Here is a 286,035-nt window from a genome sequence, read left to right on the forward strand (position 1 = left end):
TTCATCCCTGCGAGAAAACATGTTAGGGGGTCTCGGTTGGCTGAAAAAAGTCAAAAAAACAAAAACCTACCGGCGACGAGATTTTTTGGTATGGCGGCTCCGTTGGTTCACCTTCGCGGCTGAGTGTTTTTTTTCGATCAACCTGTTGAAAATAGAACGGTGAACACAATGGTGAAAAAATCACACGGAATAAAAAATGGGAAAGGGCTCATCGAAGGTGTTTTTGAGTTTTACCTGCGGTTTTTGGCTTATCCGCTGTTCATTTTGCTCCGATTTGGCTATGGGAGTGCTCAGAATAAAATTTCAAGTGTATAAAAAAAATTTTATCTTTTTTTGGTGGTCGGAGGTGCCTCCGGGGCATCGACGGGTGGCGGTCAGCTCCCTTCTCCGACGACTGGTTCTTATTCTCCGGTAGGAGGCTGACGGCTAGGGTTTAGTTTCGGTATGATGCAAGATATTTATACCCGTCTCGTTTAAATCTGGGTTGTTCATCGTGTTTGATCCCGACTGTCCAATCGCGTTTAAAGATGAAATAAATATAGACCGTTCATCGCAATTTGATTTTGATCGTCCGATTGCGTTTAAAGAGGGAACGAATCTGAACCGTTCATCACGTTTAATCGCGACTGTCCAATCGCCCTTGTTGAGGGATCGCTTCTGGGCTGTCTGATTGCAGGCACGCGGATTGCCAATGTAGTCTCCCGCGTGGCACCGAGTCAGCGTGCCTTATCACGCAGCACGTTCCGTTTAATCGGAACTGCTGACTGGGCGATCCTACATGGTGTAATTTTCTTTAATTATGTTTTGACCCCTAATTTTTTATTTTTCTTTTAAATATACCATTTGGACCCAAATTTTCACTTATTTTTCTCAAAATTATTTTCAATTTTATGATCAACTTATTTTTTTTTTAATTTCACATTAAATAAAAATTTATTAATTTTAAAATTATATTTTTAAACATTTTTTAAACTTTAAAATTAATTCTGAACCAAATTTCATGTCCTGATATTATATTTTCGTTATAAATAGTGCTACTTATGTTTGGCTTAAAGGTCTCATGAAGTTGAAAATTTAACCATGAAGCTTGATAAGAAAAGGGACATAAATTTATGTTTATTGCATATGATTAGTGCGTCCTATAATGTAATATATAAATTTGGATTGGTGTGCCGGAGTATGTGGGCCTAATAATTTTAAATATGCCTGGTTGAGAAAATTAATAAAATATATCAACTAAACAAAATAATTAAAAAATACAAGTTGGATTCTATTAATTTATTCAATAAATGAGTTTTGAGTTTTTGGCCCCAAAAACTACTATTAATTCAACAGTATCGTATTCCTAATTCAAATTGGTCCTATGGATTCAGGTCCGAAACCACTCTTCCTCTTCTGGTTCATCTCCTTCCTCTCGATCTGCACCAGCAAACACCACCCACTAGACCCTCTAACCCCAAAAGAGTTCACTCTAATCCAGACCATCCTCAACAAATCACACAATAACCTAACCTTCCACTACGTCGGCTTAGACGAGCCAGAAAAGACAGTTCTTCTCTCATGGCTATCAAAACCCACCACCAAAACCTTACCACCTCGTCGAGCTCTTGTCATTGCTCGACTCCACAAACAAACTCATCGGATCATCGTCGACTTATCCTCATGCTCCATGGTATCCGATAAAGTTTATGAAGGATTTGGCTACCCTTTGCTCACAATTGAGGAGCAAACAACTGCGTCGTTCTTGCCATTATCGTACGAGCCATTTCTGGATTCAATCAAGAAGAGAAATCTTGATTTAGCCAATGTTGTTTGCTCGACTTATACAGTCGGGTGGTTTGGAGAAGAGAAGATTGGTAGAAGAGTATTGAAGATCCTGTGTTTCTATACAAAAGACACAGTTAACTTGTACGTAATGCCCATTGAAGGAATAACTATTGTTGTTGACCTAGACGAGATGAAGATAGTTGATTATAGTGACAGGATAAGAGTTCCAGTGCCTACAGCTGAAGGAACTGAGTACAGATCTTCAATGCAAAAACCACCATTCGGTCCGTCTTTAGCGTATGCAGCCATTTTTGAACCAGATGGTCCAGGGTTTAAGATTGATGGTCATAAAATCAGGTTAGCATTTAAGTATTACTTGTTTCAGAATTTAAGTTCTTCTTTTTAGTATTTAGAGGAATTATTAATTTTTTTATCATTAGTATAAAAAAAAATTTGGCTTAACAATATTATTCATAAAATTAGATCTTTATCTAGTCAATAATAAAAATAAAACGTCTATTTCGTAGAATAGTTTCTTAATTATTTGCATTGTCATACTTCATAAATAATTATTCTTTTAATGGCTAATTACTAGCTATATATTCAAATTATTATTTTTTTTTAAATTTTTTTAATTACAATGTGAATAAACTACTTTTGAAATTTAGATTCCAAAAATTGACCCAACAACCACCAAACAAACAATTTCAACTTTTTAATTAGAAAAAATTGGATGGATATTAGTTTATACAAACTTAATATTATAATTTTCAGTAATATTTTACTTCAATAATGTTATAATCTTCTTTTTATATTCAATTAAATGTTTAAGTTAAAAATTAGTAGGTGATTAAATAGGTAAGATAAATACAAAGTGGCGGTGAAACTATTAAATGCTGTCACTGCCACACTGGCCTGTCATTAAAAGAGTTAGCTTCACAAGGCACATGGAGAAATGTGAGTTTAACGCCGAATCTGACAATCTAACATTTCTCCGGTCAAACGAACCATGAAAGCTTAAAAGACGGTGACATAAAATTCTTTTTTAAGGATAAATTTAAATATTTTATTAATTAATTCATATATATATGAATTATAATAGTATTTTTCAACCAAAATATATATAAATCTCTTACAAAAAGACAGAAAGATAAGTTAGGATCTAAAATTTGATGTTATTTTTCTTATTACCAGTTACTTTTATTTCATCAAGTGAATATAATTGCACATATAATTTTATTTTAAAAATTATATAATTATGATTTTAAACAGTTGGGCGAACTGGGTATTCCATGTGGGATTTGATGTCCGGGCCGGTCCAATCATATCTCTTGCATCCATTTATGATGTTGAGAAGAGTAAATTTAGAAGAGTATTATACAGAGGGTATATTTCTGAGTTATTTGTGCCATATATGGATCCATCCCCAGAATGGTACTACAAGACTTTTTTTGACTCTGGTGAATTTGGGTTAGGGCAATATGCAGTCACACTTGAACCATTTACTGATTGTCCAACAAATGCACAATTCATCTCTGTATATTATGCAACTCAAGATGGCACACCAGTCGAAATACCGAATGCCATTTGTATTTTTCAGAGGCATGCAGGGAATGTCATGTGGAGACATACAGAATATGGTATTCCAGACCAAGTGGTAATTTTTTGTTGAATATTCATTTTAGCTTTTGATTTGTTTAAATTTCTAATTTGATCATAACTATATATGTATATGATGCGGCAGATAACAGAAGTTAGACCAGAAGTGACGTTAGTGGTTAGAATGGTCGTAGTAAGTGGAAATTATGATTATATTCTTGATTGGGAATTTAAGCCATCCGGATCTATTAATATAAAGGTACCTTTTTGTTTTTTACTTTTAATTTTTTAGTAGTTATGGTACTTTTTAGTTAGCTCTCAAACATCAAAATTAAATATTTATATGGTCCAACTTAAAATAGATCATTCATTTTTAAGATATAAATAAGAAATATACTCGTAATTTCATTCAAAAAAAAAAATTGAATTTTACATCTTAAATAAATATTTAATTACTGATGGATTGATTAATTAAGATTAATATAAAAATATTTTAACAATATAGAAAATAATAGTTAAGTAATTGATCATTTATGACTTTTGTTTCTCTACAGGTTAGTTTAACCGGAGTACTAGAAGTAAAAGGAGTAGTATACAATCATACTGATGACATAAAAGATGATGCACACGGCACTCTGTTAGCAAATAACACTATTGGTATATACCATGATCACTTCCTTACCTACCATCTTGATCTTGATATTGATGGAGATCTTAATTCTTTTGTCAAAAATAATTTGGTGACAAAGCAAGTGACATACCATAATTCTCTTAGAAAGAGTTATTGGACGATTGTGAGCGAAACAGCTAAGGTGGAATCTGAAGCTCGGATTCAACTTGGTTTAAAGCCTATTGAAATTGTTGTGGTTAATCCTAATAAGAAAACAAAGCATGGAAACAATGTTGGTTATCGTTTGATTCCAGAGTCCACATCAACTTCTCTACTTTCTGATAATGATTACTCTCAAATTCGTGGTGCCTTCAGCAAGTATAATATTTGGGTCACTCCATATAATAAATCTGAAAAATGGGTAGGAGGAGAATATATTGATCAGAGTCACGGCGATGATACTTTAGCTATTTGGAGTCTCAGGTACCAAATTTTAAAATTTAGAATTTTTGTTGATTTATTAGCAATGTTAAGATACTAATTTTACATGGTCAAATATAAATTTTTTTGTTAATTTGCTGGAAAACTCTTCCTAATACTACATACTTTTTTGGTGTATTATTTGTTATCCCATTTACAGGAATAGAAAAATTGCGAATGAGGATATAGTTTTATGGTACACCTTTGGGTTTCATCATGTTCCTTGTCAAGAAGATTTCCCTATGATGCCAACACTTAGTAGTGGATTTGAGCTTCGACCTACCAATTTCTTTGAAAGTAATCCGGTGCTTAAGACCAAACCGCCTGACTATGCACATTGGCCTAATTGTTCTACACCACATTAGGAAGTCCAAGTTTTGTTTCACAGCAGAAAACTAACGAGGAGTTTCAGCTTATTGATTTTTTCTCGTTGAAGGTATATGACTGAAACTTCTTCTTTTGATTATAGATATTGCTACTTATCTTGGGCTAAAAGGTCTCATGAAATTGAAAATTTAAACAGGACGCTTGATGAGAAAGGACACATTGATTTGTGTTTGTCTGCATTTGATTATAGATTACTAACAAGGATTCTCTTGTCTTTACAATACACCAAATTGGTATTAGAGTAAAGGTGATTAGTGATAATTGTTCTCAATCAAGTTCCAAATTCCAAAGGAATAATTTCAAATTACAATATTTAGTTCAATAGCATTAGAAATTGTGATAAAAAGTTGGAAATAGTTCTAATATCTTTAGAATTAATATTATGTGAAAATATGGTAAAACTCACACATTATTTATTATTTATATTTATGGAAAAATATTTTTAATATTTATATTTATTAAAATGAACAGTAAAAATATAAATGGCAATTATTAAAAAAAAAAGAAATATGATTATTAGAACTAAATGCTACTTTTAATTGTTAGTATCATTTTTAATTAAACAATTTTAATCATAGTAAAATGTTTACTAATATAATTTTTAGAATTTTTAATTGGATTCTTAATCTAAAATTAAAAATAAACGTCTATTTTATAAAATAATTAAGGTTCTGGTATTATTTAACAATTCCAACTCTTTCTTATTTTGGATGCTTCGACAAAAAAATTCAAGTATAAATGACTCTGGAACTCTGCAGTTAAGGATTGATTCAATTACACTATTTTATTTTAATTAAATAGAATAGGATATTTAGATATTTTGTTAGATAACTGTAAAAAATTTCATCCAATAAACACCGCATTTGTCCTGACTAAAATTATTGACACAATTTATGTAATACATGATCTCCGAATTTAGTTCGAGATTAATTTTAACACTTTAAAATGTATAAAAAATTTATTTTTAAAATTAATAAATTTTAATTCAATGTGGAATTATGAAAAAAAAAATAGTTTATGGATGAATTTAAAAATAATTTAAAAAAAAAGAGTAAAATTTTGGGTTCGAATAATATTTTTGAAAAAAGAAATTAAAAACTGGAGGTTATAATGTAAATAAAAAAAAATTGGCCACGTAGGACTGCCTAGTTAGCAGTCTCGACGAATCGAAACGCGTCGCGTGGCAAGGCACGTTGATTCGGTGCCAGCGAGAGGCCATGCTGGCCATCCGCGCACCCTGTGATCGAACGATCTAGAAGCAATCTTGTGCACGTGGATGGTTCGGATCTGTTTTCTCCTTAGGCGCAATTGGACGGTCAAGATCAAATGCGATGAACGGTACAGATTCATTTCTCCTTTAGGCACGACCGAATGGTCGAAATCAAACGCGATGAACAACCCAGATTAACGCGATATAAGTATAAATATTTCGCATTACACTGAATCCGAATCTTAGCCGCCAGTCTCCTGTTGGAGAAAAAGAACCAGTCGTTGGAAAAAGAAGCTGATCGCCAACTGCCGCTGCACTGAAGCCACATCCGACTGCTAAAAAAGGTAAAAATTCTCCTACCCGCTCGAAATTCAATTCCAAGCACCTCTATGACCATATCGGAGCAAAACGAACAGCGGGTGAGCCAAAAACTGCGGGCAAAGCCCAGCAGAACCGCCGCGGGTAAAACCCGTAATCTCCTCCGATGAGCCCCTTTTTATTTCCCGTTTCGTGCAATTTTTTCACCGTTTAATTTTCTATAGGTTGACCGAAAAGAAAATTCCAGTCGCGAAGGTGAGCCAGTGCACCCGGAAAACTCCATCACCGGTAGGTTTTTGTTTTTTTTAATTTTTTTGACCAAACCGAGACTCCATAACGTATTTTTTCGCAGGGATATATATAAAGTTAGTCGAAACTAGCTAAAATCTTCCGAAAATGGCCAGGTCGATGCAAACCGCCGTTGCGAGCGGTGGTGCCATCGTCGAAGTAAAGCAGTAACGCCATGCCGGAACTCCGAAATTGACCGAAAATGATTTTATTGTATTTTTATGTACATGAAGTGTTTTATCTTTGCAAAAAAATTCAAGAAACTAGGGGACCGCCAGTAGGCGCAGTAAAAAGTTCAGTGTTTCAGACACCGATTCGGGTAAGGATCCCTCACTCTTTCTCCATTGCGATAAATTAAGACTTAATAATTAATAATTATATATTTTTATAAAAAAAAAATAGAGAACCGTAAAAATAATTACAGGTCACTAGTGGAGTCGGAACCAGTTAGTTCATGTCGTTTCGATTTCCTATTTATTTTCCTGTATTGTCTATATTTGATTACTGTTATACTATGCGTAACTTAATTGATGATTTTTAGGATCTTTTTGGTTATTTGGTCATTTGTTTTTCCTGCATTGTGTGCCGGTATTTTGGTCATTGGTTATTTAACTGTATTAAACTATATTGTTGTCTAAGTAAATTGTGAGTATAAATTGATATATACTTATTGCGTGGTTGATTGTTATACTGATGGAAATCTGTATGGAGAAGATTTATTGGGTACCCGGGAAAGAGCGGACGGGTTCGGTACATAGAAAATTCTACCGTGAACGTTACCTCAGTCGGACGGACCTAAGAAGTTCCTTACTAGTAAAGTTTGAGAGATATGATTCACCTTCATATCAAACAAGATATCGAGGTGGTGGAATATTTGGCGCCCATTAGCGGACGGGGTATTGAAACGATCGGTTAATTATTTAATTAGATATTGGATTCACGAGTAGGAAGACATCCCTACGGACCTCTAGAGGTACCAGTAAGTGGGTAAAAATATAAAATGATCATTTCTTGTCATCTTATATGTGATAAATAAGAGTGTATGAATATGAGTTTTAATAGCTTTTTTTTTATAGCAAATGAATTTACATTAAATTAAGGGCTCCATTGGTTGTTTTTCTAATTTTTACCAATCTTCAGTTTTTTGTATATGTGATTACTGTGATATTCTTACTAGTCTAGTGTAGCTCACCTTTTCATTAATTATTTTAGATCAAGAAGATCAAGATCCAGATCCCAATCAATAAGAGGGTTGTGAATAGTTCACTACCCGAACTCCCTTCAAAAGCTAATGAAGGTCGTTGTATGATACTTAGTGATTTGTTTTTTTGTTTATTTTTTTTATTTTCATTTATTTTTTTAGAATGAAATATTCTCGTAATCTTATTGGGCATTTTAAATTATTGTGTAAGGAATATAAACTCTTACTTTATTATTTTGTTTCCGCATTTAATTTATGATTTTATTTTATCAAAGATTCCAGGTCTTTACAATTTAATTATGCAATTATTTTTGGAAGACAAAAAAATTAAATCAAATTTTTTAATTCATTGCGATCATTTTAGTTAATAGAATTTAATCATCATAAAATTTTTATTTGGCCGAAAAACATAAAGTTTGTGGAGACATAATTAATAATCAACTAAAAATTAAATTTTATTTTTATATTTAGAAAATTTATATAAATAATTATTATATATTATGATATTAACTATAAATTTATTTAAGAGACAATGCATCAACATATGTTATTTTGGAGTTTAACTTTTACATATATCATATTTTCAGCTTAAATACACATGTGACATAATTTTTAGAAGAATTATATAAAAAAATAACGTAAGTTTTATCTTATATAAACAGAAAAAAAAAAATTTCTAATAAAAATATAAAAAATTTATCACACATTATTTTTTAAAAGAAGATCTACATGATACATGAGGAATGAGAATGAAATAGGTGATTAAGAGTTTATATAATGCATAATTTTAAAATTTGTAATTGATTAAATTTTAAATAAGTATTATTATGCATATATATATCTGTAGTCAGTTAAAAATTAAATTTTATTTTTATATTTAAAATTTTAAATATATAAGTATTGTTAATTAAATAACATAGTTTAATCCTAATGTATAAATCCTAAAGTGCTTGTGAGTTCTCCATGTAGAGTTCCAATGGTCATCATAATCCTTTCTATTTTTAGATTTTAAAATAAATTTTTTTTAATCGACTAATAATTAAAATAATTAAATTATTATTTTAAATAACAAAATAAATTTATTTAAAAAAATCGAGAATTTAACACGTGCTAATTCTCAATATCCCTTTTTTTTTTATTACATGAACAATATAATGATCATAGTAGATGAGATAGATTATAAAATTTTTAATTGCATAAGATTTGATTTTAGTGAAAAAATTTAATTATGGATTTTTAAAACCAGAAAGAAAGAATTTTATCAAATAGATGTTAATTATTTTCCATTTTAGATTAATTAATTAAGGTTTTAAATATTTTGTTTATATATTTAAAATTTTAAGAGTTTATTTGAAAAAAAAAAAAGAGAGATTGGAAAATGTACCATTCACATGAAAAAATATTCCTATTAATTTATATTTCACGTTACATGTGTCATTAACCGAGCTAATTGAATAACAACTACAAATATATATATATATATATATATAGATTTAATATCATTCATATTACATGTTAAGCCAATCTAAAAGTAGTAATTTCTAAAAACAACCAAATAAATAATTCCTAAACTCAAGTTTCTAATTTGTGAAGATAGAAAGCTATTTTTGTTAATTTATAATAATGATACCAATAATATGTTTTCTAATAACCAAATAGCATAATTATCAAAAGCAAACACGCGGTAGAAAATGAGTATAAAAAAAAAAAAAAAAAAACATTAAGAGATAAAGTTTCTTAATAATTTAACAAACAATAAGCCAGCACAAAGAAACAACATGTCCTTATACAAGCGCAGTAACCCAGCTTATGGCATTGCTTCAACATACCCAACCCTCCACCCACAAGGTATAATCACCTCTCACTTCTTCACAGGAACCCACTGTTACTGAGTTTTCTGGCATGTCTCTTTCCATTGATACTCATGCAAGAAAATAAAAAAAAAAAGTATTCAATTATTCTCTAGTTCTTCGATACTGGTGCATCAGATCATATCATATCTGTATACCTGCATCGCATCTGTACATAAATATTATGGCAGATACTTCTTCTGAAGTTGTTTTGTCATATGAGTTTAGTATATATTCATGGGTATATTTCATGAAAACCAAGACTAAGACTAGCCTTAATCTGTAAATTTTTGCATTCTTTTTTAGACACAATTTGATATAGGACTCAAAAATCATTCATAGTGATAATATAAGAAAATTTGATATTAGAGATTTTTACATGAAAAAAAGTAATTATAAATAAAAAAGGTTGTGTTGAGATGTTTGAACGGAATGGTAAAATAGAGAGGAGATACCAACAAATACTCAATATAGCTAGAGCATCGAAATTCCAAAGTGGGCTTAAGCTGAAGCGCTGAAGTTATTTTATCCTGACAACAGTTTATCTCATGAATAAAATGCCTTTCGTTGTCATTGATCACAAGACTCCCTTTGAAGTGTTATCTTAAGCCAAGCTAGAGTATGCTCATCTTAGAGTGTTGCGGTGTTTAACCTTAACATCCACACTAATTAGAAACAAACATAAATTTGATCATAGAGCTAGAAAATGCATTTTTCTTAGGTATCCCTTTGGCGCGAAAGGAAACAAATTTCTAGACATGAAGATAGAAATGATTATCATCTCAAGATATGTGATATTCGATGAATATGTGTTTGCTTGGAAGATGAGAAGTCACAATCTAGAAATGTAGAGTATTCTAAACTCAAAGAATACTGAGACAGAGAAAATACATGTCACTCACTTCGCAAAGAACATGAATGGAGAATTACTATAGAAAACAGGCACTTGAACATGCAAGATGAAGAATTGAATGAAGAGAATATAGTTAGCCTATCACCAATGTAAGGAACTTATGAAGAAGAAACGAAAGAAGTTTACATATAGAATGAAGCCATGTTGATAATTATCTACTACGAAGGAGGCCTACTAGAACTAAAAGAGCATCGGCTTACTTAAAGGACTATTATGTGAATAGAGTGACAATCACATTTGTGACCTACAATTTTTCCGTAAGTTTAAATTAACCAAGAGACGTTTGTTGATTAATTGTTACTAATGAACAACCCAGGAGACGCTTTTAGAGTTTAATTCACCAATAGTATTAAAAACTAGAAAGACCTAATTCTAACCAACAAACTCAACTGTGCGGTTCATTTAGATTAGATTATATATTTTCTTAGTGTGAACACTAATTTACCACTATTTATTAGAATATCTTAAACAATTATAGATTCAGAAATCCTGAATAACGATATGCTATTATGCTAGACACACAATGAGGCATATTGCAACGAATAACAAACAACAATATTGTTATGCACATAAGAATATATAAATATTGAAAATAAGAAAAAATAAAAATAAAGTAATTAAATCTCACAACCCTTGTAATAAAACTTCAATTAAATTCTTGACTGGAAATAAGGAGTATTTAGCCATTCATCATGAGTTTAGTACACTAGAAATTGTTTAGAATTAACAAAGAAAAGTACAAAAAAATAGAAAGAAAATTTGTTCTTCTTCTTCTTCTTCTCTGTTGGCCTCTTCCCTATGACTCTCCTCTCTTTATTCTATTTAAAGAGTGAGGTTTTGTGTAGTTAGGGTTTCTCTTCCCTTGATTTTGGCCTTTTTTCTATTTTTTAAAAGTGTTATTTTCATTTGGTTTCCCACTTTTATTTTTTTCTTTGAGTTTGAAAGAATCCTAAAAGATTAATATATGTTGTTCCCACTAGGACATAAGCCTTACCGAAGACTTACCCATGTGTAAATTAATATCTGCTGCTTGAGCTGCCAAGTGCAAGTCTTGCCCAAAGCTTAAGCATGTATGACGACTTTGTGTGCTAAATCAATTCTGTTGCACTGTTTTTCAGGTATTAAGTCTTATCTTCCCACCTGTATCAAATTTTAATAAAATCTCTTAAGTTAGGTAGTAAGTGATTGAAATATGCATTTAATCTAAACAATAAAAGTGACATTTATGTACACTATCAAAGATCCATTAAGAAGAGGTCCAAGAAAGCAACACAAAGATCGGTCATGCAAGATTTTAGCCTTGGGATCACCTTGTCGAGAAGAAGGAGAAGGAATACATGGGAAAGGAAATGAATCTAAAAGAAAGAAGAAATTTGCCAAAGAGAAAGCTAAAACCAAGAGGGAGAGACAAATCCATCTCCTATTCCGAAGCCAAGACTAAAAGGTCCTCTCCCACTCAAAAACCATATCTAAACTTGAGGAATTGTACACAAAAAAGAAGACTTTTTTTTTCTAGAGAAGAGGAAAAATAATTCAACAAGAAAATGATTCCAAGATGGCGATCGAATGAGAGTCTTGAACACCACCCAAGAGAAAGACTTTATCTATTAATTAAAGTATTTTATTTTAATTAAGTTTTTTATTTCTAAACGCATTAGACTTCTTTTAATTAAATCTTTTATTATTATTTAAGTGTAGTTCTAGTTTAAGTAGAATTAAGAGTTTGATTATAATTATTTAAATTTATTTTCTAGTAGAATAAGTGGATAGAAATCTAAATAAAGATGTCACTACCTCTTTATAATTCACAAGTTCAATATTCAATAAAGTATTCAAGCTTATTTTTAAGTCTTTGCTAATCGTGAGTGCTTATTAAAGAGTGTGTCTTCCACAATTTGTCGAGTGTCGTGTTGATTCAACTTATCAACGTAAGTTATTGTCGTGTTTTGTCAATCCCTCTTAAATTAATTTCACATATCAAGATTCCATCTTGTGGCGTTTAATCAATTCAACTCCTCATCTAAATCACCTTGATTGACATTCACGAGTTGAATATAGGTCAAGTAGGGAGAGTTTGTTGAGAGTTTAATGATTATGAATACTAGAGTATATATGATGTTTTTTATCACATTAGTTGATCTTAGATTCCACATCATGAGAAAGTTTGTTATGGGATTTTGCATTCTATTCAGTAGTTATCTAATATCTTAGAAATCCAATAAACAGCAAATTGTTTCCAAATCATCTATTAAAGTAGGATATAAAGTAATAACAAGTGTATAATGTGAACTAACTTGGATAATATATCTCTTGAGTGATTTTAGGATTGATCACCTTGAAGCTGCAATGCTATATTACAAAAACAAAGTTGTAATACACATAATATTTAATCTAGTATTTTATGAAAGAACTAAATTGTTGAGAAAAATTAATCCCTAAAGTATGCACAATCACACCAAAGAAAAAGAATAAAGAAAAAAATACAAGTATTTTATGTGGTTCGACAGTGTGCCTACATCCATGGATAGGACCCGTAAGAAAGAATTCCACTATATAATATGATAGTACATCACCAATAGGTTAGTAAACCTATTTATAGAGAGACTAACAGAGTTCTTAACAAATAAAAATCTATAGGATATACATCAAATATTCTCCATAATAAATACAAAAAAAAACTAAAAAAAGTATCCCCAAAATATAAATAAATATTCCAAAATTCAAGACACATCAACAAATATTCCCCTTGACTTGAATTTCCTCTATCATTAAAGCAGCTAACCATCTCGTCGCGTCGTCTTGCCAATATGCCCCTACTGGGGCATTATTGAGTATCACATACTCTAGCCAAGTTTATGCTGCACCTAAACTTGGTATTTGATCCTTGAACAAAGTGACATCTACCATCAAATTCTTCACACACAATACCAATCATCTTATCAGCATCTTAACTCTCGGATTCCTGCAAATCAACTGGTCTCGCAACTGACAAGTTATATGCAACCAGATTCTCATACCTCTGTGGTTGTCTAATCTGTCTTCTCTCCCTGCCTGTTGTAATACTATATGGTTGTTGTTATCAGGTGCATTATCACCTTCTTAATTAAGATTATGCACTTCATTCTCTGGACCATTAGACTGAACTTTAAATTCTGTTTGTTCTCTGACACCGTGATTTGATTCTACTATTGTCTTCCTCTTCTGACTATCTAATGAAGTAGACTCATTAAATATCACATCTTTACTGATAATCAACCCTGAAGACTTAGGATCACTACACCACAACCTGTAACTTTTCACTCCAGATGCATACCCCAGAAATATACACGTCTTTGCCTTCGGCTCAAGCTTATCATTCTAACATGAGCATAAGCAGGACAACCAACACTCTCAACTGAGATTAATCAACATGTGACCCAGACCATATCTCAAAAGGAGTTTTATTCTTAATAGTTGTGGATTGATATTTATTAACTAAAAAAATAACAGTATTCAAAGCTTCAACCCAAAATTCTTGACCCATACCTGAATGAGACAACATGCTTCGTGCTCTATCACAAAGTGTTCTATTCATGCATTTTGTAATACCATTCTATTGTGATGTCCCAACACAAATGCGGTGTCTTATTATACCTTTCGTACTGTAGAAATCATTAAATTCATGATTGCAAAATTCCAACTCATTATCAGTCCTAAGATACTTGATCTTCCTCTCTGTTTGCTTCTCAATCATGGTCTTTCATTTGACAAATGTTGAAAATGCATCTTTCTTAGATCTTAAAAAATTCACCCATACTTTCCTAGAGTAATCATCAATCAAATCATAAAGTATCTGACACCACTTTTGGAGGAAACTCTGTATGGACCCATAAGTCAGAATGAACATAATCCAACTTACCTCTGGTTTTGTGCACTGTCTTTTTATTGAACTTCACTCTAGTCTGCTTATCAAACATACAGTGTTCACAAAAATCCAAAGCTCCTTCTTTATACGTATTCAACAAACTTTGCATGCTCAAAACGGATAACCCCTTATCACTCATATGACCCAAACGTAGATGTCACAACTGATTCTGATTATTACTCCATGATGCTACACCAGCTTCCCCTGAAACTACATTTTCCTGAAAAACATACAATGTAGATTCTAAACTGATTTTCATGAGTTCTAGAAGCTTTTACACACTTTAAGAGTACCATTCTCTGCATGATATTTGTAACATTGAGTCGCCAGTGTAGAAAGAGAAATTAGATTCCTCTTCATCTGAGGAACATGCCAACACTTAATATTCTGATAATACCATCAAACATTCTTAATCTAATATTACAAATCTTAGCTACAAATAACGAACTGTCATATTCCATATACACGATACCACTCATCTGCTTGTAAGTAGCAAACCAATGCATATGTGGACTGGAATGTAACATTAGAATCAAAAATCCAGGAGTTCTTTCTATGATCCGAATTCACATATAGAACTATCCCAACACTATTGCTATCACTATCATTAGAATTATCCCTATCGACTATATTAGTAGAACTCTCATGCTCTTTTTTTCTCTTCGGTATGGGACAATCTTTCCTAAAATGACCCTTCTCCCCACACTCAAATTTTCTTTTTTACCTCTAGATTTTGATTTGTTCCTTCTTTGTTCCTTCCCCTGCTTACCAAACCTTCCCCTTCTGTTCTATACTTAATAAAGTTCTTTTGTAACTCTTTCGATTTTAGCGCATTGCTAACATCATCTAGTGAAATACTAGCTTTCGCATACAGTAAAGTATCAATAAAAATCTAATAAGAAAATTGTAATGAACACAAAACGATCAATGCTTGATCCTCATTTTTAATCTTAATATCTATGTTATTCAGGTCTATAATTACAGAATTAAACTCATCAAAGTGTTGTTTAATAGGTATATCTTCACTCATTCTAAATTATAAAGTTTTTTCTTCAAATAAATGCAGTTTGTCAGCGATTTTACAGAGTACAAATCTTCCAGTTTCTTCCACACAGCTGAAGCTGAAATTTTTTCAATAATCTCTTGCATAACATTGTCATTAACGCTCATAAAAATCGCACATAAAGCTCTATCCTGCATACTTGCCTTTTTTGACACTCTCTTATCCTTAGGATATCTTTCTTCAATTGCTCCCCACAAACCTTATAGTATCAGGGACGATCTCATTATAATCTTCCACATACTGAAACTCGTACCACCATCAAACTTCTTTATCTTATACTTTGTTGATGTCGTATCGAATCCCTAGATTGTACACCAAAAATCTAAATAGAGAAAAAAATATACTATTAGAAAGCAAAAAACACTCAAAGAGTCACCACTGTTTAGAAAACCATCAAACACAACCACCGGAACACAACATGTGCCTCCACATGCTACCACGCTCATCCACACGCTGCCATGCGCTCCTCCACTCACTGTCACATGCACGGCCGCCAGCTGCCTCTTATCACTGCAAGAAAACACCAAAAAATGCATAGAAACGTGCGACTTGACGGATCTGGTAAAAACGCGTCGAAAACACGCCGAGAACGCTGCAAATCGAGCCTTGCATAAACTGGGTGCTGCCGCACTAGTTCGTCTTCTCCAGCGCGCGTTCTCCTTCTCCACTTTGGTTTTGCGCACATAGGGAGCCAGACTTCGTAGATACACCTTCGATTGTGAGAGAATTAGTTCTTTTGAAAATAAAATTTCATATTGCATTGTCCATTTCCATGAAAATGAATTTTTTCAAGAAAAAAATTGAGGTGTTATTTAACAATTATTTTCAGGTTATTTTCTCTAATAGATAATTTATGATTCAACAAAAAATATTCATCAATTTAAAATTAAATTGAATCCAACGATATAAGAACAAGTAAGTTCGTCAATTCATTCATTCAGTTTCAATCAAACCCAACTGATTTATAACTTTTTAAAATAAAATATTTTAATCAGATTTCTTCTTTTTTCTAAAACTCTCCGATTTTCAGTCTTCAATTCTATTCAGTGCTCACTTCTAGTTCTTTATATGTATGTGTTCTCAATCATGTTTGGCTCTACATTTTAAAGCCAGAAAACAATGATTCACTCTCTAACTAACTTTGAGATGGGGCTTTACCTCTCAAAATTGAAAACAAAGGCAACTGAAGCAAGGTGCATTGCAGTGCTAGCATTTCGTTGAATGAATGATCCGAATTTTGAAGCAATAAACTAGCTAGTATGGATTCATAAGGCCGAAAAAGGTAACTGGAGAATGAAGATGGTTTAGTAGCTATTAATGCTGAATAAGAGAGTCAGGCAAAGAAGACTAGGGTTTGGTCTTTTGTTACCATGGATCGGGCTAGGCTGGTGTGCCAAAAAATCTAAAAGGTAGCAAGCTCGTTGAAAAGTTAAGATTTAGGCACCAGGCTGGGCAAGGAAGTGGATTTCTTGGTTTGGATTAGTGAACCGGTACACGCATTAAATATATATATATATATTAGAATGGAAGAGTTACCTTCTCTCCATTTTGCCCCTCTAAAAAGTAGGACACTGCAAAATCAGTTTTAGTTACCACCATGAGACCAAGATATTAGGATGGAACCGCACATAAAAAAGAGACGTAGTTATATATTTTTCTGCTCACATATCTTTAATTCACGACTGCTGTTCCCCTACGTTCTGGTGCAGATGCCAAACAAAAGAAGACCAAAATGTTACGGCAACTACTTATCCAGTGAATCATATCAAAACCATTTTGGAATTTACAAGCACCACAAAAACAGCTCCGAACATGTACTGTTTCATTTAGTTACAATAACGACAAATCTTTTTACAGTAAAGAAGCACTTACTCACCTTCACAACTCCTGGCACAAGAGAAAAAAACAGAAAAGAAATGTGAAAAGCATTGCCAATTCTTTTTCTTATCACCTCTCTTATATCTTCCTTTTAACTGTCACCAACTCCATATTTGACCCGTAAATCCTGTGTAAAGCTTCAGCACACCAACCATGGCCCTCTTCGACTGTTGGCATTCTTACTTCAATCGCAGGAACAGGAGGATGTTGAGTCCCAGGCAGCATCACTCCAACTAACACTCTCAGTACGCTTAAAGAATTGATATCCATGCACACATTTATCTCCGGAACTCCTTTTGGTGCTTGTGGGATTCCCAGTATTTTGAAATATCCTAGCAGATGATTGTCTTCCACTTTCTTCCCTTCACCTTCGTAGACAGCAATAACTGCCTCTGTTTGGTTGTCACTAACAGTAGTGAAGACCAACTCTTTTCGAACTGGCATTGTGCTGTTCTTCGGAATAATGGGTACAAAGTTGTTTCCAGCAGCTCGAATTCCAATGCCAAGAGGTGTCGCCTGAATTGTTAAAAGATCCAAGCTTCCCATGGGATCAAAAATGCCTGAAGTAACTGCTCCTTCCAAGGCAGCTCCCCAGACTGCACCTTCCAACGGGTTGATCCCATTGTAAAGCTCATCCTTTTTACATATACCCTTGAGAAGATTTCTTATTTTTGGTATACATGAACATCCACCAACTAGTATTAGATCAGCAACATCCTCTACTTCTACCTTTGCTCCTTGCAAGCACTGAACAACAAGGCTCTCGCACTTTTCAAATATGCTACTATTTATCATCTCAAATTCCTCCCGGTCCACCACCTTACATATTTTGGTTCCATTTCCCAAGTCAACATCAATTTGTACATTGTTCTTGGTGGATAGCCTGTGGATAGCATCCTGGGCTGCAAGACGAAGCAAACTCAGAGCCTTGATCTCATTAATTCCATGGTTAGAGAAAAGACTATCTAAATTTGGCACAAGATGGCGCATCACGTTCTGTAGTATATCTTCTCCTCCAATAGCAGCTCCAGTTAAAGCTTTTATCTGGGAAACCCCTCCAGCTGTGGCAGTTACAGCTACATCACAAAACCCAGCACCCATGTTGAAAATAAGAGCAATCTTCTCACTACCACTTCCCATATTTCCTTGTACAGCCTGTTGCTGCTGTTGTGTGTATAACAATGCAACAGAAGTAGGTTCAGGCATTAATCTGAGGACTTGGAGGCCAGCCATAGCACATGCTCGATCAATGCGTGATAGTTGGAACCGACTGAATGAAGCAGGAATGCTTAAGACAACATTTCTTACGGGCCTTTTCAAATGAACTTCAGCCATGGCTTTTAGTTCTATTAGGAATATTGCAAGAACTTCTTCAGGAGTAGTGGACCTCCACACATTATTCACCAAGACTGCAACCAATGGGCGGACACCAATGCCCAAAGTTTGAACCAGAAAAGGAACATTACTGCTGGCATGAACAACTGGGTCAGTGTCAACTCTGCCTATCAGGCGCTTCATGTTGAAGATTGCAGCTCCAGAAAGCATCTCAAGCTCATGGGAGAATGAGTTGCTTACTCCACTTGATGTATCATCATCTTTGAATATAACATATGATCGCATTATCCTCTGGCTTCTAGCGTTCTTAAGAATCTCCACTTGGGATCCATTCCAGACAGCAACACTAGACGTGTATGTACCAATGTCAATTCCAATAGCAGTTTCTGGATAAGTAGCAAAAGATTTCTCATTCCCACTTGTTTCATTATCAGATGCAACAGTGTATTCTGGTTCAGCCATCTCTGAATTCTGATGAATCCTTCAGCAACATACCAATAAAACTTTATGGTAAATGAAACAAGCATACATTCATTACAAATTAGCTTTTCTTTGTATTCATTGTCAAGAATATTTTCAGGAGAAATTGTAACCTCAGCTCATTCAACTTAGGACCTTCTCTTTCTATTTGTGAAGAGAGCACTTAAAGACAACAACACAGGAAAAGGGGAAAAACAAACAAATGAAATAGACAGAAAAAAGACATACAGAAAATTTCCAGCTGTCACTTTGTTTCTAAACAAGAAATGGATTTCAGTTTATACATATATAATCATCATCCAAGCATTATTGGAAAATGTTCTAATAATTTCCCACCAGGAATGAAACCTAGTAGGAAAACTTCCAGAGAACTGCCATCAAGGGAAGTCTGGGGCACCAAATCACATTCTCTGCCACTAAGAGAATGCAAGATGATTCCTAACCTATTCTTATTGCAGTTTAACCTATACTAATATTTGCATCATACAAGAGAATAACCCTCTATCAAGTCGGAAACAACAATTTCATTAGACCTTAGGATGGGAGCCTGAAGAATATCAAGCTCCTGATTTCTCTACTTTTGCATAGTCATCCAATCACAAATCACACAACAACAAAGATGAAATGATGGCCTGACAACCGAGGAAATACCATAAAGATTATTGTACTCAGACATAACCCAATCTGCAGCCGACCCCTTGATAGTAGTAGTTCTTAGGAGACACAGTAAATCTAAGGTGGCAAATAGAAACAAATAAAATTATCTGTAACAACTAAAACATCATCCTGTCAATGAAACTCTAGAAAGGGTACCTAAACTTAATTTTGGAGTAATTCACCTAGGTTTTTTAACGAACAATTATAAGGTACTATTATATATATATATATATGTATTTATGTATGTATGAAAAAATTATTAGGTACTTTTCTGATAATAGATTTACAGGGGAAACCCAAAAGGCCCATGCAACAATTTCCGTTGGTACCTAATTTTTTCAAACATACATAAATTCATATATGTATATATGTTTCCAGGACAAGCATCCTTTCTTCAGGGTTCCATTCATCATTAAATCATCTAGGAAATACAGACCAGAAAAACAAAAACTAACAGGAGAAAAAAAAATGGAAAATAACAGGAAAACTCTTCTTTCCCATCTTTTTATTTACCATTTCACTTCACTTTTATAGTCGATTGCAACAAGAACAGTTCAATATTCAATTCATGAACGTGTTCCGCAAATTCACGAACACAAATGACCAAACCTACTTTAATTACAAGTCCGTGATAGCTTCAATGAATAGGTCTTGCAGCGGTAAGAAATTTGATGCTAGCTAAAAACATAATAATACATTGATAGAAAGAAACATAAACACAAGCACACAAGCGTAAAACTCATACATATATGTGAATTCAAACCTCGAATTAACAGGCTGTCTCAAGCACATAACAGAAAGTAAGAACGATCTAGCAGTTAAACAGATAATAAATTCCTAAGCAGACAAATACCGACAGAATAAAACCAAAAAAGCAGCAAAAGATGACACTCAAAAGATAATCAATGCATAAAAAGCAAGCAAAACAATAAATGTACTGAGAACCAAGGGATTTGAGAGCTACACAAACCTGCTGTGGCAAAGCAAAGAGAAATGCGAATGAAGAATCGAGAGAAGAAAGTAAAGAAAGACGCAGTCGAATGAACTGCAAGAGACGAATTCCGTGAAGAAAAAGGGTGAAAGAGTCGGGGAGGGAATGAAGGTGGTCGCGTCCTAGAGTTTCCAGAGAGACGGAGAAAAGGCGCTCAATTTAATTATATTCCTGAAATGATTTCGAAAATGGATAATCCTGTATGTGCAGCTACACGTGATCAAAATGGAACTTCAAATTTAAGTTGACTATTTGAGATTTATCCAATAGAATTGAAGAGGCTGGAAAATTACGAGCGTTAGATGTGCGAAGTGGGAGTTTATGGCCGAAACGCTGCCGTATATTATAAAAAGTAATTATTTTAAATATAAAAGAAAATAGTAATTAGAGTTACTAGTGATCGCGAGAAGGGTCTGGATTCCTGACGGAACCACGTGGTAATTTCCTTAAAAGACGGCTGTCATGGCATAGCAGGCTGGTTGAATTATATTTCGTATGAAAAAAATGTAAGTTGAATAATAACTTATTACAATTATTCTAAATAAAAAATCGTGTGATATTTTTTGTATTAGTAGGAGTTTATTAGAATAAAATTAAATTTAGTTATTTTAATAAATTAAATATTATGAATCAAATTATAAGTTTATAATACATCATTATGAAATAACAATAAATATATTATTAACGATAAATGAAGTGTTAAATCAATAGTTTGCTAGGTCTTTATACGTATACATTATTGTTTTTCTTTTTAAAATCAGTTCTAATTTTTTTTTTTAAATTTCAATAATAATTATATATGAATGCGTAAGTATTAAGTATTAACCATAAACTTTAATTTTAAAAATAGAAGTGATACTAAGTATTCAACTTTTTTAAAAAAAATTATTTTCAATTTTATTCTTAAATTCTTTTTTTCATAATTTTATATTAAATTAAAATTTATTAATTTTAAAAATAATTTTTTATATTAAAATTAATCTCGAATTAAATTTTGAGTCCAAATATTACATAAATATGATAATTATTTATTTTAATTTGTTTATAAAAATAATTTTTAAATATATCAAAACAAAATTAACATGATAGTATCTTTTTAAATAGAGAGAAAGTAGGAGTAATTAATACATTTCTCAAAAAGAAAAATTCCATAATATAACAAGAAATTAAAAAGATGAAATTTTATGTGTTAAATGAATAACCTTCACACATAAATATTTTGTAATTCCAGCGATGTATATATATATCAAACTTTTAATTCTTTTAACATCATTTTTAGTATTTTTCATCTTCTCTAAGTAGTGGGTTTTTAATTTCGTAACTCACTTGATGTTTACTTGCTAAAATTTCTATGTATCTTCGGGCTTCAAAAACCCATTAAAATAAAATTATTTTTGGGCCTTCATAGTCCACACGATTCATTTATATTTGGATATTTTGTGTAGATTGATTCACTCATAAATATTTGTAAAAACATTATAAAATTTATTTCTAAACTTTGTTGAAGGAAAACATACCCAAAATCTCTCCTAAAATAATTTAACTTAACACTATATAAAAGTTAATGTGGAATTAGAATACAATACTCAAAATCTATATCTTCTCCTATTATATAGTATGCAAATCTTAGGATAAACATTTTGAGATCTTATATCTGAATGTAAAATTTTCTTTCTCTAATTAGAAATCAAATATGATTGAGAGGCATAAATGTCAAGCACCAAAACCGTATTGTTCTTTAGCAGCCCGACCACCATGAGATTTTACTCTAACTATTATATAGATTGATCAATTTCATGGAGTAGCAATAAGCTTTTATCAAATCTGTCATAAAGCTCTCTCTTGCTATGTCAGCACCATCTCTTCTCTTAACATTTAAATCTATCTCCTCTTTGATGACCCTGATCTTTCTAAATATTATTGAAGATGTATTAAACTCAAGAATGGAGGTGGTGGTAGAAAAGCATCAACCAAATGAGGCGATAAAATAACAACTATACTTGTGTTTGTACTCCCAAACAAGATGTAAATCCCTTATATTTTCTTTTTAAATAAAATAATAATATTTGATTAAAACATATATTTGTAATAAAATTAAAGTATAAATACTAAATTATAACCAACAATATTTTTAGAATTAAATTATAACATACATAAAAATTATATGACTTGATTACGTATTTGTCGTATTTTTTATAATTTTCTTTAGTCTACCATTTTATTTGATGTGTCTCTTTGATTTTAAGCAACTTGAAGTGTGAATTTAAAATGGTTAAGGACTACTTTAAATACTAAATTTAGCATGAAAAATAGAGATAAGATGTTTTAGGAATTTGAATGTTAGTAAAAAAGTCAATAATGTCATTAAACAATAGATAATAAATAGGTGGAATAAGAAATGATAGTGTGATTAATAGTCGATGACGAGGTTAAAGGTGTGAGTTCAAAATTTTTTATGTACCTAGGAGGCAAATATAATGAGAGTATTTGGGCTTATACAAGTGGTATAAAAATTAATAATTATTATTTTGTACAAAAGTCTATATGGGAACTTATGCGTGTAGATAGAAACTAGTATAAGATGTAAAAAAAAAAAAATGGTAGGTAAAAATGAGAGAATTGGAATGAGTGTTTACGAATTTATAAATTTAATTCTAATGTGTTGTTTGTTGAGTTAAAATTCTTGAACTCCTTATTTTTAATTAGTGACTTAGTTTATTTAAGAAGTGTCGGTTAATCATAATTAAAGTTTGGCTTAAAGTTGTGAAGTAATTATTTTAATTTTTGCCTATAAGATTAACCTTTGAAAGCGTTCTCGTTTACATCTCTAAAGAATGTTTTTATTTGATGGAGATTATGTGGAACCATCTTGTTGTCACAAGAGGTGAGGTGATAAATTCTTCCATCATATGTTTAAGAACTCTACTTTGTCTTTATTCAAGTATTGATTGATTCTTCAGTCTAAACAATCGAAGGATTATTTACATGTCTTTTTTTTTTATATCAAATTACTAAAGTTTTAGCTTAGTTCAGCAAATATTATGACAACATGTTAATTAATTTTACGATGCTTGAATACACATTGTTCAACTATGAAACTATTCTTTAAAAATATCTTTAATAGCTCTATTTTATGAATAGAATATTGTTCTTCAAAAGTGTATCATCATATAATAACTTTAACATTCACTCTATTATAAATGTAGTTATAGTGGTATTATTTTATTATTACTTGTGCTGCCAAATTCTTGAGAGCGAATTTGTACCCATGACCTCTCTTTTTGTGTACTCTATTAAGTATTGATCTATTTAGATGTTTAGTTAAATCGCCTTCAAAAATTGTATATAGTATTCACGATTTTAAGTTTTTTTTTTGCCACTATTGTATGAGGCATCTATTGTTATGACTATGTCTCGTATGAGTGTTACCTTCGCCGAAGTTTAAGATTTTTGTGGTGTCTTAAAAATGTATTTATATGGTATAAGTGCCTTAAATTATTGATTACTGTTTAATCAAATTTATTTATTTTATTTTAAAAAATAGAAGTACATTGAGTTTAAAGAGGACATGAATAGTTTTAAATAATTATGAGGAAAAGACAAAAGAAGGAAGAAGATTGATGAAGATAATGGCGAATCAACAAACGAGAAAGAGCATTGAGGAAAGTGGCTCCGGTTGGAAGATGAATTTCGTTATTTCTATGCATTTATGCATAGATCATGAACTGTTTTGATACTTTGGATAAAGATATTAACCGCATTATCTTTGGAAATAATAAGAAGCTAAAGACGGGAAATGCCAAAGTGACATTACTCAATACGCATAATGGTGTTGTCAAAAAGCTTGCTATACTTGGTATGCACCCACTTACAGCAACAATGTTATTTTATTTGGCTTGTTGGCACACTTATATTAGTCACGAGTTATTAGATGGATGGTGTAAAATTACTTAAGATGATAATTAAGTTCGATTGTATAGGGGAGGAGGAATCACTTGTAACATTTATTATATATGTACATATGATCTAAAGTTTCAATACTATAATATGATGATAATTAATATTTTGGATCATCTGTATATCAACTGGCTCTCTTGTTTTTTTTTCTTATTCTTTTCTTTCTTTTTTTCCCAGATAAGTGGTGTGTATATATATATACACACACATACATATGATATAATGAACTGGTGATTCTGTGGATAAAAAAAAAAAAAAAAGAAGTCTTGAAACAAATGAAACTCACTAGCAAACAAAGAATAAACTCCAAATACCAACATCTTCACTGCTTCCTCTTGTCCACATCTATATGAACTCTCCGACTCTCAGGCTAAATTACAAACCTCAAATTATATCACTACCTTCCAAATACAACCACTCCAAAGAACTCTCTAACGTCACCCTACCTCTCACACAACTTTCCTTCCTCCACGACACTTGGCAACACGACAAACACCTCTCCCATCTCAATGACTCACTACGTACTTATTTCAATATAAACAAATATAAACGTACATGAATATTATAATATTATATATGTATCTACTGTGCTCAATTCCCAACATCCAAAAGAAAATGGAAAGAAAAGAAAAAACTCTCACTTCTAATCTTCTCCTAGCATTTGCATGTAAGAATATGTTCAGAAGTAAATTTGACTTCTTACATATATAACACGACACATATTCTAAGCCAAACACTGCCAACGTCGAAACCTACGCATAAAAATATGTCAACCATATGCCATTCTTATATTAAAAATCGAACCTTTTAGATTATTAATATGCATATATACAGTACTACTCCAATACAGATTCTCTCCTCAAAATACTCTAAACCCTAATTCACAACAGTCAACGAATATCAATTAAAAATAAAGCACATAAATATTAAATTGGAAATGAAAGAGATCACTCCTATTTCTCTATTCATATATAGTACTTTTGGTTTTCTTGATGCATAATATATATATGTGTGTGTGTGTGTGTGTATTATATTTTAAGATCAGTTCCAATGCAATGTTCACCGTCAAGACCACGGTGTCTTTTTCCCAAGTTTCAACGACCCAAAACCCGTAGACTACCTTTAATTACTCAAGACCTAAAAAATGAACAAGATGCACACCAATTCACATCCCACCTCGTACGTTGTCTCTTTAATAAAATTGCCACTTCCATACATTAATCTTATTATTGATTAATGATGCATGCCGCACGTACGAGTTAATGAAATATTAATAATAATATATATCACCCAAAGATAAGAAAACAAAACAAATATTTTAATCAATATATAATTTATTAGTGCTAGTGCCATTGACACATGTAGTTAATTGTGGCTAGTAATTTATAGTAGTTGCCCTATGTACTGATCAGTCTCCTTGATCTCAAGCTTGTTTTCCCTTTAAAGCAATCAGAACCGTTGAGATACTGACATGTGGCGGCGTCTCAGCTGAGGAGACACGATGGAAATCAGTCCACCAAGTGGGGGCCGCATCTTTGACCTGTATATCATCTCATCGTACGGCCTCCTGTAAAATTTCAAGAATGGCAAGAACGATTCTCGTGACTTATCCGCCTTCGTGCTGAAGTGGTAATCCCTGCGGAAGAACGTCGCCGGTGATTGCAGGAATGAGGGACGTGGGGTCCTGACCGTCGTCTTCTCCGGCAAAGGAGTTGACGGGAACAAGCTCTTCCTTGCAGCCCTGGTATAGCTACTGCCGCGAGGGGTCCTGGCAGCCGGAGATGCGAAGGACAACGACCTGGCGTTAAGAGGGGAGATGAGAGCAGGGCCTAGAGGAGACGGGGATGTAGGTCCCACCTTGGAAGCTGACGTGTCGGTCAAAGTGAGGTACCAAGGTTTGAGTGAGTCGAAGTGGTGGGAAACTGTGAAGGAGAATCTGGAGGAGGAACAAGAGCCAATCTTGGCCGTTGATTTGGTTGACGAGGAGTCAAAACGGAGAGATGCGGCTCGTGGGTAGTAAGAGAAGTCATTGAACTCAAGTGATTCTTCAAAGTCTAGAGACGATACCACCATCGTGACCGTTGATAGCTCAACAAACGGACGGACGCCCTACAACCATATTATTATTATTATAATAATTATAAATTACTTAACATACACTGTATAATCAATCCCTTTGAAAAATGCTTTTCTAGGCCCTCAATGTCATGAATCTCACTTTGGTTTAAACGTTAAAGTTACTGGTGATTATCAAATGATTTTGAACCTGAAGAGATAATTAATTAAGGTCCCACAGGGAGAAAAGTAGTGTACAAGATTTGACTAAACTCTGATGACCCAATTTTTAAAAAAACAAAACAAAACCCAATATAAGATGGTCAACAGTACCAGAAACTGTACAACTGGTTCAACATCAGGACAAAAAAAAAAAGGTGAAATCACCCGATCATGATTAGCGTAAATCAAGAGATGAAGATTTGAAATTACCTTCCAGAGATAAGAGAAGAGAGAAGGTGCGTCAATGACAAATGCTTTGTAAAGACGGAAAGGATAGTAATCTCCTACGATTTTCAGTGTCGCCAGTAATAAATTCATAAAAGCCGATGCTGATCTGAAAAAGCCTGCATTTGTAAGTAATCAAACCATATTATTCTCCAATAAATCAAATTAAAGAAGATAAAAATTGATAAAGCCTGAGTAATTAGCAGAGCATGTGTAATTAATTATTTATTATTTGGTTGCAAAAGCATAACTACGTCTATTACGGGGCATTGTCAAAAAGAAGTTGGAGAATCAAAAATTTTAAGGATGTCTGGGAGACGACTGTTGAGATCATCGACCAATTCTAGGAAAAAGTGGGAAGTATAATCTTTGTATCTGCAATTCCCGATAATACCCCTGAAATCCGGAGCCAATAATGGGGTAATGAACGAGACACATGAGGGGCACTCCGGACAATTTTCTGAAGATGTTTCAGACCCTGCCGGGACTCCGACATGCTTTTGCAGCGTGCGATATACACCGCTTAGAATTACCATAAAGTATATACTCCGTTTTAATTGCTTCTTGGTTGATTCTTGAGGGATATTATAGTAATTAGGGTGTGAACTCACTTGCGTCAAAAAGTAAAACGAACTGCTCGACGTTTTTTGGCATGGTCCCTACCGCCACCTCCAGCGTAAACACCAGCAACCGAGTAAATCTGATTTCCAGTTTTCAAAATATGAAACCAAAAATATAATAAGTAAAAACTGCACGTTTTCCAGAGTGATTAACCCAGGAAACTAGAAAGAGAAAAGGGGTTGTTTGGCTATACTTACAGTTTCTGTGAATGAAACTTCTGGTAATCTTGCTTGATACGAAAAATCTGCAACGAAAGAATTATATCGGCTTATATATAGTTCTCAAACAAATTTTCAAAAATGAAAAAGGATTATACAAGGTATGTAAAATACCAAAACAGGTCTGGATTCTTCGTCGTGACCAGCGACGTAAGCAACTCCTTCAGCAAGTTCGGTAGAGAACTCATCTGCTATCAAGCTCTCTGAGTTCAAATCATCAAACGAAAACGAAAATCAGGATTTAAGATTAAAAGCAATTCCTTTTGTTGGAAAAAAAAAAAAAAAGTTTTTGAGTTAGTGAGGTCAATGATTACTGGGGTATCAACTTTATCGTTCAATTCAAAAATGGAAAAACTAAAAAAGCAAGATTCCAATGAAACAAAACAAAAAGGAAAGAAGATGCATATAAAAAGAGAAGATAGCAGCTGCAAGAGCTTGGAAGGCTTTTCTGAAGCAACAAGAATGACAAGAAGAAGAAGAAGAAGAAGAAGAAGAAGAAGAAGAATAGAACTAGTACCAATGCCTAAGCTCTCTCTCCAAGAAAGGCAAGCCCTCAACAGCTTAGCAGCCTTCTTCACATTATCACCTTTTGCTCTCAGAAACCTCTCAACACAAGCGTTGTTGCAGAACTTCTCCTGTTTAAACATAATAATTTTCACACTTCAGTGGAAAACCTAGCTTCACAATATATAACGTTGAAGAAAACCATTAGCCAAACCCATGAATAGTGTAAGAACTGTTTAGACCAAAGAAGAACCAATAGTACTAAAAGAAGAGGTGAAGAAGAAAATATGGCAGCAGAGAAAGATCTGAACTAAGGTGCCCATGCAGTATGTTCATATTAAAAAGAAAATGAGAAAGAAAACAGAGAAATATGAACAGTGAAAACCGACCTGCTTGACAGAGAGAGGAGACTGTTTCCTGAGAAGATCAAGAACAGCTTCAAGTCTCTCGTTCCCTTTCTGATCTCTCTGATCTTTCTTGCCCATTTCGAGAAAAGAAACCAGGTTAAGATATTCTGAACAGAAAACAATGACAACAACTACACCACCAACAAATATACCAGGCTTGCTCTTCACGCAACCATTTAAAACTTTCACTTGCAAACAGCCTTTTTACATGCAGAGAGGGGGAGAGAGAGAGAAAGAGGGAGGGAACAGGTATTTGAAAACTGCGAACGTTGAATATTGTGAAGTGAAAGGATTAGAAGAAGGTGGCTATATATAGGAAAGTGACGGCTGATAACGGCGTTATGTAGCAGACAAAAAAAATATTTAAAGTGGAAGAGAGGTTTCAACTTTCAACGTCAAAAACGGGCTTATAGTCAATGCCATCCTTGTTATATAATTATCAACATCATCATCATCATCATCATCATCATCATCATCATCACCACCATGCAAGTACTAATTGAAACGTCGGCGTATTAAAAAAAAAAAAAAAGGAAAACCCACAGCACGCAATTAATCCGTTGTAGTCTAATTATTAGAACTACTTTTTCTTTTGTAATGTGGAAAGGGATGGAGTGGCAGGAGTGTAAATAAAGTGAGAAAGTAGGGGTAATAGTGGGTAAAGGGGAGGGGTCATTGTCATAATTAGAAATGAAATGATGGGGCGAAGAGGACTAGGACCCGTGAACGGACATTTCGGGATAATCAGAGTTAATGTCCAAAAATACTAACACTTGTTTTATATATGCTTTTTTATTTATTTAGAAACGGTGCGTTTTGCCTTTGCCGTGAAACCAAACAAATTGGTTCCTGTCTCTATTTGGTCTCTGCCTTCCTAAAGGGAACCCTAGTTGTTTGGTCTACCGTGTCATATTATATATATTATAAACGACTTTATTTATTTATTTTTTTTAAAAGGTTATAAAATGGTTTGTCTTCAATTATTTTAATAATTTTTTTTTAAAAAAAATAAAATTAAAGCTGCGTATATGTTTTATTGTTTTTTTTTTTAAAGGCAATTTTAATATGTTAGTATTTTAATAATTTCTTACTACACTTTAATTCTTAAATTCCTAATTTTCTCTTTCTCGAAACGTATACTGTATATTTACAAACTTAAGGAAGGACAAAACAAGTATGCGCAGTGGAGTAAATTAGCCCATCAATTAACTACATAAAATTAGATTAATTTTAAATTGAATTATTAATAATATTGGTCCCACAAGTCAAAGCCAACTTGGTTGGGATATTTTAAGACCTTTTCGTTAAATGACTAAAATATCCCCGACATTCTTACAATGATAAAGTCAAAAACAGGTAGGTAGTATTACGGTGCACCAAACCACACCGGATCATCGGATAATTAATTATAATTAATAAATGGGTAAAAGAGATTAGGGAAAGCGTAGTTTAGGGTGATAAAATTGGGTATTCCAAAACCTTTTAAAGTTAAATGGGTGTGTTTCATTTGTCGCCATTCAAATATGTGAGAGATTCTCCTTTTTCTATAAAATAAAAATAATTAAACACAACGACTTTCTTTCTTTTTAAAATAAAAAAAAATCTTTATTTTCTAGATAAAAAGTAAACGCAGTTTCAAATTATTTTTATGTTTTATTAATTTTGGCAACTATATATATATATGTATGTATATATAATATGTGAGGTTGGCGAGTTGGGTATAAGATTATGACTTTGGGATATGATTTTGTTTGCCTCATGCACCAACCCACGTGGCATCATCCCAAAAATAAAAATCCTACTATAAACACATATAATTACATTATTTTTCACCTACCCTTTTTTCAAATTTTGAAACATAACCAAATCTCCCTCCTCCTATCTGCTGCATGCTTCATCATTCACCACCCCACACACACATATTGTAAACGATAACAAGTAATTCAAAATCTCTGCCTTTTTTCTTTCTATCCCTATTGACTTATGAATATTAACCAACAAATTTATATATTAAAATGAAATTATGTCGATGAATAAAGCTTTAATCCGAAGCATAGACTGAAATAGATCTATTTTTTATTTTTAAAATATGTTATTTATAAAATAAATAAATATCAAACGATGTTTGATTTGATATAATCTATATTGAACATGCTCTATTCAATTTAGTTTTTTTGTCCATATTGAAAAATACATACTTCGATTCTTTTTATTAAGAAATTTATTATTTTTGATAAATACGTCTGTCTTTTATTTTTAATTTTTATGTGCTCAGTAACTATTAAAACTAATAATTTTAATTAATAATATTTCAATTTATATTATATGTTTATTTATTTTCATAGAAAAATATGCTCAAGCTTATGCTTACTATATTATATATGTATCTTATATTTTTATTTCTTGTATATTTTAACTATAATTATTTATTTATTTATTATATATTTCATACGAATAAAAACTATATAAAATAAAAACATTTTGAATAAAAAGATAATTGACTTATATAATTCACATTCAACAAACAAAATATTTTATAATTTTTACTGAAGATTTTATTTTATTTGATAATCAAATTCTAAAACTTTTACTGAAAAAAAAAAATATAACAAATATAAAATATAAATACATCAAGTAGGTGTAAAACGTCTCTATTCCATTTTAGGGAACACAGACGTTTGCTCACTATTTTTAACTATTAGAACTAATAAAAATATAATCACATTGAGCAGTTCAACACATTATTACACATCTTTTGTAACAACATCATTATTAAAATTTGAAATACATGAGACATCGTAAAATTTTTGATAAATAATTTTCTAACTTTAATTCCTACTTACAGTATAAATTTTAACCAAAAGCTGCAAGACTCTCTTCTATATCTCCTATTGATTATGAACTCAGAATTAGGATGAATTTCACGTGCTCAGTAGAAGTATAATAGTATTCTATGACGGAAACATGCACACATGCATTCACACAAGTAGATAAAAATATGTATAACTTTCATTTAAGAAAAACACCAAGCAGAAACAAATATAACAAAATAAGATTCGATTATTTGACATAGCACTCTATTATGAATCTATACATGCACATTATTTTTGTACCTTATTCTTATTTCATATTTTTCTTTTCTTTTATTTGTATATATTACAAATCTCTTTACCTTCTCCTTTCTCTATCCATGTTTATTATAAATTTTCATTTATTTTTTATGACAAGTTCCTACATAAGTCTTATCTACTAAATTTTTTTCTACATAAGTCTTAACTTATAAGCTGATGAAGCTCACTAAATTTTATCATGATATTTTATAGATAAGGTGAATCCATAATAAGTGTTGGACGAGTAAAAGATACGTGAAGGTGACCTGATTAGTTGTATATTTCTATTTTGAGGGTATTGTATTATTTTATTATCGTTTTGTTAAACTCTATATTTAAATATCATATTTTGTATATGTAAAAAAATTGTATATATTATAAGAGATTATTAGTTTTATTTAAAAAATTTTAAATTGTACATATTATTATTTCATGGGTCCCACTAGTTAAGAATAATATGAGTGCACCCATGTCTCCATATTGGGGTTTGGGAAATTACAAAATATATAACATGTATCTAATTTTTTTAAACCAATTTCAAATATGGAACATTGAGATGGTTTTATTAAATTAAAAGTAATAGGTTTTTTTTTTGTATATTTTTATTAGATAATTTTTATTTTATATTATTTTGCATATAAAGTAATGCTTACATAGTTTTGTATAATTATGAAATATTTATTAAAATTACATTTTTTGATATTTAATTAATTACTATATAAATTGTAATGTTTGAATATTATTTTCTTTCTATTTTATCATATGTTTTACTATATTATGTGTAATTATTATTTAAAACCTTTTAATTTTAAGTTTTAATTTTTTTTTTTTTTATATTTCATGATTTTGTTTTTTTAACTTTGGAATTAATTTTCGTTCATAGCATGGATTTAAACGTAACTAGCACTTTGTCAATAGTTTTGAGAATTAATTAGTATCTAGTAGTTTCCTCTGTTTGCAAGGCTTTCTAAATGAATCCAATTAATTCAACTTATATATTGGTAATTAATCATAATTATTGATATTATTAATTGTTCTCGTAATTCAACAATTATTTTCTGTATGTCTAGTGGTAAAATAAATTTAAGATAGAGATTTGTAATTACAATGCGTTAATCCACCCTCCTTAATTAGAGGCTTAACAAATTTCAATCCGGACCATAAATAAAAATTAAATGTTACAAAATGTTAAAATTAAGAGATTAAAAAGTTGGTTACATCTTGATTCGGTCTTAATTTCAATCATTAACTTCAATTGTTATTAATCTTTTAGTTTAAACCTCTGCTCTTAATCGATGATCAGTCAACTTTAGTCTGATTTCAGACCATAAACACTTGTAATCAATGTCTCGAGAATGATTCTCCTTAGTGGTGGACCATAATTAATGTTTGGTTAGTTCGATTTGATTAATGCATGTCAAAATCACTCTCCAAGTGCTTTAATTATTTTTGATTAGTGTTGGGTAGTAGGAGAGATTTGATTTCATTTAGTGCCGTGGGAATGATTTTGCTCTCCTTTTTTTCTGTACCTTTTACCTTGATAAAATCTTATACAAAACCAACTTATTATACAGCTAATTAATTAATCATGATTAATTAATGCCCTTAATTACGTAGCTTTGTTAATAATAAAACATTTAACATAATTTGCATTACATGCATGCATGCATTCAAGAAGGAGTCGCGAGCTAAGTGGTTTATGATTCATTCGTCTCATGCATGAAGTGACAGCATATAATATTTGTTGATTGTTGAACGTATTATAATTAGGTACAGTATATGTCTATATATATATATATGTGTGTGTGTGTGTGTAAACACCAGCAAAATCTTTTTTCTTCTGTGAAACCCGTGAGTGAGGCACTTAATCAGATAATGTTTTTATGAATTGACTATTTGTCGTGTTAATTTAAAAGAAAAAAAATTAGAGAGAATTTATTCTCACCCCAAGTAAAATACATATCTCGATAAACTATTGAAATTTTAAAATTAAATCATGCAAAACTCTCTGTAGCATGCTAAGATTTGAATGCCATACAAATTATTTCGTTCGTCATAAAATATAATAACATTATTATTATTATTATTATATTGTTCATAAGAAAATTTAAAATAAATTAAAAAAAAATGTCTTACGTGATTTCAAAACAACATGTTAAAAGTATGGACTCTAGCAATATCAAATCAATCTGTTCAACGACTATTTGCTTTTTAAATTTTTGACAGCTAATAAAGTGTTAGATATATTTGGTCTTTTATTTTATATTTGTTTTCAATTTTGTATTATATGTATTGGTTTTTCAAGTCTGTAGTATGTATATATATACAATTAAAATTTTGCCAACTTATTATTTAACTTTTATTTATCAAGCTTTTAGTTACCTTACCTTATCTTTTTTAAAAATTACGGTTTCCCCCCAATTATATTATCAACGATAAATTCTTACAATTTAATATTTCTTTTATTACAACTTTTCAATCATATTTAATAATGTAATAATCATTTGCAAACCTTACAGAATTGATACGCTCACATCTTCATTGCCGACAATACATATATATGTGCTCTAATAATGATTGTCTTATTATTATACTCTTATGCATTAGAAAATTTTGTAAATAACCTAACCATGCATTTTTACACACACAACATTAAAAAATATATATATATATATATACACATTTGTTGATGATGTATCAGACTAATTTTTAACATTAAAAATTAATAGAAAGATCGTGCTAAGTAATTAATACCTGAATCTAAAAAATAAATAACGATAATGTACTATAGATTGAGAATGAGCATAAAGAAATTAGGCAATAAATGTCAGGCCAAACAATGAATGAACCTAAAAGAAAATCTTTTATCTGTGCAACAAGTATAGCTATACATGGGATAGTGGACATGTACTTACAACATGCTAGGTTTGTGCCTATTACTATGAATATTTGTCTATCGAAATTGAACCAAATTAGACTAGACCATATCATAAAATTTGGAAAATATATAAAATTTATACTAGATTGAGATTAGTTCAGTCTGGACTTAATTTTTTAAGTCTAATCGATTCTATTATTTTTATTTTAATTCTTTTAAATAAGTTATTCTAAACGAAATTAATAATTATACAAACATAAAAATTGGTATTAATGAGTTCAAATATATCGACAGTGAGTGTTTTAAGAGGAATTACGTATCTTTTTTTAAAGTTTTATTTGAATCTTAGGCCAAAGTGATTTTTTTAGGGAATTTTCCATCGTGTTCCAAAAATCAAACCAAATATTATTTAGTCCAACTTGATATAATCTATTTAGTTATATCTAACCTTGTTTTTTTATCTAAGTTGAATCATAAATACTATACCCATATCGAATTATGAACATATAAATATTGTGAGTAAAATAGTGCCTATACAATATTGTATCGGTTATGATAAAAGAAATATAACAACAAAAAGAAAAAAGAATCAAGTCAACTTGAGCAAGATGTAGAGACTCAAAACCTTAAGAGAAAGAATTTATATTGCAATGGCGAACACAAATAATAATATTAGAGTTTACATTCTTTACACAACAAACTAGAGTGCCCAATATAGTTACGAGAATGTTCATTTTATAATAGTTTATAAAAGAAATGAAATAAATGGTTGAAAACAAAGAAATAAATGTCATATGGGGTTAACCTCCACTAGCAACTTTGATAGGGTCCGGAAGGTAATCTTACTCACAATCCTCCTGTTGTTTAGGATTTGAATTTTGGTTTTCTTGATTTAAAATGATTAATAAGTGGGTAAATTACACTATCTTAGTAAAAATATCACACTAATCACTCATACGAAAACTAAAAATTGATTAAAAAAATCATAAAATAACTAATAAATTCATTGATTTAGGTAAATTCATTTAACATAAAACTATTTATTTCATACTTATCGTTACAAGTTTTCAAAATCAATCTATAAGGATAATAACTCAAATAACATTATGATTTTATATACAAGTGAGCAAGAACATCAATTTTTCATTTACCTGCTTACTACTATCTTTAGGGGTCCATAGAGATGTCCCTCTACGGGTGAATCCAACATCCAAATTTGTCAATTAACTGACCGTCTTCATACTCCGTCCGGTAATGGGCACCAAATATACTATCGTTTTAATACCCTATCTAGTATAAAAGTGAACCATATTTCTCAAACTCCTCCGGTATGAGACTTCTCAGCCTCATTCAATTGAGACAATGTTCACAATAGAATTTTCTATGTACCGGATCCGTCCCCCATTTTCTAATATACCCAGTAAAACTTTCATACATAAATTCATGTTATTAACTAATTACCAGTTACATATCAATATATTATATTTACAAATTAACGATAAGTCATGCAAATAGACGATAGATACATAAAAAAAAACATGATTGAGAGATTTATTTTAAAATGAATTAACAAATGAGAGCTATCAAATTAGGTAAACTAAATAATGGGGAAAACAATTAAAGCTAGTAATTTAATGCATACAATATAGTAATAAGCATTTTAAGCAGTACAAGAGTAAACAGTAAACTAGAGCAAATATACACTGACTGGTTCTAACTCCACTAGTAATTTGTAATTATTTTTAGGATTTTTTAATTTTTACAAAATACAGTGTTATCGATTATTAAGTTTCAATTTACCATAACAGAGAAAATGGTGAGGAATTCTTACCCCGAATCAGTGCCCAAAATGTCATACTTTCAATTGTGCTTCCTAGCAGTCACTAGATTTCCTAAATTTTTCATGCAAAAATTAAAACACTTGTCATGTATATAAAAATACCACAAAAGACCCAAAATAGGCGTTTTAAAACCTTTTTAGCAAATTTTAGGGTTCCGGCACAGCAGTGCCGCCATGCTCCAGCGCAGGCTCCGCCACACGCAGCGGCGATTCGCCTCGGGTTGGTCAATTTCGGCCAATTTTGGTCGGTTTAAGTCAATTTTGATCAGTTTTACGCATAAACCCGCGAAAAACCCACTTAGCTGGCTTCGGTTGGCTGAAAAAGACAAAAAATAAAACCCTATCAGCGAAAGGTCTCTCAGTACAATTGCTCCATCGGCTCTCCTTCGCGACTGAAGTTGCTATTCGGCTAACCTGCACCAGAAAAGAACGGAGAACACGATGATTAAAAAATCATACGAAACAAAAAACGGGAAGGAGATCATCAGAGAGAGTTTTGGGTGTTGGCCATAGCGGCTCGGCTGAGATTTACCCGCGATTTTCGGCTCACTCGTCGACTCTTTGGCTCTAATATGAGCAGAGGGAAACTTGGGATTGAATTCCGAGTAGAAAGAGAAATTTTTTATCACTCTCGGTGGTCGATGGTGGCTCTGGTGCGGCGACGACGACGTCCCTCCGACAGCTGGTCTTCCCTCCGACCGCCTCATTCTTCTTCTCCAGTTGGGTGTTGGCTATTCCAGGCCTACTGAATAGAGGTTTAAATACTTCTCTTCTCTCTGATCTTGGTCATCCATCTGTGTCGACGTGAAGCGAGGAGAGTTGTCCGATCGTTGCCTGTTTAGGCCGATTGCGTGGATGAATCTGGATCGTCCATCGCGATCAATCTCATCCATCCAATCACGTCTAAAAAAATGCATCTAGACTGTTCGTGTACGGGGGATGCGATCTAGGTTGTCAGATCACCCAAGCACGTGGATCGCTCGCATGGCCTCCCGTGTGGAGCTGATGTTAGCGTGTCCACCACGCGACACGTTCTGACTCGTCGTGGCTGTTGATCGAGTCATCCCACTTGGCCAAACTTTTTTTTTTTTGTGATTTTACCCTATGTTTTTAAATTTTTTTTCAAAAATACCTGTTTTATTCATACTTTCACCCATTTTTTTAGAATTATTTTTAAATTCGTCCCTAATTCATTTTTTTCTTAAAAATTTTCGGTCCAAATTTTCGGGTTTGGGTATTACACAATAACCTTAAGGAAACAATATAAGAATTGGAAAAGCCTAAACAAGCTGGGAAAGAAAAGGAAAAAACCCCCATATTCAACAAAAAAAGATAAGCGGAGGAAATAGGACTTTATTTTACTTTTTACTATATATTTTGATGTGCGATCTTTGCTATAATTATATGGTGAATATATGACTACCATAGGATCTCTATATAAATACTAGAAAAATAATTTTACTAAATATTCTTGAATGATATATATTCTCTAAATCTTAATACTACATAAAGATCTAATCAAGGAACAAAAGAATCATGACCTTTTTTTCTTTGGTTTTAGGATACAAATTGTCTTTTGTTGTATGTTCAAGTTGGCCAGAAACCTCTCCTTTTAAAATGATTTTTTTTTTTACTCCCATTTATGATTCCTAAACCTACATAAATACAAAAGCACCAAATTCCAAAAACAAAATCACTCATATATCTATATTTACACACACCTAAACCTCATTCACCCTTTGGCCACCTCTATGTAAAAGAATTTTCCATCCAGTTGGAGAGCTTTATAGTAGAAAGGAGGGAGAGTAAAAATGACCACACAAGTCTTTCCAAATAAGAGTAAGAGGAAAGCTAACCTATTGTTTTCTTCCCATACGAGAAATTTTGATCAAGTCTAGACGACCAATTCCGAGGATTGCAATCAAAGACTTGATATAATGAAATCTCAAATTTCTCTTTTCTTTTCTTTTAACCTATCACCCCTAACCACCTGAAATTCCTCTTATATGAGATCAAATAATTTCATCTTCGAATCAAGAGTATAACATTGAGAAATAGAATTAAAGAAATACATCTTTCTATAAAAAGAATAAAAAGAACCAAATGCTTTCAAAATCAAATGTATTATATAATGTGCATAAAGTTGAAGTGGAAACCGAGAAACAGTCAGACCCCATGCTTATAATTACAGGGACGACAAGATGAAGTTTCCCTACCATGGGAAAATGGACACAGGCATGATTAACAACACATAGGTCCCATCTCCCATGAAACAAATTATGATTATACGGTTGCCACCAAACACCTTATATCGAACATATACATATATATATATATATTATATGCATATATCTGTCTGCGTGTGCCCCTATTTCTTTCTCTAAATAATGATGAGATTCTGGGAAGATACTTTTAACGTGGGGATTCACTTGTCTTAAATTGTTCGTGTCATATATGAAGTTGTATTTGTTTGACATGATTCTTTTCAGTGACTTTCACCCTTGAGTAATAAAATTTAGTTGCGTGCCACCGATGATCCACTCCCAGCTTGAAAATCAACCTACTGATAATCACATTTCCATTTTTAAGTAATAAAAAGGAGGGAAATAGATTAATTAAATAGTAAAATAATGATGGGTTTTTATTCTTTTAATTGTTTGGTCAGGAGAAGATTACAACAGTGAGTTATTATTAATTATATTTTGGTGTAAAGATATCACATAATGAAGAAAATATACGAAAGAAACAATGATAATTACTTATTGTTCTTTTAATTACCTTATTACGGAAAAACTCCCATTTTCTGACTGCCAATTGTAAACTTGAAATGTCAAGTAATATGTATGCATATGTTAAGACATATATATACATATATATATGTATATACATGACCCTTTAACTTGCTTTATCCTTTCAGATTTTTGAATTAAATCTTAATAATTCAAATTACTTCACTCCAACTCTCTCACCATATTTTTGGTAACTAAACTATGTATACATATATATATACATACAGACCAGAGCTTATGTAAATATTAGAGATTGAACCTCATATTTACGCGCCTGTTAGAAGTGAATAATATTTTTAATAATTATACTTATTAATAGGATGTTTTATTAATTTATTAATTCATTAATTTGATATTTTCAAATAAAAAAAAATAATAGCAATTTTTATTAAAGGTTTATTTTATTATAAAAATTAAAATCTAAATAATTTTTATAGATATAAATAAAAGTTCAAAATTGATATTTTGAATTGAAGAAAATAAATAACCAAGTACCTAATAAATAATTTATAATAATTTAAACTGTTAGAGAAATTTTTAAGATGAATAATTAATATTATTCAGGTAATTTAACTTTTACTGTTATACAAATTTTCAAAAATAATTTCTACATTTATTATTAATTTTAACATAATTAATTTTCACAGTATAGGTGCTTATCAAACTAAACAGGACCCTTGGAAACTCAACATGTATCTTTATACAGTTTAGTTTGATTTATGCTTACATAGCCAAGTACCATATCTTGGTTATGTATATATGTATATTTGCATGCTATTTATATATATATCCATTTAATGTACATATGTTATATTTATTTATGTGTCATATACATTTATTTAACAAAATTAAAAATACTTTTTACAATCGTATCAGAATTATATTGGACTGAATTGATACCGATCTAATTTTTGGTTTAGAAATTTCTCCAAGTCCAATTTTTGTATGATTTAATCAAGTTTTGGATCGTTGTTGACCTTTATCCTATAACATCCCATGCTCCTTCTCTAAGCACAAAAGTTAGCATACATAGATTTCGAATAATAATTACCATATTTGTACCCATGGCAGTGGTATTCATGATATTAGCTTGAACATGTCATACATCCCTGTTATAAGGTACTATTGATCTCATACATGAGCTGTTAGACTACTAAAAATTGCCTACAACTTGAATTTTATGAGTCTTCTTCTTGCCATCCCCCTGCTCATTCTTACAATGATTTGAAGTATGTGAATGGAGGTGAGTTTCACATATTCAATAAAAATAAAATAACAAATCTAACCAAGATCAAGAAACACGAACCTTCAAGGTGAAATACAATCATATAATGATACTATTATGAGGAAAGAAATAAAAAAAAAAATTAGACTTGAGATAGACATAATTAAAGGCATTTGCATCAAAACAGTCTATCTATATATTGGTTATGTAAAAGTATTTTCAAGTTTCACAAAATTTCCACACTAATTCCTATAACATAAACCTATTTTGCTTTCACGTCCTTGTTACAGTCTCTGTTACTCATCTTCTCCTTTTATTTTATTTTATTTAAAACATTCTACTTACTTATTCACACTATTAGCTTTTCTTTTGTATTTAGAACTTTAAATTGTATATTTGATATTAATGCTTACTACTATTAGATAACTAAATTTTATGAACTAATTTATCTATATATTTCAAAAGAGATAAGGCAATTATATACTAAGAAAAAAAAGGTCGAGTATACATGAAAAAATTTCTAGCTACTAATAAATTTCAACATATACAAAAAATTTGAAACTAACGTAATTTGTAATTTAATTTTAGGACTGTATCACTTGTTACGTAATAGAGTGGAGAGACATGAAAATGTAAAAGACAAAAATTGGACTAGTTTTATATTTTCAAATGAGGTTAATGAAAGTTATGTATTTTGTTTTAATATTTTATTAATTTGATATTCAAATATTTTATTTTTATGTATCTACTTAAGAAAAGAAAGTCATAGTTGACAATGATGAATAATAATCAAGGAAAAAAAGTTTTCTGACATTTTTACTTAAAAGGGAGTCGGAGATAACATTAGTTTGGAAAAAGGCATTTAAGGCAAGTTGGTCACCTTCACGACAAGTAGGTCTACAAGTTGTTGAAGGGCTTTAGTGAGACTAAAAAGAAATATCGAAATGAAAATAAGGCTAAGCTCATTGGCCTCTGTTTGTCATGTAGTCGATTGAGGCTATAACTAATAGAACGATTGTGTAATTGGATGCCAAAAGGACCATTTTCAGCATATGTAATTGCAATTTCCTGCTTTCTATAGTAAAATTTTCAAAAGTTAATGGGATCACAGATGACATTAAGACCATTATATAATGTTGGTGTCCCAAGGGTTATCATAATTCACCATATAAGTGGATTGAATTTGAGAAAATTTAATGATCCAACAAAAAATAAGCATCCCGGAGTAAATTAATGAAGTAAGCACAAATTAATTTACAAAGTATAACTAAATGCAATATTTTTATTAAATGGAGTAGTGAAGAGAACTTGTAAACTCAATTTATAGTGTATTATATTGCATACTCTACTCTCTCAAGAGCTCTATTCGATGGTTTTACTATTTTCTATTCCTCTTAGAATGATAACTTGTTATGCTTTCTAGGTGACAATGCAATTATTTTTCTCTTTCAGAATTATAATCAAGAAGTCTATTTCATATTTTCATTAAATGACAAAGGAAATTGAAAGGAACTTTACACTTTCTCTCTCTCTAAGATTGATATTCAAGAATCTAACTATCGTAGGAGAGAAGCATATCTATAAAGTTAATGCTCACCAAAGTTTAAACACCAGAAAAAAGTGTTCATAATGTTTTTTGTATGGTGTTGCATGCTTGGTTTTGACACAATAAGCAACACATAGGTTTAAAAATCACAATGTGTCTTTATACCACATATTAAGCTGAGACATGAAATGCACATTTTTAGCCCGTCCATATATTCAATAATGTTTTGTCACCCTCTTTATTTTTATTTCGATAGTTTTTTTTTTTTTTATTTCTTAATCTTTATAAACTTTTAAAACATAAATTAAATTCAATTTTAAAATACTTTCAAAATCATTATTTAGGAAGAATGTTTTTAAGCCAATTTTTAGAAATTTTCTAAATACATTATTGTGGTTAGGAGTGCACGTACAAAGAGAATTACCACCAAAGATTTTGAGTCCAGAAGATGGAGTAGGCAACAAATACATCACATAAGTTAGCATATATCACCTTTGCAAAAGAAAAAAAAAAAGAAATTATAAAATTCATTCTCTTTTTTTATTTGTTCTAATTATATGATATTGCATCTTTTATTACGATAATATGAGAGAGAGAGAGAGAGAGAGAGAGAGAGAGAGAGAGAATCCGACAAAATCCATGAATAAGATTACAGGTTTTTAGCCATCTGCAGAAGCTTGCATCATTCTGTAGAAGCCCTGAGCGGCGTAGAGTTACCCAGTTACATGTGGCAGCTTGTTATCTCTTTTACTTTTCTTTAAAAATATATAAAAAAAAAAAAAAAAAAGAAGAAGAATAAGAAGGAGAAGAAGAAGAAGGCGAAAAGTTGGTGGGTTTGTATTCTAAGCCAGCCAGCTATTTGAATTACTCATCTTTCTTCACATCATCACTGAGATGAGTACAGACTGCATATTTACATATTCAACCATCTAATTGATTACTGAAACTGAACATAGATTTTCTTTTCTTCTCTGTATTTGGTCGGATCATATACATATATAATCTTTTGTATTTTAGTATCTGTTTTACTCGTTCCTTCTCCCAAGGTAAGTACGTTCTTCTCAATTATATATAAGCACCATCATTTTCTCTTCTGCTTCTATATATATAGATATATATATATGTATATATATTTTCATTTTTTCCCTCCCGGAGCTGGAGAGAGTGATTTTGGGTTTCTGCGTTTGTCAGATCTTCTCAACTTATAATTCTTTAAAAGCTGTATTTGATTCTTTACCCCCTCCAAAGAAGAAAAAAAGAAAAACAAAAAGAAAATCATTTCAGTGCAGTCGTTCTGGTGGCTACCAAACAAGAAGCTAAACCCTAAATTATATTCTTGACCTATTTTGCTACTTATAATAAATCATTTGATTAATTCTTAAAAAAATGGAACTTCATGAATTTCATTTCTCCCTTGCCATGCTGTTTTAGCAAAGTGCTAATGATGATACCAAAACCCTACTTTATAATTTTAATATAAACAAATATATGAAGCTTCAAAAAGAAAAAAAAAATAAAAATAAAAACACAAACAAATATATTTTATATTTCACATGACTAAACAAGATCAAATATTACAGGGTGAACTTTTTCGTAAACGAAAATTTAGGTATAAAAAATATTTTCTAATTATCACTTCTTCTTCTTTTTTTGTATTTTTGATGGCCTTATACAAGATTATATATTTTAGTTATAAATAAAATAGTTTTAGTTAATAGTTTAGATTAAAAAATAGATATTATTAGGATAAAATAAAATATATAATTTTTTTAAAAAATAAGAAATTATTTTAACTAAATTTAAATTTAATAAATTGATAAATCAATTATTAGTGATAAATTAAAATTAATTATGGTACTTTCTTAAATTATATAATCTATTATATAGTTAAGAAGTGATAAGATATCAACAAACAATTATTAAACTAAAACTATTGAATTAGAAAAAATATTATGAAAAATTAAAAGATGCAAAAATTTTAATTAATATAAAAGATGTAACATCCCGAACCCCGATGTCGGTGGGTACAGACGTTAGCATAACATTTAACTAATAGAACAAATAAATATTAAATATAAAGTGAAACTACACTTTAATACACATATCTTATAACAGAATGATTATTCGTTTACAAATAATTGAAACATCTAAATTAATTTATAAATCTAAAATAGAAATTAACAAAGTTTTTCTTCACAATCTTCTATTTGATCTTGAACTTATTCTTCATCTCTTTTGACCTGAATGGGGGTGAATTGGTGAGTTTCACGAGCTCAGTAAAAAAAAATGATTTTATAACGGAGACTTACGTATATACATTCCTGTAATATATAAAATAAAATAATATTTATAATTAAAAAAATATCAAACAAAACAGCTCAATCAAAATATACAACAAAATAAAATTCATCACAAGAAAGATATTTTAATCTTCATTCTTATAACCTAATTCTTATTCTTATTTAAAATCAAACTTACACTCAAAATATTATAATATACTCGCAATATCACATCTAAAAGTTCATTACACGATACCGTTTATATCATCATCGAAGAGATGTGAAATGGATCCCCCAATCGTATGGATAACACACACACATAAATTTCATAATTGGTACAGTGGGTACATTTGCTAGGTGACCCACACTCATAAATACCTATCTATATCTGAATTAAGTTTCAAACTCTATCCATGTGCAAGTTCACTATACCTGCTGAACTTCAGTCACACACGGTGCATTCCCTCCTATATCAGACTAAACAAGTGGGTATCAAGGATCTACACTCTTTCCAAATGTCTTTCATTCCTAATTCACTCATTTCATACCTAAAATCTCAATTCTACGCATAATAAAACACAAATACACAAAAAATATACGATATCATCACGCACATCAGAACCATACATTTCAAAACACTTTTTGAACCATCATGTACCAAATCACACAGCAAGCACATGATACTTAAATTTCTCACACAACTGTACTAGATCACACAACAAGTACAGTGTGTCATATATCTGCATATCAATTTCTCGCAGCTTTTTTTTTTATCTTGTTCTTCCTTCTTTCCCGCAACTCCTCTTCTTTTTTTTTTTTCTTTTTTTTTTCTTTTTTCCTTTTCTTCCTTCTTCTTTCTTCTCTCTTTCTCTCTTTACCCAATGCGTCTCTTCTCTCTTTCTCTCTCCTCTTTCCTGCGACGTCTCCCATTCCATTGTGTCTCTCCTCCTCGACTGCTGCTCACTCTTCCTCCTCACGCGGCCAAGTCTCCTCCCCTCACTTCACTCTCTCAGCCTCGATCCTCACTTAGCTCGGCCTCCTCTCTCACCCACTCGAGCTCAACTCTCTTCCTTTTTTTTCTTTTGTTCTTTCATTACATATATATGCATACATATTTGCCACTTGGTTTATTCTCCTCTCTACATTCTTCTTTCTTTTTCTTAATTTATAATTAATTGTATATCTTTTTTTTATTATATATATTATTTTTCTTTTATACCCAGCTGGGTATTACAAAAAACATTAAATGGCTAATGTAAGTAACAAATTATTTAGTTTCATCATTTCAAAGAGTTAATTTTGTTTCTTAATTTGATACTTTTTATATTGTTTAAATTTGGTTTATTCATGAAAATATTATTCTTTTAAAATAATAATTCAAATAAGTAACTTAATCAGTTCTCACTTCAATTACTTAGAAATATAATTTTATTCAAATTTTATTTTAATATAATGATCAATGTTTAAAGCCACCTGATGAACTCCAATTATGTTTAACATAAAATTATTTCATTTTTTTTTATATACTAGACTTTTAAAGTAAATTATATGTGACAAACCACTTTCCTGTCCTATGAAATTAGGATAATATATTTTGTTATCCTATATCAACGTATCATATCGAGGAAAATTCAACTAACATTGTTAAAATTCTTGCCATAAGGCAAACACAATTCTTTATAAGATATACAACCTTTGGCCAAAATCAATCAAACGAATACGAGGGAACACATGAGAGTCAACTATCATTTTAGCACAGTTAATTGTAACACTTCATATCAATTTCAATACTAATATTCTATCTCATTTAAGTATGGAGTCCTGTGGCTAAGCATTCCGGTTCTTATTTAGATTCCTTTCCCAACATTTTATTCTATACTTCGTTTCTCTTCCTTCCTATTTACTACACCTCTTTTCCACCCATGTTTCTCTCACACTCACACTCATTCCCATTTGCTACCTACTGTCTATAACCTCGTCCCCTGCGACTGGTGGGCACAACCTGACACCCCTCTTACTCTAACCTAATACTCCACTATGAGCCATATCGACTCCTAGATACAGAACACAAACCCACTAAACACATTCGGCAATACCGCCACACCAAATACCATAACAACCCAACCAACTAACAACCCTTACGAGTACCACATCTCAACATGACCAGACTCAAGCGTATCTTTCCTTTTTCTCACATTCAAACCACTCACTTTACACTGCATCTCTTTGTGCAAACAACAACCCTTGAAGACCACCCACGCACACTGGTGTCACATCCACTGTCTCACCACAATAATAGATGTCCTCACCCAAACATATATCGACCCCTTAAAGGCCACACTCACATAGCCGTCGACCCCTTAAGGGCCACACTTATATAGCCGTCGACCCATTAAGGGCCACACTCACACAGTTGTTGACCCCTTAAGGGCCACACTCATATACCCGCCCTCTTCACTCTATTGGCACCTCCACACACCAGCACCGGCTTCACCCCAACCACATCCTGACCACTGAGTGGCCACACGCACATGACATGTCGCTTCACCCTATCGGCACCTTGCGCTCCAGCAAACGCCCAAGCACCCATCGACCATTGAGTGGCCACGAACAAACACATACAGACGTGTCTTTTCACCACATCGACATCCCAAAATCCTTAAGTACCGACAAAAGGCCTCTCAAACACACACACCTGAACTAGTAAGTGTTGGCCAACAGATGACCTCATCTCTGTCTGTCTCCCTCATCTCTCAGTTTACTCAGTTCCACTCATTCCTAACAGTTTTCTCTCCCCACAAAGCCTAATCGACTCCACCTCTAACCTTCTCTAATCCTCCTCCTTATGTACTCACTGAAATCCCTAAGTATCGACTTGCTAGAACTACCCTCTCTCACTACAGCTCACGAATGTATCACCTTTTTTTCTCATCTATTACTCCCAAACATAATTCTACCTCAAAGCACTACCTTAATCCATATTCTCTATATCTATAACTACAGGTTAATCTACAATACAGAAATTCAAGATACATTACCATAAATCAGTTTTGAAACTCCAAATTCTTTTTATCTTTTGCTTCCATACTCTTCTCTCTCACTAAATCTACTGTGACCTCACCTCTTTCAAAACTTCCACTCAATCGCCTCCCGTACTCGCCTCTCACAATCGTCTCTCTCTCTCTCTCTCCCATTTTCTATTTTTCGTCTTTTCCTTTCTTTCCCTCTTTTCTTTCCTCTTTCTACCCAACACCTTTTTATACCCCACCCAACTTCACATCCTAACCGTTGATTATACCCATCCCATTGCAACTGTCCATCCTACTCCCTTACATACCCGATTATTACATTATATACATAATCTAAACATTTTATTCCAATAATTTATTTTTTTTCGTAACAAAACTAATCTATATGAGGTAATATATATACATATTAAGCTACTAAATGTTATAGTGGTAGTATATATTGCTATAACGAAATATTTAGTACTGTTGATGGATTTATCACTATTTTGCATTAATATAATTAATATATATACACACATAATAATAAAAATAATAATAATAATAATGATAAATATATAGTACTTATATTAAACATAGGTAACATACTATTTTTAAAATAAATACTATACATACATGACGTATTTAATTCATAAATATACTAAAATTAAATTTATAATTTAAAACATAAAATACGATAATATTACACTAAAATATCATAGATATATTTAAATTGAATATTTGTATTAATTTTCTTACATATTATTCTTTACTACTTTACATATACGTTAGTTTTGGTCTCATATAAAATTATGTACATTAGGTACACGTTATGTATGTATATATATAATTTGATATAATACAGTATTTACATCGGTATATATACATGTATATTATATATTTATATATTTTACCCGTATAAAAAATGAGGTAATGATAACCGAAAGTTTTATAATATATATATATGTATATAATAGTTTGTAAATATATAAATGATATATATTTTAAACATTTAATTTATTATCTTTCGGATCATGATATATTTTTTCAATTTGGGCCTCCAACTTCGAGAGTGACCAGGCCGGCTTAAGAAATATAAAAAGTATTAAAGAAATATTTTATTAATTTTCAATTAATTTCAAACTAATAATTTTTTAAGTAGAATAAATTTTCATTCTTTTAACTAAGCCTTTATATTAACTATTTTATTATGTAGTTATTATGTGGTTAATTATAATAAATTACTATTTTAGTTTCTAAACTATAAATTGTAAATAAAAAATATGGTCTTTAAATATTTTGTCATTAACGATATAAACTTTTAGAATTGTTTTACCATATGATTAATTTAATGAAAATTTTCATAAAACAGCAAAAGCTTTTTGTCTCTCTGTAATGGTAACATAAAAAATGAGATGAAACTATAATATATATATATATTTATTTATTTATTTCTCTATACAATAGTGGGTAGGTTAATCAAAAGAGAAAAAGACTCTTTGAGTTTTTCAGATGGGCCATAGACAAAAGCCCAAGCTTAACCAAAAATCTAAGAAATTAACACGGCCTTGAATCCTTATTAACATTCGAATCAGTTAAATTTGGTCTAAATCGAAACTCATATAGTAAGATCTCATGTTAAAAAAAAAAAAAGGTTAGACATTTCCGAGTTAGTCAAATATAACTATTTCTATTTTCAAAAGGGTGGTACTTAAATTAAAGTTATTAACTTTTTATAAACTAGACATTTTTAGGATGGTGATCATTTTTATTAAAGGTGTTCATATTTACTTGCTAGTTTTTTCAAAGTAAAGAATACAAGATTGGTGATAAGAAAGTGAGGGGGGGAGGGAGTAAAAGAGTTTTGTTTTTATGATGAGGCCCATTACTGAGCGAGCAAGCTAATGTCAGTTCATGACACTTTGAAGGCACCCAAGATTACAGGTGGCTTTTGTTGACTTAAAGAACACAGGAGCAGAGCTGAGCTGACCAAAAAGAGAAAAGAAACCCTAGAGCTTGAGAGATAAGGGAAAAGTGTAAAATGGAGAGAAAGATGATTGGTGAGGTGGGTTCTTCTTCTACAAGTGAAAAAAGTAAGTGACGAAGACACTGCACCAAAGCCAAAAAAAAAAAAAAAAAACATACTTGATTCAATCCTTTTTCTCATGAGTTCAATCAAACCCATTTCTTCTCCCAAATGGGTTGGCTACAATCCCTCCTCTCTCCCCTCAAGAAGCTCTGGTTTCGTCTCCATTCTCCCCCAAACAAAAGTACGTATATATATATATATTTATAAAGTTATAGATGTATATTATATTTTCTTCAACTGGTTTTTCTCATCATCTTCATTTAATCCTTACCCTGTTTTCTTCTCACATTTCTCTTCTCTTTTTCTGTTCTTGTCTTCTTCCTTGTCCAATCATAAACCGAATCCATGGCATTAATTCAACTATTTTTAATTTCTTTTATAAAAATTACAATAAGAAAAAAGAAGAAAAATCTCTAGGTGTTTCCATTTTCCTGCTCTGCCATTTGTTTTTTTTTTTTCATTTTTTCCCTGAAAACTGTGGCTGCAAGATAACTAGAATTGGAAGTTGTCAATTTCCCACATTCATTTTCATTGAATTTGTTTTGGGTGTACTTGCATTTTATAATATTCACTTCTATGCCCAACTTTTTTAGCACATCCACACAACACGCAAACCTAATTTCTTGCCGCATTCCTTCTCATTTTATTGGTGTATATATATGTGTGTGTATGTATATGTATTTAATGAAGAAGATTTTTGTTTGTTTAATTTCTCAGGAAGAGGGATATACATTCTGTATGAGGACGTAAAGTCATGTCCCTATGAAGATGTCCATGTGTTATGGTCAATACTGGTGGAGTCACATAGACATTCTTTACCATCAAAATACTGAATGTTCTTCGGCGGTACAGAATTTCACAGAGAGTCTTAGATAAAGGGGGGAGAAAAGGAAAAAAACAAAAAGGAGAATGAGAGATAAAATACATTCTTGTATATATAATATATTTATGTGATTGATGGCTTATACTCCAATCAACCAGTTTTTGCTTTTCTACTTTTGTTCATAATATGAGTTACATAAATCTTGCGTTGAATGAATCTGTGACTAACCCTTGAAAGGTATATTGATTTAGAAAATTTTAAAAAGCATGCTTAAAACTTGGAGAATGATTGTTGAATTTTGGTTGTTAGTGTTGCTTTGTCAGTTTTCAGCAGTTGGGAATGGCACTTTATTTTATATTTTTTGCATATCCTTCAGAAGTTGACTAATGAAACTTATAGAATGGATTGGACAACCTACATTGTTTTCTTCTCTTCAAAAATTAATCACCAATTAATTAATTTAATCTTTTTTTAAAGACGGTTAAAAGATGATTAGTGAAAAAGGAAGTAAGAAGAGACAAGAGAAAATCTTTTTAAATAACAAGACAAAAATCCCATTTCAGAAAAAGGTCAAAAGACAAAATTAATTTAATCCAATTTCTTTTCAAATGTTTATGTATGTATGTATGTATGTATCAAAAGAAAATAATATCTTTGTGTAAAAGTATATTGATAATGTATCTGACTTTTACGGTTTTAGTAAATTTTTACCAATTGTTACTTATATTATTTTAAAATTGATTATCAAATTTTTATGTGCATATTAATACTTTCCATTGGGTATCTTGGTCGTGTCAATATTTAATCGAACAAAAATATGCATGGATGCACTAATTATCGTATCGTTGGTCGAGAATCCTATTAATCTATACTAGAATGTTAATAAGAGTCATGAATTATGTGTCAAAATTAATACGTACAAAATGACATACATCTTAAGAAGTGATCAAGTTAATCTTCCATTAATAGCTAAAATGACATTAAAGTTTCATCTAACTTCTAGGTTTATAGAATATGAAAAAATAAAATATAAATAAAAAATTTAAATAAAATTAGTATTTCAATTTCAGTTATTGTTCTTATAATTTCTTTATAACAGGTAAAAACACAAAATCTATTGTTATCATATTTAAAATGTAAATAAAATCAATCTATATATATATATATATATATATATATATCAAATATATACATTACAATTAATCTCTACATATCAAATGAGTAGAATTTAGGAATTGAATGAAAATGCAATACATTTCGTCCAAACATAATGCAAGATATTCTAAGTTGGAACTCTTAGAAATCTAAAATTGACAAATAAATTAATAACAATTAAATAAATATGTACAAATTTTTTGAAAATATATAACATATATATATATATATAAACTATGACATATAACTTTCCGAAAATACTTCAAAAATCATGGCAAAATTACCTCAAGTGTGTATTAACCCAAGAATAATGCAATTATAGTTAAAACAAGACATCAACCATGCAAATCATGTTTTTAGGTTGCTACGTAGAAGGTTATCCAATTAATTTGCTTTCAATTTCAGTCTTCTGTAAAAATTATCCCAAATAAATTGACCTTCCAATGGAATTCAATGTGAAATTTAAACAATACATACAAATTCCATCAAATTTAGAACTTAACAAGTAAATTCCACAATTTGCATCCTCTCTCAATTAAAATAAATGTAGATTTGTAAATTAATTAAACCAATTTTTTAATTTATTCCAAGCGAAATCTAAATATTAATTTTCGAATGAATTAGAAAATACGATTTATTTCAAACATAACTTTAAACCCTAAAAAACAAGTAATTAGGTATGCTCACTCTTACTAGGATAGAAGCCTAAACTAGACCTATGTACGTACGTACAATTCAAGCATCTTAGACAGAACTTCAGGATTTCATGCAGTCCTATAACCCAAGATGTCTTTAGCTCAGATCAGGGAATAGTGATGTATATATATATATATATTTGTTACGAATTTTACGATATGTATATAATAGATTTCCTCAAGACTTCCTTCACAAGTCAAAAGCTTCATTCAAGTTCCCAGGTGCCCTGGTGACTTGGCCCAATAATTGTCTCACCCATTTTCATTTTTCTACAAAGACAAAATCATGGCAATCTCCCACTAGTTAATGCTTCCCTATCTATTTCTAGCAAAATGCCAGAAGGACTTTGATTCTGGTGAAAAATCTAAAAACAATGAGGAAAGAAACACTGTCAACAAGGACACTTCTGTTATCCATTTAGTGACCTGAAGGTTGAAAAAGCAATGATTATAGGAGGATAATTTTTTTCTTGCATAAGCATAAAGTGCCAAAAAATTACTAAAATAGTGAGATTACTTCCCCTTTCATCCATAAGTTTGTAAATATACCATGTTCTTATAAATTGGTGTGCCTTCAAATCTAGAGGAAAAAGAGTTCAAACAATTGCAGGAAAAATAATGAGGAGATTACTTCACATTTCGTCCATTATCATACAGATAACATATTCTTGTAAGTGGGTCCTCCTTTAAATCTAGATAAAAACGCTGTGTCAAATTTTACCTTTTCAGGAGCAAAACAGAAAGACACTTGAATCAAAAGGCAAAATTGTGGTTTCGTGGAGGAGAGGAGTCCACAAAATTATTTCTATGATTTTGGTTTGAAGTCTCTATTGATCATCTCGAAGCCACCAATCCTGCAAATCATGAATTTTTAACCAGAATATAAAGGTATGATTAGTAATAAAAAAAAATATTGCTTCTCTCAGAAAAACAAGCAAACAACAAAATATACATTGCAACTTAGGCATTTTACTCCTGCAAGCACTATCAAGGATTTTCAAGCATGCATATCTACTGAGGCCCATCTCTCAAACCTAATTCGTGATAGAGGGTACAAGACCCTAATACGCTGTGAACTGGCTCATATGGGGATGATAATAATTTGGATGAACGACTTCTAAAGAGTTTATTGAATAAATATTTTAGCCATCTAGCACTCTTTCTGAATAAAGCTTGCCAAGAGTTGACACTAAAAAATATGCATTTAAAACCTTGGTTTTGCTAATCAAAACTTCCAGAGCTTTCAGTTACCAGCTCATATGCATAACAATTAATTTGGAAATTGAAAGCAGGACTAGTGAAAGCTCTTCTTTTTTTAAGCCTTTACTTGATCACTCAAGAACCAAGCCTTGTAGAAATCTCATAGTAGACTGAGTAGCAGTGCTCCTGTGAAGATGTAAGGCATAGTAGGACGAAGCCACTTTAATTATCTTATTCTGTTTTCAAGCATGTTGGAGTCTCATTCTTCTATTTATCATTACTTCTCCCAACTAGCCATTTGCAGTGCTTCCACTTTTAATCATAAATCATTTTGTTATAGATCCAACCAAGTTTTATGATCAAAACTATCCCCTCATTTTCCTTGAGATAGATTACCCTTCCAGACGAACTAATATGTTCGAAAACTAGCTTGTTTTTTATGTGAAGCCCCTTATAAAGAAACCTTGGTAATCTTGGTACTACATAATTTAGGGGAAGAAGGTTCTTTGATTAGAGGACATATGTATATGTGTGAGTGTGTGTTTCTGTGTAGGGTTGAAGACAAGAATAGGATACAAAACGAAGTTTAGAAGAAGTACAAGATAAGTTTGCTTTATCATCTTAAATTTTGGAGTGATGCAAGACTAATAGTAGTTAAACTAATAATGTGGATAGTTTAAAAATAGAGAAAATTCAGGTAATAAACAGAATAATCAAAATACATTACATAGGAAATTAGAGATCAAAGAGATAGACTAGAGAGAATAACCAGAAGAGCAAACGAAAAGACAAATAATAGAGAATAAAACTCTAGCAAAGGAATTTTTTATTCTATCATTGTCTTCATCTTTGTTACGAGCTACTTCTTGTTATATAGGCATTAGTTACAACAACCAAAGAAAGATACAAAGGAGAAATTTAAAAGATGTTAATTCATATAATATTTAAAATTTACTCAAAGCCTCAACTAACAAAAAATTATAAAAGAGAAAACTTAAGATTATATTTCCTACAATATTTAAAATCTAACTAGAAGGAAATTGATATTGTAATGCTTAAACAAGCTTAAAAAATCTAAATAACTTAAAAACATAAAATCACTGGAGAGTTTATCTTTGGTGTGGGAATCTGATGCTCTATATCCCCCTCACGATGAGGGGATTAAAGGACACACACATCTTGCTGTAAAGTAGCTGGTGCAAGCTTTAGACAGAGGTTGGCAAGATCATATGCAAGCTGGTCCTTGTTTGAGATGTGCAAAACATCTTCACATAGAAAATGATAATTACCGACAATATTTTCACGCGTATGGGGAACTGGATTAGCAAAAAAGTAAGTTCTAGAAACATTGTCATAGAAGAGCAATGATGCATGTGAGATTGTTACTCATGGTTCAAAAAGTAGAGATTAAATCTGTAGAAGTTCAGAAGGAGCAGAGGTGACTGCTTCCTGTTCGGCCTCTAAGGAAGAATGAGGAATGGTCGGGAGTTGTTGCCAAAAAGTCTATGAAGGCAGAGGTAGAGTGAAAAGTATCTCAACTGCCATTCCAATCAGCATCACTGAAGGCAAAAAAGAAAAAGCTGCAGGTTGGAGGACAAGGCCATCAGTAATAGTGCCATTTAGGAAATAATACTGGTGCTTCAGGGTAGCCCATGCAATTGGATGGTGCATATATTGTTCACGGGGAATGCAATAGGGTATGTGAAGGATAAGTACCAAAAAGACACAAGAATGCTGTGGTGGTCAGTGGCATTGCCGATAGAAAATGATCAATCCACATGGAAATAACCAGTGGCAGCAATTGGTGTTTTGTTGATGAGGCGAAATATTTCAGTGTGCTTACCTCCTACGTGTTGATGGAAGCTGTTAAAAACCACATTGGCTTTGAGGTGGAGCAGGAGCCATATGGGTTTTGATTTATCTGCAAGACCCATTTAAAACCAGTGACACTGCAATTTGGAGGAAATTCTACCAATTCTCGTCTACCATTGTGGATGAGAACATTGAATTGTTCTGTGAGTCTGTCTCCACTGGAGATTATGGAGAGCTTGCAAAATCTTGGTAGACTCAAGGGACTAGGGTGGTGGAGGTTGGTTGAGACTTTTAATGAACTTAGGTTTGGAGATGTAATTTGTAAATGTGTGACAATAGGGTGCGAGCAAGAGGTACGGATGTGGATAGGAGGTGCAAGTTGAGCAGTTGTGGCAGTAGTACCAAGAGTCAGAAGAGCCCAACTCATCTTTAAAAGTAGTAGCGGTAGAAGACTAGAGGCATATGGTGGCAGATATGGCAATGCCACCAAAAAAATGGAGTTGTTTGACCCTAGACAGGAACTATTTGTATTCAATGAGCTTTTCATGAAGCTCTTCAAACGTGACGAAGGATTCAAGAGTTTTGATTGCTGCAACAATATCTTTATTCTCACAACCAACATCATTCAAAATGTAAGTAGTTTGATCATCATTGGACATTGGAGCATCAACCAATGCCAGTTCATTGGCTGTTGCTCATATGGATTGAAGCTAATCATCAAGATTTTTGGAGCCTTTGAGTAGGGTAAGTTTCTTCTTCAAATGCATTACCTGAGAACTGGAATTGCTTGCAAACAGCCGCTCAAGCTTCAACCAAGCCTCACAAGAGGATGGACTATTGCAATGAAAGAAATAAAACCTTCTGAAACAAATGCCAAAATGGCATGAAGAAGAAGATCTTGCCATTGCTAGACGACATAGCCAGGATTAGAGACAAGCTACGAATTCTGAGTGACAATCGGTGGGTATTCAGTGGTTCCATCTGTTTAGCCAAGAGGATCTATGCCAAATAATAGTGTAATTAATTGAGCACGCCAGGCACGACAATTGTAAGGATTAAAAAAGCAACTAAGAAGAGGCATTGATAGAGAGCAAAGCAGAGTCGTCTGCAGTAGGGACAATTTAAGCTGCAATAAGGGTTGGAGTCGCGAAGGAGGTTGTTTCTTGGGTATTTATCATGGCTAATACGGGGAGGTTGTTTCTGGGTATTTATCATGGCTAATACGGGGAGGTTGTTTCTGGGTATTTATCATGGCTAATGTGCTTGAAAGACTTGGAATTGTTAAGGTAATTCAAGCTTTGATACCAAAGAGGGAAAGAAAGTGTGGAAGAATGGAATTGTGGGTTTACTATTGAATAATGAGCCTATATATATACATAATCTTGAACATAAGAAAAAGAAACCTACAATTAGTTATATACGGCTATTTAATAGTATTACCTCTATCCTAATTATATATAATATATACTTTCTAATACTCTTTCTCGAGATGATGAATAGACATTATCTATTTTCAGTTTGACAATAATTGTTTAGAACACTAGATTATTTAAGCTCTTAATCACCGTATCTGTACGTCGAGAGTTGGCAGGCATGCAAGATATATATATATATATATATCTAGCCATTGCCTAATTTTCTTTGATGAAGTATATATCAATTTCAATACACTTTATCATGTTATATTACACTGAATTGTGAGAAATACTGATTACTGATTTGTCGTCATAGTAGTCTTATAGGATCATCCCATTTGATACTTTGGTCTTCTAAAATCATCTCTACACCATTTTAACTCACATATTTTTTGAATCATTATTCGAAATTCTAATTTCTACACTAAATCTGACCATTCTAATTTTTGCTTCTCCATGTAACCAAATGTTTTCCAAGGAAAATACAATAAACCTATAGTAGATCTTCTACCACTATTAATCCAGCGTAGACAGCAACAACATAGGCTTAAATGAGTGATCTGTTAGTCTTTTTGAAAGTATACCCTTTCTTGATGTTCCTTTCAGATATTGTATCACTCAATATGTTGCTTGTAAATACACTTCTTTAAGATTGTGCATAAATTGACTTATCACTCTTAACGTATAAGCAATGTTTCACATCATGTGTGACAGATAGATAAGTCTTTCAATTAACCTCTAATACATTTCCTTGTTAACTGCTACGTCTTCTTCTGCTAATCCCAGTTTATAGTTGAGATCAATTAGTCTACTAGTAGGTTTGCATGCCAACTTGTCTTTATCTATCAGAAAGTCACTAACTTGCTTTTACTGCAAGGTGAAAATTTTAGATTTTGAATTGGGTCACTTCAATTCCCAGCAAATATTTGAGCTCCCTTAGTTCTATAATTTTAAGTTCTTTGGTCAAGCGTTGTTTAAGTACCGATCTTTCTTTTTCATTATTACCAGTCATAATAATGTAATCTATATACACAAATAAGGTTGTAACTCCCCATGAATATGAATACTTGATGAATAGGGGGAGATCTCTCCCTGACTTTACTTGTATTCTGTTGCCAACATCACTTCAGCAAACCTTTCAAATCATAGCACTGTTTGAGTCTGTAAAGAGCCTTATTTAATCTACAAACTTTATTTGCTCTTGCATTTTTTGTAAATCCGGGTGAAATTTTCATGTAAATTTCCCCCTAAAGGCCCCCATGCTCATATTCTTCACATCAAACTGTTGCAGTTATCAGTCAAAGTTGGCTACTAAAAACAATAGAACTCGGACTGAGTTCATTTTGGCAACAAGTGCAAAAGTCTCTTGATAGCGTACTCATAAGTTTGGGTATATTCCTTAATCATTAGCTTTCTTTATATCTCTCTATTGTACTATCAGTTTTATACTTTATGATGGATGCTTATTTACATTCTACACACCTTTTCCCATATGTAGGTCCACCATCTTTCACATTTGATTTTTCTCCGGTGCCTGCATTTTCATACTCATAACATTTTCTTTTTTTCATAGGATAATGACTCAGATAATCAGTTACGAATGAATTCTATATTTAGACTCATAATCTTGTGGGATGGTGAACCCTTGTGAAATGATAGCAAGCTTAAAATTAGATAAAGTGAGTGTTTAGTACATTCTTTGGTTTCTTTTCGAATTGCAATAGGTATTTCCATGTCAAAATGCAAAGGATTCTTACAAGTTACCTCATTTTTAGAACTTGACTTTGATTGAACCTGCTTCATATCAGGATCCACATCCTTTCTTCTTGAATACAACTAAGAGAATCTTAGATCTTATACAGTCACTTGTGCTGGTTTATTTTCTAGGTTTTGAAGTAATAGAGGTAGGTCATTTTCTGGGTTGTGAGGTAACAGAGGAGGATTATTTGCTGGTGATAGAGGTGCTGACGATCTTGACGGTAAATTAAGGTCATTTTATGGTTGTGAAGTAACCCTGGAGGGTTATTTGGTAGTAGAGGTGTTGATGATATAGAGGGTACAATAAAGCCAAAAAGGAACAAATCCTAATCTTCTACCAAGTCTCCCTTAGAAGAAAAGGTTTGCTTTAGTATGACCAATCAGAATAAATGTAACATCTGCAGATAGCATGAAATTTTTTAGTAGGTGGATAATAACATTTATAATCCTTTTAGATTGAGGAGTATTCCATAAAAACACACTTGAATGTCCTTTGGTCGAGCTTCCCTATCTGTAGTTAATGTATGTGAATACAGGCAACACACAAAGTATTCTAAGGAAAAAGATGGTTTGTGACACTAACCTCTAGATAGAATATGGAAAACACTTCCACGGGAATTGTTAAGATCCAGTATCCCAGATGATAATCGGTTAATTAAGTGGCAATAAGAATGGGTTTCCCTCAGTACTGTTTAGGCACATGGTTCGGAACAAAAAAACTTGGATAGTAGCAAATAAATGACTATTTTTTCTTTTTATCACTCCATTCGTTTTGCTAATGCTTGCAAGACTGAAATACCCTTCTCAAAAACTTGTCCACAGGGCAACAAAACTACACAAGCCTTGCCATCAATAGTTGCAAATGGGAATCCAATGTGTAGAATTGTACACGAATATTGGGAATAGATAACATAAGACCTGGAAAATTTCAGCTCTTTTTCTGTGAAGTCAATCTATTCATATGAATCTCCCATAAAAGTATGTGCTAATGGAAAAGAAATTTATGTTCCTCATAGTCTTCTCTGTATGCTTTCTCTAAACAAGAATGAACTAATATATTGGCTTCTTGAGTCGGATATTAATCCATGTGATACAGAATAGGAATATTTTAAAATACATCTAGAGATATTAATGCAGTTATAGTCCTTATATTATTTCATTGATATTTAATTTATTTAAAACTATAGAAATAGGTTTTGTGTTGGTTCGGAAATATTATTTCTAGAAATCCTATTTGGTTACTATTTTTTATTTAAATATTCTTTTTATATTAGTTTATGTTGACACCCTATAAAGTAACTGGTGCTTCATCATGATTTAAAATACTGCTTATGAATAAAACCGTTGCTACTCTTTCATTGAATTAAGTGCTTAGCAACCTTGAATTATGGTGGTTGCTAACGTTTACGTGGATTGAAGTTACCATTTTCTTTTTCAATTATTCTCTACCTCATTCAGTTGTGCTGCATCACCATGTAAACAAGAAAGGTAATATGTCTTCACCCATTGTATAAATGCAATTATGTAAAATCATCATAAATAGAAAATGACTAAATAATAACTGGTGTACCATAGGAATAAAGAAGCTAAATTTACAAGTAGTTTTGGAATTAAATGCTCAATTCCCGATCACCAGGATTCTCAAAGACACAACCACAGTTACAAACTTGTCACTGCCACAATTACAGAATCATCATAACCACAATTATAGGATTGTTAAAGGCACTCAACCGATGAGAGAACATCGTTATAGTTTATTCATAAGCAGTCTAAAACAATAAAGTGGCACCCAATTATTTATAGAGTTTCTAGGTATCCCAGTTATAGCAAGAATGCAAAAAAGGAAATACAACCAGATACACGAGTCCTAACTAAATACGGAATGATAAACCAGTTAAGAAACTATAAAGGTGAAGAAGAATCCTATACTAGTGATGAGAGGGAAACATATTCCGAGATGGTCCCTAATCAAAAAGACAACACGATTCTCTAGAAATAATTGATTGCTAAACTATCTAAAAAGCAGCTGTACTTTGGACCAGATAAATTGTGCAAGACAAATAAATTTTGTAAGATCATTGCCATATTTGAGAAACCAAAAAGGAAGATGTGACAGAGATAGATATGACTTCAAGCAAGGGCTTTAGATCAAACAGTTAGAGGGAACAGCTTTAGGCAGCACAACCAGGTCCATGCTTGAGTTTATTGAAAATGATGTTTTCCATGATTGTTTTTTAACCATGACAAACAACTTAGAAAATCAGTTTCTGAAACCATGCATCATAGACTATGTAGGCTTAAAGGTAGAGATACTTTGGCAAAGGGAAGTCTTAATTCAAACTTGAGAGATATTCAATGTGCAAAAGTATTCACTTTTCTTATCATCAAGATTACGACAGCAACGTCAAATCAAAAATATATAATAATTTAGAGAACATCTTAACGAGAAGATAACAATGAGGCATGCACTGTATTATTTAATTTTACCTAATAGCTCTTCGTAGTATTATAAAGATGACGAAGAGGCATGTCCTACAACATTTGGAAGCCATTCTTTGAAGTAATTCTGGCAGTCTATCTCTGCACGGGAGAGGGCTCCAAGTGGAGTGACAGTAATCTGAAATGAAACGGTGATAACCATTTAGATCCTGGAGTCCGTTAGACCTATGGACCAATCAAATGAATCAAAGATACACACATATCCTTCCTGAAGGGATTGTTTGTCTGTCTCATCATTGTCAACTTGGGTTCCCCTCACCTACAAGAATTCACAAAAAACGACTTGACAACACAAAGAAATAATGAACAAAAAGACATCTAGAAGATTTGAAAAGCAGACTATCAGTCAGGTTTCATTTTCCATTTGCTTCGTACCATATTTTACTGATTTTCCAAAAAGACTATTTCAGACAATGCATACGTATATATACTGACAATGAAGAACAGGAACTCACTAGATGACATACTATTATGTTCCCGACTCGTATATCTCTAGTTATGAGTCAGTTTAAATAGAAATCTGCAGAGACTTCTTTGTTTGTTGATTTCCTGCCTTTACCAATTTTCCGTGTAAATTAAGTTCATTAAGAGACAACCGTGAAACTTCTCGAGTAAATAGACACTGAATACTTTAACAATCTTGTCTATATCATTCATGGGAAGAAACAGGAATAGGTGCTTCTGTTCTTGGCAAAATATAGTAATTGTTACAATTGCTGAAGTAACTGCTACAACTGCTTAATATACGAAGTTTCTGCTCTTGGAAGAATATGGTAACTGATACAACTGCCTATAGTAACTGCTATAACTGCCTAATCTTATTTCTCTAGACTTGTCTAGACTTAGTCAACTTCTAAAACTACATTACACTTGACAGAATTTAGTCCTAACAGCCAAACAACTAAAACTAGAAGTAATTTAATTTTGAACAACAGATTCTTTCTTCCTTAAAACACCTGGCACACAGGATGGCTTTTATGTGTTAAGATCCCCAACACATCCTTTTAGTGGACAGTTCCAGAGGATGCCATCCAGCAGTCTATATCAATATGTATAATACATGCACATCAGAAGGACAGCAATGTAGCTCCACCAAGTGACATGTGCTGCTCAGTTTATTTCATTGAAAGGCGGTAGGTGAGGGATGGTGCACCTGTAAACAGCCTCTCCACGTCGACTATTCAGATTCTCACAATTTCACTGAAGAAGAAGTTTAACCGAATTTACAGAAGCTCTTGTAGATGTAAGAGGAAATTAACACAATAAAAGAAGAGACAAAAGAGTAATTATGTGACTTGCCAATGGATAAGTGCTTGTTAAGGTGACACCTGAAATTGCACCAGAGTCACTCTATGGTAATAGGAGGACATTAGTTTAATCAATAAGACAAATGAAAAGTAGCTAACATGAGAGGCAGTGGATAAAACCGAGGGGCAGAAAATGAAATGAAAGGACAGCCATCAAAAAGTAAAACTTGACTTGTTAGTATTTGAGCTAAAAGATGATGAACTGGAACAAATAATTAGAATGTGAACAAAGAGACAGAAAGATATTGAAAACCCACCTCTCTCTTGAACAAGAGGTTCTCTTGCAATGTGGTTGATGTATCAGTTTCTGTCACTGCTGCTGATTCTGTTTCCATTGCCATTGTTGATAACATCTTGGCCCCTTGCTGTTCATCAGTAACTTGCCTCCATCCCATTTTGAAAAAGCTTTTACCCTGCTTGGTCAACTTATACCCCTTTTTTCAAGGAAGAAGCAAAATCCAAAAACAACATCATCAAGAGATTGCACAATAATAGAAATTGAACACTCTTAGGCACTTAGGCTCAAGGCATTCACCAAGGCACTTCAGTCCACCATTGATAAAGGTTGGGCCAAATCATGGTGAAGGTGCTAACATTAGTGCAAGCTGAAGCCTTGAGCTTAGGCAACCTACTAACAAATGAAAAATATACATAAGCAATCAGATTATGTGGAATAAGAAGCTCAAAATAGCTGAATCATCATGAAGTGTTACCTAATATAAAGAAGAAGAATCCTTCAAGATACCAAATAGATTGACAGTGATGAAAGTAACAAACAAGAAGAATTCAAGCCTATGCACAATTTTTGTTTGGAATCGAGAGAACCAAAAGTTTACTTTTACTTTTTTTTTGTTCCGAAATAACTCTTATCAAATGGCACTATATTGATGTGAACAATTAGGAGTAATTCACAGAATTAGTTAGATAACATAATAACATCTTTTTCATATATCCCCTATAGATATTTATAGACATATAGATACATTGACTTTAATTTTATACATCTGTCCTATTGCAACCATTTTTTGCTAATTCATTCGCCTTCGATAATTAAATGAAATGTGAATATCCACCTTCCTCTCTTTGAAACAAAGGGCATTTCTGGTTCTTTGGTACTTAAAAACAATTTTGTTTTCTTGATATTACTAATTTCTAAAAGTCAATAATTTTATATAAGAAACTATTGAACTCAATCACTTGTTGTCGTTATTATTCAATTTTCTGTTGAGTCTATCTTGGGGGAGTACTCAAATTGGATTACTGATCAATTTCTAAGTTTCGTTGTAAACTTAGTTGGTTATTTTCAATTACGTAAATTTATATAAGAAACTATTGAACTCAATCACTTGTTGTCGTTATTATTCAATTTTCTATTGAGTCTATCTTGGGGGAGTACTCAAATTGGATTACTGATCAATTTCTAAGTTTCGCTGTAAACTTAATTGGTTATTTTCAATTACGTAAATTAATAGTTCTGAAGATTTTTGGAGAAATAATATTTATTTTATTTTTGATACATTTTATGTTGTTACTCGAAGATATATATGCACAATTTCTACTTACAAATAAGAAAATTAACATTATAATAGATATTTCTAATTGATTACATAATTATGGAAAAGATTATACAGGAAAAAATATCTTGACTAATTAGGCAACATAATATTCTAGTTAATACTCCCCATCAAGTTGGTGTAAAAATATCACATATACTCGACTTGCAAACCAAATTATGAAAATATTTATTGTAACGTCATTTAGTAAAGACATCTGCCACCTATTCACTTAAAGCACATGATATAAACATAAAGAGTCATCAACCATTTTCTCTTTTATAAAACGTCAATCAATCTCAATGTGTTTTGTCCAATCATGTTGAATTGGATTATGAGCAATGCTAATGGCTGCCTTATTGTCACGTAATAAGGATATTTTTATTTATTTTAACAGTTTTAATTCTTTCATTAGTTTTTTCAATCACAATAATTTACATATCCCCTCTGGATCATTACTCTATATTCTGCTTCAGTACTGGAGCGGGCAACAACAATCTACTTCTTATTTTTTCATGTAACCAAATTACCTCTTACAATAGCAGATATTAGATATCAAAATACGCGAAAAACAGTATGTAAATAAGACTCACAAGGATCGTGCATATACTGATTCACCAGGCTCACAGCATATACTATATCAGATCTAGTATGTGAAAGGTAAATGAGCCTTCCAACCAATCTCTGATATCTCCTCAAGTCAACTGATGTACCATTATCTAATTGTAGTTTGTAATTATTTTCAATCGGAGATTCTGTCGGATTGCAACCCATCATACTAGTCTTTTCTAATAAGTGTATCATGTACTTCATTTGAATAATGAAGATTCTTTTGTTAGATTTACCAACTTTAATTATCAAAAAATACTGTAATTTTTCTAAATTTTTTATTTCAAATACTTAAACAACAAACTCTTTCAATCGAGCCACCTCCTTTGTATCATCTCTAAGCACCACGATATTATCTACATAAACAATAAGAAGAGTGTTTTGTTCTCATAATATTTGATAAATAGAGTAGGATCAACAATACTTTGTTGATACCCAAAAAAGATCATAATTCTTCTAAACTTTTCAACTATGCTCTTGGAGACTACTTCAATTCATATAAGGTCTTGTTTAATTTGCAAATATTCTCTTGTGTTCTATCATCTTCAAATTCGGGAGGAATTTTCATGTATACTTCTTACTCTAGGTCTCCATGGAGGAAGACATTTTTTCATCAAATTGTTGCAAGTCTCAATCAATGTTAGCTGTACAAAATAGTAATATTCTGATCGTGTCCATCATCGTGACAAGTGCAAATATCTCCTAATAGTCAACTCTATAGATATGAGTAAACTCTTTAGCCACCAATTTTGTTTTGTACATTTCAATCGACCCGTCTACTCTGTGTTTTACAGTGAATACCAATGTTAGCTGTACAAAACAATAATATTCTGATCGTGTCCATCATCGTGACAAGTGCAAACTCTTTAGTCAACTCTATAGATATGAGTAAACTCTTTAGCCACCAATTTTGTTTTGTACATTTTAATCGACCCGTCTGCTCCGTGTTTTACAGTGAATACCATTTACAACCAACCATCTTTTTTCTTTGTGGAGGTGAAATAAGTTCCCATTTTTTATTTTTTGTCAAATCTTTCATTTCTTCAATCATGTTTATTCTGTTTTCTCTGAGGAATAAACACAGAGAAAACAGAAAAAATAAAGGCTCTATATGAGAGAGATAAGGCGTCATATGAAACAAAATTAGATATACGATGCTAAGTGCATGTTCTAATTCTTTTTCTAAGAGCAATGGGTTTATCAGATGAATCACAAGATAAAAATAACTCACCAATATCTTTAGGAACTGAAGAAAATTCTTGGTTTAAATCTAACTGTAACATGGTTTTTTCTGTCTCATCTCTTATTGCATACCTCTTCAAGTCTAGTCTATTCAAGCGTTCGATATTTTCTCTTTGAATAGTATCTTTCAAAGTAGAATTCTTCCCCTAAATATAACTGTCAAGAGTTACCAAGGTAGGCATAACTTCTTCCTCCTCACTCTCCCTCTGAAGAAATGTTGGGTTTAAATTATAGTAAGACTCAGATTCTTTAAAAGTAACATTCATAGTCACAAAGTACTTTTTAAATGGTGGATGACAACATTTGTAACTCTTTGAGTATAGGAGTATTTAACAAATATACACTTTTTCTTAGATAAAAAAGTATAGTATCTATTAACAGAGTACCAAAAAGGGTTATCACCCATTTATAAAATATTTGTAATCGTGTTAACGTATCAATGACATTTTTAAAATCCACATCACTAATAATATCATGATCTAATAAAATAAACCCAAAGAACTGAAACCACCTATCTTTTAAACGAAAGATACCACTCTATACGTTATCAAAAATCCTATTATTTCTCTCTTTCCAAATAAGCCAGAAAACGGTCAAAGGGATCAAGCTAACAATCTTAGTTTTTTCATATAACCCATCCCAAACCCAAATTTCTCCCTCCACAGACCCAACCATAACTCAAACAATTCCCAAAAGACTATAAATCATGCACCATAACATATATGCCATCGGATACCATAATAAAAGATGATTACAAGTTTCCTTAGTTTTTAGACAGTAATAGCAACCATTAACCAGCATCCTTCCTCAAATTCTCAACTTGTCAATAGTTAAAATCCTCTTCCAGCATGCCTCCCATGCAAAAAAAAAAACAGTGAGAGGCGGAGCCTTTAGATTTCAACTTATCCACATTTCTAGCATCGACAAAACAAACACATTCAAATACTTTTAAAGGAAGAGTATAAGACTTTTCTCCTTGCAAGACTTCCAAATGACTTTTAAAATAAAAAATTTGCAAAAATATTATGTTGATAAGATAAACCGCTGAGAGAATTGTATCTCCCCAGTAACTTTTGGTAGATTTATGGTAAACATTAGTGATCGAATTACCTCTAGTATGTGTTTATTGTTCCTTTCAACGACCCTATTTTACTCTTTAGTATATATCTAACTTGTCTAATAAATTATCCTATTAGACTCCAAGTAAGCATGGAACTTACCATCCATATATTATGTACTGTTCTCAGTTTTCATAACTTTAACTTGCGCATTGAACTGTGTATATATCATTTTATGAAATGATTGGAAGTATAAAACCACATCATTTTTTGTTTTCAACACATAAACTCATATTAATCTAGTACAACAGTTAATAAAAATAAAAAACTATCTATAAACAGATAAAGAGATATTATAAGTAGGTCTCACACATTAGAGTGGATAGTCATAAAAAAAGTATAACTTACATTATTACTCAAATGATATAAACTCTGTTTATATTTAATAAGTTCACATGCATCAAAAAATAAAGAATTAATTAAAGTTTTTTTAAATAACTTGGGATATAATTTCTCTAACACAAAAAAGAATGATATCCCAATCGTCGGTACTATTATACTATTTTTATATTGACTTTTATGTTCCCAATGGTGGCTTAACTTACTATATTCTAACTTCTGTTCAAAACATATAAGTCATCTTAGAGTCTACTAGTATCAATTCTCTTCCCTATTCGAAAATCCTAAAAAATGCACTAATCAGAAAAAAAATTTAATTTTATAGTTAAGGTCTCTAATGAGTGCACTAATAGATAAAAGACTGTTAGGAAAACTAGGCATATGTAAAACTAAAGACAGCATAATAGTCGAAATATAATTAATGGAACTTGTTTCAAATATAGGAGTGCATGAACCATCAGCTATACGGATATTTTTCCATTTAGTACAAGAAACATAGGTTAGGAAATCTTTAAAATAATCTGACATATGTCTATTAGATTTATAGTTTATAATCCAAATATTAAAATTGGAAATAGTAGGGATAGGAGAAATATTTGATTTTACTATATTTAATGCACTAATGTATGAAGAATTGAGTGAGATAGAAAACACTCAGGTTTTGAATCTCTTCATTTGAAAAAGTTTCAACTGTTGGTGAGTCAAGTGTCACATTTGTGAACTTTGCTTGAGCTTTTCTAGGTCCACCTTTCATTCCCCTACGACCTTTAGTGAGTCGACCATACAGTTTAAGTTTTCTTAGTGTGTCTCAGTTTGCCATAATATTCACAAATTTATTGGTTTTTGAATTTGTCAGACTGAGCAACTAATCCAGTTTTCTCAATGAGTGTTGCATGAAGCATGATATTTTTCTATTTTCTTCTTACTGAACATAAGCATAAGTTTGTTGTAATGAGGGAAGAAGATTATTACCAAGCACCTACACCCGTATTTAATCATATTAGGTGTTCAGATCCATTAAAAAAATCATAAATCCGCTCATTCTCTATTAGTTTCTGAAATTTGACTGCATCTCAAGTACAGTTTGTCTAAAAATCTTGATAATAGTTTAATTCCTATCTTAAGCCACTTAACTCAAAAAAATATTGAAAAATAATCATCTCTCATTGTTTTATGCTATGAATCTTATTTTGGAGTTCAAATATCTGAGCATCATTACCCACTTGTAAATATGTAAAAGATACTACATTTTATATTTTTAATGCAGTATTGAGTAATAAATATGATCAAGCAATGTGAGATTGTATGAAATTGATGAGTCAAGACATTATCAAAGAGTTTTCAGATTCTCATCTGTTATAGTCCAAACTAACAACATTAGGTTCCTTTATATCACCAATTATGTAACCCTGCAATCTTCTGACTTTGATAAACAACAAACAGGATCTTCACCAAATAAGATAATTAGTTCAATTAAATTTTACAATACTGATTTGTAACGAAAGGTTATCTGAATTAGGAATAATTATTTTTTTTGCTTCTATCATTTTTTGTAGTACCAGAAACATAAAAAAATAATACCAAATAACTAATCTCATAGAGATAGAATACACCTTCTAACCAGCACCAATGGAGGCAAAACTAGGCTGAAAAATTGGTGTCCTTACAGTCAGCAACCAGAAAAGGCTGGCTAGGTTGGAAGAAGGCGGTAGGGGTGGCAGCAGTGACAGATTCGTGCGACCAGAGCAGTCAGCCGGCAAAGGAGGCCGGTAGTGGCGGAACCGGCGGCACAAAAACATATCCGCGCGACCAGAGAAGGCCGGATGGTTCTTCTGTGCGCAACAGAGTCCACAAACCTGTGTGACTCACAGTGGCGACTTAGGACGGTCTTGTGCAGTGGTGAATGCATCCGCGACCGGCAGCCACTCGAAGACAGAGACAAAAAACGGCGGAATGCGAACCGGGGACACACGCATCATGCCAAAATAGGCCAGATCAGGGCATGTAGCAGCAATACAATGCGTCGGATGAGGTTTGACTCAGTAAAATGAGTGGTGTGTGTGGCTCACGTGCTGGAAGAAGGCCGCTGCTGGCAATGCATGTGGCTCACGCGTTTGGAAAAATGGTTATCAGAACAAGGCAGCAGGCCGACGGTTAGGCAGCAACTCCGTTTGGGATTGTAAATCTTGATAGGCGAGTACTGACTCAACCTTTTGTACTATTTAGGGTTTGAAAAAAACATTGAAATTAAAATCTTAAATTAACCCTATTTAGCTCTGATATAATAAAGATTTTTGGAGAAATAATATTTACTTTATTTCTGATACACTTTATGTTGTTACAATTGGATTACATATTTTGGAGAAATAATATTTACTTTATTTCTGATATACTTTATGTTGTTACAATTGAATTATATATATAGAAATGCTACCTACAGATTAGAAAATTAACATTATAATAGAGATTTTTAATTGATTACATAATTATAGAAAAGAATATACAGGAAAAGATATCTTAACTAATTTGACGATGTAATATTCTAGTTAACAAGTGCAAACTGTACTTCAAGTAGAATTTTAGAAATAAAAAATAAACGAATTATGAATAGATCCAAGCGACTATTTCCTAAATCCAAGCAATCTTTCCATAGATATATCTTATTTATACAAGTTGATTAGTCAATTTATTGGTGAATAAGGAAAAATATTATCTAGGTGGGTGAATAAATTAACCTTAAAACAACAAAAATTAATTACTATTACTATAAAATAAGCCCATATCTTATCTTCGTTACCTTTTCTTAATAATGAGAAACAATTTGAAAGAAACAAGTCGACCACTAAAACTGATGGTTTTAGAACCATAAATATATAGGCTTATTCTTGAATTGAATCAAAATTCCAATCCAAACTAAGAGCCAAATTAATGATTACATTCTATTCAAAAAATCTGAGAACCAAATTCGATTGTCATGTCTGTCGTAAGAATAAAATAAAATAAAAAAATTATCGAAGAAGAATAATTTTTTTATTGAGCATATTCACTCATTTTGCTTTGATGATTTTCTATTTTGTCATGCTAATTTCTACTCTATCTTCCGCAACTCCATTCTCCCTAGAACTCCATTTGAAACATTCTAATTGATTCCTTCCAATCTCCTTATTTTTGAATTTCATTAGAAATGGTATAACGATAACTCCTATTTAATATAATTATTTGTGGAAGCTCATGTGCATCACTGTACATTGAGATCTAAGCAGCTATAAAGTACATTTATATTTGACGAGTTTTGATAGAGATTAATCAGTTTTAAAGGATTAACTAACCTTTAGAACCATGATGTAGTCCTATACTATATTGGTAAAGGAATGAACTCGTGCCATTTTCACATGGAAGTTAAATGCAACAATGGTTATGTGTACTGAATCTTATGAGCATGAAGGTGCACATGCTTAGGTTATATATACCAACTTCTCTCACTTTAAAGCAGCCAAACAAAACCCAAGTTGCAGTTTCTTTATTTCTGCTAGGGGGTTTCTCTTAAAGCTTCAGATGATAAGGAACAAAGGAACAATGATGACTATTCTCCTAATCTAGCATGCAGTGAATACATGTTAGCAATGTAATTCTTAATTTACCTTATGGTTAGCAACATTGGTTGGCACATCTATATTTAAAAAGCATCTTAGATTATAAGTTCTACTCCTGATTGAGCCCAATATTGCACTAATGATAGGTACACAAGCTTCAGCAGCAAGTGTGAAATCATCAATATTGCTCCGACCTCCAACCCTGAAATTCCAAACCAAAATTGCACAGGAATATATGTTAGAACCCCCAGCAAGATGGGCAGGGGAAGTTTCTGCTTATAATTGAAAAAGCTAAATGAAAAAATATAAAACAGCCAAAAGAACATTGGATGAAAACAAGGCGCCATTTTAGAAATGGAACTGAGTTTTTTCATCAACTACAATTCATATTGAGTAACAACAGTCTCACATTACTTTCTATTTTTTCAAGGTCCTCTCTTGAAAACAGCATGCTCGCTAAGAACTGTAATTACCTACCAGTCATATGATATAGAGACAGAAGGTATGCCATTAAAGAAGGCCTCTCGGGCACCTGCAACCGTCCCAGAGTAAACACTGCGATTCCAATGAGAAACGAAATCACCAAACCAATAAAGAATATCTTAGGAAATATACAGTTCATTGCCTACCCATGCAGCTGCTTTTCTGATAACATCAAAATCCAAGAGTAGGCCTTCTCCAAATAATTATTTAAAGAATCTCTTTATCTTTTGAAAACAAGATAACTCATTCTTTTTCAATGGCTTTGGAAGCCAAAAAAAAAAACATCATGATTGCATGACTCTAAATCTACTGCCAGTAGATTGCCTCTTACATAGTATACCACTTTTTCCTTATATGAAGATAAAGATCACCCTCTAGCTTTTTTTCTTTTGAAATAAATCAAGATCACTCTTTGGTACCTTTAAGCAATCACAAATCGACTCATATTATATAATATAATATAGAATGTTCTAAATTCTCGAGTATCCAAATCCAGTCATTCAGAAAATATTTGAATAACATAAATTTCTAATGTAATATAGAAAATGCAGTTGGTAGTTTTGCTTCTTTTATCTATCCCATGCAAAAATCTCCACTTCTGTGATTAAATAAGGACACAAGACTTCATAGCTCCAGGATCCAGAACAGCTGTAAAATAACTAATATACAGAAGGAAAAGAGAAAGGGCTACTAACATGTGATAACCACAGTTGTTACCCATGTTTATCCCACTGATAACCTGTCCAGAATAGGATGTAAATTAACATCTCAGAATACAGATTTTTTTAACAGTTAATTTACCAGACATGTCAGCATAAATTGAAAGGAAGAAAATAAGTTTACAGAATCATTTTCCCCAGGAAGAAGTTTCTCAGAACCCACAAACAACATAAAATGGAAAAATTCCCTGTACTGAGAAGACATTAATGGTACTGTCATTAAAAATGTTATTGATATATCTCATTTGAGGTGTTTGAACCAATCTAGAAATATAACAGTTGGGGATGAAATATCCTTGTTATGGGATCACAGGAGAGATGTTACCTAGACTATCTTAGACGTCGAGAAGAGATCAGGCAATTTGAAATCTTCATTTTTATATTTAGAGTTATTCCACAAAATGTAAAATTTTAAAAACGAAACCATATGGAATTGAAAAGGTCCACCAATTCCACAAAATACGCTACTTCTGAAAAGAAGCTCAAGTGCATTTCCCATTCCTTTTTATGTTTTCTCAAATATAATGATTCAATTAAATTCCAGAAAACATCTTAAAGTATCATACTTTATTTCAAACACCAAAATTAATTTTGCAAATGAATTTCTTGTTCAATTCAGGTACAGATGAAATGAAGTCAGTTTGCTCATTCATTCCAACCCAGCCTCAAGTTTTTTGGTAAAGCATTCTACAGAAAATTGGAAAAAGTAACATTTCATAAGCACATGTAACAGTGACAGCTACCAGATCAGGAACAGATGGAAACAGTGCTTCTGAAATACCCAAAGATGTACAATCTGCTGGAGTTCCTGCATGATATACACAACCAAAAATTACTTTTAGGGGAAAACATCTTAAGATCAAGTAGCATTAATTATTGAAGATGATGACAGGAAGTTGAGAATAAATATTTTAAGAAGTTGTTTTCTCTAGAAAAAGAAAAGGAAAAAATTTGTTCCTCGGAGGAAAAAAAAAAGAAAAATATTGAATATGGTGGTCAATAATCAAAACACTCCTGAGAAAAGCATAATCTGGATTCTGGAACAATTCATACCTTAGCTTTTTTCTATTATTTTTCTGTGTTGAGATGATTCACAGTCAATGAGAATTAAACAGTTGGTTCCATATACAATCTAAATAGAATCAAAATGTTCATTTCCCACATCAAACAATATGAGAAAGCATTTCAAATATAATTTTTGTATTTTTCGGAACAAGGGAAACAATTAGGGTGAAGAAAGAGTAACAGTCTAACTTACTAAAGGATATGTATCTAGTGAGTCCAAATATGATTAAAACTAGTATTGAAGTTTGAAGAAGTATTAAGTTGCTCTACCAAAAACTAGGGAAAGCTATTCTTTTCCAAGCAGATTGTGTGATTGCTCTACCTAAAAAAAAGAGTTTGACATAGGATTTAGCAAAGTTACTGCATAAAAATGATTTGATGAGGAATAAAAAACAACAAACCAGAAACAGCATATGCCGTTGCTCCCTCAATATCCACTCGTTTGGCAGAGAGGGGGTGACGCCAAGTGATGCTATGACTAACAGCTGACTTCTCGCTGCATTAAAATCCATTAGAATCACAACACAATTTTTTGGCCATAAATACACTGCCTATGATAAGACTATTCTACAAATTACACATTTGAATTGTAGAACTCAATTGCAAAATAGAAAAATTCCCTAGAAATTTTTCGTAGTAGACAAAACATGATCTGGGCCGCAAATTTTCGAATGAGCTAAAAACTATGCAAAAAAACCAACGAGCAGCCACTCGTACACTGCACATAGAATTCATTTTCAAACTCATGGAAGCAGATTAAATTGGAAAGAAAGCATCAGAAATAATGCCTCTAAAGATATGAGTCTCCGAATTAAACTGATTAGCTGTATATGTGGTAATATGACGTACGAATCAGGGGCGCATACATGGACGACGTAGAGCTTGGTGGCCAGGAGGACACGAACAAGAGATCGCAGACCAGGCGCGTCGATGCCATCGTCATTTGTGACCATGATCGTGGGTTTTTCGCCGGAGGTAACAAACCCACTGTTGAGTTCCATTTCTTCCAACTTGATGATATCTAAAGAAACAAGATCGAAGAAAAGATATTGAAATTCAGGAGTGAAGCCGATGGTTTTGGAGCTTTGGAGAGGAAGAAAATTGGTTGCAGACACCTGCGGGACTGCCGCCACGCTACTCCTAATTATTGGCTTGGATGGAGCCAATAGCTTTACTTTTTAGATGTTAAAAAAATAGATATTCGTTACCTTTCATTAATTAATATAAAGTCCATGTCACTAATGAGACAATTCTCTAATAAAAATTAACAGGACACACTGCCATACAGTCAGCACTTAAATTAATATCTTTATATTAAAGAATGAAATTACTTACCACCATTTAGAATAATTCATCCTTAAGAATAATAAATTTTTTGTTCCTTTTTTTTTTCACCTAAAAAAAAAAAAATATATTACGAGTTTTAAATATTAAGTCTAACTTACGCGGTATCACAAAAATCTAAATGAAAATACTAGTGAAGTGCTCTTAAGGCTTCATTAAGTCTTACAAGATTCTCATCCATGTTATGTACCCAGTAGCTAGTTGATTAACATAAATATTCACTTTCCACAAAATATGTAATATTAAATATGTTTCAATCATGATATAAAAGTTCTCTAAGTTAGTGGTCAACATATTTGGTCAATGAGCTAAGACTATTCAAATACTACAAATAGTTGAGAATGAAAGGAAAGCTCATCTCAAAGGATCAGCTTCTTCAATAACCTCAATGGCCTCAACAATAAAAGTATCATTCTGTTCAAGATGATGCACGAACCATTCCACCTAATTGTCATAACTATCCTAAATTAACTCACTAATAGATGCATCATCAGGGTCACTAATAAAGCCATCCATGTTTAGTTGGAACCAATTGTCTGACAAGGCAACCCACCCCATCTCATGGCCATGATGGCAACCCCCGACTTCAGGACTAATGTTAATATGTTGATGAGCCAAATAGAAATCCATTGCAAGGTTAGAAATCTCAGCAATAGAAGGTATCCTAAATGAATTTACATTATCGAGCACGAACTTTTTCCTCTTACGCCAAATATTCAAGCAATAATTAAGAAGATTGCTTTTAGTACACAATTTTTTAAGTACTAGTTTTTTCATTAGGTTTCAAGTGATCCACCTATTAAGAGAAATAGAAAAAACTCATATGTGAATCTATTATCAATAGGTTCATCCTATACCTATTTAGGGATTGGATAGTCTCTATATGCATGGGTGATTCTCGCTGCCATCGTGGCATCTCGACTGAGGATACTTCTGAATGCTAAAAGGCATATAAAATGTTACAGTCTCTCAAGGACTATGAGGGTCCAAATAATCTTTCAGTGCCTACTAGGTCAGGGGTCATCCTCTTATTTAATATACTTAAAACAGTATGCGCATTAACCTTATCGTCACTGAAATTAGTTCAAGTTAACTTGTCAAGCGTCTTATCATCTCTCGATATGCAAGTTTAGGGAACCACATGATAAATATTCTCTTTTATGCAATAAATATATGTGAAATTCTCTTTACTTATTTTTACATATTTTGTTAAGAATGTATAAGTACGAATTAAAATTATTTATCCTCTTCTAAAAGAAAATATTTTTTGATAAAAAAAATTATATTAGATTTTAATTTATTGTGTCTACTCTAAATAAGAGAATTTAATTGTTGTAGAATGTTAACACATAGAAGTATACCTCCATCTACGTTGAGCCTTATAAAAAAACAATTATTCTTTATTTTAAAAAAGAAATTATTGAGAGATTATTTTATATTTCAATGAAAAATTTAGAATTTAGAGATGTCACTACTGAGTACATAATAACAACTATGTATTCTATTAGTTTTTACCTGAAAAGAAAATATCTTAAATAAAACTTTTATAGAATTTGTTACTTAATAGAATTATTTTTTGTGTTTCTATTATTCTTCTATTTGAAAAATAAAAAGTTTGGTCTAGATAATAAATTTAAAAATGTCCATATCAAAAAAAGTTATTAATACCTCAACCCTCAATACATTAATCTAGTGGTTAATATTTTTATGCTCTACTCAATAGCAACCATGACATTTTTCAAGATTCTTTTTAGAAGATGTTGGTCATTTCTTTAACTTAACTCAATGTACAATTATTTGTCATTTCATGTAAAAAAAGTCAGACCGCAAAGTAATAAAAAAATCTACTATAAATATTTATAATCATGGCTGTGAACATCAAGTATTAATTTCCCACTCAATTAAGGTGTGAGAGATAACCAACCTTTGTTATATCTAGGATAAATAAAGAATTAGAAAAGCTCATTTTATGGGAATTATATCAATTCTATGGTAGAAAACCATGAACCTCGTCAAATACTTCCAAACATGAGGGATAACTTGAGAAGGTATATTATGTTGAGGTACTTGAGTACATAAATGACTCTCTGATGAGGGGAAAGCCCAAAACCATATTATAAAGTAGATCCATAAATCACCATATTTTAAAAGTGAATTGAAATGCTCTTAACTTTCTATTACGACACAAAACTCATAAGAAAAACATTATAAATACTCTTAATCATTCTTTTTCTTTGGCGCTTGAAACAAAATTCTCAAAGTTTTTTAGTTCTTAACATAAACGGATGAGAATTTTATCTATAAGATAAAATTAATTTTAGCTTAAAAATAGCAAATGTCCAATTAACTCCTCCAATAATCGGACTCTACCTCGCCACCAAAGTAGTCAAACATGATTGTCTTTAAATGATTTGGTCTATATTTTATTTATTTTTTTAAATTAGTTATTGTTTCAAGTTTTTATCAAATTACTCTTTGTATTTTTTTTTTAAATTATTTAGTTATTTTCTGTTAATAGACATTAATATCGTTAAATTAGACGTCATGTATCATTTTTATTGACATGCAATATCTTCTGATTGATTTAAGTATTAGTTGAATATCACATCAGTTACCACATGACATCTAACTTGATATTAATATATATATATATATATCTCGATTCAGACTGGTCCTCAAATACAATTATGGATCAATTTCGATCAGATTAAAATAAAAAAAGAACAATCAAATCCTTAATTTTCTATATCTCCAAACCTAAAACCTTTTTTTTCTGCTTTTTCCTCCCATTCTCCCCCCATATTTGTCGTGCAAGGTCTTCTTCAAAGACAAGGATGCATCTTTCACTTCTAGCGAATGATAGTCGCCTCCACAATTGTAAAAACTTCTTTTTTTCTCTCTATAAACATAAAGCTTCAAGTCACATGCAACATTATTAATATCTATATTAATAATAATAATAATCAATTTATATATACACACACGTGTGTATAACTTTCAGTTACCATGTACTTTCTCTTGGGAGTTTTAGTCACTTTTATCTTTAACCTTCTTGCCTTGAATCTTTAGTTCCTCTACTTTTAACGTCCCTTGTACATAAATATATGTTTATGTCTAGATATGCACATATATCTTTTAATAATATGAAAGACGAGTAAGCTAGTGAGTTTAAGAACCTTGATGGCCTCCAGTCTTCTCAATTTTGCCCTTAATTTACTCTTTCTTGGAAATAAAATACCCTATCGCCTTTTTAGCTGCATTAGTATTGAATTTCTTCAGCACGCTCAACTTCCCATCACTCATGTTTTTAGCATCTTTAGCTTCCTCACGATTTTTGTTTCTTTTGCCTTCACAATTTAACTTCTTTAAATGGTGGTTACCTCTACTATTGTAAAAGCTTCCTCTTTTTTCTTTATGAACCTGTAGCTCCAATTCAACGAAGTGTTAGCCTCCAATATTTATTAGAAGCAAAGGGTCCATCCCCACCTTCAAATGAAACCTTATGCGATAGAGATTTGAGGGGGGAAGAGGAAGCATGGAAAAAAAAATAAGAAGACTTCGAGTTTAGGGATCTAGAGAATTAAGGATCTGTTTTTTTTTTTAATCTTAAACCGATTCAAACTAATCTAAAATTTTATTTGTGTATCAATCATTTAAAATTTTTGATATCACATCAGATGTCATGTGGCATCTAACTTATCATTCAAGTAACATTTTGACCAATCAAAAAGTATAACATGTTAATATATTTGACATATAATATCTAAGTTGATTATGTAAATTTCTATCAATGGAGAATGATTAAATGACAACTTTTAAAAGTATAGTGATTAATCTGATCAAAATTTAAGATTAAAACTAATTTTAATTAAAGTAAATAATACATGAACCAAATCATTATTTTAGTCATCTATACTTATTAAGGGTTAACAAATTCGACTATTCTCGTATCAAGAATGGATATAAGAATTATTTTCTAAAAAGATGATAAATTAATATAATTGATCTTAACGAAAGAAATTTTAACGTAGGTTAATTAGCTTATGTCTAAAATACAAGCATAGACAATAAAGAGACATTTGAATCTACTAAATTAATAACATTTCTCTACCATCAGCTTTTACTACTAGTTATTACTTAATTTAATATATAATTATAATGTTATAAACATTGTCCAGTTAAGCATTCATTCTCTATATATTTATATATAGGCAATATATCACGATCTCCATAAACATTTATTATTTCTCTTAACTTATTTGAATGTTAGCATAACCCTTATAAGCATGAACTTGGAAACACGTGAGACTATCTTTAAGTTTTTTTCTCAACATAGGAGCAGCTGGCCGATTTAACTTTATTATTTTTATCTGATGAAAACAAAGGAAGTTATGAGAGTTTCCGAAAAAGGAATGAAAATGAAATACAATACCAAGTCAACTTCTCTAAAAGCTTTTCTTTTTCACATGGCCTTCATGATGCAACAAAAGTAAATCTCCATTCAGAACCCTCCTGGTAAAAATGAAGAGAGAACAAAAGAAAGAAAAATAAAAAGAAAAATATGCACCCACTTGTCCAATAAAGCAACTTAAACATTGAAATTTAATAAGAAAAGCCTAATTCTTTGATTGGTCCATGTCTTCCCAAACTGTTGCAGGCCCATAGATGAATGGAGAGAGAGAGAGAGAGAGAGAGAGCTATATAAATGCTGTGGGTACGAGTGTGTGGGTTTATTTACAGCCCGTGAAGAGGTTGAAAGAAACGGGGGAGAGAGAGAGGAGTTGAAAACGAGAGGGACTTCTGTCTTGTAATGGAATATGGGTGTGAAGAAGAAACCTTGTGAAATCTTTGGCTTCTTGTCTCTGGGTTGTTGGAAATTTAACTTTGTTCTTTTGAACCACTCCCTCACAATTTTTTTTTCTTTTTCCCCTTCACGAACTTACAAATTTCTGCATTGATTACTACCTCTTATTTCTTCTCTTATTTAATGTTTTTTTCAGCCTTCTGATTATCTCTTCCTCTCTCTTCCTTTTTCTCTCTCGTGTAGAAACTGGAAACATTGTAGACTAGTAATAGAAAATTTCAAATAACAGTATTTTGGACGAGGAAAACAATGAATGGTGATACAAGCTTTGAAGATGATTATTCTGAGTTCGTGGAAGTTGATCCTACAGGCAGATATGGAAGGGTATATAGTTTGTAGTTTCTATTTCTTGGTCTTTTCTTTCTTCTCAGTATAACTTTTGAGTTTACTGTTTCCCTTCTTGTTGCAGTACGATGAAATTCTTGGCAAAGGTTCTTCAAAGACAGTGTATTCAGCCTTATCTCTCTGAGCTTTCTTGTTTATAAAATGACGGTTGTGATGGAATGGTTATTTATTTGTCTTGTTTTTTAGCTCACATCTCGTAAGTTTCCAGTGAAATGAACAAGCTTTTTTATTGGGTTGTATTGATTGTTGCAGCTATAAAGCCTTTGACGAGTATGAAGGACTTGAGGTGGCTTGGAATCAGGTGAAGCTTTATGATTTCCTGCAAAATCCAGAGGATCTTGAGAGACTTTACCGTGAAATACATCTGCTCAAGACCTTGAAACATGAAAATATTATGAAGTTCTGTACTTCTTGGGTTGATACTACCAACAGGAATATTAACTTTGTCACTGAAATGTTCACCTCGGGAACTCTCAGACAGTAAGCAGCTGTATATACATTCCTTCAATTAGATTTTTGTGGGCTCTGTATTTTCCTATGTGTTCATTACTCCTTCCATTTTTCTTTTTAATATCTGCAGGTATAGGTTAAAACATAAAAGAGTAAATATTAGAGCTGTGAAGCATTGGTGTACGCAGATTTTGAATGGGCTTCTGTATCTCCACACCCATGATCCTCTTGTGATCCACAGAGACCTCAAGTGTGATAATATTTTCATCAATGGCAACCAAGGCCAAGTCAAAATTGGTGATCTTGGTCTTGCTGCAATTCTCAGAAAATCTCATGCTGCTCGTTGTGTGGGTAAGTTCCCATATTGAAAAACTTTAGCCTAATTCAAGTCCTGATTGGTTTTTAGAGTACGAAAATTCTATAAATTGATTTGTACTTCATAGCTGGTTTGGCTAGTTTTTTTTTTTTTTTTTTCTCTGAATCAAAGTAAGGCTTAAAAATCCCGAAGTGTCATATTATTAAGTTTTGGGTTTCTCATTCTCAGGCACACCAGAATTCATGGCTCCTGAGGTGTACGAAGAGGAATACAATGAATTAGTTGACATATATTCATTTGGAATGTGCATATTGGAGATGGTCACTTTTGAATATCCCTACAGTGAATGCACCCATCCTGCTCAAATATACAAGAAAGTCATCTCTGTAGGAGCCCATAAAAGCTTTTTTAACTTTTTATCTTCTCCATCAGTTTCTTCACTGTCATTTTTTTTTTTTCACTTGATTGACATATTTCCTTTCTGTATAGGGGAAAAAACCAGAAGCTCTGTACAAAGTAAAGGACCCCGAGGTTCGACAATTTGTTGAGAAATGCTTAGCGACCGTGTCTTGTAGGTTTTCTGCTAGAGAGCTTTTGAAGGACCATTTTCTCCAAATCGATGATTATGGATTTGATTTGAGGCCAATTGATTATTATAAAGACTATGAAGAACCTGGGCCATTCCTAAGACAACCTCTTAATGGAACACATCATTGCAACACCTCTTTGTTCGATGTGTACTCAAATTACCTTCCTTATGATGCTGGAAATAATTTATATTACGATCCAGTTGAGCCTCAAATGAGTGAAATCGATCTCTTCACTAGCCAAGAGGACGAGCAGATGACAAATGTTGATGTCACAATCGAAGGAAAAAGAAGAGAAGATGATGGAATCTTCTTAAGGCTCAGAATTGCAGATAAAGAAGGTTTGGTTCCTCATTCTTGTGCTTCAATAGTTCCATTCCCACTAGAATTGTTTGGTATAAAGTAAATGCTGAACAAAAAGCTAAAGATTCAATTTTTATTTTGCAGGTCGCATTAGGAACATTTACTTCCCATTTGACATTGAGAATGACACAGCATTAAGCGTTGCTACTGAAATGGTATCCGAGCTTGACATCAGTGACCAAGATGTGATGAAAATAGCAGATATGATTGATGGTGAAATTGCTTCATTGGTGCCAGAATGGAAAAGGAAACAAGAAATGGAAGAAGAAGGTTTAGACTGCACAAGTCCAAGTTTCTGTCAAAAATGTGGTTCAAATGGTTATCTCATGGATTATGCATCGCCCAAAAATCAAGGTGTAAACAACCTCCAGGTTCTTCACTGTTCTAAACATGGATGTACAGTTGTTCATGGGCGTTTCGAGGAGATCACGTACCAAGTAGAAGGGCTAGAACAATGTGTTCCAGAAGTTGCAGTGCCTGCATTAACCCAAGCAGACAGCATTCATTATGCCGACATCTGGGCTCAGAGAGATGGACCAGAATCAAATTCACCAGGTTCAAGAGACGTTCATTGTGATAACGGCAGTGAGATTCTCAATCAATCCATTGAAAAAGAGGAGAAGATTATTGATATGGACACTCAAAGCCAATCCAATGCTACAAGCTCCTGTGCCAACCCTTCTGTGGATTCTGCTTTGTTTGATGATTATGAGAATGAAATTAGGCAAGAACTAAGATGGCTCAAAGCAAAGTATCAAATGCAGTTGAGGGAGCTTAGGGACCAGCAATTAGGAACCATATCCAAAATGGGTTTAAATTTAACCCCAAGTTTTGATAATTCAGATCCCAAGAAAGACGACAAAGCTTCTTTGTCTTCTTTTCTACCCAAGCTAAAGAGAGGAACCAATGGAGCTGTAACAAGATCACTGTCCTCCAGAGAGAATTTCACTTCACACTTTCCTACCGAAGCTGACAATGCTAAAAACCAAATTGTCAAGAATTTTGAGGCAAGTGATGAATCATTCAGCCCTGAAGGAATGGTTACTGCTAAGAGCTTCTATACAGGAAGTTTCCTTCCACAGTCTCTTCACAGGGCAACCTCGCTCCCAGTCGACTCGGTAGAGATGTTAACAGCCATAAAATAAGTCCTTATTGACAAGGGAAAGTGAAGGTGATGAACGTTGTTTTTTTTCCTTTTAAAAGTTTCTAGGCACTCCTGCCTCTAATAAACGAAGTCTAACTTGGCTGATCACATAAAACTAAAACAGCACATACCCTTAACTCCAAAGTGAAGGAAGCTTTCAAAAATTAATCTCAAGCGGCAAAAAGAGAGGAGATTCTTATGAAACTCCCATCCTCACTGGATTAATAGAAAGAGAGAGAGAGAGAAACAGAAAAGAAGTACAAATGTATGTTCGTAAATGAATAGTGTAAACAACCTCCGTAGATGTTAACAGCCATAAAAAAAAGTCTACTTGCTCCCTGCCAATGGCTGTTTATGGCTCCATTCTAGTTACTGATTACTCTTGTTTCTTCCTCAGAGACTTTTTTACTGTGTGGCAGACTGGATATAAAGTGGACCAAGAAGGCAAGGGAATTTCAACTTTCAATGCACCATCAGGGATGGGAATTTTCCTGCGTCTACAACCCAAGTTGCCAACTTGATAGGGATAAAATTTCGTAGCACGATGTGGAGCTATACCGGTTGACTTATATCATTATCTGTGGACATATTCGTTAATGGATCGAGAAATCAACAAGTGCGGCTAAAAGTTTTGAAGAAACCCCATGGAATCAGTTCAGCCATTACTTCCATGCACGACCAGATGAGAAAACGGAAGATGCATGGCACTAAATATTATACGACAAAATGGTTGGTTATCTTTATATTGTTAATAATGTACATTTGTTATCTTGAAATGTATAAATTTTTACCCAAAATAACATATATTATAATCATAACTAATATAAAATTAACAAAAATATAGTGAGAAATTTCGAAGGTGACCTTAGTTTAATGAGTTTTTTCTTTTTTTCTTACAGTTAATAATTATAGGTATGTGCAATATGGATGAATGAGGTGCATGTGAGATGGAAAAGTTGGGGCAATACATACAATCACACGTAGGCAGATTCCTTTTGTTGTTTCATACTGGTGTGCTTTAAGACCACAAAATAGGAAGAAACCAAATTTAATCATATTTCGCTTTCTCACACCACCACTAATTAAATAACTTGGAGCTTAATTTGTTCTGATCCCATCTCGACATAGACACTTATTGCACTTGATTTGATAACACAAGCGTGTCTTGAGTGCTATATGAATTTGCATACAATAACCAAATTTGTTTCGACTTTTTTTTTTTTTTTAATTCAAATTACAAAGGAGAAGAAACAAGCATAACCACACAGAAAATATACGTTTAAGTATTACACATTTTAAATTAAGAAACTTCAATGAGGTCATCTTTTATGATGTTCGTAATCTGCATAGAAGGACGTTGAATGTGAGAGTTTCGGAAGTTAGAAAAATATCTAATTCGCCAATTAGTTTGTTTGTATAACAATTTCTTTTACGATAAACATGTTGTATCTTGACATTTCAATTTTTTATAAACCACACTTTAATAATCAGAATCATATCAGAATTAGCATTGATAGAAATTATTTCTTTGTTGAGAATTTTATTTATGATTTAGACGGCGAGAACACTATTCATCTCTAAAATAAATTATGTACTGAATGTTTTTAAGATAAATTAAAAATAAAAAAATTTTGAGAATTAAATTTGTAAAAGTCTTTCAATGTTATGAATTGATGAACTTAGTAAATCATTTCATTAATTACTTGAAAAATGACGTAATTATTTCATAATTATTATAATTATAATTCAACAAATCAAATAATGTAACAGTTTTCTCACATAATATTTATTTTATAAAAAATAAACCATAAATCTTTTCTAATTGACGAAAAACCTGACCAGCGACATAAATTTCTTTTCAAAACGTTAGGCCTGAAGTTTGAGGGTAGAGAGGAAGCCCATATCTGAGAATGAATTCATCTTCTTTTGGGCCTGCTTGGCTACTTAATTATCATAATCGAGAGCTAGATACTCCTGCTCCGTACTAAGAGCATGCTCTAACCAGCGTCCAAACAGGAGCTAAGCTATTTGACGATTCATAAACCCTACAAAACAAGAAGCTAAGTCGATTACTACAATAACGTCGCAGTTTTCGCTCCTTGCCTAATCGCAGCCGGCAGCCGGCAGCCTCTCTCCAATCGGCACCGGTGTTAATCAAAGAAGTGTTTCTGCAGAAAAACCCTATCTGCATAAGTTGCCCATCTTCGTAGTAAACTTCTACATTACTATTAAGGTGATTATCTATATTAGCGTTTAATAAGGAGCTTCTTTTATCTGGCAGAATGGCGGAAAAGGCTGTGACAATTAGGACGAGGAAGTTCATGACCAACAGGCTTCTATCGAGAAAGCAATTTGTGCGTTCTCTGTTCTCTTGCCTTTTTATCTGTAGTTTGATTGCGTTCTATATATATTCCTATTCGCCTGGGACCTGGGCCTGAACCTGGTAAAAATATAAGCCACCATGAATTGAGCTTGGACGCCGTTATGAGAAATCTGAATAGTATTTCATTTAAAAGTTCAAGTCTGATTGTGATCCACTTTCTGTCTTCTTGACATTTTTGTGAACTAACAATGTAGCACATAAGAAATTTTTTGTAGCTTATGTGATAAGCGTCTGTTTGATTCCGCATAGGTCATTGATGTCCTGCATCCTGGGAGACCTAATGTGTCGAAGGTAACATAAGTTTCTCCTTAGTGCCTTTTTTGTTGCTCAGGTATGTAATTTACTGTGTCTCATATTTGGTGCCTGTGACGATGAAGGCTGAACTGAAGGAGAAACTGGCGAGGATGTATGAAGTCAAAGATCCTAATTCCATATTTGTATTCAAATTCCGTACTCATTTTGGAGGTGGGAAGTCTACTGGGTTCGGTCTTATTTATGATTCAGTTGAGAGCGCCAAGAAATACGAGCCCAAGTACAGGCTAATCAGGGTATTTACACATCTCATGCAGCTTTTTAATTTGTTCAATTCATGAATAAGGTGTCAATATTTTGTTTTTTTTTTTAAAAAAAAAACAAAATTGTTTCAATACTAATGTACTTAATAATCCATCATGAAACATTTAGAACTCATTGGTTTATTGTCATAGTTATCTACTTAAAAAAAAAAAAAAAATTGTTTCAATACTAATGTACTTAATAATCCATCATGAAACATTTAGAACTCATTGGTTTATTGTCATAGTTATCTACTACATATACACTGCTTTTGATTCAATTCGTTTCATTCTTCCTTAATTTCTACCTCTGATTTTTATATTAGTCCTTACATGTAGAATTAGAGCATGATGCACATGTATGATCTTGCCTCCACCTCCAACCAACCCCTATTCCCACCTTGAATTTTTGGGACTTGAAAATGCAGTTTCAATAAATTAAAGTAGGAACTAGATTTCATGTCTAGAAATTTAAGTTGAGGGTCAGGAAATTAATGGTGCGAACTGAGGAGGAATGAAATGAGAATTGAACCAAATATAACAGTAATGCTGTTCAATCGTTTTGGCAGCATCAGTATTTTTCCTGTGTAAATGCTTCAATTTAAAGTCTCTAGTGATATGGGGTATGTTAGAATTAGTCAAATAACTGTTATGTAAGTGGAGTAAGATAATGCACCAGTTGGTCCTTAGAAATAGGATCGTGGTGATAATGGAACCATGTTTTTCTATGTAATCAGTTGAATCAATCTCAATATAAATAGAACTGCTCTCTATCGAGAGTTGTGTGGTTGGTATAATCATTTCATGGTATCAGAGCAGGTTGATTCACAAACTTCCAGCTTCCACTGCTAACCATGTCTACCTCCTCTCATTCAACACTCTCTCATTCGTCTCCTCTCCAATTTAGCACTGTGCCTTCTCCATCTATTAACCAGGTAATTAGTGTAAAACTCACCCAAGAAAATTATCTGCTGTGGTCTGCTCAAATCCTTCCTTACTTACGCAGCCAAGGGCTAGTTGGTTTTGTTGATGGATCCACACCTGCACCTAGCCAAACAATCACCATTGAGCCGAGTGAAGCAACAAATGGCCGCAGCATTGTTATCAACCCCGAGTACACAGTTTGGTACCACCAGGACCAGCTGGTGCTCAGTCTCATCAACTCGTCTGTCACAGAAGAAGTTCTCGGAACTATGATCGGCATTATCACGGCACGAGAAGCCTGGACAACGTTGGAGAAACAATTCGCTTCTACGTCTCGAGCTCGAGCAATGCAAATTCGCATGGAACTCACCACGATCCAAAAGAAGGACATGAAAATTGCAGATTATTTTCGCAAAATCAAACGCCTCGGAGACACACTTGCAGCCATTGGCAAACGAGTAGAAGATGAAGAGCTTATTGCATACATGCTACAGGGACTTGGTCCAGATTATGATTCTCTGGTCACTAGCATTACAACAAGAACAGATGTCTACACCATCAGCGATGTATATGCTCACATGCTGACTTACGAGATGCGACACCTGCGTAATGGTACAATTGATCAGCTTTCATCTGCTAACAATGTTAACAGGATGACTACTCGAGGAGGCATCAATGGAGCTCGCAACGGTCGTGGTCGTGGCCGTCAATCATACGGTGGCCGTAGACAAACAGGGCGTATCGGAATCAATCCTGGACGTCAACAACCACGAACACAAAGCAGCTCAGACAAAAACAATCTCTGTCAAATTTGTGGTAAACCCAATCATAATGCCTTACAATGCTGGTACAGGTTTGATCAAGCATATCAAGCCGAAGACAACATCAAACAAGCAGCTCTAGCAACAAGTGGATATACTAGTGATGCAAACTGGTATATTGATACTGGAGCCACAGATCATATCACCAGTGAACTAGACAGACTTACCACCAGAGAACGTTACACTGGCACCGATCAGATTCAAGTTGCAAATGGCTCAGGTTTGTCTATATCTCATATTGGGAATTCATTAATTCCTGGTTCATCTAGATCTCTTGTTTTGAAACACATTCTTTATGCTCCCAAAATCAATAAACATTTAATTTCTGTAAAAAGATTGGCCTCTGATAATGATGCTTTTGTGGAATTTCACCCAAATTGTTTTCTTGTTAAGGATCGAGTCACGAAGGAGCTCCTACTCACCGGTAAATGTAAGAATGGTCTCTACATTCTACCAAATTCTTCCAATCAAGCCTTGCTCACAGCCAAACTTTCGAAAGAACAGTGGCACAGAAGACTTGGCCATCCTGCCTCTCCCGTTACTGTTAGGATTTTACAAGATAATAATTTAGCTGTAGATACTAGTGTTTCATCTTCCCTAATTTGTCATGCTTGTCAACTAGGAAAAGCTCATCAATTACCTTTTGCTTCTTCTCAGCATGTATCCACGGCACCACTTCAGTTAATCCATACTGATGTTTGGGGTCCAGCTATTTCCTCAGTAAACAATTCTAAATACTATGTCTCTTTTGTTGATGATTTTAGCCGATATGTTTGGATTTATTTTTTGAAATACAAGTCTGATGTTGAGTCTGTTTTCCTTCAATTTCAAAAACATGTTGAAACCATGCTAAATTCAAAAATACGCTCTGTCCAGTCAGATTGGGGGGGTGAATATCATCGTTTGCACAATTATTTCAAATCTACTGGTATTGAGCATCGTATCTCTTGTCCTCACACACACCAACAAAATGGGATCGCAGAAAGAAAACACAGACACATTGTAGATACTGGCCTTACTTTACTTGCTCAATCAAACATGCCTCTGTCATATTGGGATGAAGCCTTCAATACAGCATGTTTCCTTATAAATCGCATGCCCACTCGAACAATACAGCAGGACACCCCTCTTCATAAATTGTTCAACAAAAATCCAGATTACTTAACTCTTAGAGTGTTTGGTTGTGCCTGCTGGCCCAATCTCAGGCCTTACAACAACAAGAAACTAAGTTTCAGAACCACTAAATGCGTGTTCTTGGGCTATAGCTCTTCACATAAAGGTTACAAATGCTTAGACAGAAGTACAGGCCGAATCCACATTTCTAGAGATGTAATCTTTGATGAAAACTTGTTTCCTTTTAACGAATCTAAGTCACCAGCTAAAATCAAACACTCACATCAACCTGCTCTTCTTCCAGTATTAATCAACCCCACAGTCTACACTGAACATGCTCTCACAAATGTTGAACCAGTTATTAGTGATTCTCATATGAGTTATGGTCAATCTGATGATATTGCTAATGATGCATCTGTTTTAAGTTTGCTTCCTGCAGATAATACAACACATCATGAGGTAATTGCCGAACACGAAGCTGAAAATAGCTCAACCAACAATCAAAACCGAGCTCAAGAACAACTGCCAGAACATGACATTTCTCGTGATACAATCCCTGAAGCAAGTAATCAACACTCAATGAAAACACGATCGAAAAACAACATTGTGAGAGCAAAACAATTCACTGATGGAACTGTAAGATACTCTGACACCTCGAGAAGTTTTGCAGGAACTGCTGCTGTCAACAATTTGAAGCATACCATAATGACAGATGCAGTTGCTGAACCGAACAACTTGGAGGAAGCCATGCGCAACCCAGGATGGAGAGAAGCAATGAATAATGAATTCTCAGCGTTGCAGAAGAATGAAACTTGGGTTCTCGTTCCTCCCAAACCTGGAATCAATCTCATTGACAGTAGATGGGTGTACAAAGTAAAAAGAAAGGCAGATGGGTCAGTTGAAAGATTGAAAGCAAGATTAGTTGCCAAAGGGTTCAAACAAAGGTTTGGTATTGATTACAGTGATACTTTCAGTCCTGTAATTAAGCCTTCAACAATCAGAGTTATTCTCTCATTAGCAGTAACAAAAGGCTGGAATATGAGGCAAGTCGACATTCAAAATGCATTTTTACATGGTATTTTGGAAGAGGAAGTTTACATGAGACAACCACCAGGATTTCAAGACCCAGACAAACCACAGAATTACATATGCAAGCTCAAGAAAGCCCTGTATGGTTTAAAACAGGCACCCAAAGCCTGGCACTCAAGGTTGACTGGAAAACTTATGGAGTTAGGTTTCAAGGCTTCGGTAGCTGATTCATCTTTGTTTATCCTCAAAAACAGGGATATAACCATCTATATGCTCATCTATGTTGATGACATAATTATTGTGAGCTCATCTGATCAAGCCACCGAAAGTCTGATTCAAAATTTAAAAACAGATTTTGCAGTTAAAGATTTGGGTGATCTTAAGTATTTTCTGGGTATTGAAGTTAAGAAAACAAGAGATGGTCTCATACTATCACAAAGAAGATACGCTTTGAACCTGTTGAAGAAAGCAAACATGGAAAAATGCAAGCCAATGTCTACTCCAATGAGTTCTGCTGAACGGTTATTGAGAGAACAGGGAATACCCTTATCAACTGATGAACAATTCAAGTATAGAAGCACTGTTGGAGCACTACAATATTTGACAATGACTAGACCCGATCTAGCTTTTGCAGTGAATAAGGTTTGCCAATACCTTCATGCACCTACTGATACTCATTGGGGCGCGGTAAAAAGAATCCTCCGCTATGTCAAAGGTACGCTAGATTTCGGTGTTAAAATTCAAAAGTCTCAAACAATGATGCTGTCTGGATTTTCGGATGCTGATTGGGCAGGATGTCCTGATGATCGACGATCAACTAGTGGATTTGCTGTGTTCCTTGGAGTAAATTTGATTTCATGGAGTTCAAGAAAGCAAGCTACAGTGTCCAGGTCAAGTACAGAGGCAGAGTACAAAGCCATTGCAAATCTAACTGCAGAAATGATCTGGATCAAATCATTACTAAAGGAGCTTGGAGTGTATCAATCAAAGGCTCCTCGTCTCTGGTGTGATAATTTAGGAGCTACATACTTGACTTCAAATCCGATGTTTCATGCCAGAACGAAACATATTGAAGTTGACTTCCATTTTGTTCGAGAGCAAGTGGCACGCAAGGCAATGGAAGTTCGATTCATTTCATCAAGTGATCAAGTAGCTGATATTCTGACCAAACCACTGTCTAGATATCCTTTTATTACTCATTGTAACAATCTCAACATATCCAGAACTTGTTGTGATTGAGGGGAGCTGTTAGAATTAGTCAAATAACTGTTATGTAAGTGGAGTAAGATAATGCACCAGTTGGTCCTTAGAAATAGGATCGTGGTGATAATGGAACCATGTTTTTCTATGTAATCAGTTGAATCAATCTCAATATAAATAGAACTGCTCTCTATCGAGAGTTGTGTGGTTGGTATAATCATTTCAGGGTACATTGAAGATTATGCTATTAATCTTCTTTATGCTGGTTATATGAGGTCCTTTGCCCATTCTGACAGTCATTACTTCCAGTTCTTTTCTCTTGGGATCTTTGTCTGATAATTCAAAGGCATATGGTTGGAAAAATTCATAAAACTAGGTTAGTGTTGGTTGCAAATTTAGAATTTTCCGTGATGTTTGGTGCAAATTAGAATAGGACATGACAGGATTGGATAAAAACAGAACTAAACAAGGTAAAATGATATATTTGGCATAAATGGATTTGGACAGAACAAGATATGTCAAATTACATAAATATTCATTTGGTGTTGGATGTTTATACTTTTTTCTTTTTTCAGTTGATATTTTAAGAATATACCAATATATAGTTGCTTATAAACTATATGTTAATCACTATTTTCACAAAAACATATAAATGCAATAAATTCAATTAATATATTTTAAATTATTAATAATTGAAAATTCAATTGAAATAACTTAAATTTAATAATTGGTCAAGGTAAAGCAAAATATAATTAGAAGATGAAAGGATGATATATTCTGCATAATGACAAGAAAGAGTAAAAAGTATAGAAGCAATGAGGGGTGTTTTTGATATTTCAGACAGCTGACTTTGTGCTTTTCTCATGGAATTGATAATCCCATAATTCTGGAGGAACATGTTTGTTGTGTGATTCAATCTTTTTGTACTGCTCTAACCTCTCTTTTTTTAATCACCAAGCATAGTACTGGATTTTTTGTTGCATCCAGTCCTTTAATTTTAGTGAGATCAAACATCAACCCAGATGTCTCTTCTGTACAATTAAACAAGTCTTTTCCAAATGTGAAAGTATTCGAGTAAAGTAAGGCAGATCTCATCTGTGTAAGAGGTTGCCGGATATGATTAGTAAATGTTTAGATGCATTCCATGATACACTGTTACAGAAGCAAGTAAACTGCCTGCAGATCGTGGGTTAAGTGCTCGTCCGTGAAGAAATGCAAAATTGTTGATGGTTTTTGTGCGATAATTTGTATGATTTAACTACTTCCTAATAATTGCTTGAACAAGATATTTTAATTCCTTTGCTGCATGGCTGCCCCAAAAAAAATGGAGAAGACTGAACTTGCTTAGTCTGCTGGCTGAAGGTGGTTTAGTTGGGTTTGGTTGGGTTAATATATAAGAATTTTTATAACCACTAACATTGGTATTATTGATTTTCTCTCTCCATGGACTATTCCGTTGATGAATTACAAGGATAGTTTCTAAATATAAACTTATGAATATTTATCGTCTTATCTGTCTCTTTGTCTCTCTCTTTGTGGATCATGTTGCTGTTCATGCATTTTTTTGTTTATAGTGAATTATTATTTGGTTGTTGGCAGAATGGATTGGATACCAAGGTGGAAAAGTCAAGAAAGCAGTTAAAGGAAAGGAAGAACAGGGCCAAGAAAATCCGAGGTGTAAAGAAGGTAAAGAAGCTTCATTTTGCAACCTTTTTCTCATTATTAGATATTTTTTTGGTGGTTGTTTGGTTATCTTCCACCTTCCAACTGTGTGTATTGCTTTTATTTGCAGACCAAGGCTAGTGATGCTGCCAAGGGCGGGAAAAAGAAATGAGATTATGAGCTAGCCTATTGTTATAATACTACTCAGGTCCTTAGCTGTTCTTTTATTTCTTCTGTTAGTTATCAAACTTTACATGAACTATTGATCATCTTCAAAGTTTTATATTCTACTTTAGTTATCTGCGGAACCTTTGGTTAAATTGAATAATGAGTTTTAATCTTCATTGAATTTTTTTTCTTTTAGGTAATCAGGATATGCTTTTACTTTGTCACAATGTTGTCTGTAATGTGATGATGTTCCTAAATTTATTAGAGTTTTCATTTGCCTGAATGAGAACTGTAAGAATTATTGCCAATTCTTGTAACCTCATATCCAGAAAAAGGGAAAGGGTGGTGTTCCAAAATAAAAAATTTCTCTCTAAAGCTTAAGAAGTGGAGAAAAGAGTGCTGGAACACATTCCCGCAGCCATAGAAAAAAGAAGGCTGTGATTTCATAAAAATGGAGAAAATGGTGCGGCCTGGAGGGATAAGCTAAAGATGGCAATGGGGCAAGAGTTGGTGCCTCTCCATGCTTGATCGCTATTATTCATTCCCCTTCATGCTCGCTTTCCATTTGGAGAAGTCTAGATACTACTGATTATATAATCAGTGTCTTGTCTGGCATAGTTTTATTCTGTTTAGCAACTCTGATTTGTTCCATATGTGAAATATTTTGTTATTATTGAATTTGTTGATGTCGAATAGATGCTGAAATATTGTGCTTAATTGAAAGCGTCAACATAAAAGAGGTTGTTGAACTTACTATGTGAAGAACATGGCAAGAGATGGGGAAGGTGCGGTTTTTCTAGGTTTCTTGTGTTGAATCAGGTTGCTGTTGACTTCATGTGTAAATCCATGTGGTAAGTGTATGCCAGCTGCTTGGAATATGAACTCCGATGTATTCAAATCTATAAAGTGCTTGTTTGGTCCAGATTTTATACCAAAAAAAAAAACAAAAGTACTTTTAGTTTGAATGTGAGCCGCTTCTAGGTTTTTAATATTTGTTGAAATTAAGAGTTAAAAAATTGATACTTTGAAGAAATAGTTTGCACGTTTTCAGAGAACTAGAATTAATTTTATGTTTTATAAATTATTTTTTAAATAAAAATATCATGTTAACTCGTTGTTAATAATATTATATTTATTATAAATTATTAAAATAGTATTTATTTTGGAAGGAAATAATAATTTAAAATTAATATTTATGTTGAACAGAATAAATATATATTTAAAATAATTCATTATTTTAATATTTATTGATTTTATAAATAATTAAACTACTCCTATAAAAACTGTCAATAAAATTCGATGGTGCAATACTTACGACATCATAATCCATAAACAATTCAAAGTTCCAACAATAGAAACCCAGAAATGTAAAATGGATTTATAAACCCATAAGAGGAAATTATCTTTCGGACAACCTAGTTTTTGTCGAAGAGATGGGGGATTCTAACGTTCCAAATTAACATATTCACGCGCTCGCTTTGGCGATTGCCCATCACATTCCTCGTTCATTCCTAACTAGGATCGTAAAGTTAGAAACTGTAAAAACATCCACGTCAGTACAACCGACGGTTAAAAATATTTAGCCATGAATGAAGCCCGGCCCATTCTCCCCTGCAACGAGATTTGGAGGGAAAACTCGGGGGAAAGTAAAATGCTTCACCCAAATTATTTATGTAAAAACAAATTTATTAAAACGAAACCAGAATTTAAAATTAAAAAAAAAAAAAAATTTGGGCTGTTTATATGGGTTTCATTTATAATCCAAACCCAGAATCTCTCTCGTACCCTTCTTTCTTTCTCTCGCTTTGTTCGCCGGGAAGGTACTTCACCGATCGCTTTTCCATTGAGGTTAATGGAATTGCCAAGCTCTCTGGGGAGATTTTTCTGTCCGGGACATTCACTGTAATCGCATGTTTCGTTTTCCTTTAATTATCAAAGCAATTTCCTTCTTTTTGCTCCAGATCTGGTGCTTTTTTGCTTCTTGATTTTAATTCAGGTATATTTATTGTTTCTTTATCGATTATGCTGGTGAATTCCGGATGAATACTGAGAAATATTTAGAAATTTAGGGCCTTCTTTTTTTTTTTGGCTGGCTTGATTGGGTGTATATGGAAGAGGATAGGAGATCCCGGGAGCATTCGGGGATAGTCGTCAAGAATAGAAGCTCTTCGGGTTGTTTGATTGTGAAGAAGAAAGGTGATGAGGCTGCTCGTGCTGCTTCTTCTTCAGGTACTCGAAAGGTTTTTGATTCCAAGAAGGAAAAGAAGAGGTCTAGGCTGGTTTTGAGTGAGTCGGGATCGAGTGATGAGCTTTTGGTGCCTGCTCGTTCAAGGGTTGGGCCTGATACTATCCGGGTCTGTAACGGTTTAGCTGGTTATGACAATGATGTTGTGGAGGAAAGTGAAATTGGTAGGAAGAGGAACAGGCTGGATCGCACTAGGCATAATGAAGATTTTGTCCTTGGTAGAAATGGCGACGACCCAAGTGACGGGAAGAGGAATAAGTTAGATGTGTTTGAGTTCAATGAATATGACGGGATGGACGGGGATACGATGATGAGGAAACATTTTGATGATGGCGGGGCTGATGTTAGTGGGAGAAGGCTTCTTGGTTCAATGACTGTCGGTAGAAGTGGTATCGAGAGGGAGTATGAGGTTGCATCCAGCAGAGGTGTTGTAATTGAGAAGAGGAAGAATTCATATTTTGACAGGAAAGGTAGCTTGAAACGAAGGGATCGCAGTTATAAAAATCGCTTTGAGATGAGTACAGATGAAAGTCGGCTACCTATATCATTGTTACGGGATAAGTATATGGTCGATTCTGATGAACCTATTAGGCTCCAAGGGAAAAATGGCGTTTTGAAGGTGATGGTAAACAAGAAGAAAAAGGCAAGTGGGTCTCTGAGAAACTTTGATCTCATGGAAGCCCAAGAAACCCATAGTGGTTTGAAGATTCAAGACTCTGTACGGAATGCTCCACTCAGTTCCTCAATTTACTCAGAAAATGAAGATCTTGATCAATCAGCTCCTTTTGTTGGGACGAGAAAGAATGAGATTAATTCACAGAAATCACCATCAACTAAGAATGGTGATGACCAAGATTCTGAAGCTAGTGATACATCATTGAAGCCAGAACAAAAGAATGTTGAAACTCTTAAGTCTAAAAAGGCTGCAAGCAGTAAGGGAAATAAAACTCAAGCTGAACATCACTCACCAGCCAAAATCAAAGAAGGAAAAGTTAGGCGTGGTAGTGGTACGGAGAAGCAAAGATTGCGGGAACGGATTAGAGGAATGCTTCTAGAGGCAGGCTGGACAATAGACTACAGACCAAGGAGGAACAGAGATTACCTAGATGCAGTCTATATAAACCCCGTAGGAACTGCATACTGGTCAATCATTAAGGCTTATGATGCACTTCTGAAGCAGTTGAATCATGAGGAAGATGAGGCCAAACCTAGCAGAGATGGTGCTTCATTCACTCCAATAGCAGATGAGGTACTCAGTCAGTTAACAAGGAAGACAAGAAAGAAGATTGAAGAAGAAATGCAAAGAAAACAAAGGGATGGCAGTGATAGTGAGATTGAAAAAGAAACTGGTGCAAGGAAGTCCTCAAGCACCAGGCATGAAGATGGAAGTATGGATAGTGTTAGCGATGAGGAGAAACTATCTTCGTTTAAAAAGCAAGGTGGTAAATCATTGAAGAGCAAAATGAATGAAAATGGTACAGTCAGCGTAAACTTACGAAGTCAGAGTTTTGAAAGACTGTCTTCTGCGTCCAATTCACATAAGCTGCACGGAAGAAAAAGTAAAAAACTGGGCAGATGTACTTTGTTGGTACGAAGTTCCAAAGAGGGGCAAAATTCAGAGACTGATGGCTTTGTTCCTTACTCTGGAAAGCGGACACTGCTTTCATGGCTGATTGACTCTGGAACTGTGCAATCAAGTGAAAGGCTGCGCTATATGAACCGTCGACAGACTAAGACACTGCAGAAAGGCTGGATTACAAGAGAGGGCATCCACTGTGGTTGCTGTAGTAAAATCCTCACAGTTTCAAAGTTTGAGATTCATGCTGGAAGCAAGTTGCGTCAGCCATTTCAGAACATATATTTGGAGTCTGGCATATCTCTTCTGCAGTGCCAAATAGATGCATGGAATAGGCAAGAAGGCTCTGAGCACTTTGGTTTCCACTCTGTTGATATTGATGGTGATGATCCTAATGATGATACTTGTGGCATCTGTGGAGATGGTGGTGATTTGATCTGTTGTGATGGTTGTCCATCCACATTTCACCAGAGCTGCCTTGATATACAGGTCTATCTTTGTAATTTTTTTTGTATACATGTGGCTTACTTGGCCTTTTTTTTTCATTTTCCTTTCTTTTAATTCCTTTTCTTTTCCTCTTGAGGGCATTGGATTTTTTGTAATTTAGTTTTTTTTAGCCAACACATTAGATATTTTGAGACACTTAACTTACATTGTACTAAAGTCCAATAATCTGGTGTTTCATATTTGCAGTGAGTTCTTTCACAATGAAGTAATTAATTTTTTGTGATGAATTAATTATTTCCTTGCAGGTGCCCTTGGAAAACAATTGATATCATTTGAATGTGATTTTCTAAATGAGTTGGGAAAACCTGGGTGATTCAGCTTCCCCTTGGAAGTGACTTAGATTAGATTGCTTCGGACCTTTTTTTTCTTTTTTTTCTGTTACCTTAGGTTCTTACTTTCTTTGGATTTCTTGTGACCATGGTCTGGATCCAGTTGTCCTGAGTTATTCTTATCTTCCTTTTTATTGCAGATCCTTCCCCAGGGTGATTGGCACTGCCCAAATTGTACATGCAAATTTTGTGGGATAGCCCACGGGGATGCTACTGAACCAGCCGATGATATAACTGTCTATGAATTATTCACTTGCAGGATGTGTGACAAAAAATGTATGTTGCTCCTTTCCTTGGTTTGACTTTGACTTGCATTAATGCTATCTTTTTATTGTTTTTCTTTGCATGAACATCTGATTGTCATTTAATTTACCAATTCATAGGTCACAGATCATGCATACCAGAGATGGATTCCCTTCCTGCTGATTCAATCCCTTCTTTTTGTGGGCAAAAGTGCAGAGGGGTACTTACTCTTTACAACCTTCTGAAATTTTATTAGCCTAGATTTCATCCATTACCATTCAATCCATGAAAAGAATTTTTATGTGAGTGTTTCTCAATACATATATATATATATATATCAGTTTGTTCTGGATTTTTCACTCTTGTTGGTTGCCTTATCCCTATACAATACATGTCTTTGGATTTTTTTTATGCTTTATTCTATGCTATTGAAACAAGTGGCTTGTGATATTTTTGGATGAGAAATAAATAGGTAAAGTTTTTTTTTATATAAAAAAAAGAGTATCATTAACGGGCACTTGGGTTAGAGGCGTAAGTTATTTCGTTCAAACTGAAAAAACCAAATCAGACTACCAAAATGATTCGAGTTGATTTGGTTTTTGATCTCCAAATTTTGGTTTTGATTGGAAAAAAACCAGAATGTTTTATTTGGTTTGGAAAATTTTTAAACCAAATTAAATTGAAATTCATATTAATATACTTAAAAAATAATATATAGCATAAACTATTAACTAAAAATAGCTGGCTTTTTTGTCCTAAATACCTGAAATAGATGTATATGTAACTTTTTTTTTTTTTTTCCCTAATTTGTAAATAAAACTTGCTTATTTTGCATGAATATTGTTTTAAGATACATTATCATGAATGCAAGTTAATGCTGTACTGTGGAACTGACAGAAATTAAAAAAAAAAAAAAATGTAAGAAAGTCAGTTTAGATCAAACCATACTAAACCAAATTATTTACGTTAAAATCATATGATGTAGCTTGAATATTTTAGAAACTTGTAGAGGTTTGGTTTGCATAGATGGTACAAATGAGATCAAACTAATTGATTTATTCTCCTTCCTAGGATGCAAACCATGCACAAGGGATTTACCAAAAAAAAATTAAAAAAAAAACAGAAAAACCAAAGAGTCTACAAGTCTGCTCAAACCCATGGGACTCCCACGGACATGATCCTGCCAACAAAATACTCATGAAAAGAAATCAAGAATCTCTATTTCTAGGAAAAGGAGAACAAGTGTCCTCAAAACCTCTCTTGTTTTCTTTTTCTCCAAATGAAGGAAAAAAGAGAGAAAAAAAAAAAGACATGGATAAGATTATATAGCCTTTTTCTAGATTTGCAAACCTCGACTAAGCCTGAAGCTTCTCTTCAACCAACCCCTAAAGTAAGCAGAAGCCAAGTTGTAAAGGCCAAGCGTAAAATCTCAGAATCTTCTAGTCTCTGAATACTGAAGAAGGAAATAGTTGGGGAATCCATACTTCTATAGGCACAAAGGGCATCTTTTGACAATGATTTTCCATCTTTTCTTCAAGTTTTCTGTGGTTAAAATTGTTCCCCAAGTCATTCTCCAAGCAAAAGAAGCAGTTCTGGAACACCTTACATATTCTTACATATAATGATTATTTTCGCCAATATTCTTACATTTTTTTGTTTGGTTATGCACTGCCATTATTGATGCATGTATATTCTTAGCAGTGTCTTCTAGACAACCTTAATGTCAAAATTTTGGTTTCTGGACATCTCTTGTTTTTAAAATTAAGCTGTGGCACTAGATTGTTGTCTTGCAAAGTCTCAACTTTGAATTTTTTGGAAGAATATTCAAATGCCACCTCCTATTTATGGAGGAGTGGCTGCAATGTAGGTTGACTTTACGTGGTAAGTTGTATGATGTGGTTCACATGCATTTTTCTCTGTTCTGGCAGCTTTTTGAACATTTGCAGAAGTATCTTGGCATTAAACATGAACTAGAAGCAGGATTTTCATGGTCTCTTATTCATAGAGTAGACACAGATCCAGAGTTATCTTCTCGAAGCCTGCCTCAGAGAGTGGAGAACAATTCCAAACTTGCAGTAGCATTGACTATCATGGATGAATGCTTTCTCCCAATTGTTGATAGGAGAAGTGGGATCAATTTAATTCATAATGTTCTTTATAACTGTGGGTAAGTGTCTTCTCTATTTGGTTGAAAAATTAGACCTCCCCTCTGCCTCCACTAATGAATTTTGTTCTTCCCATGTTGGCATTGGTAAGATATGGGTATAATGGTTCACTAGTTTTTTTCTTTAATTTACAAGCCCTTGTACAGCACTAGATAGATGAGAATTCTCCTTAATTGCTGAAACTGAGTTGGAGAATTAATGTTAGCCTATTTTAGCTTTTACTTTAGGTGGTTTATCTTTCAGATTCATGAAGAGTGGATGTTTTGTAAGTCATTACATGTTTTACAGGTGCTATAAAATTTTTAGCTTCCTCAGTTATGCTGATATCTCTCTATACTACTCTCTGCGTGTATGTTTTCACATGCATGAGAGAGTACATGCATAGCATTATTGAGCTCTTAATTATAATAAGCCTTTTGTGAGATTATGTCGATGTCATTTCCTTTTATTCACATATTTTTCTCTTTTATTTTTCCTTTTCAAGATCAAACTTCAATCGGCTAAAGTACAGTGGCTTCTATACTGCTATTCTGGAGAAGGAGGATGAAATAATTTCTGCAGCATCTATCAGGTAATATGCTTAATAACTTCATGTTCATTCTATTTTGTAATTTGTGTGAAGGAAAGAAATAGAAGTGGATTTTGCTGTTGTTGCACTTCTTTTGCTAGGAGATAGGCCTTCTGCTTTTTGTTTCAGGATCATTCTCCTTCTTCTACGGGGATTTTAAAGGACCTTGTTGATATTCTAGCAAATGTGTGCTCCTTTCTTTCTTTGTACAGGGGTGTGGTACCTTGTTGTGATGTTCAATATCACACAGATTTTTCTTCTAAGAAACTTCATGTTCATTCAAATGCCATTTTCTATCAATTTAATTGTTTTAAACAGGGAGTATATGTTGAAGAAATAACTCAGGAACAAAAGGAAAACAAAGAAAAAGAAAAACAGGAGCATATGTTATTAATGAACACCTGAATTATGTGGAAAGGAGGGCCCCTTATAGGAAATGAACTTGCTGGCAAAAACAGAAGCATAAGTCAATGTCATGGGAATAAATCATATAAAATCTATGTTATGCCAAAAGTAGATTAACTTAGGGGGAGATTTGGGTTTGCAGAGGTATGCACGGGGATAAATCTTTGAAAAAGAGAGCTAGTTATATTCCTCTGACTACTTAATAGGTTATTTTGAAGGAAAGAAATAGAATTGGTTTTGAGGACATAGAATTTTCTTTTGATAGAGTAAAGGATACTTGGTTTCAGACCATAAGTTTCTTTATTAAGGGTGATCCTCTTTACTCTTGTGACGATTTAGGGGATTTGATTAACATGTTGATAAACTTGTAAAGTTTTTATATACGGATTGCACCTCCTTGGTGCCTTTAATATTGTACTAATTCTTTTAAAATAAATGCCCAAAGTAGGTTAATTGGTCCCAGGTCAAGTTCCCGCCCTTTTTTGTTTTTCCTTCAAGCCAGTCATTATCATACTGATGCCTGTTTGAATTGACTTATTTTTTAGTGCTTCAAATTTATTTAGCCTAAAACTCCAAGGAGCTTTAAGCTGAAATAATTTGAGTTACTAAAATTTTTCTGGCGTATAGGCTCGAGATAAGCTGATCAATTATTTGTTAAAATTAGTGCTTAAAGCTAAAAATTTACAAAGTAACAACAGGGAACAATATGACTAAATTTATTGTCATAATTTGTCACTAATATATAATATAAATTTTTTTTGCCAATATCATTTCCCTTAAACTTATAGGATAAAAAGATTTATCTCTTCTATTCTCAAATATGTGAAAACAAATAGGAAGATAAGATAGGCAGAGAGGTAAATGTGCAACAATGTTGAGGATAGTTTTGTTCCAAAGACGATAAAACTAATAAGTTTCCCCATGAGATTATTGTGGCTGATAGTGTACAGACATCTGACTGTATATCTACCTGGTATGGCAACCACGTTTTCCATTGGAGTTCTGAGTTCTTTGATAAGTAGGTTTTTAATACATTATACCAACAAGCATATTGGTTTCTGTTTGTACATTAGCATACATATAAATTCTTGACATTACATCAATTGCTTCTTGATAGGTTCCATGGGACTAAGTTAGCAGAGATGCCATACATAGGAACTCGTCATATATACAGGCGCCAAGGAATGTGCCGTCGGCTTTTTGGTGCTATTGAGTCGGTAAGCTATTAGAATGTTCTATTCGCTTCATTTGTAAGGGAAAATGCACAATAAAGCCTTCTGCAACTTTTCTCTTTAGACTGGGATACCTGCTTTCTTGCATACATGGTGATGGATTTTTCTTTTGAAGGCTCTCTGCACTCTCAAAGTTGAGAATCTGGTTATCCCTGCTATTGCTGAGTTTATGCATGCATGGACAGAAGTTTTTGGTTTCACTCCTCTTGAGGATTCACTTAAGAAGGAAATGAGGTCCATGAATATGTTGGTGTTCCCTGGTATAGATATGTTACAGAAACAGCTGTTGAACCAAGAAAATGCTAAGGGAGACAGTGCTGCTGATACAGGTTTAAGTTAGCGCAATATATTTTCCTTCTTGCAAACCATGTGTTAAATTTCCTGTTTTCTAATTTTGTATCTCTGTTTCAGCAGGTGCAAGACAAAAGGTATTGAAATTAGAGCATTCTATTACACCCGAGGTTGAAACTAAGCCCTATGTGGATTGTTCAGCCAAGCAAGAACATCATGAGCAGGATGATAGCAATCCTAGCAACAAGAAAAAGGTTAATGTTGCTTTGGTTTCTGATTCCCAAACGCCCCATGTTTCCTTGGATGATGTTTCCGCGGAGAGTTCTCTAATTGCTTCCCAAGAACTACAAATTCCAGCCTTAGCTGAGGGGATCACATGTGTGGATTCTCTGTCGATAAACAAGACAGAAGAGTCTGCTGACCTGAGATCTCCATTTGTCTCTAACACAAGTGATGATACAATGAAAATGGAAAAGAAGCCAAGAGTGGGTTCTCCTGTAAAGGATAATACTTGGTCTCATAAAGAGGGTGATAGAGATGACACACATCAAATGGATGCTAATGTTGTTGCCTGTCGTGAAGTTAAAACTCCAGTCTCAATTGAGGAGACTATAAACTCTGATTCTCCATCACTGGATGAGTTAGCTGTATCTCCCTCTGGCAGTAAATGTTTTGTTAGTCACTCTTCCAGTCAAGCTACTCTAGAGGCAGAAACTAAACAGGTATATGGTTCTCATGTTGATAATAATAGTCATTCTTTCAAAAAGGCTAGCATGGGTGTGGAGGTGGCAGGTGATGCTTCTGACAAGAAATGTCTCCTGCTTTCTGATAGAAGTCGAAATTTGGACAATCCATTATCTGTGTCTCCTGTTGTAGGAAAGTCTCCGTGTCGCAATGGGTGTTGCATTCATGATCCCCTTGCTGCAGGTGTTGATGTAGCTGCATCTCACAAAACCCAAGTCTTAACTGGGGCAGGTGCATCTGCTAATTCTGAAGCTGGAGTTAAGTTGCAGAGATCTTCTTCTGGGAGTCTATATCATTTAGGCTCAGATACTAGTTGTGTCGCTCTGGAAGGAGAATCTAAGGCTGTACTTCATTCATCTGTTGAAGACAATCTAGAGATGTCCAGGAAAGATCATACAGAAGATGGCCATGTCCCTGATGCTAGTTTGGTTACCTCATCTCAAATTAAATTGGTAGCCCCTGTGAAGGTGACCGTAGGTGCTGATCCTTTACTGGGAAAGAAGTTAGCTGAATCTGCTTCTGCCAGAACATATGAAGGAGATGTTGAGTCTTGTAATGAGGATGACATAAATAATAACACTGAGCCGGTTACTTTTCCAATGGAGATTTTTACTGAGAAGATTGGTGACAAGATAAATGGAATTCCTGGTTTCTCTTGTTCTAACCCAAATGCAGCTGATGTGAGTTCATTATTGCAAATCAATTCAAATAGTCAGATTAAACTTGAGGAGGAAAGCAAATCCGACATGGCTAATTGAAGTTGTTTCAGAAGGAATGTTTTGTGAAGAAGGTTATCTACAGTTTTCTGTTGGCAGTTATGGAACTCATGCTCATAAGAGGACACCTGAAGCTATTTCTGTTTGCTGTTTCACTGCATTAATGTTGTCCAGGACGTGTTATTTCCATTTCTCCTTGTGCAGAAAGTGGAAACAATCTTTAATTTTTGGGCTCTGTTACTTGAGAGTAAGTTAATGTGAACAGCAGGCAGGGAAAGATGTTCTGGCCCAAGCATCAATTTGTGAGGCAGCTCCAGCTGAGAGCCCTTGATGATGTGATATGGAATTACGCTAAAGGAGGAGTAGCTGGTTTGTTGCAGTCTGAATGTGGGTATGTTTATATCCCATCGCATTCAGTGTATATATAGATATATATATATATATATATATCTGAATCAGCTGGGGGAAGAAATGCAAAGTTTGACCAGGTCCTGTATTATTTCAATCTTTGTTTAGCAATTCATAGTGTTGATGTTAGCGCATTACATGATAGGTGGGTGGTTGAGTTTTGAGCGACTCCTGTAATTATTATATGCTTTATTCCTTGTCGTAGCACTTGGTTCATAACACGCATCAGCCGAAGTTTCTGATTAACTAAAGATGTCAGTGGCCTTTTGATCGTACCCAGTTTAATTTCTAGTGTAGTATAGACACACACACACACACACACACGTGTGCATTTGATCTCCAACTTGGCTATCTCCTATTATATATACTACTCTTCTTTGAATAGAACGAGGAAAGTTCTATACTACACCATTAGTTTACCTTACTAAAAATATAGGAATCATGAATTTGGCTCGAATAACCAAAGTACAAATATGAATTATGTGTTAAGTTTACGTGTTCAGAATTTTCCTCAAGTTCATCGCATTAAGATGCAATTTAACAGAGTTATATGGCAATCATATTTATTCATAAAAAAAAATAATAGTATATTGAGACTTCTGTATTTCTCATGAGTCCCTCATTTCCATCATCAGATTCACTTTAACTATTACATCTTAATATGATAAACATACCTTATGACACTTGGAAATAAACCATAATTTTTTTTCTACTTCAATTATAAACTAAAAATATGAAACATTTGTGATTCAATTCACATTACTACATATTATTCTTCCTAGTCTTATGCAATTTGTCTCATTTGTATAGTTTATATAGAATTAAACGTGTAGATGTTCATTACAACAAAAATACTTTATGAATTGTCTCGCATAAGTCAATTACGTGTAAAGTTGCTTCAATATCAAGCATAGAAGATTCATCATGAACTAGGCGCATATTAATTTTTAGATTGAGGTTACTGCAATCGTCTTGTATGTGTTCTATCATGTGTTGATATTATCAACTTATCAATATTCTTGTATCATATAAAAGTAATCTTTACGCATGGTGTAAAGTTTGTAAAAGAAGTTAATATTAATTAATAATTTGTTATTATTTAAAAAAATATGTCCTATTTGATTGCTGATATTTAATCGAAAAATCTTTTTTTAACGAAGAGAATAATTGTTTATAAAAAAATTTTTAATTAAATGTATGAGATCAAGTTATCCAATCATATTATGTAATGATAAATAGATATGAGATTTAATATATTGTTGTTGATGATTATGTGTATTTAAAATATAATATGATAAAGAAAAACCTTATGTGGGAAAACTATTCATAGAAATATTTATTTATGGAATTGATTCATTTAAGGGAAACTTGTTTTCAAATGGAATTGCTAGTAATATTTGGTTAAACCAATTCTATAGAAATATAATATTACATGGTTACCAAATATTCTTATTTCTTAATTGGTATCAATATGCATTTAAAATTAGTAAAATAATTTAACCTAGAATAATATTTAATTTTCTAGAAATTTTGATATATATATATATATATAAGCAAACAAACAATCATTTGATTTGTTAAAAAATTAAATTAAACAAAAAGATTAAAAACTTGTTTCTTATATGAAGTTGAGGAAACACCTTCAACAAATATTTATTAACAATTTTATTTACCATTATATTTTTAAAAATAAATTAAATAAAAATAATGTAGTTCAATATACTAATGCTTGAATATCATATAATGGGTTAAGAAAATAAAAAAATAAAAAATAGTAGTTTTTTTTTATTTAATTTTTTAAGTTTAATTCAAACCTAATTTAATTAAAATGACCAAAGCAATATACACATGGTATCTAACATAACATTTAGAAGAAAAATAAATCATAAATTTAAATCAGTCCATCAAATACTAAATCAATAATTTAAAAAAAATATAAAGATTAATTTGAAATAAAATTAAATAAAAAATTAATTAGAGCAAAAGTTAAGAATATAAGAACATAACGATATTTTGACCGAAGAGAATTTGGATTTTGAAGTAGAAAAGCCAACGGCCTCTTGTGTCCATTCTCCGACACTTCAAAAATGGAGCTTTCTGCTGCTTCTGCCCGCCTAAGCTGCTACTCTTCTTGGCAAACCAGACCTCGGGTTTGCGTTTTTCATCCAACTGGCGCTCTAAACTTTTCTCTTCGACAATCTCTCTTCTCATTTAAAAACCATTACCGCACGCAAATGGACTCTCGCTCTCATGAAACTCTCTCTTGTGCTTCACTTCCCCAGAGCAACGCCTCTCCTGTAACTTCTCCACAATCCCACTCAGGTAAACCGAAGAGATAAAAACCCTAAATTTATTTTCTTCCAAACTGATTAGTATTCAGCTTTTCTTTTTCTCTTTTATCCTTCCTTCCCTCTCCGCCATCTTTTTAAGGGTTTCGTGGGATTTTCTTCTGTCGATAGATCGAATTGGAGAAGTTAAGAGAGTGACGAAAGAGACGAATGTGTCGGTGAAGATTAACCTGGATGGTACTGGGATTACTGACAGTTGTACTGGCATTCCCTTTCTTGATCATATGTTAGATGTATGTTACCATTTGGGTTATTCATTTTAGAACAATTCGTTTATATGACCGCTTTGACTTTCAATGTGGAATGTTTAATTGCTGTTTGGTTAATGTTAGAAAATTATCTAATAGGGTTGGAAACGAAAGCCCTCTGCTTTTATTAGTTGAATATGAATATGTTCTTGATATTTAGTACCGTATATGTTTACCAATTATTGTTTATATGTACTGAGTATATTGATTTTTTCCATATTTTTTTCCCTTCTTTTGGAATCTGGTATGTTGCGTTTAATTGTTCTTTTGGTTGTTTATTTTAGCAACTTGCTTCACATGGGTTATTTGATGTCCACGTAAAGGCCACTGGTGACATTCACATTGATGATCATCACACAAATGAAGATGTTGCTCTCGCCATTGGAACAGTGAGGACTCTATCTCAGCTTTTTCATAACAAGCTTGAGTTTCAGCGAATCAATTTGCTTTCTATAATTGACCTCATTAGAAAGAATTTTAGTTTTCCCGTCAGTACTAGCATTTGAAGTTCTAATTCCTTAATTGTATGTTGGTCTTACCCATGGAACCACCTTAGTGGTGGTGAAGGCGTATATGGTTAAGTAGGAGGTCTAGGTTTGTTTCCAAAAACCTAACATCAGAGGATATGGCATTTTTTTGGTTAATCCTTTTCATTCAAATGGGATTTTGTTGTATACCCGTGTGGCTTGTTGGGGATATGATAATGAATTCACTCTTGGGAGCAGCAACTATGATTCAAATTGAATATTCCATAATAGGTTATTCCTTTGGCCACGCTTGGGGGAACAACTATGATGTTCGTCCCTGTGGCTTACCTTTTTTTTCCTTTTCTTTTTTGTTAAAAAAGGTCTTATAATGGCACCATGGGCAAATCATATGGCTTTTATTTTGTCTGCAGGCCTTGCTGCAAGCGCTTGATGACAGGAAAGGGATTAACCGATTTGGTGACTTCACAGCTCCACTTGATGAAGCATTGATACATGTTTCACTGGTATGATTGGTATAATTAACTTGTATGGATGATCATGTCATTGTAATTTCGGGTAAATATTGTAACTGAAGTCCAGATTTTTATTTCCATAAATACCCAAAAACAAAAGGTATGATGTCTGATTAATCTAGTGGCCAGGGCTTTCAAATTAAATGCGACCAAGTATGAATGGAGTTATGTATATCACCTGCAATTTCAACCCGAAAGAAGCACTATATGATTCAAAATTTGTTTATCCTCTTGATCTGTAAGTTTACATGCATCTAGTGTTCCAAGTGAAGATTTGGTCCAAACAAATAGGAACTGGTAAGGAGTGACAATTTGCAAATTGTGCTAACTAATCAAACTCTCAGGGATAGGCTTTGCAAGTGTAGATTCCAAATACTGTATTTTGACTCACAGTTATTCATGTATGCTATATTATTAGCAGTGCCTATGTCATGTTCTGCACATTGCTTTCTGTAACCATCTTGCTTATTGATGAGAGATTCTTTTGTTTCAGGATTTATCTGGAAGACCACATTTAAGTTATGATTTGCAGATTCCAACTGAAAGAGTTGGAAAGTATGACACACAGGTTGCTTACTTCTTTTTCTTCTCTCTCATCTACTCCAGTTGAAGAGTGCTGGTGGAAGTTTACTCTCTGGAAATGTCAACTTATTATGATACTGCATGTGTTAGAGTGTCTTAATCCTGCAATTTATGCTGTTCAATTTCCCTTCTTTCGGTTTGTTTTTGTAATCCTCTGAAACTAGCTTAATTTTTAAATCCTCCTATTTGTAGCTGGTGGAGCACTTTTTCCAGTCTCTGGTGAATACTTCTGGTATGACACTTCACATCCGGCAGGTAATAATAGTGTAGAGCTTCTAAAAGTCGTTTTCCCCCCAAAAAAATTAAAACAAATAAAAAAAGAAACCATAGTCAAATAAATACTTGTCATATTAAGCAGTCTGCAGCCCTTCCGTGCTTTAAAAGAACTTTTGTGCAATTTAAATCACTATTGACTTATTGTTTGCTAATAAAATTTTCATGGGGCTCTTGCATTACCTTTCTTTTTGTTTCTAGTATTGTGTTCTTGAGTCTGATGTTCAATTTTGGTTTGCAGCTTGCTGGAAAGAATTCTCACCACATCATTGAGGCAACCTTCAAAGCTTTTGCTAGGGCTCTTCGACAAGCAACAGAGTATGATCCTCGTCGCCGTGGAACCATACCGAGGTTTGATATTGTATTTTTTGAATCTGTACCGCATATTGAAGTATACTACAAAGTATAAATATGCTGTGCATCCTTGTTTCTTGCTATTATTTTCATGTTCAGGTGTGAGTAACAAATGTGATTGTGCACTGTAGTTCTTCTTGAACATCTTGTCCTTACTGTATGGCACTGAAAGGTTATAGTTGTTGTCTTGAAGAGATATATTCAGCATTTTTTCTCCAAACTCGATTGAAATAGAGGCATAAGTATGGACATGTGCATTCCATGATATTTGTTGTCACATAGATGTATGTATCATTTGAGGGTATGATTAATGTTTTTGCAACAAAATTAAGTTTGTAATCCTTGTTTTCAGATTTCGTTCTTGTAGAAATTTTTAAGTGGTACTTGTATAAATAATGTTATCTGTTCTCTTAATCCAAGTGAGTAATTTGAATCTGAAATTTTAATTTTTATGTGCAGCTCTAAGGGGGTTCTATTACGATCTTAGCACTTTTTGAGCAATAAGCAGATGTCCACTTAAGCGAAATTATATGCACATGGATGCATTTGTGGTCATTATTTGGTGACTTACTTTAGTAAAAGATCAAGATATGATATTTGATTGTGCGGTTCAGTTGTCAACATTGAGAAAGCAGAGTTGGTTGTGCTTATTTATCCTTAAGCAGTGCGGTGCTGGGAACTGTGTATTTGTTAGCAATAGAGTTTTCCCCAAGACTCTTCTCTTTGTTGTTGGAAAATGTTATCTGCTTTAGTTTCCCGGGTCTGTTGAAGTTAAATGGATAAACTGGGATTTTTTGGACGTGTGATGGCCCCCAGATATTGATACCAAAAAACTTTTCCAAGGGGAAAATGAAAATCATTCAAATTTTCTACTGTTATTGGGTTCTTATGGTTGTACAAAGTTCTATTACAAGATAAGGTAGATACTTGTTTTCACATAAATACTATTGCAAAGAATACAATGTACTCCACTTTATTTTGCTACAGCTGGATATACAGACTCAATTACGATGCACTTCAACTAGGTAACAAACCACACTTAAGTAAATTAGCCTGGATTTGACATCCTGTTATTTGGTGGTCCAAACTGATGAAGATTATCAACTGGTGCCCCCTGATCAGATTCACAAATAGTCTTCAGCTGTATCCAGATCCTTCAATATTTCCGACTTAACCTCCTCAGGAAGAATGGCAGAAGGCCCTGCCTTGGAGTAAAAGCTGGCCAAAGATCTGATTGCTTTTTCAAGTTCAACGTATGATTCCTGCAAAGGAACACCAAGATAAAGCAACCAAACCCACAAAGGATCTCAAGTTAAAGCAGACTGACAAAAAGACACATACTTCACTGATCACTGCCTGTTGTCCCTTCCAATTGCTTAAATAATCTCGAATGGATTCCTTTGCAGCATCTGCTGTTCTCCTAAACTTAGTTAGGTCCTTGGGATCTTCCTTTAATGATTCACGCAATGTCTTTACAACTTCTCTCGCTGACTTCAAGTATGCCTTGGGCAACAATTTTCCAGATTTTGTTTTCTCGTTAGGATCAAACAGTGATTTAACGGTGCCAAGGACTCCTTCATCCTCTTTCTCCTTGCTGTTCGACTTTTCCTCAGCCCAAACTGGTAATGGCATCAAGCTACTGCTGTTAATGGCCAGAATAATGACCAATGATGGAGTTGCAGAAATCATGACATTCCGACGGCTTGATATAACTTGTTCACATTGTGAGATGGATTGACACCTGGGTAGCAGTTTATCTGTTATTTGCAGAGGAACTGTCAATACAGGAATGAAGATGAAGATGGAGAAGCACATTGGGGATGGCAGCATGTGGAGTTTTTGCGACAAGAGTAACGTTCAGCTGATAACCATAAAATGGTTATAGAAAGAAAATGTGTACTGGTCATAAGTTAGTCGGTTTATTGACATCCCAGTTTTAGAGTTAGGATCTGGGGTGATGAGCAAGATGTGAGAAATACTAAGGGGGCAACACTCTTCTCAGCAAAAATATGGGCTTACCTATTGTCTCCAAGACTCCTTCTAATCACCAATACATAGGGTTAAATTGAATGTTAAAAATTCAAATCTCATTAAAAATGTAAAATGTATGACTTTATGAATGTAATATATATTAACGTTAATCAATTTATAATGTTTGATTCAATAAAATTAAAAATTTAACTTCTAATATATTAGCGAAATTGTAGCAAGATAAATATTTTGGAATGTTTAGGTTCTATTGGTTGAAACAAATATAACGGGTGAAAAATAAATAAGTTGATATTAATCGACTTATAATATTTAATTCAAGAATATAAAATATTTAGATCACTAGTGTAGTTGTGGAAGTATAGTTAAAAAAATATTTTGGGACAGTTAGTTCTCTTAGTTGGAACAAAGTGAACATATCGAAAAACCCGACCTCACATTTCAATTCCAAAACGAAAAAGCAATAGAGGCTGGAGATCACTTGTACTAACAGTTTAAACTAGTTGACCTCAGAAGTTTGGAATTTGGTCTCCCAATGCTAATAGCAAGTTCAATAATTGACTTGAACGAGATAACAAATTAACTCAAATATTCTTTTTAACCAAATTGGCTTATGAACGTTTGAGAAAACAGTGATTAATTGCTCGAATTCAACCATCATCCCTCCTTTGGCAGTGAAAACAGATTTGAATTTACTTACATTGATCATCAAGTTTCTGCAGTGTTTTGGAAATATTTGGGAAGCATATCTTGGCAGCCATCTTCTTCTCCTTCAACCAACACTTACATAATCTTCATTCTACTGAACTGCAGCAATCTCTTTCTTGAATTCACACAGCATGAAATAGAAATCAGTCTCCTATTCAACCTCCTACCCTACAACACTACTCTGAAACAACTAAAGGAGAAACGGCTTATGAATTGCACAATGCAATATGCTATAACTCTTCGTTTCTTACTTCGATGAACAATAGCTACTTAATCAATAGAGATAAGATATAAGGAACAAGTTTATCCAGTCGTCTTCTTACCTTCTTTTGCAGGAGGGAGACCCGCTTTCTCTTCTTCAATTTCTCTTCAACATCTTTTCAGGATTTCGCTCCTTTATCTGGTTCCGAATGGCCGAACGGCTATGCTTTTTGGTTGAAGAATAGGGACAAATTAGTCATTTCAAGCTCAGTACTTTGGCTTTTAATTTTATAAAAAAAATTTCCAATCCAACGGCCACTAGACTTTAATCTCCGACCTCATCATTAAACTATACAGATTATATTTGTCTCTGCGTAACACCCTAAATATTCTCTGGAGGCAGGGTTTAAGTTAGAACGAACACCCCCAGCTAGACCTAGACGAGCTTCTCCCTTCTGTTGGCTGAAAACTTGTACGTAAGAATCCTAAAACGGAAACAGAAGAGTAGACATGGTTAGTACTGCATGTTCACTTCGCTAATCTTCAGATTACTAGTTTCATATTATCTGCTATAGAATCTCTGATGTCGGTTCTGTTTGTTTGCATAAATTTCATTAGTCGCTTGTGGCGAACGAGGACTTTCAACATATACTTCGTGTACTGAATACGAACGTCGATGGTAAACAGAAGATCATGTTTGCTCTCACCTCTATCAAAGGTATTGGTCGCCGTTTCGCCAATGTCGTGTGCAAGAAAGCCGATGTCGACATGAACAAAAGGTTCGCCTCTTCTCAGTCTCCCTCGTCACTTTGTATCGATGTCCAAAGTGAAATTTAAGATTGAATTTGGCTTTTGATTTGATTGGTGAACTGTTCGGTTTTTATTTGCTTTTGGTATTTGGGTTATTATTTCTTTGGTTACCTACTTACTGTACCTTTTCTGGCGTTACTTGCAATGACGTTTTTGTAGCTTCGTTCTTCTGCTATAATGGATGAAGTTCAAATTTGTTATCGAATTGTTTGGATCCGAACATGATTTTTCTTCCTAGATTTGAATCTCACTGAAAGAAATAAAACCCGCCACATAGGTTGATCAGTCTACTGGTTTCACTTTTAGTTATGTGCTTCTGTTCTTTACAATTCAAATCTGAGTTGAGAACATTGTTTTCCTTGGTCCAGCTAATGTCCTTTGTGTTTGGCCTATATTTTGGTTTCTTTTCTTCTATATTTCGTATGAAGCTTGTGTTGTTTTGCTTGTTCTTATCCATATGCCTTTTTCCCAAACAATTGGAACGTATTACAATCATTTTATCTGCAAATGACTCAATAGTTAATTTATTTATAAGTAAGGTTTTATGTCTGAATTAATCATAAAATCTTTAAATATTTTGAATTGGTACATTTGAAATACGAACAGTTCAACTATTTCTTTGCTCTTAACTTATGAGTTTATTTTCAGATTTGATAGATCTTAAAATTAGCTTCTTCAATTTTATGTGAAATTAGGCTCAAAATTAACTTAATGGTAAAAAAAAAAAACTTTCAAACATTAAAATTATAGATTTGAAAATGTAAGGCACATTATATATATTTATAGATACTTGTAGATTTGTTTTTTTTCCTAGTGATATTGTTTTGGCTTGAGCTTTACTAGAATTTTTCTTAATTGGTTTATTCAGAGCCGGTGAACTATCTGCCGCTGAACTGGAGAACCTGATGTCCATTGTGGCAAATCCTCGCCAGTACAAGATCCCTGATTGGTTTCTGAACAGGCAAAAGGATTACAAGGATGGCAAGTATTCACAGCTTGTCTCCAATGCATTGGACATGAAGCTTAGGGATGATCTCGAGCGCTTAAAAAAGATCAGGTTTGTTGTTATTGACGTTGTACTTAAATACATACTTAGTTGGCATAAATAGTGATCATCTAAAGGGGGTGAATAAGTGATTCAAGAATAATCTGTATAAGTTTGAAATTGTCACAAGGAAAAATGGTATAGAATAAATTAAAGATAAGGTAAGTAGAGTAGTTATTTATAATGGTTTGAAATCTTTAAATGATATACATTTGCTACCTTGACTACCTAGATGTAATGTAGAGGTAATTCAAGAATAATATGTATAATTTTAAAAAGTATCACAAGGAAAAAATGATAATGGAATAAGTTAGAAACAATAAAGTAAAGAACATAATTATTTATGGAGGTCAGGTCTTCAAAGTATTTACACGCACTACCTTGACCACCTCAAGGGGTAAATGGGTGATTCAAGAATCACGTGCATAATTTTAAAGATTACCACAAGGAAAAATATTATTTGACTAAATTGAAAAGAGTAAATTAAATAATATGATTATTTAGGAATATTCAGTCTTCAAATGATATACATCCATTACCTTGACCTCCATTAACTAAGGATTTCTACACTTTACTTAAAAATGAATTACACAGTAGTTTCCAATGGCTAAGGCATAACTAAAAACCCCATGCTTTCAGTAGCTTAACTGCAATCATTCTCTATTTTTCAATTGTTTGGGTAGAACGAATTTCCTAGCTTTTCAATGATTTAGGTAGAATAATGACTTCTAAATTTGTTTTGGCACAACCCAACTCTATTAACTTAGACTTTCCTGGAAGTCTGGAATTACAATCAGTCAATAACAAACCTCTTGAAGGTTGATTTCATGAATTGGAAGTTATAAGCACCAACTTAAACTTTCACTTATTTTCTCCAATGCTTCTCCAACCTATTCTCTAGTTCGTTCTGTAATTTTCTTTCTCTTCTAGTTGACTGTTCCTTTATATAGAGAATGGGACCTCCAATTATGGAAGGAGGATCTAAGAAATAAATTTTTCAAGTACTGAAATTGTCCAGTTCTTCTATTTATCTATATCTCCATTGGTTAGTAGTAAAAGGCAATTAATGGATCTACTTCATATTAGCTATTGCTGCATTTTTAGTATTAAGCACAGACTTGGTTTTTTAATGACAGGAACCACCGAGGCCTGCGACACTACTGGGGTCTCCGGGTTCGTGGACAGCACACAAAAACAACTGGCCGCAGGGGGAAGACTGTCGGTGTCTCGAAGAAACGATAAGTTGGTGTCCACTTTTGTGGGAAAGTGCTCCAAATGCCGACTTCTGTTATTGGGTTTCTCTCAGTTTCATAGTGTGTTTTTTTGTTGAGTAGAAGTTTTTACTCTGGTATATACTGTTGCCTTTGAACCATAGTTTTGTTTTCAAAGACATTCTATGAGATGAATATAATTATAAAGAATGTTAAGCGATGAAAATGGGTTTTTGTTTGTTGAGCTTGTTAATGTTGGGGGGCTAATTGGCATGGAGGCTTGGTTTTACTCGGTTCAGTTCTTGGGTATGTGCAAGCCTCGCGTACGTATCATGTTTATATTTAATCATGATATAGTCCCGGCGGTTGCTGACATGCTGCCTCCTTTTTACTCCATTTTGATTTGGCATGATATGAATTGAAATTGAGACGATTTGATTTGATTGTTGACTTGGATTTTATTCTTGCTCGGTTCTCGGTTTGATATAGTTTTAGACTAGCGAACACCTTAATTTACATGTTAAATTAACTCATGATGGAATGTGATATTGTTGTTTCTTTGGATGATCGTATCATATGTCATTTTACTATAATGTTGTATCCAAAGTAGAAATATGATATATTTTTCTTTCTCCTAACCTTTTTTATTTTGTAAGATCTTGATAGACCCGGAATTTCTTGTGAGAAAGTAATCTTATAGGGGCATATATATTCTACCTCTTAAAATTAAGTCCTCCATATCAGTGGGATTTTCTAACCTATTTTTTTTATAATTTTCTGAAGATTAATTTCCAGACTAAGATAGAAAACTGAGACATTTTCCAACAAGTTTATCTTCTCTGCTTCTCTCTTTATTTTTTGTTTTTTTTAACCGACCAACCAAGCATAACCTACCTTATGCATACTTGGCATGATGTAGATGTAGACTTTTCAACACTGTCATTGTGGAGCTATAGAGGTGACATTGGAGTCGATGGAGGATTTTTCCCTTCAAATCACAGAAGAATCAGTCGTCGTGTATATCCACAACTTGAATGATTTTTAATATAGAGTAAGAAACATTTTTCTTAGTGAATGATTTTTAATATAGAAAAAATTACGGGATAATACTTTTTTAAATCTAAACCTACTGAATTTAATCCACCCAAATACAATAAAATGCTATTTTCTTTTGTTAAATAATAAATTATGAATCTGAAGCGCTTTTGGATTGGTAAAAAAAAAAAAAAAACAGAGGGTAGAATGAACTATAATTTGACTTATCAAAATCTGTTCGAACGCAATCTAATATGTACATGTATTATAATATATAAATATAAAAAGAGTTCAAATTTATATTTTATACAGACAGGTGGGGCTCATAAATAGTGAAACTCGGTCATTGCCATCCTTAGAAAATCACAGTATAAACATTTAAAAAATGTTCATTGATATTAGGAATTAATTTCCATAAAAAAAAAGTTTAATTAAATAATTATATTTTTTAGATTTTATATATTTAAATAAATAAAATATATTTTAAAGCTAATAATGCGCTATAATATTATATATATATATTTCAATTTTAAATTTTATTTCACAAGATAGTCACTGAACGTACATATATATTTTAATTTCAAACCCATTATAGACGGCCCACTCGTCATGAGAAAGAAGCAAACCCACGTCTCCCTGTGAGTTTTCCCTCACTATTTCCCATAACAAAGTGAGGCTGAGCTCAGCTGGATAAGTTGAATTTAATCTGACCTTAAACGACATCGCTTTTACCAAAGAAAAAACAGGATAGTGTATTCATTAAACGGCGTCGGTTAAGGATTGCCCTCAAACGGAATCTATTCCAGCTTCGAAGTGAAACCATAAACCATCTGCATCTCTCCTGAATGCGAAACAGACGCAAAATTCTCTCCTGAAATCCCTAAAATAAACTGACCGAACTCACCGCCGATTCCCGAGGATGGCCGGTGGCAACCACCCAAAATCCTCTTCTCACAAGCCTTCTTCCTCCTCCGCCCCGACCGCCGTCGCTGCTGTTGCCGCTCCCTCCTCTTCCCATCGTAAATCACGCTGGGGTTCTGCCGCTACAACCACTACCAGCACCCCCAACAGCAACCCCAATAATAACCAGACACCGGCCGATCAGAAACCGGGCGACTCAAAACTTTCAAAGGCGAACCCTTCACCAAAAACCGGCCCAACGCCCAGCCCGGCCCACCCCAAGACCTCAACTGAACCGGCTCCTCGTTCCTCCGCCCCTGCGCAAATCCCGCCGTTTGCATTCCCGGACCCCGCCGCGTTGGGCCCGCCGCCACCACCAGCATATGGCTTCCACATGCTCGAGCGCCGAACAATTGTTCTCGCCGACGGAAGCGTCCGATCCTACTTTGCTCTGCCGCCTGATTACCAGGACTTCGGTCTACCGCTGTCCCGGCCTGTTGATCCAGCCGCAAATCGGTTCCTGGGACCCGATTTTGGTGGCGGCCCGCCGCGATTGCCTCCTCCTGTGAGTCCGGATGCGTTCCGCGATAACCGGGAGTACTGGAATGGACCTGATGGGTCTGCGAAGAGGAAACTCCACGGCAGTGTGGATGAAAAGGCTGGCAGAGACGAGAAGGAAGAACTAATTAGGCAGAGGCAGCATTTTATGCAGTACGCAAACCCGAATGGCTACCCGATGGGTTCTGATCGTCGTGGTGAGTTTTTGGCACGGACGAGCAGTCCATCTAGGAGGGACTTGGTTGATGAAATGAGAGCAACCAAGTACATGAGGATCGGCGGAGGGCATGACAGTGGAGGCACTGGGCTTAAGCATCTTGAGGTGGACCAAATTAAGTTGAAGAAGGCGTGTTTCCATTTTGTTAAGGTGGTTTACGAGAATCCATCGCTGAGAAAGAATTACTTGGAGGATGGCAAGCAAGGTCGGCTTCAGTGTCTTGTTTGTGGCAGGTTTGACGAATTTGGGATGGATTTGACTCCCTGGTTTTACTTGTTTGCGCTCTTTTCAGTGGAATTGGTAATCGGGCTGTTATTCTTGCTTGATTTGCTGTTATACTTCTCAAAAATATAACGAGAAAAAAATAAAGAAAAACTTACGACCTTTGAGGTAAACCATTTCTAGATGACATTGTTGAGTTTGCGGTTTCATGATTTGGCATTTCAGTTTGGCGGTTAAACTAACTAAATAGTGGATCTCTTTGGGAAATTCCAATTCAGAGAGCTTGCTGCTCTTTTTCATTAGTCAGGTCTCCAGGATAGGGGTAGGATTGTGTTTGCATTGCGTTGGGATAGTTATGTGGGTTAGAAAGCTCCCTTTTCAGTTTGAAGCTTGGAGATTTCGTGTATACTAGAGAATGGGTTGTCTTGACTTGGCACTTCAGTAGTCTAGTTTTCATGTTGATTTTGAATGTTTCTTGAACTGAGTTGGTCAGGAATTTTGGTTGTCTAGTTTTCATGACCTCATATAGGCCTGAGTTGCATGATATTTACATGCATTCTTGCATGGATATATGGTGTGGTGAACTGTGGTATCTGCAGGATCACTTAAAGTCAGTATCAGGTTTGATGAGTTCGAAAAATCATAATCTCTTAGCAAAATTTTAGATTGTTTGGTTGGGAGTATTTTAGAGAAATGGCAGTATTTAACATCTTCTAGTTACTCTATAGATATCTTTGTTGTTGATTCTGCTGCTCTCGTTCGTTTCTGTGTACATCCACTTTTTCAAGTTTTCTTGTTCTTTATGAAAGCATGTATAGTTTAACGTTAACAAAATATGCACACTGTTTATTTGAGTAGTTATAAAAAGAGGGTCTTGTGATTAGGTATCAGTGCTTTTTTAACTGCATCAATAATCATAATTGTCTGCTAGTTGGATTCATTTTATTTTTGTAAATCCATCTATACTGTATGACGAATGACAGGAGCTAACCATGAACATTGGAAATCTATTGTGGAAACTTACTAACTTGAAGCTTTTGACACTTTAACCCTCTAGCTGTTTGCCTGCTCCTTTCTCCATTGTGCTGGGACCTGGTTTTCCTTATAAATTATGTTGGAATGGTGGAATAGTTGGTACCATAGTTAAGAAGTGAAAAAAATTATTTCCCTTGCGAAATACCTTGCATATGGATATGTTTGAGAAGGTTGCGCAATTTCTTTGGGAGATTTCTCTAATGTTTGATTTCAGAGTGCCTTGGTTTCCTACTTTTTTTCTTTTTAGAATAAAAAGTGCTCATTTTCCTACTTTAGAAGTTAGCTCTATGTTATGTTTGGTTAGCTACATTGACTTGGTTATGAACAAACATCGGGGAATAGTTACTTCTCACTAATGTTGTGTAATTCAGATTAATTAATCAATTGTTCATTTCTTGATGATGCTAGCTTACCACTTAGTAACTAGTGCTACCTGAGTGCATAACTTTAAGAGCATGCTAAATAGTTGTGGGTTTCTGTTCTGGTTTTTGTAGTAGTAACAACTCATGCTCAAAACACTTACTTTTGAGCTTGTTAGTACATGAAATAGGGACAGAACCATGGACTATGGTTTTGTTTATGGGTGGAAAACCAATAATGAAATCTATTGGTTTTTTAAAAAATTTTATTGCCATAATACGCTAACATTGGCTTCGTTTGTGGATGTACTACTCTAGCTAACTTAATGTGGGGAAGTTAGAGATTTCGTATTCTTCATTCGTATATAGTTTTCTGAGGTTGATTGAATTGTACTTGACTGTCAACTTCTTATTTTAGTTACCAAGCTTTGGTGTTTATGTTAATGCTGGTTTTATGACATAAAACCATCATCTATTGGGAGGTTTACAGGTTCTCTGACAAGCTTTAGTTTTACGGTGTAGTGTTCATAATTCAGGGATAGCTGTGTACTTTGTGATAGAACAGCTGATACCTGTTTGATGCTCTAACTGCTTGAAGTATCATATGGAACTATGATTATGCTCTTCGAATATGCAGTTTGTTATCTAAGAGTAGTGTTAGTCTGACAAGGTAGAATTACTTCACATAAAACTATTGTTTAAGGGTTTGTTTGACTTGTCATTTAAAAAAAAAAGTTTGTTTTGACTTGGCTGATTAGGCATTAACTGATTATAATTCTTCTGCTAGTTGTTTTAACTTTCTATTTTATTATGCCATACACGGTCCTTATTTGGGCAAGTTGGCAGCAGGTGGAATGTAACCTCCCAAATGAGATTGTCAGTGGTCTTTGGTCCTTGTAGTTAACTTTTAGTGGCACAACATTTTATTTTAAAATATCATCAGGAAAATGCAGGAATGCTATCTGATGTGAGCAATTGGCTAAGCAATTGTCAAATTAGCCTCCTTTGAACTTATTATGCAGTGAATTGATTACTTTGTTTTAACAATTGTTTTTGTAAAGAAATATGTGGAAGTTTTTTTTTTTTTTTTGAAAAAAAAGGAATTATGTGGCAGTGCTCTGAAACGGCCTTGTTTAACATCCTATGACGATTATGTAGTTTCCAACAGTTTATCCAGTTGGGTGTGTAAAATCTGTTTAAGCACCAATTAGTAAGATATAATCTTTTTTTTGGTGTTCTCACAATCTGTGTTTCTAAATCATTTGCTTGTTCCTACTGATCTCAGAAGTTAAATATGGTTTTTCTTTTTTCAGCCATTAATTCTCAGTATCTTCATTTCTTGTCATTTTTATTGATTTTTGTGTAGTTTAGTAGGACATATTCTGTAACTTCTACTATTCTAGATATAGTTTGATTCCTAAATCATCGTTCATTTTGTACATCAGGGATTGGTTTGTTGGCATACCTCCGCTATGTAGTAGCATGTAGCTTAAAATAATGATTTTTTGGGTACATCTCTGTTGATAATCCCTAAAGGTTTTGTCTCCTTGGGGTTTCCTGTTAACATAAAGTTGTATTGTTGTCTTGGCCTTCTTTTTCCACCCTTTGATGTTAGAAGTTTCTTTAACCAAATCATTCAATGACCGTGTAAGCATCGAATTTTGCATTTGGTAGAAATATCTTGCAAGGACTAGTTGTTTCATCAACAGGCTTCATAGTTACGAACCATCTTGTGGATGCGCAGTTGAAAGGGTTACTATTACTAAGTAATAGTTGGAAAACACTGTCTCCCTTGTCCATTAAAAAAGCATTGTCTCCCTTATGTGAACTTACTTCTAACAAAGTTAAGATCCCTAGCTTCAGAAACGTTAGGATTACTTAAATATCTTAGAAGAACTAGTGGTTTTACCGAGATAACTGTGTATTTTGCCTGGATTACATGAGAGGCATATTATTGAGTTCTTCTGGTTTCTTGCTTCAATGTTCTGATGATCCTGACTGTGTTTTTTGCATGGCCTCATATTTCGATTTGCCAGTGGGTATTTACTATTTATAGTAGCCAGTTTTAGTTGCTGGCTCCATATTCAAATTTAAGTATGGAATGAAAGCCCTTGTAGAATTTCAATTTTGGGACTGATAATCTACTTGTAGAGTTTTGCTTGTGTGAGACTAAGGTGAGTAGCTTGCTTAGCTAGCACATGTGTCTCCTTTTTGCTTGTAATGATTTAATAGTTGTGATCTAAGAATTTGGTTAATTTTGCATCAGGAATCTGATGATGGTGCAACCTGTATATCCATTTAGTATCCAGTATCAGTGAAATGGAACCTATGCTTCTCTAGATATAAGAACTTCTGTTAAATTATTGTTGATTCTAATTTTCTGCTGTTTAATTCTCCATCGGCCTTGCGATTTTGCTGTGGCCGGAGACTGACTGCTATATAAATGATTGTCTTATTTTTCTTTGTAAAACTTCGTTCTAACTTTTTATTTAGACCAGGATTAATGAAGTTAATTATATTCCCTTTGTCTCACTGATTTTTTGCACAATTCATATGGAAACACAAGCAGAAGTCTGACGAGGGAACTTTCAATCAATTAGGCTCTAACTGCCAAATGCTTCCCTAAAAATTTTCGTAAACCATTTTTCTGATATCTTTGGATGCTTCCACATTGAAGTAACCATGATATGCATTATTTGTGCCTATTTCTGAGTGCTTCTGCACTATTGTACTCATTTCCTCCTTCTAGATAGCCATATGTCATATTTTTGTAGCATAAACATTATAGCATCAACATCATGATACTTTTGTGGTGTCTAAGTCTGATGTTCTGTCATAATCTGATGTCTTTAGCTTCTGTAAGGTACATTTTATTCAGTTTCATGGATATATTCGTTCAATTTGCTCTCAAGTCAGTGTTTGTCTTGCTGCTTTTCTCTTTTAGTTCAAACTTGTAGCTTCATAGTGATGTTTTACAGGTTGTCTAAAGACTTCCCAGACATGCATGGTCTCATAATGCATACTTACAACTCAGATATTGCTGACTTGCGTGTGGATCACTTTGGCCTACATAGAGCCCTCTGTGTACTAATGGGCTGGAACTACTCTAAGCCACCAGATAATTCAAAGGCGTATAAATTTTTACCTGCCGATGAAGCGGCAGCAAATCAAGATGATCTAATTATGTGGCCTCCTCTGGTGATAGTTCATAATACAAATACAGGGAAAGGTAAAGATGGACGTATGGAAGGTTATGGAAACAAAACAATGGATAACAAAATAAGAGGTATTTGCTCCATCATTCAGTACTTTTGTTAATACATTCAACTATGTATTGGAATTTTGTTACCATCTGTTCTTTTGTCTCCATTCTGTTGATTTGCTTTATGTTCTCATTTTCATAACTTTGTATTAGAACCTGATATATAATTAGCTTATCAGGTCAGTTTTTGTCTGGTTTAGCTTCTTAAGTTTTTGAAAATGATATTTATCATCTATTCTGGCTTAAAAAATACCATGGCTAAAATTTAATTTCAAAAGAAGTTACTATTGCTGTGCTGAGAGATTCACTAACATTTCAAGAGGATAAGTTAGGAATAATACAAAGTTATCTGGTGAAGGAGCCTCTGTCGGTATGCCTAGCTTTAGTATTACCACATTATGACTTCTTGTTTGGAGCAGAAAACATATGTTGTTGCTGTTGATCTTCTTTTTTATCTCCCCAGACCTTGGAATGATTTGTTTTTTTTTAAATAAGCAGTATTATTAACAATTGCACCAAGGAGATGCCAACCCGTATACACGATATTGACATATCTATCAGTAAATCAATAAGGTTCCCTAAATTCTCCATAGAGTACAAAACAAACCTAATAACAAAAACTGAGAGGTGGGAGCCACCGATTTTTAATAATAAAATCAAAACTGTTCTCCTCATCTACCTCTTCAAAAGCTGCAACATTTCTCTCATTCCAAACTGCCCAAAGGATTGTGATCGGAATGATATCTGCATATTTTCTTCTCTCACTGATTCCCTTCCAAGCCCATAACTCATCTCTAAATGTTCCTGCCATCACCACTTCACTCCTAATAACTCATAAACCGTGCTCCAAAGCTTGTAGACCTCCGGGCATCAGAGGAATAGGTGATTACAAGTCTTTGCAGCCTTTTCATAGAATAACAACTATTCACTACAACCTTACCCCGTCTCATCAACTTATCGATTGTAAGGATATACTCTCTGCTGATCTCCCAAGCAAAAAAGGACATTCTGGGTTGGACTTTCACCTTCTAAATTTGTCTAATCAGGAATCTGAATCTGATATCATCATGTTTAGTTAAAAACTTTTAGTATGACTTCACCGAGAAAAACCCATTATTGGTCAAAGATCACACTAGACTATCATTGCTACCATCTAGGGACACACGAGATAAGGTGCCAAGAAGCTTCTTATACTTATTAATCTCCCAATTGTTGAGATTTCTCACCACAATAATTTGCCACGCCTTCTCACCTCCCCTAACGTCACTGAAAGCTTCACTAATCAAGATGTCTTTCTGTTATGCAATGATAAAGATATGAGGATATTGATCTCTTAGAGGTCCACCTTCCAACAACAAGTCCTGCCGCAATCTAACTCTGTTCCCCTTGCCAACTAACCATTTGATGCATTCCTAGAATTTATCACGACCCATGCCAATATTTTTTCCACAAACCTTTACCATCTGGTCTTGTCACAGCACCCGCATACCAACCTTTCTCACTTGTATCAGATTTCGCTTCAATTACTCTTCTCCATAGTGCTCCTTCTTCCTTCAAAAATCTCCAAAGCCACTTGTTCTGTAGTGCACCATTAATCTCAACTCATGATCTTACTCCCAACCCTCCACTGGAGAATGGCTTCTTGATCTTATCCCAGACAACTAAATGAAATCATCTTCTGTCATCTAAATCGCCCCAAAGGAATCCCACACTTTGGAGTAAATTTGTTAGTGACGTGAACTTTGTTTGAGTTGAAAGAAAAACATATAATATATACAAATATATTGCTTAGTATCTTGTGCAACATATATAAATATACAGTTAGTACCTTGTGGTATGGCTGTGTTAAATTTCAGTACCTATGTTTTCTTCTGCGAATTTAGAGAATATTTACACATGTTTGTGCATATAAAAGCCTATATATGGAAGTTCAAGCCTAAAAAATCACCATTAGGAAAAAAATATCAAATACGAAAGGAGAATAACCTAAAACACTTTTACTTTTATATTAAATGACAAAAAAGGTAATACTATTGATTTTTACAGGATATTTAAATATGTTTTTGCCTATAAAAGCCTATATATGGAAGTTCAAGGCTGAATAAATTACCATCAGGAAAAAAAATCAAATATTAAAGGAGAATAGCCTAAAACACTACTAGTTTAATATTAGATGACAAAAAGATAAATCATTCGTATTGAAATTGCACCAAAAAAAAGCATAGGCGCTGAAGATGGAAATAGCTGAACCATAAGGTATTACATTGTAATTATTGTAAAATTTATGCTTCTCTAGGATGGATGTTTATATATCTTTTTTGAAATAAAAAAAATATGAACGATATTAACAGACACTAAGAGGGTGCTAACTCGTATACAAATTATATACATATCTACCAACATGTCAGTAAGGTTTCTTAAATTTTCCATAGAATAAAGAGGATGACCCAAAATTAAAAAGCCACGGGTTTGGAACCATTTGGTCCTAATCCTATCAAAATCCCCACATTCTTGACCTCATCAAAAGCTCTTCTATTCATCTCCTTTCATATCACGCAGAAAATGGTGAGTGGAGTAAGGTTCATGAATTTCCTCTGCAGATTGAACTCTTCTACGCCCAGATTTCATCTTTGACCGAACCTGCTATCGCCCAACTAAATACCCAATAAACCATAAGCTATCGACTATAGCTTGCATGATACTAGGCACCGTAAAGGACATGACTACAAGTCTCCACAGCACCTTTACACAAATAGTTTAAAATAGTCATTTCCCTTCTCATTCTCTGGGATGGATATTTATGATAAGAGTCGTAGCCTGTCATTAATTTTCTTCCCTTGAATCTTACATCTGCACCTACATAGGAACTTGTTATATCTTCAATTCATTGTCTATTTTTACTGCAACTATTTTCTTAAGGTTAGTTATTATGGAGATGAAATCCTAGGGGCATCTAGTAAATTGATTTTGGAATAATTTTTTTAAAAAGTTTTTACTGAGGTTGTTGCAAGCTCTTATAGAAAATGTTTCCTGTAAGAACCAGTTAAATGAGTTTTTCTTGCTCTGCTACTGACTATGAAAGTCGTGCAATCTGATACTTGAAAAACTTTTCCTTTTTTGACATTTGAAAAGCAAGGTAATGCACGTTGAGTGTGTATTAGACCTCATGCATTAGGAGGAGATGGAGAAGTCAATTACCATTATTAATTTAGTTTCATTATTTTTATTTGAGAGTATGCCAAGTTGCTGGCATTGTTTTCTCTTAACAACTATTACTTTCAAGTACTTCTGGTGTTCATTGGTGCAATGGGTTAGTCTTTTTTTTCCCCTATCATCATTTAGATTTCTCAATTGCTTGCAAGCAGTGAACTTTCTTTTTGTGTTATGGTTTTGCTTTAAGCCATTGCATCATATTTTTGCTGTACTTCTTGATTATTATAGCTGTTGGCCGGTATATTACAATGCAAAGTAGATTATTTGGTCAATATGGGTTTCTACTCCTGATATTAGGTGGTCCTATCACCTATATTTCTGGTAGGGTTGGACAAGTCCTGTACATGTCTATCTAGTTGATGCAGCAGACAAAAAGAGATCTTTGAAAGAATATAGGGTAGTAGGTGATAAAATAATGCAATCTTAACTCTCTCCTTTTATAGAGTCTGCAACTCCATATAAACCCCAAAAAAATAGAATTGTGAAACAAGTAAAAACTGGAGGGTGTTTGACGTAGTTTAAAATAGAGGAGGTTATAAGTTTTTAACTACCTTGAAGCTCTCCTTTTTTAGTTAACAGATAGCTTGTTTAATTATTTTGTTAAAAATATACTTTTATTTTGTCATTCAATTAAAAAGTCATTGAAAATGGTTCTGAATCTATTTTTGAGAAGTAAACAATTCAGATTAAGGGGTTCATTTTGTGGTTTACTTGGTCAACATAAACTTAGTTTAAAGAATTTATAAATTCTATAAGAAAAAACCTGGCTAGCTTTCTAAAAATGCTATTGCAGCTCCTTATCAATTAGCAATTGGTCATCAGCTACTTTAACTTATTGAAAAAGTTAGAAGCCTTTTTAAAAAAAAAAAGTAAAAATAAGCCAAGACAAGCAACATGTTTAATATGGGTAGTTTTCGTAAAAGAAATACAATAAATTGTTGAACTTAATTAGGAAAATCTTAAACAAGAAAAAGCTAATAGATTAGTTGTTAAATCACCCATGCAATGCACAGAGATTAAGCTAAAGTAATTGAGGGGAAAAAAAGAAAATTCAGAATTTTAATGTCCCTCGGCAATCTGCTTACTTTATGGAGCTACCTATGAAATTGTTCTCTATATGCAGAACTGTCTTCTACGGCTAGGGTTTTTCCTATTTATAGAGAAAAGGAGAAAACTCAATTTTACAATATATGCCCTTATGATAAGAAGCTGCCCCTTGGCCCAAAAATATTGTGATTGGTGTGAATTTCTTCTCCTTTACCAAGACCTAAATGTGAGCTGTAAATTCTCTGACTATGAGCCACAATCAACAATAGTAAAGGACCCTAAGAATTTTAGGGAATTCCTAATTTGCCCTGCATCACTAATCATACTACAAGGAGCAGAAGGGATAACTAAGGATAAATTAGCAAAGCTTCCCCCAGTCAAAAAATCTTTTTGGTATGGCTTTTGTTATTAGCAGCGGGAGAGAACTTTAAGCATGGGAGAAACTTTGAAAATGTAGTCAGTCAGGATAGTCCTGGTGGTTTCAACTAGATCTTAGGTTTCTAAATGTGCACATTTGTCTATATATTTTTGGAGATGTGAAGGGAATTTTGGTTGGACTGGCTTTACAGGAGACCTAGATGTCATACAAGATTGATAAGGATTACAGGAGATCTAAAATCTTTTTTTTTTTAGATAAAAAATATGAAGTACGTATTAACAAGGTACCAATAGGATACCATTCATGTACAAAAGATTTACAATTGTGTTAGAGTTTCAATGACATTCCCAAAATTCTCATTCATAATAATGTCATATCCTAACAAAATATATCCAAAAGAATAAAACGATCTATCTCCAATCTATAGGTCTCTATCTCTTTGCCCTCAAAAGATCTATAATTCATTTCCTTCCAAAAGACTCAAAAAATGGTCAATGAAATCAACTTTACAAACTCTCTTTTCTTATATAACCCATCTCACACCAAAATCTCCTCTTTAATAGCACCCGCCATCATCTAATTAATTCCCAAAAGACCATATATCATGCTCCAAAATTCATAAGCCGTTGGATACTACAAAAGGATATGATTGCAAAATTCACTGCATTCATGCATAACTAACACCTGTTAACCATAATCTGGCCTCTGATCATCAGCTTATCGATAGTCAAGATGTATTCCTGATTAGCCTCCCAAGCAAAAATATGATTCTAGGGGGTGCTTTTGATTTCCAAGTTTGATGAACCAGGAAATTGTGACTTCTTCCCTGCCCATTCCTGACAATATGCATATAGTAAGATTTAACCGAGAAGTCGCCATTCTGTTTCAGCTTCCAAAGCACCTGGTCTGTACTGGAATTAACCTGTTGTAAGGCAAGTAATTGCAGTAGGGATTCATACTCGCAGACTTTCTCCTCCGGTGACTGGTTCTTCTTCTTCGGCGAGGGTACTGGCGGCTAAGGTTTGGGGTCGGGTGTGGGTGAGGTTATTTATAACCTTTCCCTTTTAATCTCAGTCGTCCATCATAATTTAATCTGTAAATAACCTTCCCCTTTTAATCTCAGTCGTCCATCATAATTTAATCTGGGCCGTCCGATCGCGATTAAAATGTGAATAAATCTGGGCCGTCCATCGCGATGTGATCTGCGCCGTCCATGCGTGATTCAATCTGGGCGGTCCGCACGCGTGAGATCTGAACCGTTCGATCGCGTGCACGCGGATCGCTCACGTGGCTCCGTCCCGCGTGGTCTCCCGCGTCAGCTTCCTTGCCATGCGGTGTGTTCTGGTTGGATGGGGCTACTGATTTGGCTGCTGACGTGGCACAACTTTTCTAAATTGCGTTTTGATTTCCGGTTTCCGATTTTTTTTTCAAAAACACTTCAGAATCCAAATTTTCACTTCTTTTTTCCAAATTCAATTTCAATTTAATCCCAAAAATAATTTTACCCTATTTTATCATTATTATTATTTTTATTTTTATTAAATTAAATTAAAAGTTTATAAATTAAATATTGAAAAATTAAACTAAAATTTTAATATAAATTAAAAAATAAAAATAATAAAAATTTGGGTGTTACAGGCTAGCCCGGGAAAGTTGACCTTAACCAATGTGGGGGACATTAAAGGCCAAAACGTCCCAATCCCTATCCATTTTGGAAATAGAAGACAAAGGTATAATTTGGATCTGGATCGTAACCTTGTTAAATTCTCAGGGTTGGGCCTTAAGAAAAATAGGTTCACTTGGGCTGAGAAGGAAAAATGGGTAGCAGAATTGGGATCTAGCGGGACTAAGGGTTTAAATGGTAAGGAAATTGTGAGGAAAAGCAGCCCAGCTCGAGGAGAACATTCTAGATTAACTAAGGTAGGGCTGTCTGATGAAATTTTTGAATCTTGTGAGGAGAAAAATGAAACTAAAAAGGAATTTTGTGACTATCCGGGACTTTAGCAATTTTCTCCAAATGCCATGCTTATCAAATGCCATTCAGGAGATCTAAAATCTTTTATTAATATGTTGGAATTAATATTATCCGGGACTTAAGCAATTTTCTCCAAATTCCATGCGTATCATAGCTTTACATGTCTATATTGATTCTAATACTAAAGTTGCCACCTCTCTTCTCTTTCCATTGCAAATATTCACTTTTTTCCCTTCTTTCTGAGGTTTTGAGTGCTCCATTTTTTATGGTTCAGTGTAGGAATGTTTGTGGGAGATAAGTTGAGAAGCCTTATTAAGGTGGCAACTTTAGCTAGTGTGACAAAGTTAAAAATCTTTTATATGTAGTTCAGGGAGGCATAGTTTCTTATGCAGTTGCAAATTATGTTCTGTTCACTTTTTATAGTTGTTTCATTTACTTAACTAGACGGTGCTCTCTGTAGTTGCTACCTGACCTTATTGAAATATGTACACAGGTAATTTGGCATAAAGAAATCTAAGGTCGTACTATTCGCACCACAAACAATTTTGTATAAATTGAAGTGCCTTGTGTTCTAAAAGAAACATCATTCTTGTTGAATATCACCGGTTTTCTTTTCTTTTAGTAATGATATTCTGCAGATCCTAAATCTCTCTGGACATTAACAGCTCAAATTTGCAGTTTTCTATTTTTGAATCATTAAAATGCTGTTGCCAACCATCTGCATTTTATACCTGCACAGCAAGTTACTCTGCCTTTCAATAGAGAAAAATGCCCAACCCAAATGGAATTTAGTGGATTTTCCATTCTTTTCATTTTCTAATTAAAACAGTGGTTTAGCATATAGCTCGTTAGAGAAGTGGTTCAGGAGGCTGTTTACTTCTGGTAGGTATGTGAGGGAAAATTAGGTATACAAGATCTTTCGTTGGAAACACATTTTGTGTCTGTTTGGTGGGTTTCTGATTTGTACTTCACTGCAAAAAAGCAGGAGTTTCAAATGCCTAAAACAAAAGCATCTTTAGTTAAAAGCAGAATTTATATTTGGTGTTTGATAAAGGTTGTTTATTGACATGAACTTGTATTGTTGCAGTTGAATAACATCTTTAGTGAGTATATTCATTAATTTTATCTTTTTATTAATTTATTAATTTAGAATAAAAATATAATTATAATAATCTAAACTCTATTAAAAATTGTTTGAATAAATTTTATTTTAAAGATAAATTGTTTTATTTTAAAGGTTAAATAAAAATGGTTTAAAATTAAAAGTTGTATTAAATAAAATAGATAAAAAATATTTATAAAATAACTATACTAATATAAATATGTACATATAATTCAAATTATTAGATAAATTTTAAGAAAAACATTTTGTATTATTTAAATTATTCTAATCATTAAAATTTTTTATTGTTATGCACTTTTTATCATTCAATAGTTATTATAAACTTCTATAGGTCCATATTTTTGGGTTGAAATTTATTTTCTTTCGATGACATTAGAACTGTTATCGATATTTTCTTAGATATGTAATACTTTTGTACATGAGTGGTACTCCCTTGGTGCCCTTTTGTAATACATCTACTAACTTCTATCTAAAAAAATGGTTATTACAAATTTTATAATATGATGAATCAAGCTTATTTCAAAAAAATGATATGATTAATCAAACATTACTTTTTAGAAGAAATATGATTGATCTAACATAATATCATATTTTATATTGACAATGCCTTCCGTATCAAGTTTTATCGACTATTATATTGCTTTCTTAATAAAGTTAGGTTTATTGAAACTCATTTTCATGGTACTTTTATTTCAAAAAAATTTCGTGGCACTTTAACAACTCATACCACAAATACTAGTCGAGTAAACCACACCCTGTAATAGGTAGTTAATGTAACTTAGAGGGGGAAGACACATGTCCTAGCTGTATATGTAGCAATTAATACAGTTTGTTTTGAGATATTAGGATGAAAGTGTATTAATGCATTGGTGTCAAGGGGGTACCGCCCATATACAAGCAAAGAATTTACCGGTCAGTAAGTATATTTACAATGGAACCAAAATCATCAAAGCTATCAAGATTGTGATTTAAAACAGTAGATCCAAAATAATGTAACCACATATCCTTGATAGTATCAAAATCAGTCTCTTTATCCTTACCTATTGTTTCTTTCTTTCCAAATAACCGAAAAAATGGTTAGGGGGTATGAGTTTGTGATGTTTGTTTCTCCATCAGAATCCTTCCCAATTAGTCAGTTCCTCCTTAACCAAACCAGAAATTACCCAGTGTATGCCCATGAGATTGAAAATCATAGACCAGAGCTTGAGAGTTACTGGACACCAAAGTAGCAAGTGGTTACAAGTTTCCAAATTGGTTTTGCATAAATAACATCTGTTAGCTAAAACCACTCCTCATTTCATGAGATAATCCATTGTCAAAATGCCCTCTTTTGCCATGCAAAAAAAAAGACTCTTGGCGGGGCGTGAGATCCCCAAATCAGTTTGGAGGGGAAATTGACCACAGCAGAACCCCCAAAATATCTATAGAGCAATTTAATTTTCTCATATTAAAATTGACAGAAAGCACATTGCTTTTACCCAGTTTCCAATTTAATTTATCTTCCATGCTGCTGAGATGGACATTGGCCAGAACCTGGAACATTTTCTCATACTCCCCAATTTCCCAATCCTGAAGATTTCTATTAACCGCCACTTCCCAAACAGGAGAGCTTTCATCGCAGAACGCCTTCTTGGTACTCATATCTTTATCCCTTGCAATGGCATAAATAAGGGGAAATCGGGATTGGAAGGTTTTATTTTCATGCCACACATCTTGGCAAAAAACGCAGCTTGTTACCTTTACCAACTATTCAATTAGAGCATTAGGAAATATCATTATTTGGTGCACCGAGGATGGGACAAATAATGGGTACTATTCTCTGTTATTTTTTTCTAGAAAGTTATACACCAACTATTGACAGCATCATGATCTAGAGGTTGCTCTGGACTCCCAAGACAGTGCTTGACTCCCCGTTCTGCTCCTCGGTCCTGGAGCTGCACCAGGGTCTTTGATAGCTCCCAACTCCTAACTTCTCTTAGATTTTCTTTATATGTATTGTCCCAAGGCAAACTAGTCAGTTTTTTCTTCATCGTATTCACAACAAAGTCCTGTAAACCCATCTCCTTACCCTTGGTTGCAAGAGTCAAACCAAGGTTCTAGATGGTTAAGGCAGACACTTAGTACTTTAGCACTTGAGCCACCTCCTCAACACGAACCTGATCCCCCTGCAGGCACAATTTGATTTACTCTAGTTCACCTTTAACCATGATTCTACTTGAAAACACAAGAGAATATGTTTAATGTTAAAAAAACTTACTTATACAGCTTGAGAAAAAGGAGAGCATCATCTACGATCATGTGATCAGTGACTTCGCTCCCCCACAATCAGCTCTTTGAAGACGGCTGAATGCTTGGATAATAAGGAGGGAGATATGAGGGTTTTGTTTACTAATGTAATTTACCTGCGTAGTCTCATGTTGGCATGTTATTTCATTTTATCCTTGATTGCTCGTTTTTTGTCTGATTTCTTTCATGTTACTCTTAGTATCGCGGAGATGTCCTCTGGTTTCAGCGTGCAATGTGGTTGCACTAGTTTTGTTGGATCCATTTATTTTATTTTCGTCTTATGTTAGAATGTATAATTCTTTTTGGTGGTGGAGTTGAATTTCTTAACCATCTCAGCTGGTGGCTTCTCTGTTTATTCGATTTTTCTTAGTGTAGTTTGCTTGGTCGTAAACTACTGGTGTTGTCAATGACGTTATTTCTACGTTGTACCAAAAGATAACTTGTTTCTGTTATCTTTGTGTGGAATGCTAGCCATTTTTTTTTAATTTAAAAGAGCGAGATTTATACTGTGAGGGATGGTCTGTAATTCTAGAAATCTTAGAAGATTTTGGGGCTTCTTTATTCAGGAAAGTGAAGTGACTTTTTCTGATCTAGAGAGATTGTCTCTAATTCTAGAAATCGTTTGAACAAAGACATTTGCTACAGGCTTGATGCTGTGCCTAAAATTTCAAATTGGTGTTTGTTGACATATTTTGTTGCCTCTATGGGATATTTATCTTTTCAGATCTTGGATTTATGGGTGGGAAGTCAAAGTCCTTGTATGCAAGAGATGGTCATCTGGGCATTACTCTAATTAAGTATCCCAGTGATCAATCAGGCCTAAGGGATGCTGTGAAATTAGCAGAATACTTTGAGAAGAACAATCACGGTCGCAAGAGTTGGGCTCGCGTGCAGCCCTTGACACTGGGCAAGGATGACGAGAAAAATCCAAGTCTTGTGAAAGTAGATGAGAGAACAGGAGAGAAAAAGAGGATTTTTTATGGTTATCTTGCAACTGTTGCTGATCTGGACAAGGTTGATTTTGAGACAAGGAAGAAGGTTACAATTGAGAGCCTGAAAGAATACAAAGCATTCAAATAATATATTCTCGGTAAGATTACAAGGTACCATGATGTGTAATTTGTAGCGATTTAGCCTATGAATCTTTGATGGCTAATCTCTCTGTCATTCAAGATGATTGAAGCTTCATATGATTTGCTTGCTAATAGTATTTATACTTCCCAATTTCTCTAATGATCCATTTTTATTCCTATTCAACTTTTATCGAATTCCTTAATTATTAGAATGCTACAGGACACACTTAGATAGTAATTTTTATGTTTTCCACTCTTGTAGATTCCAATTCTTCCAGGGTAGGTAAATATTAGAGTTGTACCTAGCTTGAATGGAAAACAGAATTAGAATTCTATTCTCATCCCAATCCTATTTCATTTGTGTTTTTTCTTATTTTATGGAACTAGCATCTTGAACCAAAATATAACCTGTATATAATAGTTTTTTTTGGGGCCAACTAGATGTCTTATTTGTGGTCGATTCAGTAGATACACTAACTGTTGTTGATACCCACTGATACATAGTTTATAAAAGAGTAATTTGGGCTTGAAGCGATGAGTCTGCAAATTTTATATGTGCGGTTGGACAAGAGGCATGGATTAGATCTTGGAGTATTGTGTGGACAGGTGGCATGGGATCAAAATGAGGGTGGATTAGGTTTTTATTCAACAAACAATAGTCCCAGCACATCTTACAGAGTATGATTGGCCATGGTACTAACTTTCAGTGGAATTTTACAACCAGATGAGTTGCATAGAATCAGTGTGAGATTAGATTTAGTTGGAAGAAATAAAAAGGGTTGATTTACTTCAAGTTTTTTTTTATTTTGGAAGGTCACACTATCACCACCAATTTGGCTTCTGTGTTTTTGTTATATCTCATTTGTCGCACTGCTTGTCCCGCGTGAACTTCTTTTGACAAACGGACAGCAACTTATATTACACCTTGTAGGGTCTATCTCGATTACAGAGTCTTGTTGTGCTGCATCCCTACCAATAAGATTTTATTATTTTTATCATTAAACTTAACAGAGAATGGGCTCAATCTTCATTGATACTTATTCCTTATGAAGTACGTGAATCCACATGTAAGAAATTTTTTATTAAATGTTGATAGTAAAGAATACAGTATTAAGCAGAAAGTCGTTCTGGCTTAAGTCTCTTCCTATTTTTCTTGCGCTAACATTAATTTGCGAAGTTGTTATACTTCTGTTGTTCCCTTTCTGTCTTTTTTTTTTCTCTGAGATGGGGTGGGGAAATATTGGAACATGAGTCAGTGAACTCTTTAGTTAACAATGTTATAAGTTACATGCTTGTAGTTAGATACAAGTAGAATTTTACGAAAATGTTGAAAACCTATGTTTGGCGAAATGTGGAAAAAGAGAGATGGCGATGACAGTAGTGGCATGGATTGTGCAGTGGAGACCTACCTCCATGTGGATTGTGGAGAGTATGGGTTGCATGATTGCTAATTTGACTGTTCCCTGCATCAACTTATGCAGTAGTATATTCCATCTTCAAGACGTCAAATTAACTTTTTTGACGAAAAACATACATGATTATCCTTTTGTTTCCTTGCTTTTGTATTCTTTGTTTGTTTTTTGGTGATGAAATCCCATTACCAGGTTGACGATGGAGTTCCTAATTAGAGAGAAATACAGCATAGAAATTTTTGAACAACAAACCATTATGCTTGTCAAATTCCTTTTATGTGTATCTACGCCACTATGCAAGTAGCAACTCGATTTATTAATACAACCTTGTAGTGTTACACAATTGTTACTCCGCACCCGTATGATCATATGCATATATATAAGGGTATTTATTATAATGTTAAACTGCATCTTCTTCAATTTCTTTTCAATACCATAGCTAGACCTTACTGTGTTCCTGGCATACGACAAGGCTAAGAAGGATGATTATGTTAGTTGTTTGTTCAGAGTTGTGAAAACAATTCACAAAGTTTCTTTATATATGTATATTGTCAAGTAAGTAAGTTGTTGAAGTGTTTGGCTAACTTAAATTTGTAAGGCGTAATTAGTTTAGTTGTGTTTGGTAGAGATATAGTTTATATTTGTTAAAATGATTTATAAAAAAAAAAAAAAGGTGAAAGATGCTGAATTATATAATTCTATGATATTTATTTTAAAGTTAGAAATGACTTGGATTTCTGAAGTGTAGCTTCAACTAAAAATCTAAAAAAATATATATTTGAAATATGATTTATGCTGACTAATAAGATTAATGAAGATGTTTGTTAATTTTTATACATGTAATATTTTTAAAAGAAAATTATAAATATTGGGATTAATTATATTAAAAATATTTCTCCTAGTAAGTAAAAATGTGAGGAGTTTTGGAAGAATGTACGCCAGCCCGCTTGCTGGCACTGGGTATTACAACTTACTCAAATGCTGGCATATATCCCTTCCAACCTAAAAGTGTAATTAATAATTACTTACTATTATTATTATTCACTCACAAAATTAAGTACAGCTTGTTTAGTGTATTGTACCAGTTGGTATCATAATTAAGTATAATAACATAATTACTTTTATAATAGGTTTTCTTTTTTTTTAATATATATATATATATAAACGATAAATAGATATTTTACTGTACTTTTATCAAACATTTTTTCAATAAAAGTAAATGATTTATTTCAAAACTTACTATTTCTTAGACTGAAAACTTTGATTTGATTTAATGAAGGAACAATCAGCAATAATTATGTTATACAAAGTACTGTCTATAAAATAATAAGCTATTCTCTTTCAAATATTTAATTTACATAATTTTTTAGTACCTTTAATAAATTTTTATTAAATAAAAATTTATATATTTTAATGATCATACGTTTCAAATAATAATTATAACTTTTTTAATAAAAACATATTAAAAAAAATACAATTTAATTTAAATTTACAGTAACAACATGACTAATACTATCACATAATATTCTAAATTTATACTCTAATGTGTAAAAATACTGATTAAAATAGTTGAATAATATATTAATTAAAATATTAGAATTTTTAATTAAATTTTGTAAAAAAAAAAAAATTATATATTTGAGGACAATATAAATAATTATTATTATTATAAATTATTAAGCCAACGTGGATACAATTATTAGAGGGATTAAAAATTTATATTGAAAGTTAGATTAAATTAAATTTTTGGTTTTGAATATTTTTGGCTCTCCAACATTCCAACATCATCACTGGGCCCCACTGCTCACGTGTCCAACATTCTTACGGACAGTTGTAATTCTTTTTTAAGCGGTTGGCTTTAATACAGTTGGACCCGCGTGCCTGTTTGGTTTCACTTGTGTATTTCCTACTACTCTACACTACTTTTTTTTTTTTTTTTTATGTATTTCAGGAGTTATATGTATATGTATATGTATATGTATATGTATATGTGTATATATACATATACCCCGGCAATGTCTTTACTTTACCTGACTCTTCCCATGTGGTGGTCAGTGGGCCTGGCCCACCACCCACCCCCCACAATCACCTTTTCTTATCTCATCTGCTTTGCTTTCAATTTTTTTTTTTTTTTTTTTTTTTACGATCTCACTTCGGTTTCTGGGAAAGTAAGCTTCTCTCGTTTAAGTTTCATCCAAACACGCCCTTCTACCAATTAACTCTTTTTTCACTAACTCATCTTATCCTGCGCAACCCCCGTGCATTCTAGAAATATCCAATACTATTTGCTCTCAGTCGCCATTACACGTGTCACCACAAAGAACCATCCACCTCAGCATTCTGCTTTTTTTTGTTTTTTCCCCCCTCCCTCGCATCCTAGCTTTATCTTCATCTCTCTGCATCCATTTCTAGGGTTTGAAATTTCTCTCTCCTTTTTCTAGGATATACAGTTAGACGTACGGTGCAACCAACCAAGAGGCTGTTACCAACCCACCAACCAATCCAGCCATGGGGTCGATCCCCGATCCCGGCGAGTTAACCGAGTTGACTCAGCCGAGCTTCGACGAGTTCCAGAGGCAAACCTCGTTGATGACAAGCTGCACCCTGCTGTGGAGGGAGCTGTCTGATCACTTCACTTCGCTCGAGCAGAACCTCATGAAGAAATCCGAGGCCTTGAAGCACAAAATACAAACGCTAGATCACCAGACCAAGGCATCACTCGACTCCCTCAAGAAGCGCGAGGTCACCATCGACGGAAGTGTTGAGATCGCCCTCGAGAAGGTAGACGAGCATACCGTTGCGGCACTGAAGTCCCTCCGGCAGCAGGACTTCGTTTCCAATCCCGACGGCGAGGTTGACGACAGCGACGGACTACTGTGTGCTCTCAAGTCCTTCTGCCTGAAAATGGAAGCAAAAGACTTCTGGAGGTTCGTGACGGTGAGGAAGAAGGAGCTGGACCTACTTCGAGCAAAAATCCCGGTAGCCCTGTCGGAGTGCGTGGATCCGGCCAAGTTCGTTTTGGAGGCAATATCTGAGGTGTTTCCGGTTGATAAAAGGGTGGGGACAACTGAGAGAGGGAATGATTTGGGATGGGCCTGCGTAGTGCTGTTGGAGAGCTTGATTCCGGTGGTGGTGGATCCGTTGATCGGGAAGTCGAGGCTGCTGGTGACCCGCAGCGTCAAGGAGAAGGCAAAGGAGTTTGCAGAGACGTGGAAGGCCAGCTTGGAGGAGAGGGGAGGGATAGAAAACGTTAAGACTCCAGATGTGCACACTTTCCTTCAGCATTTGGTCACCTTTGGGATTGTGAAGGAGGAGGATCTTGATTTGTATAGGAAACTTGTGGTCGGCTCCGCTTGGCGCAAGCAGATGCCTAAGCTTGCCGTTTCCCTTGGTTTGGGTGATAAAATGCCTGGTATTTTTCTTAACCATTTTATTCTTATTTTCAATTCTTTCTTGGGGGCTGTTTTTTTTTTCTATTTTTTATTTTTTTAAATTCTTGTATTTATGGCTGCGCTTGGAGTTTGGCAGCTTCTCCATTTATGCATTTTTCACTTTTCAGTCGAAGTTCTCTCTGTCTCTCTCTCTCTCTCTCTCCTCTCTCTCTCTCTCTCTGTCTCTCTCTCTCTCTCTCCTTAAAAAAATTACTGAGAATTCCTTTCTGAGATCAGTTTTTATTCAGTCCTGACTTGTTCCCGCAGTGTTGAGTAGCTTGAGATGAAACTTGGCAGCGAAAGTGTGTGTCAACCTTCCTCTGTACAAGTAGCAAATTGGAGATTTGTAGCTTTTAGTTTGCAAGGACGAGGTTTCTCAGTGAAATGGATGTCTGACTTCGGAACCTGAGGGTTTGGAAAGTGAAATAGCCTGCGTGGTTAATTTGCTAAAGCATACTTATGCTTTACTTTAGGTTTATGAATCTATATCTGGTATTGCATGAACTCAGTCCTCAGTGTAGTAGTTAAGAGTATGTTTTTGGCGCATGCGAGAGAGCAGACGATCATGGCCAAATCACTTGAAACTTATGAGAGAGAAAAAAATAGATGTTAGACAAATATTTGGTTATTGTTGGGCGGCATTCATCTTATGTAAGCTTAGACATTTTGGCAGTTGGCGGTCCTTCATATGTCCTAAAGTTTGCTTCTTGTTGAGGATTCAGTCGGAGCAATCTACTATTTCCTTCAACTTGCTTGATTTTGTTGCTAGTATGAAATAGTTAATCCCCGTTTGTTTTAGTTTTCTTTTTTTGGTAAAGGTTACTGCTGATCCCTCAATTACTTAGATAGCTACATGGAGAAAACAAGAAAAAAAGGATAAAAAAAGGCTGGCACATAGAGATTGTACCTGATGGAAATTGTTGGCATTTTGGTTGCTGCAGTTAATCCCGAGAGATATATTGGCAAAAAGTGACGACCAAGTTCTTGGTACCCTTGTCTTGCGACCAACAGGCTGATAGCATTCAAATGCCACCATGATGATCAATCTCCTGGTTAAAACTAGATTATTGTCTTAGTTATATGTAAAATTGAAGTGAATGCATTTGGGTAGTGAATCCTATGTGATGATCCATCACTTCCTAAAGTCTAATTCATGAGTCACAACTTCACTCAAAGTTATTTTATTAAATTCGAGTTGCTACTGTGACTTTCTAATGCTTTTAAGTTCTTACCTTGTGCAGATATGATTGGGGAATTAATAAGTAGGGGACAGCAGCTTGATGCAGTGCATTTTACTTATGAAGTAGGCCTTGTCGACAAATTCCCCCCTGTTCCTCTTCTGAAAGCCTTTTTGAGGGATGCAAAGAAGGCTGCAGCTTCTATTTTGGAGGATCCCAATAATACTGGCCGTGCTGCGGTATATCTTCTCTCATCCACCATGAACAAATATTTTTGCTGTTTTCTATGGAAGTGATGGCCAGGACCTGGACTATTTTGTTCCTGATTAGATACTAGGTGTCATATCTTGGTAGTACCTTTTCTCTGGGCAACAAATATCCTATTCTTGTTGCTGCAGTTGCATATCTGTTTAGGTCCAGTGCATTCTTGGACAATGACTAATAACTGATTATGTTCTTATTTAAAAAAAAATGACAAATAACTGATTATTGATCTGCGTTACAAGTGGTTGAAAATATGCTTCAAAACTATCTGAACTTTCTGTTTCTTATTATCTCCTAGTCAGCGGTGAATAACAATATGAGGCGCAGCACTAAAGCATTCACGAAAGCAAAGGGTTGCAAGTATTTCTATAATTTGTGTGGCATACTTTGACTAATTCGACAAAGAAGGCTCTTGGACCCAGAATTTTCTTGTTTTACATGTGTGTGAGATTTAAATGTTGAAAATCTTCTACTAACTGGCAATGTTTTTGTTTTCACTTTTTCAGCATCTTGCAGTACGCAAAGAACAATCAGCACTCAAGGCTGTTATAAAGTGCATTGAAGAGTACAAGCTTGAGGCTGAATTTCCCCCAGAGAACCTCAAGAAGCGCCTGGAGCAGTTAGAGAAGGCAAAGGTGGAGAAGAAAAGGCCAGCTGCAGTTCCTGCCAACAAGCGTACACGTGCAAGCACTTGTGGTCCAATGCCCCCGGCCAAAGCTGGTCGTTTGACAAATGCATACGTGTCATCTTTCCCTGCGCCTCCTACCTTTGTTAGGTCGCCCTCTCACACTCAATACACTTCTGCCATCCCACCATACCCATCCCCACCCCATGTATATGGCAGCAGGAGTCCACCAGCCAATCCCTATGCTTACTCGCCGGAGGCTGCTGCAGCTCCTCCCCTTGCTGGATCATATCCTGTCTCACCCATGAATTATCCCGCATACGGAGGCTATGGCAATGGTCTGGCACCAGCTTATCAGCAGGCTTACTACCGATAGACATGACTACTCTGATGATGGTAACCACTGATATGATGACACCAATCTCATTTGCTTTCTAAATGGTTTGTAATCACTAACGTTTTTAATGGTAGCAATATATGTGTGTTAATTATAACTGTTGGCCGGCTTCTCGCTGTGCCATGGTGAGAAGCTGTATTTCTAATGTTGATCAAACTTTAGTACTAGGTGATGTGAAAAAAAGTAATCATGATGAATACTCAATGTACTAGGATCATCTGTTGTAGAAAGACTTTCTTACCTGGTTTCTGTTTGGACCTCCTGACCTCTTATTTATTGTTGGTGGGTTCAGATTGGAAAAAATGCCATCTGTGTTTCAAGCAAGGTCTTCATTTCCTTTAAAAAATTCTGTTTTCGTGACCATGTTTTCTTTAGCTGGTAGAAACCAAAGCCAGATGGTATTTGGTTCCTTTTGAATGCCCTTCTCTTATTCTGATTGCCGATCACACTGATTAGTTGTTGTCTTGAGGACTTTGGTTTCCAAAAGCAGCATTTGAGATTAGATTTAGGGTCAGTTCATGCGGGTCGAAGTTATTATTTTTTTTATTTTTATCTAAATAAAACTAGAGAGAATAAATTAGTTGTAGGATAAATTGTTCCTTGGAAGAAAATATATGTTTTTAGCTTTTAGTTCTAATGTGGGTACAAACTGAAGTGTAGATTCTAGAATGCCAAGGATGAAAATTTAGTAAGCTACATATTGTTTTGATTTTAATTGCTGTGGTTATCTTCATCCATGGGAGATTCTTGGAGGTATTGTGTTGAAAGGCATGATAGCACCACTGTGGTAGAAATAGAATGGTGACTCTACGTCTCTAACAATAAGAATGATGGAGGTCTTTCTTTGGAAATGGTTTGCCTTTTTGAGAGTTATCGAGTTATAAATTTTTTTTTTTTTTTTTCTTAAGTAAGTTTTTGGTTGAATAGTTGTTGTCTTTGTGTTCTTATGTATTCTCAATAGAAAGTTGTTTTATAGTAGATATTGCATATCATTTAATTGATAAAAATGTATATTTTTATTAGAAAATTATATTAACTTCAAAGGTTAAATCAATTGCATAGATTAATTGCTTAGGATTCATCCCTCGTCTAATTTTTTTCCCTTTAATATTTTTAGAATACAACATGTCTCAAAGCTATATATATATATATACTCATTTTCTTGATTGTATACTAAAGATAAACCATGAATATTCAAAAAAAAAAACCTTCCATTGATTCTGTAGACAGAATGCATTTTTCACTACATTGACATATTATCATCTGTATAATCTGTACTCCAACAGAATGCTTACTCTGTTATGTTTTTTTTTTTTTCTTTTATTTTCTCTTGTACTGCTATATGTAATACTTCAGATTTTCAGAAGAATGGAAAAACTCATCTTTTCCTCTCTAAAATTATTCTTTTTTTTATCCTCTCAGCTCTACCCTTTCTCCTATCTATTATGGAAATTGTGAAATCATTTAAATAATTAATAAATAAAATCATACTTGTTGAAAAACATGCAGTGACTTTAAAGATGTAATGAGATACTTCAATTTATCTAAAGTATATTTTTAAATTAAATGTACAGCCAATAAAGCTCGAAGATATTTGGAGAATGAAGAAAAAATGAGTTACTAAAAGTTTTATATTTAATTTCCTACCTTAATATTAAAATTAAAAATAAAAAAAAAAAACTATTTAATTAATCAATTTTTATTTTAACAAATAATAATTTTTGTTGTTACATTTAAAGTTATTTACACTGAATATACATCACATTTTTAAAATGACAATATTTCAATAAAATATTTTTACTATTAACAGAATATGTATTAGTCTCCTCAAACAGGTATAAATTCTTAATGACTAAGATATTATAAGTTGAAAATTCTTACACCCTTCAATTATACGCAATTATTTCTAAACACCCTTTTTCAGAAATCAGTATAAATAATCATAAAAAATCTGTCATTATCTAAAAATATTTCCAAAAGATCATATCGACGAATAGACAAGAAGAGCTTGTCTCTATCGCAGTGGAAAATTATCTACTTGGATCGCTTTAATGGAAAGGCTAATATATATCTGTTACAAAGCTCCGTTGTCAATTCAATGGATGACAAGGAAGACGCACGTAAGGGGAAAGACTAGATGAGAGTTAAAGCTGTGGGTTTTTTTTTTTGTACAAGACAATAATTGTACATGCGTGTGAAAATGTGTGCAATGTTCAATTCTTACAATTAAAATATTAGCAACACAATTAGTTTAGTGATTCTATAATACCATTAAAGATGATCAGATTTCAAACATAATTGAGTTTCTTCAAGGACGGAGAGAGTTTCTCTCGTTGAATCCATAATCACAGATGAGTTGCTAAAATATGGATTAAATTTATGCAAACACATCCATGGAGATGGTAATGGTTTAGCACAAAAATACCCAATGTTACAGTACAAAGTGACAACTTCAAACTTGAAACACAAACGAAAAACTATTTACCATGAGATACTTCAAAATTATACCTGATCTACTGCGTACAGAAAAATAACAGAGACAAGATTTCCTAACTTTTCTGCTGACGCATCCATCTTCATCATTTCAGAGCAATTTTTGGCACGCTTTCAGTAACTTCCCTGCGGAACCACAAACACGTGCTAATCAATATTGTCTAAGGCACCATTAAATTGCACCACAAGCTATTTAGTCAGTAATGTTCATACCCTTCCCCTATGTCAGTTTAATGACTTGGTTTCAAGCATAATGTACAATGAAGACTTTAAGACTTTAAGACTCACCTAATATTGCAGATAGCTAGCTAAAAACTTCTGGTCATTTCCCACAATTTCAATAATAGTTCTCTATCAATTTATCATGTTTCACTGAGATTTGTTTATCAGAGTACCAAACATAGTTTTGAGTCATAGACACCTAGGTTGGCTGCTTGCTCTCCAGTTCCCACCATCTAATTTCAGCAAGGAAACTAGATAAATTAAAATGATACGAAAATTCAAAGAAACATTCATATTTTCTTCACCACTCCTATTTATTCTTTACATAGAAAAAAAATATTATTTGATCATATTAATACTAAAAAGAGAATGTCTTACTTGGTCTCTTTGTCCCAGAGGCACATGGTTCCTTGGCTCTCCTTGCACATTTCTCTCATCCACTGGCGGGAACCCTTGACCCTCTCCATGCCCAGTGTAACTCTGACCATAACTAGGATTTGTTGCTCCCTCATAAGATCCACCATGTGTTGGAGCATAATTCCTATTGCCAACCCTAAAATCTCCCTGACTTGGTGGTGAATAGTTCACTTGATCCCTTGGTGGAAAGTTCATTTGTTCTTGCGAGTAATTTCCTTGCCCCCCTGGGTTGTAACTTCCTTGCCCCCCTGGGTTGTAATGTCCCTGATTTGAAGGCATTGGACCTCTTCTATCTGTCTGATAAGTGTCCCTTCCTCCTGGGGCATAATCCCTATTGCTCATTGGCATGTGATCCCTTCTTTCTCCTTGTCCTGGTATACCATAATTCTGCTGTGGTGAATAATTTTGCGGAGGCCCATAATTTTTCCCATCTCCTTGCATAGGTCCCTGTTGACTGTAAGGAGGATTTCCTTGGCGATTAGACATTGGAATTCCTTGTCCTGGCATACCATAATTGTGCTGTGGTGAATAATTTTGCGGAGGGCCATAGTTTCTCCCATCTCCTTGCATAGGTACCTGTTGATTGTAAGGAGAATTTCCTTGGCGATTAGACATTGAAGTTCCTTGGCGATTAGACATTGAAGTTCCTTGGCGGTCATATCTTGATTGATCAGGATTTCTGTTTCGGTCGCGGATTCGACCTCTACTGCTATATTGAATAGGAGGTGGTCTTGGTGTAATTACTCCATTTTCATATTTGTCCCCTGATGTGGACAACACAAAAGTTGGAGGTATGAAATTAATCAGTCAATTGGTTAGTCAAAAGTCCCAGTACAAGCAATAACCAAGTAATCGCAACCAAAAAAAAAAATGAAAGAAAGAAATTGACAAGGAAAAAAAATTCTTACCCCCATATTCCTTGTTCACAGGATCAATATAGGAATCCGGTAGAATAAAAACAACCCCAGGTACATCTGCTCAAAAGCAAACTGGAAGTCAGCATCTGTTTTAAATTTGTTCTCATAAAGACTGACAAACTGCTACAAATTGTTACCTCTGAACTTCTCCGATTCTTCTTCCGTCATTATAGCTTGAAAGCCCTGATAAGTTGTTGTGCTACAAGCATACATTCTTTTTTTCGCTTCTTCTAAACTGAAGTAACCATGATTAACCAAACATCAGGATGGCTAAAATTAGTTTGTAATTACCACTAGTTATTTTGCTAAAATGTTGGTCAGAATTCTAAAACATTGCTTTTATTAAATGCTGTAAATCATAGTTTAACTGTCATGGAAGCTAAAACCAAACCTCCTACTTGCGAGTAATATCTATCACATCAAAGTCAGATAAACATACAATAGCTAGGCATAAAGAGAACCACTCTGACAAAAATAAAAAAAAACCATGTTCATCAATTCAGTTGCCTTGAAGTGAACAAAATTCTTTTTGAAAATGCATCAGGAAAACCAAAAACCAGTCCATAATATAACTATATCATATAGACACAGAAAACCTAATGAGAATAATAATAATAAATAAATGTAATAAGATTAAAGATAGGAGCAACTCTTACCAGAGAGACCCAATTATAGGCAAAAATTTAAAGTGATTGTGTCTGCTTAATCCGCTTAAATTCTAATACAGATAGTCATATTCTTTAAATTCAATCCACACATGATTAGAGATAGGAGCAACTCTTACCAGAAAAGCCCAGTTACAGACACAATATTTTAAGTGCTTGTGTCCACTTCAATTCTAATACACAGCCATATTCTTTAAATTCAATCTATACATAAATAAAATTAATAGCAAACAACTTGTTAGATGATTAGGTAAGAAAAGAACCAAATAAACGGGGGTAGTCAATTGATTTGAAATCACAGTTAGTAAACTGATGCTCTCATTTGTAGCCACAAATAAGCAGAAGATATTTGCAGGAAAAAGGAAAAAATATACTACATTAACTTTTTATAAGGATGAATAAAAGTGAGAGGGAAGTAAAATTTTCAAAGGTGACCAGCAATAGTTTCTCCTCTTCCATCCCTTCATCCGTCACAAGAAACCCAAAAGAAGCCTACAACCCATTTTACATTTTAGCTTTAACCCAATAAAACGAACCTTCAACAGCCCTGATCAAGTTCAATCCATGTAGCAAACACCCATTGAAAATTTTGCTTTTACCAGTTCCATCAAATTAAATTTCTTCCTCCTCTTGCAGTACCAGATCCTTTTTTTCTGACATTTTGTACCCTATAAAATACAGTACCTTATCTCAGGGCCTAAATATTTTTTCTTGATTGTAGAGCTCTACAGCTTATATGTTTACTAACTTATAACCTCATGAGCTTATTTAAGAAATACCTCATGAGCTTATTTAAGAAATAAAAGTCTAATTGTTTGAACAAAAATGACCACCATTATTTTTCTCTAATTCAATGTACAGTGAATTAGGAAATAAAAGAATTTTAAAACTACTTAAGGTAATTTTTTCTTTTACTTTTTCCACACTGCTTATTTTATGTAGCTTAAAAACTCCTAAAAGAACAAGCCACCTATACCACTAATACAAAACATTATAAGAGCTCTTAGCTATTTATCTCATACCAAAGAGGTACAAAATCTTAAGCTATTTAGGAGGCTAGTAATACCACTCAAATGTCCCCACATAGAAATACTTTTCATAAAACAAAGAAGATACATTTTAGGAAAAGCAACCTTTTCGTTTTTACTTAAAGAAATGAGAAATTACTAAAAAGATTTTGCTTTAGGTTTTGTAGTCATCTCAACATCAAAATATATGTACATATAAACCAAAAGAATTAGATGATGCAGAAATTAGGATCCCTTGGGTAGTTTTCATTTTCTAAATCTATATGTATTTTATTAACCAGAACATACAAGTTACTTAGCAATGAAGAAATGATAGTGAAAGTTACAATGGAATTTGAAATTTTTAAAATTTTACTTTTTCATGTTTTTCACAAAACTAGTTCTGTTTGTCCTTGATTTTTCCACAACCAGACTATACTTCTATGGATAAAAGCATAATTGAACACATGAATTCAGAACATGAAAAGTAGAAAGTATATTAATGAACCAAACAGATTACTAATTTTTTTCTTTTGTCTTGACTTCCAGTTTTGAGTGCCCAAATAAAATAGAGGGCAAAAAACAATGTGAAAATTCCAAGTAAAATACTTTGCCTTTTTTTCTTGCTTCAATATTTCCAACAACATTGCAAAGAAAGCAACAGAAAGCATGGAAAACCAACATTCAATTTGCTGTTAACAATCTTCATACAACTCAAGTAGCAAGAGGGGAAATCAATAATGTCTCATAGATACCAATCTGTGCATTCATTTGCATTTAGGCCACATAAGAACCCAAATAAATACAAAGAAAACCATAACCTATGTTAAAAATTGAAAAAATAAACCATCATAAAGATAACAAAATGCACCTAACATGAAGAAAATATCAAAATATTCACTACTTCAGCCATGACATGAACTAAGTTACCAAAGGGAAATTTTGTAAACAAGGCAAAGAAAACTACATAAAATTAAATGCATGTACCTCTGCATATAATTCTAAAAAAGATCTCACACAGTTAAAAAAAGATCAGCTATTCAATTTGAAAGTTTATTCTCAACCTTTTTTGCCTCCACATAAAGCAGAGGAATAAAATGAACCAACTCATAAGTGAAAGAAACAACAATATCACAGTTCTGGTTACAAGAAAAACAATAAACTTTGATATGATATGCAAGCCATGCATTTCTGGTCATTTCAGCCATTTTTCTCTCATATATCCATATGAGCATATAAATACCATATACTATATTATGTGTTCACGTATATGTTGAAAAGTTTGGAAGAAGAAGAAGAAAACGAAGACCTGATATTGAGACCCTTGGCACAGGTCTGTTCATAGGTGGCAATCATTTCCTCATGGGAAGGCGGGTTGTCCTTCGGAAAGTCCATAGTAATGAGCCAATGATTATAATCACATCCTTCAAAGAGGACTGTATCAGGTGTGATCTCATCTCCCTCTTTGTACAACTTGTACTGTTTCGACGAGTATAGTGCGGCTTGGACCCATCTTGACCAAGAAGAGGAGATCAAGGACTGTGGAATCACAGTGGAGGATTGCAGGAGTGAGGAAACGGGTTTGGTGGCTGCAGAGATTTTGATATTCGGCAAAATGACAGGAGCAGAAGAGAGGAAGCGGTGCGAAGAAGAGAGGGTACTCAAAGTTCGCTGGAGGCGGAGCGCACGCAGAGCCATGTTTAGCAGTGGGCCTACCTGCAACAACCGCACATCATTCAACAACTTGCATAAAATAAATTACTTACCTGCTAAACAAGTTGGGTTAGAACACAAATTTTGCAACTGATCATATGAAGAAGTTGGGCGCAAGAAACAAAAACAGAAAATGAAAATGCTGTATACACATCCTTCAGCATTATCCTAAACTGGGGCATGCTAAAATGTTTCTATAAGCACATCTGTACAGTGTCGAAAACTCAAAAACCACCCTCAAGAACCCAATAAAAAGCCAATGGAACTGAATGGAAATACGACTAGCACTGGAGGAAAAGATATATTCAAAGATAAATTTCTAAAAAAAGGAGAATCAAGTTGCAAACAAAAGCTTGTGCAGTCATAACTTCATATCTGCAGCCTCCTCTACAAAAGGTTTTCACTTCCCAATATCTATGAACAGCCAAATGGTCATGTGACTAAATAATTAATAACAGAACAATGAAGAACATATTTGATTACCAAAGTAATGCATAACAATCTCTCATTGCAAACCTGGATTTAGATTATAGAAATTAAAGTGAGAGAGAAAAATAACATGAACGGGCAAATAAAGCAAAATGAAATGAAGGAATATGATGCAAGGAAATCACTGTCAACCAATTTACTTAAAATAAGATGCCAAACAGAAATAAATTTCCATTGCATGCCGGGTAATCCATAAACGTCATTCATTATCGCACGTTCAAATTTCCAATAGAAAGTCAAATAACTTACTATCAATTACACAAGATTTCAAAGATAAGAAAGAATCACATTTACTAGAGCTCAAGAAATAAAACACAGAGAGCCAAACTTCCTATTCTAAAAGTTGGAAGTTGGCGCTTTATATGACTTATTTGGATGAACAGACACAAGAGGCTACCAGGCTTCAGTTTAGTTCTTTTTACTCGAATAGTGGTGGTTACATTTCTTATTTATGTAGGAAATGTAACAACCCGAACTCTCATTCAGAATTCTGACTATACACACACCATATAATGATAAAATAATTTATAAAAATATTTTGCACAGCAAATTTTAAAATAATAAAAATACATCCCTTCCATACTTAATTAAAAATATCCAAAATCCATGAGCAATGTGGGTTTAAATAAATACTTATTATAAAAGAAATAATTAATCTTAAATACTGTTCGAATTAAAATAAAATGAAACGATCTCCTAGCAAATCTTTTACTGCTCAGGAGCAGGATTTTGATTGTCTTGGTTTGGAAAAAAATGAATAATGAATGGGATGAGTTTAATATACTCAGTAAGCGTGTAAGTACCAACAAATAATAGGATAATCCATCTAAGTTAATAGAAAACATAAAACTATCGACGGAGAGAATTTAAAAACACTTTTCTTTTTAATTCCGAAAACATGTAATATGTACACCCTAATTCATTCACTAAACCTTCTAAATCAGTTCATTCAATAAGGATCATGATTCAGTATAAACAATTTGGTAAACATCAGAATTCAGTATCATAGTATCATAATCAAACACATAAACAGTTCAGTGAACATCATAATTCCGTATTTCATAAGACGTAACATTTCAGCGAACATCAGAATTCAGTATTTCAATATTACAAACTTTACACACGACTCACATCCATTTCTATCAGTCTATTTATTTAAAAATAGTTTTATCGCGCGATGTAATTTCCGTCAGTATCAACAAGGGAAGAAAGAATCTTCTCTACTAAGTGGATACATCATAGTTCAGTTCACAGTCATACAGTACTTATTGTTTAGCCATATCTAGCTAAAGCCGTATATACGGATAGAGTTCACCACAATCACCCGCCACATTGGCCACACACATGCACCCACCCCTTATTGATAATGATTAAACAAGTTTTTCAAGTCTTTTAATATTCTTTTTTTATTTTGATTCAGTAATAAATTTTCTAAATTTGTTATTTAATTATTCTTGTACCTAAGCACACGTACTATACCTACTCATCAAACTAGCGTCTTTTAAATATCTTTGATATCCTAACAGTTCATACCATGACAACCAGTACCTATAAGAATTCAGTTACCAAACAAAGTATAACATCAATAATTTCAATAATAAACATAAACACAAAAATCAATAATAAAATTCCGTCGGAATCCTGCACCAATTTATAATTTAAAAATAAATTTATTAATTATTAGACGCCATCATTCTAATTTCTTAAATAAATTAAACTACATTTGTAAGCATTTATACATTTACTTGCTTTTCGTTCGCAGATCTACTTTGCAGAAGGATCTTCAAACGCCAAATTCAATCATGTGTTACTATCAGAAAACGGCACCACCCCACGTGAACACGTTGTCACCGGAGCTTACACGTGCAGACATCAGAAACCGCCACGCGCCACCGCCAGAGTCACCATTTGCCGTCGCAAACCAACTAAAACACGTCATAGAACGCACCACACACTCAGATCCGATGCAGATCGAGTAAAATCAAGTTGGAAAGATTTGGGAAACTGTATGTTAGGCTGCCACCGCGGGTCTTCTTCTCCGATCCCGCCACCGCACGCAGCACCGGCTTCCTCCCTTCCTATTCTTTTTTCACCGAAGATCGGGAACGGATCTGGGCATTCCACCACCACTGCCATCTTCCCCTCCTCTTCCTTCTTATCCTTCTTCTTCTCCTCTCTCTTTCTCTCTCCTCCCAATTCCTTCTTCTTCTCTTTTATAGGTGGGATAAAGGAGAGTTCTGCACGCCTCTTCTTCTTCTCCGGCATGCAGATCTCCTCTTCATCTTGTTTGGATTCCAGAGGCATATCCGCCTCTTCTTCTTCCTCTTGCAGAGGCATGTTCACCTATGTAACTTCTTTTTTTTTTCTTTCTATTGTTATTATTTATTTGTTTTGTTTTTTTGACACCCAGCCCATCTTGGGCTGGGGTGTTACAGAAAATCTATCTATAATGTGTGGCAAATATAAGATGTCGAAGACATTTTCTAGAATGATATCACAATTAGTAAAATCATCTATGAGAAACTCAAAAGTGATATTCACAAATGAAATTCGGGAAGTGGAACAAGATAAATGGTAATTTCACAATCATGTATCAAGCAGACAATTCCCCCAATGCAATCCTCTATGTTTGAGGATATTTTGGGTCTGCCAATCTAATTTGAATATTTTAGTCTTGTCTTATTTGCATATAGGGTGGATTAAGTTGCATAAGATATTGTTGGAAGGGGGCTAACTTTGCTGGTTTGCAGGTCATTTGTCTAGAATAGATTACCAGGATTTCTAAAGATCAATTTCAACCACCTAATATGTTTTGGTGTAGTTTGTTTTTCTTTGCTTCCCTTTGCAAAACCCTGGGGTGTCCTTGTCTTCTTTGCAAATGTATTGACCACCTATTCTGTCCGGATTTCTTTTCTCTGTGTTATTCTGATTTCTGTTTTTTCCATAAGGATATCTAATTTTTTTGCTATCACTTGTAACAGCTTTTTCCCTTTTAAATAACGTTTCTTCTTTTGTCCAAAAAAAAGGGAAACAAGCTTTTTAAAACTATACAATCAAAATCAGCCAGTGAGAATGTATGAGCCAAAGCATTCGACTTAAATAAAACACAATCGCAGGATATTCCATGATCAATAATAGAACCAAGATGAAAAGGGTTAACAGAAAGAGACCCATATATGTGCAATTTGAGATCATCGAAATATGCTTTGTAAAAAAAGAAAAAAACATTTACTGTCTTCCTATAACCAAGACCATATCAAACTGCTTTGTCCAGTAAGTAAACAGTAGAAAACAGACATGGGAACACATACGAGCTCACACTCTTTTTAGTACGGGAGATACCAAGAAAAAACAGCGAGTTAAACACGCAAAGGAAAAGAGTATCACAGCAGCGATAGTAAAAGAACCACTCAAAGAACACCCTAAAAGCAATACGAGAGCAGTTTTCGCATGGATATAAAATAACCGACAATGGAAAATTGACACTAATCCACTGGGAGATCAAACAAAGACATGAAATATGCAAGTTCGAATTTTGTAGGGGAAAACAGATAGCGAACCTCAAAAGCTTCTGGTAATTTATCAAATAATCAATTTAAAGTATGAGAAATTACCTGAAGTGAAGAGCAACGCAGAGAAATATTGCAGCACCGCCGAGAACTCGTTTCCAGCGAGAGTAGAGCTTTTCGGTGATTTGGGTGGGAGGAGATGGGGCGTTCTCCAATGATGATTGTGGAAAATAGAATCCTGTAGATTGATAAAAGGCTGTGGGTGGGAAGGAAATGGCGTGAGTGAGATGGAGGCGGAGGGTGGTTTTGCTACTGGAAACAGGGTTTTAAATAACGCCAGGGGTTTTTAGGGTCTTTTTTAATTGAATAAATTTTACTTTTTAGTTGTTTAATAAAAATTAAAGTCAAAATTTACTTTCAACAATTTTAAGTAAAATTATAATATGTAGTTTCCAAAAATTAGTTTTATTTTTGATAAAAACCTATTTAAAATTTCAAAAATTATTTTTCCCAAATATATAATTTACATTTTGTAAAATAATTATTAAATATTAAATTATTTTTTTACTAAAATACTTTTATTAATAACTATATCAACATTCATAATTTCATTATAACTACTACAAATATCTACTCTAAAAAAAAAATACTATAATATATAATTTATATTTTTAAAAATTTGTCACCATCTATGTATATATAAAAATCATGTTCATTCATTTTGGCTTTCGTTTTTTAAAAAGATAATTACCAAGTCATTAGAAAGAAGCAAAAGCCTGGAATATTTATCAAATTTTCAATATGTTATACATAACAATGAAAGACAATTTTGAGTTTTAATTTTGTAGAAATGATTTAGAAATCATCTGCTCTTTGGGTTAACTTTGACTTTTAAACTAGGAAATTTGATTCTTTATTCTGATTATTAAGTTTTCTGTTTTTCGTCATCGGATTGTTCAAAACGGTTTATTAAAAGTAAACTCTAGCATTTAACTTTTTGTAAGATTGCTCGAACTTTGTTGATTTGTTTCTATTTTCTTCTGTACTAAACAATTAGATACTTGTTTAGATGTTGAAAGAACATTATTTAATGACTTTTTTGTGAGATTGCTCTAATTTTATTATTATTATTATTATTATTAATTTTTCAAGATACATACTAATACATTTATTTTTCAATTATCAAGAAAGAGACCATAAATATGCATAATTTGAATTGAAGGTAAAATTAACTTGAAATTAAAAATTTAAATTTATTCTAATCATCCTGTAATCTCATTCTTATCCTTAATTTGGAGAGAGTTAAACATTTAAACCGACCAGCAAGTATCGTCATTCGGCCACCTTATTCCTAGCACAAAAGAGAAACAGAGCTAAGTCAGAAAGAGTAAACATATTGAACAACTACCAAATCAACAGATGAAACCTAACTGTATTTCCCAAAGAGAAATTGATGTTAGTTGATGGAAGCAGCTCAGGGTTCGAACGACATGTTCTCTGCTCCACGTCTCACTGACTCGAACAATACAGAAGATAGATATCTTTCCCCAAAGCTTGGAAATATCACCTGCATTTGTTTATTTTACAGCAGAGAATTTAGTGGCAGGATATTTATTTTTTATGTGAACATATCCTTGCATATGTAAGCCTAAAAATGACAATATTTTTTTTTTGTTTCCCCCTATCATAGAGGAACTTGGTAATGTAACTAATTAAGTGACTGAATCACCTTCCATGCACACCGAGATTGAACCCAGAACTAGAGATGAAGAAATCAGTGAGCTAAGGTTCACTGGTCAAAGCTATCCACGATATTAAAGCTACCTTGATTCAATCATGGGAGTCCACAACTCTATAAGCGTGTGCTCATGTGTGTATACATAGAGAGAGAGAGAGATCAAGGCTATGCCTAATAATGAAGCTACCATGTGTGCATCACGTAAGTAAATCAGTGATTCTGTCCATCTGTATGTGACTGGCCATGCAAGTGTGTTGTGTGTCAGCACGAGCGTGCATAGGGGTGTGTTTGTGTGAGAGAGAAATTATGAGTAGCTAGGATCAAAAGTGAGCAACAGGAATAAAACAAAGTTTAGAGTTCACTACAGCTAAGTTAATTTCTCAGATGTAACAACCAGGGAAATTAAAAAATGCATTGCTGTTTTGGAATTAAACCCCTTCACCAAACACCAATCACCGAATCACAGAATGACACTGCTTCAGCAAATGGGAATATCTGTATTTTCTTCTAGTAGAATAATCAAGGAGAAGAAATCCAATTTGTTTAGGTTCAAGATAGTTCACTCCTTCAAAATGTGTTATATATTTTAATTCAGACTATGGTAAAACTTGAGCTAATCAAACTTACAGCAATCAACTTCCCAGCATTCTCTGGTCTCTTCGCAATTTTAATTGCAGCTGCTGTTGCTGCACCAGATGATATTCCCACCTGTAATAGATGCTTCCACAATCAGAGAAATGAAAAAGCAAAATGATAATGAAAATGGTCAAGTCATTAATGTTCCCTGGGAGATTTTTAGGAACTTACAAGCAAACCTTCTTTCAATGCAAGAAGCTTTGCCGTCTCAATTGCTTCCTCACTTGTTACCTGCAGTGCATCAAACAACAGAAATGACAATTAAATGAAACAACAATGACCAGCACAAGCCACTCAAACTCTCAATCAATACAAAAGCAAAAAGTATTTAAATTTCGATCACTTTCTACCTCATTCTCTACTTAATTACTGGACTCATCTTCAGCTTGTTATAATTTTCATGTTTAAACTGTTTTCACTCCCACTTCGAATCGGGTGAATTTTTAATGCCCACTTCTCTTAGTAAGGAACTGAAAATCTACTACTAGACAACTCAAGAAGAGAGTCAAAATGTTACAAAAATAAAGATTATGATGTAATTATACCTAATTGAGACTTAGTTTAGTAATTGAATGAAGAAATAAGGTGAAAATATAATGGAAACTGAACCAAACTAGCCATAATAGTAAAATGAATGAAATGAAATGAAATGAAATTCATACATAATTCGGACAAGAGATCTATCTGGAAGTCAAGAATAACAATGTGCATTAGCAGGAAAAAAAATCTTTCTTCAGTAATTATTCTGTGATATTTTGCGTCTTCCATCATTGCTTTATTGATATGTCAATAGCTCTCCCTGTATGGTAAAGCTTTTTGGTTGCTTTTTTTTGAAAGCACTACCTTTGTTTTTTGAAAATTTTTATTTACGATGTACTTTCTTTTATCGTATTTTCTTTATCATTTTTGACAAAAATTTTCAATTGGAAAAAGTAAATTTGGCTGCAGTTCTAAAGTAATTACACAGTTGCTTTCTCAAAGTGAGGAGGAGGCAAACAAAAACCATTAATTAGTTTGTAATTACTTACAGAATACACACACAATCTTTTCAGGAAAGTGGTGTGGAATACGTAAGTATATTTTATCTTCCCAAAACTGAAAAACATTCCTTAAAATACAATATAATTATATTAATTTTATTTGCAAAATACTTTTACATATATTGTTACCAAAAGATAAATATGTTATACGGTATATCAATAATATTTAATCAAAAATAATTTATCAGATGTTGTACTAAACTTTTTAAGACAGCAAACATTTTGTCACAACAATCAAAAGCAAGCTTTTCAAAAAGAAAATTTTCACAGCATTATCAAAAAAGGCTCATATACCTCATCTACTTCAAACAGATTGATGTATCTTAGAAACAGAATTCAAGTTTGGAAGCATTTAAATTATTCTGTAAGTGGAGCTTTAGCTATGGTGGTGATCATCAGGTGGGGGAATTCAGAAAGAATGCAGGCTAGTAAAGGAGACAGGCAACTTAATGGGCATTGTAGAGAGCTAGTAAAAAAATCTTGTTTTTTTTTTTTGGATGCCTGACACACAAAAACCAAGTCCATATCATCTCAGATAAGATTATTTAAGATAAATATTAAGAACATGGAATGGGATTAAAGGCTAAGCGACTTATTTACATCTGAAGAAACCTTATATTTCCAACAACATTTTGAAGTATATGATTTATAATTTTACAAGGTACCCGAGACAAGCCAATGATTTTTTCCACAATCATTTTTATGCAGTGCTAAAAGAGGTGATTACTAAAAGAAAAAAAGAATGGGCCTTACTTGAACAACTTCATCAATTAGACCAACTTCCAGGACACCTGGAATAAAGCCAGCACCTATTCCTTGGATCTTGTGTGGACCTTGACATCAAGACATGCAACCGACATTATGTTAGCAAGGGTAAACAGCTCCTAAATTCCTCTAATCAACAGTTCTCCTTTTACGCAGAAAGAAGGCAGCTTTACATTCAGATTAGAGAAAGTTATGGAAGAAAAAATAAGTAACTAGCTAAATGTTTAAGCAAATAAACTGAAAAATTGAGGGGAGACTAGGATAAAAATCATAAGTTAAAAATTGACAGGAATAGGCTTTATCAAAGATGTGTAATGCATTAAATAGAACTCACCAGGCTTTCCTCCAGACAGAACAGGGCTTTCAACTGGTTCCACACCATAAAGCTATAATAATGAAAAGCAATGAGAAATTAACCCACTGAAAGAAAAGCACAAATGTTCACAAGAAATGCAACTAAAGAACTTTATCTGGATTTAAACATGCTCATAAAAAATTTACCAATAAAATATCGTAGTTAGGCATCAAGCTCACCTTTATATTGGGGTTCTGTTCTCTTAGGTATTTCCCAGCACCTGTAATGGTACCACCGGTACCAATTCCGGAAACAAAGGCATCAATTTTTCCACCTGTGGCCTTCCATATCTCTGGTCCAGTAGTCTCATAATGGATCTACAGTAGTAGAGAATATATAGTTATGTTTTTTTTCAACCACCAAGTAGTTCTGCTAAACTGCTGACAAAGCAAAGTTACCTTTGGGTTGGCAGCATTTTCAAATTGCTGGAGCATGTAAGCATTGGGTGTCTTAGCCAAAATCTCCTCAGCTTTCTGAACAGCCCCTTTCATGCCCTTAGCAGGATCTGTTAGAACCAACTCAGCTCCAAAAGCTCGGAGAATGATACGTCTTTCAAGACTCATAGAAGCAGGCATTGTAATGATAAGTCTGTAACCTTTGGCCGCTGCCATAAATGCCAACCCAATACCAGTATTTCCACTAGTAGGTTCAATGAGAGTACTCTTCAGCAACCATTCACAGCAAAGAAAGTCCAAATCAATAAAGATTAGCATCTAACCGGTTCCTCTAAGAATTATAAAACCTGACAACCTTTTGTCAAGCTGAGATTTAGAAAATCTCAGGATTCAAAACATTTGTTGTTCTTTTACAAATTGAGTATCTTAAGATTATGTACAAGAGGTTGTAATGATCAACCAGAAACCAACAATAGGATTATAAAAAATATTAACTCAATAGAACATTAAGTTTGTAGCCCTCATGTGCTTTTTAAATTTGAGTATTTTGAGTCAATTAATTTATGAAACAAAAATTAAAAAAAAACTGAAAGAAGATAGCACTTATTTGCCAGGCTTGTAATACCGCATTATTTGAGTAAGATACTCTAGTTGCAGATCAGAAAAGACAACAAACCTGTCCTGGCTTGATAAGACCCTTTGCTTCTGCATCTGCAATCATACTATATCCAATCCTGAATGAACATGAATTGATCAGTGAGGGTGCAGAAGGAATATTGTCTAAACCCAAAGGAATCTCCAGAAAATAGATAAATCAACGCAGAATCTCAAAGCAATCTTACAAGCTGGCAATTACATGCTTACAAGTTTAGCAGGGAGTAATCTAACATAGATGATTTACAGTACCTGTCTTTGACGCTAGAGCATGGTTCCATCATCTCCAGTTTAGCAGCAATACGACCAACACAACCATCAACCACATTATTAAGATATACCATTGGTGTATTACCAATTAACTGTACAGAAAGAAACAACAATGCATTTAGGAAATACACTCTATAAATAAGAATGAAGAAACTTGAGCATCAGCAAGAGCGATTTACTTCAGTAACATCTTTAGCAATTCCACAACTCTCTGATGCCATGTTTAGATCACTGCATAAAATTACAAGCACAAAGAAAATGTAAGAAATTTCAAAATTCTAAAACCTAAATAATTAATATGAAAAGGAAGTTCATATATCTTTTTCTTTTGAGCGGTGAATAGTGGACGACCTAATGCTCTGTTTAGCTAATCCGAAAAAATGTGATGGGTTCTATGCCTAAATATCTACCAGGGGAGAAATTAGTTCACAGGTCACCCTCGCGGGATGCCCATACGCAATGAACAACTTTTTTTGTCCTTTATCTCGTTTTCTTTTTCCTCACTCTATTTTCTTGGAAGCCAAACAGAGGAAAAGAAAATTTAAGCAATAAGAGATCAAGAATCAATTGCAACCGAGTATTATAACGAATCCATCAACGAGCATTAACGATTTTAAAATATTGAACACGGTTCGGAGACACCCAGAAGTGACATAGTAAATTAAAAAGCATTAAAAGTATCAAAAATGGAGATTCATCTTCATGCAAGAGCACATTACCTTTAACGATTAGAAAAAAAAAAAATTAAGGAAATGGGTATTTGCTGCAAGCCAATCCTGGGGGTGACAATAAAATTGCATGTCTATAAATACTAATGCCAACCAGTAAACGTCATTTTTTGAAATAATTGTTAGAAAAAGAATAATTTTTGGGATTAAATTTAAAATCAGAATCGTTGAAACAATCAAGGTACAGATGGAAATGAGAGATTGAACCTACCCTGTATTTTGTTCTTGATCGATTTATTTATGAACTGAATCTTCGGTAAGATCAACGATGATACTGTGTTCTTGCCAACTGAATAATGTTGGAAAATGCTGACCCAGTTAGCTTAATACCCAATTTTTACACCAAATATATATTGTTATAACTTATTACATTGTACACAACATTTCTACCAAAAGTAATATACTAAATATGTAAAGAATGTTTATATTAGAAAATATAATAAATTATGATTTTTTAAATTCTTTTAATAAAAAAATTACTCTTAAATTAAATTTTCGGTCTCTACTATATATATATACACACACAATATGATATATATTTAATATATGTTAAAAATTAGTCAAAGATTAATCAAATTTTTAATTGAAAATTGAACCAAACTAGTTTGGTAGATAATAAACTGATTTTTCTACGTTGGATTCAGTTTAATCAATTAAACATGTTATCTTCGTAATGAAAAATAAAAATGATTAAATAAATTAATAATTAATGTTAATAAAAATTACTTAAATTCTTTCTCCATCTTCAAAAGCGGAGAAAAAAAATAAATGAAAATCATTTAAATTATTAAATAATTATTATTAATATGTTTAAACAAAATTAAATATGAGATTTAACTTCTCAAAATTAAAAAATTCAAATTATATTATGATAAAATTTCTTCTTCTCAACATATTTCGAGACTAACCCCAGTGATTTTAAGAATTTTCGCATCCATACCAAAAGCAAAGACGTTATTCACTTTCATCCCTCTTAATAGCAAGGACCTTATCTTATCAAGCAACCATGGGGGGGACTAAACTTTTAACACCCACACAAGTTTCCTTCACCCATGGCAACGCTGCTTCATTTCACTCCATCTCCTACCTTTCTTCTCACCAAACAAAAAAGCGCTACTAATTTTCCCCCCATAAATCTCAACCCAAAAGTACGGACCCACCAAGCCAGTAGGTCTTTAAGAAGAATTCTTGTGAGGTCGTACAAAGTGGTGATCGAGCACGAGGGTGAGTCGACGGAGCTGGAAGTAGAACCAGATGAGACCATTCTCGCCAAGGCATTGGAATCTGGGTTGTCTGTGCCACATGACTGCAAGCTTGGGGTGTGCATGACTTGCCCTGCTAAGCTGCTGAGTGGCACTGTTGATCAGAGTGAAGGTATGCTCAGTGATGATGTTGTGGAAAGTGGGTATGCACTTTTATGCGCTTCCTACCCACGATCAGATTGTCGTATCAAGACTATCCCTGAGGATGAGTTGTTGTCTCTGCAACTGGCAACTGCTAATGACTGAAACTGTATTTTGCTTAACAGTTAATTTTAGCTTATGCCATGGTAGCAGCTTTGTGAGCTACGTTTAGGGATTTTCGAATTGTCAATGAGAGTTATCACTTTGTCATCAGTTTGTTGATGCATTCAAGTCTAGGTGTTCATGACATGACCCAGAAATAGATTGTATTTCACTGCTTAATAATCATTTATGGGTCGGGTCTTATCTGTAGCATTTAGCTAAACATGGAACTATAGGCAATTTGTTGAAGTCCTATTGTAGCTGAGAAAGTGATGCGAATTGCTAGCTGATTAAGAGATATGCAGAAAGCGGCTTTAATCTATATATTTACATGCCACGCAAGTCATGATCTCAGATTGCCAATTTCATATTAGCAGAAAGTGAGAAACAGCTTTTGTGATTGGATTGGTCTTTATACTTAGATTGATCTTCCTGGCTCATGTTCTTGCTGAAATTAGCTTCTTAATTTTCTCTCTTCTTCTAATCCCTCCCTGATAACCTCTAGCTTCCTTTAGTCCGATTCCTATTGTTTGGCTGTCATCTGTTTAGTGTTTGAAGAGTGATCCTGTCTTATTTTACCTTGATTGGAAGAACTCCAAATGCATTCTTGATGATCTTTCTCCAGGGTGTCAGCTCTCAAGTTGTTTCATGTTCAGTTATGCAGAATTGATCAACTTGTCTCATCTGCAGTTTAGTCATCCATAATGAAGTCCTCAAGTATTTTTGTTGGTTCTTCAGTACTTCTTCTGTAACTTGGTTTTGTGAGAATTGATAATATTCTTCATATCCACTTATCACAGAAGAAAAAAGGAGGTATAGTTGCCTCCATTGTCGAAGCTGTATCTCATGATCCATGAGAATATACTTGGACAAGATATTCCTGGTTTACAAGAAGGAACACTGTTATGATTACATTCTGAAGTTAGGAGAACTGATTTAACAATAATGGGTAAAGAATGTAGTGGCCTGACCAGCTTTCGAGGTTTTCCTTCGTTCAAATTTCCTTCATATTAATACCATTACGAATTATAGCTTTAGCTGGAAGCACAACCTGAGGGTTTCCCTCCAATTTTCAGCTTTTCTGGGTGTGTATATCACAAAAATATCATCTGCGGATGTTCTTCGAGCTATAATTTCCAGTCACAGCAACACAAGCTGTAGAATTGTTAGTCGAGCCTGGGTTAAATTTCATGTTTCTAATAATGGAATGAGCCACAGCGACAAACCTGCTGGTCACTCCATGAATAATGCAGGCAACAAAGTCCGCTTTAGATATATAGATGTCCAGGCAAAATGGTTCACATAAAGGACCCGATTAGCTGATAAAATGTTGGGATCCTAACCAAAAGTATCTTAAACAAATACCGATATAATTAATTTATCGATTATGTTTCAGAATGTCTTAGAAGCATCATGCCTCTGAGACATGATAGAATTTTCGTCTTTTCTCATCAACAAAGTTGGTGCCATTTATCACAAAAGTATGAAGAGTTAAACAAGAAATTGAAGGATCAAATGATTGGAGAAGTGAATTAAACATGAAATGTCGAATTGCCTAATGTTTTGGAGCCTTCAACTTGTCAACTCTCATTGTATGCTTATCAAATTGGAGGGGTGTGCAAAAACTGAATACCAAAACTGATCCCGTACCATATATATTTTATAAAATACAATTTATGTAATGCATAAATTATTAATTTTTTTAAAAAATGACTATAATTATTTTCAATTTTTTAGTTTTTAACCAAACCCACCTGTTATTATGGTCAGCTTAGTTTCTCATAGTTGATTCAATCTTTTTGATTTCCAAATTTTTTTGGCATAAATGGTCAAATGGACACCCTTACGAATTAGGATGTCAATATCTAATATATGTAACTAGTTAAGAAGCACTGGTATAATAGGCTTAAGGTTCTCTTGTTTGGCCGTTTGCCTTCGTTCCCCTTCTGTCCACCACCATTGTCCAATATCTGATACTGCTACTGACTTGAAGAATATGTCTTCGCAGGTTCGCTCTTCCTACCACCAAGCAACATGCCGTTGCCTAAGTTTTCCATTAGACTGCAAGGCCAAAGTGGAAGGGATTGATTTGGGTGTAATAGATGATTTTCAACGCCTCTATGGATAACTTTGGATACGCCAAGGTATCCTTTTCTCTTCTTTCTTACTTCAGTATTTTATGTAAGCAAGCGTGCTTCATTAATTTTTTTGTAGTTGAGTTAAACTAAAATAAAAATTATCCCTCTTTGCTTTTCTAATCAGTGTTATCATTAAGTTTTAATCTTAATTATATCTAAATTTACATATTTGATAAATAATTAAATAAATTTTATCCGTATCACAAAACTGATTTAATTTACTTATCTATTAAAAATATTAAAATACTTATTTTAAATTAAACATAAAATTAATTTAAATATCATATTATTTTTAATTGAATTTCCTAACCCGTACGTGTTATATTCATATTTCTAGTCCATGAAATAGACAAACTCAGATCTGTTTAAACTGAAGATGCACACTAGAGAGATCACAGTAACTCTATTACTAAATGGTAAAGAGTGCAAAGCAAAATTGCAAAGTAGAGTAAAAAGAAAAAAGATAGAAAGCATTTGTTGCATGTAATTTTCAATAATTAGACCACCCAAGTAAACAAGTGTGAGCCTCGTCCAAAGAGAAACATAAAAGAGAAAATAAGTGAGCTTCATTGTGAAGCAAAAAGAATGCTATATATATATCCCTTCCCTGCCATCCCCAGTCAGTCTCTTCTATCCACGAGAAGCAATTTCCGTTTCAATATCGAAAGCCACAACAAGAGATTCAGCCCTCTGTGAATCGATGTCCGCAATTTGGGCAAGTATAGTAGGTTGTCTGCCCTTCATCCGCTGATCTTGTCTTTAGATAGAAAGAGATGCAAAATTAATATCAAGAAATGAAAAATGGAAACTAAAGGAAATTGAGAACATTCTTTTTTACAAAAATACCTGTCTGGTTGAGTATAGGAGTTCTGGGTGCTGGCATTTTTCACATGCTCTTTGTATCTGCCAAGAGAATATATTTCTTACGAAAAATTGAATGGCAAAGCCCACAAAAATATTCATGAAATGTCATAGCCGTGCAATACAATACCTTTGGAAATTCACTTTCAGTTTGTGCCTTCCCTAAATCAAGCAGTGAGATGCCCAGCTCTCTTCTGATTTCCTGATAAGAAACAATATGGCAAATGGCCAAAAAAAAAAAAAGGAAAAAGAGATGAAAATCAACTTCTAAAGATGCTGCTGCAAGGCTGAGACCAGAAACAATCAAACATTGCCATGGACCAGCACTAGCTTACATGAGATCACCACTGTTCAAACTTTAATGCATAAAGTTATTCTTTAATATCCTGAATGTGTACAAGCAAAGAACTGGAAATGCAAGCATAGAAAATGTTTGAAAATTTCTATTGATTCACTGGTTATTTCATGCATATAAAGACAAGGAGATCAGGAATTAATCCAAACGGCTCAGCCTCTATAGATGAAATCTTTGGCAAATCTAATTAAAACTACTTTAGACCCAAAGACAGAAAAACACTCTCCATCTGCGACACCCACCCCTCCCTGGCAGAAAAAGAACGTTGCATGTAAACACCAATTACTCATATAATCAATATGAAAAATATTCATCCAAATAAACATGTGTATGTTGAGTTTACATGTGGTTCGTTAACCCATTACGCTTACATCCTATGAAGAATTCATTAGTCATAATCACATGTATCATAGGCAAAGATAACAGATTAGTTCAAGGCATACCTCAGCACTGACTGTGTGAGACATTTCTCTACCAATGATATCTGGAGACGGTGCCAATTAATTCAGCAATGTACAAAATCAAAGTCAGGTAATTCACAATCTAAACTTATAAAAGAAACCATGATAAATAGACCAGAATTCTAAAAGGTACCTAGAAATTCTGAGTTACCTTTCGCATTTCGTCGGAACTTGCACAAAGGACATTCAGCATAACCGATTGAAACTAAAGATAGCGTTGTCCCGCACAAGTTGCAGAACATAAAATCAGACCCGCAAGATTGTGCCATAAGATGGCCCTTCAAATAGTCATACACTGCAAAAAAGGATGAAAAGAGGCATATTAAATTTGAAAAACAAAAACCAATTTCAGCTGACAATCAGCAGAAAATAGATGCTATCTATCATAACATGTGTCATGAGGCAACTGAAAAATAAATTTCGTGAATATAATTTTAAGTTTTAAAAATTTTTGTAGTCACAATGGTGACACAGGATAAAAACTCCGTAGAAAAAAAGATTTTAATCAATTGAAAAAGGTGTTGCCACCAATCTGTTTAAGATAAGATAATATACCAAAACATGCGCTGATCTAATAAAGAAAAACTAAATCCGCAATATCTAAACAGATGGGAAAGGGTAAGGCACCCATTTGGTGGAATAGATTTTTTAGAAAATGGCTAATAAAATATTTAAGGAAAAAAAACCAAACGAAACATACAAAAACCCAAAGGCATAAACAAAAAAGAACACTGAAGAAATGGAAAAACAAAGGATACCTTGAAAGAAATTTTATCCATTTAGAACCCCTTAATTGGCACAATTTGTTCTCCTTAGTCTCAAAAGGTTCATCAATTAATCATGTTTAAAAACTCAAAACAACCCCTTCTTTTCCTAGTTTATTCTATTTCCCAAACGAGTAACACACCAGCTTTCTAGTTCAAACAGCATCACACAATCACACAAATAAGCAGATTAAAATTGTGAATAACAAACACAAAAAACAGCCCCTGTTTAGGCCTACAAAACGCCTGCCTAAATACTCAACAGACCCAAAACAGCCCACCAAACAGTAAAAGAACAAAGCAAGAACAGCATATCACCATTCGATGTCGAATTTGCTAGGGAAAAAAAGGAAAAAAGCAAAAAAAGAAAAAATTTCTAAGAATCCCAATGGTTCCTATGACACTCAACAACTTCTTCCATAAATGGAGTTAAAAAAATGCGTCCAAACCACATAAGATTGGTCTAAACATCCATAGCTTAGTCAATCACTCAGGAAAATTCAAAGCATAAGAAATAAAAGGAAAAAAATGGTTCCTAATATTAACATACACGTTGGATCAAAACTGAATTGTGTTCCTACATAATGCCAAGCAACCCTAATAATGTAAAAAAAGTAAAATAAAAGAGCGAAGGAAACAACAAAGGCGCGGTAGAGGTACTGCAAGGATCTGTCCAGTTCTTTAAACACCAAATTGGTTTCCATTTTATGTCCATCACTAACATCAATAGTTTGATAAGTAGCACCAGACTTTGGAAAGTCTGAAAAGGAATACGGCCTGCAGTTAGAGAAACCCAGAAAAGGTCTTAAAAAGAACTTGACAAAAAATTTGGAAGCGTAAATGGAACACCATAGAACTAAAAAGGCAAAAACGAAGAGCTGTGACAAATTTAACACCTAGAACTGATAGTCATAGGCCAGAACCATATTTTAAAGAAAGAGAAATATTGCTAATAATCTGAAATTTCAAAAGACTTCCTAGGAGAGCATGAACCATTTTGCTCTTTAATTAACAGGACAAAAACCAACAAAAGAAGTCAAAATTAAGTATCCTATAAGATTTCACCACTCAATTTGAGGCTCAAGACTGATTTTTTTTTTTAAATAAGAGGTCAAGACCGACTTAGAAATCCTAAAAGGAGACCAGATTCAAAGTAAAACAGGTTTGAGACTCTTCAGCAAGTTAAAGCCAAGAAAAGAAAGATAAAAAAAAGGAACGAAACAGAGCTATCTTGAAAAGTGAAATAAAATAGGAGGAAAGAATCTCCTTCTGGTTATCGTTGGGCTTCATGCTAAAACCTAACATGAGAGATAAATAGTGGAACCTGAAATATCTTCAAATAATATGATTAAGCAAAATAAAGGAAAAAGAGGCTTATCATGGTTATCCTTAGGCTGGAACCGCTCTTTCACAATTCAAGCTTGATTGTGTAATAGAACTGGCACTATCACACACATAAGTTTCATCAGGGAGAATAACCTGAGAGAAAGGAGATCTTACTAAAGCTATCCTTAGATCCTTTGTTGGATTTCTAACAAAGATGTGGATCCTAAGCTTGGTTCCTAACTTAGGATCTCTTGAACTCACTGCTAACTCCAAAAAGACACACATTGAGCAAGAACAGATCATTCATGGGCATTCACATTTTAATCATCACTCAACCACAATAATCTTAACCAATTATGAACCTCAGATTAATTAAACGCACCCCATATATTCAGCATACCAAAAACATGACCAACTTGGATTTCACATACATCTTGTTTCATGTAAACTTCTTACAGAAAAATAGGTTTCAAGCAAACACCAAAGAGTATGCCCAAATTTTTCACATATGTCTCACATATTGATTTAAATTTCATACAGCAAAATAATCCAAGCCTTCATTAGAAACATATTTCAGGTTTTCGATATTTTACCTAAAGGAATGCTCAATTTGGTGACCTTCCGGACTTGCCTCGTTGGTTTTCTTCTGCCCTCTTAACCGAGTTCTCCTCTCTTTCTCACTCTGTGCGTGTGTGTGTGTGTGTGTGTCTTCTCCCTTCTGCTTCAAACCAGAAATTCCTCGCCCCAAGAGTTCGGTCTGTCTCTCTTCTCCTCTCTCTTTTCTGTGTCGCGCCTCCTCCACCAATACTCTCCGCTGCTTCTCAGTCAAGATTTTTTTTATAACTCTCTCGATCTCTCCCCCTTTTTTTAAACACAGACCAAGGCTTTCGTCTGCTGTCTTTCTTCCTAGAGTCAACACCCTTCCCTGCTCTGATTTTCTTCCCCCACTTGTGTCCGGGTGCTCTCTTATTCAGTCCTATATTTCCTCTTGAATGCTTCTTCTAAATCAACAGGAACGGTCTCAGCTTTCCTTTCTAATTTCGACTTTTCCTTCAACTATATTGTATCACGTTGAGCGTTCTCTTCTTCTGCTTTGTCACGTCTTCCCCTCTCGAGCCAAACGCCACCACTAGTTGCCCTCCACCTGAGAATATAAAAAAACAAAAACCCTCGGGCATCTCAGATCAGAAGGGGGAGTGATTTCTTTCTTGAAACGGCACCGTTTCCGGTGGTTAATTTAAGCCTGGGCCGGGTCTGGTCCGTTGGGCCGAGGAGATTAATGAATGAAAGGGATAATTTTGGGTTGGGTTACTCGTCTCTCTTTTTCTCCCATCTTTACTTTTTCTTTTTCGTCTTTCACGAGAGACATGAAAATTAAAAATTATTATAATATATTTTATTTTAAAGATTTTTAAAATGATTGGTCCTACTACAAGTATGCCTAAATATTAAAATTAATTTCATCATATAATAAAGTTTAACTTATTTATAAAAATATGGTAATTTTGAAATATATTAAAAACATATACAAATAAGAATGCCTCGAAATCCCTTGTATGACCATTTCCATCCTTACAATGTGATTCATTCATGGTCATCGAGCAAAGTTGACCCTTTATTATTATTATTATTATTATTATTATTATTAATTTATATGTGTGTGTATATATATATATGTTATCATTGATTATTACATAGTTAAAAAACAGCAAAATTCCAAAATTTACATTTAATAATTCCTACATTTAACACACACACACACACACACACATATATATATATATCTGTTAAAATTATGCTCACAATTGCATCAAGAACTAAATTCATTATCCAAGATTTGTAAACCAAAAAACTTTAAGACGTGGCAAAATAAAACCCTAAAACTAAGCACCATTTCCTTTTTCTCTCTTCCATTTTCTATTCTACACGCTACGGACGCAACACTGAACTCTCCTTCTCATCGCCGACGCCGACGCCGTCCGACCAATCTCACTCACTCTTTCTTACTTTCACGTCTCCTCTGCTCTCAAATCTCGTCTTCTCCAAGGGACCAGTGCTCGACTCCTCTCTCAGGTCTCATCTCGTCCCCGCTGACTGCGTTGCCGCTTGCGGCGCAAACGCATCTAATTTTTTGTGATTTGTGAACTCAACGCGCGAAAAAAGCTCTTGATCTTTAAGCTTGTAATTTTCCTTTCCTTCTTTCGTTCCTTGCATTTAAATATTCGAGTTTTGCTAAATGGTTTTTAGTTTCCTCAATGAATAGGAAGCTGCTGCTAGAATATTTTGTTAGGCTTGTAGTTTTCTTCAGTACACTTGCGATTTCTTTGCTATTTGATTACTGCTCTTGGTCGATTTTGGATCTACATGTGGTATCCTCATTTAAATTAATCATCAAGGTGTTTTCAGTTCGGTTGAATTTGCCTAGTTTGTTTGTATAGCGGTGAAAACTGGTATTTGGGCTGAGTCTTCCACTGTGGTTCGGTATCAACCAATTCATTTGGGTCATTTAAGTGTTTAGGTTTTTGCATGGAAAAGAAACACAAAAATTGGTAAATCAAATGCCCAATAGAACAATTAGTACCATATGGAAACCACATGTAGTTTGTCTCCAAGAAACAAAAATAAAAATGAGAGTCCTTCTCAATGTATTGAAGTTTGAATCACTTTGACGTATTGAACTATCCATGTTTTTGTTGTACTTGGATTAAAAAATTTTGATCAATGTAGGGAAAATTTTGGTGGATGAGTTTGACCTTTTATTGCCAATTTAGATTAATGTATAGAACAAATTGATTTCTATTTTTGTTGGGTTTGTATTAAACAATTTGGATTTATGGTGATTTGAATGTTTATGTTGGATTAGAATTGATAATATTGTTAATTTTATATTGACATTTGATAAATGTTGAACAAAAAAAAAGGGAAAAAACCTGTTTACAGATGGGTAATTCTCATCTCCCTGCTGGAGGTGGAGACAGAGAGGGGAAAAAAATCTTTGCTGGGAATTTGTGGTTTAGGGACACAAAGGGTGCTATTGTTTCCGAATTTGACTTGTTGCTATCCCTAGGTCTTAAACCTCTAGTTCTCCAAGGAGTTTTCACTACAGGACTCCCACTGAATCTGAGACTGCCTCTACACACTCATCTATTACTCTCTCTTTTCTTCATTTTTCTTTTCTTCCAATTCACCTGTTGAAAAAAAAAAAACCTTAATTTCATCTACTTAGATGTAGAGGTTTTTGAACTAGAAGGATAAGTTTAAAAAATCCAAATTCAATGATTAAAGGTGTTTGCTTTTTGATCTAATTGAAAGTCATGCAAGTCAAACCTATCACCCATCCAGTAGAGAAAGTGTGGGGGTGCTTTGATGTCAAGATCTAGCTGCAGCTTTTCTATTATAGACAAGCTTTTTGTTTTAGATTTGGTCTACGTTTTAGGATCGTGCATCATTTTTGTATGTGGAACCTCAACGTTTCCTGAAAGTAATCATTGGGTTCCATTTGTTTAGTTAATTTCATATTTTTGTAGGCTGATTGTTTTCGATAAATTACTTTTGCTTTAATGCTCCCTTATCCATTGCCACTCATTAGAGGTATATGTATAACAGGCATATTGTTTTCAGTTCTGTATCATGGTTTTAATTTTAAAGCTTTATGTTTTTTTTTTTTACCTTTAAGTTTTGGTATATGATTGTTTGCTCTTTTTTTTTTTTGAATGAAAAGTGTGAACTGTATATTGATTTAGGCACCAAGAGGGTGCCGCCCATGTAGAAGATTTACAAGTCTATTAAAGTATCAAAAAGGTTCTTTAAATCCTCCATAGAAGACAGAGGATGACCCCTTAACAAAAAATCGAGGGTCTAGAACCATCTATTCTGAAGAATATCAAAACCATCAACATCTTCAATCCATCAAAAACCCTTCTATTCCTTTCTTTCCACACTACCCAAAACATGGTAACAGGAATAATCTCCACATGTTTTCTGCAAACACTGATGCCCTTCCACGACCATAACTTTTCCCTCACCATACCTACCATCACCTAATTAATACCAAGCAACCCATAAACTATAATCCATAGCTTATAGACCACTGGACACCAAAAAAAAAGTTGATTAGAAGTCTCTTCCTCCCACTTACACAGATAACAAGCCTTTACCAGTTCCTTTCCCCTTTTCCTCAAATTATCAATTGTCAAACAACATTCCCTGGTGGCCTCCCAAGCAAAAAACAATACTCGGGGAGGGACTGAGATCTTCCACGTTTGTATGAATGGATAGAGAGAACCATTTTCCTCATGCTTAAACAGTTTCTTGTATAAAGATTTCACACGAAGGACCCATTCGGTACCAAACTCCACGGAGGAGTCTCAAGACTACCATCCAGCATAACAAGGGAGAGGGTGTGCAATAATTCCTCACACTCACTGATCTCTTAAACATTCAAGTTTCTTGACGCTACCACTTGCCATACTTTTCCCCCACCACCATTCTCAACAGAAGAGTCACAAATCTTGATGTCTTTCTGTTGAGCAATAGCATATGTATGAGGAAATTGCACTCTGAGGGTGTCTCCAACCAACCATCTATCTTCCCATAACCTGACTGTTTCCCCTACCTACTTTCCATATGATATTCTCCGGAAACCCCTCCCATCATCTTCCACAAACTTTTCCCATGAGGTCTCGAGCTTACTCCGGTGAAGTACCCACTATCATCCCTACCATATTTAACTAATATAACTCTTCTCTATAGTGTATCTTCCTCTATAGTAAATCTCTAAAACCACTTGCGCTGCAAAGGCACATTCATCTCCATCAAGGAGCGCAAACCCAAACCACCTTAGTAAAGTGTCTTTTTAAGCTCGCTCCAAGCCACCAGATGATACCTTCTTCTATCACCCATGTCACCCCAAAGGAACCTGCTCTAGATGGCTTCCAGCTTCTTGGCCACACCTCTCGGAATGGTTATCATGGACAAGAATGATATAGGTAGATTGTTTGCTCATTGATTAATTTGAATCCATTGTTGATCCCTGTCTCTGCTCCACTTCTGAAATTGGCCCAAATCTTTTTATTGCTATGGAGCATCTGACCAGTTGCAGCACAGATTATTGAAATTTGTTACAAGAAATTAATTGCAGCTGCACAATTTGGATTCAAACTATTTGCATAACCTTGGTCGAAATATTCCTTTCTTGACTTACTGATTCGTCAGCTCCAGGGGTGGAAAATTGTTTCATTTGTACCATGTAACTGAACCAGAGCCAATTCCATCATCAAATTACTTCTGGTTTCAAATCTTATCTGTTTCAGTTCTGAGCTTTATGAATTAAAAAAAGAGAAGTCGTAAACCATCCCTGGTTTCGTTATTTGTTACTAGCTCAGCGCTGACCTATCATACTCACCTCTAATCTTGTTTGCTTGTTTTGTTGAAAGGAGTAAAGTATTTTTTTTTATTGTTTAAATTGTTTGTATGATATCAAGCTCTGGAATTGTAGCAATCTACAATTTATCTTTTTATGGTCAGTAGTTCATGTCTCCTTCTGATGAGAAGGAATCATTTTGAACGAAATGTGCACTATTGTTTTCAAGAAAAAAATTATGGCTTTATTTAGTTGAAGAAAACTATTCTGATTTTGTTTCTATATATTGCATATCTGTGTGTATATATATGGAAAAATGTGTACTTGACTATGAAAAAAGATTTAGAAAATGATAATATGTGATGGGTTTGAAAAGATAAAAATCAAACCCATGTCATATTTTTATTATCCTTTTCTACACATTGTTATCGTTTTCAACGTCTACATATGTTTATATATATATACATTAATTTAGAGATTGAATGCTATACATTTTTTTTTATATCTAGCCAGGGTCTAAATGTGCAAGACTTTCTTTTTTCTGCTTAATCAATAACTAGCCCAACAGCAGATATTGTGTCTGATAATGTGAATGGAAATATTTTCTTTCCTGCTACTAATTTGTTTTTTCTTTTATATAGAGGAACAATGGCCAGCGGTTCTGAGCATGATCGTACTAATGAACCAGTGAATGAGCAAGCAGTTGCAAATGTTTACGCAGCTATGAGATCTGAATTAAATCAGATTTACTCAAAGATAACTGAATTGGAGATGGAAGTGAGCGAGCATTCACTGGTCATAAATGCCATTCAGCCTCTTGATCCCTCCAGACGGTGCTACAGGATGATTGGTGGTGTGCTGGTGGAAAGAACAATTAAAGAGGTCCTTCCTGCTGTCCAACGCAATAAGGAGGGTCTTGAGGAAGTGATTGCTCGACTTAATGAGGCCTTGGAAAAGAAGAAAAAAGAAATTGCTGACTTTGAGACAAAATATAAAATCAGGATAAGAAAGTCGGATGGTGAGACGAGAGACGAAAACAACCGGAAAGAAGGTTCTTCTCAAGGAGTCCTTGTGGGGTCTGCTAGTTCAAGCAAATGAGAGATGGGCATTGTATTTCTCTCCCTCTGCTTTTTGGCGATTTCGAATCTGACATTTCCTTCATTTTTTTCTGTTAAGGTGTAATGGGTGCTTAGAATATTGAGGTGCTTGGTTGGTCAGAACAATAGAAATGTAACAAGATATATCTGTATATGAGTTGTGCTTGACTTTTCCTGCTACCAGCATCAATCTGAGATATCATCTTGAAGAAGATGCTATGAACTAGCTGGAGCAAGATCACGATCACACATTTTGATTCTCAATGCAAGACTGTCTAAGCTTAGCGGGTAAATTGGACCACTGTCAATTCTATTATCTTGTTTGTCTGAGCATTATCTTAGAAGCTAGTGCTTTCACTTTCCTTCCCCCCCCCCCCCCCATTTTCTTTTGAGTTATCAGAGAGCTTGAATTCCTGGGCCTTTGCTTAACTTGTACTCCTAGAACTGTCTGATTGTTCACGTGAATGAAAAATCCTGCAAACAATGTAAAAAACACGATGCTGATTGCCAAAGTTATTGGTTTTGTTTTTGGTTTTGTATTTGATAAAAAGTTATCTTGGTATATCCCAAATGTTGAATAGGTTTTATGAACCTCAATTATTGATATTTAAGTATATTTTATTTTGTGAAATAAATGGGAAAAAAAAAATGATTACATACAGTGTGATATACATATTGTATTGAAGTGAGAGATTCATGTTTTGTCCCTCCCCCACCAAAAAGCCAATCTATCTATCTGTATACCTTATCCTCTACCCTTAAGCGATCAGCTTTTGGTTTCCATTTCTATCTTATTTGGTGAATAATAGAGGGTTTTTTAAGAATAAAAAAGTATTATTTTGATTATGAGCAGACTTTTTAAAAGTGTTTATTGCAACTAATGGTCAAACAGCAGCAGTAGTCTTGAACATCTAATCAAAGAGATCCAAACCCAAATCCCTTGATTTATGGTTTTTGTTTTCTTTCAAACTAATATTAATTAAAGGGTAAGTTAAACTCCTCCAAAACAATAATGGTTATGTGCTGATTGAAACCCAAATTATTTATAAAAAGATGAGAATTGAAGAGAACAAATTGGTGTGAGTTGATGGTTTAAGTGCAAATTTTTGGGTAATTCCTAAACAGGGGAAACTACAAAATGTTTTAACAGAAAGCCTCAAGTGGTTAGTTCAAATTTTTGTCTGTGTTTGAGGATGATTATGAATTTGATGGGGCCAAGGTAGCAATTTCCCAGAAAATGATGCATAAACTGACAACCATGTTATTGTTTAGGACATGTTTTTGTGCCTTTTCAATTATTTTGCAATTATTTGGGGGGGGGGGGGGGGGGAGAGCTCAACATGTCATCTCATCTTTTACCTTTTTCCACCTCTTAAATATAAATGGGTATTAGGGCAAGTCACCCCTTAATTTCTCGTATGCAATATTTTTTATAAACTTAAAATGGGTAATGATTATATTTCCTCTCACATTAAAATTCAGATAGAAAATAGAAGATAATTAATAGTTATGGACAGTATTTTCTTACCTTTTTAGTCTTAAAAAAAAATGTTGCATTCTGTGTTCAATGAATGATGGTTGGGTTTTCATTATATACTAGTAGTTTAAATGTATTATTTCAAAGGGGTTTGGTGAGATGGAAGTCATTTTGACAGTCCATATACGATATATATATATATATATATATGTGCATTTATTTCAAGCCTGCTTTTGTGTATAAATGACACAAGATCTTTACATGTCATTATCCATAGGATATCGCAATCTTACATTTTTAATTTTTTTAAATGTTATTTGATACACATTTATATACATATGAACACGTATACATGTGTTATAAATACATCATCGAATCTGGATTCACCCTCAAAACCCCTGCTGCAGGATATATATATACACACACACACACACTCAGGACTCAGGAGTCAGGAGTCAGCAGCAGTAATTAACTTGAGAAAAACCAAAAAAGAAGATGAAAAAGTGAAGAAGAAAATCCCCACTCCCCCACCCACTATCAGAAATTAACTCCCTTCTAAAACGAATTGGAAACTATAATTATGTCATTATATATATTCTAATATGTATATACATATACATATATATATTTGATAGTGATTATAATGACGGCGTTACATATATTCAACAAACTATTATATGGAGAATTGCAGCAATAGGTAGATTTAGGAGACTGAGACCGACCAGCTCTCACCAAATGTGTGTTAATTTATACATGCATGCATACATCTATATACATTGTATGCATGGACAACTTGGTTGAGTTTACCTAAACCAACTAATTTCCGGAATATTATTATATTATTAATTAAGTATATATATATATATATAATGTATATGTACAATTAATTATAAAACTAAAGCAATTCATCGTTATTAAGTGCTTTGGCGCACGCGGTACCTTGTTTCTATAATTAATTAGATTCTCTCTTAGGATACCATTTCTGATAAATATACAATTACTTTTTTTTTTTTTGGATTAGATGGTTAATATTTTTATCTTAATTAATTAATTAGTCATACAAATTTTTAATTAAAAAAAAATTAAGGCTTATTTTAAATAAATTATTAATTTTAGTGAATTAAGAAAGCTGGAGTATTGATTTCTTTTATGCAAATTTAGAGTTTTTCAATATCTTCTTCAGAGGAACTCCAATTAATTATACTTGTTGGTTTCTAAAGAACCAACAGCTCTTGGGAACCCATTTCCAGATTCATTATGTCTAAATTAATTACGAATTAAGATAATCAATTTGATTTTAGATTTTCCTAATTAATTATTAATTATATAATAATGTATTAATTAATTCGATCCTCGAATGTTATAGCTCAATTTTCGTTTCCAGATTCCTTTTTTCTTTTTTTTCTTTTTTTTAATGCAATGTATATATAGACTGTAATCAAATTTATAAACTAATTTGTTCTTCATTTTTCTGCCATCAATCCAATTCTCCTCTTCAGAATTTGGTTGAGACAAATGTTACCAGGGCATGCTTGCTTTAAAAAATTTAGGGAAACTAAAGGCATTATATGTGTGTGTGTGTGTGTGTGTATATATATATTCTATTCTTCTGGGATGATATAATATTTAATAATTCTTGATTTTATTCATGAAAAATAGTAGGAACCATAAATAACCATGCCAAGACAAGATGCCAAGGAGATGGATCAGTACTGACAACTTAAACTAGCTAGTTAATGTAAGAAGAAGATGACAAATGTGTAAATACTGCAGGTATATACGTACTATACACATATCTATATAATTAATTAATACTGTCCAACCTACTTACTTTCTCATCCTCCAATAATTAATATATCTATATATCTATATGTGTGCGTGGCCGGCAACAACCAAAAAGCTATCCAATACCTACATGTCTATAATAACCATTGGTTTGTTTGATTAGATGGTATAATTTGTACATATAAATTATACATTACTGAACACTATATATATATATATATATATATATAGACACGTTAAATAGCCATACCATATATGCTTCCAAATGTTAAAGCAACTTCTTCTCTAACGTGGCAAAATTATCATCGTTTACCACTTCAAGAAGTGTGTTTTCCCAGATTAAGGACAAAAAGAAGGTAATTAATTATATAAATTAAAAATATAGATGGAGACAAAATAAGTACTACACGGCTCCCTTGGTTTTGTGACTGGTTATGGTTATCCTCATGCATAAAACATATACAAATACATAGATATGGTTTTCCATTTTAAGGTAAATTCCATGCAACACCAAAAAAAAAAAAAAAAAAACTAAATCAAAATTTTAAATGTTTTATTTTGACAAAAGAGAAATGAGGATATCAGCAAAGGCAGTAATGATGAACTTGTGAGTTTGTTTGGAGTTCATACTCATCAAACGAAGAACCAACTCGTGCAAGAATTCCAAATCCGTCTTCACATCCCTCAACCTCTGAGCCTCGATCATCTCCTGCATTGAGCATCTGAAATCAGTGTAGGGATCCGGGGAGTACTTCTTGACGGCAACTCCGCCGTCGAGGGGCGGCTCCGGTGGGGTGGTGTCGGGTGATTCGATGATGGAGTTTGATCGGCCGGGAGAGGAGAAGAAGAAGCGTTGGGAGGCGAACGCTGCGGCAAAGTCGGGGGCTTGGTTGTTAGAGGAGGAGGAGGAGGAGGAGGAGGAGGAGGAGGAGGTGGAAGAAGAGAGGATGTCGGTGTCGGTGAGAGGCTTGGAGCAGTCGTCGTCGTCGTCGTCGGGGAGGTGATCGTAGATGAGAGAAGGGTTTGTGGATGAGGGGAAGCAGAGATTAAATTTTTTGCGGAAGATTTTGGACATTTTGTTGGATGAGAAAGAGGGGGAGAAGAGAGTGATTGGAATGATGAGAGAGTATAAGGGCGAGTTTGTTGTTCTTGTCTGTAATGGAGTTCTATAATTACGTGGGTGATTTTGAAGGAAGAAAAAATAGGAGAAGGCTCACGCCTTGTTTGTTGGGGACCAAAACTATATATATATAAAGAGTGGTAGTAAGTAAGTTTGTATTTGTCAATGAAGATCACAAAGACAAGAAGAAAAAGAAAGATGATATCCTGTGACACATGGTGTAGGACATTTAACTCAATTGATTAACAATCAATTATAACAAAGAAGATATTATATTGTGGGGTGGTTAAAATGTGCGTTATTTTTTACTATAAAAATATATACATATTTATTTATCTTTAAAAGTTATATACACATATCTATCTTAATATAATGAATTAATTTGTTCTTTTTTTTTTTTTTTTTTTTTTGCTAATAATATAATGAAATTATATGCTTTAATCAGAGCAGACTCTTTAACCTAAAAAGTTGGGCCTGTAGCTTTCCTATTAAAAGTTGGGCTTGCAGCAGTAACACTACCAAGATTTTAATGTGCTGCTTTATACAAAAGCCTGTACAAATGACATACATACATACATATACACACACTTTTAACGTATGCCGGAAATACTAAAAGAAGTATATTTATGATAAGATATTTATAATCTTTTTTTGGAAAAATTATTAACTAATAATGGAACATGCAGTAGAAGGTTGACTTTAGGTTAAGTGTAGAATTTGAAATTACCAACAAACTTTGCTTTTGGAGATTTTCATCATAAAGTTGGCTGAGGAGTTTAACAAAACAACTAACGAGTTACAGACAACTTAGAACCCGCAGTCATCCTACGAAGTCGAAGTTACATGCTGAATGCATATTTTACGTAGAGATACCAACACACGTGCAGTTCGCATATTGTCCTGTGTGCGTGTGTTGCATTTCCATGCATGCCTCCAATGACTTGAAGCTTAGAAGCTCAAGCAAATAAGCCAGCGCGAAAATACTTTACATGAGCCCGTGAGTAGTGTCCTGCTCCAGTCTGAATAGCTTTATCTCTTAAACTAATCCTTTATCTAATACAAATTCTTTATATATTAATAATTAGAACTTCAATAAAAGCTAATTCCTAGGCTAATTAAAATCATTCAAATTAACTATATTCTAATTTTTGTATTTTATTTGATTTAGGATTATAAAATATGTAAATTATAATTGTTTTAACTAGAAATAGCTGCTTGTACATATAATTACAAGTCACTCTCATCCCTCAAGGTTCCTTTCACAGCATGTCTCTAATATTGTATTTTTTATTAATTACTTAATGTCGAATCACGCATACACTTACAGATGACCATTAGACAGTAAAAGTGACTTCTTCAATATATCGGAGGTACTTTGGATTTTAACATTCGTATATTCCTTCTAACCTGTTCCTAAATTACTATTTTGATGCAGTTATGGTGGATATCTAGATGATAGACACTTTGCTATTAGTTATATAATTTTTGTGAGAAAATATTTATCGGTAAGTAAAGAAATAATAAAATATTGTTCGTTCCTTAATAGAAAGTGATTATATAACAGTAGCAAATATTTCTGTAGAAATTATTTAGATAAAATATGTGCTAACTCCACCAACTATTTTGTGTGGCAATGTGAGAGCTTTATATCTCTAGATGAATTCTGTATTTCATGCTCAGCACAAGAAAATCGGATAGCAACAATCTTCTAATAAATGGTCCAATATGTGTTTTCAATACAAAAATTTCAGAAAAATAATTAGGCCTTCTTCGTTATATGTATATGCTTGTTACCTGCCAGTCTGCAGCCCAGCGCTTCAGTCAAAAAGCTAATACTATATATATATGGACAACCAAAAGAGTCACTCTTCTGGTCTCAACCGAATCTTAACAATGGAGGTGTAAGTACAAGAGTGGATCCTTGTGATGTTAAATTGCTTGTGACATGAACCCAGGACTTATAACCCACTGCTTCCTCTACTTTTTCACATTAAAAGTTACAGCAAAAGTAGTGGGTTTGGATGTTAAAACAGAGTAAAGTTATGGTGCAAAGGTGGTCATGTACGTACATATCTTTATATCTTTGCCCTTAAAGGTAGAGAAGGACAAGTGCGTCTGCGTACACACATACACACGCATATATGCTTTCTATGATGCCCACCATACCCATTATATGTGCAAAATCACCCATAATAATAATAATAATAATAAGCTATATCTCCACACAAAAATATCCTTATATAAGTAATTCATATATGTATACATCACCAAAATTAGTTTTGGTACAAACAACATAATTGATTATTAGAAGAGTATTTGAGCATTTCATATGTATAATATACACATAATTAAATGTTATTAATTTTTCCTATGTTAAGAAATCAAAGCAATAAAAGAAAGAAAATGTATTGGATATTGGCTAACCCGGCCGCCCACTGATTCAGTAGTGATGTTGATGCAGGCACCGGAACAATGTGTTCGTGTGATGGAGATAGCTCGTAGTCTGTTTAGATAATATTTTATTAAAAATATAGAAGAGAAGAACAAAATTTTAATAAAAAATTTTATTTTAATTTTTGTGCTTGTCACAATAAAATCTTCATATATATCTATATAAATACTAATGTAACTCTTAACATTCCAAATACATGAATCGTAGTTAATTCTATTTCATTAATTATAATTAAATTTAAGACATAAATTATTTTTAAAAAACCTAAAAAATACTTATTTAATTTTAATATATTAACTTGTTTAAAAAGCTCAAAAGAAATGCACTTAAGTATAATTCATAACTTACATTTAATATATTTAAGTATAATTCATAACCTACATTTATGAATTATTATTGTCAATAATCTCTTAATTTTCAAATTTCTTCACATTTATAATTTTACATTTATTTTAATTAGAAAATGATAAAAATTTTACACAAGATTTAATGGTACTTAAAATATAATGTTCCACTTTCACATAAATTTCTATGAGTTCTATTTAAATCTTTGTTTAAAATTTTAAAATTTTCTCTAATAGGAGCTAACATAATAAATATAAATCGTCCTCTTTAAGTACTCACTATTTTATTCTAATAATTTGTTTTATAGTATTGTATTTCTCTTTTATTTTATAAATTTAATAATTACAAAAGTGTCCTACCAATGCAGATTGTTACCACCATTGAAGTATTTTCGACAACAAGATATCTTATCTTTAATAGCACCAACTATAATTATTGAAATATTAGAATGAATATCTATATTATGACATAGCATATAGATGTTCAAGGAAAATTTTATATAGATAAAATATCTCAATGAGGTAAAAAAATAGTAATAAATAATTCTACACAACCATAAAAGATAGGTGATTTGAGAAAAATGAATGCTCAAGTTTATGCTAAAGAAATCAACCGGTTTTATTTTACTTTTAATCCAACTATAATCATATTTTAATTTAAGTGCTTAGTAACAAAAAAAAAAAGATAAACTTGAAGTGACACATGAAGAAAATACGTAGGTAAAATAATCTAAAATTAAATTACTAATACATAATATAAATTATGTAAGATAAAATATGAATAAAGTGCTAAAGAGAGATATTTGCTAACCTCACGCAGGGTTGATATATTTTACCGTAGCACTCATTAAGAAAATACTATAGTGATAAAGCAAAGTGTAATAGGTGAAAGTAACCACACTATCAAAAAACAAAAGGTATATACATAGACTATGTTAGACAAACTCAAATAGACTATGTTAGACAAACTCAATTGATCCTTATTTTCTCATCAATTAAACATAAGTCAAGATGACTAAGCTCATAAAAAAAAAAAAAAACCATTTTGCTATATGGGCTCAATGAGAACCAAGTGACACAAAAAATGAAAAACTTGCCATGATAAGGAAATCAAAAAGGGAATTTCAACAAAAAAAACCATAAAAAGTTCAAAAGAAAAGACTCCAAAATAAAGCACCTAAAAGCAAGGGGCATTGTAGTAACTTGATTAGGTAAAGGTGACTTTAAAATGAAACAAACAAATTTTTGTTTAATAGTGTTGGTTAATGGATATAAAGGATATACATCTTCCATTACTTTCATGTGTTGATGACAATAGAGGAGGAAACCAGAGTAAGTCTACTCGGGGCAGAAGACGGGTTTAAACACCTATTCTGTCCCTGAGTTTAGCTAAGCCTAAACACACCATATCATCTTTTAGTGAAACGGTGCATTTTGGTATAAGTTGGGTCGGCCTGCTTCATACAGGCCTGATAACATCCCTCCTTAAGACGGAGAGTAGACATTTTCTGCTCTCATCTTAATCATATGCTTCTTGAGAAGCCAACTAGATAGAGATTTAATGAAAATATCTGCTAGTTATTGTTTGTTGTTCACGTACCTTGTGACTATACTCACTTCCTGTATTTTGTCTCTAACTAAGTGACAATTTATCTCAATGTGTTTAGTTCTCTAATGAAATATAAGATCATCAGTTATATGTATGACAGTCTTGTTATCACAATATAAGTCTGTTACTTTTAAATTACACACTTTAAGGTCATTAAGTAAGTACTTTATCTAAGTTAACTCACAACATATACTCATCATAGCTTTATATTCTGTCTCTGCTGAAGATCTAAAAATTTTTTTATTATTTCTTAGATTTATAAGATATCAATAAATTTTTTTAAAAAACACAATATCCTGCAATAGACTTTCTTGTATCTAGGCATTCTGCCCAGTCATTGTCAGTATAAGCTTTTAGTTTTAATTCAGATGTATTTGAATAAAACAAACGTTAACTTGGTGTACCTTTAACATAACTTAGGACTTTGTTTATACCCCTCAAGTGACATTCTCTCAGACTCTCCATTAACTAGTGTAGAACTTGAATAGAGTAAGTTAGGTTAGGCCTAGTCAATGTGAAGTACACCAACCTTTCAATCAACCTCTAGTACATCATTAGATCTAGTATTGACTCTCATTTATCCTTCGAAATCTTAATATTCTAATTTAGAGGAAATAATGAGGTTTTGCTTCCTAAAACCCCTGCATCTTTCAAAAGGTCTAAGACATATTTCCTATTGCATACATAAACTCATTTATTTGATCTAGCAACTTTAATGCCAAGAAAATACTTTAAATTTCTTAAATCCTTAATTTTAATTTATTATCAAGTGTTATCTTTAGTTTTTTAATTACAGATTTATTATTACCTACCACAATGATATCATCAACATATACAAGTAGTATTGTAAAACTCTTACCATTGGTCTTTGCGAGCAAACTATTATAAGCCTTGGACTGCTTAAATTCTTGTTGAGTAATAAACTCAAAACATTTGGCATACAACTATCTGGATGCTTATTTAATCCCATATAAGCTTTGTGCAATCTACATACTTTCCCTTCTCTCCTTTTAGGATGCCCAAGAGGAAATTCTATAAACACTTCCTCATTTAAATCTCCATGTAAAAAAGTATTTTTGACATCTAATTGTTGAAAATGTCATCCTTTGATCACAACTAGAGCCAATAATATTTTTACAAAAACAATTTTGGTCATAGGTGAGAATATCTTATGATAGCCTACACTTTTTCTTTAGGTGAAATCCATAGCAACAAGTCTAGCTTTATGTCTTTCAATGGTTCCATCTGCTTTAAATTTTACTTTATAGACCTATTTGCATTTGATTGCTCTCTTCCTTGCCAGTAAATCAACTATTTTTCAGGTATTGTTTATTTTAAGAGCTTGAAGTTTGTTTTTCATTACATTTCTCCAATTTGAGTCTTTGCTAGCCTCCTCATATCAACTTGATTTATTATGTGATGGTGCAACAAGTATGTACATTTTGTGTCCCCCTATAAGTCTATTATATGCAACTATACTTGATAGGAGAACGACACCACCATTGCGAACTTCTGGATTAGGCTGCTCTATGCAGTCATTGTCTCATTGAATCTGATCACATATATAGTCCTTAAGTACTCTAGTGCCCTCTTTGTCCTTATTGGTTTTCTCTTTGGAATTTCATCATTATTTTTATGGTATTCTCTTCTTTCTTTTTCCCTATCAATTCTTTCTTAATTGTTGGATCTCTTTTATCTATGGGATTCCTAACTTCCATATCTAAAATATCTTGACCCATCACTTAGTCTCTGGTGTTGTCTTGCACAAAGATGTTTGATTTCAGTTCGTCTATTAATATATTCTTATACTCATGTACAATTTAAAAATCCTTTATACACTTCTTTTCCTTGTGAGAAAATATTTTTTTTATGAAATATTACATTATAGAAATAATGACCTCATTGATTTCTTTACCTACCAAGTTGTATCCCTTTGTACTAAAAGGATATCCTATAAACACACATTTTCTCGCTCTTGCATTGAATTTTCATCTCCCACTTAATAAAGTAGAGGTGAAAGTCAAACACCTAAATACTTTTAGATGACTATAATTTAGTTTCTTTCCATATAGAACCTCAAAAGGTGTCCTACTACCTAACACTAAAATTGATGTTTTGTTAATTAAATATGCAACAATAAAAACAAAATCACTTCAATACCTAATGTCCATTCCACTTTGGAATTTTAATGCCCTTGTAGTATTAAGTATTTGCTGATGCTTTCTTTCGACTCTTCTATTCTGTTATGGAGTTTTTACATAATTTTTTTTATGCATGATTCCCTTCTCATCATATTATATTTTTATTTTAAATTCTCTTCTATTATCAATTCTAATCATTCTTACTTTTTCTGTCAAAATGAGTCTCAATAAAAGTGTAAAAATGTTGTAAGTGCAAACCTATTTTAGCTCTTACTTTCATCATATATACCCAAATACATTTAGTAAAATAATCAACAATTGTTAAAAAATATATAGATTGATCATAAGAAATTTCATAATAAAGTTCTAAAATATCAAAATACATTAAATCAAAATATTGTTATACTTTATTACTGCTATCACAAAATGAAAGTCTATGCATTGTTTCAAACGAGCATACATAACATAACTTAAAGTCTTTACTTATTAACATATCAAAATCAAAAGTAGAGTTGTCTTTCCTCTTTGTTAGAACCTTAGAGTATCATTCTTGCAAAGATTTATTGATGTGTTTTCTAAATCCTTGGGTTGTCTAAGTTGGGATAATCCATCCTTAATCTCATATATTCCAAAGTGTCTTTTACGTCAAAAGGTCTTGGACGATACAATGTCATCGTAAAAAAATTAGGCAACATCTAATATATTGTGTTAGCATTTTTGCATATATTAAATTAAATTTAAATGAAAACACACACAACACATTGTTTAATACAAGCTTATCACTTAATTTTATTACTCCTACATGAGGTACATTTACACTTTTTCTATTTGGTAATACAACTTTAGATCCAACATTTGATGTTATCTCAGTATATAATTGTGGTATGTGTACAATGTGATCTAAGGCTGCAGTATCAATTATCCAAGGTGTATTTTTGTTTTTATTTCTACTCATTGTGCAATAACTAAAAGAAGAAAACATATCAGAGAATATAGTGAGTTTTTGATACTGAGGTTGCTCTAAAGTTGCTTTTACCATATTAACAGTACCTTAACTTTGTTGAATGAAAGTGTTGTTTAATTTGAATAAAAAACCAGAAAACAATATTTGCTTGAAGAAATAAAAGCAGTAAAGTGAAGAATAGAGAAAAAGAAAAAAGTACTGATGCAAACGTCAGTTGTTTTATTCATGCAATTTGAATTATAATTTACAGATCAAAACATAACTAACCACTAATATCATGGTCCTGAAATTTAGCCACGATTCTGCACTTGATCTACTGAAAAATAACAAACTCCTAGAAACTAAAAAGCAAATCATTAAAGAATTCAAACTATATGAAAACATTCTTGAGAACTAAGCTGCAATCCTAAACAACTTCCTAAGGACTAGGAACACAATATTTGAATAACTGATGCAATTTAAAAAACATAGAGGACACGTAGCAATCCAGATGAGAACATATAGCAGTCCAAAAGAACACGTGGCAATCCAAATGTAATTGTTTAACAGAAAGCCATAAGTTGATGAAGTCGATCCTTTGTTAACAAATTGTGTTCTTTCTCCCTTGAGTTCAGTTTGTGCATTAATAGAACATACTTGATTGATGGTGGGTTGTCTGATCTTATGTTGGAACCTTTGTTCCTTTGATTTGTTTTTATCTTTATAGCATATTTCAGTCGTATATCCTAGTAGGTTGCAATTTGTGCAAACAAGTATATTTGGGTTGGCCCTAAAGCATCTTTCCAAAGAGTGTTTAGTATTTTTGCAATAAGTATAATAACATTTCTCCTTGTTCGAGCTGATTTTTTTCGTGGTTTGTTGACCTCTTTTATACTAAAAGCTATGAGCCAATTAGTCACATAATTCAAAGAAATTTCTCTTATTTTCTCATCTTATTGGATGATAAAAAATGCTTTATTCAAACTATGAAGAAGCCTCATTGCTAAGATTTGGGATGTCAAGTTGCTATATAACTCGTTAAGTCCCTTCAAACCTCATTGTGTAATCCCTCTCCTTGTACCTAATAATGGGTTTAAGAACCCACATGTACTTTTGGGAATGAGTTCATAATTTATAAGTTCATCAACTATAAATTTGAGTTTTGAAAAATCAACCCTTACTGGCTTTTGGTTTTGTGTGAGTACAAATATAGACGGCTTAATTTGATGCACTCTGGTTGTATTTTGTTTAACATGTCTTTATTCTAGTTCACGCTATAATTGATGTGTTATATGAGCATAAAATATGTTTGTCTTAATGTCAAGTGAAAATGCATTCTATATCGAAACAATCACTATGATCACATTGTTTCCAATGCGTTCTCAATGGATCCGCTGGATCCATAGGTTGTGTTAGGGTTCCATCTATAAATTTTATTTTATCGTGTACACTCAATGTCCATTTCATAAAAATTGTCTATGTGTAATAGTCGTTGTCGGTAAGTAGTTTCGGAATAAGAACTATAATAGAATTCAATGATTTATGAAGATAGTACAAATTGTTGACATTTGAAGATCCAAATTTGTTGTGGCCAAATTCCTAAGGTTTAGGTTCGGGTTTGCGATGGTTTGGTAAAAATTTTGATCTAAATATGGTCTGAAAAGAAAATGACATTCACCAGGTTATCCAAAACTAATGGTTCATGTAAAAAATAATCACTGCAAGCAAAGGATAACAGTTGAATTGCGCAGGTGGTGTTTGGCGACGTGGAGGGCGCAGAAGTGAGAGAACCGTGAGAGAGCTCTTCGCTACAGTGTCTGGATGAAGCAGACACCTGTTTGCCTGCAAGAAATACAAGCAAGAACGCAAGAAATAGTAGCGACAATGTGTTACAAAATCAAAATACCACCACTCTAAATATGATAATTAGAAGGCTGAGCCAAGAATAGGCAGGCAGACCATGCCCTCTTCCCTTCATTCTTCCACCATTCATTATATTTTTTTTTCAATTAACTTGACTTTCAATCTTTCCCCTTTGTTCTTCCTCTGTTCTTTATTTTTTCTTTCTATCTACAATAATAATAACAATAACATCAACAACACAATTCAAATAACATTACTTATAAAAAGTTAAATTCTTCTCACTTTAACTTCCTCACCGTTTTTTTTTTTTTAATTTTCCCCCTCAATTCTTTTTCTTATCCTTATAATAATAATAATAACAATAATAATACTACAAAAACCATAATAACAATAATAAAAATAACAGTACATCTTTATTTTCTAATATCCCACATCGCTTCTCTTCATCTTTTATTAAATTACTTCTTTCAATAGCTTATTACTCTTATTATCACTAATACAGCTTAAACAATACCTATAATTAATCAAATCCATTATTACACTTTGTATTTATCATAATTACTACTTAAATCGAATAAAAATTGGATATTGTCAAAATATGACTATCGGATAAAAGAAAAAGTACAGCGACATTCTTTATGCATGATGCCACAATGTAACAACGAGTATTTGGTTAAATCAGACGAAAGTTCAAGTACGACAAGACTCCTTATGCATGGCATCAGAAAAAAAAAAAAAAAAAGAAAAAAAAGAAAAAGAAAACCTAAACTGCCAACTTACAATATCTGAACCGACTTACACAGCACTTATATTTCAGTAAGCATGTTACCGAATCACACAGCACCTTCTTCAGCAAGCATATTACATAAACTTATTCCCACTCAAATCCAGATACTCAACCACCAGCAATCTTCTCACTTGCATATAAAATTGTCCAACTGCTTACAGGAGATAAAATTAAAAGCAAACCAAAATTTGTGATGATCATCAGCAGCTAAAAGTTTTACATGATTCAACACTATACCACCGAGCTCCATAGAAAAAACAAACACGCAGTCTCTAGTACGCTACAAGAACATTCACATCATATCATGCTACCGTTATTCCATTCCATCCCCCTTTGAAACTGACTGATATACACTAAGTAGCTCTATACGATATATCACATGGTGGCCTCGTTGAGTCTAGCAGCAGCAGCCATAGACGCTGCAACTCCACCTGGTTGCGTTTCCATATTCGGATTATTCCTTAATTCTGCACTGGCCACCCCTTCCGCATCCTGCCTCGTCACCACTTTATCAGCCGGTAGTTTCCCCGTAGCACCCTGAAACACGGAATGAATATATCAAACCTTAGTTCGTAAAATTAGCCAGAAGAATGAAATAGATAACTGTGATAGTTACCGTTAGAAGATCGCCGAGCTTAATCTTGTCTACATCGCGGTCCACTGTGGCATTATAAGCTGCAGCAGAATGAGCAGAAGAGGCAAGACCGCCTGGGATAATGACATTGCTGCCCGTTGCTCTAACTTCTGCTGCTTGAATTGCAGAGGCATCGCCTTGATCGACAGGTTTATTACCGGCTGTTTGTGCCGTTGCTTCCAGTGCTTCTCCTATGGTTATTGCAGCCTGCTCCGCAGCATCCACCGCCACTGTCCCGCCGACCACTGTTCCAACTGGCGTTGGCTCCACGTACTGACCAACAACCTACACAAAATTTTATATTTTTTATTCAATCCTATAAGTTAATATGACGTAAAGAAGAGAAGGAGAGAAGGAAGGACATAGACAAACCTGTCCGCCAACTGACTCGGTGGTGATGCGGGCACCGGGAACTTCAGTCCGTCTGACGGTGACACCTCGGTCTCCGGCAATATCACTGGTATCCCTGTGACCGACAAAACCAGCTCGCTCATTCTGGGTGGCTGCAGCCTGCATGACAGAAGCTGGTCCGCCCCTCTGGGTCTGTCCAAGCACCCTGGTTTCAGCAGACTGCATCATGGCAGCATCTTCAGGGGCCACTGGCCTGGATGCAAGATCCCCAGAGACGGGGAAAACATCGCCGTATCGGACAGGTTCTTCGTCCCTGAGAGGCCTACTAGGTTGTTCTTGGCTCATCTTTGATGATATATGAAACGACAATGAACAGAGTCAGACTCGACTATTTGAAAAGGATTTAGCGGTGAATTTCTAGTTTATTGGAGAAATGAACTGATAGACGCGTGGGCTTACTTAGAACACGTGGTACAGAACTAGATTACAGACGGCAATAGGTGAATTAAGTGGGCTGTCATGAGAGGTGACTGCTGGCAGGGAAGTTTAGGCGACACGTGCCAGCAACGTTTCAACACGTGTGGACAATCCTGTCTTTTACCTCGTATGCATCAGATGTATTAATTATAAGGAGAGGTATATATATTTTTGCCGAAAATATTTCTACATTAGATGTTTTTAGTAAATTATGAGAATTTTTTTTCTTACATTGTCGTTAGTTTCTTTTTCGACTTTTACTCTTTATAATTTTGTTTAATCTTTTTATTTCTCTTCTCTTGTTTCTTTGTTTTTTCCGATTTTTACTTCTGTTATGTAAACTTTAAAAAAAAAAAAAAAATTGGTTCTATTATTTTTCTTAATTTCCCTCACTCTTATGTTAAAGAAGGCCCCCGGTCATTAGTCATGTCCCTCAATCTGGCAAAGTAATACTTTTTTCTTCCTTCCTAGGGCTCTAAAATAAATATGCAACTCTCAACAATCAACCACACAAACAGTTCAAGTTTTCATGAAATCATGTTTTCCTCCTAGGCACAACAGTAAGATCCAGCACCTCATTCTGGTCATGCTACAATATCAAACCATGTTTCTGAGGAGGAAGTTAATAAAGAAAAGAAAAAAACACACACCCAATATCACTGTGTATATAGCTAACAACCACATAATATAAGAAAATGTAGTTATGCATTTTCCAGAGATTTCTATTTACATATTCTAACACTCTATTTCTACTCCACGCTCATTGACGCTCTCATGAGCAGCAGCCCTTTAGGAAGCTTCATTACTAGCAACCTCCAAACCGTTACCTGCACATTTCCATGTATATGATTATGAAGGCATGACTGAGTGCCAAAAACTTGAACTAGTATTCAGTATCTTCTGTAGGAATTAATCAACAAAATTAGCTAAGTACCGAACCTTACCATCTGGGTCAAAGAAGAACACTTGTTTGACCTTCCCATCAGGAAGAGACTTCTGGAAAGTTTCTATTCCCTTCTCCTGCAAAACATACTTGGTTGAAGTCTCCTTAGAGAAAAGAATGTTGACGTTTAACTTAGGTGGTGTGTTGATTTTCCACCTACCCCACTTCATGGATCCATGCATTCTCCATCCCTACTAACTTTTTCTCCCTTTCCTTTCTCCTATAAAAGGAGTGTGTGTGCGTAGAAGGCAGAGTGTAGGGAAGGGCTAGAAAAGGAGAGGTGAAGAGTGTGGGAAGCATTGAGATTTTCTATAAAAATGGTCTTTTATTATCCTTTGCAATCTAGGTTTTCAGAAAGTATATCAAGTTCGAGAGATGGTGAGAGTTTTGTGAGGAATTTATCATTCTCATTGTATTTGTGATGATTGGAATATAGTGGATATTTTTGTGGAGGTTGGTCATGCGGACTGAGCCATGTTTCTTTTGTGTGTTTTTGCTCTGTTCTTTATTTTATTATTTGTGGAGTGAAAACATTCCCAACAACTTCCATCAGATTTGTTATGACTGCAATTTGAATGGAAAACTACGCACAAAAAAGGAAGATGAACATTAATGGTCATTGCCGCCGCCACCAACCACCTTTCCTGTCATCGTTTGTGGTGATGTGATGGCGAATTGGAGAAAGTATAACAGACAAATTAATTTATCATGCGGCAGCGCACAATAAGATACTGCTTGTCTAAAAAATCTTGAAAAGGAATTGGAATACAAAAATCCTGAAATGATTAGGGTTGATGCCTGGCTATCTATGCAGTGGGAGGCAGTTACAATTTGGCTCTAACTTTTTCTGGAAAATAAATACAGTGGAGGAGACAACATCGAAGGCATTATTGAACAAGTTTATGATTCAAAATCCCTACCTAACTCGTTAGGCATGAAGATGAAAACTCCTACACACTGAAGATGGAGGAAGGAGGTACCCTCTTAAAGCACATTAATTTTTTTGCAGTCAGTTATTTTGTTAATGGTTAAAAACTGGTAAAATATTGGGAGAATAAAATTAAAGCTTGATGATGTTGTTACTCAACTAAGAGAGACAGAAAATATGAGAAAGGAAAGATATTGATAAGGAGCACGTGTTACTTGTGGAGAACTTACAACAAGGGGCAGAGTTGCTCACAATCAAGAGGTGGTCCTCGTGAAAAATTTCAATTAAGGGAGGCGATCAATGTGGAGTTTCACTACTGCAGGGAGAAGGGTCATATGCCCTGATCAAAGAACTTAAGAAGCTTCAAGCAACATCACGAGAAAGGCAAGAAAAAGATGAAGAGAAATGATGAGAACTCAATAAATTTCGTGTATGATGGTACTGATGTAATGTGTAGACCAAATCAATGACGCATCTGGAACATGATACGTTCATATTAATTTTCTAACATTTCATAATAATTCAGTAACTTGATGTATTTATGATGCTACTAAGACATTTTTATAGCAATTTTCTAATATTTCATAATAATTTAGTAACTTTATATAGTAATTGCTCAGTATGTAAAAAATAAGTTCCTGCACAATCTTAAGTTACTGAATTATTTGGGAATTTGATGGAGATAATGGTGCCCCCAAGACACTATACTACAACCCCAGTAAACAGATATCACAACTCTGAAAGTTTATCCTAACTTCAAAAACCATCTCTTCTAGATATCATCAACTCCCCAGATTATTTCATGTCAGTTGGTGTAAAAAGGAAATCTGCAAGACTTATATATCAGTGCCTGTTCGACACAATATAGGCACAGTTTGAAGTTTTGACAAGGGAGATCTGTTGATACAGTTTCTACGGATACATGACGATTCCCTTCAATTGGCGTCAAGCTTAATCCAATACGGCACACTAGCAATATATTATGCTTTCTCATAGATTAACAACAAAAGACGAAGTGTTTTCAGTGAATGCCACATTTCGACATTAACGACCCTCACAAACTGTGACACAATCCTAAATTAGCGATACCCCCTGAATTTGGTCAGGCCTAATCAAGAATGAACGTAATCAGGAAAATCACAGGAGCGTGAAACAATCACCACGATGACATAAAAAACAAAAGAGAATTTATGCCGAAAAAATAAACCCCGAAACGAGGGTGGCAAAAACATGGGTACCTTGAGAGATTGAACGAAGGAATCGAAATTGGAGACAGAGAAACAGATATGATGGCCTCTTGGGAGATGGCTTGGGTCAAGAACAGGAGAAGTGGCGCTATAGGGACTTTCTGGAAGCTTCGTAAGGAGACTTCGCTCAATGAGGTGCATCGTGAATGCTCCAGGGAGGTTCAGCCAAATCACCTTAAACTCCTTGAAACTCGGGCTCTCTATCTCCTCGAAACCAAATACCTAGTTATAGATTTCAGTCAACCGGACCTACATCACCAAACCACGAAAAAGAAAAGGAGAAAGAAGAGAAAACATCTATAGTCGGAAAAATTGAGAGCTCTGGTTTTAGGATTACGGACCTCTTTGTAAAAATTAGAAAGACGCCTTATATCAGAGGATTCTCTGGACATATGGTTGAGGGTCGCTCCTCTCGCCAACGCCATCTTTATCACTTTCCTCTCTCGTCTCTGGTTCCTTTTCCTACACCATTACTCAACCTTTCGGATTCCTTGGCCGTTTTATCACACTGGCCGCGAGCATCTTCCACCTGCCGATTTGCGGTTATTTTGGTGAAAACGACCCCGTTTAGTTAGAAGTTGAATCGTGTTCGCGAAAAGGCGGCGTTTTGGAATGATAATTATTAGAGTTACATTTGATTAGCAAATATTTTTCAGAAAAATTATATATTTGACTTTAATTAATTAATGTATAAATTTTTATTAAAAAATAATATAACAGTTAAGGAAAGATATTGGGACAAGGATTTTAAAATTTAGTCTTCTAATTGACGACTAGGAATTAAGTTAAATTATAACATTTTTTTTTTAAAAAATATGGTTAGTAATCAAAAGTTGCTCATGTGTATACAGTTAAAACCAAAATATTTAAAAAAATTATATAATATTATTATAAATAAGTAAAAAAATATATACACAATAATTTTTATAATTTTTACGTGCATCTAATTTAACTTTGAATATAAAGATAACTATTTAGATAATTTTATCATCATAACTTATGAATTTCTGAGTTACTTTTTTGGTGGAATGAATACCTCTTGTTTGAAATACATAATCTAATTGCATCCTCCACACTTTATCTTAACGTTTATGAGGTTGATTTCTTTCTGCATACATCAATTGTTACTATGGTAAATACATACATATAAACACATATGTATATACACTTACATTTTTCTATATACTGGATATGATTTTTTTCTTTGCCACATTCAATGGATGCGGTCTTTTTATTTCACTTGACATATAAATTTATTTCCACCACCACTTGTATTAATAATGACTAGTGCTTTCTATATTTTGGATTCTTTCAATCCTTAAAAGAGGGTAAAACAATTCACGTGAATTATGACTTTTGATTGTCTTCTTATAAATTTAGAGAGAAAAATGAGATATATGGCCAACGATGACAATTGTCAGCATTGCCAAGTCGACACGAAAGATGGATTATATGATATTCATGATTGTCCACTAAGGAAATAAGTATAACATGAACTTATTGATAATCGTTTTGTTAATATATTTTTTCTTCTTCTTTTGACAAGTGATTGGATTGGAATATTAAGATCAATATGAACTCTCATAGTATTATTTGTTGGAAGCCGATGTTTTTTTGCAAGAATTTTGCTCCTCTAGAAGATGCAAATAAAACCATATTTGAAGGTGATAAACTTTACCCTAGTGGACCTAACATCATCTAGATTGACTCTAGAATTCCAAAAAGCTTGTATGGTCCTTAGGACGTATATTTTCCAAGATAAAATTTCTTGATTCCCATAGGTTGGTTAGAAGGTTCTTCTTGATATGGTACAAACTGAATGTTGATGGATCGATATGTGCTAATTTGCAACAAGCTATGGAGGTAGAGTTTTATCAAGAATAACTATGGATAGTAAGTAACTAAGTTTCAATACAAGTTTAATACTGTTGATCCCCACACGACTAAATTAATAAATGTTCTTCTTGATGGGTGGTACAAACTGAATGTTGAGGGATCGATATGTGGTAATCTGTAATAAGCTATGGAGGGAGTTTTTTTTTTTTTTTTTTATCAACAATAGCCATGGACAGTAAATAATTAAGTTTTACTACAAACTTAAAATTTTTGATCCCCACACAATTAAATTAATAAATATTTTTGAGAGACTTAAGCTGACTTAAAATAATGATATCAGAAAACTTGTTATCGACGTAGGTTCTTTTTATATTTGATAGTTATTGAATTGGCTTAGAAACCTAACTTACTTTATATTTAAAATTAATGCTAGTTTGAAAGAGTATTTTTGTAGGGACGAGAAGATTCAAATCTCTCGTAATCAAATGGAAGATAATATTTGTATTGATAATTTAACATGTATGACCTTATCAAGTTAATTAAAAAAATATTATGTTTACTTGATCCGCCAAAGCACCTCTAACTATTGGTTTATTTAGATCATTACAATACAACGTTATATCAGTTAATGAAGAATAAGTAGTTGTTTCTTGATTTTTTTTCATTATCTGTATAGCAAAAAAAAAAAAAAAAAGGTTTAACAATTAACCAATGTTACTTGTTGGTATTTTAGTACATACATATTATTTTATAACTAAAATGTTTTAATACAATGGTCATTTCTACTGAAAAATTAAATTTCATTCATAGTATTTTGTAAATTCTTTATATTTTATTTTGTAATTTTTTTATAAACACATGTATTTATATGTCTGTGTGAGTAAATTGTCCTTATATTTGACTTGACCGACCTGTTAGAATACCAAAATTTAAGTGGGAAACAAAAATGACAGAAAAATCAAAGTAATTGCAATCTTTAGTGATGCACGCGCCAAGAAAGGAGCGTGGTTGGGGGAAACCGCAGACTGGGAAGAAAGAAGTCGACCCATGTAAGCGGTGGAGACAGCAGGAGCAAGGGCAAGTTTGTCAATTTGTCGCCCCCTAAATCTCTACACTAAGTACTCAGTAGATGCTGTTTAAAGTACTTCGAAGATTTCTGAGCTTACTCCACAGCAGTTCTGCTTTAGATCTGCTGCATTTCCTCTCACAATCAATCTGCTTTTCGCTTGCTGACTCAAAAGTAAGTTCACTCCCGGTGTACAAGCTTCTTTTGGTTGTGATTTTTCTTAATTTCTTCCATTTCCCCTTTCTCAGGTGCTAGGGTTTTGTTATCGCCATGTCATTCCCTTTCTTCCCAACCTTTGAATCGCCTCGAGAGCCGAGTCCTCCTGGGTACAATTTCTGGCTCTACTCACTCTGAATTTTGGTTTCACGTCTTTATGTTCTTCAATTTTTCTCATTTTCTTCAACTAGGTTACGCTAATATGAGACTGCATATAGATGATGTGAGGTAGTTTGATCAAGAAGGGAAAACTTTCTGGGTGGATCATACCTGTATTCAAATTTCAACTCCTATAACTGAAATTTTCTTGTAGAGAAAATGGAGGTCCTGATTTTGTTTTTATGAGACGGGGTGGTTATTTCTTGAGGAAGGAGTGCGTGCTAAGTTAGTTTAAAATTTTTGTTCCAGAGAATAGAAATAAGAATACTGTAGATATAAGGTTGGATGGATTGCGATTATTATGCTAATTTTATTTTATTCTTTAGGAAATTTTAATTTTGTTTTATTGTTCTAATTCTTACTTAATCCATTTGATTCCGCCCCCTCTTTTGAGATCAGTGAAAAAAAAAACACTCTTTTTCATGTCCCCAACTTTCTGGGGATTCCCAACTAAAATAAATCCCTAACTTTGTGCATTCATTGTGGAGATAACTCTTCTCTTCATGTACCATAACATGATTGGAATTCTATTTTTCCGCCTCTATATGTTTTTTTTTGAAATATTCCTCCTCTATATGTTCAATCCAGTCAACCAGTGTTGGCTTCTTGGTGGGTGCGATAAATAGCTTTAAGCACCTTGTGCAAATCCATCTGTCTAGTAACATACTTAGGAGCTTAAGCAAAGAAAAAAAATTTCATCACTGACTTTTAATTAATGTATTAGACCTTTAGGGCGACTATAACTTATGCTGTACGTTTGTAAAATAGTTGTTCACTAAAATTGTTTTTACTCAAAAGCTGTTTGACATTTGGTAGAGATAACTACAAAAAAGTGTTATCTAAAGAAGCAAAAGTTGTGTGTTTGATGAAAATGGTTTTGGGATTTCAAGTGTAAATTTTTAGTAAAAGTCAAGACCATTTTTTAAAAGGTATACATTGTATTTTTTGTGTTTGTTAAAAGCAGATTTCAATTTTCGTTTTTACCAAAAGCACTTTGAATTTTACTTGTTTGATTGCAAAAGTGCATTGAAATGCAAAAGCCAAGCCAAAGAGGGCCTTAGACTGATTATTTTCGTAATTTTTTCTGTTACTTATTTATCCCCATTTATTAATTATTGTTTTTTTCCTCTCAAAACTACAATAGTTTTCTTCTTCTTCTTCTTTCTCTTTTTATAGAAAGCGTTTTATTAAACAAGCTATTGCATATATATATATATATATATATATATATTAGCATCTAGGTGCTTCAAAGTTACTTAAGCATCTAACGCTTGAAGCACATTTTTTAGCAGTCCAAAATAGATTGGGGTTGTTTAGGTGGATTAGGGTTGCAATTTTTTTTTTCCAATTTTAGTGAATGACTGACCTTCATTTTTCTTTATGGTCTCTAGAGGCTTAGGCAGGGTGACCTTTTACTAACCTCTTTTTCATTCTGGGTAGTGAAGTTCTTAACATAATGATCATCATGCTATAGGGATATCGAAGATGGTTTCTTTTTTTTTTTTTTTGAGATAAAAAGTGTTATGTCTATATTAACAAGTACCAAAACAAAGGGGTAACCACCCATGTTCAACATCGAAGATGGTTTCTTTAATAGCCAATTAGATTATTCAGTGCTTTAAAGCAAAATTTCCAGCAACATTAGGAGGCACTGCCATTAATGAATTGAGTTTAAAAGCATATGTTGCGTTCTCAGCCTAAGGTTAATGGGCAAGTATTCATTCTTATTGTGGTTGAGGCTATGGGCACTAGAAGAAAAAGGAAAGTTCTAGTTAGTGGTGTGAGATTGAAGAGATTTAGGAGGTTGATAGCTGTGATAACAATTCCTTTAGATTTAAGCATGCAAGAAGTCGCTAAACTTCTCAAGTTTGAAGAACTTCTTTTGATTGGTTTGATTGTTGAAGGTAGTGAAGATGAGATTTTCATGGAGCCTATTCTTATGCTTAGATACTTCGAAGGATCTAGGATGTTAGAGTTGTTGAGGAGTTGGACTGTTGGCCATGAACCTCATGTAGCTGAAGAGAATGTTTAGTGTTTAGACGCTTTCTATGGTTCCAGTTAGGTTTGTCTGATGATATAGAGAGGTGACAACCAGGGTTTTAGCAGCATTTTCTAGAATCATCGAGTTATTGGGAGTAGAATCAGCCAGTACCCTTCTTGTAGAGAAATTGCTTCAAATAGAGGTCAAGAGCAATTTGAATTCAAGAATTATAATTCTAAGCTTTGCACAATCTAGCTAACTACCATTACAGAAACAATTTCTTGACCATGTTGACTATGACTAATTTTTTCGTTGTGATCAAACATGAGCCAAACAAACATTCTTTAGTTTTTTTCCCTTGTTTAATTTAATAGCATCCTTTTTGGGATGATTTCTCTTTCCCCTTGAGGGATCAGTTTGAGAGGGACTGAGTTGAAAGACCCCTTTGCTGAGGAATAGACTCACTCGAGCTTGATGAGTTACAGATGGAAATAAGGGCTTGTCCTACAAGAGAGTTTGAAACAATATTTCGAGAAATTTTATTAAGAGGCAAAATTGGAGATCTCAGATCTCAGTAATTATATCAGTATCTCAATATTGGTACAAATCACATGAATGGTCTACCAAATAACTAAGTTAGAGTACCTTATTTAGGCACCAACATATAATCAATCTCTCATATAATCAACTGATTGGTCTAAAGTCCCTGATATTGTTGGCGCCACTGCTCTTAGGGATAAGCACCAAGAAAGAAGTATTGAGTGTTCTTACAAATTTTCCTATATCATAGAAATCATGGAACACATCAATAATATCTGTCTTCATGATAGGCCAAAATTCCTATAAAAATCCATCTTAAATCTGTCTGGTCCAAGAACCTTGTCCCTTTTACACATCATCAAACTCGCATATATCTCCTTCTCTGTAAATAGCTTCTCCAGCTCTTCCCTGCTAGGATTGTCCAAGGGCGTAAAAGACAAGCCATCCAATTTTGCTCTCTTGCTCATTTCCTCGTTGTATAATTTACCAAAATATATCTTTGCCGCTTCTCTAAGCTGCTCTTTACCTTTAATTAATTCTCCGGTGGTGATTAGCCATACAGTGAAAAAAACTTCATATTCCTATCCCCTTTCTTAACCCATCTAGTCCTTGATTTCTGCTTCCAGGCAATCTCCTCCATCTGAAGTCTGGTGGCCACTTCAAATTTTAGTGATTCCCTTCTAACCATATCCTCCCCTGCATATAGCCCAACCCCCTTCTTCTTATCTAGCTCCTCAATCTTGTCATAAAGTGGCTTCAACTACATCTCATATCTGGCCTCTTCCTCCTTGCTCCGTCTTTTGATTTCTGATTTAGCATGCTTCAATCTCTGCACCGATCTGAAACTTTTGTTGCGTTCCGGATTGGTGGCACACCACCATTTATTGACCCTATCCTGAAAACCATCAGCCTGCAACCACTTATCTTCGAATCTGAATGGGGTACGGACCCATCTAGTGCCATCTGAAAACAAACAAATAGCAAAATGATCAGTGTTTAAATGGTCTAACATACACCATGAATCAGTAAAATAGGTATAATTTTGTCTTTTCAAATAGTTGGCTTGTCATGTCCTTGTCGATTATTATGCTTATTTGTGAAAGTTATTATTATTATTGTTATTGTCGTCGTTGATATTGTTGATTTTCTTGTTTTGAGATAATATAGGCCTTTATTTTTCCTTATCTGCTAACTTAATCTTCATGATTGTAGCTATAGTGAGCAAGCCCCAGCTGCTAATCAGCAGAGAGAGGACTCTCAGCAGAAAGAGGAATTCTGGGTGGCTGATTATCACAATGAAAATAATGTTTTTTCTTCTGGCAAAAAGAACGAAATTGATAATCTTTCGCCTACGACAAATGATAATAATGATCTTCCACCGGTCCCACCGGGTTCTGGTGGAGATGGCTTGCCATATGCTCCTGTGGATTGGCCAAACCCGGGGGATATATGGAGTTGGAGGGTAGGAAAGAGGATCAGCTCTAGTGGCTTCTTTCAGGATAGATTTCTTATTCTTCCAAAAGGTCTTCAAAAGGCCAATTATCCAAGACAATTTGCTAGCAAACCATCACTTCTTCGATATATTCAAACAGAATTCCCAATTGCAGATATTGATGCCTTCTTTGAATCTTTCAGTTGGAAGGTCCCAGCATTGTTGCAGCCTGTCACCAAAGGTTAGCTAAATCATCAGTATTTTCTCCTTTTCAATTTATTTTGATAACATAGTGATGAAATTGAATTTCTTTATTGAGATGTGAAATCTTCTATAAGCAGAAAAGATGTTGAGGTGTAGCCATTCCTAAGTGGAATTCAGAGCTTCATTCCATGACAAACCTTCTTTGAATTGGATGGTTCTATATCTCTGCTTTCTTTACAAGGGCTGGGGTTCGAGTCGTGGCTCCAGTTTAGGTTTCTTTAGTAATGTGCCTGAGCTGTGTGCTCCTTGTGATGGTGTTGAAGGGAAAAAATCTTTTATGTGGGATGGCAACTCTTAGTGGAATGTGAATACATACATCATTACAAACTTTAACCTGTATGGGCACAAACACAACGTATTGGATCTTCACAAAATTTTCTACAGATATTCAAACATTCTCCTACTTTAGAATTTGTATGGAGTTTCCCTTCTTGTTGCTAATGCATTTCTCTGGAGTTCTCCAGATATTTATGGTCAATTTCTTTGTGCTCTGCCATATTTCGCTTCACTGGTCTGTTATTGATGTGAAAATAGCTATAAGGATGCATGTATAGTTTGCAAAAGATCCAGATGTTGTATGGTGGATCAATGATGGTTTTTGGGTTTCTTTTGAACTTACTATGCCCCAAAAATAGTCAATTTCAAGTTTCTGTTCTAGATTATTTTTTCTTCTTACCAAGTAACTGTCAGTAAATGTTCTTTTGTTCCTTCCAAGGTTGCATTTGGGTTGCTTTCCAGTCAATTCATAATCAATTCCTAATTCTAGTTCTCATGTGGAGGATGAGAATATAATTTTCAGTGTTTGAATTATTGCCAGCTTGTCTTTATTTTTTATTTATTTTTTAAAGTTTTTAACGGTGAGAATATAATTCCTACTTTCCAATATGGGATTGAATTCCCACCATTAAGGTATTTAAGATGGACGGTGTTACTTCAAACAGAACAAATTATGTTTCTAACTATAACTAGTAAGACTCAAAGAGAATTAGAACATAGACTTGACTAAGAAATGAATAGGAAATAAACCAAACACAATGTAATAGTAGTTGAAGAAAAAGGAGGTATTATAGGCAGTTCCATAACAGTCGATAATTGCAAAAGTGACTTTGTCAAAGTGTTGAGGCCTCCGAGATCTTTTCTATGATAGATGGGATGGTCTTTGAGCCAAATATGTAAGGTTTGGAACCAAAGATCTCTAAGCTTACCAGAAGGATAGCAAATACCCAAAAAGTTCTGTTTTCTTTCCTACTAGAGGAATAATATCTTAGCTTTCTCCAGTTGGATGCTGTACCACAGCTCAGCCGCTACTGGCACCAACCACCCAGTTGAGCCTGACTAAACCGATGGCTGAATCCAGTAACCTTCTTTTAGGGACCAGCGAGGGAGATAGATAAGGAATTCACTGTCACTCAAACAAAGGGGGCACCTGTTGACAAGAATAGAGGCCAAATTTTCATAGATCGTAAACGGCTGCAAGCAACTTCCCAAGCAAAAAACAGTTCACATGAGAGGCTTTTCTTTTCCAATTGAGCAGGAGTAGTCCAACAACTGGTTCTGGGCAAAGGAGTGGTGATAAGACTTAACAAAGAATCTGCTATACTTGATAAGCGTCTCCACCAGCTGATCCTCGCTATCTGGGTTCACCTTGCAGGTTGCTAGGGTGGCCTGAAGGGGAGTCATCTGTTCCACTTCCCAATAATTGATATTCCTCTTCTGAATCCTTAGCAGTGTTAAGTCATGATTTAAAGGCAAAGAGTCATCTCTGGAGAAAAAGTAATGTCAGAGTTTAATTGTTGATTCTTCATTTATGTGCTTTTTTCAAATATAGGATTCTTGAATCCATTAAGAAAGGGTTTCTATCATCGGTAAGATGGATGGTTTTATTTCGTATTTTCTATAGGATGTCGTTAACATCTGTCCTCACTATTAACTTTTATCATATGTTGTATTGCAGTGACATGCCTTGGTGCTTTTTTGTGCTGTTTAAGAATATCATATTTGGTATCTTGGTCATTGGTCAATCAAAGCTGTAACAAAGTCACCACAGAACAAAAATTAACTGGTTACTGAAATATCTATTCTGAAGTATCATGGTGATTGAATATTTGTTCTACAGCTTTCTTTCCATGATGGAACTGAGAATTTTTTCTGATTTCTTATTAAATATTTTAATGTTAGTTTTCGTTTTCTTATTAATATGGTCTCCATGATTATAAGAGTTTTGTCATATCTGGTGGTTAATTATCCAGAATGAAGGGGTCCATTGAGAGTGACAGACTTTTTCCAGTGATTGCATTATTAGCATTTGCCTATATCATATATTCACCTGAATGTCTTTTGAGTGAAATTTTTGATCTTGTAACTCCCCCCCCCCCCCCCCCCCAACCCAAAAAAAATAAAAAAGGAAAAAAGACTCTGCTTTTTGTTTCTTCAGTTTTTGTTAAGTGGATTCAACTGGAAGTATCTTTCTGATCACGTGGAACCTTCTTTCCTGCCAATTGTTTATTGGTGATAATCAGGCTTTTTAGTAACTTAAGATAGACAAAATGAAGTAATATTTCCTTACCATCTTCTCTGCTTGCTTTATTGCTGCGTATTTCCCTAGTACTCTTTTCTTGATAATTTATTACTGTTTCACTGAAGTGGTTCTTTCTTTTTAGCAGAAGTTGCTTCTCTTCCTCCAGAAGGAGAAACACAAGAAGTTAAAGTGAAAGGTGAAGTCCAGAACGATGGGAAAGAACAGACTCATCGCAGTTCCTTGAGGCCTAGAAGGGAAAAGCCAAAGGAAGCCCCTCCTGTTGAGAAGAAAACAGGTGAAAAACGTGGTAGCACGCAGAAGAAAAGGAAAGAAAAACCAACAACCACGGCAACTCCATCTAAACAAAAGCCACGCAGATCTTCTAGATCTGCTGTCGGACGTACAGGTGGTGCAGTTGACTTGAATTCCTTCAATGATGAAGCAACAGGTGAATCACCAACCAAGGATATGAAAAGTACATCTGGTTTTGACGATGATCAAGTCTCTATTCCCCATATTTACATTTCTCCTCTCAATGGTGTGATTGCAGCCTGCCATTCGCCTGTTGAAATAATCCCAGAGGAATTCGATAACTATCTAAGTTCTCTGGATGATCTTCTAACTCAGCCTTCAGAAGTGCCGTTATGTCTTCCTTCAGCCAATAGCTCTCCTATCAAAGAACATGAAATTGCTGGAGCACGAGTCAAACTTTCATCCCTCCTTCATATGGAATTTAGTCAATTGGTGTTCTCCAATGATGTTAGCATCCTCACAAATCTTGTGACTAAACTTCGGAGGGATCCCACCCTTAGTGCTGAACAACTTGTGATGTTAAAGCTGGTTGAAGAAATTCCAACATTCAGAGAAGTTTATCTAGAGAACAAAGAAGTGATAGACCAGGCGGACAGCTTTTTTTCAGCCCTTGAAGTGAACAAGTCCAAGGTTGCTTCCCTCAAGAGTGAGTACAATGAATTGAAAGATAAAATTACCCAAATCCAGATAGATGTGGACAAAAATTCCTCAACTATACAAGAAATTGATGAGCAGATTGCCCAGCTTCAATCACGCCGTGCGGAACTGACCCGTTTGATTAATAGCAAGAACAAGGAAAAACTTGACCTGAACTATGCTCAGAAAATGGTTGCTGGGTCAATTCCAAGGGTGGTGCAGGAAATTCAGGGTGCCAACTTCAAGAAGTCAGAATGGGAAAGGAAAAAGGAGAATGCATTGAAGAGGGAAGCAGAAATTCATGCCAAATTCTCCCCATTGAAAGGGTTTCATTTTTAAGTAGAGTAGGTTCTGAAACATCTAAATAACCTCTTTTGCAGTCTTTCTCCTGAATTAGTGGATGTTTTACTTTGAGTACTTGTAATGCCTGTGCTCTCACCACCCCTGCCAGGTTTGAGATAATACTTTCATTTTGTTTTAACTTTTAACGGGGTCTGGGATACGTTTTACTACTAGTTCTTTAACTTCAGACGATGGATTCATGATGGGACCTTCAGTTAAGTTCTTAAAGCAGGATCTTCCAAAACTGCAGGTTGCTGCGTGTATGCTTTATCTTATGTGCCATATGTTTGGAAGACTTATTCTTCACAGACGAGCATCATGATGGATGTTGTTTGTATTTATATATTAAGACTCTAAATAGTTGTTTTTAAGGGGGAAAAAAAAAACCATCAGTAAAGTTAAAAACAGGAAATGGGATTCTGGGCCAAAAGAAAGTTTTGGAAAATCAGAAGCCCTTTCTAATTTGATCACCATGGTGCAAAAAGGTCTTTCTTAAAAAAAGCATACATTCAGAAAAGCACCTAATAGTAACTGTATCGATACATTTTGGTAACTAGCACCAACATCCTCAAGAACAGTTTTATATGGATAGACTCATTGTGATTGGAATCACTTGGCCAAAACAAGAAGGTCTGTGCCTGAACAACATCCACAGATTACAAGGGGCTTTCAGCGTCATTGTAAACATGTTCTTCTTTATCTGTAGACAGTCCCAAAGTCTTAACGCATTTATGCTTTGGATATAGATGCACTTGTGGTTAACTAAAAGAAATGATGTGGTGGTGGAGTCCATGTCATGTCATTTGGCGGGGGGACCCTTACCAGTTCTATTCTTTTTAAAGAGCCTTATAATTGTAATTAACTTCCTAAAAGAACCTTGCAAGGCATCTATACCATTTTGACTCCATCATAGTATGACCATTAATGTCTATCACGTACTTGTATTGTTCCCTTCCTATAAAAAACATCTTTCAAGCACACTAATAAAAGGTAGTGTTCTCAGAGAGACTTTTTAACATAAAAAAAATTGTATTTCTATATATTTATTGTATAAAAATATATTACATAACACAGTATTTTTTAGTATTTTTTTAAAAAAATATTATAAAATACTATATTCCGTATTTTAATAATTGATTCTCATTTACAAAAGAAAGAAATGATATTATAATTATTATGAAATAGCAATTGCTGTTTTAATAAATATTTTTTTTTTTTTTTTAATTTTTTCAAATCATATCAACGTTGAAGTAGTAAGAAGAAAAAGAAGAGGAGTGTGAAAAGGAGATGGGTGTCCAAAAATGAAGATAAGTCTCTAAAACTAAACTAATTATCATAACATTTAAATATGTTGGCCAAAGTAAAATAAAGAAGAAAGGATTTTTTTATTTTTTATTTATAATTCTTTTAGCCGACTTCTAGTTACCAACCTATATAACCATAACCTACATAATTATAAAATTTTTATAAAAACCAAAATTGAATTATTTTATTTATATGGTCAACTTCCACCAAACATATATATATATATATATATAAATATAATTGTAATAATCTATACAGTACAAACATTAAGATTGTATGATTCAATAGAATTATAAATTTTGAATGCTTATATAATGTTGGATTCTATAAAATTATTAATTTTAGACTCTCATATCTCTATATCTCTCAAATGACTTTTTCACTAATTCTTTTTCTAAGTTATACTTCTATATATTTGGTTTATAAGTATATGAGAATATTTGCTCAATGTGATTTGTATAGGAAGAATTGAATTTTTAAAATTTATTATGTATTATATAATTTTAAAATACTTTAGAATAAACTGAAAGTCGATAGTGAAGTAAATTTTATTTATCCGATAAAATTCTTAAGATAAACTAATAAAAAGACTTACGTATTGTACAAAAATATCGAAAATTTTCACTCTATTATTTTTTTAACTTCTCTCTGTTTTTTTTTTTTAAAAGACAAAATTCTTTCGTTTCGTTAATATTCGCTATTGGGTATATTAACGTATAAAGCCATATCTTCGCAACCATTTCAGCATTTCTTTTACCTTATTTGTAGTAAAAGGATTCCCAACTTCTACACTGTGTACTAAAACCAAAAAGTTCCCCAAATTATTACCCAGAAAAAGGAAAGGAAAACCTACTACTCTTAAACTCTTTCTCCTGCAGATACATTCATAATGGTTATGTCTCGTTCATAGAGATACAGTGTGGTCACAACTATTGAAACCCTCGATATTTATGTGTGAACTTCTTAAAGATTAATATAAAGGTTTGATAATCCATTATTGTTATATATATACACATGTCAGCAAAAATATAAGGGCATCACCTACGCATATGTATTTATTTCAACAATTTAGAGGAAGAGATAAGCATGTAGAGATACATAAGTTTTATTCGTGCATTTCCTAAATTTTTCTTTCGTTTTAATTAATTTATCACATCATACGATGTCGTTTTTACCACAATAAAAGACGGAACAAAATTCACATACATTGTTAAGAATGACTATTTAAATTCGTGTCTCTTATCACGGTACAACATTTATTTTGCCGAATTTCAATCACACATATACAACCCTTTCATGATGAACGGTGAAAATGGAAAACTGATTCCAACATGAAATTATTTCAATATACATATCAAATTAAATTTGTAATAACCTTTTCACAAAGACACCAATCCAATTTTTAATTAACTTCATTATATGATAATTTTTTCATTGTTACTAAGAAAAAAACACATACTCTGCCAATGGTTTTACTTCACCAGGAGCGACTACATAAATTCATGACTCGCATCATGACATAACACTTCTTCTACTAAATTTTGGCCATCTACGTACACCCTCTTCCATGATGAGTGGTGAAAATGGAAAGCTAATTCCAACATGAAATTATTTTAATACACATATTATATTGAATTCGCAATAACTTTTTAACAAAGACACCATCAATCCAATTTTAATTAACTTCATTATATGATGCTTTTTTAAAAGAAAAAAAATACATGCTTCACCAATGGCTTTACTTTGCCAAGAATAATTGCATAAATTCGTGTCTCGCATCACGGCATAACACTTCTTCCTCTAAATTTCAATCACAAACATATACCTCCTTCAATGATGAGTTGTGAAAATGGAAAACTAATTCCAACTTGGAATTATTTTAATACACATAATAAATTAAATTCGCAATAACCCTTTAACTAAGACACTATCAATTCAATTTTAATTAACTTCATTGTACGATGCCTTTTTCAATTTTATCAAGGAAAAACCACATACTTCACCATTGGCTTTACTTCGCTACGAATGACCACATAAATTTGTGTCTTACATCACGATACAACACTTATTCCGCCAAATTTCAGCCATATATGTACATCCCCTGCCATCATGAGAAGTGAAAATGAAAAATTAATTCCAATGTGAAATTATTTCAAAACACATATTACATTGAATTTGCAATGACCCTTCAACAAAAACACTATCAATCCAATTTTAGTTAACTTCATTGTGTGATACTTTGTTCACTGTTACTAAGACAAAAACACATACTTCGTCAATTGCTTTACTTTGCTAAGAATGACTACATAAATTCGTGTTTCGCATCACGACATAACACTTATTGCTCTTATTTTATTAATAAGATAGTTTTAGTTAGAACAATTTCTCTTTAGAACTTGAGTTATAAACATGAGAGACCAGATAACTTTCAAGATATATCTATTCTTATTTTCGACTATCCCATTTTGTTGAGAGGTATCAGTACATGAACTTTAATGAACAATTTCCTCATTTTTAAAATACATACCCATTTATTTTTTAAAGTATTTATTTGCGTTGTTTGTCTTCAACACTTATATTTTTATTTCAAATTGAGTTTGAACCATATTATTGATTTTCTGAATATATGACTAACTTTCGTTTTTTTTTTTCATGAAGAATAGTCAGCTATTCTTGTATGAGCATCTACAAGTGATAGAAATCATATATTACCAATGATATTATTGATTCTATATGAACTCCAAACATTACTATGTATCATAACAAATGGTTTAGATCCTCTATAAGACAATGTGAGATATATAATATATTTTAAAAATTTATATATTTTATAATGAAAGTTTTTTGAATTTTTATTTCTAAATAAAAAAGAAAATAATTTTAAAGGTACACAAAATTTAGATATCCAAATCAATAATGTCATAACATAATTGCATAAATTAGATTGTCTTAAAACTCAAAATATAGTGTATCTATCCAAGACTCAAGATATCTACAACTATCCAATCTATTGAGTCTATTATGTCAGTGATATTGGAAGAAGAGAGAGAATTATTGTTTTATAATAGACATACGATTTTTTTTAAGAAGTAACTATAATAATTAAGTATAATATTTTTATTATTAATACATATTAAAATAAGATATTACTAATCCACTCTAAAATAAGAAAAATATTAAAGAAAAAGATTATACATAATATTCTTTGTGCTTATTATACATAGAGTTTATGTGATAATATATACTTAATCAAATTATCAAGTATAACAATCCTACAATAATATTAATATATTATATTGTATGCTTTTAATAGAATTTTTAGAACATACCTTTTTAAATATTTTTTTTTAAAAAAATTATTATTATTTTTTAAATAATCACATTAAAATTTTTGTGTGTGATATATTCATATGTTGTAAGTAAGATATTCAAAAAATATTAAAAAAATAAAATTTAATGTCTAAAATACAATTCGAGACATCACAAGTATATGATATTTTTCATAATTTTCCTTTCTAAAATATATTTATATATATAATGTGCAAATTAAAATTGTTATTATTGAATGATGATATGAAACCCTACGAGGATGTAGTAGAGAGTTTCCTCCATGGGGCAGTTTCTCGTTCTTGCGGCAGAGAGGAGGGCAAAACCGTCATCTTACAAATTCAGAGTTCGGCAACTTTCTCACGAATTACTTGTTCATCGCTCTTTCACCAAAACAAAAAAAAAAAAAAAACAAGAAACAAAACGAACAACAAAATTTTTTCAGTTTGTCAATACCGTTGTCTTATCCCCCATCTCGACGTTCTTAATTTCATCTCTGCCTCTTCTCTCAATCCTTAGAGTTGGCTCTCTCTTTGTTTCTATGCAATGATTTTTTATTTTTCCCTCGATGAAGTGTTGTTTCCTTGCGACGTTCAAACACTTTTCTTTATGCGTCTTTTTTGTGATTTTCGAATATCAAAGACGTCATTAACTGTGACTTGAAATCCTTGCTGCTCTTGTTTGAGGTAAGTTGAGGTTTTATGAGTTCATTTAGTTTCGCCAGATGTTTTACCGTTCACTCTATTTTTATTGTTATTACTGCAATTTGCTTGGAACTAATGACGTCTTAGATTTTTTAGGAGGGGATATTTTAAACCTAATGTGCGTTTAATCTAGGTGGATACTTTTGGTAAAGATAATTGTCTTTATATTAGGATTTTTATCCCCTAGCTTACTTAACGTATCTCTAATTGTTTGTTAAATAGCAATTATGATTCTGAAACTATAACGACGAGTCTTTTTCTTTTTGTTGGGTAGGACACAAATGTTTGTCAGAGAGAATGTGAACTTTTGCCATTTTTAGTCTTAATTACAGTTAGTTACTGATGAGCAAGCTAGTAACGACGTGCATGGTTAAATTGAGTTGACTTTTGGATTTTGTAACTTGAAAACTACAAAAAGACCTCCAATGTGGTGCCTTATCAATTGAAGTAGTATAGTGGAAATTACCTTCCTCCTTGGCTAAAATTTATCTAATTAATTAAATTCTGTTGTAGATACAATGGATTTACAAAACCTCAAGCTTTTACTGTTAAACCATTCATATGATATGTTTTAAACCCTTGATTTGAAAGTGGCATGGGACTATGTAGGTCTGCATTTAAGTAGAAGTACTTTGCTTTTCTTTTATGGATGCTCTCTTCTTACTTTGCAAAAACAAGAGCTTTTTAGATTGGTAACGTGATATGTAATTAGAGTATGGTTAAGGTTCGGTTCTAGAGTACAACACCATAGTTTTAGTTTTTTGAAAGTTTAATCATACCTACTAATAATATTGAAACAGAACTAATTGCAGCTTGTCAGTCCCAGCAACTTATTTGCAGAAAATGGAAAATATGGATATTGATAATTGTGATGAAAGCAACGGAGGCACATCTATTTAAAGGCATAATGGTCTTTCTCTTAGGCCAATATTGCCTGAGGAGCCCAGTGAAGGTTTACCATATGCTCCAGTAAATTTTCCTCAACCAGGAGATATCTGACGCTGGAAGGTGGGGAAAAATGTTGCAAATAATGGTTATTTCTTGGATAGGTATCTGTACCTTCCAAAGCCCCTTTCCCTTTTGGACAATCAATTGGGTACGAAACATATTTTTGCAAGCAAACTTTCCGTTGGAAGATATATTTCCGCAACATTCCCTGATGTGGATGTTGAGGCATTTTTTGCTTCATTTAGCTGGAAGATCCCTTCGAAACAGCTGAAATTAACAAATGGTCAGGTCTAATAAACTCTATTTAATACTAATTTTAATTTAAAAAATTCGAATGTGCATTAGTTTGAATTTGTTCCTTTATGAGTAGATATATCTTTTATTTACTTACTTTCCTGTGAAAAATTATTCTGTCTTTGATAAGTTTTGTCAAAAGATGATGTTGTGGTGACAAATGCTTCTATTTCGTGGTTTTTTCAATCAATTTGTTACTACTTATCATCTATGAGCAAAGTAGATTAAATAAGCTTTAACCTAATTTAGACGACATATCCGCTAAAATTAACCTGATGAACGTGCTTTTCATTCTTGGAAAGACTTGAACTTCCTTGTTTGTATGCTATATTCAAGAGGTTTCTGTAAAATGCTCATAGATTACTATCTAGACCTCCACTATTTAGTAGCCCCTACTATGTGATGTTTCCCTTAAAAGTGTGAATTCATGTATTGAATATTTTGACGTTATTCGCGCTTGTTTCATTTAATTACTTGAATATTTTGTTTTTTCGATGTTGCTTCCTAATAGGCAATGTAGTGGAGCAGACACTTTTTACAATACTTCCTGAGAAGATAGAAGAACTTTCAGTGTCTGATTCCCAGTCTAGTGGTGTGGCCTGCAAGGCTGGAAATAGGGCATGCAATAGTCTGGTGGCTGAAAAAGAAAATCCACTTTGAACTCTCATGCCTTGTGACATTTGCTGTAGTGAACCTCATTTCTGCCATGAGTGCTATTGCATTCTCTGTTGCAAGACCATAAACTTGAAACATGAAGGATATAGATACCTGAAATGTGAGGCAATGGTTGGCTAAGATTACATATGTGGGCATGTTACTCGTGTGAACTATGCTCTTAGATCTTACATGGCTGCAACAATGGGAGGAAGTATTGGATTGGATGCTGAGTGCTATTGCCGGCGTTGTGATTCACGGACAGATCTGGTCAAGCGGGTTGTAGAGCTTCTAGAAATCTGTGAATCAATTAATTCGAGAGATGATGTTGAGAAGGTCTTGAATGTTTGTTTTTGTGTCTTACGTAATTCACAGAAAGGCCGTGTAAAGGAGTTGCTGAACCACATTGAGTTGGCCGCCATAAAGGTAAAGTCACTGTGCTTGTTTTCATACTTAAACGAACTTTCTCTATATTTTTCCAGTGATCCCTGTACCTAGTATTAATTATCATTGATATTTAAATCAGTTTAAATTCGAAACATCTCTAGAAGATATCTGGAAAATAGATGAGAGTGACTAAACTGCTTGCACAGGTAATTTTCTTTCATATTTACAGGATCAATACAATTTTAATTTATTAAACACTTTCTTTTTGGTGCAAATGCTGTATGATGACATAATAATTTGAAAGTACCTTGTGTTTGTGAGCTGCACACATACACTTATGTGATGATGTGTACACGTATCTTTTGGGTGTTCCAGTAAGGAAAATAATCTTCTATGCAAATGCATGTGCTCTTCTGTCCAATAAAGTTGAGCACTAGAATCATGATGTTGAACCTAGATCCAGTTGGTGAATTCTTTTGCTGTGCTTGTAGTGTTGTGTGGAGGGAAATCATCTTTGTGCAAATGCATATGCTCTGTTTGGAGTGGATATCAAATCCCTAAACTAGCTACACTAATGAGATAATCAGTGATGTCTCATTGAGATCATAAAAGTGAAAACCATGCCTGAGATTAGCCTATGAGTTTGGTGTTTTGGTGGAGCTGTAGGGGAGATGTATGTTTTTCTTGCATGTGGTAATTAGGCTAGCAAGGACATCAGATATCACCAACATAACAATAGTGCATAGCAATTGTTTATACTCTGACAGTGAGGTAATCCATATAGATATCAAAAAGTTTTCTGATATTGACGAGGCTTTTTCAAAGGTGGACACAACTTGTCATGGACTTTGTTTTTGGAAGCTTAAGATATTTACCTTCAAGTATCTGTGGTGAGAAGAGACTAGTAGAAACAATGTGGTTTGCTCTCTTTTTCTTTACTTGGTAGCAACTTAACTTGGCCACTCGTGTGACAATTCAGTGGTTGACATCTAATCATGCATTAATTCCATGTGTTAGAATTCAGGTTGGCTTGAGTTAGAGATGCGTGTTTTCTTCAATTGATTTGTTATTTGTGTCTCCATGGATGGTGAAACAAATTTAATGACAGGTGATAGCCTAGATGCTGACAAAAGACAGTATCTAGTGTTTTGCTTGTGCTGTTTTTTGCGTCAAATTTGGCTCAACTCTCACTCAATTTTTATTCGATTTCTAATTCTATATTCACAATCTTAATATTATTTGCAATTGAGTTACCTTTCAACATGGAAATTGAATTCTCTCCTTAAGAATTCAAGATGGGAATAGAGCAGGTAACTCGAATGCGAAAATTGATGTTGAAGTTAAGTATAACCAAAATTAACATGATAATTAGGATTGGCAAGTAATTAGGAATTGAATGGAAAATGAACCAAATGAGACCTCAAGGATTTTTTCTCTTTTTACTCTTTTTCCCTAAAACATTTTCTAGCTCGCATACGGTGCAGGCTTTGCATCATGCGTGTAATCCCTCATCTCTCTTCTTCTAGATTGATTTATCATCATTTTATTCCTTCCTTTTCGTCTATTAACAGGAGCTCATGATGGAGAGACCACACTGGACGCGAAGCACCAAGGCTCTCTGGACTTACCATCAATTTTCCATATACCTATCAATTATCAGAATGAATCACAGAAACTTGGGAATGAAGTTTATCATGTTCTTCAAGCACTAAAACATTCGTAGGAGACTGAATATAAAATTTCAGACGAAAGGTTTTTTTCTCAGCAGAATTACCTTAATAATCTGTATCAGCAACCTGAGCAAGAGAAGGCTGAATTGTCACACTGCAGATCAACTGCTGGAGCAGATGACTTACCAAGTACTTTGTTGAAGAGATCTGAACAGATAATATGCAAGGTCAAGAAACTCAAGGAAATGGAAGAAGTGGCCAAGGGATTTGGAAGAACCTCTAAAGGTGTTCTGAAGGAACACTTTGGTCTGGAAAGTGGGGATTGATTAACCTTTTTCTGTTATGATGAACCAAATTTGTCAGCTTTTACACCCAATTTTGCAGCTGAACTTATCAACCAATCAACCATACATTTTCTCAAGTCTAATCCTCTGGTGGTTGTCTGAGAAAGCATTCGCACATGCCAACTTTGACATCATACAGTAGATGATGGAGGTTAGATTAGTTCACCCAAATGCATCAGTGATTGTGCTTATTGAAGCTAGTAAGCTCAGATGTGAGATTAAAAATAATGGAAGAGGTTGATATAAGCTGTGCAAAGGAATACTTCTTGAGAATTATTGGCTTAGAAATTGGCACCTGAAAAATTCCACCTTACACTAATTGATCATGATTTGAAATGGTGTTACCAACATACTTTTGTACAGCCCGCAAACTATTTCCCCTGGTGAATGTTGAAGGAAGTAGAATGCATGAATGTGTTTAAATTTTCTTGTTTGACAGTTTGGAAGTTTGGGTACCAAGCAACCTAACTGTTGGTTGTTTAGTGTATAGTTGCTACCATGCTATTGATAAGTTGCTTGGTGTTTTTGCATGATCTGACGAGCTATTGGTCAGAACTGCCAGAAACTCTGGTCTGTTATGAGCAATTCATTCAATGAGTTACTGTTCAGAACTGCTAGAAATTGTGATTTACTATGAGAAATTCATTCAAGGAATATATGCCCCTTGTATGACGATTTGGTCATAATTTGGTTTTGATTGATTGCAAAAGTTAAATAGGCTGTGATTCTGAGGATTATTCTATGCGAACATTGTCTATTCTTAAAGGCCAAGACATATGATGACGGACTCTTCTATTTGTTGTTAATCAGATCTATAATGAACAAAAATACCAACAATAATAGGAAAATCATTCCAAATCTTTGCTCCATTGTATTTGGCAGTTGGCACCTAAAAGTTTTATATTAAGACAAATATGAAATTTAACCATCAATGCTTGTCCACCGCTAACTGGAAAACCACGACATTATTGATATGTCATGCAGTGGCCGATAGGTTAACCAACATCACCAACAAATAGATAATGCTATTATTTGAAATGCTGCAGAGAGTAGTACAGGTGAATCCCAAATAACTTGAGTGTCAGGAAAAGAATTTTTGTCCTGATTTCTTTGTGGAAAAACATGAACTACATAACCAATTATTAAAGAACAAATAAGGGTCTGATCTTCTGAGGTAACAACTCTGTACCTGCATATAAACGTAGGGAAATATGTACTTTTTCTCTTTGTGGGAAATAGTTCTGATGATCATAACCTGTTCCACAACCAGAAACTACTTTTCTGGGAAAGTTTGACCATGATAAGCAGCAGTTCAGATATATATATATATATATATATATATATTATTGTTTTCTCTTTACTCACAAATACCACGCAAAATCTTGAAAGATGATGATCTTCGGCAAGCAAAATGAATACAGGAACAGAACTCATCATTAGCAATCTTATGGAGATTGGTCTCTTTTATATGTAAATCTATTCTTTTTTTCAAGAAGAATCTCTCTTAAACAAAATATAGACAATTCACTGCCAAAGTTCTGATAGTTAAACGCAATTAGATCAATCACAGAATTATTGCAACTTCTCATTCCATAGTGGTTAAAACCGGCAATCATCAAAAAATGTCAACAGAAAATTACTGATGCTACTTCACTGGATTTCAGACCTTCAGAAAATACCCAAAGTTCCTTGCCATTTTAATGGGTTCCAAGTTTTTAGGAAAATTTAACCTAAACATACAGTGTTTATTTTTCCTAACATCTCAATACAGCTTTCCTATCAAAATTCTTAATGGATTTTCAACTGAACAAAAAAAAGAAACTAGCTTTTCATTAGACTCTTTGTTAAAAAAGAAAAAGAAATGGGTAGCTTGGGTTATCTAGACATAAATAATAATATGATTTGATAGAAGAAAAAGAAGTGCAGAGCACATAACGGACTATAACTGCGAATAAGAGAACATAAACTCAAGGGGAACAAGTTGCAGACAGGACCCACTACTTATTCTGCATATACATCTATACATATATTTCATTTTCCTTTTAGATTGAGATGGTCGGAACTGAGAGACATGGTTGTGTAGCAGTGAATAAACTCACCAAGTAATAAATCACTGATATGATGGCTAGTAGGCAAGCTTAGGATTACATCCACAATATCTTCAGGATAGAGTAAAGGAGTAAAATTTGAAGATATGTATATCCAGATATGACAATCACTATACTGATATTCAATACCTTTATTGCGAGATTTAACATATTAACTGAATAGAAACCTAAACCAGAATTAGGAGATATCCAACAGGATAAATCTGATATGGTCAACCAGGAATAAAGTAAATCATCAAAAAAGATAAGTTATGACAAGAATTCATCAGCGGATAGCAGGAATAAAGGACTAAAAAGAGTACTAACATAAAGTAGTTTAATGATAGCCTTCAAAAACTACTGAATAAGTAATAGGAAAAAGCAAATGAAATATGTGGGTCCAAGGTTAAATGGACCTAGTGGAGAGAGCAGAAGCATATATTCTTAACCATGAAGTTATATGAGAACCAGTTCCTGGAATCAAAACAGGAATAATGCTGCCGATTTACCAAATTATTGATTTCAACTTCCTCAAGTGGTTGGAAAAGGTTCAATTATCTAGGAGCACAGTGAAATAGCCACAAAAATTTAAATCTAAGACTTGTAAACACTTGCAAAAGGCATATAGAATCTCCACTATCATATCAAATTCAACCTTTGAAAAAACCAAAACAACAGACTTAATATTCGTTAATATGAGAGCTCTTGCTAATAGTCTGCAACAAAACATCAAAGCATAAACAAGGTAGAGAGTCCTACACAACCATCTGCTCCAAAAACCATATGCGAACGTGAGTATTATGAGTTTAGAATCCTTATCTATTCTATATCAATACTAGCTTAAAATTCAGAAGATTATCTATGACCTAACCGAAGACAAAATATAACAAAAAAGCATGCTCACTAAGAAACAAAAACAACATTTTCAACATTTGTTGATTCAAGAACAAAAGTTTAAGCATTACAATTGATAACATAGTTCCAACAACACCAACCCTGCAATCAAAAAGACAAGTGACATACTGCTAGACCATCTTATATATCACTGTACAAGCACAAGCCTATTATTTCCCATACCTCCTCTAAATTCCCTGTTACCACCACCACCACCAGCGGACGCACCTTCCTCCTCCGAATCCTCTATCCCCACTCCCTTTGGCACCGTTACTACCAGCTCTCCGTCCTCGTAAACTGCACTGGCGAGCTCCGGACGTGTAGATTCCGGCAAGCGGAACCGCCACATGTCCAGTTCCAGTTCATCCAGAGAAGAAAACTCGACAGACCCGTTAGCTCGAACCACGATTTTAGTAACCCCAGGATGAATTTCAATCGTGTAAGCCCTTACGTCACCAATACCATCGGTCTCGACGACGAACTTGAAGTATTCGGGACTCTCTTCGACGGACACGTCGGCGTCGGACCTGAAGGGAAGCTCGAGGACCCGACTGAAGATGTGGGGCAACCGCCGAAGTTTCTTGTGGGACCCACCGGTGATGGGTTGTCGGGTCTGGTGTCTGGGTGCGAATTGGATTGTGATGTTCCTCTTCTTGGGCAATGGGTGGATTTTCATTTCTTTGGTTCCCAGTTTTTCGTCAGCACTGGAAGCAGCAGCGAAGGAAGGAGAAAAGAAGCAAGAAAGAAAGAGAAGTGGGGTTAAGATAATAGTGAAAAAGAAGATGCTCTGGAAGGAAAGACGAGCAATTTCGATGAGGAATCGAAATCTTGACAGAATTTTGGAGGGGAAAAGGCGAAATCATAAAAAGGAATGGCAGTGAAATCGTTTCCTTTTAAAACATATTTGCAATGCAACAAATCTTTTAATGGGTTCTTTTTTGTGCGTGCCTGAGATTGGACATCCGCAAAAAGAAGAAAAGAACAAAACTTTTATAGCCAACTTTTGAAGAAATGAATCTGAGTCGAGTCTGAGGTTAGAGTTAGAGAAGAAAAAGGCTGTTCATGAAATCTAGAAATCTAATTTTTTTTTTTTTTTTTTTCCGCTTTCCTATCTGGGCGCAGTGATGAAGAGGGGAATCACTGATCAGATAGGGGGGGAAAAGGGAGAATGCAATAGCGCAATTAGCCCTGTTTTTCGATGAAATTACGAGGCGACCTTCCTATCTTTCTTTCTTTGTTTTTTTTTAATTATTTAATATTAAAAAAAGGGAGTTTCAGAAATTCTTATTTAAAATATATTATCTAATAAATATTATTTTTTGAGATCTAATTAATATTTAAAAATATAATTAATAAAAAATTAAGAATACAAGTAAATAATATGAGCTTTTTTTTGTGTGTGTGTGTGTGTTTTTAAATAAAAATTTCGTTATTTTCATCAAAATAAGTAATCATTTTAAAAGAGTAATGGAAATGGTTCTTCCTAAAGTCTCTTTAGTCTTGACATAAACACATCCATCTTTAATTAAATAGAAGAAAAAGTTTAGAAATTATAAACTGAAAAAGATTTTCATGAGTGGGAGAGATCCGTAGAAGAGTGAAGAAACACATGATTTGGTCACGTGTTCTTTATAATAATAATAATTATTATTATTTTGGCTTTAAATAAAAGCGAGCATGTGTTTTTGGTTCGTGGGTTACGATGGAGATAAAAAGGTTCTGTTTGGCATAACAAGTACCTTTTTTATTAGTTAAGTAAAAGGGTCTATTCCAATTGAATTCACTGCTCTGTGAAAAATATAGATCAGAGGTTAAAGTTTGAAAGGAACTGAAACCCTGATGAGAATAATTCCCATATAATAATAGTAGTAATGTATTTGAATCTTTCATTAAAATAAAAAAAAAAAAAAAAGAGGAAATACAAACACTTTTATAAAAAAATAAAATAAAAATGTAATTTTCCAACTTGACACGATTGGCTTTAACATGAAAACAAAGTTTAAAGAGAAAAGAGAATCAGACGTTGTCAACCAAAACAAATTCGTCCAAGAAAAAGAAAAAATAGACCCAGTAAACTGTATTCACCCTACATTGCAAAAGAAGAAAAAAAAAACCAATAATATTCCATCCTATCTTTTTATTTATCCTATGATGTTCTCGTTTAATTTTAAAAATTTATTGACTCTGGAACTAACCCATAAAAGAGAATAAGAGAGTAGCCATGAAGAAGCAGCAGGCCAGGGATCAGTTTATTATATATTTTGATTCATAGACCTTTTCAATTAGTCTTCTTGGCATATCAACGATAAGCTGGGTTGCTATGATGACTCACAGATAACCTGTCTCTGATTTTCTCATCTCCATCCCATGCAAACTATAATCATTGATATAATTAAGTCCTACAACAAGATGAGAAAATCTTCAAGAAATATGAAGAGACACACCCCGGATAAAGACAGAAAATGCAGGTGCCGGGATGTTTCCTGGAAAAGATGAAAAACTCTCTCCACGGGAAAAACTCTTGCATTTCCATACGCCTCGAAACTTGTCTTCACTTCATTTTGGCAAGACACGTACAGAATTGTCCCTTTCCACAAAGGTGTAACTCTTTTCTTTTTATTTCTTTAAAAAAATTCCCACAAGGCTTGGACCAAATATGCAAATGAACAAATGAAAAAAGATGACAGACTAGAATACTACAACCAGCAAATAAACACGGCATGCTCTTAATCTGACGGTTTTCACTTGAAAAAGAAAGGATTTAATTTTCTCTGGTTCAGAGGGCAACTGAATGTTGGCAAACTATTAACAAATGATACTAACACCCATCTATTGTTCTCGTCAATGATCAACTCTGCATTCACTGTCTCCACTAAAATCAATCCCGCGCTGGGGAATCATCTCAAATAAAAGGAAAAGCCTGTGCACATGAGGACGGTATCACTGTCCACCAATAGAATTTCAACGCCATTATTTTTGAAGGCTCAACCAGCAGCATATGCAATATCCCTCACTTTCTGGTGAATGGTTACTCATCAGATTCTTCTTCTTGCTCGGTTGAACCTGCAGCCACACTAACCAAATATTGCCCAAAGCCTAACATGCATGTTAGGTTTTAACTTATGATTCAACAGACAATTTTCACTTCAACAGCATGTGATATAGATAGTAAAGTGGCTGATTATGTATGCTGAGTATCCAAAGAAGCTTTCTGATGTCTCATTCGGCGCCGGCGATGGGCTCTTTTATGGTTACGGGAGAGTACTTTGCCAGCTGTGCCTGAGGCACCAGGGTGATGAATCTCCTCTGTTGTTGTGTATCCAAAAACACAATCAAAGGGGTCTACCATCAAACCAGCAGTTGAGTTCACCTGGAATGAGAACATATGTTGGATAATAAGATATTACTTTGAGAGAACATGATTAGCAGCCAAACTTCTTTCTACTGCTGCAACTATAACAAGAAAATAATTTCTATTTCAGATAAAGTATAAGAGCTTTCCTAGTGGACAAGACTACCTTCAAGTCCTAGTGCTACTTACATAGCATTCTTACTGGATATACATTAACAGACAATCGATTTTATTTCTAATAAGTTGATTACTAGATGTCACCATTGGTTGGTTTCCACCTGAATCCTAAACTAAATTAGGCATCAATTATTGGCAATGAATGGGGAAACTTCTATCATCTCCGCAGCTGATCACCAAAGTTTAGTATTTTCTAATCCACAGGCCAACAAGTACCCCAGTTTATATAGCTGGAGATCGTTCCTCACCACTCTGGATGACTGCTATGCCTTGGAAAGTCATTCACAAAGGCATAGACACTTTCTCTAATCTTCATATTTGTCACAGATCCTATCAAGCTAAAATCAGTTCCGAGCACCAGATGAATGGTGTATCACTGTCCAGAGAACAAGATAAGTGTTAGTTGTCTACCATGGCCATTATAAACGGTACATCTTTGTCATCTCCACAGTACACAGGGACAATCAAACAGTTTAGTGCTTATGACTTTAATGGCCAGTTGGAAAGATTATGTCTGCATCCATAAATACAGAGCATTAAGCTGGCTACAGTTGCAGCCACAACCTCCCGTACAAGACAAACCTAAGGAAAATGAACCCTTGCTCTCATCGAGGCTGGGGTCCTTGTCAAATTTGTTAACATGTATTGTAACTAATGCTATCCCGTATCACCCATGTCAGCTCGACCTACACTTGAACAGATAACAGAAACTAAACAGGATTTACATGACCTACACCAAGACAACTTTCTGAATTTAACTGCAGAAAATTAATGGAAACGCATATCAACTACTGCATGAGGATACACCTACAAGTTACCAGAAACTTTTTAAGACTGAATACAGAAAATTAATGAAAAACACGAATTAACTGTTGCAGAAGATATATATTTTGATACTAGAGAAAAATCCTTATGTTAGCTTAAGTTTTGCCAAAAAGTTGGATAAAAAGACGATCCATGGCCAGGTTGTTTACAAACTTTTTGTTTGTGCATATTCTCTATTTAGGTTCTGAAAGAGATGAGACAATATCAACCATGAAGAAAATACAGGACCAATTTTAGCTCCTTTGAATGATCAATTGCTATGCTGATAAGTAAGGAGATTTGTATAGTAGAGGAAAACTGTGTTTCAAGTCAAAAAAGAATCACATGGATATTTTAATTTGAATATGCTTTTTGTACCAAGAAGATGGACAAACTTAAATAGGAAAGAAAAGGCAATAAGGCATGGGTGTTGTGCAACAAAGGTAACCCAACCCAGATTGTGTTTTAGAAATGGCAATAGATGGATACTATAGAGCTAATCCTAAATGAGGTTTTGATGGAGTAATATGAAATGAAATGAGCTTAGTTTGTGTTTAGCTTCATTCGCTCATGTAACTGAATAAGGTGCTTCCATCATATACTAACTCCTTTTGAGAAATATGTAAATGGCTGCCCAAATAAATGAAATTGCTCAGTTAAACCAACTACCCAATTAGGTTATTTCAAATAGTTCCACTTCAACAAAACATACAACAAATGACCAGTAAACATCTCAATTTTGTTTAAAGGAAATAACCAATGTCAAAGATTGAGGAAACAAATTCGACAAGTAGCAATCATTGACAAAGATGTCTACAACATAATGCAATATATGATGTAATAAAAGAAAGTTTGTAATTATTTAAATAATTGAAATGATGTAATTAGAGTTCTATTATAATAGTGATCTCATATAATTAGAATTTTAATAAAATAGTAATTTTTTTATTAATAAGTTAAAAACTCTATAAATATCCCATGTATAACAACTTAAAGGGTGAAAATTAAAATTTATATTTTTTCTCTAAAATCAATATAGTATTAGAGCCAAATAAAACTATTTTATAATTCTAATTTCAGGATTTTTTTTTCAAACTCTAAAATAGCACAACTTAAAGGTGAATTATATTTTATAGTGCTTCCTAATAATCTTTTCCAAATAGGATTAAACTAAGAAATATTAAACAACTGTGATTAGGAAAAATTGTCAGTAAGGAAAACATAAACTAAATCCTATATGATTAAACTCCAGCTGAAAATAAAAGCCATATAATAATTAAATCCTAACTTTAGCCATACTATTGCAGTAATTTGTAGATTAGCTAGAAACAAAATTCCGAATCTATTTAGAATTCTAGGTTCATATCAATTTTCCATCAAAAAGGATTAAAAAGTAGAAAAAACCAGAATTTAGAGAAAGAAATGCTTCAACTCTATTCTAATAAATCCTCATTACATCAAATATCTTCATTTAGGCAAAAAGGGATGTCAAAAGATTTGGTAGCGATATTATCAATTAGACAAGTTAGCTCCTGGAGATTGACATTATCTTCTGTTCAACGAGAGGTGACACAAGTTCCCAACTTATGATTAGCACCTCTTTGTTCACCATCTTTGGACCTATGAGACGTGAAGGAAGTTCACCACTTGGATGGCAAATTGACAACTTGCCACCATCTTTGTACCAATCAAGAGTGCAGCCCCGAGTGCCAACTCACCAAAAGAAAAATGAAAAGAAAAGATACAACCAAACGACCTAAATCTAACTAATATGTCCTAAATAATCTATATAACATGGGACATGGAAATACAAAAATTAAATAAATATTATACAATCATTTTCTGACAACAAAGATCATTCCATCTTAGCTGTGTTGTCATTCAGCATTAGGTTACGGTTGGTTTATTAGGTTTCCATCTTGTTGATTAGGAAGCAGCATCAATATTTGAGCATCCAATTTATTTCTTTTTTAAAGAACTTATTTTTCTTTTTATAAATTCTCTACTTGCCCAACCACATTCATATACATTTAAAAGAGTGCTTTCTAATACTTACAGGAACTTGTTTTGGCTCCATACTGTACTTTTTCCCATTAGGGTCATTTTGCATGGTGTTCTGGGAACTGCCATGTGAATCATCAGCATTATCTGTCCTTTTCTCATGAAAACCACTATCAGTAAAAAAGCTCCGGGCACGCCATCTTATCACTGGGTCGTCTGGGTTTGAATCCTCATAAACTATCTCTGAAAAGAAATGCTTGGAGAGAAGTTTCCATCTCCAAGATTCACCCTTATTTGTTCTGATCATACTGTCATTTGAAAAATCATTCATGAAAACAGCACTTAGTGAATGGCGGAAGGTAAAAATCTTGAAACACACCCAAGTCCAGAAAAGAGTGAGGAATTGGAATACTAGAAACATGAAAAGAAGAGAAACACCAATAACAACTAAAAGCATATGTTTTCTTCCTCACATTAAAATCCAGAAAATGTTAAACTAATTTGTATACCTACATTTTGAACAATCATTAAGAATTCTTTCTGCTTATTATTTTTCTGCATATTGAGGAATTAATTATCTCCTGCTTGAATTTATGAATAATAGTGTTATTGTCTAAGATTTGGGTTAGTTTATAAGCGAAGGCAGATGAAAGAAAAAACAGTTGGAAGCGGCAATGATGCTTAGTTTTGTTGGTTAATAGTTTTGTAACATCTGTTTGTATTACCGAAACGTTGTTTTCTGAGTGTACAGGAGCAGTTTTATATGTTAGAAGATGCTATTGTTGGGGAAGGTAGGTGGTTATCTTATTAGAGGGTCATCACTAGCAGTTACAAAACTATAAGAAGCAGTTGTAATAAGTTGTAATATCTGGTACAAAAAAGACCAGACTGGAGGAAATTGAACATTAGATTCCAGACAAAAAACATTGTTTCATTTTTCTTTATGCAATTCAAGAGTTATCTCTAATCAGCCCTAAGGAAAAGCTTATCTAAATAGGTAGAAAAAGCAAAATCCAGAGCAAGAACACCAGTCTGCTTCAGACTTTGTCCTAAAAGGTCTAGTCACAAGATTAAAATCACTAGGACCAATCATTTGGTGCCCAAAGATAATGTCGGACTCATGTACCATCCAACAACAACTAGACATTTATAAAGATGTATCAAGGATTGCACTTGTGATAGTGTTTAAAGCAACCAAGACAAACTCGACTAAGAATCTCGGCAATAATCAATCCTATAGATTGGTTGAACCAGTGTGACCAATTTTTCCTTCATCAACATACACCATGACATGAACAAGCCTGGTTAGCATCCTAATCATCTCAAAGTTATCACTTGATTATGGTTCTTAAAGATGGAACAAGATCAACCGGATTTATCATAGGAGAAATTTAAGAGTTACTGAATCCGCATTTTGGACCTCCAATCTGTAGCAGCAAGTTTGACGAACTGGCCAAATCACGTCAAGATGGGTCCATTTAGGATTACCAACATCAATCTGAACAGTTGTCGGCACAGGCTGAATCATTAACATCAGAACAAGAGGTGCAACTCTTTATCAGAGGACTCCAAGAATATATAGTAATTGAAGTTTACTGCAAGCACCAGGAAATCTCACTTCTGCCATGGGTCTTGCGCACTTCTGTAAGGGGAGAGGAAGATCAAGTTAATATGTTAAGACAAAACTAGCAGTGACATAGAAACAATTAGTTTCTTCTTCCAACCAAAAGTATCAGCTCCAGTTCCTTTTGTGAAGTGTCTTTCCTGAGCAGAGATGCAAGACAGGAAAGCCCATGGACAATATTTCACTTGGGGTGAACGATACATTGTGAGCTATTGGTGCAAAATACTCTTTTGGTTAGGAAGCATAAATGAATTAGTCCTTCAAGATTCAGACGATCAAAGTGATTTCGCCCCTAAACTTTCACAGTTTGAGTGGATTGATGGCCTGTAATAACAAGGATAGGAATCTTTGGTTCCTACATCAAACCCTCTGTTCTGGGTCAGAAAATTCCAATTATAATCAATTTTGTAATTACTCATAGTTTTATTGATTCTTTCCTTGTGTAAGAAATGGGAAATTCCATTGGATGAGGTCGTTGCTGCTAATGGGGAAAGATTGTGAAGCTTGGGTGTGTGTAAGACAGCTTGGTGCATACAGGAAGTCATTTATTCTCTGCTAATCTCCTTTTGTTGCCTTTAGGTGGGTTTGGAATTATTCTGGGAGTCAACTAGTTATGCACGCTGCATTCCATAAATTGGGATTTCAATTTAATGCAAATGGCATTTCTCCACACGGATCAGGAAGTAGAAATATTTGGGGCAAGAGATTCCAGTTTTTATTCGTCTGTTTTGAGATCAACAATTTTGATAGCAGTGGACTGACAAGTAGAAAAGGCGTGCATATTGTCAATTTCTTCTCCATTATTTGTCAATCATTTTGATTTGCCACCATAACAATTTGTCATTCCTTTTGGTTTGTCACCATAACAATTGCACGACCACCAATTACCACTAATAGCAAGGTAGGAACCAGCCTACTGGTGGCTCGCCATACTGTTACCCCCATTTGCATAAAGATTAGATTGAGCATCAATGTGCATAGAAGCAAGCACAACGGGCAATATGACCAAGTCAGTCTCCTTTTTCCTCTCCAATTCTATTGGTCGAAAAATAATATGATATGATTATTGAGCTTTGAACGATAAAAAAGCCAAAGATTAGTTTTTAATCCTAGTTATTGTAGAAAATCTTAGAATAAGAATAGTTTAGTATTTACTATTTTTACACAGGTGGAATGTCCACCATCACCACCAAAAATTGGTTACATTTGTTGCTTATTTTTTTTTTCTCTGTTTTTCTCTCATACCCTCACCTTTGGCGTGACATCAGGGCAATGAGTGCCAATAAATATCACCTTACTTTCTCTGTTTTAAGCAAGCAAAGAAAGAAGAGAAGAACCTCTCATTTTATCTCTCTCAAACTCTGCTTCCATTAAAATCTTCATGGTATCAAAGCGCCTCTGATCCAGAAATCTCCTTCCGCTTGCGCCAAATTCTTCAATGGCCACAAATGACCGAAACTCTTTATCACCCGAAGTTATTTCGGGTACGTATCTCCCCAACTCCATCAACACTGGAATGGTGGAGTAACATTTATCGTTCATCGCCAGCCATCGACTCAATAGCGATAATTACATCCAATGGTCGATGTTTGTGCAGCTATTCATCTGAAAAAAAGGACAGATAAATATCTCACGGGAGAAGCTCCAGAACCTCCATCAAATGACCCCCATGCTCGGACTTGAAAAATTGACAACAGCACGGTCATTACCTGGTTGCTAAGCTTCATGACTCCCGAAATCAATGAAAATTTCCTCTTGTACGAGACAACTCACGAAGTCTGAGAAGCTGCTTGTGAGTTTTACTCTAGCCGCGAAAACACTTCAGTAATTTTCGAAATCGAATCCATTATCCACGAGCAGCGGCAAGGTGAGCTTAACGTTATTCAATATTATAACTCTCTCATCCGCAACTGGCAGCAACTCGACGTCTTCGAAGATCATCAATGGAGCTGCCCAGAAGATACTAAGAAATACAGAGAAATTGTGGAGCAAAAAAGAATCTTCTGATTTCTCACGGGGCTCAACAAAAGCCTAAATGAAGTGCGGGGCCGAGTTCTAAACACGAAACCACTTATGGGTATTCGTGAGATCTTCTCTAAAGTTCGGCAAGAAGAAACCAGGAAGAAATTGATGTTGGGAGAGCCTCAGTCGACTCAGCTGAGTGAGAATGCTTCTGCTCTTACTTCTCGCGTATCTGATTCCCATAAAAAGAAAGGGCGTCCGTTCTGTGAGTTCTGTAAAAAGTTAGGGCACGTTAATGAGAAGTGCTGAAAGCTTCATGGGAAACCAGGAGAGAAGAAGATCACCGAGACACCTCACGGAAACTTGGCAACTTCGGAAGAGCCCTCTGTTAAGCCCGAGATTGCTCCCTTCAATCTAGAATAAATGGAGGCATTAGTGAAACTTTTTTCGTCGAAAATGGGAAGTCTGAGTAATTCCTCTGCCTCTATTGCCCAAAAAAATAAATACCATTTGGTTTATCAGCATGGTTCCAAAAAAAAATCATATTTGGATTGTAGATTCTGGGCATCTAACCATATGACAGAAAATCAATCCTTGCTCTATGATTATCTTGAATATAAAGAAAATTTATTAATTAAGACTGCTGATGGTTCAAGTTCTAGAGTGGCAGGAATTGATTCCACAAAAACATCATCCTACTTGACACTCAACTCGGTTTTTTATGTGCCTAATTTGGATTGCAATTTATTGTCCATAAATAAATTGTGTAAAGACATAAATTGTATAATGAAATTTGACAATCATTCTTGTGTATTTCAGAACCTGGTTTCGAGGAAAACGATTGGCAATGCTATGATGGATTCAGATCTCTACTATCTTGCAGTTGACCCCCCTACCTCAAGTAGACAAGCTTCTAATGCTGTATGTGTTAATTCAGTTTCTATCGATTGTTCAATCGATGATCACACAATTATATTATGGCATTATCAATTAGACCACTCAAACTTTTTGTACTTAAAGCAATTATTTCCTATTTTATTCAAGAATAAAAATCCACTTTCATTTCAATGTGAAGTGTGCCAATTTTCAAAACACACTCGCAATTCTTTTCCTAATATACTATATAAACCTGCACAACCATTTGCTCTAATCCATAGTGATGTTTGGGGAACTTGATGAGTTAAAACTATTACTGAAAAAAAATAGTTTGTATCTTTTATGGATGACCATACTAGAATTACCTGAATCTTTCTTATGAGAAAAAAAGTCTAAAGTGAACCAAATATTTCAAAAATTTAATACTATGATTCAAAACCAGTTTTACACCACAATACAAGTACTAAAAACCGATAATGCATGTGAATACTTTAAATCCACCCTAGGAGAATATCTTAATAATTAAGGTATCCTCCATCAAATATCTTGTGTATACACCCCACAACAAAATGATATAATCGAAAGAAAAAATAGACACATTCTTAAAGTTGTCAGATCATTGATGTTTACAACCCATGTTCCTAAATTTTTGTGGGGTGAAACCATTCTTACCGCTACCTACTTGATCAATCGAATGCCCACTCGGATACTAAATTTCAAAATTCCTTATAAAGCTCTCCTTCAAGCATTTCCAAAATCTCATGTTTTAAACATTATCTCATTGAAAATATTTGGCTATACCATTTATGTTCACATTCACACTCACCTCAAGGGGAAACTTGATCCAAGGGCTCTTAAATGTGTGTTTGTTGGTTATTCCTTAAATAAAAAAGGATACAAATATTTTTTCCCAGGTATTCATCGTTTTTACAATACTATAGATGTAATCTTTTTTGAAAATCAACCATTTTATCCAACAACTAATATTCAGGAGGAGAATTTCACTCAAAAATATCAGTTGTGAGATATAAACCCTCTTCCACCTCAAATCCCGTTGACATCTTCCTAAAATATTCATATCCAGAAAACTACAGAAAAACCGGAACCCACCACAAATACTAATGACATCGATACTGATTGCACATTACCTTCAAAAAGTTAGCTACAAGTCTACACAATGAGAAATAAGACTCAAGATAATAGAATTCTTGAATCAACCACGCAAAGTCATGAGTGAACTCTTGGACCGAGCATTCTTAATACTACAGGTAATGAAATTTCTGACTGAATGGTTAATATTGACACTAATGCTGAACTTCCTATTGCTTTGAGAAAAGATGTCTGGTCTTGCACCATGCATCCCATACAAGATTATGTGTCATATGACAAGTTGTCTCCAACATACAATGCACTTGTTAGTAAGCTCGATAACAACATTATCCCAAGAATTGTTCATAAGGCACTTGAGTTACCAAAATGGAAAGCTGCAATCCAAGAAGAGATTACAACGCTTGAGAAGAATGAGACATGGGAACTATCTAATCTACCTTCAGAAAAAAAGCCTGTAGGGTGCAAATGGATCTTCACCACAATGTATAATTCTGATAGAACTGTGACCCGTCATAAAGCTCGCCTTGTTGCCAAAGACTTCACTCAGTCATATGGGATTAACTATCAGGAAACGTTTGCCCAGTTGTTAAACATGACAAAATACGGGTTCTATTCTCCTTGACGCTCAAACCTTAGTTGGCCTCTTCATCAACTGGATGTAAAGAATGTTTTCCTCAATGGAGATCTAGAAGAAGAAGTTTACATGGAAGTCCCTCTTGGACTTATCATTGGGTCTAAGAAGGTATGCAGATTAAAAAAGGCTCTCTACGATCTTAAGCAGTCTCTGAGAGCATGATTTGAGAAATTCTCAAGGGCAGTAAAACAGATTGGATGTGTTCAGGGTCAGTCTGATCACACACTTTTTGCCAAAAGCAGTGTTACGGGGAAGAAATCTATCCTAATTGTATATGTTGATTGTATTATCTTAACAAGTGATAATGATGAAGAAATTCTGGAACTCAAAAAGTTTCTACCCAAAGAATTTGAGATCAAAGATCTTGGGTTACTTCGATACTTTCTTGGGATGGAAATAGTTCGATATAAGAAAGGTATCTTTGTTTCACAACGCAAATATGTTTTAAATCTTTTAAACAAAACAGGTATACTTGGTTGTAAACCTGTAAGAACATCGATGGAGTCCAACGTCAAAATCAGTCTAAAAAATGATAGCAAACCTATTGATAAAGAGAGATACCAGAGACTTGTTGGCAAACTTATCTATCTTGCTCATACTAGATGTGATATCAGTTTTGCTATGACACTGTAAGTCAGTTTATGACTGAACCAACTGAAGAACATATGAGTGTCATTTACCAGATTCTAAGGTACTTAAAGATAACCCTTGGTCAGGGGTTGTTCTTTCAGAAAACTATAAATAAAGACATTGAGATCTTCACTGATGCTGACTGGGCAGAATCAGTGACTGATAGAAGATCAACAACTGGCTACTGTAGATATGTGTAGGGCAACTTAGTCACTTAGTGAAGTAAAAAATAGTCAGTTGTATATAGAAGTAGTGCTGAATCTGAATTAAGATCTCTTGCTCATGAAATATGTGAAGGTGTATGGCTGAAGAAGATTCTATCTGAACTAAATTTTTGTATTCCTAATCATATGAAACTCTGGTGTAACAATCAATCAATTATCAGTATGGCCAAAAATCCAGTGCGTCATGATAGAACTAAACATGTAGAGATTAATCGTCATTTCATTAAAGAGAAAATAGAAGACAAGACCATTACCCTACACTATGTTTCTACTGATCTTCAGACTGCTGATATCCTTACAAAGGCACTACCAACAGGAAAATTTAATATCATTGTATCCAATCTAAGATTACTCAAAATATATGTAAACTAAATTGAGGGAGAGTGTAGAAAATGTTAGAATAAGGGTAGTTTAGTATTTATTCTTTCTGAACAAGTAGAATGTCCACCATCACCCCCAGAAATTGATTACATTTGTTGCTTATTTTTTCTTTTTTTGTTTTCTCTCACACCCTCACCTTTGGTGTGACATCAGGGCAATGAGTGCCTATAAATGGCACCTCACCCTCTCTGTTTTAAGCAAGCAAGAAAGAAGAGAAGAACATTTCATTTTATCTCTCTCAAACTCTGCTTCCATTAAAATCTTCAGTTATCAATGAGTTACTAGAGGAATTTGTTTTGGTGCTTTTCGATGATATTATTATTTGTATTCCTTGGACTACCCACATTATTAATATGTAACTAATCTTTCCCATTCCACAACAACATTTTGTTTTTCTTAAAAAGTCAAAGTGTTAGTTTGGAGAATTGCAAGTTGCATATGTGGGCCATATTATCTCATTTTGATGGTGTAGCCACTGATCCAAGTAAAATTTCAGCAATCTTACAATTGTCACTATCTTCTACAGATGGTGGAAAATGGGGATTTGTTGGGTTTACAGATTATTACAAAAGATATGTCTGCAATTATGGTGTTATTGAGGCTCTACTAACCAATATGTTGAAAAAAAATTCTTTTATCTGGAATTAGGAGGCGATTCAAGCTTTTGAGACTTTAAAGAAGAACCTCATTCCTTGCGCTTCCTAATCTTTCCATTCTTTTTGTGGTGGAATGTGATGCTTCAAATATCATAACAAGGCTGTCCAACAAGAAGCTGGTAGGCCTGTAGTATGCTTTAGTCGACCTTTTGCAGCCCATCATCACCATTTACCTACCTATGAAAAAGACTTAGTTGGCCGTTCTAAAGCAGTAAGATGTTGGTGTCTTTGTTTATCATGGATATTTTTTATTGTCCACATGGATCGCTATAACTCAAATTCCTTTTGGCGCAACAAATCAGTACCTCTTTTTTTTAAATAAACAACAGATCAGTACCTTGCCTCGAAAACACTGTTTGAGTAAGCTTATGAGATTGGATTTTAAAGTGGAATGTCAAGCTCGTAAAGATAATGTGGTTGTCAATGCCTTCTCTAGGCAAAATGAAGATCAAAGTATCCTTTAAGTTATTTCTATGTCTCAGTTGTCTCTTTTTGATAATCATACCCAAGGTCTCTTTCATTCTAGAACTACAAATGTTAGTTTTGTTGGATTCAAAATGGTCAAGCTTCTTCTCCTTGGCCTTTCAATGACAATTTATCTTCTATAAACATAGGGTCTACCATTTAGCTTCATCACCCTTAATTTCAGCACTAATTCCGGTAACCTGTTCTCAATTCCACAAAGGGTATCAAAAGACCTTGAACCGCATCTCAACAGCTTTTTATTGGTCAGGCATGAAGAAGGTCCAAGATTTTTTGTTCTTGTTTGGTTTGTCAAAGACAAAATTAAACCCTTACAACTAGTCATTCTCCTTCAAAACCTCATATTACCTACTTCTATTTGGTCTAATATTTCACGCATTTCATTGGAGGGCTTCCATACTCTCTTGATAAAAGTGTTCTATTGGATGTTGTTGATCCATTCTCCAAGAATGTCACTTTATTCCATTTTTTCATCCATTTACTGCCATGAGTATACCATGTTTGTTTTTTTATTATATCTTTTATTTGCATGGGTTACTAGAATCTATACTACTAGACTGAGAAATCATCTTTGCTAGTAAATTTTAGACATGACTTTTCCTTCTACGTGGTACTTAACTTTGTTTTCCTTTGGCATATGATCCCTATAGTGATGGTCAAACCAAAGTGAACCATACACTAGAGATGTACCTCTGTTGTCTCACAAGTGATCATCCTCACAAATACCTTGATTGGTTATCTTCGGCAAGATATAGCTACAATATGGAGTCGCACTCAACCTTACAATCCACACCTTTTGACCTTGACTACAGTTGTTGCCCACCTTGTCTGTTGGATTATTGTCTAGGGTTGTCCAAAATTAAGGCAATAGATGCAAGCTCAAGAACTGACATGACATGTTAAAGTCATTACATAACAAGCTACTACATGCTCAATCTTTATAAAGAATCCTTATGATACACATCATAGGGAGGTTTCTTTTCAAGTGGGTGACAAGGTCTTACTCTGTTTACAGCATTATCATCAATGACCTGTTGCCGGGTGGCATAAGAACAATATTTTGCCAAAGTTACATGGCCCTTTTACAGTACTTAAGTGGGTGGGTCCAGTTGTATATCATTTAAATCTTCCTACAGACAGTTTCCACATCCTGTTTTCCATATCTCTCATCTCAAGAAATTCCATGATGACATTTTTGCTGACTCTACATTTCATGCTCTTCCTCAGAACTCACTTCTGTCAACTCCAAAAGCTATTCTTGATCTTAGTGTGCTTAATTGTCAACCAGAAGTTCTTGTTCATTGGCTGGGTTTATCTCTACTGAAGCTTCTTGGTGATCCACTTATTCCTTGGTATCCTGCTACCCATCTTTAGTAAAACACTTTTCCAAGGGAGTGATTGATGTTATGGATCAAAAACTTTGGTTAGTTTATAAGCATAGCCAGAAGAAAGAAAAAGCAGCAGATAGTGACAATGGTGCCTAGCTTCATTGATCAATTGTTTTTAAGATCTGTTTGTATTATCTAAACTATGTGTTTACATTAGATAGGGCATATTAGAATGCATAGCAAGTAGTTTGATATGTTAGAAGATTCTATTGTAGGGGAAGTTAGGTGGTTATTTTATTTGAGGGTGGTTATTGGCAGGAAGCAGTTGTAATGTCTAGTACAAAAAAAAACCAGATCGAAGGAAATTGAACATCAGATTTCAGAAAATTTTGTTTCTTTTTTCTTTATGATATTAGATTGGACTTAAATAGTAAAATGACTCATGTACTACTCATATTTTTCTATTTAAACTCTTAAATTTTTGTTTGTTCCATACAAACCACTATACTTTTAAAATGTTTTTAAATAAGCACTAACAGGAATTAACTTACAGTTAGCCGATGTCGTGTGTTCAGGCACATGTCGTTGACTGGCAACCTGTTGGTGACGTGGAATTTTTTTCCACGTCATCCTCCAACACCATCACAGTAGATTGTTTTTTAGAGACAAGATACCTCTTGATGGCACACAGCTATAATAGGAATTTATTTATTGTTAGATTATTTTCAATTTATTATTAAGAATTTTATAAGAGTTAAGAGTTTATTCTTATTTGTATAATTTTCTATTTGTATTAAGAATAGCATTCTTAATTCCACTACATTTCTATTTCCTAATCTAATCCTACTTAGCAAAAGTTACTTAGTGATTACTATAAATATCTTTATAATTTCCTCTTACTGATTATTCAAGAATTTAATAATAATTTTGAGAATTTACCATCAGGTGTGATGCCTAAGAACCCAAGGTGTGATATTAGGTTATTCTCCAAGTCCTTACTAGACAAATAACCCTAATTTGTCCTACATCACTTCTTCACTCGACACACACAAGCTCTAACCTAATATCCAAAACATTAATTCGGTGCTTGAGAAAAGAAGCTTGACGAGAGAGAGAGAGAGAGTATGAGGAGTAGAGAGAGAATCACGAGCAGAGAGAAGCTTTACAAAAGAAAGAGGGCTTGACAATGCATCCACTGTAGAAGCAAGCTCGAGGATGCACTATATTGGACCAACATTGCTTGAGGAGAAAAGAAGCTTGAAAAGAGAGACAGGCTGCACGAGAAGCTTCAGGAGAATCTACAGGAGATGAAAATTATAAATCCTTTCATATTATATATAAATCCTTATATATTTTAGTCTATAGGAGATAAAAATTATTTAGTGAATGTGTATAATGTGTATATATATGTATGTAGTGTGAGTATTCAAATGGAAGTGAGATATATCATGACGTATAACCTCATGATGACTTCTCATAAATGTCATTTTGTTGCTACATATGCTGTCAACTTCCCCTATACAGATAACATATCTATATAAATATATATGTTTTTTATGGTGTCTTGTTAATCCAATTACAGTCGTATACCCAAATCATGTAATTGGGTAGGATATATTCCTTACCCTCCAAATAAACATACAGCTGAATAAATAATTAATTAGTACATATATGATAATTGGCTCTAATTTTATTAAATAAGAGAGAGCAGGCACAGGCGACCCATCTGAAGTAACCTTTCAGTACACTCCATAATTATGACTTGATTAATGTGTATATGAACATAAGCAATCCATAGTTATGACTTGATATATATGTATATATGTACATACATAAATATATAGGAAATTAGAATCAGGGGAGAACTCGTAGTGCCCTATGCTGCTCTCTTTGTATTGTATGAATATGGTAACTAGAGTGAATTTGCAGAGAGACAAAAAAAATGGCGGAGGCAGATTCCCTCATGCGGCTTCTCTCTCCTGTCAAGCTTCACGCTCCTTAAGCAACGGTAGCCCAACACAGCACGTCCTCCAGCTTGCTTCTGTAGTGGGCGCATCCTCAAGCTATGTCTCTCTCTTGTAAAGCTTCTCTGTGCTTGTGATTCTCTCTCTGCTCCTCACACTCTCTTCAAGCTTCTCTCTTCAAGGACCAAATTAGCATTTTGAATATGGGGTTAAGGCTTGTGTGTGTCAGGTGAAGAGGGATCTTATCTCTAAAAACAATTTAATGTGATGAAGTGGAAAAAAAATTTCCACGTCATCAACATGTGCCCAGTCAATGACATATGGTTTTGACTAAAAGCAATAGAAACATTTAAAAATAACAAAAGAAAAATAAGGGATTTAAATAAAAAAGTACCAATAGTACAGGGCCCATTTTACTATTCAAGCCTACTAGATTGGTAGGAAGTACTTTGATACGTTAGAAGATTTGATTGTAGAGGAAGGTAGGTGCTTATCTTATTTGAGGGTAGTTACCACAAGGAAGCAGTTGCAATATGTGATACAAAAAGACCAAATTCAAGGAAATTGAACATCAGATTTCAGACAACAAAAATTTGTTTCTTTTTTCTTTATGAGATTCAAGGATTCTCTCTAATGAGCTCGTAAGGCTTCATGCAAAATAGGTAGAAAAAGCAAAATCCAGAACAAGACCTAATTCCTGCTTCAGACTTTGTCTTAAAAGGTCCATGTACAAGATCAAAATCTCAAGGTATTTATCCAAGAGATCCGGGCAATGTTTTGCAAAGCTTTCTTAATTAACTTGATATTGGCTTTTCTTAAATCTTTGCTTATGAATATTTTCTAATATTTTCAAATAAATAAATAAATATCATTTCTTATGTGGTTTAGAGAATTGAAATTTTGGAATAAATTAGTAAATGATAGCGGGGTAACCTACATATTTGCTAACTCTCTCTGCATACGAGTTCCATCTAGCCCCAGAATATGATCAGTGCATGAAATTAGGGACTTAGCAGATCTCCACAGTGCAATGTATGCAGCAGCTCCTACAAAAAGGAAAGAATTTGATCATAGAATTTCTTTTTCTTCAAATATGAGCGAGAGAGAGAGAGAGATGAAAGATGGCTCCTAAATAAAGGTAAGAATCTGATCACAGAATAGTTTTCTACTTCCAACTTGAAAGAGAGAGAAAGGGATGCAAGTGGAATCAACAGCTTGTTCACAAAGGTAAGGCCTGCTTACTGAAAATTTTTACTAGAAGATATTTATTTAAAGAGAGAGAAATATGATTTTCCAAGCAATCGAATTTTAAATGAAGGAGAATTTCTAATCAATCAACACAAGCTGCAATTTTTTGGACAAAATAAATAATTGTGTATTTCCAAGGCCTTCCACAAGCAGGCAAATCAATAATCTCTTCCATATCACCAATAATTTTTAAACGGAGGGAAGATTATATCTATCTGTGTACAGAGAGAGAGAGAGAGAGAGTAGTAGCAGAAATCTTACCAGCTACAAGGTTAACTCGAAACAAAGTACTTAGCCTCCTTGTTGCTGTAAAAAAGATTAAATAATATTAGAAGAGAACAATAGGTAGAATAATTAGCAGTTACAGCAGTTTGACATGAAGAATGTCTTCATACTGGGGAACTGGAAGAGAAAATTTATATGAAGATTCCTGCAGGGTTTGCAACAGGAGGAGAAAAGAATAAGGTATACAAATTAAAAAAGACATTGTATGGATTTAAACAACCTCCCCAGGCATGGGTTGGGAGATTTATCAGAGTGATATTATCCATGGACTGATGGAGTCAGGAAGACCACACCCCATTCACCAAACACTCAAGAGTCCGGGTGGGGCACATCCCTACTGGTGTATGTAAATGATATAATTGTTACAGAAAATAATGAAGATGAGAAGATGATTCTCAAGCAGTGTCTGGCTAAACAATTTAAGATTAAAAAATTAGAAAGATTAAAATACTTTCTCAGGATAGAGGTGGCCTACCATAGGTTTGGATTATTTTTTTTTTGAGACAAGGTATCAAGTGGGTAACACCAATTTACAAAAAAAAAACCAAAATTCACAATTCTGTTAGTATATTAATGATATTTCCAAAATCCTCCATCATATAAATGTTATGAAGCAACATCAAAGAGCCAAAATAATAAAACTACCTATCCCTAATCTTAGGCGTCTCACCCTCAATGTCCTCAAAAACCCTACTATTCTTTCCACAAAACCCAAAAAATAGTTAGCAAAATAAGCTTTACAAATTTTCTCTTTTTACATAACCCTTCCCAAGCCCAAATCTCATCTCTCACAGTTCCCACTATAACCCAGTTAATCCCTAATAATCCATAGACCATTGTCCGTAATTCATAAGCTACTGGGCACCAAAGAAGAACATGATTACACGACTCCGCAACTTTTTTGCACAAATAACAGTCATTCACCATAATTTTGCCTCTTGTCATTAGCTTGTCAATCATCAATATGCATTCTTGCCCTGCCTCCCAGGCAAAGAAAGCTATCCATGGAGGCACCTTCCCTTTCCAAATCTGATAAGTAGGGAACCTAGTGACCCCACCGACACTCTTCCCACCAGAAATTATAATAGGACTTAACAATGAACTTTGCATTTTGCTTTAACTTCCAAGCAATCTGGTCCTTGTTTTGGTTAACATGCACCATAGATAATAGAAATAGGAATGCTTCATACGCTTCAATTTCCCAATCATTAAGATTCCTATTCACATTCACAATCCATTCCCTGTTACTATTACCTTCTCTTTATGCGTCCTTGATAACCAATTCTTCAATTGTGCAATGGCAAAGATCCTCGGGAAATACTTCTTAAGACTTCCCCCATCCACCCACTCATCCAACCAAAACTTGATTCTGTTCCTCCTAGCTAACTTCTAGCTAATGCAATTCTGATGTTTTGGCCAATCCATCAATATTTTCCTCCATATTCTTTCAAAAAAAAAAAATCAATATTTTCCTCCATAATCCTATACCATGCAGTCTCACCACCTCTCTCCTGGCCCCTCCATCATCAATCCTCCCCCAACGGGCCTCAACAATACTCTTCCATAATTTGTCCTCCTCCTTCATGTACCTCCACATCCATTGACCTTGTAGAGCTACGTTCGCCATAACAAGAGGTTTCAAGCCCAAAACCCCTTGTTCAACTGGTAACTTAATATCATCCCACCTTAAACTTCACTGCAAATTTCTTTGCTAACATGGATGGATGAATGTTTAAAACTGTTTTGCTTATTTGCGTAATCAGTAATGGGCCATTTGAAATAAACTAAAAGTTACTAGATCATGGACAAGAAGTAGGAGGCCGGCTGCATTGGTTGGAGGGCTTAGGTAACTAACACCTTTACGGAATGGAAATGTAAAGGATCATGATTTGTATAATCTCATTGTCTTCTGGCTTTTGTCTTGGTAGTAACCTTTTTTATGTTCTTCCGAACTCATTTGCAAACATCTCACACAGTCTAGAGTTTAAAGCCAAGCCTATCGTGGTCGCATAAAGCCAGGACGTGCAGTAGATCCCCGTGCTCGCACACAAATTTTTTTAACTTTAAATCATGGAAATTTCAAAAATAATCAAGTCAAAGTTTTATTTCTAAGAACCACGATTGCAAGGAGAACTGGCTAGTTCTTTAGACAGATTTGTGTATAGAACAACTCTACCTCTAAATATTTTTAGGCGCAAAATAAAATTTATATTCTTCTAAAAAATAATTGTGGTGTTCTCATTCAATTGTCAAATAAGCACCATGACCAACCAAGATACCTGAAGTTGAGGACTTCTAAGGAAGAAGGAAATAAAATGCTGTAGGTGGTCATATAAGATCCCAAGTTGACGACAGTCGCGACAGGAACGAAAAACCGTACCTGCCCATACAGCAGCGCTCCCAATAAGGGCACTAGCGGCTGATGTCCTGAAAACCTTAGCTTGGCATCCCAGAAGAATATTGATTTCTTCACGGGTCATCTTCTCCTACAAATTTTTTATAAAAAAAAAATTAAAAAAACATTTTAAAAATTTCAAATATTGAGGTAGAAAACGGTATGGAGACCTTACAAAGTAAGAGGCAAAACAAAAGAGATCTAAAAGCAAGGTTCTGAATAAGCAGTAGGAACAGAACCAATTAATAATGACATCCAGAGAAAATTGTAGCAAAATCTAGGGTTAGAGGATAATGTAGCCAGAAGAAAAAATTGAAATGAAGATATGGTGCTGAGTAAGTACCGGTTTGGACCTGAGAACTTGTTCAAGTTCCACAATAGCAGCTGCAGCTCCTGCCATAGCTTTCGGATATTGAGCTTCACCAAAGCGAAAATCAAAAGAGAAACCGATTGGGAATTTTGTGAGAATGCGTCCTTCTCCTGTTCTAACTTGCAGACTCGCAGTTGAGCTTGGGAACTCTCATTGCGAATTTTCAATAGCAATTAATAATTAATATTGAATAAAATTATTAAAAAAAAAAAACTTAATGTTTAAATTCCCATCAAATCTTTTATTTTAATAAACTATTTTTAATAACTTTTATTATAAAATGAAATGCAATTAAATAAAATTTTATTATTATTATAAACTTTATTAATCTTAAAATATTTAGATTGAAAATTATAATTTAAATTCTTAATTAATTTGCTTTTATTTAAAATAAGATTCAATAATATAAAAAATTACTACTACAAAAATAAAATAATTTTTCTTATCTTAATTCTATGGAATGGTTGGACCCATTTATATTATAAATTCTTTTCAAAAGATTATAAGAAATAGGAGGATAATAAGAATTTTCATAAAATATAAATTAAAAAAAAGGGAATGCATGTATTTTAAAATAACTTATTGTTTATGTTCAATTAATTTTTAACTTATTATTTTTTTTTTCATATCACAATAACATTATTATTGGTAATAAATATTTTTCTAAAATTAAATTACATAATAGTGATAAATCCAGAAAATATTATAATCCAATAAATTTATAAATATTAGCATGAATTATTCTGAAATTAAAACTGAGATAAACAAATGGATTTCTATATTTTCTATTCAATTTTAAATTTCCAAAGCAAAAAGTTTTTTATGAAAAAAATAATGATAATTTATTATAAAGTAAATAATTTAAGTTGTAATATATTAATTTTGATCTAAAAATATAAATTAAAATTACTTATTTTGGAACGTCATTTTTTTAACTGAAATTAAAATTAAAACTCTTACCAGTGTTTCTACCTTGTCTCTTTGTTTCAGACAATGTCCTCCCTTCCTCAACCTACCATCCCGCTGGCGCACACTCCTCAGCCAACCCCGACAACCATCGCCGCCGCTCTCTCCTCCTGTCCTACGCTAATCAACATCAAGCAGGTGCACGCCCAGATTCTTCGCTCCAAGCTTGACCGCTCAAATTACCTCCTAAAGCTCCTACTCTCTTCCTGCTCCATCACTTCCCCTCCCACTTTCCACTACGTTCTCTCCGCCTTCTCCCACTTCCCCACGCCACAACCTCACCTCTCCAACCACTTCTTACGCGAACTTTCTCGCTCCCGCAAGCCCCATTACGCACTTCTCGTCTACCAGAAAATTAGTAAGGAGACTCTGCCTTTTGACCGCTTCAGTTTCCCGCCGCTCCTCAAGGCGGCCTCGCAAGTTTCCGCCTTGGCCGAGGGAATGGAGATTCATGGGATTGCAGCCAAGTATGGTTTCGTCTCTGACCCATTTGTGCAGACGGGTTTGGTGGGGATGTACGCGGCGTGCGGGAGGATAATCGACGCGCGCCTGATGTTTGATAAAATGTCGCATAGGGATGTTGTTGCATGGAGTATTATGATCGATGGGTAAGATCGTTTATATTTTGTTTTAATTTGTTGGTTTTTGTTTATTAAGTGCCATTTAACTTCTGGTTGTTCCTACTAGGTATTGTCAATGTGGCCTTTTCCAAGATGCCTTTGAGCTTTTTGAGGAGATGAAAAGGTGTAATATGCAGCCAGATGGGATGATTCTTTCTACCATTATTTCTGCTTGTGGCCGTGCTGGGAATTTGAGCTATGGGAAAGCAATCCATGATATCATTAGGCAAAACAATATTGTGATCGACCCTCATTTGCAGAGTGCTCTTGTTACTATGTATGCAAGTTGTGGTTGTATGAATTTGGCTGAAAAGTTGTTCGATAACATGTCAAATAAGAATTTGGTTGTTTCGACTGCCATGGTTTCTGGGTATTCAAAGGTAGGACGGGCCGAAGATGCTCGTTCAATTTTTGACCAAATGGATAAGAAAGACTTGATCTGTTGGAGCGCAATGATGTCTGGTTATGCTGAGAGTGATCAACCTCAAGAAGCACTAAACTTGTTTAAGGAGATGCAAGTTTTAGGAATGCAACCTGATCAGGTTACCATGTTGAGTGTTATCTCTGCTTGTGCTCATCTTGGTACATTGGACCAAGCCAAATGGGTTCATATTTATGTTGATAAGAATGGATTTGGAGAATCCTTGGCCGTCAATAATGCCCTTATCAATATGTATGGGAAATGTGGGAGTTTGGACAGTGCAAGAGGAGTTTTTGACAAGGTGGCAAGAAGAAATGTGATATCTTGGACTAGCATGATCAATGCCTTTGCCATACATGGTGATGCTAATAGTGCACTAAGCTTCTTCCGACAAATGAAAAGAGAAAATGTTAATCCTAATTGGATTACTTTTGTGGGTGTGCTCTATGCTTGCAGCCATGCAGGGCTGGTTGAGGAGGGCAAGGAAATATTTGCATCAATGGTTAATGAATACAACATTACCCCTAAGCAGGAGCACTATGGTTGCATGGTAGACCTCTTTGGCCGTGCTAATCTCTTAAGAGATGCTATGGAGCTTATAGAAACAATGCCTTTGGCGCCTAATGTTGTCATTTGGGGATCCCTGATGGCTGCTTGTAGGGTTCATGGTGATATTGAATTGGGAGAATTTGCTGCCAAGCGTGTTTTGGAACTGGAACCTGATCATGATGGAGCTCTTGTGCTATTATCAAACATATATGCCCGAGAAAGAAGGTGGCAAGATGTTGGGGTGTTACGGCAGTTGATGAAACAAAAAGGGATATATAAGGAGAGGGGATGTAGCAGGATAGAATTAAATGAGGAGCTACATGAATTTCTAATGGCAGATAGCAGACACAAACATGCGGATAAGATCTATGAGAAGTTAGAAGAGGTAGTTAGTGAGTTGAAACTGGTTGGTTATGCTCCTAATACTCGCAGCGTTTTGATAGATCTAGATGAGGAAGAAAAAAAGGAAGTGGTTTTATGGCACAGTGAAAAGTTGGCCCTGTGTTATGGGTTGATGAGAGCAGAAAAAGGTTCATGTATTCGCATAGTAAAAAATCTCAGAGTTTGTGAGGATTGTCATACATTTATCAAGTTGGTCTCAAAAGTGTATGAGAGAGAGATTGTTGTGAGAGATAGGACTAGGTTTCACCATTATAAGGATGGTGTATGTTCTTGTAAAGACTATTGGTGACTTCTATTTTACCATTTCAAACTTAAAATCAAGGAAAGGGAAGCTGTACAGAAGCTCATTAGTCAAAGATTAAAAATCTAATTTATTATTTCCTTTCACCAGAAGAAGTTGCTACAAAATAGACACAGTTAAAGATTCATAACTTCTCTTTCTCAAATTCTCCAAAAGGGAGATTTTAAAGAAAATAGTTTAAATGAAACAAAATATTGATGAAAGATTAACTATCATATTAAAAAGAAAAGAAAGAAAACAATATTAATTACTTAAAAAAAACGAAAAATATGTATTGTGTAGAACAAATAAGCATTTAAATAAATAAATGGTTCAAAGGAAACAAACTAAAGGAAATGTCAAGAATTTCCTGCCTATAAGAAATATACTAATAAGGTTACCTTCTCTAGTGCTAACCCAAATTATCAATCCAATAAATTTAACACAATGAAAGCCCTAAGGAGTTATAAATCCCAATAAGAACAGATATCATACCAAGTAAACTATTAACTATTATATTTAACTTCAGAAAAATAGGATATCATGAATAATCTAGAGAATAAGTTATTATACATATGCTCTTGTATATTTTGTATACTATTTTATATTTATCTCATGGTAATTGAATATTTGAAATTTAAAACTCTAAAATATAGTATAAAATACATTCGTTCTGTATTATTTTTTTGAATATTATCTGCGTGAAACTTGTTTATCTCATGATACGGCTCTATTAGTAAATAATATATCATTTTATGATAAGATATGAACAATTTTAAATTTAGTTTATGAATTAAAGATAATATTATAATTAAATATAAATTTTTTATTTTATCTTTAATTTTATAAAATTATTTTAATTATTTCTTTTACTAAAATAGTATCGATTTTTTTTTTCTTACTCTAGTAACATAAGAAAATGACTTAAACAATCTCAGTGCTTATTGCTAATTTGAAAGTTTAGGTAGATACACAAGTTAATAAGATTAATAGAGATTTGATGTAATAAATATTTTTCTTATAACGAGAAATTATAAGATTAAATATGTGATATGTATGTAGTAATAGCAACACAAGTTTTTTTAAAAAAATATATAAAACACATAACTCAATATTTGAATCCACACCCTCCTACCTCTTCAACTAACAGATCACTAGTAATATATTATGCAATCAGTTACTAATTAGCGTTGAGATAATCTTCATAGATCATCAATTTTTTAATTATTAGTGTCAAATTGTGATTACATGATAATAAAATATGGTAAACACATGATTATTATATGAATATAATAATGAATGAAATTTCAAATGCAAATAATCATGATTAATGATACTTTAAGTTTATTTAAAACTTTTAACTCCTTTAGATAATATTAACTAATTTGATATTTGAATTACAAAGATCATTGATAAGAAATTCTGAAAAAAAAAAAAAAAGCCATCTAATTTTGGATGCCACAATCTGATTTTTTTTTTTTTTTTTCTTATAAACTGGATCAACAAATTTAGTTTGATCACATTTGTTCTAGTTTTCTAATTCAGATAGAATTATGAATGCTCGTATCTGCATCAATCAAATACAAGTATTTACAAGTATATATATATACTTTTTAAACAATTCTTTCTAGCATAATATTATTTTAAAAAATGTGCAAGATGATCTTGAATGACCAGAACTAAACTTTCTAATCCAATGCTCAAAAGGAGGAGATTTGTTCCAAAAAAAGCAATCAGCTTGTTGCAATTTTACCAACTAAATTTCAATTCAAGGAATATCAACACATGTAATATCTAGAAGAACTGAAATTGAAAGCTTCTCACAAGCAATGAGAACTGAATGTTCTTCAATAACCATTAATTTTTCTAAGTGGGGATCAAGATTTGCTCTTTTGCTGTCAACTTACGATATTGGCTTCCATAATCAGACAACACCCAGAACTCTTCTTTTACCTTTCTCGCCACCATTGATATCCTGTATTTCAAAAACTCCAGTGCTGTGGTAAACAACCTTGAGTTCTCCAAGATGGAGCTCCACCGATACTCTAAAACCCATGTATTAGGATCCAATTGCATCGCTGATCCACTCAATCTCTTTTGCACCCATGAAGTATTTACCTTGTGAACTGAAAATCCGATCCTACCATTTGACCACTTTTCATGCCAACACACAAGTTAGAACTTACAATCATAATCTGATTGCAAATTAATTTGGAGAGTGTGAAGAGAATTTTACCTTTGTTACTCTACCAGATAACACAGTGAATGATTTGGATGAAAATCCAGTTGTGAGCAATCCTGCTGTCTGCAAAGGCCAACCCCATATGCTCACCTCCTCTACAGCAGATTTATACAGTACACAACGGGAATTCAAGGGAAAGCCATCCTGCAAAAATTTACATGGAGAATTACAGTTGTATAAAAAATTTCCTAATTTGGGTTTCCAGAAAATATATATTTATATACAAATTCGGTTCTAGGATGTAACTGTTACCTGATTAATTGACCACAGAGAATCGAAATGGCTGCAATTTGAAATCTTCCCATTAACAACTGCCGTACTTAACCCAATTTGCAAGAACCTCAATAAACCGTTCAAATCCTGAATAGCTGAAGACTTCTCACCAATTCTCTTTACACCGTCCTTCGTTAACACTGGCCTGAATACCCAACCAAGCATCCAAGAAAACCCTAATTCAATTCCCAAAAAGAAGCTCAAAATCAAAATAGCCCTGACAAAACCAGCCCCTATACCCCCTTCTCTCGTCTTCCTCTTCTTTTCTTTCTCTTTATCCTTCCCTTTCGTACTCAATCTTGCAGTGGATTTGAGAGGAGGAGACTCCATTGACCGACAAGAACGCGATGTGGGTGTTGACACAATCGAAGGATCAAAGGACAAGGGAGTTGTTTCAATTACTGTACCCCTGGATGTGGAGAACTTGGTGAGGGAACTTTTCTGGATGCTGAGTGGCATGAGATCCAAGGTAGCATTGATGCTCGCCAAGCAAATATCGCAGTCGCAATTGGCATCCTTTTTGCATCCAGGGTAGTAGCAGCTGTCTCTGGTTTCAGTTTCTTCCATTGTTGTGGTGGTGGTGGTGCTTGATTTTACAGATGATTGGTACGGCTTCATGGTCTTTTCCATTTTCCTTTTGCGATTTGTGTAGTTTGTATGTGTTTCAGGATTCTATTCCAGCGTATAACGTTGAAGGTAGGAGATCGAGGGTTTTGAAATTTGAATTGCCAACGGTTATCTGTTACACAGACAAGTGGATTTTCGTTTTAAGAAGGGTAGAGACTTAATAGTACATTGAAATGACTGAAATAGCCTCCGCCATCCGTTTGGCTTGGGGCATTTCTTTCATTCTTTGTTTTGGTATATACATATATATATATATGAAAATAAAAAAGAAACTACAGAAGAATGTGATTTTGTAAAAATTTTAAAAGGAGTTTACCTTTTTTTGAGTTGTCAACTATACTGTAGAAATGCTGTAAGCCTACAAAATTTGAGTCAAAGCATAAGGCTGGATCCACAAACACACTTATTGGCTTCGGCTCCGTCGTAAAGACTATAAAGCATAGAGGAACGAGGTTACAAATTCAGCTGTTTCTATAACAAAGACATTTACAAACCATCCATAAAAGCCAAATGTTCTGATTAAAGCAAAGGACAAACTTTCCAGACATGTCTAGCATAAGTACACTTTCTAAATAGATGGTTAATGTCTTCCTCATCCACCGCACACCATGGACATATAGGATCAACTGGCATGCCTCCTTTTTTTTTTTTTTTTTTTTTTAATAATCTACAGCAGACAGACGAAATATCTCTCATCATTAACCACGTTAGATGTTTAATATGTGGAATAGCATTTGACATTTTAGAGAACAGAAGACTTCGGCTGAAACTCTTTTCAAGCCTGGACCGAGGAGAGGGGATGAAAGACTGGAAAAATGGTTGGTCATTGAGGCCTAGCCCTTAAAGAAAAAGAAAGGATAAAGAGAGAAGAAAATGGAAGCAAGAAAAAGGAAAGGGGAAAGGAAGAGGGGTGGGTTCGGGCATATCCTTTTGGGCTTGGGTAATTGAGATTTTTGGTTTGAATAAATCAAATTTTCATTTGGGTTATTTTCCTTTCAGTTTTGGATCATGAAAAAAGGATTTATGCATGTATTTGTGACTGTAATTTAGTAGTCATAGATATGGCTAATTTGGTGTAAGTTAAGGATTTCAATTGTGTATGTACAGATATAAGCAATATCGACGTGATTGTTTCCTTTTCTCAACTCAACTACCTCATATATGTATATATATATATATATACATATATTCTTTATCATATCAATACAATAAAAAATGTAGTGATTCTTAATTAAAAAGTTTTGTTTTTCCCTTATTGCCGATGATGTTCCATTCGAGGAAGCCTACTGAGCAAAGATCAACACAATCGATGTTTATAGATTCAAGAAACCAAGGAGAAAGGCCTGAGATTCTGACTTGCAAAGCCCTCAATGGGAGGTTTGAGTTTCCCAATTCAAGCAATTTTTCTAGGCTCATTCATTCAGCCATAAGAAGGCAGAACAAGTGAAGCCAAATGAGGGGCAATCAATGAATGAAGGGGAATTTTGTTTTGGGAGCAAATTGGGAGAAAAAGAGAGCATCTTTAGTCATTTAAAAAGGAGAATCCTCTAGGCATCATTAAGGCAAAAAAAAAAAAAAAAAAAGGCTAAGGAAAAAAAAAGAAGAGAAAACATAACCAAAAACAAAAACAAAAATAGAATAACTAAAAATGAGAATTGAAAAAAAATAAATAAAAGAAGTACTAAAGGAAACTGAGAAAGAAGGTCGGAGAGATGATCAAACCAAGCCATTTAGGAATTTTCAGTATAGGTCTAAAACCTTATGTTCATTTATATTAGTGATTAAACATTTACAAAAGGATGAAACTTGAACTTATTTGGCGTATGAGATATGAGTACATTGTTTGCATGATTTTATGGGCTGAATGTATATAATACTTAGAATTTGTAGTAACTTTTTAATGCAATTTGATTAAAGATTGTACAGTGTTATATGCTTCTGCTGAATTGAAAATGAGGATAAAATTTTGATGTTAATAATATTATAAATGCATTTGAATAAATGAACAGTGAGATAATTGGGTTTATACTTCATTGTTTAAAATTGGTAGTGGATAATATGTGGTTTATAGTACTCTTGCTAAGGCATCCATATCTTATCAAGAATCTAGATAATAAGACCAAATAGTGGCTACAATATGAATTCTTTTTTTTTCATCCTTTAAAATCATATCTTATTTTTGAATCTATTGAATTATCTCAAACATATTTACGTTTCTTGTTTTTCACCAAACTCAAAGTTTGTCGTGTTTAGGACATCTACACTGATCTTAAGTCCTTACTTTAAGTAATGAAATCTCATGTGATATCCAATCTATTTTTGTTCTCCTAATTAATTCTCATGTTATTTTTTAAAATTTTTAAAAAATATTTTTACAACTTTTTGAAGATTTGAATATTTTGTTTCTCTAAATTTAGTTGTTTTTCTAGGATCATGTGAGTCAGTTTTAAAGTGTTAAACTCTTACTGGTCATTCACTTTTTTCCATCAACTCCTGGGGTGATTTCTCCTGGGTATTCGAATCAATTTAAAGTGTAGGTATATTTTGACTATTGATTTTACTTTTGAAAATGCTAATTATTCCTCTTGAAAGTTTTTGAATTTCTTTTGAAGAGCCAAATTGGTTGCCCATAGTGATAAGTATAAAAGGAAACTAATATTTAGAAAGCTTAATAGGTCTTTATAGTATCTCTATTTTGTGTTTTGTGTTTCTTTTCCTTTTACTTTTATCTGTGCTATTTGTCATTATTTAAGAATAAGTTTGTCCATCCTCATCCTTTTGTGTATTCGTTAATTTCCTTTCCTTTAAGTTTAATCTATTTAATTAGGTTAGGGATATTTAAAATGATAATGTATGAGTTTGAATTCATTTTTTTTAGTCAACCCTACCTAAGGATAATATCTAATATTGTTAGTGATTGTTTAAATAGAAAAATCAATGTACTTGTCGCTGCTTGAAAAATAATTGGATATAAAATAGGAAGTTGTGTCAGTTATTTACATGTGTTATCCAATAGGGATTATTTATGTTTAAAACATAAGTTTTTTTTTCTTTTTTTGCATTTTCCGTTCTTTCCTTTTCTTTGTTAGTTTTTACATTCTAAAGGCTTGTTCGGATGTTATTTGAAGAAGAATTTTTTTCTTTTTTGTGTGAGAGTGAAAGAAATAGATATTGTTTTAGATTCATTGCATCAAGTGATTGTCTTGGTGTGCATTAAACAAAAAATTAAAATATCACATGCTTTTTTAGGGGTAAAACAAAGTAAATAAGATAATGATTGTCATATAGCTTTTAATAAAAAAATTTTATAGAGTTATTTTAGGTTTTAGTTTTATGTTTTGGACGTTTAATTTATTCATATATATTTATTTAGTTTTAGTTTATTTACTTTCTTTCATTTATAAATGTCATGGCATCCATTTCTAAAACCGATGTTAAGTAATGGGTGTCTTACACCTTCTCATAGAGTCTTGTTTTAAAGCTTTTGGTTTCTCTTCAATAGATCAATGTATATTTTGGTGTCCAATCCTAACATAAATGGATTGTTGGCTACTTTCTTTTACATTTCTAAAAAAATTATCAATTTATTTAGTCTTCATCAGCATGCTTATGTGCTAGATGATCTCGAGCAACTTACCACGATTGATGTTATGAGAGTTTCTTGACTTAGAATATACATGAAGAATTCTTAATTTTTTAGACTTTTGTCTCTCTTTGTGAGAAAATAAAAAATATTTTAACGGAGTTTTAGTTGTGGGTCACGGTTGTGACAGTTTATAAACAACTTTGAATAATTTATTTCAAATTTTTTTCATTTGATAACATAAAAAATTAGATGCTTATTAGGTTTTTAAAAGTGATTCTAAGAAAATAAAAGCTTATACTAGCTCCTCATTCCTAACTTTTAGTTCTTACCTTACTTTTTTATCTAACAAATTTATTTAAATTCTCTCTCCATTTTCACTTGAAATTAACAATATATATAATAATATTCCAAATTGTAAAACATTTTTAATAAACAAATATTTTTATTAAATTTTTTACAAATAACTATTTCCAATCAACACTTTATTCTTAAACACATAATTACTTATTTTTTGAATAATAATTAAAATCAATGTATTTTAAAATAAATTAAAACATTAAATTTCTTTAAACCGTCTCAAACATCTTAGTAAAACTCATAACCGGCGTATAAGGGTTCCAAGCTTTAAAATAAGGCTTACTCTTATATGTATATATGTATATATATATATATATATAATGGTCTTAAGCTTAAGGTGGAATATCTAAGAAACTCAACATGTTTTCTCATCATGGAGATAACCAACAAAGATAAAAATCATAAATTGTCAATGTAATAAAGATTTGCCTTTGAATAATTATTTAGTAATCACGTGGATCATAATTGATTGTAATAATTATTTATGTAGAATTGCAAAGAAGGAATACACACATATATACATACATACATACATACATATATATATATATATATTCTTTTTCTTCTTTTGTTTTTCCTTTCGGGTGAATTTTTATGTAATAGAAACATGTGATTGGGGAATTTGTCTTATTGAAATGATGAATTTGATCAAGTTGAAAAGGGAATTAATAGAGAGACCTTTTGGTTGGTCTAGCAGGGAATCAAAAATTCAAAGATGATTAATGTAACTCTTTCATTTTCCTCAACTAATCTTACTATTTAGTTCAAAAAATCATAATTTAAATCAATAATTGCAGTTTATGAGCATTATTAAATTACTAGCTCCTGTTCTAGGGTAGTGGGAAGCTGACTCTTCAATGATGCTGAATTTTATTCCAACATGTTCAACTGCTTTTTTATAGAAGCCAAAATTCATATTTGTACCCATTTTCTTTTCCTAATAATCTCAAACTTTCTTCTAATACACCCACATAACAAAAGGCTCTATGAGTTTAAAACCCAATAATGAAAGAAGAACAAAAAAAAAAAAAACTCGACCGATTAGTGATATAATCATACCGAATTTAAATAAAATATCATAATTTATTATGTTTTTATAAGATAAAAATTACTTGACAGTTTAATAAAAAAAAATACTTTTTCTTAAAAGTACAAAAATTTTCTCGATGTTAGAAAAAAAGTTTATCTATCATCATCCATTTAGCTCTTAATTCATTGGGAACGAGGCCTTTGGAGAAGACAACAACAATACATGAAACTGAGTTTATCAACAATTGTCATTATTGTAAACTTTCCTCCATGTTCTTTTCTTTTCTTTTCTTTTTGTTGGTTTTGGATGAAGTTTGAGGTTTTTCCTTGAAATGCTTGAATTGTTTTGACTACCCAAGCAAAGTACTGATGAGAAAATCATAAACAACCCACACCAAGTGTAATAATGATGATTGAAAAAAATAACTATATATAGAAGCAAATTATATTAGAAGAAGCCTCCATTGAAATTAACTTGGACTGTACAAGACAAATTTTGATGCTTAGTAGGTCCCAATATTATTTAAAAGCAAAGCCTACCCAGTAATTTCTTACCCAAATATGTTAGCAGAGTCTTGTGCTGGAGGATCTTGTGTACTTCTTAGAAGAAGAAGCAGAAGAAGAAGAAGAAGAGGAGGAGAAAGACAAGTCACCTGACCTTCTTCTCAACATCTGTCTCATACCATCAGCCACTTGAACTGCAGGGTTTGATCTGAATTTACCACAAAAAGAAAAGTGAGCTTTTACAGCTTCTTCCATGGCGGATGGCAGCTTCTTCGACCTTCTTCCAACTTCATCTATAACAGCTTCTGAACACAAACCACACAGCCATTTCCCACCAAACTTAGCCTTTACTTCACTTATATAGTCTCTTGTACAATCCTCTTCTAGCCCACAACATTCACACTGGGCAGATTCAATCTCCATTTTTTGCTTTTCGTTGAGATGGGTCTGTGTCCCTTCATAGGTTTTTATAGTGGGGAGACGAGTAGGGAAAGCTGCCTTAATTTCCTCCATGTTCTAAGAAACATGGGGAGTGGAATTTCAGGCACACTGGTCGGAGAGGGGCCAAAACATTTAAATACTTCCAAACTCACCCTATTTTTATTTTAAAATGTTAACTTTATGCCACTTCTTTTCACTCTTTCATTTGGCAGTTACCTTCGGCTGCCATATATTATATTATAGGATGTTATTATACATATATCTTTTTGCTATAATAGAGAAAATCATAACATGAAGAGATCTATTGCCCATTTAACAACCCTTAATCAGTACTACAATTATCTAGATAGAGGTGGATGTCAAGGTTCACTTTGTTCTAATCCAGTGGGATAGTGCACAATGTTATGACGGTAAATCCTCGAGCTAAGTATAGTTTTGTGCATGTGTTGACTTTATTATGCGTGGAGGATACTTAAATTTTTAATTACAGTCCGAGAAATTTCTTGATCCAAAACTCAATTATCATAATAGATTTATTAAATTATTACGTGAGTTACTTGACATACGAAAAAAAATCGACTTTAGTAAATATTTTATTGAGTTGCAAACCTTTTAATAATACTCAGGATCCTACAATCACGAGCTGATTGATGCCTAGTTTGCAATCAAATTTAACTACCATTTTCCTTAGTTGTAATTTTACGATGACTACTAATATTATATATATTTTTTTATTTAGTCAGTTGTAGTTGTGGGTTGATACTTGTTTTCATACTTTGTTGACCAGATTAGCCAGAGTGGTTCAACTAAGTAATTGATTAGGCAGAGACTCTTGTTTCAAATATATAAAGAACTAATCTTCAAGTTTTTTGGGATGCAAAAATCAATATCCACATGCATGTACATATATATATATATATATATACATATAGATATAGATATATTATATTTTATCATAAGAATAGAAATAGGGTGTATTAATAGTGGGGAAGGACAGTTGAACGTGACAAGCATGACCCAACACCAAGTTTACTTTCAATGTTGTCTTGCAATAATGGTAAACAACCCTTTCACATCATTACATCATTACAATATATATATATATATATGTAGTGTTGTTTTATGTTAAAAAATTAAAACTTTAACATGCATGTGTATATGAAATCTTGATTTGAGAGTTTTAACTCAACTTTGCATGTATATGTGTGTGTGTGTGTGTGTATGTATAAGCACACACACACACACACACACACACACACATATATATATATATATATGTATGTATAGATTGTATATTCCACTCAACATTAAACCCAGTCATGCAATTGGTATGCAAAATCATCTGCAAATTGATATTGGTTAATTGGTGCAATTATTTTGCACCCACAATAACCAAGGTTTATAATAATTAATATGCATAGCTATGATTTAATTAGTTGACAACTATTATATAATAAAAATTACAGATAGCACTTTAATTACTTGCTGAAAAAAGTCACTAATTTAAAATAATTAACCTATATATATATTATATTATATTATATAATCATCAACAACTTGCTCTGATTTGCAAAATCTCCAAGAAGATTTTCCACTAAAAAAATAAATACAAATCCCTAATTATTCTTAATTAATTTATCAGTTTAATATTGAGCGAACATCAATTGATTTTCTTCTCAAAAAAAATTAAATTAAGCCACTAATTACCACAGTTTGTAGCTAATTAATTATGCAAACATCAATTATTTGATGACTGAAAAAATTGATAAAAACACCCCACAAGCATGGCCAAGCCACAAGACTCAAGTCAACACCTCTCCAAGTCATTAATCATGAGAAGATTGATGTGAATATATATATATATATATATATATACATATACATATACATATACATATATTTGTAGCTAAACATAAAAGGATCTTCTAACCGTCATCAACGAGATCTCATTGTGTATCATACAGCATTTTTCATAGAATTTATTTTATTTTTTTCCTAAATTCTTTACTTATGGTGTATAAATTTTATTTTAGGCTAAAAATTCATATTTTAATTATGTTTTAAGAATAATAATTATATTAATTAAAAATAATAAGAGGAGGGAAATAGATACATAGTTCATTATTCTGTGATAAATGAACTAGTTTATATAGTTTTTGAAAATACATACTTAATTTTAATTGCATGAGAACGAGAAATCAATCCCATAATATTTTAATTCTAAATAAATTTTTCAGTAAAATATATACAAGACTTATTCATGTTTATTTAGGGTACTAATTATCTTTATTATTGAACTATAATTAGGAGACTTACAAATTAAATTTCGTAAACATACCCTAAAACAAAACTTTTAATAATACTGGTGAGGACTCTCTTATATTGTATATTGATTTTCTTGATTTTTATTTCTCATAAATTATTTCTAAATGTAAACTAATTTTATAAAAAGAAAAATAAAATAAAATGAAGTAAGAAAGTTCAGAGCTGAAACAAAAAAATTCAATCAATCAAATAAATCCTGAAATCCAATCCAAGTAGGGAAAGAGAATTGGTAAGGTGATTACAAGAATCCACATGAATTGATATTTTGGAGGACAAGAGATCTAAGCATGGCCCATATGTATATGTATATGTATATGTATATATATGTATGTATGTATCTTAATGTATTGAGAGTACTATTACTTCTCCAAACGCTTGGATTTAATGCATGAAAACGGAAGTGCCGACTTATATCATTCACAGTCAATTTTTTTTTTTGTCAAACCTCGATCTCCATTCTAACAATAAATATTATTTGGGGGGAAAATAATATCGATGGAAGTATCATATGAACTCATATTAAATACGTGTCATATTTTAGTACGGTCATTGTCCACACCAAATACCACATGTCGGATGATATGGCACATGATGTGGTGAGCTTTTAATTCTTACAACAAATAAACTAGTTCAAGTAAAAAAAAAAAAAAAAGAAAGAAACCAAAGCAAACCCATTATTTTCATTCTAAATCTCCATATTCATCAGGTCCATCTTCTCGAAATCACTCTGAACTCTCATTTGTGTTATCTTTCTACTAGTTTTTTTGTGTGGCTGATTGTCCCTCATCGCTCTCTTTTTTACAACTCTTCTTGTTTGTCCCCCATCGAGTCCATCTCCTTTTTGTCCCCCACCTTGCTCTTTTTAGTGCCTCCTTCAACTTGTTTGTCGTTGTGTCCATCTATTTCTTTTCCCTCATTGCTCTCTCACTCACTGGTTGCTGCTTCTCCAAACCACCATGGACTCTCGTTCGTGCTCTCCTTCTAGTGGCTCATTATACTTATCCCTCATCAAGTCCATCTCCTTATTGTCCCTTGTCACGCTTTGGTTCATTGATGATTGTTTGTTGCACCTTCACTCGCCGTAAAATAATGAATGACCAATATTTAATTATACTTGAATTTATCTCCAAAAAATTATTTGTATATGTTATTATTGCATATAATCTATGTATATAAAGTACTAAATATATTAATATAATTAACCTATTTAACTATTTAGATAAATTTAAATTGGTCAAAATAAGTTACGTAAGTTTGACATATTTAATCTTAATTTTTAACGAGTCTATCCTATTAATGATCCAAACTCTTTTATATTAAACCCAACCAGTTTAATTCAAGTGCTTAAATGGGTCATGTAAACGAGTTGTGTTAAATTTGATTAACTTTACATTTAATCACCCTCACAAATCTCAAGCAAATGTCACAATTATTTCTCTTTTCTCCTCTCCTAATTACTCACAAACTAAATCTTCCAATGCATAAAAATAAATTAACTGTTTAAAAGTGTGAAAAATTCATATCTAAGGAGTTCTAAGTTTTAGTTGCCCATTACAGCTTATCTTAGGTACCTTGTCCTCCCTATTGAAACCTTGTAAGCAACAAGTAAATGTGCAAGATTAAGTATAATCCCTATAAAAATTTAGAAAGGTACAAAACTAGTGTTGTTGTAAAGGGCTTGATTTAATGAAAATTTTCATCTAGTTGGGAAATTCACTGTAATCATCAAACATATTTTAGTTCTCACAATGTCATTCAAATGGGTATTTAACGACTTGATGTTTTTCGTATCGTTTATGATAATCTTAGAGAAATATATATGGCCAAACCTTTGGGCTTTATTCATGGAGACTTTCCTCGCCATGTATACCAATTAGACAAATCTATTTATGAGTTAAAATGGGTTCTTTGTATGTGTTTTAATCGTTTTAGTTCATATTTGCTATCATTATTATTTTTACTCTACTAGAGGTTTATTATTCTTTATATGTGCATTTTCATAAAAAGTAATCTTCATTTATTTATATCAATCAATGTTGATAATATAATCATCATAGAAAATTTATAAGTTGTGATCCAGAGAAAAATATAAGCATTTTCATAAGTTGTGATACTTTCTTAACATGAAAATATATTTTTCTATATCTAGTCCTACCCTGTCCCATCGTATGTATCTTATTATTTACTGTCTAAAACTAATATGATTGGTACAAAGAGGTATTTAGCACATATGACAAGAAATCCTCCTCTCACATGTATCAATAATTCCAGTATGTTGTACTGAATAGAAAAAATATAATATTTTCAACAAATAAATCATCAAATTTTAGGACAAACTGCATCTTTGTTTTACTTTATAATATAGTCACAGTTAAATGTTAAGAAATTGGTTCAAGTATATTTTCTTTTTTATAATATAATATTTTATATTTTTTACTCTTACTCTTTATCTATTGTGCAATTTTAATTAAGTTAATTACCTTATGTTCATGCACTAGCTTAAACACGTATTATAACATCAGTATAAATTTCTCTTCTAAACTCCAAATTCACAATCCTTAAAATACACAAATACAATTGATTATAAAAGTTATAATCAACAGAAGCTCAAATCTAATTGCCAACGCCTTATTGGACTGAAAAAAAAAGAAAAAGAAATTGATTACAATTAACAAAAAGTACAAAAATTTTCAAGTGACAAATCGATTAGTCGATGGACCCTATTAATGAATGAACACAAGAGGATGGGTACCCAGATGAAAGTCTTTGCCATGTGAGATGAGGAAAGCATAGTTAAGTATTGTCCTTATTGGGGAGAAAAAGTAATGTGTTTGTAAAGTTAGAGAGACCCACAGGGCAAAGGCATGTGGGGTTGCTCAACCCTAAACAACAAAACCTAATTTAGCCTACATGTTGAATACTACTATCATGCATTCCCATGCAACCAAGTTACATGCTCGGTAGTTGTCAGGCAATTCCCGTGGCTATTGGTGTTTCCTATCAGTGTATTCGAAGGGTCATATTCCAGATCCTGCAAATGTTTTTTTGAATATATATATATATATATATATATTATAGAAAATATTAAAGGATATAATTTTAATGTGCAACGGCCAACGTTAGTTAATGCTGATACCTACTTTCCCTTTTTGGATATATTATGACCAAACCAGAATTTAATTCATGGATGGAATTATAACGCTGGATTTGAATAGTTATATCTATCTAAATTATAGTGCTATCCTACTCAGCAACATGGCTAAAAAATTTTATATCATGGGGTTAGATATGTATGTGTGTGTGTGTGTGTGTGTATATACACTTGTCTCTTGGCTTAGCCTGCTATCATGGGAGTTTGCCTTCTTAGCTCATGTACTTGGCTTAGAAGCTCCTCAGTTTAAACCCGTTTGTTTAACCAAAGCCGAAAGACAAAGGAGACAAAAGGTTCATGGGGTATATTATATAATGGCCTTTTGATTATTAATGAAGTGATATAACATATTGACAGTCCATATTTTAGAAAGGAGGTATTTCACCTATCTTCCATATTCTAAGTTTTAGTATTAATTTGTAAATATTTTCTTTTTTTTTTTTGTTGTAAATAGTTTAATAAGAGCAGTTAATATGTCAAATTTTTATAAATCTCTAAATTATTTCTTCAAACTAATAGTATTATATATTAAACTAACATTGAGTATTTGTAGTTTGATATTCTTAATATGTATTGAATTTGAAAAATTACAAATCACACAGACTATTAAACTATAATATTTTGTATTATATGATAAATGAATTCCTTTTAATTGTTAATTGTTAATATTTGTGTGTTTGTGTGTGTATATACATATATATATATATATATTCATTTGGTGGGGAGGAATCAATTATTCCCACATGGGTTCTTGTTCTGTTCTTGAAATTATCAAATGTAAGAATGTTAAAAAATTTGAGGTTGAGATTGTTTTAAAAATTAATGCACTTCACATGGTTATCATTACTTTCTAACCAAACCATTCTAGCTAATCCTCCTCTCACATTCAACTCAATCATTAATTGGACCCCTTCCAATTTCAAAGCTTCCTCATATGTGTTTCTTCTATAAACAAGTTATTTATATGTTAATTGTTGTTTGTTATTTGTACAATTTACTCATCATATATGTATATATATTCAAAAACACCGTATATTTATTTTTGTATTAAATTATTTTATTTAATTAAAATGGTTTTATATTTTATTAATTAAATATTAATTATACATTAAAAATAATACGATTTCTTAATTTTTTTTAAAAAAGGGCATCATAATTTGTTAAAGATAACATCCAAAATATATAATTTATAACTTATGGTGTAAAAAGATAGAAAACAATTTATTAAATTGAATTGATTTTTATATATATTTCTTTCATATAGTTAATACATTGTTAGATCCATTTCCTACTAAATGAAATATTTGTTTATATATATGTAGATAGATAGATATATAGCTATAATTGAGAATGAATATATAATCCTCGGAACCAATAATACCATCCAAATTAATTAGCTTCGGCTATTCTCATTAATTAATGAATTAGCATATTACGTTTCTCAATCACCAATCAAATATAGTATTGCAATTTGAAAGAACATATTGGATTTTATATAGACAAAGAAAACTATTGGTCAGTTCAGGACAAGCATTGCTACATAGGTAGGCCTAGACTTTGACAGGCATTATTGGTTCAGAAACTGTTGCTTTTGCTGCATCTTACAATATATAATCTGGGGACATGCTTATTAATGCACATATTATATGTATAAACTAAAGTTGTTTCTCTTGAACTTTTTTAGTTAATTGAATATACGAGACTCACCCAATAAATATTTCAGCTTTCCCACTCACAAACTTTGGTTAATGCTGCCTTAATTTGCTGTCTGAACAACGACGAATCTAGCTGACACAACACACCCAATCACAACTTTACAATTAAGCTTTTCTGGTTTATAATTACCCTTTATCTTATATGCTAATTTAAATAATACCCACATTACACTTTTTGTATATGCATACAAAAAAGAGAGGGGGGGAAAAAAAAAGGAGAGGAAAAGAAAAGAAAATAGGGGGAATAGATAATAGATTCTTGTTTATAAACTTTGGGGGAGGAAAATCTTGGGTCACTGAAAAAATTTATGATTAGTTTCAATGTTATCTTTGAAATACGAAGGTAGTAACTATGGACCTATATATATATATATATATGCTGCATGTGTTTTTTCCTCTCTACTTCAAGGCTAGAATTTAATCCTTACAACATTCATTCCTGGGATTTTCCTATGTAAGACTAATTTTTTACTTCAACTAAAATTTCCATTCTTCTGTTAAAATTCTTAACCATTGGATCTAAAGGAAGAATAAACTATTCTCCACCTTTATTTTGTATATAGAAAGTCTAAACATAACATCACAAAAATACTCTTGTTTCTTAACATTTTCTAGCCGTTCACAATGCCTCTTATAATGAAAATTTCTAAAAAGAAATTGATGGGAAGATTTTACCAAAGTTACATCAAATAAATGGTGGCATTTGGATTAAATTTGGTGTAAATTAGCTTTCGTTAAACATAATACTTGCACTTTTATGACCAAAACGCCAGTTGACACCAACTCACTGCTGGTGACTCCACTTTTTGTTCTAAGTTGATAGAAAGATAAAATATAAAAATTGTGCTCATAAATTACAAAAAAATAAAAAATAAACAAATTGGAGAAGCCAAGTGACTATTACTTTTAAGTACTAGTCAGCTATATATACTAATCTGTCTTTACAATTAGAAAATATATATATATATATATATATACATTTACTATTATTTATCATCACTCAACTTCGACAAGATACTTTTGCCAAATACTGCTCATACAACAAGTTCCTATCAAAGGCAAGAATCGCAGAGTTCATAATTGAAAGAAAAAATATGGCCTTGCCACCAGAAACACAGCTGTTCCAACTTACACACCTAACTAGGGTTGAATCCTGTTATAGCATAATGCAATCTGAGTCTCTATTCCTCGCCTACCTTATTATGGTCATACTTTATGCTGATATGTCAGATCAGGTACTCGTATCATCGTCGGATGGAGATTAATCCAGAGAAAACTTGAATAATCACCTATTAGTATAATGTTCAGAATTTCTATCTGCCTAAAGGCTTAAAATTCGGACAGCAGGAATCAGAAGATGCAACTGAATGATGATGCACAACGGCAGGATAATGGAAGAAGCAACCACAATTCAATTGGACTTTCATTTCAATATTACCATCATCCTTGGAGCTGGTACCGGATGTACCTCGAGGAAAGAGGAAATTTACAATTTAATTGGACTTCATTTCAATATCCTCCTCCTCCTTGGAGCTGGTATCAGTAGTACCTTGAGAAAGGAGTCCAAGAAGGGGCAAAGGCAATAATGAACTGAGATTGCAGAGAATTATCAAAAGGGCCAAGTTATCAAAACTGTCCTTTGTGACATGAAAGAGTTGGGTCAAACCTGCCCCTATCAGTCCCCCAACAACACTCCCTCCATTTGAAATTGACATAAGGGTTGCAAAAAGAGTTGCTTCCATTCCCTCTGGACATAGTCTTGCTGCTAACACAAGAACTGGCATAAAAGAAGCCTGCAAAATAATAATTTTTCCTTAAAACCATAGCCATGAATTTAAAAGTAGAGTGAAAGCATCAACTGAATTATTAAGTGAAATATAATCACTCAGCAAAAAGCTATTGTCTATGTCAAAGAATAGATGTAATTAGATTCATGTGGTAACCTTTGGTACTGAAAAGATTACAGGTCTGAACGGAAGAAATGAGTCATGTACTATGTTCGTTCACAAAAACAGGGAAACAAAATAGTACAAAGAGTCCCATTTTATGGAGGAAAAAAAAAAGTTATTCTCTGAAAAACCATGAAAAAAGTTGTTTCACGGAAGGTGGTAAATGAAAATAAAATTTTGTTGTCCCCAAAATTCCAGTATCTTCTCATCCCTTTCCCACTCCAGTCCCTCTCCTTCATGCACGCCATGCAGCAAGTCAGAGGCCAGCTCTGGCAGTCCATGTTTGGCTGGCCATGCTAGGCCTGTTCGGCTGCTTGGCCAGGCTAAACTGCCACTCGGGGAACCATGCCAGGCCAACTGAACTACCACTCAGGTAGCCAAGCCAGGCCAACTGAGCTGGCCATTCAGTTAGCCCAAGCAGGATTCTAGCTTGCGACCATATTTTCTCTTTCTTTTTATGCTATATTTACATATTGTATTTTCATTAATTTCATAAGCAATCCTTAGAACTAATTTAATAATTAATCGTTAGTTAATTTCATAACTATTCATTTTAATTTTGCAGTCTAAAACTTCGGAACCTCTGTATATTTTACAATTTCATTTTAGGAGTTATGGAAAATATCTTAGCTAATAACAATAGTGAACTATGTAAAAGTAAAGTTGTTAAAAATAAATTGTAAATGTAATCTTCTGTTAATTCACAACAGAAAAAAAAAATTAAAATCAATCATTTAAGTAAAAGCAATTTAATATTGTCATGTTATGTTCTATTCTTATCCTATGCACTAAGGGCTACCATATTATTTTATGCCCTAGATTAATGATGAAAGGAAATACCAAAGCCACTTGGGATAAAAGACTCCTTAATGATCTCCTTTTTGAGAGGAAAAAAAAAAGGAGACCTTTCAGATAATTTGACTTGTAATAATTTTATTGGTGGCTCACATACATGATACCTAGTGAATTTCTCTTCTTTCTACTAAAAAGGTTCAACCATTATCCCCAACTACAACCCGGGAAAAAATTCTTCAGGAAGAAAAATAATCTTCCTTCTAAGCAAGTAACCCCAAAGCATCTCTAGCATCACCCCACCCCCCACACACGTACACTCTTTCTCCCTCATTTAAAAAAAAAATTGTTTTGAAATGTCCACATGAAACTAATACAGGTTCACATGATACCTAGTCAATTTCTCTTCTTTCTACTAAAAATGTTCAACCACCATCTCCAACTACAACCCGGAAAAAAATTCTTCAGGAAGAAAAATAATCTTCCTTCTAAGCAAGTAACACCAAAGAATCTCTAGCATCACCCCAACCCCCACATGCATACACTCTCTCTCCCTCACTTAAAAAAAAATGTTTTGAAGTGTCCACATAAAACTAGTACAGGTTTCAGCAGTGAAATTACCTGACCAAGAACTGTTAGAATCAAAGAATCGCCAATTGAAAACCATTCATCACTTATGCCTAATTTTCGGTTAAAGCCCGTGACAAGGAAAACCTACACAAAAGGCGAGAATATCAAAAACCATCCAGCACAAGTGTCAAAGCAAAATCTGGAATAACACTGCCAAAAATGCAAATTAATAAACAAACCTGGGTCATCCCGAGAGCTGTACCTAGAATAGTTGTTACCAAAAAAATTTTCCGCAATGGAACATTTTTCAGGAATCCATTATACAGTCCAACACCAAGCAATGATGCAACTGAAGTCACAAGCTTGACACGTCCTAGAAATTCTGGAGTGAAACCAAGTTTGTTCGTGCTGAAGTTGATTAAATAGATGCCAATGGATGAGAAATTTTGAAGTAGCCATGAAATGAACTACAAAAATTAAAAGGCAAAGACCCACAACCACGGATGGCACATACGTAAAATAAAACATGGCAGAGTCTGAATGTGGTGTTGCCTGCCACAGGAAAATAAATAATGTGGGAAGGAACACAGTAGGCTGCTTTACAGCACTCCACAACTGAATAACATGTTCCTTTGAGTTTTCAAGAAAGCTACGATTGGCCCAGGGAATATTCGGCCCCCTTGCACTATTAACTACACGCTGCTCTTTTACAAGAACAGCAACTGCAGATGTTATCAAAGGTAGTAGCGCCGTTACACCAAAAACAAACCTGAGACATCAAAGTTGTCCAAAAAGTTACTAGCTACAATCATCATTTCTCTCAGGAGTAGATTCATGGATAACCCACCACACATACCTCACACCATAAGAATCAACCAGAGAGCCACTAAAATAGGAGCTCACTATTCCACCAAAAGCTGATGATCCCCAACATAAAGACTGGAGAGATCCTGACATGCTCTGTGACTCGCCACGAGCTCTCTCTACAACCATTGAGTCTACAACCTACACCATGTTTCAGTTTTGGAAATTAGCTTAATAAAGTTGATACTTCAACCAACATACACAAATATATATGGAAATTGGTAACTACACTTCTCTGGAATGTCACAGGGATGTCTACCTTCTTCACCTTTTTATAACATGTAATGCTTGCAGGAGAGAATAATATAAATCTCGTCAGAAATATTTAATATATTACTAATATATATATAAGTATGTCTATTTGAGGGAAACATGAGTCTATTTTGGAGTTTACTTTACACAGTTAAGATAGAAGCTACCATAATTATGCAAAAGTGGGACAGGTATAGGAAGACAACCAGAAAGATGCTAAGAATGCAAAAGAAAACAAAATCTAATGTACACATGACAAAACCAGGTTACAAACTCGTCATTACTAAAGAGTCCATGGCCTAAAACCCAACAGAAGTCCATAAACATAAAAGTGTTCTCTATCACTTGAAAAAGCTTTCTAGTCCTCTCTTTCCAAATTATTTATAAAATATGTATGAGTAAGTTCCGTCCCATATTTCTTCCAAAATAATTTGACAGACCTTAGTCTCTGACTTCTCCAACACTAACCCAGTTATTACCAACCTAAATCCCTTGAAGCAAAGTGTTATCTGCCAAAGTTGTCCAGTCCGAGTGCACCTAGAGGTTGCTAACCACGAGAGCCATTGGTTATATGTTTATTAAGAGGCAAAGCTTACAGTAAATCCTCACAAAATGTAGCAAGCTTGGCCTGATATTGGTATGTAATTTAGTATACAACTATCAGTATTTTTGAATGATGCAATACACAGCTTATGATGCAGGTCTATGTAAGAAAAAATATAATTGTTAACAATTTAATTTATTTAACAAATACATGAAACAGTAGATACTTACAACATCAGAGAAAGCAACAGAAAGAGACCCAAGAAGTATGCAGAAGGCTGCACCATACTTGCTGTCAACAAAGGTGGCCATCAAACTCCATGAAAGTGCACCAAGAAGTCCCGATAGAACCAAGTATGATCTTCTTCGGTAACCAAAGAGTGGTACTGAATCACTGCAAGAGGAAAACAATTTCTCCATCTTAGTACAACATAGTGAGTGCTTCCAATTGCAGACAGAAAACAAAGAGAAGAGGCAATAAAAAACCAGACCTAATAAATCCATATAGAGGTTTGACAAGCCATGGTAGTGCAGAGAAACCAGATATTACAGCTGTCTAGTCAATAGGTAGAATTTGTCAGTTCTTAAAGATACTAACATAAGAGAAATGAGAAACATAAAATATGTGCAGCAAATTTTTGTCAAAAAACCATTTATAATCCATAACTGATAAACCCGTTAAATTCCATTGTACCTTAGGCAAGATTTCAAATCTAGAGAAAGCTGAATTGATGAAAGGAATTATTAACAATATAACCCCTTAAATACGTGTCAGCTCACTCAGAGATTTATCAATTGTTGTCATGAGCCGCTTTTCATGTAACCAAAAACCAATATAACTCATTATGAAACAACCATTAGAAAAGTTGATAATATTAACTCAGAGATTGAGGATTCAATTGTTGTCATGAGCAGCTTTTCAAGTAACGAAAAAACAATATAACTCATTATGAAACAACCATTAGAAATTTTGATCATATTAATCACTAAAAATGGAGATAATATTAACTCAGAGACCAATGCAGTGGCATCAAAATAAATTGTTAAAAAGAAACTTCAAATACTAAAAGGACTACCTCTGCAGGATCAAGATGCAGATCATCTTTCAAGTAAAAACTGACAGCAAGCCTTGAAAGGCCTAAAACACCTTGAACAAAATAAACCATGGCCACTGCAACATTGTCAGGGGTCAAATCAACTCCAAAAAACTTAATTTTACCACCAGGAAATCTGCTTTTCCGTGGAGCTATCTTCGTTGAAGCAGATGCTTGTCCTTCCGTATCTGTTGTCAATAGTTCCCCTTTTCCAGAACCTAAGTAAGAAAAAAGGTGAATTCGTAGATAGTGAGCTAAAGAAGCCTAAAACCATTGAACCTAAAGAATGAGAATGTTCGTAATGATTTGTTTTTCTTCCTGGTTAAGTCAGATTTAAGCTAGTTTTGAGTGTAAAGAAAAGAATAATATCTAAAAACTCCCTTATTTAATTGCATTCTCCACTTTTAATCATAGCTGTGCAGACTGTAATATCATCTTTCAACAACTTAAGCCCTCAGTTAAAAATTTTTGTTATTTATAACATCTTGCTATATGTGACAATCTTAGCGTGAGCAAAGAAAGCTGAGGAAGAGTGTTACTGCTGGCATATGGAAAGGAGATAGGATGAGAAAATGAGCCACATAAGATATAATGTATTTTTTAATTTAATCTTTATTTTTTAAAATTTTATATATAATAGATAATGTTTTTGGATGAGAAAATTATTTTTAAAAAATAAAAGTGTATTGTGGTATTATATTAACAAAATATGAAAACTCGCCTTCTTTTTGTTTCAAATGTGGCTGCCTAACCATACCATGCGATTACTGCAAGCTCCTGAATGATCATGATGAATTGATGCCAGTAGTACAGTCCTAGTTAAATAATATTTTGTGTTGCTCCAGGAAGGGTGTTCAATGGAGGGGAATCTTTGAGCCTTGATAGAGGAGAGCCAGCGGCATTACAATGGCTTTAATGATAGCGGCTTTCATGGAGGGTAATTCCAGGAAGTCTGTTATATTGGTATCTCCAAGCTAACATGAGGGTTTTATTACTGTTAAAAAGTGTATATTAAGTTAAAGTATGTTAAATAGGATAAAGGGTATATTAGCAATATATCTATTTCTTTGAAATTAATTTTATTTCCTTATATTGTTTCTATTAACTTTTATATATAAGGTCTTAATATTCAATGAAATAAAAATATTTATTCTTCTACACAATATTAAAACTCTAAGAAAAACCTTAATCCTCCTTCATATTCCCTAATTGACCTTCATTGCAAAGTAAGACACAAAAGTCTATGGGCCACCCTTAATTGCCAGCCATCACAACCAGCAGCCAGCCACCACAAACCAGCCATCAGCACCAAGACCGGCCTTCATTGTCGGCTCCAGAACTCTCCAACTACACCTCCGGTCGGGCACAGCTCTATCCAGCCACTAGTCCAACTTCTGTCCACGTGCAGCCCACCTGTGTTTGCCACTGCTCCCTGCAGCCACACCCAGTTGAGTGCCTGCCTACTGCGAGTCTGCTCCTCTGCCGCACCAGCCGATCCTCTCCAGATGCAAAGACCAGCTGCACAGCTTCCGATCACCAATCTTTTCCGGTTAGCAATCTCGTTCCCGTGACTTCTCTATCTAGCGTTAATTGCCCTGAAATTTTTAAATCATTTGCCGAAGGTAAAGTTCTAAATTACTAGCACAAATTCCCACATATGAAATTCATTATAAACCAATAGTGAATTCTAGCCGATCCAGGCTACTCATTGTCTTAATGGTAAGAACTATTTGAGTTGATCACAACTGATTCGAACCATCTTCAATGGAAAACGAAAAATCAGCCACCTTCTTGGCACTAAACTAAAATCAAGAGACCCAAATTATGATACTTGGGATAAAGAGGACTTGATCATAGTGACTTGGCTCTAGAATTCTATGTTACCGGACATGAGCAACACAGTTACGTTCCAGCCTATAGCAAAAGAGGTACGGGATGTAGTCAGAAAGACCTATCCTAGCGTTAGAAATGCTGCTTGGATATACAACTGACGGTCAAAACATGGTCCAACAAAGTAAGGAAACTCACTGAGTATTCTAACTTGTTGAAAAATTGTGTGGAAGGAACTGGACCAGTATTGTTCCCTTACTATGGATTATAACAAGTGTGCAATTCACCTAAAGTAGTTTTAGAAAAAGATTGTACCTACCAGTTCATTGCTGGTCCCAATGTGGAATTTGATCAAGTCAAAATCAAAATTTTAGGAAAACAAGATTTGTCATCAAGCAAAAGAAGGGTTATACTAGAACCCCGCTCCAATGACAGCTTAGCCGTGATCTCCAAAAGCCCCAAATCACGCCAGCAAGCAAACGAGTTGAGTCCCACTAAAACCCCCGTCTCTAGTGGAAAAAACGGAGACAATTTTCAATGTACCTTCTGCAAGAAACCTCGACACATCAAAGAAAAGTATCAAAAGCTGCATGAAAATCCTAATGCCTCTAGTAGATATTAGGAATACAAAAATAATTCTAAGAAGATTTAGAGATAGGCATGTATAACCCACCCACAAGGAAAGGAAAAAAAAATCCAAACCTCGATGATTTCAATGCAAAAATTGAATGTCTAAGGACGTGACTTGAGTACTTGGAAAAACTTGAAGGGAGAAGCCTCTTGGCACATTCAAATAAACTTTCTATTTCTCATGTTTTAAATGTCTCAAAGAAACCTCTTTTACTGTCATGAATTATGGACTCAGGAACTACAGACTATGTGACAGACACCTCTAAATTTTTTAATACCAATGTTCCATGTCCCAACAATAGGAAAATCATAATTGCTGATGATTCACTAACCACTGTAGCAGGAGTTGGGAACATAAAGATCAACCTTCAGTTTACTCTTATATACGTACTTCATGTCCCTAAATTATGCAAAAATCTTATATCAATAACTAAATTATCCCAGAACCTTAATTGTAAAGTGATTTTCTCTATTTCACATAGTGAATTTCATGACCACACCTCGGTGAAAGATTGCAAGTGCAAAGGCTCATAACAGGTTACACTTCCTAGATACACCTGAGATACCATGTACCACTGTTTCTACTAGCACACTAGACATAGTTATATTACAGAAGACTATGACACCCTTCTTTTTCTACCCTCAAGGTTATATTTCTCTCTTTATTTTCCGATTCTAATAACAAAAAGTTACATTGCGATGTATGTGAACTGACAAAAACGCCGGTATGTAAATTTTTTCCTTAATAATAAAAGAAACAATTTTCTTTTTACTTCGATTCTTGGTGATATTTGGGGTCGCTCAAATATTCTTAATATTTCTGGAGCTCCATGATTTGTCCCTTTTATTTATGATTGTACTTGGATAACTTAGCTTTTTTAGTTGAAATCTGAATATGAACTCAGTCATATTCTTTCCCAGTTTTACTTGATGATCCAAACACAGTTTAGAGTAAAAATTAAATACTTCCCAACCAATATTACCCGAGATTATTCTAACTAGACATTATCATCCTTCTTTACAAAAAAAAATTGTTCGTGAGTCTTCTTATGTCTACACTCCACAACAAAATGTAGTAGTAGAACGGAAAAATAGCCACTAGCTTACTAGTACCTATGTTTTTTTGTTTCAAAACCATGGACAATATTACTGGAGGGAAGCTGTGGTAATTACCACCTACCTTATAAACCGGTTACCATCTCGAGTACTAGAATTTCCTAGTTCTATGGAAGTTCTCGTTACCTTTTTGTTTTTCTGGAAATTGTGGATCCTTTGGAATCCTTAAATAAATCATCGACGTTAGATCAAAATAACATTGAATTAGTCTTAAGACTATTCATAATGAAGGCTTATTTTTCATTTGGTTTCCGATAAAATAAAATCATGTGACTGCCTCGGGTCTACCATATAAGACATTCCCATATTTCCTTTCATTTCCTTTGCCTTACTCAAAGACCAAGTAAAAACAACAAAATGGCTTGTTCAATTTTTTCTTGTTAAAAAAAAAAAAAACAGAGAGAGAGAGAGAGAGAGAAAGAAAAAATCAATTCACATATTATCGATTAAATTGATATGCAAAGCCGAGTTCCAGATAAGCACATACTGTTTCTGGAATCCAAAACCGAATCGTCATCTCTGTCTCGCCTCTGAGACGGGGCGGCCACTGAGACAGCAACAGACATCTCACTTTCTGGAACTTTCCGACGAGATTGACGTTGAGATTTACGGCGGGATCCAGCGATGCGGGAGAAGGACCGCCGTCGGAGGCGAGAGCGTGTAGCGTGGAAGGAAACGAAGGACAAAATGGGGATTCGAGAAGGTAAAGATAGTAACAGAAGGTGAGTGGTAGCCATTAAAATAATTGCTCTATCGGCTCATAAATTTGGAGTCGTAGTGTGTTTATTACGAAACTACACAGTACGAAAAATTGAAGAAAATCACTTTATTTTTCATTTTAAATTGTTTATTGAATAATAAAATTTCAATTCTTATTTTACTTCATAAAAAATTATAAATATTCAAGAAACTAAATATATTTATAACATCATTTTTTCTCATATTTTGTTTATATAGATCCCATTTTACTTACCAATAATTTTCATTAATCTAAATTTCTGTAAAGGCCAATCACTTAATTAAATTTATAGTATTGTATTGGAGCAAGAGTTTAGAATTTCGAATTTTGTTAATAATATTTCTCTTAATTTATAAATTAAGTCAAACTTATCATTAATTTACATTTTAATCTTAAATAAAATATGATAAAGTTTGTCATCTTAGAATTTATAATCTAATTACTTTTTTTTTTCTTTATTGTTATATCAATTTTAATAATAACTACTTGAACGATCGTTATAACTTACAAAAATTTAAATTATTATTATACCAAGTGTGCTCGATATTTTTTTTAATTAATATTTATGTGTTTTTTATGTAAATGTAATTAATAAATTATGTGATGTTTATCATCTATCATATAATATTTAATAGATGTATTTTAATTAAATTATACGGAATATTCATCTGCCTAATGTAAATACAATTTTTGACTGCATACTCTACACTTATTTTTAGTCTGTCACTTTGTATATTTCATTTATGAAGATATAATATATTCAATAACATAAAATTTTTATTTATTTTTAAAATAAATATTTTCTTTGATTATGTTGGTGCTTCTATATTGCTCACTTTTACTTACACTATTTATCTTTAATATTAATAAATTAATTTTTATATATTTTTAAATAAATATTTTATTTGATTGCATTGGACTTTTTTTAATTTTATATGCATCAATAATTTCTACTTACACTATTTATTTATAATTCCATCATAAAATTTATAAATAAAAAATACTAAAATACCTTATTTCACTATTAACTTTCGAAAAATATTCAAATTATATTATAAATTTTTTTATTTAAAAAATTGACCTCTAACTTTTAAAAATATTCAAATTATACCAGTAACTATTATTGTGTATTTTCTGACATGTATAAGTAGATATCACGTAATCACACGTGACACCCACGTTTAACAACTTAATATATCAAACGTGACCCCAAACTCCATCTAGCACCCACTTATTTTCATTGCGATGTTACAGAGGAGTGAAGTTATTTCTATCCCTTCCTTCGTGCCATGAAGTTCTATAAATTCCTACCAACATCTTCAGAAATCAACTAAAGCTAAAAGAAAAAAGTTATTAAGTCTATCAATATCATATTTTGCTTAGAAAAATAGAGACAAGTGACAGAGGGAAAGAATCACACAAACGGATCTCTTTGTTTCTAAAACTTATAGATAAAATATTTTAAAGTGACTTTGAGAATGTTCATTATGATAAGAGTTTGAGTTATTCAAATGATTTCCGATGAGAGCATTTGGCAATAGAAATTTTCTATTTCTAACGAATTATGATAATGAACATATTTAGGTTTAAAAAGCGATTATTTTTTTTTTTTTTGAGATTCTCCATTATTTTTTATTGTGGAATAGTTAAAATTTGTGAAGAAAGATGGATGCTTGCTGTATTTTAGCGAAAATGAAGAATGAGAGATAAGTTAGTAGAGATGGCAAATGAGAGAAAACGGTGGAACCAATTCACTCAAGCCAACTTGTTGTTGGGGATGTTTCCATTAAAAGGCTACACCGTAGTGGAGAAAACGGGTGTTTGGAGTTATGGCGGAAGAATCTAAACAAAGATATGATTTTTATAAAAATCTACGTGGACGTCACATGTTATCTATACGACAACCATATTGATTAAAATAAGTAAAGTTGGTATCTGTGTGTGCTAATATTTGATGGTATTAAAATTTTTTCAATAGTGAATGGGTATTTTGTATATTATTTAAAATTGAAAATTAATTTATACCCAAAATATTTACGGTACAATTTGAATATTTTATAAAAATTGATGGTGAAATTAGATATTTCAGTTAATAAAAAAATTAAAAAGAAAATTATTTTTATGGTTGACATTCAAGAAGGGTTAATTAAATACATAATTTTTGAAAAATATTTGGATAAACCCTTCACTCATAACTGCATCTAACATTGGTAATTCTTATACTTGCATCATCATGTTGGGTTTTTCTGAATTCAACCTGCAACATGCAACTTCTTCTCTATCTGCAAAGCAAAAGCTTCTTTAGTTTTTTTTGGTCTTCTGCCATGGTGAAGCTTCTTCAATTTTCTTACAGTAGCAATCTTATTTCTCTGCAACTAAATATTTCCAATTATATATTGGCCCCTCATTTTTATCTCTTCTACGTCCCTTATTTTTCACTTACATTATTTGTTCTCAATATTAATAATTATGACTTTTTTTTTTAATTTTTTTTAAAAATATTTTATTTGATTATAATGGATTTTTTTCTTTTTTTTTCTCTCTGAATCAGTTATATTTAGAGTCCTTATATTAATTATTAAAAACGTGAGTTACGTATATAAATTTCGACATAAAATTTATAAATAAAAAAAGATCCATTGATGAAATTCTATATTAAATATTACATTAAGAAGTGGAGAAAAAATACATTACGTTATTGATTCTCAATATGAATAATTAAAACTTTATTTATTTTTTTAAAAGATATTTTATTTGATTATAATGGATTTTTATTTTTGTTTTTGTTTTTTGTTTTCTCTGCGTGGGTCATGTTTATTTAGATATTTATTTCTAAGATTAATTATTAAACACTGAATTTGTGAATATAAATATCACCACAGAACTTATAAATAGAAAAACCAAAAAAGAAATTTAAAAAAAAAAAATAGTAGATTGGAAATGGGTAATATCGTAATTTAGAGTGGAAAAAATAAGCACAGCAGACTTAAGAAAAGAGGAAATAAAAATGCACGCCCGGTGGGACTCGAACCCACAATCGCTTGATTAGAAGTCAAACGCCTTATCCATTAGGCCACGGGCGCTTTTTGATGTTCCGCTACCGAACATTCTTTATATATACATACTTCTTTCCCAACATGATAGTCTAGGGAACCGCAATTTTTCTGTTGCTGTCAAACATGGCAAATCGCACCGTCCCCTGATGGATATATATATATATAATATATTTATAGAAATGAATTAAAAATAGACCAACTAAAGGGAACATGATTATCCAGCTAGTCGCGCTCTCTCTCTCTCTCTCTCTCTCTCTCTGTATATATATATATATATATATAACTAGTTGTATCTATAGAACAACCTATAGAAAAAATATATAAATATATATATATATATATAACAATTTGAGTGGGATAATGCAGTGAACCTGGTGATCTATGAGAGCAAACATAAAAATAATGGCCATCAATTCAGAGAATTAAATATATAAAGCTGCAACTACTGTTGGGTTAATAAAAACAAAATGTTCACCGCATATTCCACTCAATAATTTAACGTTGGAATTGAAACGACATACGAAAGATAAACATTGAAGATTAATAAGATTCACCAACCATCAGAAAAGAAGCACATGAATAAAGATTAAATATTTCCATACAACAATGTTATATATTTATTACATATTAATATAAGTGAAATCAAGGATGATGATCAGAAGACAGGAGACTGAACATGAACATATCTCTAACTTCACCTTTATTGTATGTGTACTTTCTCAAGAGAGCTTCTTGAGTAAAGCCAGCTTTCTGCAAAACCCTTTGCGATGCCTTATTTTCTACCTGAACCAAAGCTTCAATTCTGATCACATCTGGGAATTCCTTAAAACCTTGAGAGACAATCATTTTTACAGCCATGGTGGCTATCCCTTGGCCCCAATACTCAGCAGCCACCGCATACCCCAGTACTGCTCTACACTTATTATAATCACCTGTACAGGGCATGATGAAGATGAGTCCGATCGAGCGGTCGTCTATGCAGATTGATCTGCAAAAGGGGTGTGGGATGCAGAAGTTCTTGATGTAGTTTATGGCTTCTTCTTTAGAGATAAAAGTTTCACAGCGAGTGAATCGGGTTACGCTCTCATCTCCGGCATAGATCATGAAGTCATCAACGTCTGAGATTTTATATGGGCGGATTGTGACCTTCACATCTTTGCTTTCCATTTCTTCCTCTTGAGCAAGAGTGGGGATATAGTTGTGAGATTGAAGAATAAAAGTCCAAAGAGATGAGATCTTGCATATACTGACGCGTTTTATTTTTAAAAAAATTATTTATTTATTTTTTATATATTATGTATTTTATATTTAAAATAATAAATAATTTATAATCTATATATTTGATATACTGTCATACCTTTCCTAAAAAACCTACATTATTTAAAGTGATCAAACATCCATGTTTGAAAGAGCTATAGTTAATTCATAATTTACATCTATACGATTAAATTATGCAAAATCTTGAATTGAATACTCCTAGTTTTAACATCTGAATGAGTGAGATCTAAAATAAATTTATTCAATAATTGAACTTACAATTTCATTAGAACAACTCTAAAATAAAAATACAATTCACCATTGATAAGATGTTTACATTTCTCCCAAGCTCAGATGTAACAACTGCGAAGATAGAAAATATAGTCTAAAATGTGCAAAAGAGTTAGCATGGAAGAAGAGAATAAACAATACTATTTGCATGCCTTGATTAAGAATCATTTCAAATATCTTTTGATATCTCTCCTCATTTGAAAATGTCTTTTGATCTAAGAGCAACTTTGCCTCAAAAAAATTCTTAAGACCTTGAGTATACGATCTTTTATATAACTGCAAAATCTCTTAATATATAAAATTATGGTCTTAATACTGTACAACCAATCATAAAATAATAATTATAATAAACCTATATATATATATATATTTTTTTTATTACGACTCAAGTTTTTATAACAATAAAAATGATGCCAAGAGGGAAATCAAGAACTTGAGCATTTAATTCATGATCATTCACGTTGACCTTGATTATATGGTAACCTAAAAGGGATAGTGAATTAGATTTTTTAAGTATTCACATTTTTATATATTTTTTTTAAATTTCATTTTAAAAGTACTAGTATTAGAAACCTTGCAAAACCTGCAGTCCACTAGTCTATTAAGTGCACTGGTACTTAATCACTTTAGATAGATATATGTTCACATATCACTTCATACTTGACAGAGTATTAATTAGTATGGTGAAGCATAGATACTCTTTTTCTAACATCTTCTTAGTGAATTATCACATTTGTTTAATCATCTTAATAATTTGAGAGATTGTCACATTCATTTAATCATTTTAATAATTTGATAATACTTTAGCTTTTACATTGATCAATAAGTGTTATCATTCGTTTATCTCATATTTCAACATAATATCAATAGAGATTACATATGTTTAGAAGTGTGCAGATGATTAAACAATTTTTACAATTAAATTAAATTGGGTAATTAAAACTCAATGTTTAAAAAAATCGAGCCATGTGATGTACTTCGCTTTTTCATAGCATATGAGGGCAAAATGGGTTCCTTTGTGTTATTGAGGTAAAACTTCACTTAGTTTCTTCCTTGCTAGTCGGTGTTCTTCTTTGCTTCTCATAATTTTTTTTTTTTTTCGTTTTTTACCTTATTTGGACTAAAGCTAGGGAGGGAGGATAATTATCTCCAACTATTTAGTTCATATGCATATATATATTAATGTTTTTGTTATTCTAAGTTTTTGTGAAATTAATTCTTTTCATTCTATCCTCTTTTCTATCATGGAATTTCCCACTTGAGAGCTCAATTCAAAATTGCTACTTTCTACTTTAATACCTAAATATGTCAATAACTTTAATTAATACTCAATATTCTTAATTACTAATTACTCTCTTTTTTTGTTTGTAAAATTATAATTAAACAATTATAACAACCAATATAATTTCTTTTATCCTTCTTTGTCAACTCATTACAGTAGGCTGATTAAACTAGCTTATGGAATTTCCTTATCCTACTTTCACGTTTTTATAAGGAAATGGGTCAACCAAAGCAACTTAACCTCATTGGCCTTCCGCGCATATTCTCGTCCTCTTTTTTCTATTCATAAGTTCAAAATACTTACTACATTCCATCTCAATAGTCAATTTACTTTTCCTTATTATTGATGATTCATTAACCATAGTAGCAGGAGTTGGGAACATAAAAATCAACTCTCACTTTACTCTTATTAATGTACTCCATGTCCTTAAATTACGCAATAATATTTGTAACTAAATTATCTCATAACTTTAATTGTTAAGTGATTTTTTTTTATTTTTCATTGTGAATTTTAGGATCAGACCTCGATAAAAATGATTGCACGTGCTAAGGCCCAAAACAAGTCACACTTCCTGGATACACCTGAGATACTATTTACAACTTTCTACCAATACATTGTGAACTGGCAAAAGTATTGGTGTGTAATTTTTTTCCCAATAATAAAAGAATCAATAGACATTGAAAATTAATAAGATTCACCAATTATAAGTAAAAGAAGAAAACCAATAAAGATTAGATATTTTCAAACCATAATGTTATATATCATTACATATTAATATAACTAAAATTATGGATGATGATCAGAAGACAAGAAACTAAACATGAAGACATCTTTAACTTCACCTTTTTTGTACGTATGCTTTCTTAAGATACCTTCTTGAGTAAAACCAACTTTTTGCAAAACCCTTTGCGATGCCTTATTTTCTACTTGAACAAAAGCTTCAATTCTAATCACATCTGGGAATTCCTTAAACCCTTGAGAGACTGCCATTTTTACAGCCACAGTGGCTATCCCTTGGCCCCAATACTCAGTAGCCACGGCATACCCCAATTCTGCTCTACACTTGTCATAATCACTTGTATAGGGATTGATGAAGATGAGTCCGATCGAGCGGTCATCTACGCAAATTGACCTACAAAAAGGGTGTGGGATGCAAAAATTCTTGATAGAGTTTATGGCTTCTTCTTTAGAGATCAAAGTTTCATAACGAGTGAATTGGGTTACTCTCTCATCTCCGGCATAGATCATGAAGTCATCAACATCTGAGATTTTATACGGGCGGAGTGTGATCTTCACACCTTTGTTTTCCATTTCTTCCTCTTGAGCAAGAGCAATGTTGTAATTCTGATATTCAAAAAAGTTTAAAGAACTGACATCTTGCTCTCATGAACAGATCCTCTGTTGATGTTGTGTATTTAAAAAAATTAAAATTATTCCTTATATATACATATGTTATATATTTTATTTTTAAAATAATAAATAACTTAAAATCTGTCTTTTGTATATGTTATACCTCTAATAAAAAAGACTATCAATCATAGTATTTAGATTTTGCTTTTGCTTTAAATCTCAACAATTTATTTCCTTTATCCACAATTCATATCACCCGATATGCAGAATTACATTAAAAATAATTATAATCTACATTCTTTAAACTAATCAAACATCCATGTTTGAAATAACTAAGTTAACCTATAATTTACATCTATCTTTAACTAATAGGTCATAATTTGTATTTGATGAGTTATGTCTGGTGCAATTACTATCATTTTTGACATGCTAATAGATTAATAATACAACTATGATTAGTCCAAATAATAAAAAGCTAATACAAACCAATTAAAGGAGAGTTCATAATATAATAAATTCAAAAAAAAAAATTGAAGGAATATATGTATTGTTTATTAAAAATTAAATAGAACTATATAAAGAGAACAATGAATTATTATCAAATGAAATGAGAGAGATTCACCTTATGGGTGAGTCAATAGTCTAAATTTTGAAACTCTATAATATTTTTACTCATCACAAACACCTAATGCCATCTTTTTCCATATTCTGTTAATTTGAGGAGAAAATTGCATGCCTTTCTCAGTCAAATGAATTCATATATATGTATATATCGATGCAGAACCTGTGATCAATGATGTAATCCAGAACTCACACTATGTTTATTAAGACACCAAAAGGTTATATCTTATAAAAAAAACTCGTCATGCTTAACCCATTATCGATAAAATGATAGAAACTAAGATTATTGAGAAATTAATAGAATAAGAATAGAAAAACCGCTATAAGGGATACCTTGGTAAGTTGATTCAACTCTTTACTCAACAAGAAGAATGAAAATACTTTATTTGTTGAAATAAACTTTTATAATTTATTGATTGAAACTTGGATAGTTACAACTAAGAATTGAATGCCTATTTATAGGGTAAAACTATATGCAATACAAAGAAATAAATCTTCTAAATTAATTGCATAAATTATAAAAAAAAAATGAAATCTTGGTTTAAATGAAAAATTAATAAAAATTAAGAAGATTTTGACTAATTAAGCTAGATAGGATTTCCCATTTTTAGAAAATTTTTAATCGATGAAGATCTTAATTGATTGTAGAAAAATTAGAGGGAGAATAAATGAAAGTTTAGGGCTGGCCATTAAAAGAGCATTATGGCCACCCAAACCTTTCCTTTTGTAATGGGATTTAGTTCTTTAAAGAGTTTTCTCTTTTCTTAAAATATTTTCTGATTTTAAGAGATTTTTTCTCTTTGATTGGTCCTCCCTCTTAAAGTCAAAGATTTCCAGCGATCTTAGGAAAGAAAATCCCATGGGAATTTTTTCTTTTCATTAGTTAGAAGATCTCTCTTTTATAGTCAAATTCTCTTGTCTTTTTTTACTAGATTCCCTCTTCACTTAGATTGAATTATAGGGACCATTATACTCTTGAGTTAATGGGCTTATTTCTTTTTTCTCTTGGGCTTCTTCACTTGATCCAAACTCATCTTCCTCATTGATCCATTCTTGAATAAAAAGTTTAGTGGCTTGCTTGGAAATCCGCTTGCTTGCAATCGGATGGTTCGGACGCGTTCCCGCGTTTGTGGACAGTCCAGAGTCATTTCCTCCTTAGGTGCGATCGGATGATCTAGATTAAACACGATGAATGGTCTAGATTCGTTTTCTTTTTAAACACGATCGTACGGTTGAGATCAAACCATGATAAATGGTTTAAATTTATTTTATCTTTAAATGGGATCGGATGGTTGAGATTAAATGCGATGAACAGTTCATATTTAAGGGAGACATATATAAATATCTCACTTAACACTGAATCTAAACCTTAGCCACTAGCCCCCCGCCGAAGAAGAAAAACCAGTCGCCGGATAAGAGAGCCGACCACTGTCCGCCGTCGCGTCAAAGCCACCTCCGACCGTTAAAATAGGTAAAAATTCTCTTGTTCGCTCGAAATTTAATTTTGAACACCCCCATGATCAAATCGGAGTAAAAGAAACGGCGGATGAGCCGAAAATTGTGGGTAAAGCCCGACACTGCCGCTGCAGCAAAAATAAAAAATCGTTTTCGATGAGCCCCTTCTTGTTTCCTGTTTCATGCGATTTTTTCACCATTGTGTTCAATATTATATTTTCCACAGGTTGACCAAAGAAAAATGCCCAGCTGAAAATGTGAGCTGACGGAGCCGGCACACTAAAATTTTTTTTCACCAATAAGTTTTTATTTTTCGACTTTTTTAGCCAATCGATGCCCATTAACGTGTTTTCTCACAGAGATAGATATAAAATAGACTGAAATTGGCCAAAGCTATACAAAAATGGCCAATTCAAGGCAAACTGCTCCGCGGATGACTGTACTGCCATGTTAGAATTCTGAAATTAGCCAAAGAAGGTTTTTAACACCGATTTTAGATTTTTTAGGATATTTTTAGGTACGTGAAGCGTGTTTTTACCTCTACAGAAAAATTTAAAAAATCCGAAGACCATCAATAAGTACAGTAGAAAGTTCAATATTTTAGACACCGATTCGGATAAAAATCCATCACTTTATTCTCTATTATAAAATTGAAGTCTAATTATAAATAATACGGTATTTTGTGTAATTTAAAAAAATTTGATAATTAATTACATGTTACTAATGGAGCCAGAATCGGTTATTTATTACTGTTTGTCCTACTTTAACTAATTATTTGATTTTATAATTTTAAATACATGATAATACATTAGAATTAGTAAGATGGTTCAGTTGTGTTTTCTTGATGCATGTTTTACTTATCATGCGTGATTTGTAGTTAAATTGTTAAACTAAAAATTAAATGTAAATAAAAAATTGCTTAGTTAAGTGAATTAATGAAATGATTGTTTTACTGGATATCTTGAGAGATAGTGGACAGACTTAGTATATAGGGAACTCTACTGTGAATATTACCTCATACCAGATGAGGTATCGAGAAATGATATTTTTAGTGCTCATACCGTACAGGATATGGAGGCACCCCGATTCACCCTCATACCGGACGAGATATAGGGGGATGGTACCTTTGGTGCTTATACCAGAAGGGGTATGGGGACGGTCTGATTCACCCTCATATTGGACAAAGTATTGAGGGATAATACTTTTGACACTCATATCAGACGGGGTATGGGAACGACCGGTTAGTTGATAAGTTTTGTTATGGGTTCACACATGGTGGGACATCTCTATGGACCCTCAGGGATACCAGTAAGTAATAAAAGAAAAAATTGTTATTTTGGCTAATTGAATATGAGATTATAATGTTGTTTATGTTATTGTCTCTATAGGTCGATTTTGAAAATCTCGTTACGGTAAGTATACTATAAATGATTGTACTTATGATAAATGAATTTACTTAATTTAAGAGCTGCATTAGTTATTTTTATGATCTTTACAAACCTTCATTTTTGTATTAGTGAGTAGTGTGATATTCTTACTAGGATAATGTAACTCACCATTTCATTAACTATTTCAGATCAAGAGAACCAAGATCGTCCTAAGATACCTAATTGTTTACTTTTCATTTATTTCTTGATTTTTTACTTGTTCTTTTAAAACGGTCATTCTCGTATCCCTATTGGGTATTTTAGATTATTATATAAGAAATGTAAACCCTAACTCTATTATTTTACTTCTGCATTCAATTCATGTTTTATCTTCCTTTCAAGTTTCGGGATGTTATAACATATGTGCCTTTAAAACCCACAGGAGAATGAAGAAGAGTCGTGGGGGACACTTCTCCATTTTGGCTATAAAACTAACGAGAACCGTGAGATGAGAGAACAAGAGAGAAAGAAAAAAAAAAAGAAAAGGATCTAGAGAGAAAAAGGATTGATGTTGAGAAGAGACAGGAAAAGGGTTGTGTGAGATAAGAGAGAGTCACATCGAAGAGAGCTTTGTTCCAGTACATGGCATATTTGACTAGATCTGGTACGTGCATCAAACAGCAAACCTGCACGACTTGAAAAAATAAAAAAATATCAGAAGACCATAGAAAGGGAATGCGAGGTGGTGCAACAAGAGAAGAAGAAGAATGACAGCGGCTAGTCGCATGATTTCATAAATCCATAGCTCAGTTTGACACAATTTCATTATACCTGTGCTGGATCTGAGTGTTGGAGGTGGTCTGTGGCAATTGTAGATCAGTTCAGGATGATGTGTGACAGTCCAACGGTGGCACATGTGGTCCAATAATGGCGCGTGAAGAGGCATACTAGTTTCCTGTGGTTATACATAACGAGTCCCGAAAACCCAGTTCGAATAGATGAGTTCAAAAAACCTTGATGGTTTACGATTTTAGATCTAAGGTTAAGAAAAAAAAAGAAAATGATCTAGAGAGAGTTTTGTTCCCATCCGTGGCAGATTGACTAGTTCTGGTGTGTGCGACAGACAACAAACCAGCAGAACTTAAAAAAGGAAAAAGACATCAAAAAATCGAACCAAGAGAATGCATGGCCATGCAACTAAAGAAGAAGAAGAATTACAACGGTTGGTCACGTAATTTCAAAAATCTACAACTTTGTTTGACACGGTTTAACCAAATCTGTGCCAGATCTAAACGTAGGAGATGTTTTGTGGCAATTTCCGATTGGTTCGCAACAACGTGTGACGGTCCAGCGGTGGCACGTGGCTGTCCAACGGTGGCATATGCAGAGGTGCGTGGACTTCCTATGGTTACATGTAGTGAGTCCTGAAACCTGGTTTACATAGGTGAGTTCAAAAAATCCTAATGGTTTATTGTTTTAGATTTAAGGTTAATTAATTCTATTCAATTTTAATGCAATAAATTATTTACCCAATCTAGAATTAGTAATAAGTCTTTACATAGAGTTTAAAATTAGTAAATGCTCAATTTACTATTAACTCGATACAGATATCACTGTAACAGATTGATCTTATTTCTTAAGGATAATTTCGTGAAAACGATTTAGGTAGAAATCAGGTATGTAACGGCCCCAGAAAATTTAAATGGAAATGCATATAATAATTTGAGTGCGGAAGCGAAATAAAGATTAAGGTTAACATCCCTTACACGATAACTCAAAAATATTAACAAACATTACGGAACAAATTCTCTGAAAGAAATACGAGAATTGGAAAAAAAAATAAAGGAAACTATAAAGTATCTAGCATCTATTCGTAGCCTTCTTGCGGATCGAGCTCGGGAACCGGGTCCTCCTGATCTGAAATGGTTAAATAAGGGGTGAGCTACACTAGCCCAGTAAGGATATCACATTATATCGTCGGCAGAGAAGTAAAAGTTGGTATAAAACCAAAAACAACTAATGGAACACAAATTTTAAACCAATACATTCATTAAAAATAAAACTATTTTTCCTTTTACTTACCATTGGGGAATATGTGAAAACAACCTATAAAGACAATAACATTATACAGATCATAACTTCATGCACAATCAGTAACATAGAACATATCATAAATTCATATTCATTAACAATAACTAATCATTATTGTTTCTCGTTTCACCAGCCTACTAGTATCCATGGGGATCCATAAGGGTGTCCCCGCTACACGTGAACCATTTTCCTTAACAATCTTAATTCCAGGGCTGTCCCCATACCCTATTAGGTATGAGTGCTAAGACATTAAACCTCAATACCCTATCCGGTATGAGGGTGAAGCGGTCGTCCCCATATCCTGTCCGGTATGAGCGCCAAATGACCAAGTCTCCATGCCCCGTCCGGTATGAGACAATGTTCATGGTAGGGTTCCCTATGAACCCGGTCCGTCCACCATTTATCAAGATATCTAGTGAGGCTGTCACCTTATCTGTTTATTAGATCACATCCTTTTCCCGTTTATCCTTAATTTTCATTATGAAATTAAACACAATCACATAAAAATTAAACATGCACTCAGTAATACAATCATATCTTAAATCCTAAAATCACATAGTGGTCAAGTAATACAGTAATACATGCATTTAAAACTATAAAATTAGATACCATCATGCATTTAAACTGTAAAATAAATCAACAAGAATCACAAGAGAACAATGTCCGATTTCGGGCTCCATTAGAAATCAGTAATTAATTATGCATATTTATCTAACTTGTACAAAAGACCGTATTATTATTTATTCAAACTTCATATCTATGATAGAAAATAGGGTGAGGGGTCCTTACCTGATTTGATGCCGAAAACTAAATAGTTACTGCGCCTACCGGCAGTCCCTAGGTTCCATGAATTTTCCTTCGGGAATTGAAACACGCTTACGGTACCTACACATGTCCCAAATAACCTAAAAATCAGACCCAGAGCCTACTCAGTCAATTTCAAAAATCCGACAAGGCAACTCCGCCGTGCTCCGACGATGGCACTGCCGCCCGCGACGGTGACCTGCCTCAAGTTGGCTGTTTTCAGCCGAATTCAGCCAAACTTGCATCGATTCCTGCGAGAAAACACACTTAGGGCCATCGGTTGGCCAAAAAAACATAGAAAATTGAAACTCACCGGTGGTGGAGCTCTACGGTGCGGTGGCTCCTCCGGCTCACGTTTCGGTTGGGTGTTTTGCTTCGGTCAATCTGTAGAGAAGGAAACGGTGATCACAATGGTGGAAAAATTTCATCGAACGGGAATAAAAAAGGGCCTCATCGGAGGCATTTTTTGAAACACCCTGCGGCGGCGCCGCCAAGATTCGGCAGCGTTTTTTTGCCAATTGGCCAGTTCTTTCACTCGGATTTTGCCATGGATGGGATTAAAATTGAATTTCGTGCAAGAGAAGAAATTTTTACCTCGTTTAACGGTCGAAAATTGCTCCGGTGCGGCGACGGATGGTGGCGGTCGACTCCCTGGCATCTGGGTTGTCTTCTCCGGCGAAGGGCTCTGGCGGCTAGGGTTAGGGTTTGGGTGCGGATGGAGTTATTTATACTCATCCACTTTTGATCTGGATCGCCCATCGCTTTTAATATGGACCATCCGATCGCGATTAAAGAAGAAGTGAATATGGACCGTTCATCACGATTCAATCTGGGTCGTCCGTGTGCGATTCAATCTGGACCGTCCGTGCACGATACAATCTAGGCCGTCCGTGCGCATTTTCAATTTGGGTCGTCCGTGCGCACGGGAACGAATCTCAGCCATTCGATCGCACACGCGGATCGCCCACCTGGCTCCCCTCATGTGGCCTGCCGCGTCAGTGCCTCTGCCACCTGGCGCATCCTGATTGGTCGGGGCTGTTGACCGGACATCTGACATGGCGTAATTTTTCTTTCAAAAATATCCCTAAAACCCAAATTTTCACTTCTTTTATCTAAAATTGTTTTCAATTAAATTCTTAACTAATTTTTCACCCTTTTTATTACTATTATTATTATTATTTTCAATTAAAATAAAATAATTTAAATTAAATTCAATTAATGTAACACCCAAGTATTTTTAATTTTATTCTTATTATTTTTATTTTCTTTTTTTTGTATTTTAATTTTTTAGATTTTAATTTAATTTAATTTAATGAAAATAAAAATAATAATAATGATAAAATTGGGTAAAAATATTATTTGGATTTAATTGAAATTGATTTTGGGAAAATTGAGTGAAAATTTTGATTCTAAGGGTGTTTTTTAAAAGAAAATCGGAAATCGGGGGTCAAAATACAATTTAAAAAAGTTGTACCACGTCAGCACCCACGTCAGCAACCACATCAGCGGCCCGGTCAGCAGCCCCGGCCAACCAGGACACGTCGCGTGGCAAGGAAACGCTGACACGGGACGGGCCACGTGGGCAATCGGCGTGCGCGTGATCGGACAGTCCAAATCCGTTCATGCGCGCACGGACGCCCCAGATCAAACGTGCGCACGGACGGCCCAAATTCACGTGTACGGACGGTCCAGATTCAATCAGGCACGGACGGCCCAGATTGCATCGCAATGGACGGCCCAAATTTAATCCTAATTTAATCGCGATCGGACGGTCCAGATTTAATCTTGATGGACGGTTGAGATTAAAAGGCAAAGGGTATAAATAACCCCACTCACACCTGACCACAAAACCCTAGCCGCCAGTGCCTCGCCGGAGAAGAAGAACCAGACGCCGGAGTAGTCGGCTGCCGCCACCCGCCGCCGCATCGGAGAAGTTTTCGACCGCCAATAGAGGTAAATTTTCTCCCCCCGGCTCGTTTTTCGATGCTGAGTCCACCTATGGTCAAACCGGAGCCAAACCACCAGTCAAACGGCCGAAAAATCGAGCCGAAGTCTGACGGCGCTGCCGCAACCCCCCTATGTTTTTGCCTCAGATGAGGCCATTCCCGGCCTCCGTTCGATGTAAATTATATACCACTGTTATCACCGTTCTTTTTTCTACAGGTTGATCGGAGCCAAACATCAAAACGGGACTCACGCCGGAAGAGCCACCGCACCCGAGAGCACCGCTGCCAGTAAGTCTCGGTTTTTCGTGATTTTTTGGCCCCCCGAGGGCCCTAGGGTTGTTTTATCGTAGGGACCGATGCAAGTGTGACCGAATTTGGCTGAAAACGGCCAACCTGAGGTGGATCGCCACCGCAAGCGGCGGAGCCGCCGTGCCAGAATTTCGATATTGGCCGAAAGGGGCCCTAGGTCTGATTTTGAATTTTTTTGGGACACGTGCAGGTACCGGTAGTGCGTTTCAGTTTTTCAGAAAAAATTCAAGAAAATTAGGGACAGCCTGTAGGTGCACTGTAGAGTCGAATTCAGGCCCAAAATAAGTAAGGACCCCTCACCCTATTTCCTATCACGGTATTAAAGTTAAATAAATAATTAAACTGTACTTTGTGACTTTATAAATGTATAATTGATTAGGGTTGCCAATGGAGCCCGAGTCTGATACAGTGTTGGTCTGTTATTGTTGATCTAATTTTTAGTATTAAATGCAGCATGATATTTAATGTAATTATGTTATGGTCTCGTATGCATGAATCATAGTTTTTTTTATTATGGTTTGTATTATGGTGAATCCGATACTGTGTTGTCTTGTTTGGTGTCAATTACTGGTTTACATGTTGTGTATGATTGGATGATAGAGATCAAGGAAAAAGGCAAGAGGTATAATGTGGACAGCCTGACTAAATATCCTGAGAGATGGTGGACGGACCGGGTCCGTAGGGAACCCTACCGGGAACGTGGTATCTCATATTAGACGGGGTATGAAGACCTTATGTGTTTTGGCGCTCATACCGGACAGGGTATGGGGACGGCCCGTTTCACCCTCATACCGGACGGAGTATTGAGGTTCATGATTTTGGCGCCCATACCGGACGGGGTACGGGGACGGCCTTGGAATCAGGTTATTAATGTTAATGGTTCACGGGTAGCGGGGACCCCGTATGGATCCCCATGGATACTAGTAGGTTGGTAAAAGAAGAAAATATGTTGTTTAATGATTGAAATGCAAAGTTGTGGTAAGTGTTATGTTATAAAGTCTATATGATTTCATGATGATGATAATGTTATTGCTTTCATATGTTGTTTTCATGGATCTCACCGAGGTAAGTAGACAGTAAAGGTTTTTATGTTAATAAACGAGTTTGTTATAAATTATACTACATTGGTCATTTTTGTTTTCTACCCACCTTTACTTCCGTGGTGGTGAGATAGTGTGATGTCTTTACTGGGCTGGTGTAGCTCATTCCTTATTTAACAATTTCATATCAGGAAAACGTTGTTCCCGAGCCCGTTCCGCATGAAGACGGCGAAGGGGACACCTAAAGACTTCATAGTTATATTTATAGTTCTTATTTCGAGTATCTTTTTTAGTTAGTTTGTTCTTTCATGTTTTGAGTACGTTTTGATTATTGTGTAATGGATGTTAATCAAATTTTTATTACGCTTCCGCATTTGAGATTTTTAATATATACATTTCATTTAAATTTTCGGGGCCGTTACAATTAATAAATAATTATATTTATTAAAAAATAAAATAAATAAAAATAATAAAATAAATAAATGTTGGGTGTTACAAGGTAAGTATATAAGTGCTTACAAATGTAGTTTAATTTGTTTAAGATATTAAAACCATAGAGTTTAATAATTAATAATTTTTTAAAAAATTATAAGTAAATGTAGGATTCCTATGAGATTTTATTATTGATTTTTGTATTTTTATTCATGTTTACTACTAAAGTTACTAATGAATTATTCTACTATATTTTGTAACTAAATTCGTATATGTATTAGTTGCTATAAATTAACTGTGAATATTTTAAGGGTGCGTGGAAGAGTCTAAGGTGATGAATATTGATACTAGGTGTGTAAGAAATATTAAATCACAAGATTAAGAAATTTATTAGTAAACTAAACTAAAGAAAGAATATTAAAAGACGGAAAAAAAATTCATTTAATCAATATCACCGAGAGATGATGTGTGTGTAGCCTTTTGGCGTATGACTGTGATAAACTCTACCCATAGATATGACTTTAGTCAGATGTAGTGAAGCGATAAGTACTGTGAAACTATGAACTATATACTATATACTGTAAATTGTGAATTGTGAACTATGACGTATCTACATGATAGAGGGGATCCTTACTGCCCTTATTGATACCGGCAAAAATGATATCGTGTGATAAAACTATTTTTAACATGATATAAACTAAGATGAATGAATAAGAAGTCAT

General features: G+C 33.6%; 27 protein-coding genes, 3 long non-coding RNA genes and 2 other non-coding genes across 68 annotated transcripts; 16 read left to right on the forward strand and 16 right to left on the reverse strand.

Annotated features, from left to right (window-relative positions):
* Positions 1-1,335: 1,335 nt before the first annotated feature.
* LOC110814056 (primary amine oxidase-like) lies at positions 1,336-8,032 on the forward strand. Of its 3 annotated transcripts, none has more exons than XR_015817587.1 (6): positions 1,336-2,124; positions 3,040-3,424; positions 3,512-3,625; positions 3,921-4,459; positions 4,617-4,892; positions 7,872-8,032. XR_015817587.1 is itself a non-coding variant. In XM_022041373.2 (5 exons), exons 1-5 carry the CDS (start codon positions 1,364-1,366, stop codon positions 4,819-4,821), a joined length of 2,004 nt encoding a protein of 667 aa, XP_021897065.2. In that variant the 5' UTR covers positions 1,336-1,363; the 3' UTR covers positions 4,822-5,066. The 3 variants fall into 3 exon arrangements, 1 of the variants encoding a protein (XP_021897065.2); XR_015817586.1 differs by lacking the exon at positions 7,872-8,032 and adding an exon at positions 4,980-5,140; XM_022041373.2 differs by lacking the exon at positions 7,872-8,032 and having other exon boundaries at positions 4,617-5,066.
* A 9,293-nt stretch (positions 8,033-17,325) lies between these two features.
* On the reverse strand, positions 17,326-21,081 carry HSP70T-2 (heat-shock protein 70T-2). 2 transcript variants are annotated; one of them, XM_022041486.2, is made up of 2 exons: positions 20,911-21,081; positions 17,326-19,274 (listed from the first exon to the last, which is right to left on the reverse strand). In XM_022041486.2, exon 2 carries the CDS (start codon positions 19,263-19,265, stop codon positions 17,547-17,549), a length of 1,719 nt encoding a protein of 572 aa, XP_021897178.2. In that variant the 5' UTR covers positions 19,266-19,274; positions 20,911-21,081; the 3' UTR covers positions 17,326-17,546. The 2 variants fall into 2 exon arrangements, with proteins under 2 accessions (XP_021897178.2, XP_021897177.2); XM_022041485.2 differs by having other exon boundaries at positions 17,326-19,284; positions 20,911-21,080.
* Positions 21,082-26,185: 5,104 nt separating this feature from the next.
* LOC110814102 (Sec14p-like phosphatidylinositol transfer family protein) lies at positions 26,186-29,436 on the reverse strand. The gene is made up of 7 exons (XM_022041454.2): positions 29,123-29,436; positions 28,747-28,864; positions 28,344-28,432; positions 28,209-28,255; positions 28,002-28,090; positions 27,376-27,509; positions 26,186-26,997 (listed from the first exon to the last, which is right to left on the reverse strand). The coding sequence occupies exons 1-7, from the start codon at positions 29,216-29,218 to the stop codon at positions 26,338-26,340; spliced, it is 1,233 nt and encodes a 410-aa protein (XP_021897146.1). The 5' UTR covers positions 29,219-29,436; the 3' UTR covers positions 26,186-26,337.
* Positions 29,437-49,661: 20,225 nt separating this feature from the next.
* On the forward strand, positions 49,662-50,892 carry LOC148266609 (uncharacterized). The gene is made up of 2 exons (XR_015817474.1): positions 49,662-50,082; positions 50,619-50,892. It is a non-coding gene; the product is annotated as an uncharacterized LOC148266609 (long non-coding RNA).
* A 2,286-nt stretch (positions 50,893-53,178) lies between these two features.
* Positions 53,179-74,459, reverse strand: LOC110814077 (Survival protein SurE-like phosphatase/nucleotidase). 6 transcript variants are annotated; one of them, XM_088215126.1, is made up of 10 exons: positions 74,136-74,456; positions 73,688-73,782; positions 72,965-73,029; positions 72,198-72,241; positions 71,497-71,574; positions 71,068-71,221; positions 62,823-62,999; positions 61,458-61,517; positions 61,247-61,376; positions 53,179-53,428 (listed from the first exon to the last, which is right to left on the reverse strand). In XM_088215126.1, exons 1-9 carry the CDS (start codon positions 74,285-74,287, stop codon positions 61,266-61,268), a joined length of 936 nt encoding a protein of 311 aa, XP_088071252.1. In that variant the 5' UTR covers positions 74,288-74,456; the 3' UTR covers positions 53,179-53,428; positions 61,247-61,265. The 6 variants fall into 6 exon arrangements, with proteins under 6 accessions (XP_088071252.1, XP_088071253.1, XP_021897104.2 ...); XM_088215127.1 differs by having other exon boundaries at positions 74,153-74,288; XM_022041412.2 differs by lacking the exons at positions 53,179-53,428; positions 61,247-61,376; positions 61,458-61,517 and adding exons at positions 61,886-62,458; positions 62,558-62,608 and having other exon boundaries at positions 74,136-74,458.
* A 4,898-nt stretch (positions 74,460-79,357) lies between these two features.
* Positions 79,358-83,550, forward strand: LOC110814080 (putative serine/threonine-protein kinase WNK9). 4 transcript variants are annotated; one of them, XM_022041416.2, is made up of 7 exons: positions 79,358-79,818; positions 79,904-79,941; positions 80,092-80,319; positions 80,420-80,640; positions 80,834-80,991; positions 81,095-81,533; positions 81,640-83,550. In XM_022041416.2, exons 1-7 carry the CDS (start codon positions 79,744-79,746, stop codon positions 82,698-82,700), a joined length of 2,220 nt encoding a protein of 739 aa, XP_021897108.1. In that variant the 5' UTR covers positions 79,358-79,743; the 3' UTR covers positions 82,701-83,550. The 4 variants fall into 4 exon arrangements, 3 of the variants coding, with proteins under 3 accessions (XP_021897108.1, XP_021897113.1, XP_088071254.1); XR_015817588.1 differs by lacking the exons at positions 79,358-79,818; positions 79,904-79,941 and having other exon boundaries at positions 80,077-80,319; positions 81,640-82,964; positions 83,097-83,550; XM_022041421.2 differs by lacking the exons at positions 79,358-79,818; positions 79,904-79,941 and having other exon boundaries at positions 80,077-80,319; positions 81,640-82,726; positions 83,097-83,550.
* A 1,164-nt stretch (positions 83,551-84,714) lies between these two features.
* Positions 84,715-92,734, forward strand: LOC110814109 (small ribosomal subunit protein eS24z). 3 transcript variants are annotated; one of them, XM_022041464.2, is made up of 6 exons: positions 84,715-84,905; positions 84,981-85,053; positions 85,332-85,373; positions 85,460-85,630; positions 92,323-92,409; positions 92,516-92,734. In XM_022041464.2, exons 2-6 carry the CDS (start codon positions 84,982-84,984, stop codon positions 92,555-92,557), a joined length of 414 nt encoding a protein of 137 aa, XP_021897156.1. In that variant the 5' UTR covers positions 84,715-84,905; position 84,981; the 3' UTR covers positions 92,558-92,734. The 3 variants fall into 3 exon arrangements, with proteins under 3 accessions (XP_021897156.1, XP_021897153.1, XP_021897155.1); XM_022041461.2 differs by having other exon boundaries at positions 84,717-84,908; XM_022041463.2 differs by having other exon boundaries at positions 84,717-84,892.
* On the forward strand, positions 87,016-87,151 carry LOC148266610 (small nucleolar RNA Z247). The gene has a single exon (XR_015818195.1). It is a non-coding gene; the product is annotated as a small nucleolar RNA Z247 (small nucleolar RNA).
* A 1,569-nt stretch (positions 92,735-94,303) lies between the features above and the next one.
* LOC110814055 (Acyl-CoA N-acyltransferase with RING/FYVE/PHD-type zinc finger protein) lies at positions 94,304-104,257 on the forward strand. 3 transcript variants are annotated; one of them, XM_088215130.1, is made up of 9 exons: positions 94,304-96,863; positions 97,351-97,486; positions 97,594-97,673; positions 99,382-99,620; positions 100,103-100,189; positions 101,709-101,808; positions 101,939-102,152; positions 102,235-102,836; positions 103,042-103,247. In XM_088215130.1, exons 1-9 carry the CDS (start codon positions 94,662-94,664, stop codon positions 103,051-103,053), a joined length of 3,672 nt encoding a protein of 1,223 aa, XP_088071256.1. In that variant the 5' UTR covers positions 94,304-94,661; the 3' UTR covers positions 103,054-103,247. The 3 variants fall into 3 exon arrangements, with proteins under 3 accessions (XP_088071256.1, XP_088071255.1, XP_021897063.2); XM_088215129.1 differs by having other exon boundaries at positions 94,306-96,863; positions 102,235-104,257; XM_022041371.2 differs by having other exon boundaries at positions 94,306-96,863; positions 102,238-104,257.
* Positions 104,258-106,001: 1,744 nt separating this feature from the next.
* LOC110814069 (imidazoleglycerol-phosphate dehydratase 1, chloroplastic) lies at positions 106,002-109,665 on the forward strand. The gene is made up of 8 exons (XM_022041389.2): positions 106,002-106,304; positions 106,442-106,563; positions 106,863-106,967; positions 107,477-107,569; positions 108,072-108,146; positions 108,353-108,415; positions 108,675-108,784; positions 109,247-109,665. Exons 1-8 carry the CDS (start codon positions 106,070-106,072, stop codon positions 109,272-109,274), a joined length of 831 nt encoding a protein of 276 aa, XP_021897081.1. The 5' UTR covers positions 106,002-106,069; the 3' UTR covers positions 109,275-109,665.
* Positions 109,644-112,028, reverse strand: LPA19 (photosystem II 11 kDa protein-like protein). 3 transcript variants are annotated; one of them, XM_088215132.1, is made up of 4 exons: positions 111,808-112,028; positions 111,477-111,599; positions 110,129-110,544; positions 109,644-110,049 (listed from the first exon to the last, which is right to left on the reverse strand). In XM_088215132.1, the coding sequence occupies exons 2-4, from the start codon at positions 111,535-111,537 to the stop codon at positions 109,912-109,914; spliced, it is 615 nt and encodes a 204-aa protein (XP_088071258.1). In that variant the 5' UTR covers positions 111,538-111,599; positions 111,808-112,028; the 3' UTR covers positions 109,644-109,911. The 3 variants fall into 3 exon arrangements, with proteins under 3 accessions (XP_088071258.1, XP_021897082.2, XP_088071259.1); XM_022041390.2 differs by having other exon boundaries at positions 111,477-111,595; positions 111,808-111,943; XM_088215133.1 differs by lacking the exon at positions 111,808-112,028 and having other exon boundaries at positions 110,129-110,528.
* A 28-nt stretch (positions 112,029-112,056) lies between these two features.
* Positions 112,057-115,194, forward strand: LOC110814072 (small ribosomal subunit protein uS13z/uS13y/uS13x-like). Its single transcript, XM_022041391.2, has 4 exons — positions 112,057-112,198; positions 112,304-112,464; positions 113,364-113,552; positions 114,677-115,194. Exons 1-4 carry the CDS (start codon positions 112,196-112,198, stop codon positions 114,780-114,782), a joined length of 459 nt encoding a protein of 152 aa, XP_021897083.1. The 5' UTR covers positions 112,057-112,195; the 3' UTR covers positions 114,783-115,194.
* Positions 115,195-116,571: 1,377 nt separating this feature from the next.
* LOC110814075 (RNA recognition motif XS domain protein) lies at positions 116,572-133,595 on the forward strand. The gene is made up of 3 exons (XM_022041406.2): positions 116,572-117,694; positions 122,056-122,363; positions 133,087-133,595. The coding sequence occupies exons 1-3, from the start codon at positions 116,706-116,708 to the stop codon at positions 133,440-133,442; spliced, it is 1,653 nt and encodes a 550-aa protein (XP_021897098.2). The 5' UTR covers positions 116,572-116,705; the 3' UTR covers positions 133,443-133,595.
* Positions 133,596-137,219: 3,624 nt separating this feature from the next.
* LOC110814067 (FRIGIDA-like protein 4a) lies at positions 137,220-141,066 on the forward strand. Its single transcript, XM_022041386.2, has 3 exons — positions 137,220-138,259; positions 139,520-139,695; positions 140,227-141,066. The coding sequence occupies exons 1-3, from the start codon at positions 137,356-137,358 to the stop codon at positions 140,719-140,721; spliced, it is 1,575 nt and encodes a 524-aa protein (XP_021897078.1). The 5' UTR covers positions 137,220-137,355; the 3' UTR covers positions 140,722-141,066.
* A 1,926-nt stretch (positions 141,067-142,992) lies between these two features.
* On the reverse strand, positions 142,993-152,488 carry MORF1 (multiple organellar RNA editing factor). Its single transcript, XM_088215134.1, has 6 exons — positions 152,280-152,488; positions 147,773-148,179; positions 144,929-145,026; positions 144,783-144,848; positions 143,836-144,638; positions 142,993-143,361 (listed from the first exon to the last, which is right to left on the reverse strand). The coding sequence occupies exons 2-6, from the start codon at positions 148,159-148,161 to the stop codon at positions 143,350-143,352; spliced, it is 1,368 nt and encodes a 455-aa protein (XP_088071260.1). The 5' UTR covers positions 148,162-148,179; positions 152,280-152,488; the 3' UTR covers positions 142,993-143,349.
* Positions 152,489-153,377: 889 nt separating this feature from the next.
* LOC110814079 (cysteine synthase) lies at positions 153,378-159,121 on the reverse strand. Of its 4 annotated transcripts, none has more exons than XM_088215135.1 (12): positions 158,967-159,121; positions 158,207-158,258; positions 158,010-158,119; positions 157,780-157,837; positions 157,107-157,370; positions 156,888-157,025; positions 156,688-156,739; positions 156,342-156,421; positions 154,720-154,779; positions 154,540-154,620; positions 153,606-153,741; positions 153,378-153,525 (listed from the first exon to the last, which is right to left on the reverse strand). In XM_088215135.1, the coding sequence occupies exons 2-11, from the start codon at positions 158,246-158,248 to the stop codon at positions 153,649-153,651; spliced, it is 978 nt and encodes a 325-aa protein (XP_088071261.1). In that variant the 5' UTR covers positions 158,249-158,258; positions 158,967-159,121; the 3' UTR covers positions 153,378-153,525; positions 153,606-153,648. The 4 variants fall into 4 exon arrangements, with proteins under 4 accessions (XP_088071261.1, XP_088071262.1, XP_088071264.1 ...); XM_088215136.1 differs by lacking the exon at positions 158,967-159,121 and adding an exon at positions 158,747-158,862; XM_088215138.1 differs by lacking the exon at positions 158,967-159,121 and adding an exon at positions 158,438-158,675.
* Positions 159,122-159,753: 632 nt separating this feature from the next.
* On the forward strand, positions 159,754-162,518 carry FDC1 (2Fe-2S ferredoxin-like superfamily protein). Of its 2 annotated transcripts, XM_088215139.1 has the most exons (2): positions 159,754-160,129; positions 162,269-162,518. In XM_088215139.1, the coding sequence occupies exons 1-2, from the start codon at positions 159,808-159,810 to the stop codon at positions 162,346-162,348; spliced, it is 402 nt and encodes a 133-aa protein (XP_088071265.1). In that variant the 5' UTR covers positions 159,754-159,807; the 3' UTR covers positions 162,349-162,518. The 2 variants fall into 2 exon arrangements, with proteins under 2 accessions (XP_088071265.1, XP_021897030.2); XM_022041338.2 differs by lacking the exon at positions 162,269-162,518 and having other exon boundaries at positions 159,758-160,558.
* Positions 162,519-162,847: 329 nt separating this feature from the next.
* On the reverse strand, positions 162,848-167,326 carry LOC110814118 (TFIIB zinc-binding protein). 5 transcript variants are annotated; one of them, XM_088215140.1, is made up of 7 exons: positions 166,759-167,326; positions 165,500-165,599; positions 164,227-164,370; positions 164,058-164,098; positions 163,390-163,461; positions 163,245-163,301; positions 162,848-163,155 (listed from the first exon to the last, which is right to left on the reverse strand). In XM_088215140.1, the coding sequence occupies exons 2-7, from the start codon at positions 165,561-165,563 to the stop codon at positions 163,081-163,083; spliced, it is 453 nt and encodes a 150-aa protein (XP_088071266.1). In that variant the 5' UTR covers positions 165,564-165,599; positions 166,759-167,326; the 3' UTR covers positions 162,848-163,080. The 5 variants fall into 5 exon arrangements, with proteins under 5 accessions (XP_088071266.1, XP_088071267.1, XP_021897165.1 ...); XM_088215141.1 differs by having other exon boundaries at positions 165,481-165,599; XM_022041473.2 differs by having other exon boundaries at positions 165,500-165,616.
* A 651-nt stretch (positions 167,327-167,977) lies between these two features.
* On the forward strand, positions 167,978-172,940 carry PDF2 (prefoldin 2). 2 transcript variants are annotated; one of them, XM_022041452.2, is made up of 2 exons: positions 167,978-168,346; positions 172,169-172,940. In XM_022041452.2, the coding sequence occupies exon 2, from the start codon at positions 172,176-172,178 to the stop codon at positions 172,623-172,625; it is 450 nt and encodes a 149-aa protein (XP_021897144.1). In that variant the 5' UTR covers positions 167,978-168,346; positions 172,169-172,175; the 3' UTR covers positions 172,626-172,940. The 2 variants fall into 2 exon arrangements, with proteins under 2 accessions (XP_021897144.1, XP_021897145.1); XM_022041453.2 differs by having other exon boundaries at positions 167,978-168,238.
* A 3,285-nt stretch (positions 172,941-176,225) lies between these two features.
* On the reverse strand, positions 176,226-177,129 carry LOC110814108 (transcription repressor OFP12-like). The gene has a single exon (XM_022041460.2). The coding sequence runs from the start codon at positions 176,959-176,961 to the stop codon at positions 176,440-176,442; it is 522 nt and encodes a 173-aa protein (XP_021897152.1). The 5' UTR covers positions 176,962-177,129; the 3' UTR covers positions 176,226-176,439.
* Positions 177,130-187,250: 10,121 nt separating this feature from the next.
* LOC148266611 (late embryogenesis abundant protein D-34-like) lies at positions 187,251-188,700 on the reverse strand. The gene is made up of 4 exons (XM_022041430.2): positions 188,590-188,700; positions 188,152-188,475; positions 187,762-188,064; positions 187,251-187,682 (listed from the first exon to the last, which is right to left on the reverse strand). Exons 2-4 carry the CDS (start codon positions 188,473-188,475, stop codon positions 187,521-187,523), a joined length of 789 nt encoding a protein of 262 aa, XP_021897122.1. The 5' UTR covers positions 188,590-188,700; the 3' UTR covers positions 187,251-187,520.
* Positions 188,701-189,109: 409 nt separating this feature from the next.
* LOC110814088 (Lactoylglutathione lyase / glyoxalase I family protein) lies at positions 189,110-192,308 on the reverse strand. Of its 2 annotated transcripts, XM_022041431.2 has the most exons (4): positions 192,067-192,299; positions 191,717-191,947; positions 189,552-189,627; positions 189,110-189,434 (listed from the first exon to the last, which is right to left on the reverse strand). In XM_022041431.2, the coding sequence occupies exons 1-4, from the start codon at positions 192,148-192,150 to the stop codon at positions 189,397-189,399; spliced, it is 429 nt and encodes a 142-aa protein (XP_021897123.1). In that variant the 5' UTR covers positions 192,151-192,299; the 3' UTR covers positions 189,110-189,396. The 2 variants fall into 2 exon arrangements, with proteins under 2 accessions (XP_021897123.1, XP_088071268.1); XM_088215142.1 differs by lacking the exon at positions 189,552-189,627 and having other exon boundaries at positions 192,067-192,308.
* Positions 192,309-194,642: 2,334 nt separating this feature from the next.
* LOC110814074 (spindle assembly abnormal protein) lies at positions 194,643-203,271 on the forward strand. Of its 4 annotated transcripts, none has more exons than XM_022041403.2 (5): positions 194,643-194,801; positions 194,876-194,953; positions 198,736-199,196; positions 201,880-202,185; positions 202,288-203,271. In XM_022041403.2, exons 2-5 carry the CDS (start codon positions 194,898-194,900, stop codon positions 203,022-203,024), a joined length of 1,560 nt encoding a protein of 519 aa, XP_021897095.1. In that variant the 5' UTR covers positions 194,643-194,801; positions 194,876-194,897; the 3' UTR covers positions 203,025-203,271. The 4 variants fall into 4 exon arrangements, with proteins under 4 accessions (XP_021897095.1, XP_021897096.1, XP_021897093.1 ...); XM_022041404.2 differs by having other exon boundaries at positions 201,883-202,185; XM_022041401.2 differs by having other exon boundaries at positions 201,880-203,271.
* LOC148266612 (uncharacterized) lies at positions 199,203-201,597 on the forward strand. The gene is made up of 2 exons (XR_015817589.1): positions 199,203-201,084; positions 201,174-201,597. It is a non-coding gene; the product is annotated as an uncharacterized LOC148266612 (long non-coding RNA).
* Positions 203,272-207,910: 4,639 nt separating the features above from the next.
* LOC110814091 (uncharacterized) lies at positions 207,911-213,355 on the forward strand. The gene is made up of 5 exons (XR_002539605.2): positions 207,911-208,345; positions 209,164-209,594; positions 210,117-210,685; positions 210,786-210,852; positions 212,218-213,355. It is a non-coding gene; the product is annotated as an uncharacterized LOC110814091 (long non-coding RNA).
* A 2,276-nt stretch (positions 213,356-215,631) lies between these two features.
* LOC110814082 (uncharacterized) lies at positions 215,632-216,783 on the reverse strand. Its single transcript, XM_022041422.2, has one exon. The coding sequence runs from the start codon at positions 216,315-216,317 to the stop codon at positions 215,790-215,792; it is 528 nt and encodes a 175-aa protein (XP_021897114.1). The 5' UTR covers positions 216,318-216,783; the 3' UTR covers positions 215,632-215,789.
* A 1,579-nt stretch (positions 216,784-218,362) lies between these two features.
* On the reverse strand, positions 218,363-238,314 carry LOC110814087 (uncharacterized). Of its 2 annotated transcripts, none has more exons than XM_022041426.2 (6): positions 238,119-238,314; positions 237,761-237,866; positions 235,357-235,401; positions 234,785-234,893; positions 222,031-222,283; positions 218,363-219,011 (listed from the first exon to the last, which is right to left on the reverse strand). In XM_022041426.2, exons 1-6 carry the CDS (start codon positions 238,173-238,175, stop codon positions 218,823-218,825), a joined length of 759 nt encoding a protein of 252 aa, XP_021897118.1. In that variant the 5' UTR covers positions 238,176-238,314; the 3' UTR covers positions 218,363-218,822. The 2 variants fall into 2 exon arrangements, with proteins under 2 accessions (XP_021897118.1, XP_021897119.1); XM_022041427.2 differs by having other exon boundaries at positions 238,129-238,311.
* Positions 238,315-239,089: 775 nt separating this feature from the next.
* LOC110814053 (Pentatricopeptide repeat (PPR) superfamily protein) lies at positions 239,090-241,459 on the forward strand. The gene is made up of 2 exons (XM_022041369.2): positions 239,090-239,719; positions 239,799-241,459. The coding sequence occupies exons 1-2, from the start codon at positions 239,139-239,141 to the stop codon at positions 241,390-241,392; spliced, it is 2,175 nt and encodes a 724-aa protein (XP_021897061.2). The 5' UTR covers positions 239,090-239,138; the 3' UTR covers positions 241,393-241,459.
* A 1,621-nt stretch (positions 241,460-243,080) lies between these two features.
* Positions 243,081-244,955, reverse strand: LOC110814110 (C-8 sterol isomerase). 2 transcript variants are annotated; one of them, XM_088215143.1, is made up of 4 exons: positions 244,842-244,955; positions 243,878-244,637; positions 243,620-243,769; positions 243,081-243,537 (listed from the first exon to the last, which is right to left on the reverse strand). In XM_088215143.1, exons 2-4 carry the CDS (start codon positions 244,526-244,528, stop codon positions 243,250-243,252), a joined length of 1,089 nt encoding a protein of 362 aa, XP_088071269.1. In that variant the 5' UTR covers positions 244,529-244,637; positions 244,842-244,955; the 3' UTR covers positions 243,081-243,249. The 2 variants fall into 2 exon arrangements, with proteins under 2 accessions (XP_088071269.1, XP_021897157.2); XM_022041465.2 differs by lacking the exon at positions 244,842-244,955 and having other exon boundaries at positions 243,878-244,714.
* Positions 244,956-249,928: 4,973 nt separating this feature from the next.
* On the reverse strand, positions 249,929-250,577 carry LOC110814113 (uncharacterized). Its single transcript, XM_022041468.2, has one exon. The coding sequence runs from the start codon at positions 250,512-250,514 to the stop codon at positions 250,062-250,064; it is 453 nt and encodes a 150-aa protein (XP_021897160.1). The 5' UTR covers positions 250,515-250,577; the 3' UTR covers positions 249,929-250,061.
* A 7,936-nt stretch (positions 250,578-258,513) lies between these two features.
* Positions 258,514-268,056, reverse strand: LOC110813125 (Major facilitator superfamily protein). Of its 5 annotated transcripts, none has more exons than XM_088215146.1 (10): positions 265,847-265,995; positions 264,912-265,292; positions 263,680-263,915; positions 263,095-263,159; positions 262,835-262,997; positions 261,801-261,949; positions 261,459-261,713; positions 261,184-261,352; positions 260,996-261,088; positions 258,514-259,426 (listed from the first exon to the last, which is right to left on the reverse strand). In XM_088215146.1, exons 3-10 carry the CDS (start codon positions 263,767-263,769, stop codon positions 259,127-259,129), a joined length of 1,284 nt encoding a protein of 427 aa, XP_088071272.1. In that variant the 5' UTR covers positions 263,770-263,915; positions 264,912-265,292; positions 265,847-265,995; the 3' UTR covers positions 258,514-259,126. The 5 variants fall into 5 exon arrangements, with proteins under 5 accessions (XP_088071272.1, XP_088071271.1, XP_021895838.1 ...); XM_088215145.1 differs by having other exon boundaries at positions 264,882-265,292; XM_022040146.2 differs by lacking the exons at positions 264,912-265,292; positions 265,847-265,995 and adding an exon at positions 267,761-268,056.
* A 2,966-nt stretch (positions 268,057-271,022) lies between these two features.
* On the reverse strand, positions 271,023-271,095 carry TRNAR-UCU (transfer RNA arginine (anticodon UCU)). Its single transcript has one exon. It is a non-coding gene; the product is annotated as a tRNA-Arg (tRNA).
* Between the last annotated feature and the right edge of the window lie 14,940 nt (positions 271,096-286,035).

The sequence above is a fragment of the Carica papaya genome, chromosome 3 (assembly GCF_054855325.1).
Source record: "Carica papaya isolate Zhongbai chromosome 3, ASM5485532v1, whole genome shotgun sequence".
Taxonomy (NCBI): domain Eukaryota; kingdom Viridiplantae; phylum Streptophyta; class Magnoliopsida; order Brassicales; family Caricaceae; genus Carica; species Carica papaya.

Coding starts and splice junctions, on each gene's coding strand:
- LOC110814082 (XM_022041422.2), bottom strand. CDS start 216,317: ATGAAAATCCACCCATTGCCCAAGAAGAGGAACATCACAATCCAATTC.
- LOC110813125 (XM_022040146.2), bottom strand. CDS start 268,010: ATGGCTACCACTCACCTTCTGTTACTATCTTTACCTTCTCGAATCCCC. Junction 261,950..262,834: donor CTGTTGCTTTCTCTGATGTT/GTAAGTATCTAC, acceptor AACATGGTGTAG/GTTGTAGACTCAATGGTTGT. Junction 261,089..261,183: donor CAGCTCTCGGGATGACCCAG/GTTTGTTTATTA, acceptor CCTTTTGTGTAG/GTTTTCCTTGTCACGGGCTT.
- LOC110814072 (XM_022041391.2), top strand. Junction 112,465..113,363: donor GATGTCGACATGAACAAAAG/GTTCGCCTCTTC, acceptor TGGTTTATTCAG/AGCCGGTGAACTATCTGCCG. Junction 113,553..114,676: donor GAGCGCTTAAAAAAGATCAG/GTTTGTTGTTAT, acceptor TTTTAATGACAG/GAACCACCGAGGCCTGCGAC.
- LOC110814087 (XM_022041426.2), bottom strand. CDS start 238,175: ATGGCAGGAGCTGCAGCTGCTATTGTGGAACTTGAACAAGTTCTCAGG. Junction 235,402..237,760: donor GAGCGCTGCTGTATGGGCAG/GTACGGTTTTTC, acceptor TCTTTTTTACAG/CAACAAGGAGGCTAAGTACT. Junction 219,012..222,030: donor TGGAGCCAAAACAAGTTCCT/GTAAGTATTAGA, acceptor TTCTCATTCCAG/GTGAACTCAACTGCTGGTTT.
- LOC110814113 (XM_022041468.2), bottom strand. CDS start 250,514: ATGGAGGAAATTAAGGCAGCTTTCCCTACTCGTCTCCCCACTATAAAA.
- LOC110814055 (XM_088215129.1), top strand. CDS start 94,662: ATGGAAGAGGATAGGAGATCCCGGGAGCATTCGGGGATAGTCGTCAAG. Junction 97,674..99,381: donor GTGGGCAAAAGTGCAGAGGG/GTACTTACTCTT, acceptor CTGTTCTGGCAG/CTTTTTGAACATTTGCAGAA. Junction 100,190..101,708: donor ATTTCTGCAGCATCTATCAG/GTAATATGCTTA, acceptor GCTTCTTGATAG/GTTCCATGGGACTAAGTTAG.
- LOC148266611 (XM_022041430.2), bottom strand. CDS start 188,475: ATGAGCCAAGAACAACCTAGTAGGCCTCTCAGGGACGAAGAACCTGTC. Junction 188,065..188,151: donor CCGAGTCAGTTGGCGGACAG/GTTTGTCTATGT, acceptor AATTTTGTGTAG/GTTGTTGGTCAGTACGTGGA. Junction 187,683..187,761: donor AGCTCGGCGATCTTCTAACG/GTAACTATCACA, acceptor TCCGTGTTTCAG/GGTGCTACGGGGAAACTACC.
- LOC110814118 (XM_088215140.1), bottom strand. CDS start 165,563: ATGTTAGTGATGGACATAAAATGGAAACCAATTTGGTGTTTAAAGAAC. Junction 164,371..165,499: donor GAACTGGACAGATCCTTGCA/GTACCTCTACCG, acceptor CCTTTTTTGCAG/TGTATGACTATTTGAAGGGC. Junction 164,099..164,226: donor GTTCCGACGAAATGCGAAAG/GTAACTCAGAAT, acceptor CACCGTCTCCAG/ATATCATTGGTAGAGAAATG.
- LOC110814075 (XM_022041406.2), top strand. CDS start 116,706: ATGGCCGGTGGCAACCACCCAAAATCCTCTTCTCACAAGCCTTCTTCC. Junction 117,695..122,055: donor CAGTGTCTTGTTTGTGGCAG/GTTTGACGAATT, acceptor GATGTTTTACAG/GTTGTCTAAAGACTTCCCAG. Junction 122,364..133,086: donor AATGGATAACAAAATAAGAG/GTATTTGCTCCA, acceptor TTATCTTTTCAG/ATCTTGGATTTATGGGTGGG.
- LOC110814069 (XM_022041389.2), top strand. CDS start 106,070: ATGGAGCTTTCTGCTGCTTCTGCCCGCCTAAGCTGCTACTCTTCTTGG. Junction 106,305..106,441: donor TTCTCCACAATCCCACTCAG/GTAAACCGAAGA, acceptor TTCTGTCGATAG/ATCGAATTGGAGAAGTTAAG. Junction 108,147..108,352: donor TTGGAAAGTATGACACACAG/GTTGCTTACTTC, acceptor TCCTATTTGTAG/CTGGTGGAGCACTTTTTCCA.
- PDF2 (XM_022041452.2), top strand. CDS start 172,176: ATGGCCAGCGGTTCTGAGCATGATCGTACTAATGAACCAGTGAATGAG.
- LOC110814110 (XM_088215143.1), bottom strand. CDS start 244,528: ATGGAAAAGACCATGAAGCCGTACCAATCATCTGTAAAATCAAGCACC. Junction 243,770..243,877: donor CTCTGTGGTCAATTAATCAG/GTAACAGTTACA, acceptor AAATTTTTGCAG/GATGGCTTTCCCTTGAATTC. Junction 243,538..243,619: donor TATCTGGTAGAGTAACAAAG/GTAAAATTCTCT, acceptor TGGCATGAAAAG/TGGTCAAATGGTAGGATCGG.
- LPA19 (XM_088215132.1), bottom strand. CDS start 111,537: ATGGCTGCCAAGATATGCTTCCCAAATATTTCCAAAACACTGCAGAAA. Junction 110,545..111,476: donor GCAGAAACTTGATGATCAAT/GTAAGTAAATTC, acceptor TGCAAATAACAG/ATAAACTGCTACCCAGGTGT. Junction 110,050..110,128: donor AACAGGCAGTGATCAGTGAA/GTATGTGTCTTT, acceptor GTTCCTTTGCAG/GAATCATACGTTGAACTTGA.
- LOC110814080 (XM_022041416.2), top strand. CDS start 79,744: ATGAATGGTGATACAAGCTTTGAAGATGATTATTCTGAGTTCGTGGAA. Junction 80,320..80,419: donor ACCTCGGGAACTCTCAGACA/GTAAGCAGCTGT, acceptor TAATATCTGCAG/GTATAGGTTAAAACATAAAA. Junction 80,641..80,833: donor TCATGCTGCTCGTTGTGTGG/GTAAGTTCCCAT, acceptor TCTCATTCTCAG/GCACACCAGAATTCATGGCT.
- FDC1 (XM_022041338.2), top strand. CDS start 159,808: ATGGCAACGCTGCTTCATTTCACTCCATCTCCTACCTTTCTTCTCACC.
- LOC110814067 (XM_022041386.2), top strand. CDS start 137,356: ATGGGGTCGATCCCCGATCCCGGCGAGTTAACCGAGTTGACTCAGCCG. Junction 138,260..139,519: donor TTTGGGTGATAAAATGCCTG/GTATTTTTCTTA, acceptor TACCTTGTGCAG/ATATGATTGGGGAATTAATA. Junction 139,696..140,226: donor ATAATACTGGCCGTGCTGCG/GTATATCTTCTC, acceptor TCACTTTTTCAG/CATCTTGCAGTACGCAAAGA.
- LOC110814102 (XM_022041454.2), bottom strand. CDS start 29,218: ATGGGCAAGAAAGATCAGAGAGATCAGAAAGGGAACGAGAGACTTGAA. Junction 28,256..28,343: donor AAGAATCCAGACCTGTTTTG/GTATTTTACATA, acceptor CTTTCGTTGCAG/ATTTTTCGTATCAAGCAAGA. Junction 28,091..28,208: donor AAGTTTCATTCACAGAAACT/GTAAGTATAGCC, acceptor ACTGGAAATCAG/ATTTACTCGGTTGCTGGTGT.
- MORF1 (XM_088215134.1), bottom strand. CDS start 148,161: ATGGCTCTGCGTGCGCTCCGCCTCCAGCGAACTTTGAGTACCCTCTCT. Junction 144,849..144,928: donor AGAATCGGAGAAGTTCAGAG/GTAACAATTTGT, acceptor GCTTTTGAGCAG/ATGTACCTGGGGTTGTTTTT. Junction 144,639..144,782: donor TGTGAACAAGGAATATGGGG/GTAAGAATTTTT, acceptor TGTCCACATCAG/GGGACAAATATGAAAATGGA.
- LOC110814056 (XM_022041373.2), top strand. CDS start 1,364: ATGGATTCAGGTCCGAAACCACTCTTCCTCTTCTGGTTCATCTCCTTC. Junction 3,626..3,920: donor CCGGATCTATTAATATAAAG/GTACCTTTTTGT, acceptor GTTTCTCTACAG/GTTAGTTTAACCGGAGTACT. Junction 4,460..4,616: donor TTAGCTATTTGGAGTCTCAG/GTACCAAATTTT, acceptor TCCCATTTACAG/GAATAGAAAAATTGCGAATG.
- LOC110814109 (XM_022041464.2), top strand. CDS start 84,982: ATGGCGGAAAAGGCTGTGACAATTAGGACGAGGAAGTTCATGACCAAC. Junction 85,054..85,331: donor TTCTATCGAGAAAGCAATTT/GTGCGTTCTCTG, acceptor GATTCCGCATAG/GTCATTGATGTCCTGCATCC. Junction 85,374..85,459: donor GGAGACCTAATGTGTCGAAG/GTAACATAAGTT, acceptor GTGACGATGAAG/GCTGAACTGAAGGAGAAACT.
- LOC110814079 (XM_088215135.1), bottom strand. CDS start 158,248: ATGGCATCAGAGAGTTGTGGAATTGCTAAAGATGTTACTGAA. Junction 157,371..157,779: donor GTCTTATCAAGCCAGGACAG/GTTTGTTGTCTT, acceptor TGGTTGCTGAAG/AGTACTCTCATTGAACCTAC. Junction 157,026..157,106: donor AAAATGCTGCCAACCCAAAG/GTAACTTTGCTT, acceptor CTACTACTGTAG/ATCCATTATGAGACTACTGG.
- LOC110814108 (XM_022041460.2), bottom strand. CDS start 176,961: ATGTCCAAAATCTTCCGCAAAAAATTTAATCTCTGCTTCCCCTCATCC.
- LOC110814053 (XM_022041369.2), top strand. CDS start 239,139: ATGTCCTCCCTTCCTCAACCTACCATCCCGCTGGCGCACACTCCTCAG. Junction 239,720..239,798: donor TGGAGTATTATGATCGATGG/GTAAGATCGTTT, acceptor TGTTCCTACTAG/GTATTGTCAATGTGGCCTTT.
- LOC110814074 (XM_022041401.2), top strand. CDS start 194,898: ATGTCATTCCCTTTCTTCCCAACCTTTGAATCGCCTCGAGAGCCGAGT. Junction 194,954..198,735: donor CGAGAGCCGAGTCCTCCTGG/GTACAATTTCTG, acceptor TCATGATTGTAG/CTATAGTGAGCAAGCCCCAG. Junction 199,197..201,879: donor GTTGCAGCCTGTCACCAAAG/GTTAGCTAAATC, acceptor CTTTCTTTTTAG/CAGAAGTTGCTTCTCTTCCT.
- LOC110814088 (XM_022041431.2), bottom strand. CDS start 192,150: ATGGCGTTGGCGAGAGGAGCGACCCTCAACCATATGTCCAGAGAATCC. Junction 191,948..192,066: donor TTTCTAATTTTTACAAAGAG/GTCCGTAATCCT, acceptor ATCTATAACTAG/GTATTTGGTTTCGAGGAGAT. Junction 189,435..189,551: donor GTTCTTCTTTGACCCAGATG/GTAAGGTTCGGT, acceptor GGAAATGTGCAG/GTAACGGTTTGGAGGTTGCT.
- HSP70T-2 (XM_022041486.2), bottom strand. CDS start 19,265: ATGGCTGAACCAGAATACACTGTTGCATCTGATAATGAAACAAGTGGG.
- LOC110814077 (XM_088215126.1), bottom strand. CDS start 74,287: ATGGAACTCAACAGTGGGTTTGTTACCTCCGGCGAAAAACCCACGATC. Junction 73,030..73,687: donor AACGGCATATGCTGTTTCTG/GTTTGTTGTTTT, acceptor TATATCATGCAG/GAACTCCAGCAGATTGTACA. Junction 72,242..72,964: donor TTCCATCTGTTCCTGATCTG/GTAGCTGTCACT, acceptor TATTCTGGACAG/GTTATCAGTGGGATAAACAT.